At 44.0% G+C, this 288,358-nt stretch overlaps 5 protein-coding genes and 2 long non-coding RNA genes across 11 annotated transcripts; 4 read left to right on the top strand and 3 right to left on the bottom strand.

Moving 5' to 3' along the window:
- Positions 1 to 14,032: 14,032 nt before the first annotated feature.
- LOC125749496 (uncharacterized) lies at positions 14,033 to 24,931 on the bottom strand. Its single transcript, XR_007399929.1, has 7 exons — positions 24,528 to 24,931; positions 20,834 to 21,025; positions 18,591 to 18,653; positions 15,976 to 16,181; positions 14,542 to 14,636; positions 14,376 to 14,408; positions 14,033 to 14,191 (listed from the first exon to the last, which is right to left on the bottom strand). It is a non-coding gene; the product is annotated as an uncharacterized LOC125749496 (long non-coding RNA).
- A 42,134-nt stretch (positions 24,932 to 67,065) lies between these two features.
- LOC125748506 (protein Jumonji-like) lies at positions 67,066 to 163,689 on the top strand. Its single transcript, XM_049024723.1, is given in 23 exon segments — positions 67,066 to 67,620; positions 113,991 to 114,126; positions 120,096 to 120,240; positions 138,370 to 138,539; positions 143,870 to 144,049; positions 145,392 to 145,600; positions 149,485 to 150,592; positions 152,382 to 152,887; positions 154,617 to 154,709; positions 154,869 to 154,987; positions 155,199 to 155,269; positions 156,233 to 156,347; positions 156,757 to 156,778; positions 156,780 to 156,863; positions 157,633 to 157,725; positions 157,728 to 157,799; positions 157,801 to 157,818; positions 159,848 to 159,952; positions 159,954 to 159,979; positions 160,997 to 161,180; positions 161,311 to 161,418; positions 161,755 to 161,889; positions 161,891 to 163,689. Coding segments are annotated over 23 exon segments (3,792 nt in total). The 5' UTR covers positions 67,066 to 67,575; the 3' UTR covers positions 161,939 to 163,689.
- Positions 163,690 to 163,823: 134 nt separating this feature from the next.
- On the bottom strand, positions 163,824 to 198,313 carry LOC125748507 (dysbindin-A-like). Its single transcript, XM_049024724.1, has 10 exons — positions 198,065 to 198,313; positions 196,876 to 196,929; positions 196,711 to 196,761; positions 196,277 to 196,337; positions 190,697 to 190,829; positions 187,745 to 187,877; positions 184,160 to 184,182; positions 169,123 to 169,278; positions 166,151 to 166,294; positions 163,824 to 164,794 (listed from the first exon to the last, which is right to left on the bottom strand). Exons 1-10 carry the CDS (start codon positions 198,118 to 198,120, stop codon positions 164,526 to 164,528), a joined length of 1,080 nt encoding a protein of 359 aa, XP_048880681.1. The 5' UTR covers positions 198,121 to 198,313; the 3' UTR covers positions 163,824 to 164,525.
- A 428-nt stretch (positions 198,314 to 198,741) lies between these two features.
- LOC125749497 (E3 ubiquitin-protein ligase MYLIP-A-like) lies at positions 198,742 to 210,063 on the top strand. 2 transcript variants are annotated; one of them, XM_049026803.1, is made up of 7 exons: positions 198,742 to 199,249; positions 200,083 to 200,273; positions 204,778 to 204,963; positions 205,843 to 206,040; positions 206,359 to 206,523; positions 207,286 to 207,667; positions 207,920 to 210,063. In XM_049026803.1, the coding sequence occupies exons 1-7, from the start codon at positions 199,163 to 199,165 to the stop codon at positions 208,085 to 208,087; spliced, it is 1,377 nt and encodes a 458-aa protein (XP_048882760.1). In that variant the 5' UTR covers positions 198,742 to 199,162; the 3' UTR covers positions 208,088 to 210,063. The 2 variants fall into 2 exon arrangements, with proteins under 2 accessions (XP_048882760.1, XP_048882759.1); XM_049026802.1 differs by having other exon boundaries at positions 205,840 to 206,040.
- An 80-nt stretch (positions 210,064 to 210,143) lies between these two features.
- Positions 210,144 to 224,162, top strand: LOC125748731 (GMP reductase 1-like). Of its 4 annotated transcripts, none has more exons than XM_049025236.1 (10): positions 210,144 to 210,871; positions 212,038 to 212,134; positions 217,627 to 217,746; positions 217,851 to 217,934; positions 218,277 to 218,450; positions 218,727 to 218,808; positions 218,969 to 219,075; positions 219,478 to 219,520; positions 222,318 to 222,477; positions 222,868 to 224,162. In XM_049025236.1, exons 2-10 carry the CDS (start codon positions 212,048 to 212,050, stop codon positions 223,046 to 223,048), a joined length of 1,038 nt encoding a protein of 345 aa, XP_048881193.1. In that variant the 5' UTR covers positions 210,144 to 210,871; positions 212,038 to 212,047; the 3' UTR covers positions 223,049 to 224,162. The 4 variants fall into 4 exon arrangements, 2 of the variants coding, with proteins under 2 accessions (XP_048881193.1, XP_048881194.1); XR_007399662.1 differs by lacking the exon at positions 210,144 to 210,871 and adding an exon at positions 222,620 to 222,738 and having other exon boundaries at positions 211,812 to 212,134; positions 222,868 to 223,002; XR_007399661.1 differs by lacking the exon at positions 210,144 to 210,871 and having other exon boundaries at positions 211,724 to 212,134; positions 222,318 to 222,738; positions 222,868 to 222,892.
- An 8,658-nt stretch (positions 224,163 to 232,820) lies between these two features.
- LOC125748729 (ataxin-1-like) lies at positions 232,821 to 237,537 on the bottom strand. The gene is made up of 2 exons (XM_049025235.1): positions 235,682 to 237,537; positions 232,821 to 234,830 (listed from the first exon to the last, which is right to left on the bottom strand). The coding sequence occupies exons 1-2, from the start codon at positions 237,506 to 237,508 to the stop codon at positions 234,252 to 234,254; spliced, it is 2,406 nt and encodes an 801-aa protein (XP_048881192.1). The 5' UTR covers positions 237,509 to 237,537; the 3' UTR covers positions 232,821 to 234,251.
- Positions 237,538 to 252,181: 14,644 nt separating this feature from the next.
- On the top strand, positions 252,182 to 261,214 carry LOC125748730 (uncharacterized). Its single transcript, XR_007399660.1, has 3 exons — positions 252,182 to 252,322; positions 259,357 to 259,503; positions 259,794 to 261,214. It is a non-coding gene; the product is annotated as an uncharacterized LOC125748730 (long non-coding RNA).
- The last annotated feature ends 27,144 nt before the right edge of the window (positions 261,215 to 288,358 follow it).

The raw sequence follows: 288,358 nt of genomic DNA, 5'->3' as shown, positions 1-288,358 counted from the left end.
CCCAAGCCCCGACACTTAGAGAAACCCCCAAGCCCCAACACTTAGAGAAACCCCAAACCCCAAGCCTAACACTTACCCCAACCATAAACCTCAACACCCTAACCCCCCTAAAGCACCCTAACCCCCCTAAAGCACCCTAACCCCCCTAAAGCACCCTAACCCCCCTAAAGCACCCTAACCCCCTTACTTACCGTTTTTTACTTACCTTTTTGGGATCCCCCTTGGTAAATGTACCTAAAACCCCCCCTCCCAAAGGCAATAATTAACAACAACCACCAGGGGGCATGATATTTTATTCAGTTGAACCATTATCACCAAGGTGACCTGCAAGAAAAAATTCTGAAACAAAAAACAGGAGATATGAACTTACCTTTAAAACCCATTGCCTGCCATATGCTTACTTCCCAGGGCTTACCACTACGGGGAACAGTCATTTATACTAGATGTATAGTTTCCTATTGTAATACTATAAAGTAATCTAATATTTTCAAACAGCACTACAGTAAAAAAAGCACTGCAGGTTTCTACCGATTAAATTAAATATTGTTATCAATCATTGTATGAGTTTAATCACTCACACACCATTACACACAAAAACCCAATATTACAATGCAGCAGAGGGCCATAAAAACATTACATAAGAATAAAGATATAATCATTAAACCGGCAGATAACAATCCCTGAGGCTTTATCTTGGATACACAGCAGTACAAATTAGAAACACTAAGGCAATTGGAAGAAACTAATTATTACATCCCACTGACAAAATCAAAGCCAAAACATTAAGGGACATCTATATACCAACCCAGTCTATAACAGAGCAATGTACAATAATTATATTTATCACTACCTACTCCTTGAAAGCTGTAACATTAAATAAGCTTAAAAATTACTTTCAGAGAACACAACAGTTGCAAAAATTCAGGTTCATCTCCGCCTATCGGTAAAACAAAAATCTTAAGGATATTTTAGTGCATTCCAAATTCAATACTTTTAAAGACAATACCTTAGCACAAGTATACCCTTATTTTAAACCAATTAACAGCATAAGGCATTGGGATCTCACATTTGTTATTCAGGAAAACATCTCCCTCACTACCTGTAATGTGATCTTTCTGATCCAATGTAACCATTGTCAGGAAAAGTATGTGGGAGAGACGGGCAACAAATTAGTAAACCATTAGTCTTAAACAACACTTGTACACATTTTCCCAGAATACCAAGCTCATTATGGTAGCACAACACTTCCAATAACATGGCCTAAACAATGTAGCAATTTCAGGCTTACTAGCAAATAGTACATGGTCACACGCACAAAGGGTCAGAATGGAATACAGGTGGATCCAGCGACTACAGACCTGGACACCTCAAGGGTTTAATATGAGGTACGTGGGGCACACTTGGCGGGGGGTGGCCTCAGGAACCCGCTGGCAACATCAGAAATGGATTCAGTTTGTAGGGGGATAACTTGTGTAGCATTTATGTATGCAAAGCACGGGGACACTTACTATTATATCGAGGAACACACACTAATATGTGTGCTGATATTAACATTTCTATCATACCACTAACATCATTTGAGCACTCACCTCTTTGGACCAAGGAAGGCATCCCTGCACCAGGATACAAATTATTATTATTTTTTTTAAATGCAGATACATGAATTGGCACTGCAAGGTTTTTTAGTTTAATGGGGGGATAATACAGCAGATAATCCTGTTAACATATTAGCATCAAAACCGGAAGTGGGAGTAACTCACCCTAGGAATGTCGTCGACACTAGAAACAAAGTACCTCAGATCAGAGTTGAGTAGAGTAAAGACCACTTCCGGTTCTCACTGCTGATTTCCTGGAGCTGCTAGATTCCCTCAACCTACAACAACATGTTGATGTCCCCACACATTCCAGGGGTCACACACTTGACTTGGTGTCAAGTGAGGCCAAGCACAGAGCCCTGTGGGACACCACAGGTGACGTTGTGGATGTGAGATTTTGCGCTGCCAAGGGTGACATGTTCGGTTCTGCCAGTTAGGTATGACGTGAACCAGTTATGAACAGTTCCTGAGAGTCCAAGGGTGCATTGCAGGCGGGGAAAGAGGATGTTATGGTCTATTGTGTCAAAAGCAGCTGTCAGGTCAAGGAGGATGAGTATAGAAGGGGAACCAGTATCTGCCGTCATCAAAAGATCATTGGTGACCCTGACCAGGGCTGTTTCTGTGCTATGGCCAGGGCGGAAACCGGACTGAAATTTTTCAAACAGGTTACTCAGTTTGAGGTGATCATGAAGTTGTGCTGCAACTGTTTTTTTCCAGAACTTTAGAGAGGCATGGAAGATTGGAGATGGGCCCATAGTTAGAGAGAACTTCAGAGTCCATGGTTGGGTTTTTTCAACAGAGGTCCGATGACAGCAGTTTTTAAAGTAGAAGGAATATGGCCAGTCAGGAGGGATTGGTTTATGATCCGGGTGATGAGTGGAGAGATGGCAGAGATGTTGACCTTTAGCAGGGCTGAAGGGAAAGGGTCCAGGGAACTGGTAGATGGTTTCATTTTCCTGATGACGTTCTCCACCTCTTCCCGTGTGGTAGCAGAGAAGGAGCAAAGTGGCTGGACCTTCTCAGGTAGTAGGTCGACAGTTGGAGGAGGCAAGATATTCGTGATGGAGAGGTATGAACGGATATTATCAACTTTTTGTCTGAAGAAATTGATGTGCATGTTGCACCTCTGCTGTTGCACTGCTGACAGGTTCAGAGGACAGAAATTTAAGGTCCAGGGCCAGGGCATCTGCATTGATGGTCTTCAGATTTCTGAAATGGATCTGACGTTTTGGTTTGATATGGGGGGGAGAGAAAGGCCAGCTCCATTGACACTACTTTATGGTCCGAGATACCAAGATCATATACCTGTAGATTACTGATGGGGGCGAAGTTTGAAATGACCAAGTCAAGTGTGTGACCCCTGGAATGTGTGGGGACATCAACATGTTGTTGTAGGTTGAGGGAATCTAGCCGCTCCAGGAAATCAGCAGTGAGATAACCGGAAGTGGGCGTAACTCACCCTAGGAATGTCGTCGACACTAGAAACAAAGTACCTCAGATCAGAGTTGAGTAGAGTAAAGACCACTTCCGGTTATCTCACTGCTGATTTCCTGGAGCTGCTAGATTCCCTCAACCTACAACAACATGTTGATGTCCCCACACATTCCAGGGGTCACACACTTGACTTGGTGTCAAGTGAGGCCAAGCACAGAGCCCTGTGGGACACCACAGGTGACGTTGTGGATGTGAGATTTTGCGCTGCCAAGGGTGACATGTTCGGTTCTGCCAGTTAGGTATGACGTGAACCAGTTATGAACAGTTCCTGAGAGTCCAAGGGTGCATTGCAGGCGGGGAAAGAGGATGTTATGGTCTATTGTGTCAAAAGCAGCTGTCAGGTCAAGGAGGATGAGTATAGAAGGGGAACCAGTATCTGCCGTCATCAAAAGATCATTGGTGACCCTGACCAGGGCTGTTTCGGTGCTATGGCCAGGGCGGAAACCGGACTGAAATTTTTCAAACAGGTTACTCAGTTTGAGGTGATCATGAAGTTGTGCTGCAACTGTTTTTTTCCAGAACTTTAGAGAGGCATGGAAGATTGGAGATGGGCCCATAGTTAGAGAGAACTTCAGAGTCCATGGTTGGGTTTTTTCAACAGAGGTCCGATGACAGCAGTTTTTAAAGTAGAAGGAATATGGCCAGTCAGGAGGGATTGGTTTATGATCCGGGTGATGAGTGGAGAGATGGCAGAGATGTTGACCTTTAGCAGGGCTGAAGGGAAAGGGTCCAGGGAACTGGTAGATGGTTTCATTTTCCTGATGACGTTCTCCACCTCTTCCCGTGTGGTAGCAGAGAAGGAGCAAAGTGGCTGGACCTTCTCAGGTAGTAGGTCGACAGTTGGAGGAGGCAAGATATTCGTGATGGAGAGGTATGAACGGATATTATCAACTTTTTGTCTGAAGAAATTGATGTGCATGTTGCACCTCTGCTGTTGCACTGCTGACAGGTTCAGAGGACAGAAATTTAAGGTCCAGGGCCAGGGCATCTGCATTGATGGTCTTCAGATTTCTGAAATGGATCTGACGTTTTGGTTTGATATGGGGGGGAGAGAAAGGCCAGCTCCATTGACACTACTTTATGGTCCGAGATACCAAGATCATATACCTGTAGATTACTGATGGGGGCGAAGTTTGAAATGACCAAGTCAAGTGTGTGACCCCTGGAATGTGTGGGGACATCAACATGTTGTTGTAGGTTGAGGGAATCTAGCCGCTCCAGGAAATCAGCAGTGAGATAACCGGAAGTGGGCGTAACTCACCCTAGGAATGTCGTCGACACTAGAAACAAAGTACCTCAGATCAGAGTTGAGTAGAGTAAAGACCACTTCCGGTTATCTCACTGCTGATTTCCTGGAGCTGCTAGATTCCCTCAACCTACAACAACATGTTGATGTCCCCACACATTCCAGGGGTCACACACTTGACTTGGTGTCAAGTGAGGCCAAGCACAGAGCCCTGTGGGACACCACAGGTGACGTTGTGGATGTGAGATTTTGCGCTGCCAAGGGTGACATGTTCGGTTCTGCCAGTTAGGTATGACGTGAACCAGTTATGAACAGTTCCTGAGAGTCCAAGGGTGCATTGCAGGCGGGGAAAGAGGATGTTATGGTCTATTGTGTCAAAAGCAGCTGTCAGGTCAAGGAGGATGAGTATAGAAGGGGAACCAGTATCTGCCGTCATCAAAAGATCATTGGTGACCCTGACCAGGGCTGTTTCGGTGCTATGGCCAGGGCGGAAACCGGACTGAAATTTTTCAAACAGGTTACTCAGTTTGAGGTGATCATGAAGTTGTGCTGCAACTGTTTTTTTCCAGAACTTTAGAGAGGCATGGAAGATTGGAGATGGGCCCATAGTTAGAGAGAACTTCAGAGTCCATGGTTGGGTTTTTTCAACAGAGGTCCGATGACAGCAGTTTTTAAAGTAGAAGGAATATGGCCAGTCAGGAGGGATTGGTTTATGATCCGGGTGATGAGTGGAGAGATGGCAGAGATGTTGACCTTTAGCAGGGCTGAAGGGAAAGGGTCCAGGGAACTGGTAGATGGTTTCATTTTCCTGATGACGTTCTCCACCTCTTCCCGTGTGGTAGCAGAGAAGGAGCAAAGTGGCTGGACCTTCTCAGGTAGTAGGTCGACAGTTGGAGGAGGCAAGATATTCGTGATGGAGAGGTATGAACGGATATTATCAACTTTTTGTCTGAAGAAATTGATGTGCATGTTGCACCTCTGCTGTTGCACTGCTGACAGGTTCAGAGGACAGAAATTTAAGGTCCAGGGCCAGGGCATCTGCATTGATGGTCTTCAGATTTCTGAAATGGATCTGACGTTTTGGTTTGATATGGGGGGGAGAGAAAGGCCAGCTCCATTGACACTACTTTATGGTCCGAGATACCAAGATCATATACCTGTAGATTACTGATGGGGGCGAAGTTTGAAATGACCAAGTCAAGTGTGTGACCCCTGGAATGTGTGGGGACATCAACATGTTGTTGTAGGTTGAGGGAATCTAGCCGCTCCAGGAAATCAGCAGTGAGATAACCGGAAGTGGGCGTAACTCACCCTAGGAATGTCGTCGACACTAGAAACAAAGTTCCTCAGATCAGAGTTGATGAGTAAAGACATAAAACTAGCATCAAAACAGGCAATGTACAAAAAACTACAATCATGCTAGCATATTAGCATCAAAACCAGAAGTCGGCATCTCACAGCCTAGGAATACCCTAGAGATTAGAAACAAAGATCCTCAGATCCATCTTAATAAGTAGAGTAAAGAAATAAAACTAGCGTCAAAACAGGCAAAGTACAGAAAAAACTACAATCATGTTAGCATATTAGCAACAAAACCGGAAGTGGGCGTAACTCACCCTAGGAATGTCGTCGACACTAGAAACAAAGTTCCTCAGATCAGAGTTGATGAGTAGAATCAAGTGAAGAAATTAGCATCAAAATAGGCAATGTACAAAAAAAGCTACAAGCATTTTAGCTATTTCAAAAATTAGCATGCTAGCCTGTTAGTATGTGAAATGCCTTGGCATGCTCAGATCAGGCCGAAACGTTGGATCTAGGGGTATTGCGTATCCTAGATTCAGAATCGGCACGCATCTCAAAACTTAGCATGTTGGCGTCAAAATCGGAAGTGGGCGTATCTCCGCCTAGGAATGTAGTAGAGCCTTGAACCAAATTCCTCAGATCTGTCTTGATGATTGGAGGCAACCGATGAAACCAGCAAATCGCACTATATAGAAAGAGCTAAAACATTTTTTTTCTAATATCTTGGAAACAGAGCGAAATAGAGACTTCCTTCAGACGCGTGTACGCATACTGAGAGACCATGCCTGCAATTGAAGAGGTCCCTGGTTTAAGAGGTAGGCAGAGTAGTATCTTTTTTTTGCATGACGTCACCGGCAGATCATTATCTTGAACCCTTAAGGGTGGCTGGTCGGAGGATGGATGGTGGCGCGACACACTGAGCGACCGTGCCTGCGATCAAGGTGGTCCCTGGTTTAAGCCTCAGGCAGAGTAGTATCTGTTATTCAGCCTTGGCAGAATAGTCACAGCACAGACCCTAGAACAACAGCCTTAATGCTAACACACAGAGATAAGTGCTACATGTGTGTGAATCCTTTATTTGGCAAAATAGGGAAAAAAACATATATACGATATACAGAACATACAAGCAGGGGTTGCAAGTGGTGCTGCAGGTTAAGCCTCTGTATCTGTGATCAGAAGGTTGCTGGTTCAAGCACAGCCTTGACAGAATAATCACAGTGCAGATCCTAGAGCAAGGGCCTTAACTCTAACACACAGAGACAGGTGCTACATGTGTGTGAATCGTTTAATTGCCATTTTTGGATAAAAAAGGGGTGGTGGGTGCCTAATCCTCTGTGCTTCTAATCAGGTCAGTGTGCTTGAGCCTGCCCTCAGCAGAATAGTTACAGGGCAGGCCCTCGAGCACACTGCCTGATCTTGCAGTGTGATTGCACACACACACACACACACACACACACACCAGGGTCAGTCAGTGCATTCAAGGGCCTGCCCTATAACTATTCTGCTGAGGGCAGGCTTGAAGCACCACCCCCAACCTTCCAATCACAAGCACAGGGACTTCTGAGTGTCCACAGAGCCACTCACCAGTCCCATTAGGCCCTGATCCGAATTTAACTTTTGACTCTCAAACACGTACGGGTCAGATCAGTTTGTGGATCTGTGGCGATTTCTGAACAACTTTTTGCCCAAATCTGGTTCAGACTGGTCAAACTTGCTATGTAGCCCCTCAGAATCTTGGTGCATCAGCTCTGTAATGTCCATAGTGGATTACTTCTCTGCCTGTCCCAATGTCTTAATTAAGCATTCGATCCACAAGTGCAAAACTGCATAAATTATATTAACGGATTATGTACAGGCACATAAACCGTGATTCTTAAATCGTTAAATAACTTCGTTATATGATTTTTCTAATTGCTGTAATTAGCACATTACTACACCACAATTAAATAATTACACTATATTAATCTCTAATGTTCTCTCTTTTCATTTTCAGTATTTTGGATGACGGTCACCAAACTGCTCTTTTGTTTTGCGACTGTGCATTGAGACTCCAGGAACTTTAAGAGTATATCTCTCTGGATTTCAGGACAATTGAGGAGACAAAATATTACCTTCTATGAAAGAGTGTTTTTTCCACGACATTAGGCTACACTGTGTTTGGATTTTTCAAAACAAGAACCACAGCATAAATGCAATTACTCGCTCTGGTCTTATGTATAATATTTAACCTGGTAGATAGCCTACATATTTATTAACTATCAAAATATAATAAGTCCACCAACGCTGTGGAATACTTTGATAATGATAAAATTTTTTTCACAAAATAATCCAAATCACTTAACATGAATATATAAATATTTTTACAATACACACATTAAAATACTAACAATCATGTGTTGCTAACCCTCTATACTAGTAAATCACTTGAGGTCTTAACCATTTTATTCCATGCTCACCTGAAACACACAAACTTTTTCACATTTCCCTAATGTTTCGTATGTGTTTCATTTATATCTACATATCAATTTCAGCACAAGAATATTATCATTTATACGTTTATGCTTAATTTGGTGCAGAAATGGAGGCGAGCATCTTCTCGCATTAAACACATTTAACTCACCTGAAGAAACACAGGTGCACAGATGACTATACAAATTTGCCCCATTTTTCTGCTCGCAGTTTTACTGACAAGTTTCTCAAGGTTTTAGTAACAAGTCAGCTTGGCTAATCTCTCGAGCACAATGCCGTTTACCGTGGACCAAGTGTGCGCTCGCAGGTATCATGAAAAGTCATTAGCAGGTGGTGAGTTTAAACACACATTTAAAGGAAAATGACTTTTATGGTAGATGATTAACTTCGGTCTTTACTGCAGTACAGAAGGAGCGATAACTGGTCGATTCACCAAAAAAAGTGCTCATATTCAATGTCTTCGCTGGAAGCATTTTCCCTACAACAAACAATTTGAAACGTCCTCATCAATGCGGGTCAAAGACGCCAAATGTTCAATGCTTGTATGGACCTTGACTCAGCAATTTCCATGCTCAGCTTGCACACTCAAAGCAGTTTACATTAGAAACCATACTTCAATATCAGGACATTTCCAATGCTTCAGTTCACATCAATGGGGAGGAAAATATATATAATAAACAGAGAGCCTGCCACCTGGTGTCTATTAAGCAGTACTGCACTAGCAGGATGACCTCCGATTAGGTACAGCACTGAATGTTCAAGGACACATATTTTTCAGAGTTGGTGTTGTGGCACATGTAAATTCAGCATCCTTCTTCCGTAAAGCTGATCTAACCATCCTCTTGGTCACTGTCCCTCATGGAGATCCATGACTCTAACCCTAACCCCCTCTTCCCCTCATACTTAGGATACCCCTCTCCCCCTAACCCTAAGGGCTTCCCCTTAACTCCCTCTCTCCCTAACCCTAAGGATCCCCCCTCCCTTCCTAACCTTAAGAACCCCCTTAACCCCCTTTCCCACTAACCATAAGGGTCCCTCCCTTCCCCCAAGGGACTCCCCCTACCCCCTCCCCCTCTAACCCTAAAGACCCCCCTTTATCCCCTCTCCCCCCCTAGTTCTTCCCCTTCTCCCCTAACCCATAGGGACTGAATTTTACCCCCGTCCCCCCTAATCCTAAAGACCCCCCACTTCAAAAGTTCAACTGTAGCCCTATATATATAAACCCCCCCCTCAACTTCAACCCCAGACCTACACCTACCTACAGACACCATTCGAGACACCTAGAGTTCCTCACTCTCTCATTTGATCTCATTTTAGGGTTTTATTTCATTTTAATTTGATTCCATTTTAATCCTACTCTTACTTATGTTTCTTTAATTTATTTTACTGGATCTATTTATTTATATATGTATTTATCCAGAAGATCTATTTATTGACCCACCTATTTATTTTATAAATTAAGTATATCATTTTAATCTTTTTCACAATGGATTTTTATCTCTTTAGGGGTTATCCAGTCATTTGCCTGGATACCTTTAGGGTTCTTCATACTTATCACAAGGGTCTCATTGATGAACATTACTCCTACTTACCGCCAATGTCAGCCTCCATCAGACATGGTCTTCAGCTCTGCCGAGAACATCCATATTATATATGGAGGAGATCCTTTAGGGACGCCTCCACCGCTGTCTGGGGATTCCGCCGCTGTCGCAGGGGGTTTCTGGGAGGTACAAATAAATAAACATTTTTTTAAAAGAACACGAGGAGGGGAAACAAGATTGAAACACCATTTGGGTGCCCCACCTCTGCCGGTTTTTATTTTCTTATTTTCACTTTTTATTTTCATCCATATTTTCTATTCTAGTTTATTTTAGCAGTTTCGGAACAGCACCCAATACATACGTCATTCTCCCCATGGGGCAATGCACCTGAAAAATTATAGATGCAATTTTAAAACCAAGCTTTCGCCGGGGGCAACTTCTTTGCCTGGGGGTATGGGCATCTCCGCCAAGGGAACCGAAAACAATAGAAAAGGGAAAAAGTTAAAGGTTTAATGCAGCCAGTGCACTCTGAACAACAAAGCAATGATGGCTCTGAGGTTGGCTGGAGACGTGTAGCACTTTATGTTGAAGATGGCAAATACACCAACAACCATTGCTATGCAAAAGGAATAATTTATCTGGGAAAAGTGGAGGGGAAAAACAGGGATTACTGAAGTCTCCGTCCAGTCCTGCGGTAGTGTGGAAGTCAAGATGTTCTCATTCATTTGCCATGTCCCAGACGAAGCTGGCCATCCAGTAGACCAGGGGGCTGACCCCACTGACAAACTGGAGACGCTTAGCCTTTGTGACTTGCTCCTGCATCAGGTGAAGCAGAAAGCTTGCCGGAATCAAAGACATAGCAAAAACCACGTACATAGCTACCACTGCATCCAACAATGTCTTCAGCCTGTGGAAAAGGAATAAAAACATCTAAAGCATCACAGCATAAAACCTCTTCCTATTTAGTGATGTATGAAAATGTTTCGATCTGGCTAGATAAGTAATTCTTCAGTGCAGTCACTCACACAGTGACCTTGGAGTGCTGCTCCATAATAATAATAATAATACATTTTATTTATAATGCCCTTTACATCCCAGGATCTCAAAGGGCTACAAGTTAAAATAGACAAAATAAATAGTTTAAAAAGTAAACAAATTTAAAACTTCTAAGTGGAGGAACCAAAGGTTTTGTTAAAAAGAAAAGTCTTTAGATGCTTTTTAAAACAGTCAGTGGGTTGTGGTGCCCTCAGGAAGTCAGGGAGGGCATTCCATAGGCGTGGAGCAGCAGCACAGAAAGCCCTATCTCCCATAGTCTTCAGATTGGTTCTTGGTTTGTGGAGGAGGTTGGCCTGCGTAGAACGGAGGGAACGTGTTGCGCGTTGTGGGTTGATAAGTTCTTTGAGGTGGGGGGGGAGGCATGTCCATCGACGCATTGGTGTGTAAGAAGCAAAACCTTATACTCAATCCTGGCGGAGACGGGAAGCCAATGAAGTGAGTGAAGAATGGGAGTGATGTGCTCATGTTTTCGCACTCTCATCAGGATCCTTGCTGCAGAGTTTTGAATGTATTGGAGCCTCTGCAGGCTCTTGCTAGGTATCCCAAAGAGAAGTGCATTACAGTAGTCCAGTCTAGAGGAGATAAAGGCATGGACCAGCTTTTCGGCATCAGATAGGGAGAGAATGGGGCGGAGTTTGGAAATGTTCCGGAGATGGTAGAAGGAGGTCTTACAGAGATGGTTGATATGGGATTCAAAGGTGAGTTGGGGATCCATTTTTACGCCAAGATTTGTGACTGTTGATGAGAGAGAGATATTAGAGCCAGAGAAGATGATACTGGTTATGGGTGATGATTTTATCTGGTGAGGGGTGCCAACCAGAATGGCCTCGGTTTTGGAGCTGTTGAGTTGAAGGAAATTGTGATCCATCCAAACCTTTATCTCCTCCAGACAGACGGTGAGTTGAGATGGGGATGATGGGGATGATGAGTGGCGTTGCAGCTGTGGCATTTACATAAAGCTGTGTATCGTCGGCGTAACAGTGAAAGGAAAATCCATGGCGGCTGATGACCTGACCGAGCGGAGAAAGGTAAAGAATGAAGAGCATGGGGCCAAGAACTGACCCCTGGGGAACGCCACAGGAGACTGTGTGTGGCTTTGAGGTGGAGTCACCCATAGCAAGGTACTCTATCCGGTTTGCGAGGTATGATTGAATCCAGCTGAGGGCAATGTCAGTGAGTCCAAAGGTGGAATGTAGTCGATTTAATAAGATGTCATGGTCAACTGTATCAAATGCAGCAGATATGTCCAGGAGAATAAGCAAGGAGGAAGAGCCAGCATCGGATGACATCAGGAGATCATTTGTGACTCTTACAAGTGCAGTTTCTGTACTGTGGTTTGACCGGAAACCAGATTGGAATTTTTCATAGAGGTTGTTGAGTTTCAGGTGGTTATGCAGCTGGATGGCAACTACTTTCTCAATCACTGTGGATATGAATGGGAGATTGGAGATGGGCCTATAATTGGAAAGGACTTCTGGGTCCAGGTTGTGTTTTTTGAGAAGTGGTCTTATAATGGCTTTTTTTAAGACAGAGGGGATATGACCAGTTTGAAGAGTTATTTATAACAGAGGTGATAAGGGGACTTAAGATAGTGATATGGGTCTGCACCAGGGAAGTTGGGAAAGGGTCTAAGGCACAGGTGGAGGGTTTCATCTTCCTGATGATGTTTTGCATCTCTTCTGATGAAGCCAGAGAAAAGCAGTTTAGGCGCTGAGAAATAGCACATGTTGAGGAAATGGTTTGGATCTGAGGACCGGAAAGGGCAGAGCGAATATGTGCAATTTTGGATGTGAAATAATCCATGAAATGGTTGCACTGCTCTGCTGTGGTGCCAGTAAGTGGGAGGAGGGGTTGCGGTTCGAGGAGATGGTTAACAGTGGAGAAAAGCTGTTTGGAATTTCCCGCACTATTTCTGATGGCATCAGAAAAAAATTTCAACCTTGCCTCTATGAGAGATTTCGAATATTTTTGTTGGTGCTCCCGGTAGGCTTGCTTGTGAACGGTAAGGCCAGATGCTTTATAGCGCCGCTCAAGGACCCGACCTGCTGTCTTCATTTTCCGAAGCCCATCTGTGAACCAGGGCGCTGAGCGTGAGAAGGTCACAGCTCTGGTTTTAACAGGGGCATGGTGGTCCAGAAGGCTACTCAGATGGCTGTTATAGTAGTCCACTGCTTCATCAGCTGATGAAAAATTTGTGGAAAGATGCTGAAGGTCTGCTGCCAGGTGTTCTGGGTTGATGTTTTTGAGGTTCCTAAAGCAGATATTGCGTTCAGGCTTGGTGAGGCTAGAAGGAGATGGCAACTCCATAGAAATTACCTTGTGGTCGGAGACACCTAGGTCATACACCTGCAAGTTGGTGAGAGAAGCAGAGTTTGTGATGACCAGGTCCAAGGTGTGCCCCCTGTTGTGTGTAGGGACATCAACAAGTTGTTTTAAATTAAAGCAGTCGAGCAATTGAAGAAATTCAGCAGCAAGGCGACAAGTGGGGGAGTCAACATGGATGTTCAAATCACCTAAAATGATGACATTGACAGAGGATGTGCAAAAAGTTGTAAGGAGATTAAACATCTCAGAGATGAACGATGAGTTTGGTTTTGGTGGTCGGTAAGTCAGAAGAAATAGCAATAGTGAGGTTAAGAGGTTGGTTGATGGTGGTGATGCCATACTTGTCCAGGCCAGCATTTGAATGCAGATTACTTCTGAGGATGGCATCGTTTACGACATTCATGATGGACACCATGGAATGCCACCCTTTGTTATTGTACCATCCCTATAGTATCAGTGTTTGGGCAACAGTCGAACATCTTGCAATTTCCATTGGACAATATAATTTCTAACAATAATAGGTGATTCTGCAAAGTATGTTAAGGCAGCAGCAATGCTAGCTACTTGACGTAACGTCATATTCTCGTTCAAAGTATTTTAAGAATGGTCCTCTCTCTTGCATAGCAAACTGAGTATTTACACTTCAAAGAAAAGGTAAGTAATTAAAACAAAAAGGGTTAGGGCTGTTGTACTGACTTTACCATAACTTTCATATAATTAAATATTTTAGACTTATGAAATTAGATGCGAGAAAATCCAATTTTTGCCTAATATGAGGCATAATCAGACTCATGATTTTCAAAAAAAAAATTGTACATTTTTTACCAGCTGTGCCCTTAGTTAACCCTCAATTTTAAACCATGACTTTGTATTAGAAATTGCAAAATTACCTGATATTTCTAAATTGTTTGAGATATACCATTTGGAGATTTAGTGCATGATACTATAATTATATAGACACAATTATTTTGTAAAAAAATTCAGTTAAAAAGGTGAATAAGGTTGACAAAAACACTATTTTGCATCTTCACACTGTACAGCTCATACAAGAACCAACCCTTGTGATATTCAGCATGTGCCCCATCTGGATCAAAACATCCTTCATGGTTTTAGGGTTCACATTAAGCACAGGAAGTTGCCCATCAACAGAGATTCCTCCATACCTAAGGAAAAAGACATTAACGGCTTAATAGCAGTTCACTCCTACACTGTGTTCACTGTGTCATTCAGTAGAGGGAGCGTCCGTTCTGCATATGCTCCAGTGTGAGAGTATATAGACTAGCTTACATTTCTAATGGATAGTACTTGAAAAATTACGTTGAGATTCTACAGAAAATAATAATTTACCTTTGTTCATTCACCCAGAATTTTATTTTAAAACTGGAAAAAACATAACAGTGTTAACAAAAAACTGATTACACTGATGGAAAAATACTGTGAATATAGGAATACTATACAATTCGGGGAAAAATGTGAAAAAAATCTATTAAAAAGCATTGGATAATAAAAATACCTGGTCCTGATGAGAGTAGGGTAGGTCTTAACTAGGTAATCTGAAATATTTTTGCTTGTGAAATCAAGCAGTACGTCACCAGTGGGTTGAATTCTCTAAAACATTCAGGAAAAAAATACCATAATAAATAAAGTTGCAGAGAGCACAGGACACGAGATGGGACACCCTGCATTGGATGGTAATTAGTCACGGGCAAATGAAGCTTCATAAGCCATTGTCTGTATTTTTGACCTCACTAGAAGGCAGTCTTAGTTAATTTTGAAGCTTGAATTCAGCACTTTTTAAAAATAGAGAGCAAAAACTAGTGGTGTCAGATAATACAGCAAGTGGTTCATGAAGCTTCATTTGGCCATCACTAATGGTGATGCATTACAAGTCATACATACCCATACTATGAGCAATTTAATCATGGCTACATATTTTTGGACATGCTATATGAAACTATGGTACCTAGAGGAACCCTACAGAAACATGCAAACTCTGCACACAGAGACACAATTCAAATCACAAACCCTGGGTATGTACAGCTGCAATGCTACCTACTGTGCTATTGTGCTACCAATAAAGTGAGAAGTAGTATATAATTATGGAGATGCACCAATACTAATGAACTAACTGGGAGTACAACAGCAGAGAGATAGTCGTAAGGAAGGGAATTGTGGATGGGAGTGTTCCTTTTGACTGTATGGTTGCTTGCATTTTTTGACCCCACTAGATGGCGCTCTTGGTTTGCTTTGTGTCATGCTTTGAGCCCTTTTCTGAACAGTGAGCATCATCTTGTGGGGCCAGAAAATACAGCAAATGGTTCATGAAGGTTCATTTGGCCATCACTAGAATACAGTGTATAAATATAGCCTTGTAGCTTATTTTTGTAGTCTTTAATTCGATTCAATTCAATTCAACTCTATGGTGATTACAGTATACAGAGGTACACCTAATGAGAAGTGTCTTGTTACTTCTAGAGCTGATGCAAGAAGTTTAAAAATAGAATAGTAGAACACAACACTGCTTACTGTGAAGTAGTAATTATTGATTGTTCTTATTCTGCCAATAAATTTGTAATGAATTAATGTGTTCCTTGACCAGTTTTCAGCCAAAAATGTATCTCATTAGCTTAAGCAGTGCTGAGGATGACACATAGATGCATCCATCAAAGGCTGCGTGATGATTCCACAGGTCTCCTATTTCAAAGATGTTATGATGGATAATGATTGTGGAGATGGAGGAGAATGTGGGGCTTTGAGGATAAATCCATCTGATATGGGAATCTAAAGCATTGAAACACTAAAAAAAATTTGACACAGTTGTACTCCAGGAAGCAGGGTAACGAGAAAAGCACTGACTATAAATCCTTCAGCAATAAGAAACACAGGGAAAGCTACCTTGTCATTCTCTTTATGCGTTTGTATTTACTGCTTTTCTTAAAGGACACACCTGTTATTAATTTCATTGGTCCTCTCCACAGAGTCGATGTCCATGTGGATCCTAAACTTGATGCGAGCTGGCAACTCAGAAGTCCAAGGGGTCATGTCCAGGAAGACAAGTCCAGCCCAGAGCTTGTTCTCTCCCTGCAGGTCCAGGGTTTTGACCGTCATCTGACCCTCAACAGAGAGGCCGACAAACTTGTCCAGGTCCAAGCACTTGAAAAAAAGCATGTGGGGGGGGGGTGTCACATTTTCTAACCTGGGATGTGTGAGGAATGGGACCCAACACCACACATCAAGAAAGGTTCTTCTGCCAAAGAGTGGCGGTCCTCAAACCTCAGATTCATGCTCCCTGACACCTCAGCAGTGGCCCCCTATTACAGGCAAAGCGTATCTAACAACCCCATTCAAAATACTGTACAATACAGCCCAAAAAGGCCCAAGACCAGGCCTGAAAGCTGACGTGTCATTCCAACATCCGATAAAACACGCGACACGAAAAGCAAAGCATATAATAGATAAACAAGAATGGGCATCACTTGGGTGAATGCGACGATAGACATGTATTTGCATATGTGATCTACATTTTGAGGCAACTCCCGGAAAAACGATCTCTATGGACACAGACTGACAGGCCATACTGTCTGAAGCCTAAACTGTGGAGCTGGTGCAGACTGACAGCTGTGCCTAATTTGGCTCAATCAAATGGGCTTATCTGTCACACTGAAGTACTGTTTAGCCCGACCGGGGACAAAGGCTAAATGAGGAGCAGATCCTACTCGTGCTTTACAATGTTTCTCCATTTACATGCCCTGTGCATTTTCAGACCTTGGCCTCAGAACCAGGAGACTAAAAAGATGAATTGAGCAGGTGACAGAGAGCTGTCTACTCAAAATACCCTAATGTGATGCAATTCAACTCAAAGAAAATGTACCGAGTTCTTTTACACATACACAGACACGCACGCTTACCCGGCCTTCTCAGCGTCACAGAAAATGTTATTCCTCTCCCAACAAAATTGGGATCCTTTAAAATGTTACATTCCCACAACTTATTACTCAAGGGGAAAGTAGAAGGATAACATAAATCCACTAACCTTATGTGATTTAATTAGTTACAGCATGGCTATAATGTTCTCCTCCGTTAACTTACAGTAATCTATTGATAGTACAGCTATTGTGTTATTACACAATAGCTGTACTAACGCAATATTACTACAGGCTCCACCTCCAGAACTTTCTCTTGCATCTTCTACTTGATCAACTACTTGATCGCTTTTTTTTTTAGAAGAAACCACAATGGGACTAGGGTGACATTTCACCACTCTAATTCAGAAAGGTCAAGCTAAAATCCTTTTGGCAATAGTGCAAGATAAAGACATTTCCTGCTCTTTCCACTTCTATCCTGTGCAAAAAGTCATAGTTCATCCATACATTTTCTGATGATTTCTCCTAATCAAAATATAGTAACTAGAAGTCAATCCTGCAAAGCACAAAGCAGAAGGCAAAGCAATGTTCAAGAGGGAATGTCACTGTAAATACAATTAAACAAACAGTTACAGATGTGCTTTACTTTTAACTATTATTAAACTGCAATTATGATGACTTGTTCAATTAGTAACATTTTCCATGAATGCAATGTCTAAAAGATTCTATAAACATTAGTACACTTTATATACCTCCCTTCTTGGCATAGTTGGCCCAAATAACTTAAAAATTCAGTAAAGATGTAAGACACTGTAGATTAGATTCATAGACAGACTTAATAGCAGTTGGTAATAAATAATTTGAACATCTAGGTAAGGAAAGCCAGGATTATTCATTCATTCATTTTCTATACCATTTGTCCTGGTATAGAAAAAGTATTGGGTCATGGAGGTCCAGAACCTATCCTGAGACAATGGGCACAAGGCAAGGAATAACCGAGCATGGTCCACCAACCTATTGCAAGGCACATGATTATACATCATAAGTATTATAAGTAAATAATGGATGGGTTCAAGGACAACTGTTGGTCAGTTCCTCCTCGTCCCATATATATGTGAGAAATAAGTATGTAGGTTTTATTAGACCTGTCGTTAAGAAGGATATGCAGTGCTTCCATGCAGCACTCACGGTAGACTGTGCAGCAGTAGATGAGCCCATAACAAGACAGAAATGGACCACACAGTCTCAAAAAATACCTACGACAGGACAGCACAATAGACATTTTAGCGTCTCTCTTGATACCTTTTAAATTGTGTGAAAGCGGACTGCATTTCAAGCATTTTTACAGGGATTAACATAATAGAATTTCAGTCAAAGATCAATTTTGGTAGAAAATTTGTGAAAAGATACCTGATAATCGCTTCTTTCAATCCGGAATGCACTCACAGTATTACAATTGGGTCAACGACAATGGGGTCACCTACTTCCCCTTTTCATCTGTAAGCTCACGACAGCTTACCCTGGATGATGTCACATTCAATACCTTCTACCTGAACTGAACAGCCACAAGCAAAAGTTCAACAATTAAACAGGGCTGATGTTGAGTGCTACTCATATGTGTAACTCAACACCCTGACGTTATCCACTATCTAGCACTCTAATATCAAGGTGTTGAAGCTTTTTTGAAGAGTAACATTACCTGGTGCAACTTCTCTGATCGCAGATCGGGGCCAGCAGTGTGGTGGTCAAGCACCCTGGGAAGCTGAGTAGGGAAAGAGTTTATGGGTAAGTAAACACATTAACTGCAGGATAAGCCTGAATAAGCCAAATGTCTATTGTTTTAATGCAATCATACAATATGTAACACTTACAGGTAGGTGTACACTACTGGGAGAAATACTATATTGGGGCAATTCCTGTTTGCTTTAAATATTGGAGGCAGGTGTGGAGAGGTGGGGGGGGGGGCTCCTTAGCCTTTGATACCCATGCATAGGCAGCTCATGGCATCTTTAGACCATGGCATGCTGCATTTATACTGCATAGTCTCACCACCTCACTGGGATTTACATGCTATATTTAATACATAGTATAATAATAACTGTCTTATTTAAAAGAGAAATGAATTAATATGTGGCCTTGGGGCGCTTGCTTAAATATGTAACAATTTTGCAAACATATTAGTTTCATGACAAAAGTCTATTGACAAGCAAATTTTACATTTACAGCATTTGGCAGACGCCCTTAGCCAGAGCGACTTACATGCTTTAAGATTCTACAATGAATTTGTTCGGATACTAGCTCAATAAAGACCCAGACTATGAATACTATCTGAATACTCTGTTGGGAAATTTTTTAACCCTAACCCTAATTTTTTTAATAAGGAAAAGAGCCCAGAGTAAGATGCCAGAAGTAATACATCTCCACACATACATTTCCTTTTTAGTATGCGTTATATTTTTTCTGACGGACTCATTTAGTTCTGTTCTTGCCATTTTCCTTTTAATTGTAATTGTAGTCACTGGCTCCCAAAGGGATACTAAACAAAAATGTCTGGTGTTTCTTGTTACTGTATTGTAAAGGTGTTACTAATTAAAAGTCACCCAATGAGACTGCTTGTAAATTAACTTTTTAACTCAGAAAACTGATACCATCTCCTAAGGCTTTCTGTGCACTGTATACTTCATTAGACTTAAGATGCATTTTAGATTTTAAATAGCTGGAAATCACAGCATCTTCCTTAATAAAAAAAACCTGCATTTATTCCAAATAATAGCTAGTCTTCCACCAGAGAAAAACAAACAAAAATATATACTATTTAAAAAAAAATAAATAAATCAGGAAACATTCTGCGATAAAGAGAACTCCAAAAATCCACATCCTTCCACTTACATTCGCCCTCCCTTATCACTTCAGATCAAGAGGTAGCAGTACTGAAAACGCAAATTCCCATGCAGGGGCTGTGATTGAAACTGTCCCCCACAGCTGTTTACAACAGGAAAGACCCATGCAGAAAAACATGGGCCTTGACTATGGGGGTGGAGTAAAACTGCTTATCTGTATGGGGCGGAAAAGGCAGAGCTGGCAATCTCTCCAGCCTGATTGGACGTTGACTTATTTTGCTGTTCAGCAGGTCAGCTAATCACACCACTACCCTCCCCACCGCCTCAACAGAAATGACCGTAACGACCACTCTTGTTAGCAGCGAATTTCAATTAAACCAAAATTAAACATGTGCTCTCCACACACAAGCACAACGTGGTACTGTCCATTTAGTATCAGGGAATGCAAACATATTCTCTTTCCTGTTAGCTTTGCATAGGATAAACCACCATTTGCCTATGAACTTATTCCTTGATTTTATTTTTAATATTACAATTTTTCATGACACTGACAGAACTTCAAACCTCATGACTTCACCCACAAAACAGGGAGAACAAATCCATTTTTAGATGACAATATGTCCTTACATGAAAAAAATATCCCAGTAAACCACATTTTATTATCGACCGTGCCTGCTCTACAGATCGGTAGCTTTGGTTACTGAAACCTTGCATCACTTCCCCGCCCGTCCTCAATATAAAAAACATGGGTGAAAGACCCCAAATCACCCAATGTCCCACTAAAGCATCCATGTTTATTCTGTTAAAATGTAAGCCCTGTAGCTAAGAACTGCTCTTACCGTCATGGTTGTGAGGGCTGGGATTCAAAAGCATCCCCACTGCTCACATTTAGTCAAACATCCTCTTCTATAAGCCAGAGTTAGGAAACTGGCTTCTCAGTCAGCATGAAAGTAATAGCTGCTAAGTGTTAAAGACCGAGTTCTCACTCCATCCTGCAGAACTGATGACTGTTTTAGCCCCCTTCTGATGCTAAATCAGACATGGGGCCTGATGAGAGCAAGAAGAATCATCACCCTTAAGAATTAAGCTTGAGAGGACTGACCAAGTGGAAGAGCTTGAAGAAGTCAATGTTGTCGTACATGCTGTCCTCAATGGCATGCAGCTTCTGCTGGCTCAGGGTGCACACGGCTTCACGCACTCCGCACAGACCCTCAGGACTGGGGATGTAACGTTCCAGGAGGACTTGACAGCAGGCTAAATCCTTCAACCTTAGGTCTGGCACTCCACTCGCAAACTAGGTAGCAAGGAGCACACAGGAAATGACAATCAGACCTACCAACTCTGCACAACAATCACATCATTTTGCCCCAATACATATGAGGTAAACAGGCATGCTTAGTTAAAAACACAGCCCTACAGACAAATTTCACCGGCAGTGACAATGGATTTCCAACCTTCAGATACCATATGTCCTGCACCCCGGCCTCCTCAAACAGAACAGGCATTTCAGGGTTTGGAATGGAAAATATTTCATAAAGGATCCAGCTTTCAGAAAATGTCAGAAAATGATTTATCAGACAGATTTGAAACAACATTCCCAAGCGGAAGCAACAAAATGGAAAGAGCACAGCGTCACATGCAGCCTCAGATGGTTTTGTCAAGATTTTGTTGGGCATGTGTCTGTGTGTACTGTGAAAAAAAAACCTAATCAGTAAATACAAAAATAAAATCCTTGTGTTAAATCTTGCTTTATTGCGTAATGTTTCACTGAAACACAAAGCACAAATGTGGGGAAAAAAATCTCGTTCCCTAGTGTTCTGCCTTTTCAGAAATAAACAGCGCATAATTTCCCTTAAGCGTTGAACTTCATGTAAAATAACAAAATATTAAGTTACACCATAAGGCTTATTATAAAAAAAAATCTGAGTTTTTTCTCTGTCATTGTTCTCTCTTGCATGTGTAGCGCCCCCGTCAGCCCTCTATGGGGTTGTACACTGTATTAACACTAACCGGGGAGCCCAGGTTTCGTTTGTCCTCTCCCTTTCTAATGCGCTGCGATCCAATCAGGGCCTGTGCTAAACTAGCATATGCATCTATGGGCTCTATGTTCGGTGCAGTCTTCTCCGCAATACACAATGACACAGTTAACTTTAAAACATTTACTAAATGACACTAATCGACACCAAACATAATACATTCAAAAATATTCAAAAAGAACAACAAATATACAAGAACCCTCAGTCCCTCAGGTACCGGTGGCCCTCAAAACACGCGTCAACTCTGCACCCTGTGCTCCCTGACACAAAGAAGTGAGCCTCTGAAACAAACTGGCGTTAGTCCCTAAGATTACTGGAGTCTGATCTGGGGTAATTGGGCCCGGGCAAATCAGTGCCAGAACAGACAATGTCTCAGGAGCACCTGTAAACTCTTTTGGGAACTGAACCTCCACCACCACATAGCCTTTGTATGGATGTTCTTATGTTCTTATAACTGGCTTCACTAAGGCCCCATATGGCTAAACCAGATACAGGTGGATGGGGACATTAGACAAGTACTGTGCATACCACTTCTCAAAGATAATAGTTACCTGTGACCCACTATCCAACAGTGCTGTACATGGGTGACCATTGATCTTAAGCTGCACTGTAGATATGGGCCCTACTAAACCTTTCCGCACAGAATTTACTGACTTGAACTGTATGGCTTGTTTTTTTACAGAACAATGCAATGCCTCGTTCCCAGATTCTCAGTCACTATTACTATGTTTCTCCCTGGCTCTACGCAGTGAAGCTATCAGTTTAATGACTTCCTTATTTTCTGGATACGTGCACTTCCTAGCTATATGCCCGTTTCCTCCACAACGGTAACAGAAACGGTCAGCCTCTCTCATGCCATATGTCTTGTAAGAAGATGGTGAACTGCCTTCGTTTGAAATCGGTTTGACAGCACTAGCCAAAACCGATCGTACCCTGACCTCTTCTAATGTCCTTACCTTCTGTTTAAGCCTACTAACTCTCTTCTGCAGTGCAACAACATCTGACCTGTCCTTATCCACAGATAATGGTTCCAAAGGTAAAATTTGTGTCTCCATAGCATCCCTAGTAGCATTAGGATTGCTGCTCATTGCTATTACTTTAGACTTCAAGGCCTTTAGATCAGCCTTTAACTCCTGCATCTCAAATCCTGACACAACAGAATCCTCTTGAGCTCCAACATTATGAACCCTAACACTTACTTGCTGCCGTGACTTTTCATACTCTTTCTCTTCCAGAATCTCGGTAAGTCAATAAAAGCAGGGGGGTTATTCCTCCTCTCTTTGAGGCACAATTGTAATAACAGCAAATCAGCGCCCACTGCTCCTCTGAGTAACTGCTCTACCCTTACCCTATCCATATCCCTTACCAATATTCCTCCTTTCTTTACCACTTTTGCCAGGAAAGGTTCCAGTCTCCTAAAATAATCTGATAATTTCTCACCAGATTTTTGTTGCATAAAACGGAACGCAAAATACAAATCCTCGCCAGATTCTGGTGACCCAAAAGCACTGTTTATAGCTTTCAGGTATTCTTCGGGCTTGGCTTCAGGTTTACTGAATCTCAGAACCCTGATAATCTCTAAAGCAGGGCCCCTCAAACTTTCCAGTATTCTACGCCTCTTCTCTATCAGGACAATCACTCTCCTCTACCATCAAAGTTGCCTGCTCCAGCTAATACTCCAAGGGTTCCTCCCCTGCAGGAGTGGGAGTGATGCCTGAAAAAACCCTGGGGCGGCGGTAACCCTGACCCTCAGACTGACCCTTATAAACCTGTTTTAACAACTCTCCCATTACTTCAAAAAGTGACTCCTCACTGTCCCTTTTAGAACTACTGGCAGCACAATAGCTCCATAAATCAGCCACGGTTTTCCCTTCAGTCATTAAAAGGTCCTTCAATTTTTCTGTGAACCCACTTGGAACCATAGGAGCCAGGTTAGCCACTACAATTTTCCACACTTGGGCTCCATCAACATATTTAACTTCCCTGGGGGCAGTCGAGAGTTCCATCTCCTCCGAGCATTCGTACAGGACTATCAGGCAAACGGCCTCTTTACTGTACGTCTTACCTCTCACTCTCATGCGTCCGCAACCCTGAACGCCTTGAAGTACTTCCTCAGTTTGCCGACCGGTAACTTCCTCGTCTACTCCAACCACTAAGAAGGCATGGTTAGCCTCAAGACCTTCCACCTGACACCAACGAACAAGCTCGCCCTGAAACGTTAAATATAACTGGGACTCCATTTGACAAACGCCTGGCAATTTTCTAAAACTGAAGATCGCACCTAACTACGAGTTAATTTTAATAAACGCAACGCATATCCCAGCGGTGCCTCCAATTTATGTAGCGCCCCCGTCGGCCCTCTATGGGGTCGTACACTGTATTAACACTAACCGGGGAGCCCTGGTTTCGTTCGTCCTCTCCCTTTCTAATGCGCTGCAATCAGGGCCTGTGCCAAACTAACATAGGCTATGTTCGGTGCAATCTTCTCCGCAATACACAATGACGCAGTTAACTTTAAAACATTTACTAAATGACACTAATCGACACCAAACATAATACATTCAAACATATTCAAAAAGAACAAATATACAATAACCCTCAGTCCGGTAGTCCATCAAACACTTAAATATGAAGAAAATTAAAGCAAAGGACCGTGGCAGGCCTGGTTGATGCTTGCGTCCGTAGTGACTACAAACGAAAAAAAATGGACGCTTCACTCTGAAGAGCAAAAACAAAACAAATAAAAAATAATACGCCTACCAGTCCACCCAATTCCAGGCGTGCTCCAAATATCTTTCCTTCATCCTACGGTCTTTCCCTCCCGTAGGGCGAATTTACTCTCCCTCTCCGAAGCGCTGTGCTGGTGATTCTCCGCTGTCCGCAGCTTGTGGCGAGCCCCTCGCAAGACGAGCAGTCCTGCGACTCCCGCACCAGCCGGCTTCTCTCTCTTGACCGGGTACGCTGGCATTTCTCACCGCTCCACGGCTTGAAACAGTCGCTCACAAGACGAGCAGTCTTGTCCGCTTCTCCTTCCCCGCCAGTCTTCCTTTTTTCCCGCCAGAGTCTCTCGTTCCCGCCAGTCTCTTGCTCCCGCCCCTTTTCCCGATTGGCGGACATAACAGAACCCAATTAAAGTAAACGGATACAGGAATGTAAAACAACCATGTTCTATTCATACTCCGCAGAATAAAATTTTAAAAAAGAATCGAACACCGGATTACACATGCGTATGCCTGTTGGGTAAGAGCCTTCCATTAAAAAATTGTCTTAACTTTAAGATAAAAATTAAAAAAAAAAAAAAAAAAACAATACCAAAATTAAATGAGTCTAAGGCTAAATGAAGCAGGACTGTTAAAGGATAATAGTAAAATCAATAAAGTTCTATGTAATGACAACACGGTAATGTAAAAGTAAGCTATTGAACCAATAGAAACCAAGGACATCAGCAAAATTATCAAAAAGTATACAGATAAATAACTTGAATTTGCACAGGGGAAAATTTATGCTCCTTCAAGCTAGAATCAAACGAGTGACCTAAGGATGTCCATCTGCATTTCCCTACAGTCCTCTGCTCTACCCGCTGAGCTATCAAAGGGAGCCAGAAGAGCACTTGGAAGATAGGTAAGTGAGCAAAAATCCTGAGAACAGCAGAAATATGTAGAGAATGCATAATATTACCAGATCACTATTTATTCAGGAGATTATCAAATCTGTACATTATTAAAGATCCAGATTTTCCCATAACCCCACCAACCATTTGGGAGATGGATGAACAGAAGTTTGGACACACCTGCTTTTAATGCATTTGACTCCATTTTAGCTGTTACTCACCATACAGTACAAGGCTGTGAGGCAATGAAGCAATATAGCAAATATTGCAATGGTCAAGAGAAATGTTCAACATCACAAAATATTAGACTCTTAAAATAGCCCCTTTTTGCTTTCAAATTCTTTTCAATTCTTTCAACCAGCTTCCAGATGTAGCCACCTGGAATGCTTCTACAACAGTCCTGAAGGAGTTTCCACGAGTTCTGGGCACATCTAAAGATCATCCAAAACCATCTCTAAAGGGTTTAGGTTGGGGATTGTAGGAGCCTGGTCATCTGTCATATCACTCCATCACTTTCCTTGTTCATAAGATAATACTACATAACCTCAAGGTGTGCTTAGGATCATTATATTGTTGAAGAACAAATGATTTGTAGTAGGAATGTCCAGACTTGAAGAGTTGGAAACTCACGCTTTCAGAATCTCACAGTCACACATGAAATCTTACAGCAAATGTATATTATTCCACTGTAATATTATTAATGTATATTAAATGTATATTATTCCACAGTTTGCCTATCGCACAAATAGGTCAACCGAGGACGCCATATCCACCGCACTCCACCTTTCCCTCTCTCATCTGGACAATAAAGACTCTTACGTGCGACTACTGTTCATAGACTTTAGTTCAGCCTTCAACACCATCATTCCACAAAGATTGTGTGTGAAACTGAGCGGATTGGGACTGAGCACCTCACTCTGCAACTGGATTCTGGATTTTCTCTCAGAGAGGCCTCAGTCTGTTCGAATCGGCAACAGCGTTTCCAGCACCATCAGACTGAGCACAGGTGCTCCTCAGGGCTGCGTTCTCAGTCCACTTCTGTTCACACTCCTGACCCATGACTGCACTGCCCTGCACAGCTCAAACCACATCATCAAATTCGCAGACGACACGACGGTGGTGGGGCTCATCAGCAACAACGATGAGTCGGCGTATAGAGACGAGGTTCAGCAGCTGTCCATGTGGTGCAGTGAGAACAACCTGTCGCTGAATGTGGACAAAACCAAGGAAATGGTTGTAGACTTCAGGAGAACTCGCCCCAGCCACACACCACTCAGCATCCACGGTTCCACGGTTGAGATGGTAAAAAACACCAAGTTCCTGGGAGTTCACATCTCAGATGACCTCACCTGGACGACCAACACCACCTCCATCACCAAAAAGGCCCAGCAACGTCTCCACTTCCTGAGACGGCTTAAGCGAGCCAACCTCCCACCTCCCACCCTCACCGTGTTCTACAGGGGCACCATAGAAAGTGTCCTGACCAGCTGCATCTCCGTCTGGTTTGGAAACAGCACGGTTTCAGATAACCGACGGCTTCAAAGGATCATCAAAGCAGCTGGGAACATCATCGGTGCGTCTCAACCATCGCTGCAAGACATCTTCAACAAGCGCTGCATCAGGAGGGCCTCCTGCATCGTGCTTGACTCCTCTCATCCTTCACACGGACTCTTCACACTCCTCCCATCTGGCAGACGCTATCGCAGCATCAGGACTCGTTCTTCCAGGCTGCGGGATAGCTTTTTCCCACTAGCCATTAGACTCCTGAACACACTTACCCCCCCACACACACCCGGACTGCGAACAAATTGACTCCTGCACATCTGCACTTTACACACAAACTCTGCTACAAGCATTTTTGCACTTCTGCCACCTATTTGCACATTTCCATACATAACTATTATAACCTCCTCTACCTCTATCTCCAAGTATAGTATATTTTTTTGTATACCTTATATTTATTTACTTTGTTTACCACATGCCTATTTGTTACATGTCTATTTCTCTCGTCTGCACTGAAAAAAACTGGAGCCACGTCATCTCGTCTCTCTATGTACCTGTACAGTATATAGCAGAGACGACAATAAAGTTTACTTTGACTTTGACTTTGTAAACCTAAAATTACCTACATCAAAAGCTTGGGGTAGTTTGCAATCCCTACAGACTATTCACAAAGTAATAAAGTATAAATATATCTTAAACTAAGGCATAAATTAAAATGGCTTTTACGCTCTGTGTTCTTGTACATTTATAGGAGTCATAAAAAAAAGTTGACAGGATTGTATCTCCTGAATGAGGTAAGAATGCTGTGCTCATGTTCGTGTGTGTAAGTGAAGGTGAGTGAGAGTCTGTGTTTAAGTGTGTTAGAGAATGAGTGTGTGTGTGTGTGTGTGTGTGTGTGTGTGTGTCTAAGCCTTTAAAGGAGCATGTGGCGGTTGGATAATTCAGTGTCTCAGAGTTTCACTGGCCCAAGGCTTTTGGGGCTGTTATAACATTATTATAATTATGTAATATTATTCATATTAATCTAAATCTGCAGAATATTATTATTAAAGCCTTGCAATAGATCTAGTTGAGTACACCCCATGCTCCCCTTTAGACTCAGCCCTGCATGCTGCAGGCATCACTGCGACAAAGTGTGACGGCTGCTGTAAACCTGCTGCAAGTTGCCAAATTTAAATATTGTGTCAAACTAAGCTAACAGTTTATCTGCATACAAACAGCTTCTATTTGAACTTGTATAGCTTTACTGTAGCTTTGCTGCTGTGGAAGACAAACAGCGGTAGATGGGAGCAACTGAGAACATCACTTTTCTTCACCTTTCAGCTTGTTGAACAGCTGGTTTGATTACGGACTCTCGCCAGCTCTTTACCAGTAAAGGTTCAGTACCGTTTACAAGCACTGCTGCCTAACCCTAACTAACCCCTAACCGACCACCTATACCTACCTGAACAACCCCCTAGATATACTCTTTGTTCTAAATTTTTACTTACCGTTTTATACTTACCTTTTTGGGATCCCCCTTGGTAAATGTACCTGAAACCCCCCTCCCAAAGGGAATAATGAACATCAACCACCAGGGGGCATGATATTTTAATCAGTTGAACCATTATCACCAAGCTCCAGGTTGGGCCGCTCGAGCTGACCTGCAAGAAAAAATTCTGAAACAAAAAAACTTTTTTTTGTTTTTAAAGAAACAGGAGATATGAACTTACCTTTATAACCCATTGCCTGCCATATGCTTACTTCCCAGGGCTTACCACTAGGGGGAACAGTCATTTAGGTCAGTGCCATAGTTATTTTTAATATTCTTACCACCACCTTTTAGCACAGCCCCCAGTAGAGGGTCATCCTCCTATGAAAACGGGCAGATTTATGAAGACCAGGAATAGTGTTGCCAGTGCACTTTAAAACACACTACGTGTCTTAAAACTTTTACAATAACCCTGACCCTAACCCTAACTGATTGGCTTTAGTCTACAATGGTGACTGTTCAAAATAGGTATACTGTTCTGGCAGATCTTGATCAGGCCCACATTAGGGAAACCAATGCAAACCAACACAGCACTACACCTCTGAAACACATCTTTTATAAAAATACCACCAAGGCTTACTTTAAACTTGTACAAATCAGCCACCAGCTCACAAGAGACCAGATGCTTCAAACTAATGTATTTCTATCAGGGATAATTAAACAGGCGACAAAATTATCTGTTCATTAAACCGGATATGCCCACAGAAATCAATAGCAACAGGTTTATGGAAAACACTTTTGGACTGATACCAATATGAATATTTTATTAGAACATTTAACAGTAAGGCTAACCTTCCCTGGGTATAAATTAGATAAATGGAGAGAGACGGAATGGGAGGTGGCCACTAAATGGGCAAAAAATAGGTATAAAAATAAACTGAGGCCCAATACCTTCAAGCTAAAGTGATGAATGGGCAGCAAAAAGGGTGTGATCCCATGGCCTTGGCCCACTCTGAATTCCCCCCTCTACAATCTAATACAGGGATGGCACATAAGGCACCACAACCTTCCAAACCGGAATCCGCTACATCGGAAGAGGACTTTAAGGATATAAGGGAGGAAATGACTCGTAGGCCATCAGACATCCAAATACGAATAGGAAAAAGGCAGACTGGTCATTAAAGGTCCATAAGCCCATTTTATTTGTGGGGGACTCAAACCTTAGCCAAATACCCCAAATCACTGATCCATATGTACAAGTTGACAGTTTCCCCACATCTCCGCAGTCTTACAAAAACTACCCCCCAACCACTAGTACTAAAAGTAATTCTGCAGTAGGCCTTAATAACCGGCAGCAGGATCCCCACAAAACTGCAATAAAACAATTACAAGACATGTGGAGGGCAGCTAAGAAAACCTTCCCCAATGCTTTAATTTGTACCCCAATTATTCCATTTTCTGACCTTTTGCCCATTCAACAGCAGAATAACCTGAGGGAGATCAATAAATACATTGAATCCCATGGGCTGCCATTACTAGAACTAAACCAACTACGGTTTAAAGTAGATCCCAGGGATCCAATTCACTGGACTAGGGGTACAGCGATCCAAATTTTTGAGTTTTGGAATGAAGTTAAATTACTAAGGTCGGAGACGTGCAAGCCCAAAACACTCCACCGCAGTAATATTTTTAATCTTTCAAAAACCTTCATACTTACCACAGACAAGAGGCACCTCCAGGAAAAAGAACTTACCTTTATTCCCACCCCAATCAGGTAGACAATGATGAGTTGGCCAAGGATGTATACTATTACAATAGGAAACTGAAAATATTACATTACTTTATAAACAGCAATACAGTAAAACCCCATTTACGGCACCTTCTAAATGGGAGCCCAAGATACGGCAGGTTTCTACCGATATACAATGATTGATTAAATTAAATATTGTTGAGTTTAATCACTCACACACCATTACACACAAAAACCCAATATCACAATGCAGCAGAGGGCCATAAAAACATTACATAAGAATAAAGATATAATCATTAAACCGGCAGATAAAGGCTCAGGGATCGTTATCTTGGATACACAGCAGTACAAATTAGAAGCACTAAGGCAATTGGAAGAAACTAATTATTACATCCCACTGACAAAATCAAAGCCAAAACATTAAGGGACATCTATATACCAACCCAGTCTATAACAGAGCAATGTACAATAATTACATTTATCACTACCTACTCCTCAAAAGCTGTAACATTAAAAAAGCTTAAAAATAACTTTCAGAGAACACAACAGTTGCAAAAATTCAGGTTCATCTCCGCCTATCGGAAAAACAAAAATCTTAAGGATATTTTAGTGCATTCCAAATTCAATACTTTTAAAGACAATACCTTAGCACAGGTATGCCCTTGTTTTAAACCAATTAAAAGCATAAGGCAGTGGGATCTCACATTTGTTATTCAGGAAAACATCTCCCTCACTACCTGTAATGTGATTTATCTGATCCAATGTAACCATTGTCAGGAAAAGTATGTGGGAGAGACGGGGAACAAATTAGTAAACCATTAGTCTTAAACAACACTTGTACACATTTTCCCAGAATACCAAGCTCATTATGGTAGCATAACACTTCCAATAACATGGCCTAAACAATGTAGTAATTTCAGGCTTACTAGCAAATAGTACATGGTCACACGCACAAAGGGTCAGAATGGAATACAGGTGGATCCAGCGACTACAGACCTGGACACCTCAAGGGTTTAACATGAGGTACGTGGGGCACACTTGGCGGGGGGTGGCCTCAGGAACCCGCTGGCAACATTAGAAATGGATTCAGTTTGTAGGGGGGATAACTGTTGTGTAGCATTTATGTATGCAAAGCACAGGGACACTTCCTCAATATAATAGTAACACACACTAATATGTGTGCTGATAGAAATATTAATATCATACCACTAACATCATTTGAGCACTCACCTCTTTGGACCAAGGAAGGCATCCCTGCACCAGGATACAATTTTTTATTTTTTTTTTAAATGCAGATACATGAATTGGCACTGCAAGGTTTTTTAGTTTAATGGGGGGATAATACAGCAGATAATCCTGTTAACATATTAGCATCAAAACCGGAAGTGGGCGCATCTCCGCCTAGGAATGTCGTAGAGACTAGAAACAAATTAGCATCATAAAAATAAATTGTATTTGTATTGCACTTTATATTCTAGCAATCTCAGTGCTACAAAGTAGAAGAGTAGTGTAATAAAAATACTATAAAATATAATAATAATAATATAAATAATATAAAATACAAAGACTAGACTATAAAGAGTAAAAAGTAAAAATACTCAACTAAATGTCTTTCTAAAAAGATAGGTTTTTAGATTTTTTTTAAAAAACATCAGTCGACTGTGGGGCTCTCAGGTAGTCAGGGAGGGCATTCCACAGCCTTGGTGCCACAGATGAAAAGGCCCTATCACCCATGCTACGGAGCTTGGTTCTGGGGACTTGGAGGATGTTAGTGTGTACAGAGCGGTGTGTGCGTGAGGAGGTATGGGGGGTGAGGAGTTCTTGTAAGTAAAGGGGGGCATGTCCATAGATGCACTGATGGGTGAGAAGGGAGACCTTGTACTCTATCCTGAGTGGGACAGGGAGCCAATGAAGGGATTTCAGGATGGGGGTGATGTGATCATGCTTTCGCACCCTCATCAGGATCCTGGCAGCACTGTTCTGAATATACTGAAGTCTCTGAATATTCTTGCCAGGAATCCCAATGAGGAGTGCATTACAGTAATCCAACCTGGAGGAGACAAAAGCATGGACGAGCTTCTCTGCATCTGCCAGGGAAAGTATTGGCTGGAGTTTAGTGATGTTCTTGAGGTGGTAAAATTATGACTTTCAGAGGTGTTTGATGTGGGTGTCAAAGGTGAGTTGAGAATCCATTTTAACACGCAAATTGGTGACAGCTGTAGAAAGATGGATGTTTTGGCCAGAGAAAGTGATACTGGTGATGGTAGAAGAGTGGAGATGGTGTGGTGTGCCTACTAAGATGGCTTCTGTTTTGGATTTGTTCAGCTGAAGGAAGTTGAGCCTCATCCACGCCTCTATCTCCTCCAGGCAGGTAGTTAGTGTGGATGTCGGCAGAGGAGCAGTAGAGGAGGTGGGGGTAGTCCTGAGATAAAGATGAGTGTCATCGGCATAGCAGTGGAAAGATAAACCATGCCTGCTAATGACATTTCCAAGGGGGAGCATGTAAATGGTAAAAAGGATGAGGCCAAGCACAGAGCCCTGTGGGACACCACAGGTGACGTTGTGGATGTGAGATTTTGCGCTGCCAAGGGTGACATGTTCGGTTCTGCCAGTTAGGTTTGACGTGAACCAGTTATGAACAGTTCCTGAGAGTCCAATGGTGCATGGCAGGCGGTGAAAGAGGATGTTATGGTCTATTGTGTCAAAAGCAGCTGTCAGGTAAAGGAGGATGAGTATAGAAGGGGAACCAGTATCTGCCGTCATCAGAAGATCATTGGTGACCCTGACCAGGGCTGTTTCGGTGCTATGGCCAGGACGGAAACCGGACTGAAATTTTTCAAACAGGTTATTCAGTTTGAGGTGATCATGAAGTTGTGCTGCAACTGTTTTTTTCCAGAACTTTAGAGAGGCATGGAAGATTGGAGATGGGCCTATAGTTAGAAAGAACTTCAGAGTCCATGGTGGGTTTTTTCAATAGAGGTCTGATGACAGCAGTTTTTAAAGTAGAAGGAATATGGCCAGTCAGGAGGGATTGGTTTATGATCCTGGTGATGAGTGGAGAGACGGCAGACATGTTGACCTTTAGCAGGGCTGAAGGGAAAGGGTCCAGGGAACTGGTAGATGGTTTCATTTTCCTGATAACGTTCTCCACCTCTTCCCGTGTGGTAGCAGAGAAGGAGCAAAGTGGCTGGACCGTCTCAGGTAGTAGGTCGACAGTTGGAGGAGGCAAGGTATTCGTGATGGAGAGGTATGAACGGATATTATCAACTTTTTGTCTGAAGAAATTGATGTGCATGTTGCACCTCTCCGCGGTAGCCTCAGAGTGGGCAGGTGAAGGAGGTTTGAGAAGGTGATTTATAGTTGAAAACAGTATCTTGGAGTTTCTGGAACTGTTGCTGATGATGGTGGAATAGAACCTTGACCGTGCAGCCTTCAGAGCTTATGCATACGCCCTCTTGTGTTCCCTGCAAGCCTGTTTGTGGACAGTCAACCCAGAGGGTTAGAGTAAAGACATAAAACTAGCATCAAAACAGGCAATGTACAAAAAAATACAATCATGCTAGCATATTAGCATCAAAACCAGAAGTGGGCGTAACTCAGCCTAGGAATGTCGTCGACACTAGAAACAAAGTTCCTCAGATCAGACTTGATGAGTAGAGTAAAGAAATAAAACTAGTGGCAAAACAGGCTATGTACAGAAAAAGCTACAATCATGCTAGCATATTAGCATCAAAACAGGAAGTGGGCATATCTCAGCCTAGGAATGTCCTAGAGATTAGAAACAAAGTTCCTCAGATCCTGCTTGATGAGTAGAATCAAGTGATGAAACTAGCGTCAAAATCGCCAATGTACAGAAAAGGCTACAAGCATGTTAGCATATTAGCATCAAAACAGGAAGTGGGCATATCTCAGCCTAGGAATGTCCTAGAGATTAGAAACAAAGTTCCTCAGATCCGTCTTAAAGACTAAAATCATGTGATGCAACTAGCGTCAAAATACAAAATGTACAAAAAAGCCACAAGCATTTTAGCTATTTCAAGTTAGCATGCTAGCCTGTTAGCATATAAAATGCCTTGGCATGCTCAGATCAGGCTGAAACGTTGGATCTAGGCATATTGTGCATCCTAGTTTCAGAATCTGCAGTTATCTCAATACTTAGCATGTTAGCATATTAGCATATTAACATATTAACATATTAACATGTTATCATGTTAGCATATTAGCAGGTTATCATAGCGTGCTAGCATTTCAGCATATTAGCATATTACCAGGTTAGCATGTAAAATGCCTTGGATCTAGGCATATTGCGCCTCCCAGATTCAGAATCTGCAGTTATCTCAAAACTTAGCATGTTAGCATGTTAGCATCAAAACAGGAAGTGGGTGTATCTCAGCCTAGGAATGTCCTAGAGATTAGAAACAAAATTCCTCAGATCCGTCTTAATGAGTAGAGTCAAGTGATGAAACTAACGTCAAAATAGGTAATGCACAAAAAAGCTACAAGCATGTTAGCATATTAGCATCAAAACAGGAAGTGGGCGTTCTCACCCTAGGAATGTCGTAGACACTAGAAACAAAGTTCCTCAGATCCGTCTTGATGAGTAGAGTCAAGCGGTGAAACTAACGTCAAAACAGGCAATGTACAAAAAACGCTTCTTATGTGAGCATCAAAGCATAGATCTGAATCGACAAGAACGCCAAGATTTCTAACAGATATGTACAACTGTGTATCATCTGCATAACAATGAAACCCAATACCATGATTTCTAATAATGTTACCAAGAGGTAGCATGTATAGGGTAAACAGTAGCGGGCCCAGGACTGATCCCTGTGGGACACCATATTCAACTTTTGTGGCCTTGGATGATTCATTGTTCACATGGGCATACTGATAGCGATCAGATAAATATGAGCGGAACCAAGAAAGTGCTGTCCCTGTAATGCCAACTACACCTTCTAACCGGTCCAAGAGGATATTATGGTCCACAGTATCGAACGCTGCAGTTAAATCTAGCAATACCAACAGAGATACACAGCCACGGTCAGAAGCCACAAGTAAATCATTCATTACTTTGACTAGAGCAGTTTCTGTGCTATGGTTTGGTCTAAAGCCAGACTGATATAATTCAATGGCATTATTTTTTTGTAGGAAAGAGGACAACTGACGAACTACAACCTTTTCCATGATCTTTTAAATGAAAGGAAGATTTGAGATAGGTCTATAGTTTCCTAAAACACTGGGTTCAAGATTTGGTTTCTTTAGGACAGGTCTGATAACAGCCATTTTAAAAGGTTTTGGAACATATCCAAGCCTATGAGAAAAGTTTAACACATTTAACACGGTAGTGCAATTTCCTTGAAGAATTTTGTAGGAATTGGGTCTACAAGGCTAGTAGAGGATTTACAGGAGAAAATTAAGCTGAGTGAGTAATAGGAATGAATGATTCAGAGGTCTCATTATTGGTAGGCATAAGACTAGCAGGAGGCAGGCAGCCGTAAGTAGGTAAAGGTGTGCACTGTATAGTCTGTCTAATTGTAGTTATCTTACCATTAAAAAAATATAAGAAAGTCATCACTCTTAAGAGCTTGCGGGATTTGCAAGTTTAATGAGGAATTCTGTGTTATCCTAGCCACGGATTCAAATAGGAATTTAGGATTGGTTTTGTTCATGTCTATTAATCTGGAGAGATACACAGACCGAGCAGTCACTAGTGCTTGTCTGTATTTAGAGAGGCTCTCTTTCCAGGCAGATTTGAAAACTTCCAGTTTAGTTGAGCACCATTTTCGCTCTAGCTTGCGTGATGCCTGTTTGAGTTCACGTGTATTATCAGAGTACCAGGGGGCAGGTTTGTTATTGCTATGCTTTATCCTCTTAAGTGGAGCTACAAGATCTAGAGTGCTGCGAAGGGATTTTCCCATGTTTGAAGTTGCCTGTTCAAGTTCATTTACACACGATGCTTCAGATGTAAGGCTGAAGGACTGTGGAAGTTGTTTCATAAATGTTGTTGTAGTTAGTGCCTTAATAGAATGTCTGATTCTATACTTTGGAGTGGTGGTCAACAGGAGGCTATACTGGATTTCAAATGTTAACAAGTAATGATCTGAGAGCAGAGGACTCTGTGGCATAATAGACACATGTTCTACCAGGATGCCATGACTAATGATCAAATCAAGGGTATGGTTACAGACATGAGTAGGCCCGACTACATTCTGACATACACCTACAGAGTCAAGAATAGCTGCAAACACTATTTTTAAAGGATCATTATCCTTCTCCATATGAATGTTAAAATCACCCACAATAACGGCTTTGTCAGTAATGACCACCAGGTTTGTTAAAAAATCAGCAAATACCTTAAGAAAATCACTGTATGGCCCAAGCGGTCTATACACAATAACAATCTCAACCTAGGAATGTTGTACAAACTAGAAACAAAGTTCCTCAGATCCGTCTTGATGAGTAGAGTCAAGCAATGAAACTAGCATCAAAACACACTATGTACAAAAAAAGCTACAACGACTTTTTCGAATATCTCAATAACGGAGGAAAATAGAGACTTCCTTTGCACGCGTATACGCGTAAATGCCAGGCCACACCCCGGGCCACTCACCCAAATCGGATCACCTGGGGGGTGGTAGGGGGTTTCAGCCCTATAACCTACCCCTAACCCCAACCCTAGTTTCTACAAGGATCACAGATTTGGAGTCCCCCTCTCTAAATTTCATGCTAAACTCTACCCGTACCCTTACTCTAACCATAATCCTACTCTTTCACTAACCCCAAACTTAAAGTAACCCTATCTCTAATTGTAACCCTAAAAGCAACTCTAGCTTAATCTTAATGGAAACCCTAGCTCTAACCCTAAGCCTTGTTTTGTTAGTATTACAGAATCATACTACGATGATTATTATTTATATTTTTACGCATGTATTTGATCATACCTCACTAGTAAAAAGCTGTATTCTTCTGTAACTGTACTAACAGGATTCCTCCACAAGATGGCAAAATTACCCCAAGTGGAAACAATAGAAGATTCTTCTCCAAGATCACCTAGTTCAAAAAATGTTCGAAAAATGTTGCTTGTTCATTCTAAAATATTCACAGCCATCACACAATTTTAGCCGCGAATGTGAGTGAAACGCTCCCACTTACCTTGTACTGGTTCCGCTCTGAGGACTGGATGCATAGACTGGGTGCTTTCTGTTGGGATGTTGAATCATTAACGTTGTGCTTTGGTGGTAATTTGGATTTACAATGGACACACTGTACAGTATTTTCGCTTTTCTTTTATTTGAAATGGTCCCAAACTTTAGACATTTTTCTCTGACTTTCCTCACCATTTTCCCTGCTTTCCTCCATTGCGCCATCAAATCAAACCTGCTACACGTAATGCAGCGTAAGCACAGTGTGCGACAGTAATAATCCTCCGGGTGAAACACGGTGATCACTAAGCAGTACATAGTCGTGCGGATTACACGAAGCATCGAAGCAAAGAATTTGCATCGAGGATTTTTTGTAATAGAGTTATTCGAGTTACTCGATGAATCGTTGAAGCCCTATACATTTTACAAATAAATCTAACAAATTTTTGAGATGGGTGTCATAAAGCAAACAGTTGCAATGAAGTATAAATCATAGCAATTAGCTCCCACCAGCTTTAGTTAGATACATAATAAAATGTTCAACTTTAGCAATTTGTCCAGTTTAATGCTGACATATACATGTTTCCTACTAATAATGTTATCAAATCTAATTTTTGAATTTTTGTCAAATTATGTCATTCATTCATTATTTTGAAAAGTATGCACAACACGTTTTAAGGTTCTGGAAAGTCATATATCACTCACTATGTATTGACCTCTGGCTGTATGGTTAATAAATTACAATTTATGGACTAGAACAGGCACAGGAAACCATCTTAAAACTCTATTAATACATGTTTGTGAATAGGTGACCAATGTATATGCTTTGTGTTGAAGAATCCAGACAAAAAAAAAGAAAATCTTGATTGTAAGTGGCAATGAACCAAGGACTTTAGGAGAGAAAAATAATTAATAAATGAACACTTGCATTAGGATATATTTCATATGTAATGATTGTGCATGTGTGTGAGGCACAAAATCAGTCATTACCAGTAAAAAGAGAGCTTTATCCTATCCTCCATAATTTACATCCCTCCATTTTCTTCCCAGCCTGCTTAATCCCCCCTGCCTCTGACCCCACTGTTGTCACGATGTTCAATGGACAGCAAGTTCAATAGCTGTCAGCTGGGCTCCACCTTACTACTGGTAGTGCTGCCTCTGTCCCCTGGGGGATTTCGGCATTGTGCACTATGGCCTCCCCCATCACAGCGCCGCTAAGTAATGCAGTAGCCTGGAGACTCCCCATGGCCTGCTATTGGACAGACCCTTAGCCTGCTTAGCAGTCTGCAATTGTTAGTCTGCTAGTTTCTGAATCAGTGCTGGGATCTTGTTTTTGCTTCCAAGGGCTCACCCATGTAGAGTGCCACTGACTGGCACACATGCTTTAAGGAAAGTGATTGTGCTAAGTGGGCAGCAGACATGTACCCTGAAGAAACAAAGTCATGGCCTCATTTAAGAATGATGCCTCTCAGGTGTTCGATTAGCCCCTAGACTTAAAGCACGTTGAAGTAACTGCAAAAGTGGATCTCTTCAAAGGGTACAATGTGGATTCCATTAAATGGTTTTGATTAAATTTTAAACATTGCTTTACATATCCTATCCAAGATATTATTCTGCCTTATGTTTTCTGGCACAGGCTTCAGACTCACTATAACCCTGTACTAAATAAGCAGCTCGGAGAGATGGATGGATGGTTTAATAATCACATGACACATCTCACATCTTGTGCAAGTGTATATAGCAATCTGACATGGCTTCCGTTGTTTTTATCTGTTTCTTTAATTCCTTGTAGTGTCATTTTCAAGCTCGTAAAACTGTCTGATATGTGAAATTTCTGCAAGTTACATTGCAATATTAATTTAAGCAAAAGGAGATGAAATTACACCAAATAGATTATAATCAAATAGAACTTGTTATTATCTACCAATAAGTTAAATATATTGGTAGTGTTGCCATGAATCGTGAATACAGACACAAAGCTGTGCTGACGAATGTGATGTGATTATTGCACAGGCGTATGGTACCTCATGCAGTTTTAATTTTGATGAACATCTCTAGAGCATTTTCAAAGAAAAACACCACTTAATACCACTGAGGGGAATTCACCCCCCCCCCCCCCCACATTGCTGTGATGTCTCTTTTTCTACTTTACTCTTTACAATCAAAATAAATAACAAGAAATTAAGGAATTATTCTATATGCACACTTAATTTTTATGTAATTTAAATGAAATATACATTTCTTCAGGCCTCCTGAATATAGTGCAGTACTGAGCACTCATAAATTTATACTTAGCTAAAATTTATTACGTAATGCTTAGAAGATACAGGAGCCAGTCAGGCTAGTACCAATCTGTGGAAACATTGTTCTGGTTGGGCCCAAGTAGTTGCTTTACCAGTTGTCAAGCCTTTCTAGGTTTTGCAAGGCCTGCCCTGTTGTTTTCACTTCCAGGCAGCAAACCAAGAGATTTATATAACATAAGCCCAGCTTACTTTGTTGTGTTTGGCTTACATGCACACTGGACCATAGGCAAGATATCTAACCATTTCCATAAAAAAAGAATTATAATTGCCATAATTTCTTGTCTAAAATATTCTCCTAATCTTGTTTTGCTAAAAACAACATGCCTGGATATTTATAATGCAAAAGGGTGAGAACATGCAAATTCCAGAAAGCATGAGAGGTGTGATACAAGAGTCACTGTGCCACCAACAATAATGTCACAGTGTGTGAGACGAAGGACACAGAGGCCAGTATTTGGTGGACAAAAGGGGTTTATAGAACTAAATAGGAGCAGAACAAACAACAGGTGTGGCTCATCAAGGCCACATTAGGGAGGAGACAAGAGGACCTGACTGATGATAAAATATGGATTTAGGTTATAATTTTAATATATGACAATGAAGCATATTTGTGGGTTAGGGTTAAATAGAAGAACTAGGTGATGGCTAGGGTTAGGGTTAAGTTAGGGTTAGGGTTAAGTTAGGGTTAGGTGAGAGATTATGCTGTCTGCCACTTCAAAAAGCAGTTCTACAGCAAATGTAGCTCCGTGACACTCTGCATTCATTAAAGGGATAGAGATTTTAATGTAATGACGTGGCTTCCCTCTATAATAGACTGTGCATTGATTGGTTGTCTTTCTTTGCCTCCAGCTATGCAGATTATTTCGTTCCCCTGTTTTCTTTTAAAAGGTGCATCATAGACAGATATACAGATTGTCCTCAGGTTACGATGGGGTTACGTTCCGATAGGTTTATCTTAACGCAAAAACATCATAGTGCGAAAGGGCATTTTAGTACAGGGCACCTAACCTGACATCATAGCTTAGCCTAGCCTAGCCTACCTTAAACATGCTTAGAACACTTACATTAGCCTACAGTTGGGCAAAATCATTAACACAAAACCTATTTTATAATAAAGTGCTTAATATCACATGTCATTTATTGAATAATTTACTGAAAGTGAAAAACAGAATTGAATTGGAATACCGATCATAAAGCCGAAATATCATAATATCATAATTTCATGGACCACTGTAACCTGAGGAGCATCTGTAATATTTAAATCCAGCTCTTGATTTCTCAATATGATAAATGCAAGCATAGTATTAGCAGATTAAGCTTGAGGAATTTGTGCAGCTACATGCACTCAATATAAAACCATTTTGCTGATGCTATGTATTCCGCTAGCAAGAAGTAGGTGGCTGTGTTTGGGAATGGTGGTTTGGCTCATCTGCTTTCTTCACAGCTTATCTCTGCTCACACTCCCATTAGCACAGCCTGACTGTGCTTGACTGTATAGCCTTGGCTTCTTCCAGCAACTGAGGTTTCGCACAACTCCCATCACTCAGTGCCCCCATTTGCCTGCCTCTCCTGAGAATTACCCACATCGTTGGCTTGTTCTTCATCACATTCCTCTGGTAACCCTGTACTGCGCCGAACATGTACAGCACATGCAGGAAATCCACCACACTCTACCATGGCTTCAATCCTTCACATCTCCACCAACCCCCAGGCTGATGTAAAGCTTTTTATGTCAAAGTGGTGATATTTTGCCTAGAGAGTAGCTCCAGTTTAAGCTTTGGGAATACTGAACTGAAAGTAGTTTTGGAAAAATGAGTGAAAGCCGCATGGATCTTCTCCTGTGAGAAATCAATACTAAAAGAATGTCCTTGAATTAAAAAAATGTAATTATGTATTAATAATTTGTATGGATTGGATTTCATGCTATGCTCCCTTTAAAAAATAAAGGAGCAAAATAGTCTTGGTTTGCATGTGCCAACTATTTGCTGTTTTGCTGTTGGCAGCCCCATTCCCACTCAATTTAAGACTCAAAAGAAGGCAGTGCTGTCGGATTTGAATACACTTGATGTCTTCTCTTTCCCGACAGCAGTATCTTTCCAGCATGATAATTCCACCAAATGGTCTTCAAGCCAGCTATGCAGTTCAGCTTAATAATGTTACTTTTTTTGTTTTTCAAGAGCATCTTTGTAGAAGGTACAGAAAACATTTCCATCACCCTGCCTGTCATCAGTCTAGTTTAGAAAAAGATGCCCCTTCATCACGTTCACCCCTCCTTCAGCAATGAGGCACCGTCCTCGAGAACAGAGGTAGAACTTGGCCAATTGTTAGCTTGCTTGTTATCAAGTACAGGTGGTTCCTCAGCTCTGGGACTACAGTGTCGGCTCTTCCTGACAATTGCAAACGCTGAACACAGGTATAGGTGGTTCCTCAGCCCTGGGCCTGCAGTGTCGGCTCTTCCTGACAATTACAAACGCTGAACACAGGTATAGGTGATTCCTCAGCCCTGGGCCTGCAGTGTCGGCTCTTCATGACAATTAAAAACGCTGAACACAGGTATAGGTGATTCCTCAGCCCTGGGCCTGCAGTGTCGACTATTCCTGACAATTACAAACGCTTAACACAGGTGTAGGTGGTTCCTCAACCCTGGGCCTGCAGTGTCGGCTCTTCCTGACAATTACAAATGCTGAACACAGGTATAGGTGGTCCCTCAGCCCTTGGCCTGTAGTGTCGGCTCTTCATGACAATTACAAACGCTGAACACTTCCATCCATTTAAATTGATCCATTCACTGTTAAAACCTTGATGGCACAATGACTGCCCAAACTCTAATCTGTAGCTGAGGGTTGCTTAAAGATGAATACTGCCAATTCAACACAAGTATCTCCGTTTTTTACACAGTGCCTCCTCAAACAAACCGAACATTTCCGTCTGTAAGCAAAGAAAATCTACCAACTGGTTTACTAAATGGTATCTGCAAGGAAGCTACAGTTTCCCCCCCCGAAAAATGTGCGGGTTTTAATCACGGATGTAGTACCACTGAGCATATCTATTGTTTATGTAAATAGCTAAAAATAAATCTACTAATTAATTACCTCTTGGATTATAAAACCTTTAGTGAATTATCTGAAATACTTTGAAATGAATAAAGATCTTCCATGAGATCTATTGCTGTTTGAGCCACATTTGTGATAAGCTGTGACATCATAGATTTGCAATAGGTAGTTTCAACCTTACATTACAAGTCTGTTCTGCTTCCATGAACTGGACTGGCATTATCGAATCTTCCTCTGTGGAGACAACTGCCAGTGGCGTCCCCTCTCTCCTGCTGCTCCCATCTGTTCCCCAGTTCCTGCACAGGCTTTGTGAGTCAGTGTTAGAAATCACAGGTAGGGCTGCCAATATGATGACAGCACTGAGTGCCCTGAATGCCAGCATTGACAAAGCACACGATCTGACTTTCATACTCAGATTTCAAACCCTATATGCACATCTTACATGGGCTTCAACACCAGATGTTCAAGTTCTTATCCATGCTTGTGGCATTTTTCCGTGATGCCACTGTTTAGTAATTGGGGATTGATGGGTGCCCTCATTTGCTGTTTCAGCTGTCCTGAAAGGTGCCTGAGCAAACAATTTAACCAAGTTGTGAATGATCTGAACTGCTGCAGGAGTGGGAAGAGCACAGAGAAATAATTGGCTCTGTCAGACAATAACAAAATCAGATGAATGGAGCAATTAAGAAGAAATAAAGTCTCGTTTAGACAAATAGACTGCAGTCATTGACAGAAGAAAGATCAATCATTGCAAAGTCTTGTTAAATTTGGTCTGTTTGGCACTTTGTCAAAAAGGCTGTCCAGTTCTGACTAATAAATAACTAAAGGGTAATGAACATGGGAAGAAAAACAAATGATCAGTGGATATCATATGTGCAAAGGACAATATAAACCAAAGCAGGAATTATGCATATCTTTCTCAAAGATTGTGAGATGTTAAAAGCATGAGAAAAACTGCAGCCACTTTGATGGTGTGATTGTTAGAATCTAAAGTATGGCACTTGGCCTGAATGGCACAAAAGGAACAGTTCCTAACATCCACCTATCCTTGTACTGTATTTTTACTACTGGGGAAGGTTGCTCCTAATGTACTACCTGGTATATCAATAAATAAATAAACAAATAAACAAAAAATCCCTGATCAGGTTAGAGGATGGGTGGGTGGATGGATGGATGGATAGATGGATGGATAAAAAATCATAATCATCATTAACCACAAAGTTATTAGACATTACAGGTACAAATCAACAGCTATGACATAAATGCATATGAGGCACATCAAGAAGGCTACAGGAATTTCAAAAGCTTAGGTCTGACAAGTCCTTCGGGAACATTTGCCGTGAAAGGATTTGTACATTTGAAGGTAAGCCATGATGCCTGATTGAGAGGTTTACCCGTTACACCTATTTTGCTTGTGTACAGAAGAGCCACATATTCTTCTTGGAGATGCAGCACATTCAAGTTAAACTGAAAATTTGCTTTTTCAACACTGGGTCTCTTTCCTGCTGAAACAGCTGTCTTCTGGGTGGCAGGTAGCGATGGAGTTTGCAGAGCGCAGCCTGTACTCAGTTGACATGAAGAACAGATTATTCACAGATGATCATCCAGTCCAATTCCCTTACCAGTCCAGATCTCAGTTGCTTTATTAATAGGGAAGTTTTTGTAAAATGTCATACCATATAGATCTCGTTGTCATGTCCTTGCTATCTGTCCGATACTATGAATTAGTATTATTGTGCCCAAAATAGAAATATCTCCATATATGGTAATAATTATAAACTGTGATCTCTGATGCTGCTTCTCATATTCCCTCATGAAAATGGGTTTATCAAAGAGGTGTAAGATTTTTGACCAACTGATGCCTATGTAACACCAAATGGCAGGGTTTCACAGCAATGGAACAAAGCTAAAAAATATATATATAACTTGTTAATAAGGTACAAAGCAATATATACATTCAGATAGGCAAAAAAGTGTGACCCTCACGCATATGACCACAGGGATTTTGCCTGTTAGTCCAATTCCCATAGGCAGGTATTTGGCACTGCTAGGACTGATGGTGGTGACTGGGAGGTACGTCACTGTGAGGTAGGTGACTGTGAGGTAGGTGACCAGGAGGTACGTCACTGCGAGGAAGGTGACTGAGAGGTAGGTCACTGTGAGGTAGGTGACTGGGAGGTACGTCACTGCGAGGAAGGTGACTGTGAGGTAGGTCACTGTGAGGTAGGTGACTGTGAGGTAGGTCACTGCGAGGACGGTGACTGTGAGGTAGGTGACTGAGAGGTAGGTGACCAGGAGGTACATCACTGCGAGGAAGGTGACTGTGAGGTAGGTCACTGTGAGGTAGGTGACCGGGAGGTACGTCGCTGCGAGGAAGGTGACTGTGAGGTAGGTGACCGGGAGGTACGTCACTGCGAGGAAGGTGACTGTGAGGTAGGTCACTGTGAGGTAGGTGACCGGGAGGTACGTCACTGCGAGGAAGGTGACTGGGAGGTAGGTCACTGTGAGGTAGGTGACTGTGAGGTAGGTCACTGCGAGGACGGTGACTGTGAGGTAGGTCACTGTGAGGTAGGTGACCGGGAGGTACGTCACTGCGAGGTAGGTGACTGTGAGGTAGGTCACTGTGCGGTAGGTGACTGGGAGGTACATCACTGCGAGGAAGGTGACTGTGAGGTAGGTGACTGTGAGGTAGGTCACTGCGAGGAAGGTGACTGTGAGGTAGGTCACTGCGAGGAAGGTGACTGTGAGGTAGGTGACTGTGAGGTAGGTCACTGCGAGGAAGGTGACTGGGAGGTAGGTCACTGTGAGGTACACTTAGACTGTGAACTCTCCCCTGTAAGAGGGTTTTTTTTGTAAGCTCAATAACTCAAAACCAATACAGTTCTGTCGCTGTGGGCAAGTTACTGTTTGATCAAAATTAACCTGATTCTCATTTTAATTATCCCTAGAATCATGGCCTGAATATTTCAGAATCAGAGAGAGTAGCTGTATATTCTGGCAATGAAGTCATGCTTTTCAAGCTAATTCAAGCATCGTGTCCAGCAAGGTAATCTAAACCATATAAAGTAACTCCTGTTCATTTAACACATGTATAAAATTCTGTAACAGGTTTGTAAATACAAACCTTGACTTTTTCACTTGACTCAAGAACAGTAATTACTGCCTTAGTATGAGAATGTCAACACAGCAATGTTGTATGTATATTTGTAGAGAGACGTATAAATATATTAATAGGAAACAGGAAAATCATGAAATGATATCAAACATTAATAGAAGTAGATAAGATACCTTCTGATTCAAGCTCAATGACAGACGTATGCAATACATTCCACAGTAGGACCCCCTCCCCCCATTTCATTGGTTCTGAGTGGTGTTGATTATAGAACATGAAACACAATTTATAACAAATGAATGTATATGATGCTACTATAATTCCAATTCAGTGGTCTTCAGAATTACATGAATAAACATGAATTATAGCCATAATTTTGTGTAACTGAAGTAGAAAGTCAGTGACAGCCTTTATCGTTCTCATACAAAAGGACCCCCAGCTATTTTGCTGTTGCCCCCCCATGCCCCTCCCACTTATTTGAGGCCCCTGTTGAAAGTATTCAAGTCTTTTTCAGTGTCTTGAAAATGCTCCGTGCCCTCAAATGCGACAGGAGATCCTGTCTATGTCACAAATTTGGGAAATGAAAAACATAAAGAGGTAAATGAGGAACAAGCGCCTTTGAGGTGCCCATTATCAACACAAACAACAGTGCTGTCATAATCTGCTCTTTTTCCATCTCAGATTAAAAAAAAGCTGCAATTCCATCCCCTTCCAGCTCCTAATCTCCTGCTGTGCACGGTGCCAGGGTTGCACAGGCATCTGACAGGCTTTGATGGATGCATGCAATTTCCCTTTTTAAAAAAACAACAACAAAGCCACCTGATTAGAATAATAAACATGTAAAGACACTGTTTCACAGCTAGGAGCAACAATTCCAAAATTTTTAATTCTTTATTCTTCATCTGTCAGATATTTTAGCTTTTGGTGGAGGTGGGCAGGGGCTGGGCATTGCAAACATCTATATTTTTGTTAATAAAATACAGACAATGCATTTAGTTGATAATTGGTTCAGTGATGCAGTTAAAGGTCTGTAAGGAACTTCTGGCCCACTTCACATTTCCACAGCTATCTCAAAGCACATCATCCCTCTTTTGTGTTTGATGTTAACTTCCACCAGATCTGCCACCGACATAGTTGACTTCATTTCATGTTCCATATAAAAAACAGTGAAGATGCTTTGTTTTGTTTTTTAGATTATTTGCCTTAAGACATGTTGGAATTCCATCTCCTCTGGGATACTTCTAACCACCCATAAGCTGCTGTAAAGGGAACCAAAGCTGTTTGCGGTTAGTGCTGCGTGTTTACTGGAATGACAACTTGGCAACACAAAACTGCATATTAGCGGCAGAAAATGAGGTCATACAATATGAGATGGAATGATCATACAGATAACTACACATTTTGCCATGCATAAAAATGTTCCACTGCACCAAAAAAATACTTCTTATTCTCCCATATTACTTGTGCGTTTTTATATATAAAACTATCTGTGAAACATAAACAAGTAAACTGAAGTAATCAACAATGTCATAATTATTTTGATTGTCATTTCATAGTCTTGGTACAAGTTTGATTCTGCAGAATCAAGAATGCTGGTTTCTGTTTGGCGAACGCTATCGACAGGGAAGAAATGAAGGGCTGACATCAATGTGACTCCTGCAGGCACTGAAGATAGCTGGCAGAGCGGCTGCTGTTCCCCTTACAAACATAGACTTTGGCCTGTCACTGACTGCCATATTCCTGCCTTTGTAAATGTAAAAAATGTGCTTACAGAGATAAAAAAAAAAGCATTATTTCTGAGATAAAAGCTTTCAGAATGTTCATTTCTTCCCTCTTTCTCTTGTTTTTGGCACAATACAAATTGGGGGCAAGTATTTAGGATCCTTCCTTAGGTGTCAGTTCCAAGATATTCCTCTCTTCACATCCTTCCAGCTTTCCATCACCTGGATCCATCTCCCTTATTAGACACGCTGCTATTTCAGAATTTATTGTAACAGGCATCAATTCTGTGAGCAGATAAAACACAGCAAATTTGCTTTACTAGAAGCTGCGAAAATCTGTTTGAGTATATTATTCTGACATTTAGGTGCTGAAATGAAATCCCAGGATTCTTCTCAGCAAATTATCAATATTACTGCTCGCTTAATGAAATAACAGCTAGTATGTGCCTTTGAAAGACCAAATTCAGAGGAAAAATACATAATCTCGCTGAATGATGTAATTGTCTCTACAGAAACTCAAGTGTCATCATATAATTCTTTATTAGCATTTCTATCTCAATGTGACAGTATGGATCTATAGGTTCCATTTCTGAAAGCTTATTCCTTATGAATAACATACATTTAAAATCATTTATGACATCGCACTTTTATTTAGTTTAGCGTAAAAATGATACTGCTCACCCTACAGCAGTAACTAGATAGGTTTGGGTCTTTCTTACATTTACATTTATTTATCAGACACTTTTATCCAAAGTGACGCACTACTGAGACTAGTGACGCATTACAGGTGTACAAACTGTCAAGCAGTGAACTAAGTCCAGCTCAGTTGCTCTTCCAGTGAAAGCCCAAGTATAAACAGTGCAGGATGAAGAGCTACACAGTCTTCCAAGAAAGCAAGAACCTAATATAAAAGACAAAGTTCTTAACAATGTTGTATAGAAAAACACACAAAATGTAAAACTTATTCATTGATCTGCTTTTCATTTTCCATATATTTTAAATGAATCTTCATATAATAATTCTTAGATACACTAGTCATGATAATAAATAGTGGCTGGGCAGAGAAGAAAGGACTTGACTTCCTTTTTTCAGCACATGCCCTGCAGTGGACCGGTATCCTGCCCAGGATGTACCCCAGCCATAAGCCCTGTGTAACCTGTGATAGCACCCCTGACCAGGAAAGGCGGCTAGAAGATGGATGTCATTTGTGGACAGCCTGTTAATTGGGTGCTTTCTGAGTAATAATAATAATAATCTGAAATGAGGCATTTGTTCAATAATGACTGAATTATGGGTCTTTAAATATGTGCATAGTTTCCCATCTAGAAATTGTACTGTGTATTTAATGTATACAAATGGAGCATTAAATTTTTATGGGGGAAAGGAGCTTTATAAATCAATGGCTGAGATAGAAAAGAGATGGTTACAAATGACCCATTTAAAGTGGGCAAACACAGTATTATGACTCCTGCACTGAGCAACATCGTTTACATACTGCAAAAATGGCACGGGTGCTCCCCACCATACACAGGCTGGGGCGGACATGGAGGGACCTCAAAGGCTACCCCATACATATCTGCTCTGTGTCTCAAAACAGAGTTCAATTTTGAGCCTTCATAGGTCTTTGACACGGCAAAATGATCCTGTAATGGCAGCAGGCAGATGCTTTGCTTGATTAAATCTAACCCTTGATTAAACATAACAGATGGCAATCTGAGCTGACTTTCCTCTTCAGTTCCTTTCCAGCAGTTTTTTTTTATTACTGACTTGAGCACCGCTGCTGGAGAACAAACTGCCTTTTATTGTACCTTGGATGTGCATTAGGGAGCTCTGAGAAGCTGAGGCCTGCCCTCTGTGGAGAATTTTGCAGCCCCCAGATGAATGTCCAAATTGTTGTGACTGTGCAGGCTAGAGATTAAATAACTGCTTTAATTTAGCACAGATTTTGCTGAAATTATTAATGCATCACTTAGATTCTGTATTATCTTTGGATGTAAAATGAGCCATATAAACTACACGTTGGTGTTTTTATACACGCACACTCATAGTCAAAGGTTATATAGGTTTATGCTTTGTATTTATATAGATTGGAACCATTTCTATTTTGAAAACAGTGCGACACTCATAATCCTGAAATGCCCTTCAGCTCCTTTCTTAATTTTACACAGATGGAAAGCATCACCAAATTTTCAAATAGCTTTTAAATTTGGGAACATGGATATACGACTTTTGGGTGAAAGCTCATCCCTGTGCATTTCGAGGCAGTGCTCTTTCTGTTCATTTTTCCTAGGTCCTGGAGGAAAACGGGCACATAGGGAAAACTTTGCAAGGGACCATCCAATATTTTTTTTATTCCGGATGAAAAACTCTGTCTGACAGCATTTATTTCATAGCTCAGCTGAGTTTCTGGACTGAGCATCGCTTGGCTTGGAGCTCTTGTTGTAATCCCACTGGGGGACTATTTTCCTTCTACTGAGATTTTTCACACTTGTTTGTTTATAATGACTAAAGAGTTTTCATAGAAGGTTCCCTCCTCTGTTCTAGACCTATAAACATATCTCAAGAAGTTTTATTAGCTTATTTAAATCAGTTATGTTTAATAAACCGTTGACAATTAAGTCAATCTAAAGAATGTATAATTCTTTCAATCAAAAATAACTAGACTAATGTAATGTGTCACGGGAGATCGTCGGCAGAGCTGCGATCGTGCGGGCAGGCGGGTAGGAAGCAGGCAAAGTCGGGGTAAACCAGGGATTTAATCATGGACGGGAAACCGGGGATCAGGAGACGTAGCACACCGACTGACATCAATGACGGACGAAGGACTCAGGTAAGACACGGACTGAAATACACAGGACTGATTGAAACTAATCAGACACAGCTGGGTACAATCGGGAAAGAACACGTGGGTAATCCGGGGGCGTGGCACACACGAGGAGCCGACGAGCAGGGCATGACACAATGAATGTTATATAAATGATTATGATTATAATTATAATACAGGGTATGCAACAAAATGACCTTAAGAATTAGATCTGAGAAAAAAATGCAACAGCTTTACATAGAGAGTACGAACACTGTTTATATGTGCAGTATATTGCTATAAAGTATTTAATGTTACCTCAGACCAGGAAATAAAAATCAAATTTCAAATATATTTTTGTTATTAAAAAACTGCATATTTTACGTGCATGGTATAATTATTAGAGGCACATAAATTAAAGCATTAAATTAAAGCATAATTATAACTACATAATTATAAATGTATGATTAAAATGCGAGCACAACATTTTGAAACTCTGCATAAGAGGAATCTTGCTGTGACTCGGTATACTAAGCACAGAGCTATTTAGCACAGTTAGTCCCAAAGTAGTTAATTGTTACTCTGATTGTCATGCAGTTTTGTGCTGCAATGGGAAAAATATGTCCCTAAAACGGCACCCATAAATCTTGAAAGTTGCTGATGGATCTTATGTGGACCAGGACACCGAAGCTTCCCAATGGTCCCATACAGAGAATGAGGAACTCTTCCGTGTTGCCAACATGTCGTTTTAAACTGTTAAACATTTAATCTCTAAACAATCAACAGCATAGTGAGGCTGCCAGACTTGTCATATGAAAAATAAATGCACATTGTAAAATATATAGAGTAGAATTTGTACGTAATGACTATTGCAGTAGCAATTACTGCTATGTTATCAAGCAGTTAAATAGCCATATAACATTTAAGGAGACCAAGGAATAAAAAAACATTTTCATTCTAATGATTTCAAATGTGTTATTTTAAATTAGTATGAAATATTTCGCCAGTTCCACTTTAAGAGTGGATAGATGCCAGTTCTGAGGTAAGCTAGAAGTGAACTGTAGAATCATAAACATGTAGTTGTCTCATAATATGAAAATATGTGATTCCGTTTTATAGCTGTGGTTGAACTCCTAAATTTAACAGCTGCCCCTAACGGCCAGTAGTTTTTTACTGCACAACAGAAATTAATGATGTACTAATATTTTATGAGGCATATGAAAATGAGCTGTCTGCAAGGCAAATTCTGTTGGCTTCTTGATTTCAGACATTCATTCTCATTTCAAAGTGGGAATACCATCTTACAAATATCTTCACAATAATCAAATAGATTATTGGACTGGAATTATTTTTGTAGTTTATTATTTTGGCATTTAAAAATATATTGTAAATGAACCATAAAAGCAATATATAGGTGTAGTCAATGCTTCAGTGTTCATTTTTAAACATTTTATTCTTGGGAAGAAAATATATTGGGAATAATATGGTAACGCTAAAAAACTGAGTTGCTAGTCCTGGCTCTTCCAAGGACGGAAATGATCCAAACACTCAACGGCTTCCATACTCGTTAAGCCCCACAGCCAGGCAGATAATTAGGGGAGAACAGAAAGCTATTGGCTGGTAATAAAGGGCTCAGAGACTCTTACCCAGACCAGTTAAAAGCCTGAGAGGATGTTGATACAAACTGACTCTTAGGGTAAAGAATCGTGGCACGACATTGCCTGGAGATGTCATTCATTGATAGGCAGATTTCACATAATTCCATATTTCACTACAATTAGTGCCAATTAGCCAAATTTGTAATATTTCAGGGTAAAGGAGTTTCATGTAGTTACATGGATTCTGCTTTAGTTTTTAATATATTTATTTATGTTTGGTATTGTACACTTTATAAAAGTTTAATATCTTTTGCTAGTAAAATGCAGTAAAAACATGTAATATGCCAGAGATAAGAAAGCAATTTCTAGTAAGATCTTCAAAGTAAGGACTACATGCTTAATATTATAGTGTCTTATTAGCACACTTGAAAGGAAAACATCTTTATACATATGTGGGGAAATATGGTTCTGTAACAGAAAATGTCAAGCGTGGGAGTCTGTAGTTTTTGTCTGTCAGATAATACCCAAGACTGCTGTAGAAGATTATGAAGATGCTTTTGATGGAGCCACCCTTCAACGCCTTTCTGTTGTCTCGTCAAAATTAGATCTCGAACCTTTGAGGCCTTACCAGGCCTAGCATAGGCTTCCAGGATGTTTGTGGAAAATGATTATGTTTCATTAGTGATGTTCCTTTTGTAATCATCCGGCCCCTTCATCCCTTAGCAGGCCATCTTTAAACTCAAACAATCTGCATTAAACTCATTAACAAAACTAGTATGCAAGAGAGAGATGTGTTTAATGTGTTTCTTCTCCCAGAGATAATTTCAGTTCTGCTTCATCTGCTCATTGCTGTTCAGGTTTGATGTCTCTCAAACTCTGTGTTCAGGTCCAGAGGGTACAACTCTAGACCAAGGTTATGATTCAACCAACCAGTTCACTACATTGTGACTGTGACTCTTCTTTTTCAACCTTGGTCTGGATTTGTACTTTCTGGACCTGAACTGCCCACCTCTGTCTGTAATGCATTACTTTTGTGAGTAACTTCCCCACCACTAATCGTACTACCTCAATGCCACCACCATATTTCACCATATTTCACTGTATGTTCTGTAATTTTCAGGTTACTTAGAGGCTAGAGTTTTTCCAAAACCGGTGACTGTTACCGAAGTACCATCATCCTAGGATTTTTTTTGTCAGGTACGAGTGGAAAAAGTTCAGGCGGAAGTGTCACATGTATCTGTGTTTTAGCATTTGTGTCCATCTTTAAAAAACCACAAGCCCCCCCCCCCCATTTTCAACCTCCAGCTGAGAACCACTAATAAAACCCAAGTGATAATAGCTCTGACTTTGAGTTCTTCTTGCTGTCATGTATAAATGAAATCCAGCCTTGACTAGCTTTTTATGCCCTTGGCAATTATAACTCTGGCATGGGAGACTATGGAGTGCGGAATGGGAACACTTGCTGTGTTTTGCCCCTGATACCAATTCAGCTTATTTATAACCCTGTTCCAATTAAACCCAGCCCATCTGCCCCCAGCTCCAAACTAAATGGTAAGAGATAACATTGCTCCTGTGTGTTGCCCCAGGCGCTACAAAAACAGAAAAATGAGCTACACAAAAGGGGGCCACATCACTGAAGAGGGCCTCCTGAAACTCAGTGCCGTGCACAGCCGGCACACCTGCTTATTTGCTGCCTGGCGCGTATGTTTGTCTTTGACACAGGGAACTGAGCCGTCGACAGAAAATTGTTAACAAGGCACGAACAGCAGACTTGTGAGGAGACTCCTCTGAAAGAAAGACAAGGCTTTTTTTAAATAAGGAGAAATGCAGCCACCTTGTTTTCTTGCTTGGTTTACAATGTGGAGGAGTGTAACAAATCGCATTTGTTGTCATTTATCCTGCTGCCTGCAGAGATTGTGGTTGTGGGTGAGGGATGACTCAGGTCTCGGTGCACAGTCTATGCTTTCAAAAGAAGAACGAAGGGGATGTGCACAGACATTAGGAGCCCTGGAAGACACATGGAATTAAGCACCCCCCCCACTAGTGTCATGGCAAAGGAATGTTGCCTGTTTAATCCCCACACTTAATTGAACATGAAAGATGTCTACACAACAAAGCAGCCATGCATTCACTCCCCAAATTTCATCTGACATTTGGTTATTTACGGTTAAGCGCACAAGCAAATTATAATGTTTACATAGCACTTAATGCAGAGTTTTGCGAGTCGCATCTGCCTCGAGTTTCTGAAAGAAGATCTGAGCAACGCAACATAACCTCTCATTATCCTTATGGCACCACTACAGTGTGGTTATGCTGCTTGGTTTATACATGTTATCACAGTAGGAGTCTGGCAGGGAATTGTGACATAAAAAGGGGTACAGTATGAGACCCCTCATGGAGAGGTAATATAGCAGCTTTGAACATCTTATACTCATTCTTAACCTAATCTGAAAATAATATTATAGTGTTTGTACGTTATAGCTGATATTCAAAAGTTAAAGGAAAAATAGTGTACAGTTTCATATCTATCAAATCTATCAAAGTTGCCTAAAACAAAACAGTGAACAAAAGTCAGAGATACAGATCTTTTCTCCCAGCAAGACTGACTTGATGAGTGGAGAAAAAGGTTTTTTGAGTATAATTTATTTATAAATAAATATACATAAGTGTGTGTTCATGTGTGTATTACATGGAACTGTTGTCCCTTTTCAGAGGCCAAGCCCTGCCCCCTCTTTGTAAAACATATTTTTAGAAGTAATCCTTAGATAATCACACAGGGCAGCTCAACATAATCCTAAAAGAATCCCAGATTTTGCCTCATTCATCCCACACAATATATCAGAGATATTCCCTAAACGAGTCACACTTTGCGTGTTCCATCAACGGTGCAGACGGTCTGTTATCGTTTTACTGCTCAGTGTAAACACAGTAATGCTCTAGAGTTTATCAGCCATCGGCAGAGTCGCATTAATGACTGCATTAGTGCTCTTTCAGTAATCTGCAAGCATTGCACATCTTAGTGTCCTCATTGTACGTCATTAAACATGTAACAGCGAAATGCCCATAAAGCAGCACCAGTGAAATGCTAGCAGTCCTTTTGAAGTCATTGTTAGACAAGTTCACCTCTGGCAGTGCAGAGGTTCAGCGAGTGGTGCCTCATTCTCATACCTTCAGGGACAGACGGTCCCATTCCAGGATCTGTGTGTGGAGTTTGCATGTTCTGCCCATCTCAGAATGTTTCCACGGTTAAAACACATGTGGTTCAGGTGTATTGGTGTCTCTAACTTGCCCATGAATCGTGTGTGCCCTGTGATAGACTGTCATCCCAACCATAATGTGCCCTGTAGAAGATATGTCACGAGAAATGGATGTGAGAGAACACCTGCACAATTAATTTACCATCATTAGAGGTTTAGATGTGCCACGCAATTCATGATCTTTTTCTGTTATAAAGCTGCCCTCCACATGCCCATGCAGGCAGAACTGCAATTAAACATAGAGAAATGAGTCAGATTATGTCCACGCAACGACAATATCATGCTGAAGTGGTGATTTCCACACAGGGAAGCAAAACTGCCACGAGACCGTAGGACCAGCAAACAAAAAGTCCCCTGCAGGTGCCTGTGGTGGCAGTTTGACACGACAGGCACAAGCGTAATAGAAAATGTGCACAAAGACCTTTTTTAAGGGGCTATAACTGTAGTATAAAAGACACAGCTAACTGATCGGGACAATTTGATTTAAGGTGCTGGCCTTTTAAAACAGATTTTGGGACTGGAGCCAAACAAATGTACCACAGGAGGTACCCCTCCTGGAAACAGAGACATTACAATGTGTATTTTATATGGAGGTCCAAGAGAAAGATTCTTATGCTTATCTTCTGTGACTGATGGAACAGCACTGTTGTTCACTGGCAGAAACGGTAATCAGACTGAGATTCACGTTCTTGCTCAGATTAATCATGGCAAAGGAAAAAATAAATTGCAATGCTTAACAACCAGAATTCCCGCTCAGGGATTTTCTAAATAAAGATGTCAGTTTGAATAAGTAAGTGGCCCGAGTTAAGTTTTATAATTTGTAAAATGTGATTCAGTGTCGGTGGGTCATGCCTGTTGTTACTGTTACAGATATCCTGGCAGTTAAAATACACCACATGGCTTTTGGCATCGAGTATCCTGAAATTTCCCCAACAACTTTTTTTTGTATCCAGCCAGACTGGGTGATCTATATGAGGTGAGTCACTTTTACTAATAATGACAGGTTTTTTTCATTATTATTACTACTTGGTGCTACGTCTGGAAGGTCAGAAACAGACAGGCTAACTTTTTGATAGGTAAACGACTACATTAATTTCATTACACATTACATTCATATATTAAGGAGTTTTTTTTTCTTTTAAGGACACAGTGGCATTTATTTAAAGTGAAATCTTTTGAGTTGTGGGATATATTCTTGACTGCAGTCCAATGGATGTTTAAAATACCAGTGGTTGACATGTTAGAGGCCTGTGAACTTCATCTCCATGTACCCATAGTAAATAATATCAAATGAATCAAATTACTGTATAAAAACGGCATTACGTGTCCATCCCCAGTAATTCTACTTGAAACCACACATCATCCATAAGAGCAAATCAATTAGCCAGCACCATAAGTCAGGAGGTATTTGAGGATCCTGGGACTATATCAAGGCAAGGTGATCTTTGGCGTGGATACTAAATCACTGGGACCACAGCTTCTTTCAGCCTCTGATTACCTGCGGTTTGTACATCATCACAGTGTCCAATCCAAATGTCAGTTACACATGGTTTCAATGAAAGTTTGCTCTGTGTGGTGATGTAACATTATGAGGACTCCCCCTTACATTCTTTGATCTGGATCCTCTTATGTACATGATATACATGCATATACACATTGTCTAAAAACACTTTGATTTCCAGACAACACCTTTTGGACTATCTAATCACCCAACTCCATTTCACAGCTGGTACTGCTATCACCCTTATGTGGTTTGGGGACTTTCTGAAGTATATAACTATTCCATTTTTTATATTAAGCAGATCACATGCTCAGCTCCTGCGCATCTATCTCGGTCAATTAATAAGAGAAGCACAAAAACATTAAATTCTGCAGCCATACACATTAATAAGCAGAACTGAACTATTATAGCAATCATAAAATGACATTGCTAAAAATGTAACATAAATGACTTACACACTACAGTTGCTCATTATCAGATGCCTAATTGGAACAAGAGAAAATTATACCATACAAACTAAGATTGTATTAATACCTAATGAGTTTAATAGTTAAATGACTTTTCAGTCATAAGTAAGATTTAATTTCCAAGTTTCTAATATCTTAAAATTCCAGCATATTATAGTAATTAAACATTCAAGTACATTATCTTTTAGACATGATATATGCTGCTAACAATTGCAGTTGGGAGTAAGCCCATGGCGCGGGGTGACATGCTTTGTATCAGGGGCTATGATGGTTTAGTGACTTCAGCACCGGCGCCAATCAGCCCATTTAACAGGCCTGACTCAGACCCAAGCAAGCATTCCCCCCCCCCCCCCCCCCCCCCGAAGCAGATGAACAGACCAGACGTGCGGCTAATTTGCTGCCAAAGCCTCTGTTCTAGCCATCCTGCAAAAGCGGCTGGGATTTAAATCGTGTCTGAAACAACCACATAAACGCTAAGGCTTTGGTTTTTCTTTTATTTGTTAACTTTGAAGACTGTCCAGTTCAAATTAAAGGAGGTGGAAAGAATCCCGTCACTGTCAGCCGGGATCAGATAAAAAGAAGGAAAAAGTGGAGGAATAACTTAAATCAGCAGCCATGCCACGAGCTGCGTGGTAAATGGTGCCACTCCAAGCTGGCGCTGCCCTTCAGGGACTGTGAAGTCGGACCCGCCTCGGCAGCACGCCCTGTGCCCTGAGTCGCCACCGCAGCAGACCTGAACCCAATGACAGACCACGCTCTCTGTGTGTGGTACCCGGTTTCCTAGCAGCCAATCACATGCCTGCTTTCATATGCTGCTCAGGGGAGGAGGCCGGCAGACAGTTCCACGCAAGCATGGCACTGGGTTCCTTCGTGTGGCGCAAGTAAAGGTCCATATGGCTACGACTTCTGCAAAATCTAAAAAAAACAAAAACCTTTGAGATGGATAAAGGCCTGATGAATGATCTATATCATACATATGTTGCAAGTACAAGCGCTGTGTCTTTACGGTGTTTGCTGTCTGCGGTTACCTGGCGTGAGCATTTTTGGCAAATTAATGATGAATCATTAATCATATATATAATGCATAGTAGGGCGGCATGGTGGTGCTGTGTTTAGCACTGCTGCCTCACACCTCTGGGACCCGGGTTCGAGTCTTCGCCTGGGTCACATGTGTGTGGAGTTTGCATGTTCTCCCCATGTTGTCGTGGGGTTTCCTCCGGGTACTCCGGTTTCCCCCCACAGTCCAAAAAAAAAAAAACATGCTGAGGCTAATTGGCGTTGCTGAATTGCCCATAGGTGTGCATGTGTGAGTGTGCCCTGCAATGGGCTGGCCCCCCATCCTGGGTTGTTCCCTGCCTCGTGCCCATTGCTTCCGGGATAGGCTCCGGACCCCCCGCGACCCAATAGGATAAGCGGTTTGGAAAATGGATGGATGGATGGATAATGCATAGTAGTAATTATTATTGTCTGTGCAGATAATCACTTTGACCTATACAGCTTCTTCAAGGTATCATGGACCCTCAACATGTGCAATCCTTATGCTGTATTTTATTACTGTCTTATTGTATCTATCATTGTGTTTTTGAGCTTGTGGATATATAAATTTTCTTAGGGATTATTAAAAGTATCTATCTATCTATCTATCTATCTATCTATCTATCTATCTATCTATCTATCTATCTATCTAATCTGTCTATCTGTCTATCTATCTATAGAAAGGTAATTTAGCAGTCTTATTCTCCTTGCTATTACTATTAATGCCAGTTTTTATCATTCTTTCCACAAACATTGCTGCATGTACCTTTTACATAAATGCTGACTGGGACACTTATATTCATAGATGCACACAGAGACCAAGGTCATGCTTTCACAGTGTCTTTCAGCGACTCGCAGTTTCCTATGCTGGTCCCTTTACTAGTTTTGGCTCAGTTTATATTTTGATTACTAGAAAAGTAAAGCATGTGGGGGGCTCTGTAGGTTAGGACTCTATGGCAGTCATTGAAAGTTGTCAGTTCAAATCCCACAGTCAGCAGTGATGTCACCATCGGACCCTTGAGCGAGGCCCTTAACCCCAGCTTCCTCAGGGTCTGGCTGACCCCACTCTCTCAGTTGTACTTCAGATAAAACCATCCACTGAATATATAAAATGTCAAAAAGAGCAACATGATATGAGAATACTTTAGCGAGGCTCCATGTGTTCAGCAGCCAGAACATCAGCTGTGATATTTATCCCTCTCATGGTCATTGTTCTTCAGTATTAAACACTCGCTTTTTTTCCAGTAAGCAATAACAGCCCAATGTGCACAGATATTCTGCTACATGGTGGTATTTAGCTTTTTGATTCACAAGAATTCTTAAAGAACTGAACATGTATCTGCTGTGTAAAAGGCAGGGCAGAAAGGACCGGAAATGCAGATCAACATGCTGCCAGTAATGCTAGTCAATAAGAATCAAATAGTCAATTTAGCCCTGTGTACTGATTTTGATATCAGGCTACTTATTTGTATATTATATGACTTATAAGCAAATTCTGATGTCTGAATAACAGGACTTATTCTTGAATAAAATGCTCTGTGAAGATCTGATATTACCTTTTGGGTTTTTGGAATTTTAATAGATTTAGCCATTGAAACACAAGTTTCATTGTTTCATAGGACTACCTTTATTATATATATTTTTTAAGATACTAAGAGTCTGACTCTTTTGGAGTATTTTGGAGTATTAATTAGTCTACCAAACCATTTACTACCAAATTACATTTTATGATGACTTTTTAGACATTGATTAATCTGTTTTTCTCAGGGTTAGTTAGATATGAAAGACATATTCCTTAGGACTCCTGGGTGGGAAAACAATGTTATTTACTCATTCTAGATAGAGCTGGGGTGCTGTAGGATCAGAATGTACCTAAATTAGGATTTCTGTAAAAATGAGCTGTGACAACGCAATTCTACAGCATAATATACTAATTATTATAAGGTACAGAAAGTGTGACTCAGTTTTATTGAGGAAACTGTACTATCACACTCATGTTGATGGTTTGGACTGTGTACCCTCATGATATATTATGAAATCTAGAAAAATTATTTTTATACGCCTTTCTAGAGATGATTTCCAGAAAACATATATGAGAACTATCTAGTCATGAACAAAAAAGAATTTCAATAACCTGCATGGATAAAAAAACAATATAGTCCCCGCTCCACCATAACCATGGCAATTTAGGCCACGATTTATTCCCATGGCGGGAATTGTCCATCTTGGCCAGTGATCTTGGCAGGTTTTTTGCTGCCTTCACAGCGTAAGGTTTTTGTAACAGCTGACACTTGATCCATATCTCGGCTCTGGAGCCGACGTGGAACGTGGCTTTTCCAGTGAAATAGAATGGTTTGCTGGTGAACCTCAACATGTGATTCCAGATCCTGTTTCATTTGTAACAAGGCCCACTTTCACATACATATATATATATATGCACACATACCAAACTTTATAAGTATATTTACAAAGGTTTGCTGTAAAAAACTACAAATGAATAGTACAAAGTGAAAATGATCAAAATGACAGGCTTTTGCAAGTAAATTACAATACAATGTAAAACACTTGAACCAATTTACTACTAAAAATATCCAATTATATGATGTTCAAGTCAAAAATAATCCTTAGAGAAGCTGTGTGCATAATTACTTCTGCTGTCCAGAGTGTCAACAATAATTATCATGCCTAAAAGAAAGAAAAATAAGAAAAAAATCCAACTGAGTGGATTTTTCCTTGTTTCCCTCCTGCAACAATATCACAATAATCCAGCTATACGCCGCGTGGTTTTAGTGGCCTGTCAGACGCTCGCGATATTTCAACCATTAAGTGATTTAGGTTTGAACCTTTTTTGTTTTATCTTTGGAGATAAGTTATACTTCCTTTTGTTTCTAAAAATGAGAATTATGAGATAAGTGAGCCCAGATAAGTGATATTTGGGCAGTTTAAATCCAAGCTCAGTTGGCTGGAACCCTTGTATTAGAGCCATAAAGCAAAATGGAACAATGCTGGTCTTCCAATATAAAAATGATGCACATGAAAATAGTGTCTCATTCCAAACATTGTCTCTTTCCCAAAGCTGAAGAGATAAAAGTTAAATGAAATGAAATGTATATGACCTATCCCTGCTGAAAAAAATCTGATGAAAATCAGCTTATGCTGGTATCTGGTTTTAGCTGGTCTAAGATGGTCTTAGATTGAGAGTGGGGAACCAGTTCCATGGAGGGGCAGGTGTGGGTGATTGAGAGGAAATCGGAAAACCCACACCCACCCCGGCCCTCCATGGAAGACGGTCCCCACCCCTGTCTTAGATGGTCATGTCCCAACTCCTGCTGCTCTTTGATGGTTTAGCTGGTTGAGTCAGCAGTTAGTCATGCTGGTCTGGCCAGACTAACAAGCCGGACATGCTGGTATGACCAGCTAAACCAGCTAGAATAATTATCATAACCTGGAATCATGAGCTAAACCATCAAACCAGCATGTAAAAATAAACCTTAAACTGGTCACTTATCATAAATTGGTCAATCAGTTTAACCAGCTTAGATGGATAACTAGAATAAAATGACCATGAAAGGGTGTCAGGAGGTATGTGTTTGTACGTAGGAGAACAAATTTATGGGTAGCAGCTGAATTTAGTGAAACTCAGAAGCAAACCATACATTTGCCTTCCTTAGGTCAAATAAAAATGGAACTTCTTTGCATCCTGTGCTTTAATTTTGCTGTATTTCAAGATGTGTTCCTCAGGGATAGATGTATTACAACATTTTATATTGTATATGTAAGATTGTGATTAGGATTAAAATTCAGCAATCAATTACATGAACATCAGGGACGAGTCATACCCCCCCCCCCCAGCCACCAGATCTAAGCATGCTTTATGTGATGTTCTGGAGAACAAATTATATCCCTAACTCCTTCATCCATCAAAGAACTGGAGGCTTATCGTCCATTATCACACTACACAGCAGAGGACGTGTATTAGGAGATTTCAAATAGGGTCAAAGCTGACCTGAAGTTGACATAAATACATCATTCCTGTTACTTTGTCTACTGCCTGTATGTAAGCATAGTATGATTATACAAGTGGTTTTTGTAAAATTCACATTTCAGTACAACAGGCAGACACACATAGATAACTGTGTTTTTGCATTCTAGAATGCAACAGGCACCAAAGCAAACACAGGAGGGATAAAAATGGTGGAATTGTTTTTCGCAAATTCAGGTATTATCATCTGCTGATACAGCATTTGTGTGTTACAGACTGTTAAACTAGGCAATGAGCATGTGCTAATCCTTGCTGCGATCATCCTTCATAGAAGACGTTGATTTATACCCAAGTTAGCCTCCTCCGCTCTTTATGGGACACGTTTACGAGATTCCACTTCCTGCATGTTACGTTAAACCATGCGGGTCCACAGATATGCATTTATGAACATAAGAACATTTCAGAGTATTATCACCATAATGAGTCATATGTTTCCTAACACAAGAATTTCCTTGCACATGATGAAGCTAAACCAGTTTACAGCTGTTATTTGAAGGTTTTTATAGAGACAGATTAGGATAATATTAAGTGGTCACAACATGGGCTATGTTGGTGGAGAAGAATAGTTTGAATAAAAATACCGGCCAGTCTTTTAATGTTAGTCTATTATACACCATACTTACAATGAGACGGTATTGCTCCTACTCTACAACCATCCCTTGAATATATTTTACCTGCTAGGTTTAGTTCTAATTCTGGGTATTGCTTTGTTACGCTTTTTATTACCGGAATGTATGGATGGTATAAGGCCTCTTTAAGAAGGGCCATCAGAAATTACACACATTTGTGGTGCATACATTCAGCTACACACTCTATGATGCTGGCGGCTCAGTGGTTAGTGGTTCAAATTTGCCCTCAGCTCTCTATCTGTGGAGTTTGTGTGGTCTTGTTCCCATCCTGACATTTTTCTTATGGTCCAGTTCATGTCCATCCCGCAGTGCCCCTGAGTGAATGTGTCTGCGGCACCCTGTCACATTCAGGCTGTGCTCTGCCTTACGCTTCATGCTCTACAGCATGGGTTCTGCATCATTGGATAAACAGTTAGCAGCTGAAAACATGTGGATTCACAGTAATGTGAAGAATTGCACTCAGACAGACAAATGCTACACAATGCCATTTGGTCCAGCATTGCTTGGAACATCTGGCCAGATGGAACTGGACAGTGCATTCGAGCCAAGGAATCCATGATTAAAAGTATTTACAATCAGACTACAGTTTCCTCCTGGTGTTATATATTGGTTCTGGGTAGTTGCTCTTTTGGTAGAGAGATTCGCTTTATTTCATCTTGTACTGACCTTCAGAAAATGACACAAGACGTACTAAACAGCCTACAGGTCTCCATTTTGGAAAACTTCATCTCTTCCTTGGCAAACAGTCTGTGCTCCGTACAAAGCATGTGGCATACCAGACACAATGCCATTTCCTGTACCCCCAAACCCCCCCATAAGTGGCAGATGAGCTGCAAATTAGGAATCTGGTTTACGGATGGCTACTCAGGACACCATTGTGTTATTGGAGAGCATCAATGCATTTTATTTATTGTCATGTGCAGTAATAGACTCACAATACTGATTGGGTGTAAATGGGTGAGGAAAGAAATCACAGCGCAATCAAAACATCCTAATAACACTACTAAGAAATCTCCATCACCACAGGGAGCCGATTTTATAATGAAAGGACTGGGGTGAATATTTTAATTGAGACCAATGATAATGAACATTATCATAATCAGTATATGTTGTTATGGATGTCGAAGGGGACAGGAAAAAGGCTGAATGTTGACACTGGGTGTACTTCCATGCATTAGTAATAAATCTGTCCATGGATTCCACAAAAGTCTACTCTGATATATTTTTTTCATTGAACATCTCTAAGACCATCAAGTCTAAATTATCCACTGAAACACATTTCCAGCTGCAAATACCACTAAAGCAATCAATTTTGTTTTGTAAGCTGAGATATTATGTTGCATGATATTTTACCTTTTCACCACCTTGAAACCGCAGGTATCACTTTTTGCTTTATGTTTCAAATTAAGATGCAAACTTTATCATGATTTTAATGATAAAAACTGTGTATTGAGCTTTTTTTTTTAAAAAAAAAATCACAAAGCCATTAAACTGCAAATCCCACAGCATATTAGGGCAATTTTTCAAGAAGATATTTGTGCCTTGCATGAGCTACATTATTTCTTACATTAATTGAAAGGACCCACATGCTATTACAAGGCTAATTTGAGCTTGTAAATACATTGCATCCTTTTCTCTTATTTATTCTCGGCTAACCTACTTGCTGATTATTCAGTTAGTTCGCATACAAATTATTGTGCTTATATTTGCAAATGAGGATGGAGAATATGAAAATTGTGCTATAACGAGCAAGAGAAAAGGAAGAATGGCATTTGAAAGCCATCTCAGAGTGAATTACCAAGGCCTGGGGAACATGTACCATAAATACATTTAAAGAGTCTGACCACCTTCAAATCCAATCATATTTCCAACATAAAAACCTTATGCAATATGTACATATATACAGCAAATGCAAAATGCACTCTCTGCGGTAAGCTGCGGGCCGCCATTCTGCATTTGCTACACATGTGCAACTTTTACACATTTTCAGACTCATCCAGATGTTTATACAGTATAAAGTGGATTTTGAACCAATATAAAAATATGATATATTATCTTTTGCAAAAGCAAAGAACACACTTCCCCAACGAGATAAGTACTTCCGGTCAAATTTACACACATACCGTTGTACTTCTGTCCTTCACACACAGTCAAAGGCCACACCTACCCACCATCATACATTCCTCAATTCCTGCACAGAAACAGCAACACGCTTATTCTCTTGACCCAAAAATACATTTAAACTTCAGTTATTTATTCCCTACCAAAGACTAAAAATAAAATACTTGCATGCCAACCACAAAATAAAATGTATCACTGTGTATTCTATGAAAAAAAAAAGTTGTTTTACATCACTTGTATGATTTTAATTACTGCTGACTGTGGCGTAGCTTGTGATTGGTGAATTCTGCAGCTGTAGTTAATTCATCGTTACTTTGAAAGCTTGGGGGCGGGGGTGATTTTTCTATGGTTGCATATTCACCAAGGAGATTGTTCTGGCAAAGGGCCTTTTTAAATGTCGGTTGCTTTTGACGTTGACATAGAGGTTGTCAGCCAGCTTCCGTATCATTTAGATTATGCAGGTTCTCCACGGAGGACACACAGAAGGTACGCCGCTCTTGAAGCAGGCTGATTTTATTTTACATTTTTTAGCAGTTACTTTTGTCCAAAGTAAAAAAGAACTGGGGCAGATAACACATCACAAGCATGCATCTGTCAAGGAGCCAACTTAGCTACAAGTGCTGCTAGGCTGAGTTTACAAAGATTGACCATAAACATGTCTAAAGTGGTTGTGAGGGAAAGGGTTAAATGATCACTGCATTTGTAAAGCTTGAAAACCTCGCATTTGTAATCAGAAATACTGTAAACTGTCATTAACTGGGCAGATTCAGCTCAGATTAAACATGTCATCAAATATGTCAACACCAAACATGACACTGGTGGAATATTTCATGACTTTTCAAAGATTCTACAAAATTGTACCAGCAAATGTTGGGTGATAATCAGTTTTCATATAACACAGGAATGGGTGACAGTGGCTCAGGGAAAATCACTGTTGCCTTACACCTCCAGGGTGTAAATTTTCATGTTGTCCCTGCATTGCAAAGGTTTCCTCTAGCGATTCTGGGTATTGTGGGTTTCTTCTCATGGTTCAAAAACATACTCCGGCTAGGTGAATTGATGTCTGTGAATCTCCTGCTGTATGTGCACCATATAATGGACTGACATCCCTCCCTGCCTTTTTTATCCTGAGCTTCCTGGAATTGGCTCCAGTTTTTCTGTGACCATGTGCTGGATTAGCGGCCAGAAGACGGATGGATAACACAGGAAACATAAAGGTTTTTCATGACGGCACACATAGTATTTCTCTGCTTGAGTGTTTTGCGGATGGTAGTTGGTATTTTACAGGACTCGTCTTCCCTGACAACTGTATCCTTATCAGTGATTTCTAAGAACAAGTTCAGGGGGTGTTTGTGGAGATCAGTTATTTACACTGTATAGAGGGTATACAACTCCAGGTTATTGTTGATATGTGAAAATGTGAGAGAGTATACCTATGTCTATTATCAAGCATAGAGGACAACGGTAGTGCTTAGTATTTCACAGATACTGTGAAATTGAATTTGATTACAAAAAACCTTCAAAGTCACTGTGGTATTGAATAGTGTTGCTAGAAGGATGTTCTAGGGCAGAAACATTATCTGCTCCCATTCAATGCTGTGTGCATTAACAGTCTACTACAATAGAATTTCTTTCATAATTTAATGGGAACAACTAACATGTAATAATACTAGCAATAAGAATAATAGCAAGAGATCAGCAATATTAATAACAAATAATATTGTTATTAGCTAGTATTATTATTGTTGTTGGTATTATTATTGTTATTATTCTGTTCATTGCCACCACTAATACATTCTATCCAGGGTGCACCCCAGCCTTGGGCCCTATGCTGTCTGGGATATACTCCAAGCCCCCTGGCGAGGACAAGGGTCTCGATGGATGATGGATCACAATTACTATAATATTATTTTTATATGATGATGATTATTATTATTGCGGATGTAATAATAGTAGTAAAATTTTGTCGTCGTTACATTCAGAAAACAGCAATTTATCGGATAAAATAACACGTTTTATTCGGTGTGATTTAATTGCGCACACTTTCAAGTCCATATTCTAGGTTTTCCTGTAGTGACCCGTGAGGTATATCGTCATCGCTGACTACCGCGCTACACTGTGTATTTGCGCACCTCGTTTCGAGGGGCAATATTTCGGCTCGCTGTTAAAGAGCGGATTGCTTGACGGTAGCCAGACACTAGAAGAAAGAATCTGGTTCAGAGCAGATCAGCAGTGGTGCTCATCATCTGCTGGCTCCAGCCAAAACGTGACTCAGAGCCTTTTATTTATTTTGTTACGTTTAAGTCCCTTTCCTGAACAAGATGTAAATTACAACTGCGTGCTGATAATATATATAACACTCAATCTTTTTCAATGGAGCCCGGAGAGTAAATTTCGAGTTTTTTGTGGTAATAATGGGGGGGGGGGGGGATCTTATACGTTATTATGAAAATGTTATGCCAGTTTGATATGATGTTTTAATTTTTTCCTTCTTCGTACCTGGATACTACACAATTACAGGCGAGATCGCTTGCAGGAATACAGAAGAGGGAATTAAAGCTCTTTTACTTCACTTGCTAGCTACGGGAGGTTTAAATATTCTGACGCCAATCCAGACAAGAGGAAAGAAAAATACAGCAAAAAATTCATGTGGCGATTCTCCTTTTAGCAAATACACGTTGGATTGCATAATGAGCAAAGAAAGACCGAAGAGGAATATTATTCAAAAGAAATACGTAAGTGGATATTTACAGTGTTGGTAAATTGACTTCAGTTGGCTGTCGTTTAACAAGTTCGCATGCCGGATTTTACTGGTTAATGTCAAAGCATTTAACTTTCATGCCGGCCGCTCGTATATCACTTATTCTGCAGATTTGATTTCCACAATTGGTCAATCGATAATCGTTGTCATAGTGTAGTATATAAATGTGTAACCAGGGAGCATGCTATTGTTACCTATTGTATTGCTACTCGTATTTAAATGAACACTGATTTTTGGTGGCTCGTTTTAGTCTTGCACATAATTTGCAGTCAGCCCTTTACTTTATTTGATAACCGATCGTGGGTCACTGCAAACGGCTCAACTCATTTTACGAGGACATTACAAAATAGCAGCGAGTTTGGTTAAACGCCGAGTTTATAAAAAATGAGACTGATTCCCAAAATATATTTTACAAAAAAGGCTTTGTTTGCTTTTCGTGCTCCTCTTATAGTCCTACAGACAGCCATGTATCGCCTCTGGCTTTTTCCGGGTTCCGTCCCTAGATAACATTATTTCATTAATACACCACGGCTAACATTGTTATCAGTGTGCAAACAGGAGTTGTAGATCGCGTGAACATTGCAGATGGAGAGTTTCCATATTTTTTGGTTGAAAGAGTTTGAACGTTTTCATGAATCTGCCCCGTAAATGGGGCGCACGGGATATTTGATCTTTCCGCGAATGGAGAAAATGGGCACTGGATTTTATATTTAGATTTTTTTTTACCATTCCCTCACATGCATTACAGTATTAAGTTTGGATAAATGGATGAAGCGACTTATGTGCTGTAGTGTGCGGGTGCATGATTGCGTTTTTCTGTTTGTTTTGAAAGTCTCCTTGTGACCTCCTACGGTATTGCGGTGCCAGGGGGGCTGCTTTGCACGGCTTTGGATATCCCCCAGCTCACGGTCATTTTCAAATGCTGATGCATCTGCTTTTCTAAGGGACTCGTCGCTGTAGTACGCATGGCCCATAATCGTTTAATAATGCATCTGACCGAACACAAATGTAATAAATGTTTTAGGGTAGGCACCTATATTTGCAGTCGCATTGCAGAGGTCCGTGTTGTTGGGAGCGATCACCATCCATTTTTCAAGATAAAAATGGAGAAATTAAGGAGCTGCTATACTAAACCCACAAGTACTTGAAGCCAAATCGGCAGATTCGCCCTTTTTGGGAGGAGGGGGGCAGTTAAACGTAAGGGGATTTAAAGAATGTGGAAGCTAAACAAAGAGTCCCTCCGCACATTTCTTTATAACCTTATTTAGCGTTTAACCCTTAGTCATCATGTCCCCAGTTTGTGTTTTAATGGCTTCTTTGTATTTACTTAAGGGGAGCCAGATGCTTAGTTTACGAGGAACATAGGCTTCTTGTTATGAACCCATGATCGAGGGCGCTTTTTTAATTAAAAAAGTGGTTTCATTTCACACGTATAATCACTGTATAAGTTTGCATTAACTAGAACACGGTGCCCAAAGCTGTACCCCGAATAGCTGTAACGGTGCTGGGATAGTGAAAGAACCCATTGCTCAGTATTCAGTTATCACCAAAAATAACGAGTTCATTATAAAAACTATAATCAATAACTGGATCATATTATAAATGATTGTATTCTTACAATCGCAATGACTTACATAGCAACAGGTTAAAGTGTAATAATTTAAGCTACAAAAAGTTTAAAGATACTATATAGTGGAAGTGAGAAATTCTGTAATATTGAAGTACGTTTCCACTTGTTTTTCTAGCTACTTTTCCCCGTCAAAGAACAGTACATGACATCAGGATATCATACATTGAAAAACTTTTTTTCTTCTATCAGAGTTATTGATTATGACATTGGTTAATGTAATAAATGTGAATGATTATATTAAATTTAACGTGACTCATTTGTTATATGTAAAAGAATAATGACTATTGTATTTTTCTATTCTTAGAAAATCAATTGTAATTATGTGTAATGTTTGATTCTCCATAACTGACACTTATCCCATGCAATTTTTTGTTTGTCAGAAATGCAGTACATACTGCCATCCATGTTGATGACGAATTATATAGAATTAGTATGGATACACAATTATGACTATTGCTATTCATCAGAAACCAGAACAAGATACTAAATTTGTACAAGTACAGAGATACAGCTCATATTAACATTTCCTTTTCAATGTCCCCAATAGTCACATTACGTTCCTTTTTGCAAAAACAAACAGTTGGTGTTGAGCAAAGCAGTACCATAGCCTTTATTTCAGCTGGTGTGCATGACCAATCCCTTTGCTCTACATCATTGGAGTCAGGCAACTCACAAAAGATTTTTGGCTAGCTTCACATAATCCATTGTTGTTGTGAATGATCAAATATCTACAAGGCGAAGTTGGTGTTGTAAGCTTCTGCAAGGCTGCTCATGATTGTATGGTCTTTGGCAAGCTGGTTTGTGTATTAATTTATCAGATACATAATGTGCTGCTCAAAATGTTTGGTTTTGCTTGCACTGAAGATCTTGGCTGAATCAAAGCGAAATCAAGCAGGCAAATAGGCAACCATTCACTTGTTAAGCAATGAAAATTTCATTAACTGCAAGCAGGGTGCGAATGTTTTCAGTTTCTCTAAATTCATGTTACAGTGTCTAATTTACTTATGGAGACTGCATGTAGAGATGTTATTTTAATTATGATAGTGTTTAAATAGCCTATTAAAGTCACATTCTTTAAAAATCAGTTCAGTGTTGTTTACAAGTGAAATTTGTAATTATTGAAATGCAAGAAACTAAAAAGTTATAATATAGGATTTACAATTAATGGGACATCTAGCTTGATAAATGTTGTTTTCCTGAAGATAGATTGTTAGATTTCTGAAATGTTGAACCAAATGCACAAAATTAGTTAAAGTAGTATCATGGGTTCCAGTACATGTTCATCCATGATTTAGCTATTCAAGGGAAATTTGAGAATTATTACACTTAAGCACAATTTCCATTCAGAACAGTATTAAGCCAGAAATCTAAAGATAAATAATTAGCGTGGCTGGATACTTTATGTGTGCAGGACGGAGATACAAATCACGTTCGGCAAAGAGGACTGTAAAGGGAAACCCTCTTTTTTTTGCAATTTCAAACAGCTCCGTTGTGTTGGCCAACAAATGCTCCTTCACTTATCACTCTGTTTCCTCAAAATGCTGTCAAGTAGAGCTGCAGTAATCAGTGCCCTTATTACCTTTGTTTGTTTATGTTTGTTCTATAACAATGTCATGACTATTGGCCCATTATGTAATTTGCCCTTTAGTTATCAGCTATTGCCATTGCCTAATCTCAAGAGGAATCCTAACACAGCGACGTGCCTAATGCCGTTACAATGCATACAGTAATATGATAATTAATAATGTGATTTTTTTTGTTGCTATGACAATGCAGATCTTTTTTTCCTTCTTTCTTTAGCATGTCTTGTTTCAACAGCTCCCTTGTTAGTTTGAGGAACAGATTACGTTTAAGGAAGGCTTCTGCTATAGAGCCTCTGGCTGTTATGGTCTGCTTATGGACAGGACTCCAAAGGGGAAGGGAGAGGCAGCGATACAGGATGGCAGTGGTACATCTGTCTAGGATCCCAAGGGAGCCAAATAAACACATTTCATTTGTCTCTTCTTGTAACGCCTTGAAGATCAAGGCCTTATAGTAAACGTTTTAGCCCTGCAGAGGATAAGGCCCCTCAGAAAGCTCCGCAGAATCCCCTGCAGAGGATAAGGCCCCTCAAAAAGCTCCGCAGAATCCCACTGAGTAGGTGAAAAGGTATTGGGCCTCAGTCCAGCCCTTGTGCAGTTAGCATCCCTCTGTTCTCACAAGACAGCTGCAAATAATTAATAACTTACGGCCATTCTGATGGACAACCTGCTTTCAGTACTAGGTATGTTATCTGTTATATCCATGAACGCATAAAAGTATTGGTGTGTTTTTATATTCTTTTTAGAACTGTAGATTGTGGTTTTCTTGATCATAGAATAGTGGGAACTCACCTGGGAATGCAATGCCCAGGTCCCCAACGGCTTCAAAAACACACCCTATGCTTGGAAAATTAAAGAGGACTTGTACTTCTTTAATGTAGTCTGTTTTTACTGTAATGTGCTTGTTATTTACTTCTTGGCTGGGCATTGTAAAAATTGTAAAATTACTGCATCTTCATACAAGCTGTATGATGGTTAAAATGGAAATTACCATGAGTAAAACCGGAAGGGAAGGGAGTGTCATTCTGTTCATACCATAAGAAGCAGGAAAAAATAATACTGTCGACAACAGACCAATGAACCCAAACTTATATGCTGCAAATCACCGATTTCCTCTACCAGCATGAAAGCTAGGATCTTGCAGGAAAAGCTTTCTGAAATGGATCACCATCTGTCTGGAGCTTTTTGTGGTGAAACTAGAGCAGCCTTGTCCATTGATATTGCTTCCTGTTACAATGGTATTTTAAGTAATCTCTAACTCATGAATAATTTTCACTTACACAGTTGTGCTAGTATCCCAGGCTAAGACATTTAATTTATGAGCCCTCCATTGATAGCAACGCACCAGTGGGTTTGGCTTTGCCACTAGTGCTTTCCATTGCAATAAATCAAGTCAGTCTGTCTTATTATTTACAGGTTAATGTTTTAGTTTTGGTATATTTTATTCATACATATATATGCATGATTAATTTTGATTTTAGTGTTTTACTGGAAATTCAGGTCATGTCGATAAATACTCGATTCCCATATCTTGTCTTGGAGACGGGGATTTGTATATTTTGATATTTAATAAAATTTTAATTTTAATTTATTTTTAATGTTAAATGTGTTATTCTCAGAAGTCTATATTTATACGGTGCTGATCTGACAGAGTTCTGTTTTAGAGCAAAATGCTTTTTAGCTCATGTTTAGACAAACTCAGATGACATTTTAAATATTGTGCTCTTCTCATTAATATGAGGTTCATAACCCATCTCTGGAAAATAAAAAAAATTATTATTATTATTATTGGGCATCGCAGTTTTGCTGATGCAGTAGCTGCCTGTGTTAGCGTGTGCAGGCAAGCACTTGGATTGGCACCTCCTTGGCAGAGGCGAACTCTTTCTTTTTGAGTAAAGACCAGGGCTGCTGCACAGTACAAGATCCGCTGCAAGAAAGTATCGATCCACTGCCTCATCTCTCAGCTTGTTTTTTTGTGCTAAAGGAGTTGAAGTACATTTTCATACATTATCAAGGAGGCATTATTCATCGTCCGACACGGCCAGCTCAGAGGGCTGCGAATCGTCCGTGGGCGATGCATATGAACATAGGAGCTGTACATCTTTTCACCAAGTGTCTCAGAGGGGCTTTAATTACAAATGGAGGACTGATTCAGCAGCCCCTCGCCGAAGTAGCTTCTGAATCATTCTTTACTCTTTGTCTTGTGTATAGTTATATATAAACGCTCTAATGACAGAAGTACAGCTTTTTTTCAGCATTACGGCTCAAAAATGAACTTCAGGAGTGATTTTGCTTTTTCAGCCATGGTTGTTTAAGGGTTTGTTTTCTTTGGCCCTGCCAAGGCAAACGCTGGACCCGTTCCAGTTATCTGCAAACTGTGAACTTTACAAGGTTGCTTGTCAAGTGCCACATTCCAGGGCTGCCTAGAGCTTCTACGTGAAGTCAGCTTAAGCTCTGGCTGCATTAGTTTGCTGCTTCTCTACTGTGAAATATTGTCATTGCTGTTTTTAACAGTGGCAGGAAGAAAAGGATGCCATCACTGACAGTGGCTGGAAATTCTTACAGTGGACACACCTGCTATCCCAAAACACCTCATTCATGTACCGTTGTCTTTAATCATATCAAACACCCTGCTGCCAATGGATGTGCACATAAAAGTTTCACATTCAGAAAGGAAGTTGGTGGAGTGTGAAACACGCATTGGATGCCAACATTTGTGAGGTTAAAATGGGAAGTAACCTATATTTTCTTTCAAGATTGCTTTCTGTAGAATGAGCTCAGACACATTTCTGTACAGCTCTTTTTTCACTCTTCAGAGTAGCAGCATGTTCACATTAATTAATACCTAATTTCTAAAGTATACCTGCAAATTAGAATTTAAAAGTAATTTAAAGGGAGTTGCCATAGTGAGTAAGAAGTACTTAAAAAGAGTACCTTGCATCCATTGGGGGCCTGGCTGCCCTGTTTCTATAGCAACTACCGTTGCATGAGAATGGAGTGTCTTTCAGCCTATTCAGAGGGGGCTTTTCAGTGTCCCAAAATAGTGGCATGCTGAAATGGTAATAATATGAGACTTGTTGTTAGGCTAGGGCAGGGGAGAAGTGCATGTGTGGGTGAGGGAGGCAGGGTTGGTAGGGCCTTTTGTGTGTCTGTGTGTGTGTGTGTGTGTGGGGGGGGGGGGGGGGGGGGGGGCTGGTGGTAATTGCTCACTTATTCAAGGTGCGTAAGTTGAAAGGCCTTGTGCAAATTGTGCAAAGATGCCAAGATACAAATGCAAGGGCACAGTCAAGAGTGCCATGTTTCAAAACGGGACATTCCTGCAGTCCAACGCACTTCTGCCACAGCCGTGCTGTAACTATAACATTAAAAACGTTTTTTGAAATGGCATACGCTTTAGGGACAGTTTTTTTATATAGTGCTCCAGGGGTGTTAATTACTGTTGCAGAATAAAGTTGTTAACTTTTACGATCCTTTACGGCCTTATGAACACGACTTTTCGAGTTTCTTAAAATGAGCATTTGTGTTTTTAAACGCGCTGATCCCGTCCATTTGACACGAAGTCCCTGAAGCATTACTCACACATACTGCAGCGCACGCTTATTTATGTTCGAGAATACCAAGAATACATTTTTACGATTACAATTAAAAGCTGGAATAACAAGACACACAAACCCTGCTTAAGATGAAATTCTGCATAATAAAGTGTTTCTGGCACGTAAGGTCACTACACAGGAATCCTTAGTTTCATTTTTAAAACCTTTATGTCTTGGTCACTGTTAAACGGTTAAGCAGCAAGGTCGCGTCTCGGCTCTTTTCAATGGCACTGTTCTGTTTTCATAATATATTAGGACACCGGTCTCTTGAGGGTACCGTTCACTTTTGAGTGCAGTGTATTCATTTTTGGACGATTGTTGTCCCCTCGCCTTTTTGCTTTAATTCAAGGTAGGCCGATGCAGTAGGGCTCCCTGAACTTAGGAGGGGTGGACTTGTTTTAGGTTTTATTGTTTCAGGAGATTAGCAAAGATAGGAATAAACATTGTCATATAAACAAAATCAGCCACTAAGGTGTTGAACGTGCATGCATTAAAACAGTGAGTCTGCGAAAAAAAAATAATACAATATCTGAAATTAATATTGAGAATGATCGTTTTAAAAAGACACTTGATTAGATGAGTTAAATTATGTAAAATCGATATATAATTACCTTTATTATTCGCATGTTTTGTTATGACGTTTCTTTTCGTTTGCTGAATGACTCAGCTCTTTCTTTTATACGGAGATGTGTTAATGTGACGCAGCGCGAAACGCAAACTCAGCACCGCTTTGGCGCAGACTAATGCACAATCATATCGTCAAATGCTGTACATATCTTAGGTTAAGACGTGGACGCCATAAATAGTGTCACAGAAATACACCCCTTGAAGCCAGCGGCCCCAGATCTTTCATTAAACGCTTTAAAAATATATCATTATAGGCATTATTTGTCCTACTGTGAAATATATTGCCATAGTACTTCCATAAACCGTCCATCCATCCATCTTCTGTAACCGCATAGGCAGAACAGACTGAAGGAAAAAATATTTCATTGCCGATTCGATCCAGTTCTTTTAACATGTTTTAAAATTTGGAGCGGAACCATTGTTGAACACTGAAGTTCTATCTGAAATATTTCCTACTCATCGTTGTTTTGCCGTAGCCCCTGTATATATTTTGAAAGATTTGTTGATCGGGAAAATTACTGTAACATTAATTTGAGATAAAAACCTGACAGTATTCTGTTTAATTTGAGGAACTTTCATAAGGTGTTATTTCAGTCATCACCGTAAGCGAATAAAGAAGATATCCTACTGAGTGTTATGGTCTTCTGGACATTTGGGCATGTTGTAGATGTGCTGAAGGACACTTTTCCTCAGCGCCTAAAATGGACTTTCGTTTTTAAATCTGGCAAAGTACTGACTAATAGCGGATTCATAACAGGCGCGGCCGTCGGGGCTTGTTATGTCACGAATGGGCTGCGCAGCCCTGCATCTCTGCTACCGTGTAGGGTGTCTCTGTCTCGGCAGTATAAATTATTCAACGCGGGAAATCACTGTGCTCCGCGCTGTCCGTCTGGCTAATAATGTAAATCCAGCTCGACGCGAAACATTTTACGAGGTTTCCTTCTGGTTCTGTGCAGAGCAGGAGAAAGGACTGGGCAATTAGCTCTTTTATTAGCTCCTTTTGTAGTGCCCCACGTGCTGGGCCGAAGCCTTTCCGTCAACCCGCATTATCTCCTATTTCACAATCGCTTTTCTTGTCCTAAAATGGGTCAGGCTTTTCACCATTACGTTTCCCAATCCAAACACACACAATCCCAATGTGACAGACAATGACAGCAGAGCCCAACCTATGAAAAGAGAATTGTATTATAATTGATTTCATTAAAGACTTTTCATTTAAGACAATGCACTACTTCCTTACTGTGCTGGCTAAAATAAAAGAACTTTAAATGTCAGACAAGTGGCGGCGCTGTAATTTTAGAAGATACACTTAGCTATCTTTGCTTACACCCAGAGCTCTTGAAATGTAGAAGTTTCCATGTTGTTCTGTTTAATTAATATGCAGTCGCTCGCTGCTTTGACTTCTAAGATGGTCTCCTAACAGCTTAAGGTTCTCTGTAGTAAAGCTGCTGGCATCTTTTCTGCATTATTGCATTTGTTTCCAGTCGAAGAATTAGCAAAAGGAGACCGTATTTTTGCTTTTGGCTGCAGACTCGTATAAGGCAAGCTATCTGGTTTAAAGCTGATGCTTACACAGGGCTGGGGATTAGGGGGATGGGCGTATTGTGTGTGAGAACTCCGCGGTCAGCCTCGCCCTTTAGCGTATCAGCTGTCAGCTTCCTGCTGCAATTTCATCTGTTGCCTCGAAGGTAACTTGTAATCTTATCTCCTAGCCTCTCCGGCTCGCACTCGACTACCCCCTCCCCGCATCACGTCAGTAACGGCAGGTAAATTTTACTGTATATCCACAATCAGCCCACGTGTGCGTAACATATGGCGCGGGGATTAACGTCACTCCGTAAATGCTCGACGTGCAAGACCCATCTCAGATCTGATGCAGGGTTGCCAGCTTTCGGCAGCTGGCAGGAATGAGATCTTTAATTCGAGACAAGTTTGCACACGCGTTTACATGTATAACAATTTTATTACCTTGTAAATAGTCTGTAGGGTTTGCGTACTACCCCAGCGCTTTTAATGTAGCTAATTTTAGGTGTATAATGGAATAATACAGATTTGTCGTAAGATTTCTTGCGTGAGCATTAGAATCTGAAAGCGAGTGTCACGTCAGGTGCATGAATTGGCAACCCCGCTGATCTGTTTTTGCTGTATTTTTCAAGCATGGTTGGCGGGATCAAATTGGACCGGAATGGCGAAGCGGTGTTTTCAGAATGGGTTTAAGAGCTGTGCTCGTTACGATTCCATAGCTTTGCCATATAAAATTTCCGGCGCATTGACTCCCGGCTCCAGTTTCTCACACCACGCAAACGGCCCACAGTGCATGCGACGCACCTCCCTCTAAAATCGCTGTCCTGCGCCAGTGCTCCCGTAGCGCACATCCATACTCAGCCGAAGGACTGCACGGTGTTGAGTCATAGAAACATAAAACCATCTTTGGGCCGGAGCTTTAAGCTGTGAACTGTGGGTTTTCTGCAGAATGCCCCCTGTGTTTGGCCTGGCGCTAAAGTAATAGCAGCCAGTCTGTCTTGAGCTGCAGCCAGACAGTAAATTGGGCCAAACTGACAATAATCCTGCCTCAGAGTTGAGCGGCAGATATGCCCCAGTTAGATAGCCGGTGTCTGCGTAATATCTGACGTGAATTCCAGTTGTAATGAAACTTCACCCCTTTGTTGCAGGATATGAAGCTTCGTGAAACCGCTCTCTGATATGCCCGTAATATTGCTTTGCCGTGTTTAGGGAGGAAAATTCTTTATTTTTATTTTTTTTGTTAACAGACTAATCGATTACAATTGCGGAGAGACGTTCTCTAAGTGAACCTGTTATTAATATTTCAAAGCTCTGTCATACAAAGATTGATTCTCAATGATGGCAGCATGTCTTTTCAAAGCCCGTGAAGATGAAATTTCTGAGTCCTGTCTTATTAATGGAGATGTGGAAGTAAGAAACTGTAACGTTTGTTGTGTTGTGCATGATACACTGTTTTCCCTATGTGATTTTTCTCTGTTAGATGACTAATTGAGATTTCATTAGCACCGCTAAAGAACTTCACCGTAGCCCTTAAACATTTTCTCTCACCGCCTGATTGTGCTCTCGCACTAGAATGCTCACAACCTGCCATTTGAAGAAGTCTGTTCCAGGGTCTGATTGGCCTGCCAGACCCCCCTATTCTCCTGCGGTGATTAAACCTTCTGCTGCTGAAGCAGTGTAGCTGCAGTTTCAGGCCGCTCATGCGTGCCCTAACAGTATAGTTGTCTTAAACCGCATACCAGCCCTCCCTCTTGGAATAGATCAGCATGATTTAACTTTTTTTTTCCATCCCCCATGAATCTCCTTTCAGTAGGCTTTGGCAACTTATCGCACGGTGGTCCCTGTTGGTGCGAGTCAGTCTAGCATTCCCCTTGCATGAATGTCAGTGCACAAATAAAACACGGAAACCGTGGCTCCGGTCCAGGCTCACACGCTTGGATCCGTGTCCTACTGTAAACTAAAAATGACTGTGTCACTGAGGTTTTCCTTTGTAAAGAGACATTGAGTGGGTTTGTGGGTGGGTGGCCGTCCTGGTGGGAGCCTTAGCTTTTCTCTCTTTTTGTTTTTATTTCTTATGAGCTAAGGTGGTGAAAAACGTGCACCGGACTTTATCCGACTCTTCTGAATAAGCTTGTAACTAACTCACAATGGCATTAAAATGTTTCCAGTCCGAGTCTTCATAGGCTTGCATGAATAGATTCTTGCATAAATTTTTCAGACACAGTGAGACTCTGGAATCATCTGCATTAGCCTCAAATGCTTCTGTCGTGGTCAATTCCATCACCGAATGAGAAGTTTATTGTCATATTCATGGTAAAACAGTTACACCATACAATGAAAATCTTACTCCACAAGTTTCAACTGGGCAAAGTTGACACAGATCAGACATAAGACATGATAACAAAAAACATGTATTGTAATGTAAACATATAAAGAAGGTACAGGAGACAAACATACATAAAATATATCAATATCATACAAATATGAAAAAATAAATTCCTCAGGTAGAGGTAGGTAAATTGTGAGAGCTTTGTAAAATCTCAGGCTAAAACAGGCTAATTTCTTTGGCTACATGAAATTTTGATTGGTTAAATTGTAATCATAAAGCTTTGGACTCTTCAAAGGAAATTAATGGATAATTACGCTGTCCAAAACGTTTGTTCTAATTCCTTGCCTTAGGCTCATCATGGGTCTGGATGTCAGAGTCTTTGATCTGTCGAGGTCTCTGCTTTTCTAATGTTCTTTCCGTGCCTCAGGTGTCAACTGGTGGGTTTGATTTGGTGCAGAACCTCACTGGATTTCAGGCACTTGCTCTTAAAATTTGACTTCTGACATCTCGAATCTGAGTGGCGTTTGTAATGAGAGATTCACACCTTGTATTGTTTACACCTTTCTGGTCCCATTCCTAATTCTGTGCTCCCAATTGAGTTCCCAATTGTCATCATTACAGGAGTGGGATCCGCCTGTTACGTGTGATGTTTTGTGTATTTTATTTTCTGGCTGTAATGGTTGGCACTGAAAAGAAAAATATTTAAATTATAGCAAATTGAGTAAAGGTTTGCTGGAAGGGTATTCCTTGGAAATGCCTGATGGAGAAAACAGGTCATTTGTGACCCCCTCTTTTACAGCTCTTCTGATGTAATTTTTCCATTAGATGTCAATAGTAATTACATGGAAATGACAATGTAAAGAACTGAGTTTGTAAATAAAGAGGACTTACACTTCGGACTGAACCCTTCAGTCAATGCTGGCTATTGAATATTGGGAGCCTTGGAATGATACACAGGCTTGTGATGGGAAATTCTCATGGCTGCTGTCTTGTGGCGCTGGCATTTTGATGACATTGAGACCATGCCGGATCATACCGAGAACCACTGTGGTTCTGTTTTCTGTGAGGTGACCACGAGGCTTCCTTTTCGGTTACCAAATGAACATACTAATTAATGTTGAGTTGTTGTTTCGGTTCGCTCCACAGATTATTTTAACATCTTTTGATGGCTTCTGTGGGTTTTATCCACAGCGATTCATTTCACTTTGGCACCATGCCCAAAGCTACATACTTAGCCCACCTTAGCTGGCCCAGATTTTATATAGCGATTTTTGAGTTATTGTTTTTTTAAATATGTTGGTATTTAATTAAAGTAAGAATTGCCAGTGTCACTAAATCATACATTAGTGTGACCAAAAATGAGAGAGCAATTTAATGTGTTTTTTTTTTTTTTTTTAGATGGACTTTTTTATTACGCCAGTCAAAGTGTCTAAAAGCTGTGGTACCCAGCTTTTCCTCATGCTGTTTAAAGCGTCGGAAACAAGAAGCCCCCAGTCTTCACCTTACATTTCCTCCGTGCCTCCTTCGGTTCTTTCTTAGTAGCGTGTCACTCGGTCACAGCTTTTAGAGCTAACTGTAAGGCTGCCTGCGACCTTTCAGTGTTTGTCTCTCCCCGAAGGGGTTCTCCTTGTTGCTATGCAGATCGACAGGAAGAAACGCTTGTAACTGTGAAAGAGAAAAGGGCTGGGCGGGGGGGGGGGGGGGGGGCAAAGCTCAATGACCTCTTTCCCCATCTTCACTCTCAGAAAGGTTTCAAAAAGTAGGTCAGAGCGAGGACCCCAGACCTGGAGGTACAGTGCTATGCTTTCCCTTCCGCATGTCAAATGCAAGCTATCACCTTCAGCCTCTGCCAGAAAGTAGGGGTGGTGCGAGTTAAATCGGGTTGGGGTGTATTCAGAGGATTGTTGAACTCTTGTTAGTTTGGGGGGGGGGACACAGGAAATTGCTTAGTTGTGGTCACGGACCATCTGACTGTAATGAAAAGCAAACGGCAGCGCGGAGAGGGCCCAGTCGGACAGAGTGCACCACTGGTGCAGGGGACCAGCTATGCCTGAAACCGAAGGACACTGAGAGGGGAGACTGAGCGATGAGCAGTTTATGAACAAGGAGGGAGAGAGAGAGAGAGAGAGAGGGAGAGAGGGAGAGAGAGAGGCATGCTGTTGTTAGGGAAAGGAGGAAAGGAGGTGGAGTTTCACTTCTCAGCCCAGTCCAGGAAAAGCTTGCCGTTGGTCCTGAGCAGCTGATTGGCTCATGCTACAAAGGGGGACAAAGTAGTTTTGATGAGTGAGTTGCTAGTCTCTTAGTATTGTAATGTTAACCCCCACCCCCCCGCTGGGAGTCCCTAGAGTATTGTCTTTTGTGCTTCCGTGTTTAATAACTGCGATACAAAACCTGACAAAAGAAAGGGAATTATGGCCATTATTTTGCCAAAGATGTATTAAATTTGGTTATTTTATTGTAAAACATTCTAATAAAGATTTGGAATTGTCATCCTCATCCCTGCACGCTCTGCACAGGAGGTCAGGATAGTGGTTCTCTGCCGGTGACAGAAACGGCGAGGAGGGCTGTCATGCACTGGCGGGCAGAGGGGATCCATTTGGGCCATGACACCAGTACTGCTCACTCGTCGGACAAAGGGGAGTCTGTGCAGAGGGATGAAAGCATGGGTCTTACTTGTAGGGTTTCCATCGCTCTCCATAGAGGCCTGGGTGTCGGGAGGGTGGAAGGTGACAAACGGACACTGCTGTGGATTCGCCGTCTGGCTCTAGGTCTTTGTCGGCAGCCCTGTGCCCTGTTTGGCCCTTTCTGCCCATACCAGTCTGTGTGGTGGTGGGTCGCAGCTCTGGTTCTCTTATTAGTCATGTGATATGTTTTCTTATTTTCTTTCAAGCTGGCATTCAGAAATGATCACACTTTTACTAGCCTCTGCAGCCGTAAACAGGGACCTGGGAGGAATCCCTGGTCATAAAACAAACGTTTCTCGTTAAAGCGAGATACAGGAAAAAAACACACACATATATGAACCATAGAACTGAAAGAGCGTTTTGAAATTTTCATGAACCTTCAGACACTACAAGTGTGTTTTGTGCTTAAATGCAATTATTTGCTTAGCTGACACGTCCATTTAAAGCAGCTTTGACCGTTTTATTGGTTGAATTTATGGGATATTTTCTGAATGTAGGTTTGCAGTTTTTCTCAAGGGCAAAGCAGATGTATATTCTCATATTTGTACCTGCAGCCTTCTAGTCAGAAGTCATGTGATATAACCACTTCAACACATGTCCTATATAATTTCAAATAGCTTTAAAAATCAATAGAAGCTGAACAGTTTGAATGCTCTTGTTTGAATGCTCTTGTAGGTTTCAAGCTTGCATAATACTTCTTGCTCAGAACTAGATTTTTATATTTAAAGAAATCTCTTTACAGCTGTTACTAGTATATTCAGGACTTGAATTCATTTTCCATTATGCTTATTTTGAGGGCTGTGGTGCATTCAGAGCACTTTATTTTGTATTCAAATTCTGCAGTGTCTGTATGGCCTCAGAGGCGTTGTTCTTATTTTGTACAGTCAAAAAAAGACTCTACAGTATGGTAAACGGTATAATTAACGGTGACATGCTTGACTTTAAATCTACTGGTAAACATTCTGTCTTGTCTGGAGCGTAAACTAATAATCCAAAGCCAAACACTGTATGGGAATGGAGCCAGACTCTTCGTCAGATTGTTCCTGTTACCAACACAACGGTGCCGTATTTAAAGTGCTGCATGTAAAGTTAAAACAGGCGAACAATCACAACTAGGCTTGGTGGAATTTAATATACATGTGTTATCACAAGCCAGCTTCAAGGAACGGCAGCGGAAGGCCGTGCTGGGCAAGTGTAAGGGAGCCTCAGGACGAGCTAAAATACTGAAAGGTTTTGACAAATGAGTCTGTTTAGGATGAACCTGTTTCTACTTCAGCTTTGGGGTCTCAGAGCATTTATAGCAAGAGATGCTGGAATCCGGTGGTTTGTAGAAGATACTTCCTTACACAGCGTGTAGTTGGAGTATGGAATAGTCTTCCTGCTAGTGTAGCGCACGCTAAAACCCTGGGTCCCTTTAAATCTGAGCTAGAGAAGATTTTAACAACTCTGAGCTATTAGTTAAGTTCTCCCCAAACGAGCTTGATGGGCGAATGGCCTCCTCTCGTTTGTAAATTTCTTATGTTCTTATTTTTATGTTTTTTGAAGCTTGTCAAGATAGGGGCATAATTCAGAAAGTAGTATTTCCATATCTCAGTTTAGTAATCTAGCAGCAAGCCTAAAGGTGTTTGACTTTATTAAATAGAACGGGAATGCTGTACTTAATATAGTGTTAGCTGCTTTTGGTTCATATTTTATCAATTGTAGGGTGATTAAATTGTTCTACTTCGTGGTGTTTTTAGTTTGAGAGATTACAACTGTCACGTTGCCATGGTCTGTTGTTTCGAAGATGAGAATCTTTTTTTTTTCCCCAAGTATGCTGCCTAAATTTGAAATGGCAAACTGTCATGCTGCTGGACCATAAGAGCTTGAGGAGATCCAGCACCCAGAATGGGCTCCTGATGTAAGGGGCCATGATTTTAGTGAACGGAGGCTATGACTGAATGCTCAGAAGACCTTGAGACATTTTACAAGTGTTTTGCCCTGTGAGGCGAAGGCCCAGTTTCTGTGAGGTCTGGTTCTGATTAAGACAGTATGGGAGAAATGTGGGAGGGACAGTCTGAAGGTTGAAAGAAAACCTCCAGCCACAACATATCCTCAGTTATGTTTCCAAGAAATGCTCATCACTGTTTCACGCCGTTCGATCGCGGTGGCTGAGATTTGTGTGTCGTCATCGCAACGTTATGAGCCGTTCCTCAGCAGTAGACCTCAGATCTTGAGGCTCCGGTGTTCTTTGTACATGTGGGTGTGTGTTTGTATGTGTGTTTTTGTAAGAGAGAGAGAGGACCTTTCCGAAGTTTGCAAGTAGAGCCACTCCACGGCTCCGTCAGGCCAAATGTGGACGTGTGAATCGGTCGCAAAAAAGCACAATGTCCTCACTCTCAAAATTTAATCTTGCACATTAGCTTGCATTGGAGAAACACCTCAATGTAGCAGTTGTATGTAGCACTTAGTACCTTTACATTTCCTTAAATAAATAATACATAAATGGAAACTTTCCTATGTAACCCCCCCCCCCCCCCCCCACGACATGTCTGTGGTCCCTATCTCTGCTGGCTGTCCAGCTCTCTTCAGTGTGCTGCCTCTTCTGGGGGTGGCTGCACATGCCAAAAGCTCCAGCAGCTGACTTCCTGTGTCACACATGGGTGCCCCCCCCAACCCCCTTCCCCGGTGAGGGGGTGTAAAGCCTTTTCCAGATGAGTTCATAAAAATGCTTTGAATCTCGAGGGAACTTTGTCAATTGAAAACCGTAGCTATTTCTGGCCCAAAGCCTGACTCTCATCCCTTCCACTTTCAGCTTGGCCTGCTGAGGGGAAGTGAACCGAAAAAAACCCCCCAAAAAATCTGTCACTGTACTGCCAGGCCAGGAGCTCGGCGTTGACCCGACACGCTTCAGTTTCCTGTGCAGCTAACGGCAGAGTGTGTGCTGGGCATTTCGGTCACAGAGGGAAGATCCATGGCGCCATGTGCTTCTGGGTGACCTATGGTGTCCTTAGAGGGTGCTCTGTCTCAGCATGCATGGGTGCTGCAATGGGGCACCCCCCCGATGGCAGGGATGCTGCAACCAGGTGGCAGCATAAGCAACCAGACATGATGTTTCCTAAGGTGGTAGTAGAGAAAGTCTCTACCTGGATGCTTTAGGCCCAGGCGTCTTCCAGCCCAATTAACCCTGCCCTCCAAGTCACAGTGGTCGTACTTGCCTCCATCTCTGAGCTGTCCCAAGGCTGCTGGGATTCACATATGCGCAGTCTATAGGCAATTTCACACCAAAGTTCCAGAACTTGGAACACTTCCGTGTGTCCCTGTTTTCGTGTTTCCGTCAGCTCAGTTTTCGATATGCTAATCTCTTTTTCTGCACTTCCGTGCCAGTACTTGTGGTCAACCAATCAGCAAGCTGTCACTGGAAGTGCATTCGCAGTAGTTCATGTTCGAACGAAAAGTACCTAGTCTGGAGTACAATCGGCACCAGTTTTTGCAGTGTGAATACCACACCAAGTTTTTCCTGCTTCCGGGAAGATGAAGTTCCGGGGTGTGAAAGGATCAAAAAGCTTGCCACTGGTCCCCCATGTTGCTCAGCCTCAAGTATCCTGTGTAGCATCACGCCTCATGTCACCATGGTGCCACGAATCCGGCACTGGCACAGGAACAACCAATGAGATTACACGGTCTTTGAGATACTCTTTGGGTAGGTCTTTCCGAACGGCTGCAGCCAGCTGTCGCTTCTGGGGGATGCTGGCATGAGTTTAGGGCCTTTAATGCAGACGTACCTAACTATACAACTTCCATCATCAACCACTTTATATATCTGTGGTACTTACGAGGACTAATTACACTAGCACTACAGAAAAGTCTGAATTATTTTATCATTGATAGTTATCTATTATATTTATCTCCCGGCAAGCTTTTCAGCGACTAAAACTTTTCAGAGCCTCCAGCTGAACTCTGAGAATGGCATTTGTATCCCAGTCAGCAGGTCGCTTAGCTCTGAGACGTAGCCAACAGGCTTGAGGGCGCCTTCTCAGTCCGACTCGGTCCTCAGCATCACCAGTCCACCCAGAGATACGGCCGTGTGAATCAGAGCTTAGTCCCAGGGAAAAATGCGTAGGCGTGTAAGTTGGTCGGTGGAAAGCAAGCTGAATATTTTTTTTCTGAAATTATTTCATTTGAGGATTATGATTTATTTTGACACAAAATTGTTGAATTATTTTTGTGATTATCAGGACAAAATACATGTAGGAAGTATTTAAATAAACCTTGCAAGCAAGTCAGCCTTTTAAACTGTATAGAATGTAATTATCCAATCACACTTCTAAAAACAATTTTTCTCCTGGGGTTGAATTTTTTTGAATGGTTGTTAGCTAGTTTGAGCTCATCCTTCCTCCTAATACAGGCTCCTTAAGAGTTGCCTGTCGGGCTTGGTATGAGTGTGACCTTTTTCCTGCTGTCAGCTTGGGGAGAGGGTTTATTTTAATAAGTTAATATGCTCACTGTCGCTCTTCGGGGAATGTGACATTCAGCACGTGCTTCACGTTGGCTCGGTTGTGGAGGACTTGGCTGCACTAAATAAATCCAAATAGGAAAAGGAGAAGGAACAAGCCATGTTTGGCGGATCAGAACTTTCGCAGCTTGCATAAATGAAAATATGCTGTTGTGTTAACTCGTTAATTTGTGCATTATCCATCATTCAGACAAGGATAGCTGACCAGATTTTTTTTTTGTGAAAGGAATAAAAACTAAAACATGTAAACAAATCCATTTCCTTTTAAATCCCTTATTTTGTAGTTTTGGTTTGCTGAAAATGGGATGTAGAATTTAAAAAATCCAAAATTATATATGAGAATTACAAAGAACATACCTGGGATGGGTGGGGGCCCTATCTAGGTTATTCCCAACCTTGTGCCTGTAGCTTCTGGGATGGGCTCTGGACCCCCATGACCCTGCATGTGACAAGCAGGTACAGAGGATGGATGGATGGATGGATGGATAAAGAAACCGCATTGACATGGGAATGGGGAGAGTGAAAGAATGGAGGCTGTGTTCAACTAAAACACGAGATAATTAAAAGTTGAAATAAATACTATTGCATTAGTTATTAGTCATTACAGAATGACTAAAATTTACAAAAATGAGACCTTACAAAATGACAGAATCAACATAATTAATACAATGGTAATAATGTTATCATAGAATTATACAATTGACTGAAATAAATACAATTAAAATGGCAACTGACAGCAGTGGCACTGATGGCTGAAAGAAGGTTATTGCAAATCTATTTAGAGAATGTTAGTCAAAGAACACTGACAGTCCACTGAAACAATGTTGTGTCAGTGATTTTAGAGACAGTAACTTTATATAGAGAAGAGGAAGGTCTCATTCCCTAGATGACACTTAACTGTGTCAAGTTTGACGGGGCATTTTGAGGAATAAGTACTTTAGAACTGACTGTTTGTCGGTTATATTTTTGGGGTCTATTTTATTCACAGACAAACCAGCACTGAGAAGAAACCAAGCAATATTTGCATCCATTGATATGGTTGTAAATATAAAGACTGAATATTTTGAGATGCCTTAATGGGCATGAAAATATTTCAGGCTTCAGATGGGGCTGCATAAAGAGTTTGAACGGTCTAACAGGTTTATGCCTCCTGTGGGAGTCAATTTGAGGGCTGGCTTGTGGTTTGAAGAAGGTTCCTGCCTCCATTTCCAGGTACTCTGTGTGTGTGTGTGGGTTTGTTTGTGTGTTTGTGTGGATTAGGTTTATATTACATTGTGAGGACCAAATGTCCCCCACAATGTAATAAAAACCTGTTATTTTGATGTTATGGGGACCATTTTTCAGGTCCCCACAAAGATCTGTGAATGCAAAAAAAACTAAAAATACCAAAAGTCTCATATTTTGCTTGGTTATATATGGCTAAGGTTAGGGCTGGGTGGGGGTTAAGGTCGCCATGTTGGGATTAGTGTTTTGCCCATGGAAATGAATGAGGAGTCCCCACAAAGATAAAATTACAAACCCGTGTGTGTCTCTGTGATAATGTGACAAACCTTTAACAAAAAACCATTCTATGACATGGAGAAAAAAGGCTCACGGAATCACTACGACAAAAAGTAAATAAATATATTGAAACCAAAGGACAATGCGGGTTTTGGGTTAAAAAGATTCAAATGATATGCCTGACTAGAAAGGAGAGGGAAATGAGCTTATGTGTGCCTGACTGTAGACAGGTTGCCTAGGGGAAGAGGCAACAACAGTTAGCGATGTGTCAGTTTTTTGCTGAAGCGTTATTAAAAGCTCATATGATAATGCAAAGTTGAGCTGGCCTTAGTTTAGGGCATAATCAGAAAACAGCATATTTTCATGCTAATGTGGCTGTAGCTTTTAGACAGAAATACTGGTGTAGAATAGGGCTATAAATATGTCAGTGATGCCAGATAGTTCTGTATTTTATATTTGTTGTACTCTTGCTGCTGTGTCCTTAAAACTCTTATGAAAAGATCTTATGAAAAGGTCTGGACAAAATAACAGAAAGACCTACCAGTATATGAATGTCAAGCATTTAAGCAGTAGGGCCACTTTCTGCTTTGGGAACGCTCTCATTTCTCCTTGGAATGCTGTGAAAGCATGTGAGCTGCGTGCAGCAGGTCCGTCTTTCAAGGAGAAAAGCCTCCAGCACTGTAAGGGATCTAAGAAATGGAAATCTTCTGCAGAACATTCTGTAATGATATCTAGATCTGTTGATTTGGGGGGTCTATGCAGGAAGGCATTTGTCTTCATTCTGGTGTTCATGTATGGAGGGTATTTTGTGACAATATTCAATAAATATATGTGTCGCGTTAATGATTATTTAATGTATTATTCAAACTGTCATTTAATTTAAATGACATAAATCATTTATTATTTAAATTAAATTAATTGATATTTGAATAAATTGTTATTCAAATGATTGTGAAAACGACAATTTAAATGATATCAGCAAGCATTTAAATTATCTGTCAAAGTTACCCATCAAACTCAGTGGACGGACTCTAAACAAAACACATCTGATTTCATTGCAAACTAAATCACAACATTCTCTGTTCCATCCTGGGGCTGTATACGTCCTAATTTTCCAAAATCCTAAATAAGTTCTCCTAATTTTAGGATAGCAGTTAACCTGTCATCACTTTCACTGTCTACCACATAGTGTTAGCTATAGCTAAACTTATTTAATCCAATACACTGCTCTGTTATTTCTTATACACAACCAACAAAATGTACAGTGCATTTTAAAGGTATCTGTAGTGCATTAAAGATGAGAGCTTCATAAAGCATTCCCAATGCTATAAATATTTATATAGCCATATTTATAATGATTGATGAATGCATTGGGGAGCGGCATGGTGGTGCAGTGGTTAGCACTGTTGCCTCACACCTCTGGGACCCGGGTTCGAGTCTCCGCCTGGGTCACATGTGTGTGGAGTTTGCATGTTCTCCCCATGTCGTCGTGGGGTTTTCTCCGGGTGCTCCGGTTTCCCCCCACGGTGCAAAAACATGCTGAGGCTAATTGGAGTTGCTAAATTGTCCGTAAGAGTGCATGTGTGAGTGAATGGGTTGTGAGTGTGCCCTGCGATGGGCTGGCCCCCATCCTGGGTTGTTCCCTGCCTCGTGCCCATTGCTTCCGGGATAGGCTCCGGACCCCCCACAACCCAGTAGGATAAGCGGTTCCTGGATGCAGGAAAAATGGTGAAATAGACAATGATACTTTTATCAGTTGCAAAGGGTTTCTGGCTTTGTGCTGTAGGGTGTGTATCTTTGTGTAATGGACTTGAAGTATTTGCTCTATGGCAGCACTACCATTAATTCTAGCTTTGCAGACCTCATGATGTAAAGTTTTTGTTGAGACTGGGTCACTTGCGATGATTCAATTCTGTGATAATTGTACTTGTGGTGTTTAACAGCTGTCTTAACAAGTGTCTGTTAGGGAGCTCATTGTTTCCGCAGTTTCTCCGTCTTTGGCATGTATTGTCATTATTTTAGGGTTAATTCCTCTGACAAATAATAATGAAGCACTTTTTGTGACTGATGCACTTCAGTGAGACACTGAATATTTGGCCTCTTTGTTACTCTGCTTATTGCCTCCTGCTATTTAGAAAGTTCACATATGAAAATCTCTTTTACAGCTGACACATAATGTAACTTAGCATTCTGTAGAATATTACTCATCTTTTTAGCTGCATTTGTAATCATGATGTAGTAAAGCATCCGGTGGCATTTATGTTATTTTAACCACCTTCTGCGCTTCATGATGAGCTGGCTTGTAAAGTATTATGAAGGGCTTTGTGTAAACAAACAAACAAATGCAGAACAACCTTGGAACTCAAATGCCACTTAACTCAGACATCAAACAGGTCTGTTGAATTTTTTTTGACCAAAATCTTGGAACTTGACCGTTCCTGCTTCAACTCGACATGGGTCGAGACGTGTTCAGCTGTAGCAATTCTGACCTCGAATGGGTCGGTTGAGAAAAACCTAGCTGCAGCTTGACCGAAAACTCAGAACAAAACAAAACCGACCTACTAAAACTTGTATGGATTCAGACGTGTCTCTGATGGGCTGAACTGGGTGCAAATGGACCTACTCGGCTGCTGATGCTTATGAATCCCTGTCAGTCTCACGGTGCCTCTCCACCGAGTCTGACATGCAAAACCTCTGTTTTTGTGTTTGGTGTGAATTTTTTTGTACTTTATCTACAGCACATTTAGTGATACAGTAATCATGCCCCCTAAGAAAATGAGCAGTGATACCAGCAAACTGAAGATGAAAGTAGTGAGAGTGACTGTAGAACTTAAAAATGAAATTATAGCAAGACTTGAAGGTGGTGCACGTGTGTCTGCTCTCGCTTCAGATATGGGATTGTCACTTATTTCATGTTTTGCTTTTGTATGTGTACTTTTTCATGTGTGTATTAGTTTTATATTGATTGTTAATGATTTTATCATTAGTTAGCTAGATAGATGAGTTTAAATATGCAACCATTTGGGGACCTGGAACAGATAAAATTTATTTACATTATTTCTTATGGGGAAATTTGACTTGGACCTCGAACAAATCGCAACTCAGCCACCCTTACGTTCGTGCTCCAGGGTACCACTGTAAATAAATTGTACAAATATTTTAAATAAATGTTAATGTTTAATGCATGATAGAGAATGTAAAAGCTGTGAACTCAATCTAAGGGCTTCTGGGTAATGAAAGAGAATGTGCAGTATAGACTTTAATTGCCGAGGATAGACTAAGCTTACTGACACAGGGGTGTAGCTAGAAATTCTGGACGCACTGACGAAGTGTCACTGCTCAATTTTCCGTTTAATTTTGCGTATAAGTTTATGAATTCAAAGGCCCCTGTAAAGTATTGGTCCCCCCAATGTGCCCGGGCAGCCATACCTCAACTGCGCTCTTTCTTTTACCTTCTGTTCGGGTCTGCTTGTGGGAATGTAGAGTTTATCAGTGCACTATGAGTACAGGCCAGGATAAGGGCACACAAATGGGCATCATTTTCGAAAGAAGGCCACGCGGAAGGCATGTAATAATTCCGAAAGTCAGAATGAGGCCCAGAAACAAAACACGGCACACGAGGCCTACCTCAGTCCGTTCGGCCCAGCCCATGAGTGCAGCCTGCCTACAGGAAGCAGGTGTACTGAGCCGGTCATTAGACGAGAGGGAACGCCGTTACACTCAAAATGGTGTCGCTCGATTTTCTGAAGTTGCCAGATGAGATGAGGGAGAATAATCGCAAAGTGTTTTTTTCGTCATATGTGATGGCGGTCTGTGAGAGGAGAGTGGAAAAACGCAGCCTGTCCCTGCCATTAAATGGCATGTAATAATTTCTGTAATTCGGCACTGTGTTAAGCAAATGCAATCATAGCGGCAGCCCGGCGATTCACTCTGGCTGATTGAGTAATCCATCCAGGATGAAAGGACAGGGTGCTCCATCATTAAGGCATCAAACAGTCCGGCCCGGTAATGCATTCAGCTCAGACGCCCCTTCCCCTGCCGACACCAAAGAATTGTGATGCAGGCTTTTTTTATTGTTGCCCTGACTGAGTGGGGAACGAGCTAATAAAAGAGTGTTCGTTTACCAGAAGGCAGATCCCGCAGCGTCTACAGAGTGGATGCCGTCGCCATTCGAAGTGTGTGAAATTGTGAGTTTTCGCACGGAAGGATAAGGGTGTTGGTATGTAAGGGTGGGAGAAAATCATTCCGGCGCCGCATTTCTGACATCCCAGGAGGCTTTAGAAGCGGGTCGGTATTTCAAAATTATGCAAAAAAAGTGGCTCATTTGCTGATTCACCTCCTGTGTCATGCTAGGCAAAGCGGAGAGACTGGTGTAGGTGATGGAGAGTGGGTGTTTTCAATCTGTTGGCGGGGCCAGTTCAGTGCTGCTGCTTATTACAAATGTTGCAGTCATGCGTCCTTGTGTACCCGCTGGAGACAGTAGTAGGTGGGGATTATTTTATGGATCCTTTTGTGTTGAATCCTGTGGGGAAATTAGAGAGAATAACAGGGATGTACACAGGGGAAAAAAGCAATGAATGTAAATTATTGAGTGTCTCCCGTCAGTTCCTTCCTGACATAGTCACACCCCCCATTCATCTCTGGGGGGCGGATGAGTGTGCATCCCTTACAGTGAGGTATGCACGGCAAGGAATGACAATACCGTCAAAGGGCCGTGGACAAATGCTGTATCTGTGTGCCACTTACTTACATGACAGTTGGAGGATGGGCACTGAGCTCACAGCTTCCCTCTAATTAGACCAGGCTTCGGTGGTGTCGGGTCAAAGGCGCCTTTCTTAGAACTTTGAAGTAAGCACCCCGAGCAAATGACGTGTGCAGTGCCAGCAGACGTGGCCTCATGGAGGGGTGCTTGGCGGCTGCCGTCTGAGTGTGTTTTCTTTGCTGTGTTGAGAGAGCAGATCAGCGCTGCTTAGTGTAGCACTGCTTCACTGTGCATCCTGATTGAAGAAAGGGTTAGCACCCCCTCCTCAAGGCCTAGCAATGACTAATTCTTTCAGCTATGTGTCACTGTGAAATGAAAGTTCCTGCCAAAGTCCCAAATTTACAGTATGCACATACAGGGCAGGGAAAATGCAAGGCAGGACAGAACAGGATATTTATAGGTTCAAATGAAAATGCTAACAGTTTTTTTATTGGCTGCCATGTTTTGCACATTTTAGATGCAGTTTTTGGAGGCCAAAGTTAAGACTTTAAGATTCATTCTGCACTCCTACAGAAGCCCCTGTTTGTTCTTGTTGCCTGTCTGTTCATTCAGGTAGCTTGGGCTGTTTAAAGTTTCCGTGTCTGAGGGACCGTAATTATGCAATAATGGATATCATTGAATCCACTTAGCGTGCTTTGATTACAGTGACCCATGGACCCATAACCCTAACCCTTATCTTGTCGCTGTTTGTTCCGTTTCGCTCTCTGTCTGTAGAAACACTTCACCAAAATGCTGTGACATCACTGGTTATTTCGCAAGCACATGGGAGCTAGCATTAGGTAACGGGAAATCCATTCGTTTGTCGACTCTTTGGGGGGGGGGGGGTCCAGCACAATCGTGAGCGGTATGCAGACAAAACAAATGGGGGGCATCTTCCTACGGAAGACATCCCTCCAGCTGCCTGCTTCGAAGCAGCCTGCCGTGGATTTCGGATAGCCTTTGGGGGGGGTTATTACTGTGAAAACAGAATCCCTTTCATAAGCGTGTATGTTTAAATAAGTTCTTGCTTAAGTTACATGTGGGGGATCTTTAAAACAACTTTTACAGAATTTACCTTGGCAGCGCACACCATTGTGTGAATTGCACAGATGTTTCTGATGCCAGCTACTTTCCGCTTGGAGGGAATGAATTTAAATGTTGCATTAAGTTCATGGAATCCAGCCTTATGGGACTGAATGCTATCTACCTATCCACAGACTGATGGCAAACTATCCTGGTCCTATAAAGATCTGACCAAAAACAAGCCTGGTTTAGATGTGATTATAACAAAATGTATGAGTTTTCCTGTCTTTACAGTCTTGTTAAATGTCATGCATGACATCGTACTTTTAGGCTATTGTGTATCTTGTGTGTCTTGGAATCCAGATTTGCCAGAGACTTCATGCGACTTTTTGAGCTACACCTTCTTGGCAAGATTGTAATGGTTCCCGATTTGAGGGGGTGTCCAAATCTTCAGTTCACTTGTGAGCTGTTTGGCAATGTTAGCTCTCTCTTACAGATGTATATTGTAATGCAATAATCTTTTAAAAATGGCAAAGGGAAGTACTATAGGAAGAATCGCAACATGGTCAGCGCTGAGTAGCAGGAATTGAAATGGTTTATTGTCCGTCTTGCAAGGATACCCGGGATGCTGTAATAGTTAGCGAACAAGATATTCCCTGGAGAGCAGTGTTCCCGATTCTCTTTCACATCCATTCTTCCTGTCTTGAAGCGCCAATTACAGGTTTGACAAAAGCTACTGAGAAATGATGAAAAGAAGTGCTGTCTTGGGCCCTGGCGCGCCTGACAGATGGGCCCAAGCTTCCCGCCATCCAGCCTCTGCGATTTCCTCGGCACATTTTTAATGTCGGCTGGACACATGTTTGGAAATGAAAAAAAGAGAAAAATAAACATGTTTAAAGAGTGATGTTTTCCTTTAATGGTTTTTAAATTGTGTTTGACAGGTTAGACTTGCTTGTCTGGACATGGTTTCTTGGTTTTAATCTATATTATCATTGCTGGGTGGAGGAAAAACAAGAATAGAATGATCTCTGACCTCATCTCTGCTGCCGTTTTTATATCCATTAACATTAGCATATAAAGGTTCTGGAAACTGTGTTGTCATCCAAAAGCTCTCGCCAGTTTGGCCTCGCAAAGGAAACATCTAAACCCTTGCTGAAGGACACTGGTCTGTGCTACGTGTTCCTCTCACAGTAGTAGTACATAACGAATTTGTTAATCACAAGAGGAATCTTTAAAATGTTTACGTATAAGTTTATGGATCCAAAGGCCATTCCAGCCTTACTTTTATTATCTTAAATAGTTTAATTTGTTTTACATTGCATGTTACTCCTGTACATTTCATATACTATAATGAAATTCGAAGAAATTCCTGTACATTTCAAGAAAATTCGAAGACTGACGAAAAGAACGGCCCATTTTATTTAAAACAGTAATCAATATTATTTAAATGTTAGTGATTAACATCAGCCCTCTGTCAGCTTGAGTAGGAAAAATATTTGATATATTATATTAGAACTTGGGGGTGGCATGGTGGTGCAGTGGTTAGCACTGTTGCCTCACACCTTGGAGACCCGGGTTCGAGTCTCCACCTGGGTTACGTGTGTGGAGTTTGCATGTTCTCCCCATGTCGTCGTGGGGTTTCCTCTGGGTACTCCAGTTTCCCCCCACAGTCCAAAAACATGCTGAGGCTAACTGTTACTAAATTGCCCATAGGTGTGCATGTGTGAGTGAATGGTGTGTGAGTGTGCCCCCCTCCTTGGTTGTTCCCTGCCTCATGCCCATTGCTTCCGGGATAGGCTCTGGACCCCCCGCGGTTTAGACAATGGATGGATGGATGGTTATTAGAACTTTTATTTTTATAATACACCAATAGAAATAATTCATACGTTACTGTGAGGTGTGTTTGTTTAGTGAGCTGCCCAAATGAATTATCAGTAGCTTCAGTGTGTTTGTGTGATGGGAGCTGAAGATCATGCAGAACGACGAAGTGATGTTCAGTATCTGGCTTACCGTGGTGTTAAAGACATCCTGATATTCACAAAGCCTGGAATTTTCTTCACTATTCATGCATTAACTGTCCTTCTGTTTCCTAGGGTGATGATACACAGGCCAACTTTTTGAGCAATGATGCTGACCAGCTTATCCAGATCTGAATGATCGCAAAAGGTTTCCCACTGCTGATTAAAGATTTTCAAATAGAAATGTGCCCAAACAACATTGGTCAGCAACATTGCTCAAAAAGTCGCCCTGCGTATCGCCACCCTTAGACCCTACTGTCTGTCTTGGACTCTGCCTTCCTCTGTCCTTGTGTATAAATGACTGCTATTCTACCTTTTCCAATGAGGCAGGTCAGCAAATCCAATGCTTAAAAAGATACATTTTCTCTACTGGCAGATGGCAAATGCATTATTATCCTGGATAACTGCTGAGTCCATGCGACTCTGCAAAAATCCACAAGCCAGAGAAGGTCATGACAGACAAACCTTCACTCAGCAGAGGGGTTAGAAGGTCAGGACGGAGATCTGAGAGTAATAGATGCAACTTAAGCTTTAAGAAAATCCCTTTAAATTAATAAAGTCTGAACTATTCCCAGCTAACAGGCAGGATCAGCCTCTGTAGATATAAGTTCCTGGATAGAAAACCTGTCTGCCTTTGAAATTCTGCTTGGGCAATTAAATCATCCTTAAATTGGATTTCTGAAATGATATGACACACAAATTGGGTCTCTGAGCACATTTTTCAAAAAATTTAAAGAAAATGCTTCATATAAATTACTTGCATACTGTCTACATTGAGGAATTTTTGTCACCACTGGAAAATATTTTAAGAAAGACTTACTGTCTAAACCTTGTCCATTGTAATCTAAAAGTACAGCTAGTGCTGTTATCAAAAACACCCATGATAAATATTCATATGCACTTGGTATATTTGTGGTAAATCAATTATTTATCATTTCCTATTTTGGTTAAGTAGTCCTATGATTATATTCAGAGAGGGGAAAAGGGTGGGTAATCATACATGAAAAATTAATGGGTATTTTCAGCACTGATACCATCATTTGCAGCCTTGAACTGGTTGATTAGATTGATAAATAATTTAAAAATCATAGAGCACCGGCAGTCACAAGTCTGTTTTAAAAATGGGCAAATATACAACGGTAATAAGATTATTTCAAGGTTTTTTGTTTTCATTACTGTTATTGCTGCCCTATTAGATTTAGGTTATCACTCACAAGGTAATAATGCTGCGTGATTGTTATATGATTACCATAATCAGTTGTCAGCCCTGCTACGTTGTGAGGTGCTGTGAAGTGATGCTTTATGTTTTCAGAGATATTAAAAACGGAGTGTCTAAGGCCAGGTCTAATTAGATACTGCGTGTGCAGCGCACTGATTTCCGACCTGTATCCAAAGGAGTTTCAGTGGGTGGAGTGTAAAACCAATTCAGCATGTAATCCAGTTAAAGTTTCCTGGACAAACAGGAGATTAGCTACAACCTTGCATGAGTTTTTTTAAGCACCGATTGAAGGAGAGGTAGTAACGGATGCCAGAATAATTGATTGAGAGCTGAATATAGCTATCACCTCAGATCATTTTCCCGTGTTGATTTACTAACGCTTTGCTGTATTCACGATCTGTGGAATGGCGTGATTTATGTGCTGAAATGTGTCGTTGAAAGAGCAGATCACTACATAAACCACCCCTCCCCCCCCATCCCATACGAAAATTTTTCGCTGATGAAAACTGTGGACACCCAATATCTATATCATAATGGGTTTTTGTGGTGGTTTCTGCAAATTGACGAGTTATAATATTGTGAAATTCAGCAGATGCATCTCCGTCGGAGCCGTAAACCTCGTCACTGTCAAAACATGACAGCCTTTCTTGAGTGTTGGGCTGTTTATCTGCCTTTACGCAGCTTACATGAAAGGCCTGAGTGCTACCACACATGCAGGCTCATGTGCCACTTTAGTTGGAGTTTTGCTGCAGGTGCTTTCAAGCTTTTTAAACACTTAATCATCATTAAACATCATTTGTTAGTGATGCAGTGTGATTGATGTAGATTACAAAAAACTATTAATTTAACAATGAAGGAATGACGAAAATAAAGAATGAAATAATTTTAACTGCAACAGAGGAATTAATATTATTGTGGAAATTTAATTAAAACCTTACAGTGTGGATTCCCTTACATCGATTTTAGTCTGCTTACACATTACATTGAACAAAAAGAGAGATAAAATGCATGCAAATAAAAATGAATTTCAACATTAAACATCTGCATTTGAACATTGGAACACTGCTTAAAGCATAATTTTGAAATGTTGTCCACATCCATTCTACAATTTAGAGGAAGATTTATGTTGTGGACGCCGAGAAATAACAGGTAATGTAAAGTGATTATTGTGTAGCCAGTGTCTAAAAGGTGGATGCGGGAGGATGCTCATTATTCATAGCCTGAAGGACATGTCGTCAACTGGAAAACAATGCAAACCAGCGTTGGCAGCTGTCTTTGATACTATCATAACCAGTTTGGTGTGGAACAGCTTGTATGATCAGACTCATCCTGCTGGCTGATGTAAATTCTATCTGCCAATGTCTACAGGAGGAGAATTAATAAGATGCAAATAGATGATATTTCCACAGTCAGAGTTATTTGCCAGCAAGACAGAGATGTTTGCCTCGTCATTTTTATCGAAAATTGCTTTCGGCAAAGTCGGTTTTAGCCCCTTTACGTAGTTCCTTGATTTGTTTTGTTTAAAAATCAGCACGTAGGTACCATGAAAAAGATTGACCTACATTAATGTATTTACTGTGCTTCCCTCGAAGGAAAAAAATAATAAATTTGGTGTGAAAGGAAAAGTTATTTATTATACTGTCATTATGTAATTTGCATACATTTAAGGGTTGGTTTCCTTTTATTTCAAATGCATTTAGGTTTATAAAGGTAAGATGGTCTTTTGCAGGGTTCTTGCGTGTCCTAATGCCTGGTTCACATAATGTTTCTGGTTCATGTAAAGGCCAGTTAAAATCATTCTTGCTTGACGATGGTGCTCCAAGGCTTTGTGAAGTAAGTCGGCAGTAGATATATTTGCAACACATGTCGGCGTAGCTGGATGCCTGTTTTGGACTCTATAATCGAGGGCTTTGGGGTGTTGAAGGGAAAGCAGGAAGGATTAGCCTGCACCTGAGACAGGGCCACATCCAGCAGAGCCGTCCCTAGAGCAGGAGCTGTCCTCAAAAAAGGGAAATTTGTTGTTTTTTTTTTTTAACTATACAAAGGCACCCAAGGTAATTTTTTACCATGAATGGATGTTAGAAGGAAGTTGGCTAATGCTGCATGATTTAGACAGAAGGTGTTTGTTTTCGTGGATTGTTAACCTCCCCCACCACCTGTCTTTCAGTCCGCGGAGAATGACCTGACATGATACAGCTTAAAGTGCATACAGTCGTCGTATTTCCCAGTCCGCTATGGAGTTGTTCGATGACAGTGTGTCTCCAGTAATGTTTTATTTGCCGGTACGTAATGCGGAAGAGTGGAATGAATAGAACCGCTACGGATGGGGGGGGCGTCCCGCTGAAAAATGAGCTGCCGTTGCTCTTTTTTTTCTTTTTAATCCGTTCACTGACTGCCAGATTTCCTGAAAGGAATAGGGGCCGGTTGAAAATCGAATTTTGCGGTGACAGGCTCCCCTAAGATCACAACCTGAAGTCTTACAGACAGAAACACAGTCTGGCTGCAGATACAGACGCCGTGTAGGTTGGTCTTTACATAACACCCCCCACACCACCACCACCCTTTTAGAGACCCTCCATCAGGATGAAGTATGGAAAGGAAAACGGAAGCGGAGAGCACTTTTGGTTCTTCATAACCAGGACATGCGGTTGTCTGGACTGCTCTGTATCAGAAGATGTAAATGGACACCCTCTTGTCAGTCTTACACTAGGCAAGTAAACATGTGACTTATGGAGATGTAGCTGAAGGTGAGCGGACGGGGGTGGGGCTTCATGACAGTAATTTGCTTCCTTCAACCATCCATCTATCTTTGATTTGCTTCTCATGGGAATGGTGGTGATACAAACTGATGCATATTGTACATTTTTACACTAAAGCTTTTACAGGAGTCATACTTTTCATCCTGCCGGCAGAGGCTAAATGTGCTGCTGGAGCGATCGATTTCTCTCTCTCTCACACTGTCTATTTTTTTCTCTCTCTCCTTCCCCACAGACAGCAGTGTCCTATGCCTCTTCTAAACAAACTCTCCAGCAAAAAGCTTTGACTGACCTGATTTTTTGAAGCTGATAGCCTATAAAAACACAGAAAAGCATGTGGCACCGTTCAGTTATGGCCGCCTGCTCTGCGCTGTGGTTACAATCATCCTTACAGTCTAACCAAATCATGGTCACTTTTCAGACACTTAAGAAGGATGAGGCATTTCAGGCCTCCACGCTGGGTCTGTGAGTAATTCTGTAGGCTCACACGTTCAGGCCCGTGGGTTCATTTCCTGCTGAGACTCTCCAGAGACGCGTGGGTAGGAGGATGACTGTCTCTGAATCATGTATAGTGTTTGTGAGCCTGTGCCCTATGACAGACTGGCATCCTGTGCAGCGTGTCCTCTGCCTTGTGCCCTGTGATGGATGGATGGATGGATGTATGGATACTGTCTATACATCTATACATATATCTATTAGGTAGATTGATTGATTGATTGATTGATTGTTAGTTTCCAGAGGGCGCCTTTGTTTATGTGACGCGCTGTGAACTTCCTGCTGCCTTCAACAGCCAGTTCAGGTTGTGGGCTGTTCCGGATCGGACTCATAAAGGCATGTGGCCCAAGCAGGCCGAGTGTGACTGTCTTCGTCATCGAAAGCAGAGTGGTCTTGGCGCTCTGCTGTTCTTACAGGTTATTATCTCAGTCTGGCTCCAGGTAAAGCCGATGCCATGGAGTGGATGCATGGTCTCTCTCTCTCTCTCTCTCTCTCTATCTCTCTCTGCTCTTCTCCTTGTTTTCCCTTAAGAGCTTGGTCTGCATTCCTTTTAAAGAGCATCCATCCTCTTTTTACACAGACTGAGCATTAACCCCCAAAACTGTACAGTGCTATAGTCAGTTAGGCAGTGTTTAATTTATACCATGTGATGAAGTTGGAGATGGGTGTGGGGGGTGGTTTATAGATTGCATCAAAATTGGTGCAAGAACAAAGAGCACATTAGCCTGTGTATCATTTACAACGGTGCTAATATGCTCCATATGTTGATAAAAGGAAATGGTAACTGTGTGGGGAGATGATGATGGATTCTGTTTCCTTTGGAAAACTGCTGAGTGTGAAATATGCTGAGCAGGAGTGGGTCATGCCAGGGCTACGAGGAGAGTCCAGACCTTATAAATGCCCCTCTCCACTCGTCCCGCTTTGTCACCCAAAGTCCCGCGATTTCACTGAAGAAAGGCGCATCGTAGGAGTTAGAGGAATGTCCGACGTGGATCATAAATCACGCCTGGCAGTTTCTCGGGCGAGTCCTTGTCCTTGCAGGAGCCTCTGGGACAAAGTTATCACCTCTGACCTTTGCTATTCATCGGTATGAATGCTTCTTGGACACGTGTCACCCAGGTCTTGGCACTGGAAACCAAGCCACGTTTGTTCACTGTACTGATACAGATTTTTTTAAAGCATTTTAATAAGAATTACAAATTCTTATTAACAACAGCATTACAAATAACTTTTCCGTAAAATGCTGAGTCCTTATATTATTGTTCAGTGTGATGCTTGAGGATTTGAAGTGTGAATTCACTTTTTCTGGTATTTCCTTAAACAGCTATTCAGTATATTTGCCACCTAAAATGGGACTATTTTATATAATAATTCAATATGAAACAAATCATTTTGCACTCTAATGTTGACTCTGTCCTTTTATTATATTCAGTATATGCTGTAATTTCTGTGTATACAATGAAAAGCAGAAACGAACCGTAGCACTACGTTCTTAAACACGTTTTTCTCTTCTTTGTCGTATATTTAGAGTATTGTCAGTTCTTTTCTTTTTATTTATTTTTTTTCCTGTTGGATGTTTTTTTTCTTTTCATTTCACAGCAAGCCCCAATGAAAGACCTGCTAGACTCATTGTGTATAATCACTAATGACATTTATTGTAAAGAATGAAAATGGGTTCGTTAGTGTTTCCTTGGGGATATTTTGTGTCTTTTATGAACTGGTGATAGGAAGAAAAAATACTGATTAAGAAACAATAGTGTCTGTAGATTTCAGCCAGAGCTTTAATCACTTATTTGTTAAAAAAAAAGGGAAAATGAAAATGAACAGGATGTAATATGTAAGCTGGGCTTACAGAAGCACACCTGCTGTTTACTGTAATTCTCAGTCAGTATAGGAAGCCAGACTGTCCACTTAGACATCTTTATTTATATGCATTTCAAGATATCCAGATTGAATAAAAATGTCTAGAAATGCATATTGGAAATCTTTAATAATCTTGGAATGGATAAAAATCAGTTTAAAACGGAAGATAAAATGTTAAAAACTTTTTAAGATAACACTTAAGGCCACATTTTTTGTAATAACAAATAATAATGCATTCATAAAGCATTATAAACATGAGTATAAATATTTATAAAAAGGCATAACATTATAGCCATGTGTATTATGCATTATGAATGCTTTATGAAGCTTTCATCTATAATGCACTATAGATGCCTTTATAATGCATTATAATGGCCTGTATAAGCATTAAGGATGTTTTATACTGCATTATAAAGGTATATATAGTGCATTATAAATGAGAGCTTCATAGGGCAGTAATAATGCATAATACACATGGCTATAATGTGCTATGCCTTTATAAATATTTATAGCCATGTTTATAATGCTTTATGAATGCGTCATAATGCATTTTGAATATGTTTTTAAAATACTAAAAACATGGCCTTAAGCAGAGTGTTGCCCTTTTGCGGCGCAGATCAATTTTATATTCATATATGATGACATATATATTAATATGTATTAAAATTACATTGAGCTTGCCATGTTGACCCAGCTGCCAGCTAAGTTAAGATCATATCGTCAAGTAAACTGAAACAGAGCATAAGTGGTAGTGTTTAAATTATTTTAATTTGGCTTAAACGGTATGTTATGCATCCTCTTGTGGTCTTTCAAAGGTCGGTGAATATGTACTATGCTGGAAGAAGTTTCCGGCTAGTCCTCAGGGACCCAGTTTATCAGTGTCGTTTTATTTTTCTTTAAAATGTGTATTAAGAAGGCTCAATATATTTAACATGCGTTCATAAGTAAACAAAAAAAGCTAAATGTAGCAACTAGCAGACAGAATGTGGAGCATTGTTTCATGGCGAATTAGCAGTAGCAAACATCCATAAAAATCAAGAAAAAAATAACCTTGCAATTCAAGTAGAATGAATCTGTACCTGATGTGTTTTCTGATGTGTAATATAGCCGCGTTTGATCAGCATCCAGACAGACTGGCTACATCACGTGCTCCGAGGGTGACTCAAGCGACTTGGATTTTAGCTGAAAATTGATTTCAACATTGGTTGACAGTATTCGGTATATATTTACAGCCATAAATTCCCATCTAAATGTCTCGAGGAAAGCTTGTTGATCTCGTTCCCAGTCCATAAAGGGTGATTTATGTCGAGGGCTGGCTTGTTTTTAAGGTGTTCTCTTTGCTGCAGATACACTGCATACTTAAGCTTGCTTGGCTGAAAGAAGACCATTGAAAATGTAGTAATATTTTATGAAAATGCTCTTTATAATTCGTTCTGATTCTATGGAATGATACCTGATTATTAAATAATAATAATAATAATAAAAAAATACAAAGGATCTGCCTTCCTGTGGTTGTTGGGTGTCTGAGGCTATCCCCATACTGCTGGCCTTCATCATTTTCTGGCAGTGCTGTGTGGAATTGGCCTACCCTTGTTTCCAGCCTGCAGTTTGGTACTTGCCAGTAGCTGGAACACTATTTACGCCACTGGTAAGAAGTTAATTCTTTTGGCACTACATTTAGCAGAGTGACAGTGACAGACGTGACCTCGCTTCTCAAAGACTCTGCTTTGGGAGTAAGAGGTAAAAAGGATCATGAGCACGATGGCTCAGAGTATAGATGTAAATCTCACTCCAACTTGAGCCCTTTCTTTGCCAATAAATTCCCTTGCTGCTGATGTCTCGGGTCATTTCCTGTTTTTGACTATGTGAATTATGAATACTGAACTTTACTTTTTAACAGCGATATAATAAATAAATATGCATTACAGGGGAAAAATTGTCTGTTTCCGGTTAAAATGGACCCATAAGAAATGCAAGTGCTTCATAATGTTTTGTAACTAAAGTTTTCTAAAGTTACTAATTGGAATCGATGGCTTCTTTCCTGACAGATGGAGAGCGAAAGATTTGCGGTAAAGTGAAATCTAGATAGTTGCTATCCCTGCCGTCCAGCATCATTTCACATGTGAAATGACTCTTAAACAAGAACATATGACTTCTAAGAGACGATGTGGTGCTACCTTGAATTAGTGAGATATATTTCAGGATTGGTTAAGCAGCTATTTGGTGTCACGATCGAGGGTTGAGCAGACAGGCGTCCGTGCGGGCAGGCGTGCAAGGACTAGGCAAACAGGCTGGAATCTGGGCAAACTAAGGTTTTAATACGGGAACCACACCATAACCACAATGACGGACAAGGGGAACAGGTAAGACCAGGGCTTAAATAGGACGGGACTAATCAAAGTAAGCGGACAAAGCTGGAGACGATCAGGGAAGCACACGTGGGTAATCAGGGGGCGTGGCACACACGAGGAGCGGACGAGCCGGGCATGACATTCGGGGGGCGGGGGCTGTATTTCAATAATAATTCTGTCATGACATGGCGCATCAATGGGTGATATGCTGATGAATGTTCCGGAACTTCTTGTCATCACGCAGCTCCCTGCTTCCTTGTTCTCTAATTATCTGAAGTGATTTTGGATTTTTTAAGTTGACATTCATATTTCCAGTATCATCAACTTGAGTTCAAGCAAGAGCTGAAGCCTGTTTCCCTGTAGTGTCTAGGATGGCTGATATGTCCTTTGGCAGTGTTATGTCTTGCCTTGATACTCTCCTTCTCCTCCATACATTCTTAGCAAGGAGATTTGCCGAATCGCAGCATCTCAGACAGTCTGCTAAGATACGTCTGTCCTTCCTGGGACACTCGGTTGCCTGTGGCTTACTGCTCTGAAGCGAGACATTTCTCAAGCGAGGTATCAAGGTCCCTCGCTTTTTTATTTAATTAAAGTTGAGCAGGGTCTGACGGAGCACATTTTCCTCAACTGCCTATTCATAGCAAGAATTTTAGACCGAAGGAGACAGAGATTTTAGATTTTCTTGGCAATCAGTTCTGCTTGGATTCCTTAGGTGTCATTAATTCCTGGAAATAAGGAGGACTGAGCTTCCTACTGTTCAGAATGGGCTTATGCCAAGTGTCATATTAGATATATACATGAATATATTTTGAAGATACTAAATAAAGATATTTTTTGGTATTATAAAAAAATTTGTTTGTGTATATGTTCATCCATTAATCCTTATATGTCTCAGACAGTACATCTTAAAACCCAATGTTTGTGGGCCTGAAGCCAATTCCAGGAAACACAGGGCACAAGGCTGGGGTGCACCGTGGACTGGATGCCAGTCAGTCACAGGGCACAAGGCTGGGGTGCACCGTGGACTGGATGCCAGTCAGTCACAGGGCACAAGGCTGGGGTGCACCGTGGACTGGATGCCAGTCAGTCACAGGGCACAAGGCTGGGGTGCACCGTGGACTGGATGCCAGTCAGTCACAGGGCACAAGGCTGGGGTGCACCGTGGACTGGATGCCAGTCCGTCACAGGGCACAAGGCTGGGGTGCACCGTGGACTGGATGCCAGTCCGTCACAGGGCACAAGGCTGGGGTGCACCGTGGACTGGATGCCAGTCCGTCACAGGGCACAAGGCTGGGGTGCACCGTGGACTGGATGCCAGTCCGTCACAGGGCACAAGGCTGGGGTGCACCGTGGACTGGATGCCAGTCCGTCACAGGGCACACTATGGCACACCAATTCATTAAAACCTTGGGAAAAGCCACAGGAACATGCAGCTCCCATCAAACACACACACACACACACACACACACACACACACACAACTGTCTTTATGTCTCCCCTCTGCCTCTTTCTCCACTCCTCCAAGGATAGTTGGATTTAGGCATCAGGAGACTTTGTTAGGTCGCTGGATGAGTCGCAGAAAAGGACCTTCGACTGCGTCACAGACAATGATTCAGTCGGCTATTTAAGGAACTAGTCTCGCAGCGCCCTGAGCGAGCAGCGTGCAGTTGCTGCAGCATGGTGGCAAAGGGCAGTCATTTCCTGTGTGTGGAGATCTCAGTTAAGTTGCGATCCCTGTCCCTGCAAACAGATCCTTCTTTTTTATGCTGGCTGCAGCTGCACTCTTCCTGGGACGATTCAGGGCCGGAACAAAAGACTGTTCTGCCTTAAGTGACATAGGGTGCACCGCACGGGTCACATTACCATGGTAGCAAGCCAGAGCAACTGCTCCCTTCATACTGCTTCTGCAGTGGGACCCTCTACTGCCAGTGTGGGGCTTTAAGGGGGCAGAGGCCCTTTACTAAGTCCCCCCCCCCCTTCCTTTCCGGCAGGTCAGCATCTACATCTGGCAGTTGGTTTTCATTGCCTTCCCTGGCTGCATAAGGTCAGATAAGCCTCCAGAAAAGCTAGAATTCAGGGGTTGGGGGTCAGTGGTGCATTCTGTGCATGGCGGTGCTCAAAACAGGCCTTCGGGGGGCAACACAAAAGGTTGCTTTATGGGTGGAGGTCAGAAGCACTGAGGGCTGCTTTGGTGAATGTTCTGGAAACAATCCAAGAGGGGCAAAGAGAATACTTCAAGAATATCCAGTTAGTGGTATTTATTTCCACAGCTACTCAATTTACCTTTTTTTCTTTGACTTTAGAGAAAAATGTTTATATTATGCGTTACATGCATATTTATGCCTTTTCAAATCAGAGACAGCTGCAGGAATCATGGTTCCACTGATACTACTTAGACCAGGTCACATTCTTTGACTCTCCATGATGTATTTTGCTCTGCTCATCTTTTCTGCAGGTTTTTAACAGCTTGTACACACTCAGTGAGCCACGCATTGGCCTCACACTGAATCGCCTGTTATTCAGCTTTTTAAAGGGATGAATCTTGCGAGCAGATGGTGTGGAGCCTTGTCTTTAAGCACACGGCGTACTCAGTCAAATTGTTTATGTTACATCACAGCTAGACATCCGAGACCATTATTTAACTTTGTTTTTACAACTGTAAGATGCTCTGAGATCGAACCAGCAGCTAGAGCTGGTTTCCAAACAAAAGGTTCCCCAGTTCTTGTCCTAGGGGAGGTCACAGTAGATACAACTCCCCCCCCCCCCATAAGCTTTTTTATTCCTCATTTAAACGTCTGTTTTCAGTAGGTAGAGAGAGAAAATAAGATGCTTAAATACTCTAATATAATATAGACATGCATGCACAGTTAATGAAAGATTGGCATTGTCTATTTTGAATATAAATATAATGGGAATATCCATGCTGCTTACATTTTGTACTTTAATTCTCAACAGAACTGAAAATCATTGCTCAGAACAGAAAGTTGTAAAAAAAAGAAAACATTTAATTATGGTGTGTAAATTAAGTGAATACTGTGAATTGCATCTCCCCGAGTTCCATAGTTGCAGGTCGGGATTTTGTGCTTGTAGTTTTGTGGAGTCACAGGTTGTCACACTCAGCGGTGACATTCGTTTCCGCTTCCCCACCACATTCCAGCCGTTTCCTGAGGAGGGGGCCATTAGGGGGGGCTGTAAGAGATCAAGCAATTTCTGTCAATCATCCGACGCCGTAATTGCCCGCGAATTGCTCTTCGCTTCCTGGCTGCCGCTGGCCAGTTCCTGCCGCTCCTCCTCCTCCACACTCAGCGCTTTTGTTTGCCTGTCCTCGCTTGCCGCATTGTGATGATGACCAGGTGGACATCAGGGCCATCTTCTGCTCCCCAAGCTCCGCTCCCGACCCAGGCAGCTGCTGGAGCTCTCGCCACCCTAAGATCCCTCACGTTGTTGGTTTGAGGAACGCGTATTTCAGACACATTTTTAATTACTGGGATGTTCTTAATACTCAAAAGATGTTTAAATATACTTTTGGGATGGGCAGTATGACTACTTAAACACGTCATATGCAAATAAATAAATAAATGGAAGCAGTGAAATTAATCATCTAATATTAAAAGTGGTAACACTTTACTTAAACCAGTCATCATAATGCATTATAGACACCTTCATAATTCGTTATAATGCATTCATAAACTATTATAGACAAAGCTATAACTATTCATAAAAAGGCATAACAGTATTATGCATTATGAATGTTCTATATATTGTATATGGTCAGTATAAGCCATTATAATACATTATGATAGTATCTATAGTATATTATAGATGAGAGCTTCATAGAGCTTCTTGCATGGCTATAATGTTGTGCTTTTTTATAAATAGTTATAGCTGTGTTTATAATGCTATATGAATGCATTATAATGTATTATGAAGGAATCTATAATGCATTATACATGAGTGCTTTAAGTGTGACCTTAAAGGCTAATAAAAACTCAAACAGAAATCTGTGGCAAACAGGAAGTTTTCTTAGCAATAGCTTTATATTTTTCCCCATTTAACGATGGACTGCTGTCAGATTGTCGGGTGACCTATGTATGTAAACTAACCTACACACAAACTTGGCTGCACGTGTGTTTTTATACCGCACTCTCATTCTCACACAGGCATCTGGGCAATCAGAAACAGAATGTTGAAGTATTAAGTGTATTTTGCCTCTGATTACTTTTATTTGAAATGTAATAGTGGTTGAAGCCCAAATTGATTCCTTGCATTGTATCATAGGGCTGCCTTAACTACCCCTAAGCCGTGCCGGATGTTATCTCGGTGCCCTCTTGTCTAGTGTGTTTATACTCACTGACATAAATGTAGTACATGCTGATGTTCCACCAGAGTGTGGCAAAATAAATCCAGAACAGCCTTAGTCTCAGCCTTAGTTAGTGTGTGGTTTCCACGTTGCGTTAATCTCAGCCATAGCAAGCAACGGTCAGGAAATGCTGGGTGGTTTTTTTAATATCCATTTTTTTTTTAAATCAATGATAGCAATTATAGATGAATTCTGCTTTCCGGTTAGAAGCCAACCTCTGTCAGGGCAGTGAGATGCTGTACAGCATCCAGGGCTTTTAATTAAACATGTTATGATTAAAGGGCTGAAGTGGGTTTAGTGCGTGGCCATCCTCTGATTTAACGTTTTGCGGTTGCTTTAACTGAGAAGGACAAAGAGGCCCCTCTGATTTTTTTAAAGAAATAAGCTACATCAGTACCCCTCATATGTGTCCCATATTTTTTGCTCAAGGGCACCTGGGGGGTTGATGGTCATTTATATCCTGGTATTTTATAGGATTGAAAGGTACAAGGTCTGGATGAATTAAAGCAACTTCACATGCTGCAGGCCCCGAGGGAGTAGTACAGGGATACCGGCACATGCCTTGGTAATATGACTAATACTTCCGTGTGTGTTACATCTCCCGGGCTAGAGATGTGTGGGTGGCTTCAGAACCAGCAGGTGCAGCATTCAGCCTGTGTGGGGCGCTAAAGTGCATTTTGCACTAGAAATGGGAAGGAAATGTTACGTTGTACATCTTGTCCAGGGTGTACCCCCGCCTTGTGCCCTGTACTCCCTGGGATAGGCCTGGATAGGAACCCTGACCTGGATGAGTGGTTAGATGGATGGATGGATATTTTATCCATGGAGCAAAATGAGAGCAAAACAACTGATATAATGAGTTACATAAGAGGAATTCATAAAATGTAAAGCCTTCGCTTTGAAAAGTCAATGTTATAAAGTGATTTTGAATAAAAAAGGTGAAACTTTTAAAAAGCCTGTAAAATATCTGTCAGCAGTATGCTGAGCATTTGCCTGCTTTTATCCTCACGTTTGAAGCAGAAGTTTGCCGAAACACGTTGATTTTAGTGTGTTGCCTGAAATAATATAAAACAAAATTAGTTCCGCTATTGATTCTTGCTGGTTGTGGGAGCTACGCACGGTAAAAGTCAGGGGGCTTTCAGTATTTTCAGCTTGTGGTAACAGTGTACATTTGAAAGGATTAACTAGACTTTGTGAGTGTGGTCGTTCCAAGATCCAGGGATGAGCACTTGATGGAGAACGCCAGGGTGTCTTTGGCCTCTTGTCCATTTAAGGCTTTTTTTACATATAAGGAGAAACCAGCCCAGTGTTAGTGCAAAGTTGGGACCATCAGAGCAGTGGGGTGCCTCACTGTCACCCCTGCTTCATTTCGTCCTCTTTACTCAAGTTCAGGCTCATTTGCACAACAAACATCCCTTTAAGCTACCTGAAAATTCTGTAATGTTTTCCACGCACTCCAGATATTTCTCCAGAAAAAAAGGAAGTTGTATCACTTACTATTTTAATTTGCTGGTATTTGTTTGACAGAGCAAAACTGCAGGAGCCACAGCAACATATAAATGTTTTGCACGAAAAGTCTTTGAATAATTAAAGGAGTCTCACATTTCGAGTCAGCAAAATTATTTGCAGCCGGATTGATCGGTTTCGACAACATCTTTGCCTAGAAGATGATCTTTGCTCTTCCCTCGAGGCATATTGGAGCTTTGGACGAGTGGCCAAAATAAATCACCACAGAGGTGACTCTACTGTAAGGGGTACTGATTTAGTTTGAGGGCAGAAGGCAAAGCCATGGGGAATTGTGAGGTCAGAGGTTAAGCAGGGGTGAAGATGTGTACGTGGTTTGTGTTCCTGTTGTGTATAACCCACTGGTTCTTGATCCTGAATGCTTGACATAGTGTTTTAGTCTCTTAACTCACTCTTAGATTTTGGGGCGAATTGCATGAATACTGGTGAACGCAGGCAAAATGTCATTCATGTTATTGCTCTTAATTACACTGCGCATACGTACCATGCCTGGCATTTGTTCCAGGGCCAGACGCAGGTAATTCTTCACACAGTGCTGCTGGCTTGGTGCAGCAGTGGTTTGCTAAACCCTGCGGGGGAAACATTGTTCATGGAGCCCCTAGAATGAAAGAGCCGTGATCCTTATGCTGTGCAGAATTTCCTTTGTGGCTGCGGGGCGAGCTGTATTGCTGGGGGATCATGTGGGGTCCGGAGAGGCGGGGTGACATGGGGGAGGCAAACGCTGGGCTTCGTTACTTAGTCACCGGTGCAGAAATCAGAGCAGCAATCACACTTTAAATCTGCGATTTTGACCCTCCTTGAGCCTTTGACATGCAGGTTTGTACCTGTAGAGCATTAAAGGTTCATTCTGTTCTGAATAATTAAATACATTATGTTACATTTGATTTGGCTCATCATTGGTGATACTTTCTGTCGGGAAACAAATAGGAAATCACGCCGTTGTGTTCCTGTACCATGCAGGAAATTTTATTTGTTTTTGTTTACCTTCTGCTTTAAAATGGCATTTGTCGAATGTGATGATGCAGACGTAGATGTGCACCTTTGCTCTCGGTGCAGCTAGCAGGAGGTTCTTGTGGCTCTGTTTCTTGTAGACTGTCTTGTGGGGCTCCACTGCAGACCGTGCCTCCCGGGTGGATTATCTGGCAGTTTCCATAGTACGGATCCTCTCCTGAGCCTGGCCTCCTGCATAGATAGATGGCTGCTGTTGAGTTGCCGAGTTTCTTCCAGTGGAGTGAAATCAAGGTTCGACAGAGGAAGTGATCAGTAAAATGGTAAATGGACTGCATTTATAAAGCACTTTTCTACTCCTACGAGCACTGAAAGCACTTTTACATTTCATGCCTCACATTCACCCACTCATACAGCAGTGGCAAAGGCTACCATGCAAGGTGCTAACCTGCTCACTGGGAGTCATTTGGGGTTCAGTGTCTTGCTCAAGGACACTTTGATGGGATCAAGAGGAACCAGGGCTCGAACCTGCAACGCTCCGTTTGCCCAACAACAGCATTATCTCCTGCGCCACCATCTACCTCAGTGGAGAGTTATTTGTTTTGGGGGGTGGAAGGATCTCAGAGGTTTGGAATAAATGTTGCTCGTCTGACATCAAGAATCATTTTAATTTCTTTAGATAGAATGACATTCAACCCAACTTTCTACAGATGAAAATCACATTTTTGGAAAATCCATCCATTCATCCTTCTATCAAGCCCAATTTTCCAATAGATTTACACTGTATTTCTGGAAAAGATAAAAATAAATGGCCAGTTGAATGGTCTTTCTTGTAATGGTTGCCTGCTGGCTTGCAATAAAAAGATGGATCTATGGCAGGTATACCTGCATTGGGCTTACTGAAGTTAAGCTGATCAATAGTACTAAGTCGTTTCAATCTAGTGATGATGAAGAACTTTTGCAGGCAACCAGGTCCTTTGGAGAGAAAAAGCACCATATTTAACATCCAAATATCTATGGAATTCTGGGTAAAAATCTTCTGCGTTAACGTGTGGGTGGACAGGTGCTAAGTCGCCACGAGAAACATCTGACCGAGATTTCTACTGCTGATCTGTAGTCTGGTACATTCAGTTCCATTTCAATTTATATTACATTCAGCAATATTCACAACCTAGATGCCCCAAAGCGGGTATCATAGATTTAGCAGAAACATTTCATACTTATATTACACACATTTGAGCTGGCATCACAGGCAAATGTAACAGAAATCATATAAAATGTTTTTTTTATCAAAAATCATTGCTAGGATAAAAAAACAACTACACAGAGGAGGGAGAGTGGATTCCTCTCATGGTCTGGTGACCTCAGGTTTTGGAGTGGGCCAGCTGAGAAGGACGAGTGCAGAGGTGCCTCTGTTGTCTCTGTCAGGGCTGCCTTTTCAGCCGCTGGCCTCGTCGGGAAAAAGCAGCAGTGCTGATTGCTCTTCAGGACCCTGAACTTGGCCAGCTTTCCAAGGCCAAAGCCGTCTGTCATGGAAAATGAACCACACCGCTGATCTTAAAAAGCTAAATATTTATTGTGTGAAAGCAACAGGAAGCTGACAAAGTTCTCTGCCTTTGCCATGGAGGTGGTATTTTGAGGAACTGGTTTTGGGTTATTTTGCTTTTCAGATGGTGTCCCTCACCTTCACATCTGGGCTGACATATTATAGGAGTTTAGTTAGTTTGGCTCTTGGTAATATCTAATACAAAGCTTTGTCTCACATGCATTCATACTAAAATAACAGTTATTCTTGTGAGGGATTTCTATGATTAATCTCTGTATGCAATGATATGGAATCACGCATGAGGAAACAAAGGATCTGCTCTGATCTTCTTGTTCCATGGTGCAGATACAGTATATGTGCGGCTTGGTGCCAAAAGGAACACGTTTGCCGGGATGGATTTTGAAAGGAATCCGAAGCACCTCCTGTTGTCAACAGTGACCCAATTTTGAGACAAGTTGTGAATGTTTAAAAAAAATTGTCAATCCCTGGGAGCCAGTATTGCAAAGGTGTGCGAGAAGTTAAATGTGTTGCCAACATCACAACTTGTCTGTTGTTAACTGGATTGCCATCTTAGCCACTGTAATGAAAGATTGATCTGAGGCTCTTCTTTACTTCAATGGAAATCATGGTAGTTTTTTTAGGCTGGTTCATTCTGTGGCAGATGCAGGAAGCAGGGAGATTTTTAAGCAGTAATTGTATTTTATAATAGGTAAAATGCTATATTGCAACAAAAAAAAGGCTGACAGTCAAGTAATCAAGATCCCGGGAGCATGCAGGGCCTTATGGTGAAAGTAGAGGTATGGTGGAGAAGGATTTGTGTTTTTTAATCAATGCTGATGGCAACAGGTAGCTGCTGAGAGGAAAAAAGACTAAGCTGAAGGCAGAGAACTCCTCAGTATACAGTGAAATACCAGGTAGGAATGAATGAGACACACAAGAGCTCCACTGGCTTGCAGGAGTGACACGCCAGTAACGTTCCTTAGTGAAGCCAGGCTGCTTCTAATGGTACTTTGACAATGTAGGAGTGGATGAAAAGCCCAGAAGCTCCACAAAATTGACATGCTGGTATTGTTCTGTAGATATCTGAGGTGTTGCATGCATCGAATGTTAAAACCCAGAACGGCTGGCAATAGGGAGACATACTTGTTTACACAATAAGGAGAGTTATTTTAGAAAAAGGCATATGGAGAAGTACGTGGCTGTGCTAGTTTTTGAAGACATACAGTTTGTCCTGACGCTGCTGCAGGGTGAAGAGGTGATTTCACACTAGGGTGACCAGATAATCCATGTCAGAGTGGACACTTTGAGCTACTTCGGGTTTTACAAATTTACTCTAAAACTGAAAGACCCCTGTGTTTGGCTAATTGGTTCAGTTCTTCTTGTGCTTTGACTGGTTTGTCTCCTTGATTGAAAGACTCATCCAGCAGTTTCACATTAACATAGTAAGAACTTATTGCTTAAGTAAAATCCGGGTCCTTTTGATTGAAACTTTACAAATCCCAAAACCCATTCACATCTTTATCTTCTTTCCCGTACAGGATGACAATGATGGGATCCCATGGTCAGAAGAGAGAGTGGTGCGCAAAGTACTATACCTCTCCCTGAAAGAGTTCAAGAGCTCCCAGAAGAAGCAGCTAGGGGAAAACCTAGACGAGGGACTCAAGACCATCAGCGGTGAGTATCGGGAAATGGGCGCGTTACGTCTCAACAGTCAGGCTTAAAATGCCTCCTCTTAGCATTGCTAATGCATAATGAATAGCTGGGCCTCACATTACCATTCCAGTGAGTTTGCTCTCCATAAATTACAGAGAAATGTGTCCAGTTACAAAAGCTTCGATTTGAATCCGTTATGACACGCCTGCGATCTGCGGATAGATGCCGAAGGTTTTGTGTGTCGTAAAAACAAGTAGCCTCGTGGGTAACCTCATGTAAAGCGCTTTATTGTTCTATGTTACCAGTCAATACGCTGCCCTTTGGGGGGAAAAAGAAGCTTTTAGGATTAGGTCAGGTATGCCGATTGTTGGGTGGAGTATGTCTGAGGGTAAATGTCAGCGATGGTGTGGGATGCGGTGCGAGAAGCTGAGATGCTGGCGGTGATGGGGGAGGAAACAGGACCAAATGGTTGTTCTAATTAGGCTCCGTTTGACGCTCGAGCTGAATAACCAGTCAACAGTAACGCTAAACATTCTCTGGGGCAATTGGAATAAATTATCTATTGGCAGAAGAATAATTTGGCGACCAAAGGCAAATGGTGGCACTTGTGGCTGCAGGCTATGTTAGTGTCTATCTGGCTAACGGAGAGATGGCAGCAGAAAGGTTTCCTGAATGGCGTTACTGTGCAGCGTTCCTCTGTGGCCGGCTGCCTTTTCTACGCATTATAAGTCACAGTAGGATGCTGACCTTATCAGCGGAATAAAAATACATCTGAAAACGTTTCCATCCGCTGTGACACGCAGTGCTTGGGGTTGCACTTACTCATGTGCTTTGAATTTAAATCAGCTACATATTATGCTTATTTTTTATATAGTTAAAAAAAATCTCTTTTTGGTAGCAATCATGGATATTATTTTTAATTGGTGGTGTAGTGCTAGACTAGTGTTGAATATATCAAAAGGAATTGACATTCATCATGTAGCCCTAAGACCCAGATAATGGATAGATGGATTGATTGTGTACATGTCCAGTTCAATTTTTTCTGCTGTGTTTCTTTTTGCGAGGGGGGAAAATTCTAAATTCCCCTTTAGAATATGTTGTACTGTTATATTTTCACTCATACAGTGTTGGTGCGACTCGAAAGGGGAACTGATGCTACTTGAAAAGGAAAATCCACATACTGTAAGTGAATTGTAAGCCTGAGTGCATTTCAGAATAAATGTCAGGGAGAAGAGTGTAGGTGGATTTCAAAGGGGAGTGATTTCTTCATGCTAGGTTAAGAGAGTCTTGCAGCAGAAGAATAATGGAATATAATAGTCTTTTAAAACCAGGGGTCTCATTTATCAAAGTGTGTGTAGAACGATTCCTAAATGTGTGCATACAAATCACTGGTATGCACAGGCAAAGAGGGTTTATCACTCGTGCTTATGAACAGCTGTACGAAGTGAATGTTGGTAAATCTCAGGCAGTCAATGTGACTGTGTGCATGGCAAGACTGATTTCAATAAATGACCTCAATGAGCCACATATGAGCTTATAATTTCCACATAACACGCCGATTTGCACGTGTTGCAGAAAGGATACCTTGAAGAGATCCAATGTCCTTATTTCTGTTTGTAATATATTTTGCACTGTATACTTCAACTGTATTTTGCTATTAAGAAATAAAGTTTACAAATGAAATGTGCATGAGGGGTTAAACGGGACATCGCAGAGAATGAGGTGGAAGTTTTGCTAGATTTTGTGCAGCAAATTTTCCAGTGGCCAGTCAATGAAAGAGAAGGACCAAGCATGGGGAGAGGTGATGCATGCAGTTAGTGCTGTGTCACCTATAATGAATAGCGGCAGAGGTGAGGATAAAGCACTTGGATCTGAAAATGACCGCCTAGAACAGGATTACTGCCCACAGATCCCACGCCTGTGTCACGGGGCGACACAAGCACCAGGTCAGTGTCACCTCTGGGTGGTAAAATAGCTGACATCGTAGCCGAAACGTCCCTAAGAGGAATCACTTCACATAGTGACACTGACAGGGGTGAGGCCGGGCTGTCAGAAATAGGTAAGATACTTTTGTGATTGTATTTAATTGGCTGTAGCAAGCAAAAGTGTTGCACACCGCAGTAGCCAAACAAGTGAATGCTGCCGAAAATGTTGCGCCAGACATGTCAGTTGTCTTGTAAAGCATGTATTTAGTGACAGTGATGTATGTATATTTCTTTGGGCATGGACCACATACGACTTGCGATTCCTTGTCATTAGCACGACCTGCCTGCACATACTTTGAGCGAACATAACTAGATCATTCTATGTGTCTATCAAGTTTTATAATTAAGTGGGAGTCTGCATATCCTATGTGCTGATCGACTTACTTCAGTTACGCTTCTCTGCCACTAGGGGTTCATATGTCACGTGGTCGGGAGTATTCCTACATATACGCATATATCTGTGCATAAGCACGAATGGATAAATATCATTCTGTGCGTTAAACTGTGCGTATCGTTTAGACTGTTCGTCGGCAGAATTGATAAATGAGACCCCAAGCTCTGCGCAATGCTGAAACTTGTTAACCAGCTCATGAGGAAAGCAAACATGGACGCAGAGCCAAAAATCCTGTCCTTAGGTGAATCTCACGCAGCCTCTGCCCCCAGCCCCCACCTCATCGTGTGACTGATGACCGCATAATTTTCCAGTCTCCTTTTTACAATGATATCCCCTCACATTATTGCAATCTGCAAGTCATACGCACATCATTAAATGAAAGACAATAGGCTATTTCAAGTCTGCTGCGGCACTAAAGTTCTTATTTATATACTGATCGATTTCCAGTAGGTCAATCCTTTCAAAACTAAACTGCAGTGCCAACTTCTGCATTTTCATCACCTCAGTCCAATTTCAATATAAAAGGCAAATGAGTGGCTCCTGTTATCGTATTGTGTCACGTTTTTCACTGGGCAGGTTCTCATTACAGCTTCTATTTATAGATGCAGTTATTTAGACCATTTTGCCATTCGATACAGCTGCGTATTTTACTGGAGAGATTTTCAGTTGTTCAGTCTCTCTCCTGAGACGCTGGTATCCCTGTGTATCCTGGGCCAGCATGTTTCTGCCTGTGCCTCCTCTGCCTGTGCCTCCTCTGCCTCTGCCTCCTCTGCCTCTGCCTCCTCTGCCTCTGCCTCCTTGCCTCCTCTGCCTGTGCCTCCTCTGCCTCTGCCTCCTCTGTCTGTGCCTCCTCTGCCTGCGCCTCCTCTGCCTGAGCCTCCCGTGCCTCCTCTGACCGGTGCCTCCTTGCCTCCTCTGCCTGTGCCTCCTCTGCCTCCTCTGCCTGCGCCTCCTCTGTCTGTGCCTCCTCTGCCTCCTCTGCCTGTGCCTCCTCTGCCTCCTCTGCCTACGCCTCCTCTGCCTATGCCTCCTCTGCCTGTGCCTCCTCTGCCTCCTCTGCCTGTGCCTCCTCTGCCTCTGCCTCCTCTGCCTGCGCCTCCTCTGCCTGTGCCTCCTCTGCCTCTGCCTCCTCTGCCTGTGCCTCCTCTGCCTGTGCCTCCTCGCTACCAGCTGTCTGTCTAATGCATTCATGACCTGCTAATGCATGCTGTCACGGCCGGAAAGCTGCACTTTAAACCGACGCCTGGCTTCCTCAGCGAATCCTGAAGCGAATCTTAATCCATCTTTCTTTGTTTTTCTCGTCCTCCCTCTCTCCTTCTCCTCATTGCGCAGCGACATTTTCAAATTATGTAACTACCCCTGCGGGGGTAAATCGCTGCTGTCCTACCACATGAGGGGCAAATTAACAATGTGTTTGCCAATTGATTATCAAAGAAAGAGGGGCAAAGCCATGGGTTACACCTGTGGGGCAGCGGGGGGGTCATCATCTTCCAGGTAGATACAGAGGCAGGGGGGTGCTGTCAGCCCGCCAAGTCCAAGGAAGTGTGAGTTTGCCTCAGGACAGACGAGCAGCAGGACGCAGCAGCCTCTGGTCTGGCTGAACACGCTGAGTCCTCCATAATGGAAAGCAGGGGGACTTTGTCTGAAGCACACAGAAGTAAACAAATCAGAACTGAATAAACATCAATAACATGTTTATACACGGTGTAGTGCTTTTTATTTTTTTACATTTTCTGTCAGTCTAAAATATATACCATCTTAAAAAGAGGCCACGGGGGGTTTCTAAAGGAGTCTGGCACTGGCATTAAGTTTGGCTCTATCCTTTCGCACAAATGACTGTGAAAATTGTGCAGAATGGTTTAAAAAGCTGCTGTTTAGCCTGTACAGGCTGCTGCGTGGTGGTACTGTAGTTACCCACATGCCCTGACTGACCTGACAATTTGGCATATTGCTCTTGCAGGTAGGACCTTGCCAGAGGTTTTGGATGCCAGCATTTCCCAATGCCAAATATACCCTTTGTGCAAGTTAGCCATGCAATTCTCAAAAATGTAAAATGCACAGCGTTTTATTGTTTTTGTAGTCCAGTTTATAAAATGTATACGTGTTTTCAGGAAGTGCATGACCTTATCTGCTTATTTCAGTCTTTATGATTGGTGATGAGGTTGGATAACCTCCTTTACCAAGACAGAGAAGTGTGTCTGACTGCTAATCAGGGATAAGGGAAATGAAGGGTCCCGTCGGAGTAGGGCGGACATCGTGGATTATAATGTGTTCGTTTTCATAAATATCGCTGCCTCTGCTGTCGGCTGACTGTCAAACTCTTGCTCTCATCTACATCCATAAATTTAACACTTCGGCTTATCTTTTAAATAGGCTGTAATATAGGTGTCGTTTCTCTATTGTGAAGAGTCTATGCTTTGCTCCAAGAGACTTTTGCTAAACAGTGATGTTTTTTTTGTCCTGTCCAGCAGCTTTAGCAAGTAGAATCATGGTCTGAATGCACTGCTGTGCCAAACATGTTTGTTTTTACCAAACAGTGATGTTTACAGACGCAGGATTTATACTGTGGAACCACAACTCCTTTGTCCTTACAGCAATGTTTGTCAAAAAATTTAAGTGTTGATGCAGGCGATTCTAGACTTATGAGTCTCCATTTTTGTTAATATGGAGCCCTTGATGTTCCATTAGGAATGTAGTTATTCAGTCATGATTACGAGGAATATCATTTAGTAAAGTTAATTAAGCTCTGAATAATGCCCCTTTTTTGGCTCATTTCCCTGTTCCGCATTACACCGGGCTGACAGGCTTGGTTATCACTCGGCTTCTGCTAATAGGCTACAGCCAACATCTCGCACGTCACCAGCCGCGTCCCCGGAGAGCGGCGAGAGAACAAGATCATGGCGATCGGCTTAGTTAAACACGCATAAATCTGAGTTTTTTTCTCTCTCCATCGGACCCAAAGGACATGCTGCGGATAAATCAGCATAATATTTTTTTGCGCTGACATGCATTGTGCCTCTCTCACAGAACTGCTGGTGTGAGACTGACTGAAATGGAGAGAAGGCTGGGTAGACAAACCAAATCAATCGGGCTGAATAGAGCTGGACCTGGCTGTTGTCATTTATTTATTTATGACTTACTGTCCTTGGGAAGCCCAGAGTTTCATGCTGTCAGCGTCCGTGCTCTGCTGTCACTTGAAGCCTTTTGGTGTTGCTGAATTATTTTACTTGTGTAATTGTCTTTTAATCTTGTTTGTGTGTGATTTTCATTGCTTAAATGCCCATTTAATACTTCGTTATCTTGGCTATTTTCCTGCATTGCTGTTGCTTTATATGCAGGTGTGTGCAATATAATAAATTTGGACAGTGGACTGCCTCCAAAAGTGGGATTGATTTTGGAATTGCTCTTAACAAGGTATTTGTGGATGTTGAGCCCCATTTTTTGGCACTCACACTTATATACTCACACGTTTGGAATTTCATCTGTCTAGCTATCTGTTTGGGTAAGAAATGAACCCGAAGTTTGTTTCATTGGGTCCAACAGGAAACATCAGCTGCTTGTGTTGTGTTGTAGCTTTCAGCCTTTCCTACAGTGTTCATTTAAACTTGCAGGGTCTTTGGCTAATGGCCAGCTGAGCAGATCGGGGCCAAAGGGAGGTTTGCTAGCTGTGTCAAATGAAAAGGGAGCGTCCCGAACATCGTCCCGTGGTACTGATGGGAGCAACGGCTATTATGAAGATGGCCCTGCAAGGAAGAGGTGAGTGAATCTCTCCAGTTGTCTTTAGTGTGATGGGGAAGGTGTGGAGTGGAGTTAAATGTTTTATTTGTCATCTGTACAAGTATAAAGTTCAGAGGAATTCCTCAGTTTTTGCATATTCCATCTTGACTTGTACTGTATACACACACACATACATACACACACACAGGTTTGTAATTATATCTTTATGGCGACTCTCCATTAATTTCTATGGGAAAAACTCGAACACCAACATGACAACCTTAACCCCTACCCACCCCCTACCTTAACCATAAGTAACCAAACAAAATACTAGTCTTTTGGCATTCACAGATCTCTGTGGGGATCTGAAAAATGGGACTTTTTTATTGCTGTTTAAGGCATTTGTGAGAAGAACAATCAAAAAGTAACCAAATGTAATTGCATTACTTTGATGAAGTAATCAGAATAGTTACATTACTTATTACATGTTTAACAGGGTGTGTAGTAGCCTATTACGTGTGCCTGACCCTTCCCAACACTGGGCACAGAGGGTTGACTCAAGCCTGCCGTTTATTTTATTTTGTTAAATGTTTATTAATTAATGTTGCAGTGACGTCAATGTAAAAAAAAACTGTAAAATATCAATTTCTCTGCAAATACGTTATTTTTCATGGTGTTCAGCGTGAAAAGGGATAATATTTTAAAACTTGCACATATTATGTCACGTCGTGTTATTGTAAAAGGAGCTTGTAGGTACAAGCCTTTCTTGTAATGGTGGTTTATATGGACCAGTGGCCTGTAGGATCTGTTTGCATGGTTTTGTTTGTAGCTTGATGACGTTTTGTGGTGTAAGATGCCTGTGTGATCATCTGTTGGTAGTTAGGTTATCACTGTGTCAAACAGCAATGATCAGTCTGTTTCAAATACTGCTTATTCAGTATCAGTCACTAACCTGGTAAATGGGGTGTTAGACAGGAACGTATGGAACATGTGAGCTTGATGGCCCACCATACACACCCTAAAGGCCTAATGGGCCTGAACTCACTTTGGGGCCCATGGGAGGAAACTCAAGGTGCTGCATTTTTATCAGATTTAGTAGTAGTAGTTAAAAAAAAAAAAAAAAAAAATCAAAATGCATTATTGTTGTTACTTCCGGGTCTCAAATCTATAAACTAAAAAGTAAAAAGCTGACAGTCTCAGATGGATCTTGGCATATTAAAATGTTTTGCAAGCAATATTAAAACTGATGAAAGTAAAAATGTGTGATTCCTGTACGATGGCTCATGCTGTGGAGCCTGCTGTTGGATTGCAGTGTGGCTGCATTGGCGCTGTTCTTAGGTAAACACTGGACGAAACACTGAGCCCATATGAAGTAGCATTGAGGGGGAGGCACCTGAAACACCCTTTTCGAAGTAATTCTCTTTGCTTTGAGGATTGTCTTTAATAGGCGGGTGAGAAATTTCATTGGAGGCTTTTCTCCCGACTTCTCAGTGACCCTGGGTGTCATTTTTCATCTTTGACTTGGTAAACGTGGTCTGTGTTTAGTGTCAGACACTTGTCACTAAAAGCCTAATTAGGGTCCTTGAAACCTGGGCTGTCATGACTGACCCACACTATCTAGGCGCCACGGCAACCGGGCCATCCGGTAATGTCCGGTAAGTACTTGAGTGCTTTCAAAATTAATAACAAGTGGAAATGATTGAATAATTTGTCCATTGTTTTCCTGATAGAATTTCACTTGATCAAAATGATTTACAATATTCTTGATTACAATATACATGGCTTCTCTAAAATGACTGAAATCCAGATGTTTTCTTTATTCTATTTGGTGTGTACTTATTGCATTTACCTTCTGATGAAGAGTAGTAGAAGAACAAAATGTACACTGACCTGCGAATGATGCTCATCGATTCCTGTTGGCGCCTTGAACTGCCATCTTGTACCTGTAAATTAATACAGACTCTGCAGTTCCGGGTTGTCGTGCCGACAAACTCAGTAGCCCACAGGAGCGAAAAGGCAAATGAAAATATATTCCTGGACCTTGGGACTCCCTGCAGGTTCCCAAAATGAACCGTCCCCTCCTCCCCCCCAGCCCTGTCTGTCCATCTGCAGCTCCTTGATTTCTCATTAAGTCGGAGATGTGTTGTTAATTGCAGAGCTGGTTCAGCCGTTAGCTGATTTCTGAAATATCATTTACCCCCCCCTCCATCCTTCCCCCTTACAATGATTAATGCCCCTTGAAAAATGACAAATTAGCGCTACAGAACTCAGCAGGACTGTCTCTCTTCTGATCAAGGCAACCCAAACACGCTTGCCGTTTTCCCATATTTTATGAGTCAGCTGTTCTGCGGCGGTGAGGAAGCCGTCTGTGGCTAAATTCTTCCTTATCTGAACTGCAGCTCCTGCTCATAATTCGCTGTCATTTGTCCCAAAGTGTTAAGCAACTGATCTGCACTTGTGAATACCCTAGAACGGGGGAGGGGGGCAGTCGTCGCAAGATGATTTCCAGAATGATTATATAAAAATTCAGTAACATGCTCGTACAATATTACTGTTATCTTTTTTAGCACTCTTTAGATTAATTGATTTATTTTTTTGTCTTCTGATTTTTTCCCTTTAAATCCTGTTGACTTACTAAATGAAAGAGGGTTATTTAACCTGTCATCTTGCTGTCATCTATATATATATATATATATATATATATATATATATATATATATATATATATATATATATATATATATATATATATATATATATATAGAGAGAGAGAGAGAGAGAGAGAGAGAGAGGCTCCTGGAACATTAATTATTGTTTCAGAGGTACTTCTCTGCTCTGTACTTCATATAGTATGCGATGGTATGAAAAGCTAACCATGCTTCCCAGTTAATGTTTATTTGACATGGAGGAGCCAGAGAGGTAATTTAGCCGATCTGCGGAGCCCCGGAGACACTGTAGACGTGTCGGTAGAACCGAAATCGCTTGATGCCGATAATCAGTACCTTACACAGGCATAAAAGAAGTTTGCTCTGCCCTTTCAGAAACAACGGTAGGTGCTGTATTCACTGAGGGGCTGTGTCCGTACTTTATTGCCTCTTGGTTTGTGGAGGCGATTTCTGTTGCATTAGTTTTAGTTGCTGTGCTGTTGTGTTGCACTGCTGAGCCATGCACATAGCAGTACAAAGAAAAGGTGCGTTCTTGGGTTTGCCTGGGCCGCAGACTGTCACATTCCCCAGAGTGACAGCCATCTTCTGTAAGAATCACAACAGTGCAGCCTGTGTCAGCGGCCGATGCTCCCGCCGGCGCAGAGGGAAGCTCAGACCTCTTGGCCTTGTGTAGTTTTCTTCCTCATTTTCTCTTGGCAGCGCAGTTGTTTTAGACACTGCTGCTCTGTTGGGACTGGGCATCTCAGCCAACCAAGAAGCACTGAGCTTTGGCTCCAACTTTGGATGCCGAGACCATGGAAATTTTGTTTTAGATTTTTTCAGGGTGGGGAGGCCAGGTAGAGTCAAACACCAAAACCAGAACCAGCTGCCAAAACAGGAGGAGAGCGAGGTCTCCCTGTGTTCTCGTTTAGTGGGGGAGATCAAAGGAAATTGGGCCGAGTGGCCAGGGAGAGTTACCTTTAAAACACGTTATCTTTTGTAGGGAGAGAGCTGGAAGGATTCTGAATTCACATGGCTGCTGTTCTGCTATGTGTCTGTCTGATTTGAAATTTCTCAAGTAGTTTTATCTGTGTTTCGGCAAGTTTGAATCAATGACCAGCTCGAGCTAATCAAAACTGGAGTTTCACATTTAGCCTGTTCAGCATGCTGTAATACTTCAATTCATTTCCTGATAGGTCCCATCCATCCATCCATTTTCCAAACCGCTTATCCTTACTGGGTCGCGGGGGGTCCGGAGCCTATCCCGGAAGCAATGGGCACGAGGCAGGGAACAACCCTGGATGGGGGGCCAGCCCATCGCAGGGCTATACAAAATATGTCAGTGTGAAATAAAGACGTTATCGGGCTGCATTTGTCCCAGTTCAGTCTGCGTATTGCATAACAGCGGTAGGAGCAAGAGTACGTCTGCATTCAACATGCCCGTTTGTTGAATTCTGCCGTACATTGTTGCGTTTAGGTTTTTAGCAGTTATGCGAAATGACGCTACAAAACAAGAAAGCTAAGATCTCTGTGGTACGATCGAATGCCATAGGTCTTCATTTTAGCCTGCATACTTTAGTGCATTTATGAGGGAAAACACTGGTTTGTTCAGCTCCAGTGGCGGTATCCGTCGAAGGAGATTGCCTTTATTGCACGTTTAATTTTTTATTATTCTTGTCCGGGACTGCAAACAAGTAGTGGAACATTTTCATCCATATGCATCTCTGGTTTGCTATCTTTATGAGGCTAAACTATCGTTTTTTTTCCTACAAAGATGGATATTTGTGAAAAAGGAATGTCTTTTTTAGCAACCTCATACCCTTCATTAAATTTCAGTTTGTAGTGAGTTGTAATATTTTCTGTAGTGTTCTTGGCAAGCCTCCCAACATTTAGATTTCAAAATATGGGGGTGGGGTGGTGGACAAGCAAGCAAGCAAACAAACAAACAAACAAATAATAAATAAGGATAAATTAGTAAATAAGTAAATAAATAACCAAATATCTTTATGCAGTGGTGCCTGCGGTTCACGAACACAGTCCGTTCCAGGAAAGTGGTTGCGAACCAATTTGTACGTGAACCAAGGCAAATTTCCCCATAAGAAAGCATTGAAATTCGATTAATTCGTTCACAAGCATACCAAATAATAATTTTTGTTAATTAATTTTCTGTTTTTTTTTTTATAAAGAAAAACACAATATAGTGGCGATGGGAGGACTGATGTATCGCTGGAGCAGAGAGAGACATGGAGACTTGCTTGCCGGGGAAATCACGATCTTTAACAGTCCTTTACCCTTGTATTGTTGTTGATGTTAATGGTTGCTTTTCCATACTGTCCCGCGTGTATTTGCCCGTGTCTTGTACGTACCCGGTCCGATCCTCGCGTGTATTTAGTGTGTGTAAATCTTCCATCGTATGTGCATTTTGCAGTTCGGCGTCTTACAACCTTGTGTTTCCCGTTTGTTTATTTGGGATCATTGCTCTTTGGGTGCCTGTTCTGATCCTTCTATTTACAATTGCATGCGGGGCATGCTGGGATATGCGCCCCGCCGCTACTACACTAGTATAAAAAAAGGAATCTGTTAATCGGCCAAATTTTGTACGCGAACCGATGCATTTTCGCGCTAAATTTTTGGTCGTGAACCAAATTGTTCGTAGATCACAGCGATCGTGAACCGCAGGCACCACTGTACAGTCTTGTGTCGACTTGGGACCAGGACCCACCAGATGCAATTTAGTTTGGGTGTATCTCGATATTATATCAGTCTGTCTCCTATCCATACTTGTAAGCATTCTGTATTAGAAGTTAGATATGTAGAGTGGCTCATTATATGGCTGGGAGTGCTGCTCAGTCTCCGTCACCTGTTACACTACGCGATACCGTCGATAACGTCCTACTATGTCTGCTTTCAGGTGTCTCTTGATGGGGTACATTATTTACGAATAAACTCAGACATAAATGCGATTGGACGCAACTCAATTAGGTGTAACTCGTCACACGACTGTATTTTCATTTCTATTTTTGTTGCGGCAAAGTTAGATAGTTAATTCATTCAGCTAGCTAGCTAAGTTAGGGAGTAGCTGCACACAACCCCTTGAATAGGGCTGTGGGTTGCCAAGTTGTGGTGACAGATGGGTGAATGTAGTATGTGGATTGTGTATATAGGTTGTGTGTCATGGATGATCTGGCAACTTGTACAAGCGTACAAAACTTATGGAACCATATATGATGATTATTCTTAATTAATTTTGAGGGCCACGTGAATTATGGGAGTTTCCCGGGAGAAAGAACAAAACAGGTGCTGGGAGATTGTCCTGAAATGGGAGGAACTTGGGAGAATAACAGGAGTGTTGGCAGGTGTGATTTTTGGGGTAGAGAGAAGCCCTCTCACAGAAGGAAGTGCAGATGTGTGCGTCAGTGTGTGTGTGTTTGCATGCGTGACACTGTGTGGAATGTTGCCTCAACCCAGACCAACTGGACATAACAGGTAGACCAGCCAAATGTATGCTGGGGTCAGTGACCTGGCATAAAGATCTGTGATAGAGGAGGTGGGAAGAAGCCCCTGCAAGTCATGTGATGAAGCATCTGACCAATGGCCTCTGAGACACCTTCATGCTGTCTCTTTAATTGGCTGCTGATAGCTGATTGGTTGACAGAAACCAGTATGTATTATGACTAAATGAGGGATGTACATCAGTGATAGCAACCAAACTTCTTCTTTGTCTGTCTCTTTACATCTGTGGAGCCTTGCTTACTGACTCCTTATTTCTTCTGTCATTTGATGTGTTGCATGAGATGTTTTTAGATGTTAGTGGTTAGACTGTAAGTCACAACAAATCACACAAGACCCAGGAACACAACCCCCAGCCCTTAAGCAGCAAGCTCTGCAGATAGGCAGTGATTAGTGCCACATGCTCAAGTCCTTCCATATAGGGGAGTAGTATTTACATTTTGGTCTGATAGATTTAAACCTAAATAGAGCTAAACTGAGCCTTAAGAATACCACCAAAAGAAACATATCATTCATAGTCTTTTTGTAGAGAGAGACCATAAGCAGCATGGCTTGCATTTGTGATGGAATTTAAACATTTGGTTTGACACCTGGGTATGAGGAGAAGAGGGTTTACAGCAGTAAGCATTAAGTCCTGCTCCCTACCGTCCCCATTTGTCCTGGTTCAGCCCTGCTCCCTCCCTCCCTCCCTCCCCCATTTGTCCTGGTTCAGCCCTGCTCCCTCCCTCCCTCCCTCTCCCATTTGTCCTGGTTCAGCCCTGCTCCCTCCCTCCCTCCCTCCCCCATTTGTCCTGGTTCAGCCCTGCTCCCTCCCTCCCTCCCTCTCCCATTTGTCCTGGTTCAGCCCTGCTCCCTCCCTCCCCCTCTCCCCCATTTGTCCTGGTTCAGCCCTGCTCCCTCCCTCCCTCCCTCCCCCATTTGTCCTGGTTCAGCCCTGTTCCCTCCCTCCCTCCCCCATTTGTCCTGGTTCAGCCCTGCTCCCTCATTCCCCCATTTGTCCTGGTTCAGCCCTGCTCCCTCCCTCCCTCCCTCCCCCATTTGTCCTGGTTCAGCCCTGCTCCCTCCCTCCCTCCCTCCCCCATTTGTCCTGGTTCAGCCCTGCTCCCTCATTCCCCCATTTGTCCTGGTTCAGCCCTGCTCCCTCCCTCCCTCCCTCCCTCCCCCATTTGTCCTGGTTCAGCCCTGCTCCCTCCCTCCCTCCCTCCCCCATTTGTCCTGGTTCAGCCCTGCTCCCTCATTCCCCCATTTGTCCTGGTTCAGCCCTGCTCCCTCCCTCCCTCATTCCCCCATTTGTCCTGGTTCAGCCCTGCTCCCTCATTCCCCCATTTGTCCTGGTTCAGCCCTGCTCCCTCCCTCCCTCATTCCCCCATTTGTCCTGGTTCAGCCCTGCTCCCTCATTCCCCCATTTGTCCTGGTTCAGCCCTGCTCCCTCCCTCCCTCCCTCCCCCATTTGTCCTGGTTCAGCCCTGCTCCCTCCCTCCCTCCCTCCCCCATTTGTCCTGGTTCAGCCCTGCTCCCTCCCTCCCTCCCTCCCTCCCCCATTTGTCCTGGTTCAGCCCTGCTCCCTCCCTCCCTCCCTCCCCCATTTGTCCTGGTTCAGCCCTGCTCCCTCATTCCCCCATTTGTCCTGGTTCAGCCCTGCTCCCTCCCTCCCTCATTCCCCCATTTGTCCTGGTTCAGCCCTGCTCCCTCCCTCCCTCATTCCCCCATTTGTCCTGGTTCAGCCCTGCTCCCTCCCTCCCTCCCTCCCCCATTTGTCCTGGTTCAGCCCTGCTCCCTCATTCCCCCATTTGTCCTGGTTCAGCCCTGTTCCCTCCCTCCCCCATTTGTCCTGGTTCAGCCCTGCTCCCTCCCTCCCTCCCTCCCCCATTTGTCCTGGTTCAGCCCTGCTCCCTCATTCCCCCATTTGTCCTGGTTCAGCCCTGCTCCCTCCCTCCCTCATTCCCCCATTTGTCCTGGTTCAGCCCTGCTCCCTCCCTCCCTCATTCCCCCATTTGTCCTGGTTCAGCCCTGCTCCCTCCCTCCCTCCCTCCCCCATTTGTCCTGGTTCAGCCCTGCTCCCTCATTCCCCCATTTGTCCTGGTTCAGCCCTGCTCCCTCCCTCCCTCCCTCCCCCATTTGTCCTGGTTCAGCCCTGCTCCCTCCCTCCCTCCCTCCCCCATTTGTCCTGGTTCAGCCCTGCTCCCTCATTCCCCCATTTGTCCTGGTTCAGCCCTGCTCCCTCCCTCCCTCATTCCCCCATTTGTCCTGGTTCAGCCCTGCTCCCTCCCTCCCTCCCTCCCCCATTTGTCCTGGTTCAGCCCTGCTCCCTCCCTCCCTCCCTCCCTCCCCCATTTGTCCTGGTTCAGCCCTGCTCCCTCATTCCCCCATTTGTCCTGGTTCAGCCCTGCTCCCTCCCTCCCTCCCTCCCCCATTTGTCCTGGTTCAGCCCTGCTCCCTCCCTCCCTCCCTCCCTCCCCCATTTGTCCTGGTTCAGCCCTGCTCCCTCATTCCCCCATTTGTCCTGGTTCAGCCCTGCTCCCTCCCTCCCTCCCTCCCTCCCCCATTTGTCCTGGTTCAGCCCTGCTCCCTCATTCCCCCATTTGTCCTGGTTCAGCCCTGCTCCCTCCCTCCCTCCCTCCCCCATTTGTCCTGGTTCAGCCCTGCTCCCTCCCTCCCTCCCTCCCCCATTTGTCCTGGTTCAGCCCTGCTCCCTCATTCCCCCATTTGTCCTGGTTCAGCCCTGCTCCCTCCCTCCCTCCCTCCCCCATTTGTCCTGGTTCAGCCCTGCTCCCTCCCTCCCTCCCTCCCCCATTTGTCCTGGTTCAGCCCTGCTCCCTCCCTCCCTCCCTCCCCCATTTGTCCTGGTTCAGCCCTGCTCCCTCATTCCCCCATTTGTCCTGGTTCAGCCCTGCTCCCTCCCTCCCTCCCTCCCTCCCCCATTTGTCCTGGTTCAGCCCTGCTCCCTCATTCCCCCATTTGTCCTGGTTCAGCCCTGCTCCCTCCCTCCCTCCCTCCCCCATTTGTCCTGGTTCAGCCCTGCTCCCTCCCTCCCTCCCTCCCTCCCCCATTTGTCCTGGTTCAGCCCTGCTCCCTCATTCCCCCATTTGTCCTGGTTCAGCCCTGCTCCCTCCCTCCCTCCCTCCCTCCCCCATTTGTCCTGGTTCAGCCCTGCTCCCTCATTCCCCCATTTGTCCTGGTTCAGCCCTGCTCCCTCCCTCCCTCCCTCCCTCCCCCATTTGTCCTGGTTCAGCCCTGCTCCCTCCCTCCCTCCCTCCCCCATTTGTCCTGGTTCAGCCCTGCTCCCTCATTCCCCCATTTGTCCTGGTTCAGCCCTGCTCCCTCCCTCCCTCCCTCCCCCATTTGTCCTGGTTCAGCCCTGCTCCCTCCCTCCCTCCCTCCCCCATTTGTCCTGGTTCAGCCCTGCTCCCTCCCTCCCTCCCTCCCTCCCCCATTTGTCCTGGTTCAGCCCTGTTCCCTCCCTCCCTCCCCCTCTCCCCCATTTGTCCTGGTTCAGCCCTGTTCCCTCATTCCCCCATTTGTCCTGGTTCAGCCCTGTTCCCTCCCTCCCTCCCCCTCTCCCCCATTTGTCCTGGTTCAGCCCTGTTCCCTCCCTCCCTCCCCCTCTCCCCCATTTGTCCTGGTTCAGCCCTGTTCCCTCCCTCCCCCATTTGTCCTGGTTCAGCCCTGCTCCCTCCCTCCCTCCCTCCCCCATTTGTCCTGGTTCAGCCCTGTTCCCTCCCTCCCTCCCCCATTTGTCCTGGTTCAGCCCTGTTCCCTCCCTCCCTCCCCCATTTGTCCTGGTTCAGCCCTGCTCCCTCCCTCCCTCCCTCCCCCATTTGTCCTGGTTCAGCCCTGTTCCCTCCCTCCCCCATTTGTCCTGGTTCAGCCCTGCTCCCTCCCTCCCTCCCTCCCCCATTTGTCCTGGTTCAGCCCTGTTTCCCTTCTTCCACAAGGTCCTGGCTCATCTTGGCTCTGGCCTGTGTGCTGCTGCCATCTGAGCTGTGACAGCTCTCCTCCCGTCATGCCCAGATGGCAGTACTTAGCCCACACTGGGCACCCCATGCCAGGCATGTCCCCAGGATGGTGGCAGCAGGACAGTGACCAAAATGGCCTCTGTGGCTTCCAGCTTTGCTTGAGTTTCTCCCAGATGGGTTTTTGGTGACCTTGCAGCAGTCTGTCTTTCCATTGCAGTGCAACAAAGTTCATTCATTACCGTATAAAAGGAAACAGTGAGTCATGCAGGGTAGTGAGGTGTGTTATAAAGTGTCTTCCAAGCTGTCAAGGAACTGAAGAGTGGAGTCTGAGGTCAGGGGTTAAGCATCAGCAGGCAGGTAGTGCTTCTAGAGAAGTCTTACATTGGAGGAGTCCCGAGTAAGGGAGAAAAGGGGTCTCACTTCTGGAATGCTGGAGAAAGTATTTTAAGTGTTTGAAGAATAGTAGAGGGTCTGTGAAACTGGTACTGTCCCTTACACAAATGTCCGTCAGCATTATGTTCAGTCCCAGGATATGTAAAATCCTGTGCATTACAACACAGTTTGTGTAAGAGGACTGCTCTCTCGTAAATGCCTCAGTGAGATTCTTGGTAAACCGGAAGGGGATCCTCTCTGGGGAAGCCTCATCTTTGAAAAAGTACAGATTTTCCCCAAAGTCGTCTTAGCTCGTCTCTCTGCTGCTCTGTTGTATATCCTGTTCCGCAAGTGCTTTCGGGTTCTCCTGTGTGTGCCCGTTTCCAAGTTTGACGCTGCCTGTATCATTTAGGAGATCGATTCGCCGGCTTGTCGTTTTGCTCATCGAGCTCTCATTTGACCGGAATGGTGACCCCTCCCCACCTACCCACCCACCCCACTGGCAACCTGTCACGCTGTTTTGTAGAGCTGTCTGTGCCTGTAAAGCACACGCATGCCGAGCTCTAAGGCAGTAAGTGTCCTCTGGTAGCCTTGTGTGCTATGGGAGGGAGGTAATCGGCAACATACGCAACATCTGGAAGTGTTTCGCTCGGAAGGGAATTTTAAACAGCTGATTGCGAGTTCTTGGCACTCAGCTCTCCCAAATCCCTTTCCTGTGCTGCTCTGCACTGAGCAGGCCAGCCCCACTCAAAAGCAAGCCCCCCCCCCCAAAGCACAGCAGAAACTGTCAACAGACCCACAAAGGCGAACAAAAAACTCTCCATTTCGCGAATTCTTCATCCCCAGCTGGCGTGTAGGACGTGACCTGAAACACCATGCGTTTGGTTATCCTAGTGGAGAAGGCCTTGGAATATTTCCGGGAGCTGAGGAGTGACACCGATGTCTGCACCGGTCCTGTCCATTTGTTTTACTTACTCATACATCACTCTCTTCATCTTGGCCATTGTCATTGAAAGTTACACTAAATTAATAGTGTTGGATGTGGCAGTAACGTGTCACAAAGAAAAGATGAAAGAGGAAGGCTGTGTTAGGTGGAATTTTACGAGATGCGGATTCACTAGGGGTGACCGCTAACTGGAAAAAATTATCAATGGGGAATCATAGGTACACCTTTAACCAAATGTTCCAGAACATCAGGACATTTCTAATTGATATTTAGTAAGTGGTGTTTTTTACACTGGGATTAGAAAAAAAATGTGAGTTATACTGGTCATTTTGATGGTCTTCTGACCTCCACAATAACAATTCAGCATATGCTTTGTGCTGTGTCTCCCCTATACCAGCACCAGGACCCTGGGAGCAAGAAAAACAGTGTTAATTAAATCTCAGACCTAAAAGCTCCCCCTCTCAATGACATTATTGTTACAAGGTAGCAGAGGACTGCTGAATCTCTGCAACACAGTCCTTATAAAGCCGAAGACGTCGTAACTCACACATTTGACATCACTAAATGACATTTAAAAGGATTTGTGCATCACGCTGTTTTATGTGTGGCCCAGAGCTGATAACAGACGTAAGGCTACAATTACAAGACTGGTAAGAGTTTCAGCCATTTAACAGTGATTTTAAAGTGCATTCACCAAGTTATGTAACAGATTAGTGTGATCATTACATAACCTAATATACCTACAATTCAGGTCACAAAATTCCAGTTTTGCTGTAAAGGCTGAGATAGCATCTGGTCCTCCATGCTTTGAAACAGCGGCATGCAGCTGTGGGAGTGCATTCTAGATGCCTGAATAAAACGAGATTTTCTGGAAGAGTCGGCATATCTGTCTTTCCTTCATTAGTTTGGAAACCTCGGCAAAGTGAGTGAACTGTTTCCTGGGTGTGACCCAAGGATAATCTGTTTCATCAGTGGGTCTGCAACCAGCCAGGCCGCATTTTGTATGCGACCTTTTTCACTTTATTGCTCTTTTTCCAGTTTATTGCAGTTGATTATCTTTGAGTTTCTTTTATGAGACTAGGGGCATTTTGGTCAAACCTTATGGAAAATTCAAGCCTGGTGACCGGCCGCTTAAACGGGAAGTCATCAGAAGGAATATTTAAGTCCTGTTTCAGGCTCCAGACAGAAAACAGATAGCACCCAAGAAAAATTTACTTAATTTTATTCCCTCCCAACACACATTAAAAGGATGAGTTCTGAGTAAAATTACATTATTACTGTGGCTAAGGCTGACCTTTTTCCACTAGTTTGCACTTTGTACGCCACCAGATATATGCCCCCAACATGGATGAAAGTTAACCTTCGGCTGGGGTGTTTTTACTTTTATCTTTTATTTAATATGCTTCGGCTCACAAGAGGAAGCTCTACATTTTTCTCTTTGATTAAAGAACGTTAACTCAGCGATACTTCATTTACTTTGACAATGTAAGAATTGTAACAGTTAAATATGCATGGCTGAAAGTCATCTGACGAGCTGCTCACCCTGACAGTAACATTGCTGGAAATCCTCCATTTGTCATCGCTGTTGCTGGGCAAACAGAGTTGGGTGCTGAGCTGCAGCCCTGTGCTTCTCCAGCCTGGACTGTGAACATGCCTGAGGTGACTGGAGCTGCCTGCTTTCTGCTGGGCTCAAGACTTCCTCTGTAGACTTAGGCTTCTCTCTGGGGATAATCTTGCTTTCTGTGGTACAGCTCGTTTTCAGATAATGATACTTAGTTGTTACTTTATAAAAACCACAACGTGGAAATAAGTAGATTCTCGTTCTAACTGAAAACGAGCGTGAAGTCATATTGGTATATTTGGGTCGCTTTTGATACTCAGAATGGACAGTGATGCTTCAAAATTAGCAGTGTTTAGTTTTCAGTAAAACACAAATTTTGGTGGTCCATTTAACACGTTACTGTCGGGCTAGCCTGGTACTGGGAACCTCTTCATTTGGCCCGATTGAGCACCATACTGATCTTCCATACTTGAGCATAAATGAAGCTTCAGCTGTGTTAGAAAAGACAATCAGGTTTTCTCTTCGGTTTCTGTCGTTATTTCCTTCCTTGCCAGTGCTGCAGAGGCTGCTTACATACAGCATTAGTCAGCTGCGTCTCGGCACAGAGGTGCCGAGTATCTCTAACACGCCCGTGACACTCAGAGAAAAAGGTGCTATGCGGAATAATTACATCAAACGTAGCAAGAGACAAGGTGTTGTTTTCTTCCTTGCTATGCGTGTTTTTTATTGCTATTTTTTATTGGGATACACTGGCATTGGCTTGGCGAACTGCCGTCCCCCTTGTTACTGGTACATGCGAAATACAGTTAACTTACCTTGAGACTGATCATCAGCATTTAACACGATCCAGCTGTCAGCTTTCTTGTCTCACGTTTTGGGTACCGAGGAATCTTTTAAACTGCCTCCCAACAGATTGTGTCACGGGTATATAGTCTGTAGGGCCAATATATGGTTTTGATGTTATTTTTGACTATGAAAACTGATTACAAATGTAGTGAATTGGACCATGTCCTGCGGTGCATGCAGCGCGTGCTGTTTGCACGCCTTCTGCATGCATGCTTAAATGACGCCCGCACGGTGCCCCCTTTTGCGGACAATAGAGGGAAGGCTGTTCCGCGGGGGATCGCTGTGTGCCCATGGTAACCAGCTGTCAGCCACTTGACATGTCGCGAGTCCATTGTTTGCTAACGCCGTTGGAACGGAATGGCTGTAAATTATGCACGGTGGCTATCGCATGGAGATGAAACGCTCGTGTTACGCCGGGCCCCGCGTCTCTGGCGACGAGAGAAAGCTGAGCGAGGCCATTGTTCGCTTCGCGGCCGCGTGGGATGAACTGGCATGGCCCGGGGGCAGCTTAGCACGAAAACGTCTAGCCACCACGTAGAGGAGCGGGCGGAACGAGCGAGGCACAGGGAGTCACGCGCCTTTCTTGCCATGATTTATGATTCATGGCGAAGTGGGGTTGTGACATGTTTTGCATTACGAGGCCTTTCGGAACACAGCAGCAGAGAGTGTCGGGTTGACAGTGAGGAGCTGGACATCTGCGAACTTGGATAAACTAACCCCTGTATTCCATTGAGTGATACAGCAAAACACAACATGTGACCTTTAGCGGTGTGTGTGTGTGTGTATTTTATATGTGCCGCTTTATAAAAAATTCATACTTTTTGGGAAATAGTAGGTGGCAATGAGACTAAAAGGCGTTTCACTGGGCAAGAGCTCCAGTTACTCAGATAAGCATATTTATTCTCTTGGCACAGGTCAGTGGCTAACGAAGCCGGCATTTACCCCGACTTTAAGGTACTTTTCCATTGCGGTTGCCGTTAACACACCCACATGTATTGAAGATACTGTGTTCAGTGCCATCAGCTTTCCTGAAATGTCCCAGCCCTGCATGCTTTATGTACATTAGGCATCTTGTAATACTTTTGTTCTCTTATTTTAAAATTATCTTTGAGGCAAGGTTTTCGCTGTCTGCTTCCTGCCAAAGATGGCTGATACGTTTGTAGCAACGGAAATTGACATTATGAAAATACTGTGAAGACTGAAAATGTATGTGTACTATATGACCAGTAAATATAAAAAATGCTGAATTCATTATTATACACATTACATAGGCTAATGACCATATGAAAATGACCCTCTCGAAAATGTATGGAAACGTTTATAAGAAAATCATTCCTTTATATGTTCAGTAGTCATTAAGTAAGGTTTAGTTTTATGGAATTGTCTATTATTTAGCAGACGTTTATTTAATGTAAGCAGAATGTCCTGGCAGACCATTGAGATTATTTTTGGAATAAATGTTCTATTGTATAGCAGCGTCACTGTGTATTTGCTTTAGGATGCTTGCTTTGTCGGTGAAATTAAGCTTGTGGAAGCAGCAGTGTTTTATATGCAGTCCGATCGTGGCTGTTGTCTTAAATCCCAGCCTAAGAGGCTTTCAGCTTTACTGAACACTGACAGGGTGGTAATTACTTGGGGATTACTCGTACATAACATGGCTCCTTATTACCTAAGAGCGTCCTGCTAATGACAGCCGTTTGGGAAGTTTTATCGGTTATTTTGTTATTATTTTTTATTATTTTTGCTTTGAAGGCACACACAAAACATGATGGCAGCTACGAAATAAGGCAACGGTAATTAGGACCATCTTTACTTGCTCATAACTATCATATTATCCCACGCTAACGGGTCCGCTTTTCGGCGGTTTAGCTGTGTTTTCTCTCCGGCTGGTGATCTCATTTAAGTCCTCCACCTCTCCCGCTACGGCTCGCTACATTAGTCCCGGGCATGGTTTAACGCAGTCTTTGTTGTCCGTGATAACGGGTCTCCTTCGGGACCACGCCGCAGTGAATGTGCGCGTTTGATGTTCCGCGTGCTCTGCGCCTTGTAGAACGCGATCTCTTTGTCGCGTGCGAGACCCCGCTGACGACGAGCGGGAAGCGGCCCGTTATTGTAGCCGCGCAGCAAGACGGATATCTCAATTTGTGCAGCGACGCGTGGCTAAAGCCCCAATTGAGAAATATCCGGCTCGCCCACAGGGCACGGACCGTCGGCACGGCGATATCCAGGCGTGAATGGCTCGTGATCCGGATATCGGGCATTAGAGCTGACGAGCCCAGGTGGACAGCACGGAGGTGTAGGGAAATTACAGCTAAGTCAAAAGGCTTATTGGAGGAATAATGAAATTATACCTCTAACTTATATCCTGTATATGTAAAAGCTTAAGCATGATAGGAAATGAGATCTGTACAAAAAAAAAATCGAATGACTTTCATACTCCCACGTCTCCGCTAATAGGCTATTATTACTGTCTGCTATCCAGCAAAAAAGATGTGTGGTAATACTTTTTCGGGTTAGTCGACAGACTGCAAAATGAATATGTGGCTGAATCTCACAGTCACCAAAACTTTGCCTTTCTGTGCAGCAATCCTACGGAACCAAGTCCAGTTGGCCATGGGCTCTTAGTTGGATACTGTCCAGCAATACAGGATCCCTCTCTCTTAGGTGTCAGTTAGGTCAATGAGGTGCAAATCTCTGTCCTAGAATTGTTTTTTATTGGGTCTTGAACTGGGGTTTTTTATAGACAAACAGCCAATGAACTTGTGTTACCACGCACTCTCCGAATGTGAGGCAGCGATGAAGGTGACGTCGAGAACACACAGCATCTGTTTGATGTCCGGACAGTGGGACTCGAGCCAGAAGCCTGAGATTACAAAGACATTCTGCTGTGACAGCCGCGCCCGGGGTCCGAGCCGATCGATAATGCTGCGCGCTTTCGGAGAATAACGGAGAAATCCACGTAACAAGTTTCTGATTGAATCAGAGATTGTATTCTGTAACAGATAGCTCGTCTTATTTGTTCTGAAGAAAATCTATTGAGTTGAACGGATAAGGATCTCCAGGGTGAAATCAAGGGTCCAGTACAAATCCTGACACAAGGATGTCATCAAGGAAATGACCAAAGATGAAGGTAGTAACTTTATGGCTTCTCTGACTCCTCATTCGGACGTTACTACAAAGGTTGGGGGTAGTATGAAGTTGTGATGGTTGAAACACATCACCTTTTCACTCCCAGATCTAATAAAAGCAAATCTTTTTGAGAGAGGAAGGAAAGATCTTAAAGAAAAGCAGCTGTCTTAAGCAATTGGGCCCTGGAAAGACTGCAGAACCTCTACTTTCTTAATACTCTTATCAGCTGTCAGCTGCTTCAAAGGCTCTGGCAGAGTTTAACAGAGAACTTAATCACATTTCGCCAACCAGACATGAATCGAAAGCTGGCAGTTACAGCACGTGCCTGAGAACAGCTGCCGCTCACCATACCGATTAAATAACGTTGTCCGTCAGTGTTATTGTCTGTGCCATTTGAGGAGGACAGTCCTGCAGCACATTAATATTCAGTTTAAATCAGTCACTTCTAGTGGATGCTGGGGAGTTGGTTGAAAATGTTTAAAAATAACCAAGTGATACTTAAAATGAATGGCTGTGTGGTCGACATTTCCTTATGCTAAACGTATGTGCTTGAGGAATGAACCCGTTAGACATTTCAAATATACACCGGATGTCTAAAACATTTCAGGTGGTGGAATTTCTGGAAGTTAGAATGATTCAAACATGGTTTTTGTAGAATACTATGGGGATTGTATAGCATCCGGCTGAAAAATCAAACTGATTGTATTACCAAATCTCTTTTAAAACGATGAATGCATGCATTGACAAGAAGCTCTTTATGCGCTAACCCTAACCCTAACCCTAACCCTAACACTAACCCTAAGTGCACCACAGGGACCAGGTCCAGCTTGTCTTACACAAAGCGTACCTCTTATTAATGGCCAGGCGCAAACAATTCAGGAGATGCATTTAGAATTTTTATTCAGCAGTTACTTCGATAAAAATGAAATCTCAGTGAGTCACACTAATGTCAAGCTAATTATCTGCCAAATGGTGCTAATGTCGCAAAGCTCATTGGTGTGAGTGTAATGCCAGGTTCAGGTTGTACACAACAGCTTTTACTCTTAAGCAGTTGTGTTTCTGCTCGTCAAGCTCAGCCTTTAATGTTCGGCTACGTTTATCCAGTTTGGTCCAGATCGTTGTTTGGTCTGCTGGCTTGCTGTGCACCCCATGTTTCGGTTAATTAACATGATTAATTTGATTTATCGTAATGACTCTCCACAGGCCACGGCTGCAAGCACAAAGGAAGTTTGCCCAGTCTCAGCCCAACTCGCCTAGCATGACCCCAGTGAAGGTGGTGGAGGTGTCTCTGCCGACCCCCGCAAGCCAGATAAGTGACCTCTCCACACGGAAGCCCAAGACTGAGGACTTCTTAACCTTCCTGTGTCTGAGAGGTGAGTCCCCCGCAGCCACTAGTCTGACTCACCACCTCTGCGACTTCCTGCTTCCTTTCCTTATGGAGTCCACATGTTTGGCTTATGGCTGAATGACGCCGTTCTGATTCGGGCACTTTGGGGACTTTAGCAGGGCTCAAATGACGAATGTTGTCCTTGAAGGAGCCTCTGATAGCAATGTTGCTCACCAGGCTGCATGAGGTGCCCTCAGGGTATAGATCCACCTTTTCGGAGTCTTTCACTCTTCGATTGCCCAGCTTCCGTGTGCATATATCCGCTTGTGCCGGATCTGTTCTTGAACATGGTTGGTTTGCTCCACTCAATTGACCTCAATTCCATTAACTACAGTAACTATACTGAGAGAAGATATGTGAACAGATGGGTCATTTTTCTCCGATCGCAGGAAGGCTTAATGATATTTCCATGGGCAGGTTTTCTTTTTCCATTTTTAAGGCATGATTTTCAGTGAAGCATGTGCCAGATGGGAATGTTTTGGAAGTATGGCGGCCGGCGGTTCGGCCTGGTAGACGGCCTGCAGTTTGGATGGACCTTTTTATCTACCATCTATTGATAATAAAACAAAATATTTACATCTCGCAACCATGTTCTGCATATTGAAACACATCCGTATATTTGGTATGTGAATGTTTACAGTGGATAAAGAAGAAAACTCCTAGTTTACAAACCACAGACAGCTGTAGGATTTATTAATAAATCATTGTCATTTCTCTTAAACTCTGAGCACACACCCCTCATGTAGTAGATGTCCAGTACATTCTTTATCTTGACACTTACAATGAACTTGTCAAGATAAAATTGTAGGCACATATTATATATTACAGACAGCTTCATAGTCAGATAAAGTCAACGTGTTTCATTCTGAAATAGTTTTTCCCCCCGTTCATCGTAAATGTTTCTCGTGTGTAGTTTCTCTTACCTTCTTTTCTCCCATCACCAAACGCTGATGGATTTGCCAAAATCCTGTTGGTGTTGCGCTTAAGGCATCGTCTGAGCTCAGTCTCCCATGGGCCAGAAGGGACATTTACTGAATTTTATGATGCAATATGTAGTAACATTTACTGTCCACAAATAGCACTATAATACTGATGTTTCTCTATTGGATACCAGCTGACATCACCTCCTTATCTCGCAACTAACTTGATTAGAGGGCAGACAAGGCAGAGCTGCACTTATGAGTCATGACCTTAATTAACAGGAGTCTTGCCTGATCACAGCTGAGGGTTTTCATCGCTGTTGGCGGCCGACTCTTTCACTGGGTTTTACATTCAGGTTTGAGTTTGGGGATGTTCTTTCTGCCGTGCCACTCACTTAGTCCTAGGGGTTAACGGGAGGTGATGGAAAATGGGAAAGAGATAGTTGGCGGGGGGGTGGGGGGGTGTTAGATGTCTTCCATTTCACTGTGGGAAGTGGTTGTGGCTCAAGCTGCCACATTGACGGCTATTCTCTGAGGTCAGCCTGGCACCCGACCTGCACCTATCCCGTCAGAAGAGATGGGCTCTGAGCTGGAGGGAGGATGGCCAATCCAAATTAAATGAGCTCCTCTCAGGGTTCGCTCGATGGCGGAGAGCTGCCTGATTACATTTCGCTGCGACTCCTTGGTTGAGGGCTAACCGGGTTAATGGGTTTGCAGATGTAAAGGATGCAGATTGGAGGATATTTTTCACATTCTCTACCCCTCCTTGGACGTAATGTGGAGTTGACATGAGTAACGTCAAATCAAGAGTTTTATGTCACATCTACATGAAGTGTACAGTGACACAGTAAGCAGACTGTACTGTAATTAAAAATTGCTAAATAAAATATATGCGTACGAACTTGTACTTTATACAAATATATACAAATATATGGAGATATATGCAATATAAATATATTTACATAAATATATTTGGGGCAGAATGTATGATATATATATGTGTGTGTGTGTGTATATATATATTTATATATATATATATATATATGCCATAAAAAGCATACATGTATCATGGAATATACTGTATACTAAGCAGGTAGAGTTTCCATGCACTATGTATATGTGTAATAAGGCTATTGTTACAAGGGAGATTCTTAGGGTGAATTCTTAGGGTGAATTCTGAATGCGTGGTGTGCAATACGCCACTGTCTGATGGGTGTCACACGCCAGTCGCTTATTCCGACGCCAGGTGAAATGAACAGAGAGACATTGTTATAGACGTTAAGTACCATTGCACCTAATTAGTGAGACACGTGGCCCCGCTTAAAACTCACACACTTAACGTCCATCATCACAGTATATTGTCAAAAGAAACCGGTGTGCTTGTTTTCCGATAATTAAAGCTAAATTACATTACTTTGTGTGTTTTCTTACATAACTGAGCGGTTGGGAAAAGCCTGCTAGGTTTTGCTTGGCTGGGTCCCCGGTCTCTTGGCTCCAGGTGTTTTTGGTTGCTGTGTCCCAGCCAAGTTCTCCGATTCCTTCTCCAGGTTCGCGGTGACAGGAGGTTGCCAAGGACCTGAATTATTCCTCAGCTGGGCTTCACCCCGTGGTCTACAATAAACATGTCAGAAACAACCAGGCCCTTATTTTAGGGCCGGGAAGGGTTATAGGGCCTGACAGAGCCCAGTTACAGCTTTCCTGCCATGACGTGACTTATCACACAGCAGAACGGGGGGGTGGAGGGACAGACTCTCTGCAGAGCAGCTGACCATGGCGAGCCGATGGGAGACAGACGAGACCCACGGCTAGGAGTACGATCCAGCGCGCGCTGGCGGATCGCTCTTGGAGCCGGCCTGTGATATCTATTTTTAAAAGCATTTCACGAGCCCCCGGCATGGTATAAAAATTGTGGCAGTTCATTGGAGGGACCTCTTGTGGGCTTCTGGCATTTTAGTTTGAAGGCTTGTGTTGTTGGACGCGTTCGGTGCTCCGTCACTCACGGTAAGAAGTGGGCAGTAATGCTGTGCCAATAAAATGCTCTTGAATATAAACATAAACATACACAACTAGCACAGAGTTGGCTTCTTGTCCACTAAAGAACGAGAGACGTAGCCGATCTGATCTTAACGATACTTCTCTGTGTTTTATTTGCCTTCCCATTTGTTATTTTGATTTTCACTGCCAAACTGAAGGTTTATTGTCGGTGAACATAATGTAGCATGTCCATAGCGAGATTTCTCTGGCTCACTACGCCTCTTCTTCTTTAACCCCTTCCCTTGGCAGTGCCTGGTTAGGCTATCCCCCCCCCCCCCCCCCCCCCCCCCACTCACGCCCCACGGTCGATGAGTGGAGCTTCTCGTTAAGCCTCAGAGCTCAAGTGGTTTCTCCAAGTGGAGACGTGCCGGGAGAGGCACTGGGTGTCCATGCTCGACTTGATTACTGCGTTTACCCCAAACTGTTGGCTGTGACCCCCCTCTGTGACCCCAGAACACCACACAGAGACACAGTCATCGAGGCTGTAGCCTCATCATGTGCCACCAGGGGTATTTTATTATGGGGATTAATTTAAACAAGTCAGTCTTCGCTTTAACCATTTAATATTTAAATGCTTGTTAGTTGCGATGAAACTAATTCTACCTTTAGAACACTGTACATTGCGCATTCAATTTCCGATTACTATACCTGGCTCATTGAAAGTTAAACTATTTTGTGCTTTTTTTAAGATTCCTGAGTGTGTATTATATAAGCGGCAATTAACCTTGAATTTTAGAATGTATTAAAAGAGACCAATTAAAAAGGGAATAATAATTGCTTCAAATTTGTTAAGTGTTTTTTTTAATATCATTTTTAGTGTTTGCTGTTTCTACAGGTGACGCCAAAAAGATTCTCTAGGGGTCTATTTTTGTCTTGTTTGTTTGAGCCGTTTCTGTAACCTTCTCCAGTGAAAGGAGCCCTTCCTGGCAGCACCTGACAGGCTTGAAGCCCTCGCACTCCTGGCAGCTGCCGCCTTGCTGCACTCGAGGCCCCTCCGGGTGCCTGGAAGTTGCCCTCAGCTGGAAGCGGCTGGCCCTTGCAGCACTTTCCTAAGGCGTCCTGTCTAGTACCGGTGCCCATGGCACTGAGGGCTTGGCAGCCTTCAGGGAAGTGTGGCCAATAGCGCCGAGATCTTCAAATGAGCCGTTCATCGTGGGGCTTTTACTCGGCATGTCCTTGGGGGCCCGTAAAGGGGATAATCTCTATCATGAACGGCTTACCTTCTATCAGCAGACTTTGTGACCCCCCAAGGGTCAGCAGGCCAGCTGCTGTATTTCTGCTGTCATGCTCCTGCAATGATTAAACACAGGAATTGCAGCCCTGTGGATTCTGGGCTCACTGGGTCTCACTGATCGGCATGAAGTTCTCCAAAGATGGGGCGTTCGTTCCCAAAATAATTTGTCTTTTGGATGTAACCTGCATGATATTAGTCAATATCAACCCTTATAACTCTTCTTTTTATTTTTTCCTTTCTTGATTATGTGTAATGATATTGATCACACACCATTTTATTAGGTAGAAGTGCTTCTTAATCTGAAATATTCAAATAATTTATTTTTGGTTATCGCTTGATTCTGCCACCAGATGCCTATTTTCAAGTTTTATGCGCAAAAGCCAAGCGGAATACAAACACGCTTCATCAGTCAGTCCGCATCAAGCCAAGAGCCGCAGTCCATATACGGCCAGGCTCATGCCGGGGTACATTTACTGCAGCAATGAGCCGTTTGTTTGTCACTTAATTGTCTCTGACTCTGCGTTGACGGTAACCGTGTTGCTGTAGGGATACGGCGGATTGTTTTCATCTGAGTTTTGTCACTGCAAACCCCCCCCCCACGGTTGGTTACCCCACCATGCATCACTGTTCTCCACAGCCCCATTGTCACTTGTGCTGTTGGGAAATTTAATATCGTGTGATGTGTGGCTTTTTCAGGCCCATTGGGGCAGGAAACCGAAGAGCGACGAGCTCGTGCTCAGAGGAGCGTCTTTCCTAATTCTGCTTTTGCTTTTCACATATGCAAAGGTCCACTGTCCACTGTACGTGTGTGCGGTGAAATGTTAAAAAGAATTATGTGATACAAAGAAAAATTATATATAATATTAAAATAACAATAAAATCAAACAAAGCCAATAAGAAGTAATATTAGTGCATTTTCTGAATTTAGAACAGGGAGATACAATCCATTCTAGTTTTTGAGCCTCCATTTTTTTTGGGGGGGGGGGGGTGGTCAGGGTCATAGATGAAGCACTATGGAGTTTACAGAGCGACTGTCACGTCGCAGTGACTTCATCGGGGGCCGAAGGCCCTCATCTTCACCTGAGTTTGTTTCTCACCACGTGTCTCACTGCCCCCCCACTCACCCAGGCTCCGAGGCCTTGCCCAATAACATGATGTACTTCGGGAGCCCCCGAGAGGACGACGGCCTGGAGGATGAGGAGGAAGCTGAAGATGTGCCCCCGGAGGCCGCCGCCACTCCCTCCACGTCCTGCCAGGCAACAGTCCGCAAGGGCAAACCAGCCACAAGGCACGCCGTCAGCGAGCACGGTACGGCGGGTCGTCAGATCGGATCCCTTAAAATGCTGCTGTGGGACCCGTCCTCACTGGGCCTGACATGTGTGTCGGTCCTGCTGCCCCGATTCTATAAAAATAACATGGGGAGTCGAGCTCTCAGCTGTTTTCAACCTTGATTTTTATTTTTTTTAAATTCACTAAAACCTCATGCTCTTTCATGTTAAATATAAACCTACTATTGCTAGTTATCATTAAACGTAACTAGTGCTTGGCGAGACGTTTTATTTATCAATAAGAGCTCAAGGCCTCCACCGAGTGCCACTGTTTCATGGCATCCTAAGAGAGCCCCGTGGTACAATATACTGCCGGCGCTGCCCGCCGACTGCACTTACAGGAGGATTAGCGCTTCCCAGTGCCCTCGAACCTGCTACAACCGGCAGCATTAAGCGCTCCGCAGCAGCCTTAATGTCATGATAACACGGTAATAACGAACACGGCCTGGCTGTCCGCCCGTATCCGAAGCAGACTTAGGGCCATCGATCGTCACTGTAATACACACTACCTGCTGCATCCCCCATTCATATTCTTGACCACAGCTGTTTGCCAAGGTAGAGACAGTTGAACAGAAATAGTGACATTACTTAAGTAATAGCTCTCTATTTATTAAATTGAAAGGAATTTGTGGATGACTTTAATGCATTTACATAGCTAAGACTTAAGCCTACAAAGTGTGCTGGATATTGACTAATTTGTCATTTTTTATATTCTAGCATGTTTTTAAAATCTCTATTTGCAAAACGTATTTTTTCTAAAAAAAAAAAAAAAAAAACATAAAATAAAGCCGTGGCAAAATACTGCTGCCATATTATTGTAGCTGTGTTTGTGCTGAAATAAAAAATATAGGTCATACTGAATCATTGTTTTGTGATACTGATAGATACAGAAACGTCAGAGCATATCAAGGCATCTCCAAATTGCATTAGACCCCAGTGGGTTAAAAGCACTGGCCTCTGTACTTGAAGTTAATTTATGAGCTTTTGTTTATAATGGTTTGTATTGTGTTAGATGTTGTTGGTTTACAGCAGGGCTCTTCAAATCTGGACCTTGATTCCAAATCCAGGCCTTGTTTTCAGTTCTCCCAGGTAGTTAGTTTAATATTGACTGACTCTGATTGGTCAGCGGCTTCACACCTGGCTCACAGGTAAAGGATGGCTGGAAAACCAGCAGTGCTCGGACCTCGAGGACTGTGATTTGAATAATAGGGGTCTACAGTGTAAGTAGTGAACCCCCTGTCACTGTAAGAATCATGCAGTCATGAGTGTACTGATTTTCTCGCACGCCGTCTTGCTGACTGCTTCCACTTCCTTCCACACAGTTGCCAATGGCCACTGCAGAGCGATGGAGGAGAGGGCTTCCACTCCCAGGCAGAGGGGCAAGGAGGCCACGCTGGGGAAGGAGAAGGGCATCAAGTTGGAAGGATGTCAGGAGCAGAGCCTGGCCTCCTCCACTGCTAACCCAGCCGGGGGCTCGCTTAGGGCCACCAGCCTCCGCCATACCACGCCCAGCAAGGAGCTCCGCAAGCAGGTAAGCAGCGAAATGGTAAGGTTCAGGCCAGTTATGCCTCGTTTCCACCAATACGGAGCCGGTATTGGTGCCAGTGCTGGGCTGGTTCTTGCTTGGTGCCTTTTTGTTTCCACTGGTTTTGAAAAGGAACAAGTAAAAAGTAAAGTAAAGGTATTCTTTTGTAAGCTGCCGAACTGAAAAAATGTCGCTGAGCTAAGTGAGTTTATGCTCCCTCGCTGTTTTCCCATTGTCCTTTTAACAATCGCACAATAAGACTCTGCTAATATCTGAACTTTAGAGTCTACCTCATGATCTCTTCACCACTCAAGCGCCACAATATTTGAATTTTTCCTGCGACATGTCTATAAATTATTTTTAAATCTGGCCAGCAAATCGATCTTTCATTTTCCACAGAATAAAAAAAAATTGATGTAGTGTTATGTTACTAATAAACTGGCAAGTTGTTTCACTACAGGCACTGGTGATATTCGGCTAAACTATGGTAAATGGACTGCATTTGTATAGTGCTTTTCTACTCCTACAAGTACTCAAAGCGCTTTTATATTTCATGCCTCACATTCACCCATCTACACACCAGTGGCGGAGGCTGCCAACCTGCTCACTGGGAGCAATTTGGGCTTCAGTGTCTTGCTCAAGGACACTTTGATGGGGTGAGGAGGAACCAGGGCTCAAACCTGCAACCCTCCGGTTGCCGGACGACAGCACTACCTCCTGCGCCACCATCTTCTATGTTAGCTATAGACAGAATTTTCTGAGTATGTGGAAGGTTTGGACTCAGCAGCCTGTCCCACTTTCGCTCGTGTTATGGTTCCAAATTCCGAGACCAGCTTTTCTGCGCCGTGTGTTTTTTTCCCCTCAGGCCAGTTTTTTGCTGTGGTACTGTGCAGAACAAGTTCTGGACTGGGAAAAAGTCCTGGTACCACGTTGGTAGAAACGAGGCATTAGACACTTAGGAGCAGTCTGCAGCCACCTGTTATGGGAAGAGCTTCCCTAGTGCTGGGGGGTGGGTTCATTAGCTGTCAATCATTGCCTGGTAACCAATGGAGTAACCCATGTGAAGAGATCATCTCTTATTCCCATTGGCAGATTTTTTTTCCTCCTCTTAACTTCTGCCCTAACTGACCATTACTAACTACAGCACTACTGGAACCAAGCCTCCCACAGGAATTAATTTTAGTCATAGTGTTAGAGCTGCTGAAATTGTTTGTGTCATCGGCTAAGCAAGAAGCCCCCTGAGGGTCTGACCCATTGTGATGTGGGGAGGCATCGTGCCAGAGTGCAGTGCTGTCGTGTGATGGGATCACCAGTGGTGCCTCTGCTTCTCCCTCACGGCCAGATCCGATAACCGATAAGAGCGAGCAGCGTGTTCACAGCATAAACACTCAGGGCCTTTTCTCATTCGCCCTATCAGCTTCTTCCTTAGGCAGTCCAGCCCTCGGGTCAGTGACGTGCTGGATCTTTCCAAAGTGTGTGGTTTATTTTCAACTAATAACGTTAACCGGCGGAAGATGAATCGAGCAAGTTGGAAAAGAAGCTGCAGATCACTGTGGGAAATCGTTAGTAAGATCTCCAGCTTGGGGCGGGTGTTGGGAGTTGGGAGGGGGCAGAGACAGCGAGAGGTGCTCTTGTTAATGGCACAGGGTGACTTTGCCTTTGGGTAAACTCGCGGTATTAACACATTCCTGTTTACTTTTGAACGTCTCGGGAGATAGCTGATGGCGTTGACCTTTCGTTTCTGTTTTTGTCTCCTTTTAGCAGAGGGGTAAAAACCGACGAGAAAGCTGGAGGCCCAACAGGGGGATGTAATGAGGCCACGGACTAAACGAGGCTGGGGGGGCATACGCACGGCAATGATTGAAATGAAGCAAGAGCCGGTGCGCTGGGAATGATGAGAGAAGAGCCCACGTGCGCGCGCACACACACACACACACACACACACTCTTCCCCCGCCAGCTTGCAGTCTCACGTAGCCTCCTCTCCTGCGCCTAAAGGGTTAATTTCCCTATTCCTGCACCGGATCCTCCTATAAGCTGCGCGGCTGCTGATGCTTCATTGTAATCTTCCTACCATCGTGCGGCTGGGCTATGGCAACACATGATGTCATCCCAGCCCAGCCCTCCCCGGCTACACTGCTGTGTACACCCACATGTACTTCAGTGCCCATACTGTCGTTTTTTTCCCTCTTTCATTTATTCTTTTTTTTCTGCTTTCATATCTTTGTTATGGCACCAGCTGTAGTGCCACTCTGGGCCCCTAGCCAACCACGTCTCTCCCTTACTCAGTCACACATCGGGGGGGGTGGGGGTGGGGGTGGGGCTGCTTTAACAGGCAGAGGCTGAAGGGGGGCAAAGGCTGGGGGGGGTAAAGGCCAACTGATTTTTTTTTCAGTGGGCACAAACCTGTGACAGTCAGCATAACCTGGAGCCCCCCCCCCCACAGGAAGGGGACCGGAAGGTACCAGAGAGCCCCCTAGTGACCACAGTGTTTCTAGACACTCCATTAAATGTCACTAGGTTCCTGATTTCAAGAAATGCGGACACACAGGGGGCAGGGGTGGGGGAGTGCATTAACTTAAATAAGTATGGATTAATTGGACGATGCAGGAGGGAGGGTGAGTTATACAGGAGACCCTGAGGGGAGTATCGTACCGGGGGGGTGATGGCCGGGCCGGGCAGAGGCCATGTGCCTCTCCCCCGTCGGTGTGCAGCTGTCAGTGGTGCCGCACACACGACTTCACTGCGCTACAGCCGCCGCCGCACTCGCCGCCTGACAGGCGGAGCACGGAACACAGGTGCTCTCCGAGCGCGAGTATTAATCAGGTGCCACTGATAAGGGGAGCGCTGGCTTACTCAGCGTCCAGGGAGGCCGGAGGAGTGGGGGGTGGTGAGGCGGTTTTTAGAGGGTACTGGATAAGCTTGGGGTTTTATCAGCCATTCTCCTTCCCTCCGAGGAGACAGACAGAATAATACCTCGCTGTGTGAGTTTGGGTGTCCGCTGAAAGGCCCTTAGTTACTGTTCACAGGCCTCGGGACATACTGAAGGCTTCTGACTTCTGTTTACACAGAGAAATAAACACAAAGTGTCCTTGTAACAGCGTTTAATTAGTGGCACTTCCCCACTCGTTATTGCTCTCGTATTAACATAATATTGTCTGTTAAATAAATGATAAGGTTTTATACTTGGTCCGTTGTGTTTTAAAGCCTTTCCCCGTGGCCTTTACAGTTGCATTGTATGGAATGACTTGAACCTGCCTCATCTACATCAAATAAAGAACATGGGTGGTGTCCCTCTGCTGTTAGATAGGGATGCTCTGCTGTCAGTCACTGATTGGTTTAGCCACTTTGTATTGGTTCTTTAGTTGGTTCCCATTAGGTTAAAGCCGGCAGTGATTGACAGATCTTGGTAATCCCACCCACCATAGATCTCAAATCCCAGTTTCTCCCATTAGTACTGTGAGCTACTGAACTGGATGGGATAAAACGTCCTGGTCCAAACGTCCAAGGAAATCTCCTTTATTAGTTTTTTTCTGGGTGATGAATCTGAATGTCTCATTGCTGTCTGTTTGGGGCGTCGTTCTGAAGTTGTTCAGTTGCTCCAGACCCAAGGCTGGAATTGTTTAGTAATACGAGTTTGTTTCTGGACATTGATTAAGCTGTGAAATGTCCACTCTATTGCCTTAAAGTTGCTTAGTATGTCGCTGTATAACTGTTTTTTTGTGCGTCCTTGGGATTGTGAAAGGTGCTATATAAATGGAACTTATTATTTTTAGTGTACCATGTGTTGACTGTATGAGTGCCTCTCACAAGCAGAGCAAATTCCCTGTGTGTATGAACATATTCAATGAACCTGATTATCTTTTACATTGTCGTTCTTGCCTGTTTCAGCAGGTTCCGAAGGCCAATGGGCTCCCAAGGGTCTCTCCCGTTAGCGCGCACACACCCTGTGCCAAAAAGACCAGAGGCTTCCGACCTCCGCCGTCTAAAACTGTGAAGTACACAGCCATCGTGACCAAGGGCCACGTCACCTACACCAAAGCAAAGCGAGAACTGGTCAAGGACGCCAAAGCCGGCCAGGGGAAGGCAGCGGCGGCCCGCTCACCCCATCCCAACAGCCAGGCTCACCCCCACAGCAGCAATGCCCACAATCGCCCCCAGCAGTCCAACTCAGGAAAAGCCCAGAGTAGCAATGCAAAAACGCGCAAGCAGGTGATGTCGCCCAAGAGGCCCCCGAGGGGGGGCAGCGGGGGCGGCACACGGTTCAGCGGGAAGTCCAACGGGAAGCCCAGTGCAAGGCAGGGTGATCCGCCGGGTCGGGAGGGCCTGCGGCACTCTAGGAGGCAGCAGGATGCAGGAGGGGGGGCTGGTCCAGCAGAGAAGCCGCTCCCGGGGAGTGGCGGAAAGACCCGACCCCCAACCAGCTCCCCGGGGACGCGCAGCAGAAGGGCCATTCAGGAAGAAGGGGCGGAGCCTGGCAGCAGCGTCGCCAAGGTGACGGCACCACCTGGCTCAGAGCACCAAAGGCCCAAGCGGGCTTCTGCTGGCAAGCTAATGTTCAGCATGCAAGCACAGCGCAAGGCGCGGGCCGCCCCCTCTGAAATCCGCTCCACTACCTCAGCCAGTGAGCCGGTCCCTGCCGTGGCCCCCCCGCTGCCGAAACCAGCAGAGCCTAAAGAGGACAAAGAGCAAGGCAGGATGGGCCCGGTCGCCATGACAGAGGTGCCGGTCTTCAGGCCCAGCCCACGCGAGTTCCAGGATCCGCTGGTGTATGTGGACATGGTGCGGGAGCAGGCAGAGCCCTACGGCATCTGCAGAGTGGTCCCACCCCCAGACTGGCGGCCTGAGTGCAAGCTGAACGAGGACATGCGCTTTGTCACACAGGTGCAGCACGTGCACAAGCTGGGCCGGCGTTGGGGGCCCAACGTGCAGCAGCTGGCCTGCATCAAGAAGCACCTCAAATCTCAGGGCATCACCATGGAGGAGCCGCCCCTCATCGGTAAGCCAGAGGCCCTGCATGATGGCCTTGGAACTCAGATACACATCTCATCAGGAGCGTGTGTTCATTCTGTGCAGAGCTAAGAGCTCCAGAGGTACGATCTATGGCCAAAAGTATGTGGACAACAGCTTGTGCATGGTCTCATTCCGAAACCAAGGGTATTAATGTGAAGTTGCTTTACCCTTGATTGTTGTAGTAGCCTCTACTCTTTTGGGAAGGCTTTCCGTTACTGGTGGCATTTACTGCTGTTCAGGTTGAGCATTGACTATGGGTGATAAGCTCTCTTCCTGTGAGCTTGTGTGGCTCCAAGGCCGTTGTCCTTCACGATCACTTCACTGGTGGGGGATCAGAGCAGCTCCAGCAGGACAGAAATGTGGTGAATTGACCTGTTGGAAAGGTGACGTTCTGTGATGGTACCAAGTTTGAAAGTCACTAACCTCTTCTGTTTAAACACCTCTTCTGCTGCTAATGCTTGTTGCAGGACACTGCATGACTGTGATACTCCCATGTCAGCAGTGGGTGTGGCTTAATATGACAATTCCTTTGATCAATGGGTTCATGATGACTATTGTCGGGTCTTTTCCCATTGGATTTTACCACAGTTGAACAGGAATGATGGTTTCATAATTACACAAGAGAGCCACATAAACAGAGTATGTGAAATCTGCATAACTGTTGGGTAGGGAGGCAGAAGGTAGTTGTTTAATTCGCATCTTAACAGCACGGAGTAGATGTTTGTCTGGTATCATGGGGTATCTCCAGAGCGTGATCCTGTTTGGAGCTCCAGCCGCTGCTGGGACCATCTCCAACCTGAGCTCTCATCAGCTGGTTCCACACGACCGCCTCACCAGGTGACTCGTGGCCGCTGGCAGGTTACCCCATCCAAGGGTTAATAGGTCAGCGGAATTGCTGCTTAATTGGGGAACAAACCTGATCTGGGTAATATTGTGGAATAAAGGTCTTTGGGAGAGGAAAACAAAGCAAACTGTGTTGGTGACAGTGAGACAGCAGTAGGAGTGTAATGATCATGCACTGATTCTGAGGCAGAATCAGATCCCATAGTAGCGCAAGTACGCATGACATTGAGAGCATGACACCTCGGGCTTGTGCTCAGCTGCGCGACCTTCCAATGTATTTTTAACCAAGAACTCGACTTCCCGGACCTCCACTGACAGAGGACGACGTTTGCCGAGAGGAGAACTCTGATGGGATGGCGTGTTTCATCCAATCCAGCCCCCCCCAACTGGGAACGGGGCTAAATTTGCAGACATCGCTGCCGTGACAGAATGGTACAAACAGATGGGTCGCATTTATCTGTCTGGGGGTGTGTCCCCAGCATTGCTGCAATCACACGTAACACCCCATGAGAGCCTGTGACCAATCGGGAATGTCTGAGAGCAAATTTCACAGGGGGGCAGCCACCCTTCCCGTGACAACCGAGGGACGCGGGTGAGATTAAAGGGATGACTGCTTGTTTGGGCCAGAGACGCTCCCGAGTGCTCAGGTCTAGAACAGAGTCTGGCTTTTATGCCGTTCATGAATATCCTACAAAACACGCCTGGGGATGATTTGTTCCTTAATTAGAACAGAAAGTAAGACAACAGACACAATTCGAGAGACATTTTGGGGCGTCGAGAAACGATTAAATCCTGCTTAATAGATTTACGGTGTCAGGAACAGAATTGGCTTTAAAAATGGCTCTGTTTGTAGGGGAACTAAAGTCTGCGTGCAGTGTTTCTGCCAGGGTTGTGCGGCTCATCAGCGGTAACACATCTGCGTCCTCCCCCAGGAGGCTGCGAGCTCGATCTGGCCCGGTTCTTCCAGCTCATCAACGATATGGGCGGCATGCAGCAGGTGACGGACCTCAAGAAGTGGAGCAAGCTGGCGGACCTGCTGCGGGTGCCGCGCTCCGCCCAGGACCGGCTGGCCAAACTGCAGGAGGCCTACTGCCAGTATCTGCTCTCCTACGACTCCTTGTCCACTGAGGAGCGCCGGCGGCTAGAGCGGGAGGTGCTGACCGAGAAGGAGGGCCTGGAGCGACGACGGGGGCCGCTGGAGGGCCACTCGGAGGGTGGCCAGCATGCTCTGCTGCTGCCACGATACGAGCCCAAGAATGGCCTGGTAAATGGCGTGCTGCACAAGAATGGCCTCCGCGGCAGGCCTGAGGAGCCGGGCAGCCCGGCGAAGAGGAGCCGCCGGAGGCTGTTTGCTCAGGAAAAGCACGACGGCATTGGGGGCGACGGCAGTGACGACGAGAGGGGCGTCCTCAGTGACCAGCACAAGTGCATATACAAGGTCTGTCCTCCCACTCTGCTGTTTAATGTCTTGCTCACCTCCAGGTGAACCCTCTCCACCGGCTCACTGCCGAGGGAGCAAAGCTATTAAGGCCTGAGTATAGCAGTGTACCTCAGCTCTGTTATTCTAGGCAGCTGTGCCTTTCAGCACTTACTGTGCTCTAGCTCCTCTGTACTTACACTGGCCACAGTGAGATCACTGTATATAACATGAGCATGAGTGTGTGTGTGTTGGTATAAGTATGTATGTATCTTCTATGTGAATAGAAGGAATCCGACACGGCTCGTGTGTCTGTTCCTGGAATTTGATGCTTGGGTGTGTAGTCGGGGTTTTTCATTTCTTTTCCTCCTTAAAAGGAGACGATCGAACCGTAGCGTTTTGTCAGAGGGGACGGAACACCCTCGAGGTCTGGGAGGTTTTCATGTGAGGAGCTGGAGAATTTGCCTGGAGATCTGGCCAGCAGAAGCACCAGAATGACTGCTGATGTAGCTCTGCTCCCTTCTGGCCAGGCAGACTCGGATTGGCCATGACGATTGCTTGCAGGCGGAGTGGGGGCCCGCCCCCCCCTGGACGGCAGCGATGCTCCATTTAAATGGGCCGGGCTGTTTGCGGCTGTGTGGGCAGCTGATTTCTGTGGGCACTGTGCAGCTTTGCTCACAGTCCTCTTTACCCGTCTGCGTTTCTGCTTTTTATTTTATTCTTTTACATTTTTTTCGACTATTCTGCTCAATGTCAGTCCTGTGTGAGTCTGTGTGCGTGTTTGTGTTTTCTGTTTTAACCCTGTGCCCCCCCAGCGCACATGCAGCACATTCAGAGAGAACATGTGACATTAACCACGTGACATCATTCTCTATGGCAGTGCTGCTTAGGGATGTGTCGTCAGGCAGGTTTCTAACCTCATCCCAAAAACCTCCCCCGTTTGATTGGACTGTTACGAAATGAAGAATGATCAGGACCCCAATTACTCACCATTTACGGACAGACCACCGATCAGAATGTCCAAAAAACCTGTAGCCTTACCTGTGCCTTTTGTCGACGTCAGATAATACAACCGATTAATATTTATCTTAATTAAGGATTTAGCAATCACTTAAGTGGCCATCAGCCTTTAGGTAAAGTTAGCAGATAATTGGTCATAATCACATTTGGCACTGTTATTATTTTTAAAATGTCAAAAATTAAATAAACATCCTTTACTAGGCTAAATATAGTTTTAGAAAAACACAGAAAATCAAGATCTCTTTGCATTGTGGGTTGAAGCTCAAGATGCATCCATTAAAATTCTTATTTTCATTTGTAACTGTGGTAAGCGTGGTTCAGCTTAAGTGATTGAATGTCCAAGTATCATTTCTCATAATAAATCATTGATTTGGGCTGGGGAATACAGTGGACACAGTCTTGCTATCACTTAATGGAGGAAAGCACTCAGGCACTGCGAGAGGAGAAAAAAACCTGGGAAGATTCATGTTAAGTGGACAGTTTTTGGCTTGATGTAAATCTGGGGGGGGGGGGGGGGAGACGAGCTTCGCATGCCATGAGCTGCCAACCGTGTTCACAGACATGACGACAAATACACTGCCTTTACATGGCCGTGAAAAGCGTATCACTACATCCTAACTGCAGCTGTTCTGCTAAACATTCGGAAACATTCTGAGTTCTGGAACATTCTGCACATTCTGAGTTCTGGATTCCTTCTCATAGTCCTCGTGGTGTGTCCACTCTCTTGCAGGGGAGGTCAGTATCTTTAACCACTTTCTACAGGACAGCCAGGAACACCATGAACATGTGCTTTAATAAGGAGCCTGGAGCAGTTGAAGTTGAGGTGAATGTCCTCTGTAGCTGGGGTAGCGATACATTCTTTCCTGTTATCAACATAGCATGTGCTATTGCTAGGGCTGTTTTCTTTTTTGCGAGCATCATTCACTCTGCACTCTCCTTTCCTTTCTCTCCCTTGTCTATCCTTGTGTCTCTCTGGCAACAGCAAGAATACTGGCGGATAGTGGAACAGAAGGAGTGCCACGTCGCAGTGCATTATGGGAAAGTGGACACAAAAACACATGGAAGTGGCTTCCCCATGGGAAAATCAGAGCCATTTTCAAAGTAAGTGCTCCTGGCGCTACATCTGTCTTTGGATATGTTGCCTTGGCATTATCTGGAGTAGAAAACCACTAATGAAGCTTTTTAGAAAGGGGCTAAGATCTAAAACTCAAAATGTAATATGCTTTCACTGATCCAACTACATCCCATTCAGATATCCCACGTAAACAATTAGGTCCTGTTAATATTAATGTTTTTTTGTATCACTCCATAGGCATGGATGGAACCTCACCGTACTTCCCAATAATTCCGGATCCATCCTGCGCCACCTTGGTGCTGTGCCTGGTAAGTCCATCTGTACTGCTTCTAGACCTTGACCTTCTCCTGTACCAGCAGGCTTCTTAAGGGTTTACTCAGGCATAGTGGGTAATGATTTATTTAATGTAGCCAGTGAACCCATGTGCCGACTGTTCCTACACACATCAGGTACAAGTTTTTCTCCATGTGTGGTTTGGCTGGGAAGCAGGTGGATACCGGGGACTGTATTCATGTAATTCCGAGCCTCACTCATGAATGGGCTGCATTATCATCAAAGCACAGGGTGGCTTTTAAATCACTGGCTGATCACACAGTGCCATCAATAGGCTGGTGTGGAGTATTGTGGCCATCAAGGCCCGGAATCGCATTCGACCTGTACGAAAATGTGATGAGAAGAACAGCCCTGGCCGGAAGTGGGAGTGTCATGTGTATATCAGCCTGAATCTGAATGTAGCTAGTTTAGACTAAGTAGGTCCAAGTCTCACTTCCTTGTGCGCTGGGCTGCAGTTTTCACCAGGCACACAGTCCCTGTCTCTTCAAACACTGACAAAGTCATCCATTGTAACTATAAGGACAATGGGTCCTTTTTACATGTTGAAAATGTGTAAAGCAGTGACCAGGTTCTGCTATTCCATTCACAGGATGGCTGTAAACCTTGGCGTGCATTGAGGCAGGGGCAGCGGGTGCTTGGGGGGGTTGATGAGGGGAGCTCGTGCCCCGAATATCCCTGCTTTAGGTCTAAGGACTGTAACTGAACCTGAACTTTCATAATATATGAAAGAGTAAAATTTTGCAAGGAAGCATTGGCTGAGCAACAAAGACCACACTGACTACATATCTTTTGCATTTGCATTAAATCACCACCAGCTGGCTTCCCTGCACATTCAGTTTATTTACATTTATTTTTTTGTTCAACACCGTAGCTACAATTGGGTCATGATGTATCACGCAGGATGACGCAGAACAAATGTGGTCTGTCTTCTTCCGCAGGAGTTACCATTCCCTGGCTAAACATCGGCATGGTTTTTTCTACCTCATGCTGGTCTCGAGACCATAACCACCTCCCGTACATCGATTACCTTCACACTGGTGCCGACTGCATTTGGTGAGTGCTGCATTCCTGCGGACGTGATTTCCTGTCCCACTGTCGCACCGTCAGACACGTCATTTGTCGGAAAATCCAGAGGGATTCCTTGAGTCGGATGGTGCAATTGTGATTAATTCCCCCGAGATCCTCTCCCGTTGTCTAGCTCTGCGTGGGTAACAAGGCTTTTCTGGTGAGCATCAACCAACTGGTGAATTATCTGCCCGTGAGATAAGCATTAGTTTCATAGGCTGTTCTGTCTATAAAAAAGAAGTGTTGCCTTGGCAACTAGGCTGACTGAAGGGGATCTGAAAGGGCCTTTCGTTAGAGAGAGCGAATCAGCTGGCAGGTTGGAGATGGCGACATCATCCTGGCAGCCAGCGATGGTTCCCGCGTGAGACTCATGCAGTCTCTGTGTCCCGCCCGTTAGGTATTCCATTCCTGCTGAGGAGGAAAACCAAACTTGACAAAGTGGTACACACGCTGCTGCAGGCCAACGGCACCCCGGGGCTGGAGATGCTGGAGAAGAACATCATGGTGAGCAGGACACATGCACACGTTTACGCGCTGTACACAAATGTGTCGATACATTCTATTACACGCGTGTACATATATCCTGCCGTATCAAGTTTGTACTAATGTCCCATGTTCAGTTAAATTCAGCTAAATAAGTGAATGACTCGAAGTGCTGGGACAATTTGTCCAGTTGCACCTTTATCCAACTGTCTTGTTTCGCTCACTTGTACGTCCTCTGTGCTGCTGATTGGTTATCGCTCTATGATAATATTCTGTCATGTTGTTTCTGTCATTTATTTTACTTTAATTTGAGGAATTACACCAAAACACATTCCTTGTACTCGGACTGTACATGGCGAATTGAATACTGTAACCTGGTTCTGAATGCTTAAAAAAGGACGACATGGTGAATTTGCCATCCTCCTTGGCTTTTAACAGCCCTGAACTTAATTACAAGCAGGTGCTTGCTGCTTGTTTTGCAGCCGCTCCGAGGACAACGACTCAAATTGCTTCTCTGGCCTGCATAATTAGGAAGAAGGCCAAGCCTCTTTTATGGGGAAACCGTAGTTTTAAATATTGTTTACAGTATCAATAATTTCAAGTTATTCTTTAAAGAAAGTACTTATACTTACATCATTAGGTGTTTAATTGCAGCAGAGTCATGGAAGAGAGTCACTCTAACAATGACATGAGTGTTTGGGTCGCCTCTCAGCTCAGCCATTGAGTGCAAGACGTGGGTGGAGATCAGACTTCACTATCCAACATCTCACTCTCTCCTGCCTCATTCCAGATCTCTCCGGAAGTCCTCAGCCGCGAGGGGATCAAAGTGCACCGCACTGTCCAGCAGAGTGGACACTTCGTCATCTGCTTCCCAGGAACGTTCGGTGGTCCAAGATCTGCTGTGGGTACAGCGTCTCAGAGACGGTACACTTCGCTACCACCCATTGGATGAACCTGGGGATACGAGGTTGCTAAGGTGAGAGTTTCACTGCGTGGGCTGTGTGACTCTCTATGTGTATAACAGAAACAGTAATAACAATAACAACAATAATAACAGAAACAGTAATAACAATAACAGAAACAGTAATAACAATAACAGAAACAGTAATAACAATAACAGAAACAGTAATAACAATAATAACAGAAACAGTAATAACAATAACAGAAAACAGTAATAACAATAATAACAGAAACAGTAATAACAGTAATAACAATAATAACAGAAACAGTAATAACAATAATAGAAACAGTAATAACAATAACAGAAACAGTAATAACAATAACAGAAACAGTAATAACAATAATAACAGAAACAGTAATAACAATAATAACATAAACAGTAATTCTACCCAGTAATCACACATTTTCACAATATTTGAATGCGAATTTGAAGTGGCTAAAAACTTTCACACCAAACTTGATGGAAATTTTTCACAACTGATTCAGAAAAGTTTGCATCCTGAAACTGTCAAAATGGTGACAGATTTTACTCATCAGCAGCAGTGAAGATCTCTTTGTTTCTTTTGAGCTAACAGGTGAAAAGAAGAAGGTGAAGATAATAGATACATCCAGCTCTAAAAAAAGCATCAAACGCTGTGAATTTCAGCTCGTACAAGAGCTTAAATTTCTCAATGGCCATTTCAAGCAGCACTTCAGTATAAGAAAAATTAATATTGAAAACATGGTAGCAACATCATCTATCAGTCAATTAATTACAGGAATAGAGATCACCAAGCTTATTGTGCATTTGTTAGCTGGACTTTGATATTGATTGTATACAGATAGATCTATAAATCAAGTAATCATTTTTTAAATATGAATAAATAGCAAGAGTTCAATAGAATCCAAGAGGCATATTATAAAACTTTAAAAAATTAAGCGTAAACCTACATAAACACAAGCAACCAGAACACATGCAAATAGCCTCTTGACGTAAAATAAGAGGCTAGTGTTGACTGGATGAAACATTTTTTTCCTATTCAAAAAAATCTCATGTGTCTCGTGTAAAAAATGATGTTCTATTGGGTGTTCATTTAACGCATCCAAAAACTGCAGAAATTGAACTTCCTCAAAAAGAAAAATGACGGATCGTGATAATGCAACTTTGATGAACCTTGGAATGCGCATCTTCAGAGAAAGAAATTTTGTTCATTTCAGAATCACGTCGTTTGGTTTTTTGGTGTGAAACGCCTGTCATCCTCACTTTTTTCCATGCACCATCCCTTCACAACACAGTTTCCCCCAAAGCACTTTAATTTTACAAGGACAGAATCTACACTCTGCTTTTACGTTAAATGACAGGCTTCACCTCCACCATTCCAGTCTAACTGGAAATTATATTAAACTGACAAGTACAGCCACTAGGCTGCCAAACATAAAAATGCTAACATTATTTCATAATGCTAATGTCATGTAGTATGTGTATTTTTTCCAGCAAATTCCTAATATAGTAAGTGTGATCCTCTGGGACAGATTTACTCAATGTTCCAAGAATCAAAAGCAAGCGAGGTTAAGCAGCATTTAGTTTCTGTGCTCCCCGTATATGGAAGTAGCTTCCTGGGCTCTGATAAAACTCTCTGCTCATTTAAATTGGAGCTTAAAATGTTACTTTGCTACAGCTTTTCAATAAATTACAACAGCAATAAATTACAGCTGCCAGTACAGTGTAACTTGTTTGTAGTTAACTATTTGTTTGTTTTGGCTTTTATGTTTTTGTTTGACTGTCTTAAATGTGATTGTAACGTCTTCTGTTTGAATGTATTCCTGTACCTCTGTAAAGCACTTTGAATTGCCTTGCATCTGAATTTTGCCGTATAAACATATATGCCTTGCCTTTGTAATCTCAACATGCCCTGTGAAAGGAACCGCGGTGTGGAGCCCACCTCATGGTGAAGCAGGGACACATCTGTCAGTCTGCTGTTCAAGGGGAGGGCTTTCGTATTGTGCTTTTCAAAATAATCCTTAACGTAAATAATAGGTTTTTCACGTTTGCGGCCTCCTCCCAGCACCTGAAATGTCGGCGTATAGAGAAGCCTTTCTCAATGGAGAAGCTGCTGTACCATCTCGCCGCGTCCGAGTGCAAGCGGGAGAACAGGCACGTCCTGGGCACGGCTTGCCTCACTTCTCAAAGATCTCAGGTGAGCAACACAGCTCGTTAAGGAGTCATAATTAAAACGTCGTGCATCACTCTGGCTCTGAGTTCATGCTCATGTGATTTGTTGGGTAGTCCTGATTGGCTTTTCGTTTCATTGTGGAAGTGTCGCTTGTTGGGTCCCCTTACAGCCATCGCTCAAACTAAACAGTGCTCGGTATAATCCGCGTAATTATCCAGTATCAAAAATCCTTGTCATCTTAATCTCCACCTCAAGCGAAACCTGTGTGTCTCTGCATGCTAATATGTGTATTTAATGCTTTGTTTAACTAGCAAGACTGCTTTAGGTATGAATACATGCTGTGTAGTCAAATCTGTTGAGTTTTCTTTTTTCCCTCCATTTGTGCAGCTGTTATGTAGGTGGATATCAAGTTTGGCTACCAATACTTTTGTGTAAACCGTATGTTTGGAACAGTACCTGACTTTCGCCTCTCTGTAGTGTTTGTGGGTTTGCAGTATTTTATAAGTTTAGGCTTTTGCAAAACCTACGGTCTCAAAAACTGTTTTTCGGGTTTTGTGTTTCTTGCATCTGTTTGTGAAAGAATGCGTTCTACTCACAGTGGAAGAAGTCTGTAAATATTTTAAAATCCAGTGCTTTTAAAAATATCCCAATGGATTCAACTATAATTCAAGATAATCAATCGGGAACAAAAATAGTTTCTACACTGGTAGGTAATTTTTCATCAAAAGGTGGATTTAGTTTTTTTTTGTTTTGTTTTTTGTATATACAATGATATAGCATAATGCAGCAGCTAACATTTGTTAGCCCCTGTGGGAGGATACACATAAGGACAAAGTCAGCAAATGTGAATCCTGCTGGGCGATACTGGCAGACCTGTAACAACAGGCTAACTTGAAGTGACAGCCGACTGGCATCGCTTTTCGTTGGGCAATTTGTGCAGTGGCAGCAAGATGGCGCCAAAATGAACAGAACGTGCAGTGTACTTCAGTGAGTGTCTCCCTGTGATGAAGCCGCTACACTGGCTGCCGTGTGTTTTCACAGGGATATAGAGATGAGACAACGGCAGGAATTGTACAGTGCTGGGCTCTCCTCCTCGGCCCGCTACGGCACACATGACAATAACCATTTGTCTGCTGATGGGAAGAAAAGGCCTCGCAAGTGGTTGGCACTGGAGACGTCAGAAAGGCGCTGCCAGGCCTGCCAGCATCTCTGCTACCTCTCCATGGTGAGCTGAAAGGTCATAGCATCTGCAGAACCTGTCTGAGGGTTTACCCAGGATGCCACAGCAGTTACATTTAGCACTATGTCCGCGAAGTAGCACCATGTTATGTGAAAGGTAATATCACTAACTGCAGGTGGTGCAGGAGAACGACAATGTGGTATTCTGCCTGGAATGTGCACTGCGCTACGTGGAGAAGCAGAAGTCCTGTCGCGGCCTCAAGCTCATGTACCGGTACGATGAGGTAAGCGTCCGCACATCAGTAGAGATGCCAGTACTCGGGTTACCTGAGCAGAGCACAGGTCCAGCGACATTCTGCTGAGGTGAAGCAAACACTCCAAAATGGGAAAGTGTGTGGCTGATCTATAACAGAGTAGCACTGCACCCAGGGCTTGCCCAGCTTTATACACTGCACTTCGATAGTTGAGCCTAACCTAAGCAGTAACTGAAACTAGACAGAATAACTAAACAAATAGCCGCTACTGTACATATGTTTCATTAAGAAGTGTTGTTGTATCCTCCTTGATTGTTTTCATGTCTCTCTTTTCCTTCTGCGTGCCCTTCATCCTCGGTGTGCCAGGGCCAGATGAACAACTTGGTGAAGCAGGTGTGCGGGAAGGCGACGGTGAAGGGGAGCTGCAACGGCCTGAGTCCCAGTAGATTGCCGGCGAGGCGTGGCCTCCAAAAACGGACCTCGGTGCAGGTGTCGTTCTCCCCGTTTCCCTGCCCCGCACCTGTCCAAAGGGACCCTGAGCTCCTCGTGAAGGAGGAGGAGGAGCAGCAGCAAACTCTGTGGATCTCACAACACCCCCCCCCCCCCCCCCTTTTCCGGTAGTACAGAGAACTTGCCTGAGTACGCAAGATGTCTTTTGCACTAGCTTGAAAGAAAAATAGATTTGATTTTTTTTAGAGAATTTTTTTCCTTTATAGAATTAAATTAAATGTACACATGTATAGCCAGCACGTGTTGTGGTGGCTTCCTGTTTCTTTGGTGCTGTGGTCCCCTCTGTTTAAATTGCAGCTCAGAGTCGACCCGACGTCTTTACCTTCCGAGCCCATTCATCAGCCCATTCCACTGCATGCACATCCGTCCCCGGAACACGAGCAAGCAAAGTGGCGAAGGCTTGTAAATCTTTAACGCTACGCGTCAGTAGCCACAGGACACATGACATTTAATTATCTTTTACCTGCAAGCATCTGTTTGGCGGAGAACAGGTTTGAAAGTAAAACTTGAAAGCTCATTGACTCCTCTGTTTATAAACGTTCAGTTTATTCACGATATTTCGTCTAAGGTGCTTCGTTCGATAAGCTGACGGAGAGCAGCTGGCTCGGCCTGTTCAGACCCGAGGATAAGGTGTGGAGACGGCATCTGTCGTTTTTGAAAACCGTGCCTGATTTACATAGGAAACACATGTTGTTTTATGGTGCTGTTGGTTCTACGACATAAAGAAGTTCTCCTTTTCGGTATTTTGTTTAGTTTGTTTTGTTTTTCACAGGATAGAGCGCCCAAGGGCTGCCTTCGGATTTACATGTGCAATCATTGACATTCCGATCGTCTAGTGATATTGTCGTCATCTTTATCGCACACCTGTACACAGGACTATTGTTATTGTTGTCTATTTTTATTACTTTTTTATTTTGACTAAATGGGATTTTCCGGTTTAATGGGATTATTACAAATAGAGCCAATCATCTAAGGGTGTGAAATGTGAAAAGGCAGAATTCCAGTGTAGTCCCCCACCCCCTTTATTTTTTCAGTTTTCCAGATGTATTACAAAAAAAATATTGAATACAAAGTTCTCTAAGAAGAAAGTGACATTTGTACATATGCTTGTAAATTTCTTTATATACTTGAGCCTTTCATGGGAGGGATTCTGAGGAAGGATGAAGAAAAAGCCTTATACTTTAATTTCTTCATCAGTCGAGTTCAGTGCTTACAGGGTTGCTCTTGTAACGTTTATAAGTGCGGCTTACACCCCCCCCCCCCACCCCCGAAAAAAAGAGTTATGGTGGCCCCAATAGGTTTTTTCATTTTACCTTTACTTTTTTTTAAGGGAAGATACGGTAACAAAAAAGGGTTTTACATTTTCATTACTGAAAATTCAATGTAGTAGCTGCTCATGTTGCACTGAGGTTGTCAGTGGTGACTGTCAAAAACCTATAATACAGTCTGTTGATTGTTGTCCACAGAAAACAGCTGTTTTACTGTAGGAGTATTTAATGAAAACGGGCGAAGTGTTTAAACAACAAAAAAAAGTGGTTGTCAAGTTTTTATGGCCTTACAATGTATTTTAAAATGGCTTCTTTTCCTTTTTCTACAGTGTATCTATTGCTTATGGTCAGATGTTTTAATTTAATTATTTTCAGCGTCTCCTTCAATGTGGAAACATGTTGGTAATTGCTGGTTTCTTACTTTTCAAGTTTGTACAAAGGTTAAGGTTTAATTAAAAACTTGTGGACAAACCACTGTCATTTGTTTTACACGCCTGTGTGCCACCTGTGTTCACTGTGGTGGGCATGGTGGTGTCAGGAAACTGCGTCGTTAGCATCCAGGACTGGTGTCTGTTCACTGACATGCAGCCGGAATACTCCGCACTAACGTATACGTTCATCTCAAAGATTCGCTAACGTGAACAGGAACTCCAAGCATTTAAAATATCCAGTTTTATTTCAGATTTTGGACTCAGAGGCCCCCCCTCTGCTGCCACATTTCTCAACTGGCAATAAAAAATGTGTTAGCTGATTACCTTTACAGAAAGTCGGAAATCAGACCGATGGTTCATTTAAAAACTGCCTTAAAAGCAAACAGCCCGTATTCACTTTTAACCATTGTAGTGCTATGCATCTTTTTAGTACGACATCCCAAGGGCTGAGGCAGAAAAATTGAAACTGGCACATAGTTGTGTAATTGTTTTCCAAAAAGACGTGCATCTTTCTGTCCATTAATGGACCAGACATATAAGTCAGCGTGTAACAGCAACCCAGCCATGCCTAATTAGAGCCTAAAGCTTGAAAAAGAACCACAGCTGGAAATCACGGTGCAGGGGTGGGGGGGGGGGTAGGCTGGCGTGGTGTGTGGCCTCACATTGGATAAGAGGTTACAGGACAATTGTCCTACAGAAGTAGATGATTGATGTTTAAAAAGGTAATATAAAGTGACTGTTTATTAATCAAGAGATTTTTTTAGGGAAGGCAGCATTTTTCACACAAGAGTAGGATTTCCTTGGATGGGGGGGGGGGGGGTAAAAAGCACACCATTTTTAAAGGCCGTTTCCTCTTTGTACTAAGTGAATTTCTTACAGCAGTTTTAAGCGGTCGTCAGGTCCATTTTGGTAGCACAGCGCCCTCTACCTACGAGGCTGGGGAGTCACTGTCGTCAGAGTTTGGTAGCGCCTGGTTCTCAGGCAGAGTCACCAGTGCCGTATCTGCTTGTACCTCCTCCTCATCCGACTGCACGACAGGAGAGGAGGTGTCCTCCTCGCTGACCTCCTCAGGGCCCACTGTCTCCTGGATGACCGAGTCCTCCGTGCTGGAAGACATGGAGGACAGCTTGCTGCGGTGGTCAGCCGCTGCGGGCACTGGAAGCATGAGGTCCGTGGGGAGCAGCGCTGGTTCCGGATCTAGGGAAGCACAATGGTGGATACACCGAGTGATGGGCCAGTCAGGACTTCCCTGGGTCAAAGTCATACCTGGGTTCCCCAGAGAAAGTATTTCATGACTACATAGGTTTATCCCTCCCCACCCAGAATGTGCGCTTCCCAACCCTTGGCTGAGACTCAGACAAAAGATCTGCTTTAAACACTATATGATACACTTAATTCTTTCAGCATGTAATAATAATAATAATAATAATAATAATAATAAAATAGTAATAATAATCATTGTTATTAACATACTGTTTATACTACTTTATAAATAGCTCTGTAATGTGGGTTAGCTGATGCGTATTAAATACAACTAGACTACGCTCCTTTTTATGGGGAGTATGATTAGAGCACAGGAGTTATTAATGAAAAGTCAAATATCACAGCACAAATGTCAATGGAAATTAAGCAGCTGAAATTGAGTCCAACTCTCACACGTGGTTTGGGGCAGATTCACAGCAGTCAGATGCTGATAGCAATGAGAGAGCTTTACCGCTGCTGTAAAAGAAGAGGCAGAGAACTAGCTGTGGTGTGAAAGGTCCCAGCGATTCACCTACTGCAGTGGTTCTCAATTGGGGAGTGGGGGGGGGGGTCACTCGGCTAGGCCCTGGGGGGGGCATGCAATTTTGCTAAAGCTAGAGCTGGGTGGTATACCTTATACCTATATCGAATTTTTTGGTATATTCCAGTCATTTTTCAAAATGAGGTATAGCATGACAATACCATTTAATATACTTTATGCATTAAAATTAGGGCTTTATTAAAGATTTCTAATAGAAACCAATAGTATTCCTTTATAGTTGTAAACAGCTCGAGAGCTTTGGTCATTACAGAATCTCAGAACTCTCAGCTAACATCAATCTGTTCATTTAGCATCTCATAGGAGAGATACTGCCATAGTTTTAAAATGTTACAAATGCTGTAACTGCCAATATTTATTTTGTTGAAGGCTAATACTTTTCAGTTAAGTCTTTTCAGTTAAGTGCATGTTTAATGGTTGTCAGGCATTTGGCCATTTGCCAAATAGGTTTTAGATTTAAACAGTTTTTTTTCTTCATAAACATTCACTTTCTGTTTTGAAAGCAATATCAAATTAAGGGGAAAAGGAGTGTATGCGGACATAGTGGAGGGAAACCCACTATTTTCAAAAGAAATTACATTGTTTGCCAGGGTAACCAAATTATGTTTATATCAATAAACATCTGCAGAACAAATACACGAGCAACAATATCTTAACATGTGCAGGGGGCCCAAGCAAGTTTTCCTGTGCAGAGATAATAAAGGGCTGAGAATCACTGACACCCACGGACCCCTGCTGTGACAGCGGCGCACCTAGCACTGGTGACGTCATGCTGTTGTCCTCCGCTCCCGAGTTGAGGAAAACATCCAGAGCCTCCTGATCTGACACGTCCATCAGCTCCAACTGCTCCAAAATATCCACGTTCACCTCCATCGAAGACATGCTTCCTATTGGCTCTATGCATGGGAAAAGAAATTACCTCTGAGGCATTCTGGGTAATGAAGTGATTTAATCATCTGAATGCAGACACAGAAAAGCAGAACCTTTCCTAAACTTTACTAAAGTTTCTAGAATAGTTGTTCTTTAAGAGAAAAAATGTTTGATCCGGCTATGCACAGTTCTGGTCTGTGTTTCAGAAGGAGAACTATACTCTGAGGCATTATTATTATTTTCACTCAAGATCTGCTACATCTGCCGCTCTCTCCCTCATAAGTTTTAATGAATTTTGCTCAACAGAGCAGATGACTGAAGCAAATCCAGACAAAGCTTCGTATGATTTGAGAGGTATTTGTGCTAATAAACTGAAGTGAAAAAACGCCACCATTCTCATTAAAAAGCACAGATCTTCCTCACTTTCTGATGGTTTGACTTACAATATTTATACTTGATGGTGCAAGAGTGATGCACATTCAGTAGTCAACTTTGAATTTTGATGTCTCCAGGGAACCACACTGTACCACACTGTACATTTCTGCTGATGTCAGGCGAAGGCAGCATCCACGAAGCCATGCTAGCAGTCTGTAGCGATCGTGAGCATAAACATCTTGTACAATGTTTAACTTATTAACTTAATTGTACGGTGTTCTTTTTCCACGTTTAACCAAATAAACTTGCATTCATTCATTTACTTTTCAATTACCGGTAGTTATTCACATTAATTATTTACTTTTCCTTTTTCAGTGACTAGCTATTTACTTATGGATCGATACCCATAATTTGACTCAAGATGTTTTCCAATACAATAGATTATATCGAATCATAACCCCATTCGAGGAGAATAGTCGAGGAGCATCTGCATTATTGAATTGAAATATTGGATCATTGCCTAACTGTCTGACGTGAACAGTTTTGAGGTATGGGATGGTGCAATAATGAAATACTAAATTTAAGCCAGTGACCTTCAGGAGCAAAAAGTAGCAAACTCAGATGAATGGCACAGACGCACCGTGGTTAATGTAAAACGTTGAGCAAAAAAAAAGCATTTTTAGGCTTAGTCTTAAATGTAAGCCTGTGAGCTCAACGCTACATGTAAGTAACAAGTAACTAAAGAAACGTGAACCCCCCCATACCTCAAGTTTTATGAAGGCAGGACAGCAGAGGGTAGCACAAGAAAGAGAAAAGAGGCAGCTGTCAATCAAAGAAGTTTAAGGGGCGTCGCAAGACACACATACAGAGCGAGGTCCTAGTTAGTGTCACAGCAAGATGGCCGAAGAGTAAACAAACACGCTAACAAGAAAACTACCATTTATGTCTTTGTCATTATCATGAGTTTAAATGACAGCTAAAATTAAACCATCCTGTCACCTTCACCATCTGAGAGAGGTTACGGCTGACTAACAGATCAGGTACATCGATAGTCTTTTATTATTAGCATTTAAGCAGTACAGCTATTAAAAACAGTGTTTAAGGTGCTTAATCTACTTTAGTTTGATTATTATCTCATGTGGATTTCTGTTTATTGAAGATACAGCACAACACTCCACTGGGCAACTGTGGGCTTCCAAGGATTCTTAATTCTATTAAGCAGGCAATTATGGAGACAAGATTATTTTAATGTCAGCTACTCATTAACAAGCTAGGTACATACCGCATAATTGATTTCATTTATAATTGTCCGGTGTATTACCAATTACAAAATATGTAGAACTGTTATTTTTAGTGCACAATAATGATTAGCTAAAACAAAGACTTGCATGATCAGTGTGGGATTGTGCAGAGGAGAGTTACATAAAGGCGCTGAGCGCCTACAATGGGGGGAGATGACCAAAAGAGAACGGGGAAGAAAAAAAAAAAACTTTGCATGCAATGTTCAGCTCTGTCAGACAGCCGCGCTTTGATGGGAGACGGGCAGATGGTGTGAATTTAAGCAGAAACCTGCCATGTGGTACAGTTCCTTTCGCGTTTGTATGAGATCCTTCTGTGATGCAAAGTTACTCTTTATTCCTTCAGTTCTGAGAGGTTGTACAGGGTTAAAATTTATGTAATAAACGTTCATGCTCCATACATTCAGTCAAAAGCAACACTTCCAGAGATCTACTCAGTCGAGGTGCCAAATGACTGAACTGACTGTTCTCATAAAATACCAAAGAAAAAAATGAAAATCTCAAAGCACTCGGCCCTGTCTATTTGGGACATCAGCATGACAGGAGATCCTGAGTGGCGAGTGGCCCAGCGGGTTAGTGACTGGAAGGTCATAGGTTCAAATCTCGTGCTCAGCTGAATAATCGTATTGCCACTGGGCCCTTAACCCCACAGGAGAGTATAGGGTGCCACTTCTCTCTCTCTCTCTCTCTCTCTCTCACTCTCTCTCTCTCTCTCTCTCTCTCTCACTCCTACGTGTGTATGTTTCATGGAGAGCAGGATGGGATGTAAGAAGCCTGCTGATGCACTCAGCAAATAAAGCATCATTTCTCATTTTTTTCCCCATTAACTGTAACTCGTTTCCTGGGATTTTTAATCACTTATTCAATTACCTGAGACGACCGTGAGGCAAATCCCGTGTGACATTCAGAGGTCAAACTACGTGCATCAAATTTCACTTTAGAAGATTTCATTTATTAAAATGTTTATGGAATTTTTCTTTAATAATAAAGTTTAAGACAAGAACGTGACGGTTATAATCTCAATAAAAAGCAAACAAAATCAAATTCTCATTCATTATCACTGTACTTCTACCCAGCTCACAGGGTCTTCCAGACAGCCCACATTTCTGCTTCCCCCCAGCGTCCAGCCTACCCAAATGCCTGATACAGGTGCATTAGGAGCTAAATGAGCCCCCCCTCACCTCTCCTCTCGGCAATCTGTAGGTAACCGGCAGACAGGTACTGCTCCATGTCCTGCTGGAAAGCTTCCTCGAAGAACTTCTGCCGCTCCTTCAGCTTGACCTGCTGAGCATGCTCCATCTCTAACACCTTCTGGTTGTGCTCCGAGTCCAGCTCCACTGTAGGGAAACGTGTCACACCGGATGCAGGGGATTAACAGCTACCCGTTTATAGCAAACCAGCTCGCCAATTAAATCTTAAATATAGTCTGAAATGCGGAACTCCAGGCATGAGCAAACTGAGAAATCACAGGCTCCTGGGTACAAACCTTTCGAGTCGGCCCCCACCCCCAGAGCCCCAGGACCCACAGTAAGCCTTAACCACTGTACTATCTAAGACTGCTCTGGCCCTTCTTACAACAACCAGCACTGCCTCATTTACTGGAAGATTTAATCTAAAAATAGTCACAGACTGTCTTCACTATGGTCATGAGCTTTGGGTAGTGACCGAAAGAACGAGATCGCGGGTACAAGCGGCCGAAATGAGTTTCCTCCGCAGGGTGGCTGGGCTCTCCCTTAGAGATAGGGTGAGGAGCTCAGTCATTCGGGAGGGACTCAGAGTAGAGCCGCTGCTCCTCCGCATCGAGAGGAGCCAGATGAGGTGGCTCGGGCATCTGATCAGGATGCCTCCGGGACGCCTCCCTGGGGAGGTATTCCGGGCATGTCCCACTGGGAGGAGGCCCCGGGGAAGACCCAGGACACGCTGGAGAGACTATGTCTCTCGGCTGGCCTGGGAACGCCTCGGGGTCCCCCCAGAGGAGCTAGCGAAGTGGCCGGGGGAGAGGGAAGTCTGGGTCTCCCTGCTGAGGCTGCTGCCCCCGCGACCCGACTCCGGATTAAGCGGGAGATAATGGATGGATGGATGGATGTCTTCACTAATGGGGAAGGGGGACAGGACTCCCTCTCCCCGCCCCCCCCAGTAACTGAAGGGGTCTTGTGACCACAAAACCCATAGTTTGTGCTAAATAGTGTACAACTCACACTGCAAGTTTACTGGAGGATTTCACCCAGCACTGTATATTTACTGGAGGATTGTATCCAGCACTGCATATTTACTGCATATTTTGATTTCATCCAGAAATGTATGCTGATATCCTTCATGACCTCAAGCTACCCGAAATAACTGAAGTAGACAAAGGGCCCCAGAAATCAGTTCGGCGACTAAGGCAGCACTGGAACTGACTAAATAGCTACAGGATGACATAAATGGCCACAAACTGTGGGGTTGGGGGGGGGGCACTCAGGCCTCCAGGCCCAAGCTATAAACCACCCATGACTCCGGGGACAGCGCAATCAGAGTATGTTTCAAAAAAATAAAATTTAAAAATTCAGTGCAATATGTTTCTGTTCCAACCACAATCTGAGGCCGTATATTAGGCACGCCTGTGCAGAATGGGGTAGGACCCATTTTCATCTCAAAAACCACTTAAATAGTTAATGAGTTACACATTTGGTGGAGATGCCCTTCTGCACACCGCTGAGCTGTTATTTTTTGCACTGGTAACCTTCCTGTTAAGTTTAATGAGTCTGGCCAGTCGCCTCTGACCCCTCTCCTTAAGGGGTTTTCAGCCACAGAAATGCCTCTGACTGAATGTTTTTTTGTTCCTCACACCCTTCTCTAAGCTCTGAAGTGTGAGAGATTTGCTGGAGAGTGGTGGTGTCTGCGATGCCGAACCCTAACCCTTCTCTAAACTCTGAAGTGTGTGAGATTTGCTGGAGAGTGGTGGTGTCTGCGATGCCAAACCCTAACCCTAACCCTTCTCTAAACTCTGAAGTGTGTGAGATTTGCTGGAGAGTGGTGGTGTCTGCGATGCCGAACCCTAACCCTTCTCTAAACTCTGAAGTGTGTGAGATTTGCTGGAGAGTGGTGGTGTCTGCGATGCCAAACCCTAACCCTAACCCTTCTCTAAACTCTGAAGTGTGAGAGATTTGCTGGAGAGTGGTGGTGTCTGCGATGCCGAACCCTAACCCTTCTCTAAACTCTGAAGTGTGAGAGATTTGCTGGAGAGTGGTGGTGTCTACGATGCCAAACCCTAACCCTTCTCTAAACTCTGAAGTGTGTGAGATTTGCTGGAGAGTGGTGGTGTCTGCGATGCCGAACCCTAACCCTTCTCTAAACTCTGAAGTGTGTGAGATTTGCTGGAGAGTGGTGGTGTCTGCGATGCCGAACCCTAACCCTTCTCTAAACTCTGAAGTGTGAGATATTTGCTGGAGAGTGGTGTTGTTTGCGATGCCGAACCCTAACCCTTCTCTAAACTCTGAAGTGTGAGATATTTGCTGGAGAGTGGTGGTGTCTGCGATGCCGAACCCTAACCCTTCTCTAAGCTCTGAAGTGTGAGATATTTGCTGGAGAGTGGTGGTGTCTGCGATGCCGAACCCTAACCCTAACCCTTCTCTAAGCTCTGAAGTGTGAGATATTTGCTGTAGAGTGGTGGTGTCTGCGATGCCAAACCCTAACCCTTCTCTAAACTCTGAAGTGTGTGAGATTTGCTGGAGAGTGGTGGTGTCTGCGATGCCGAACCCTAACCCTTCTCTAAACTCTGAAGTGTGTGAGATTTGCTGGAGAGTGGTGGTGTCTGCGATGCCGAACCCTAACCCTAACCCTTCTCTAAACTTTGAAGTGTGTGAGATTTGCTGGAGAGTGGTGGTGTCTGCGATGCCGAACCCTAACCCTAACCCTTCTCTAAACTCTGAAGTGTGAGAGATTTGCTGGAGAGTGGTGGTGTTTGCGATGCCGAACCGTAACCCTTCTCTAAACTCTGAAGTGTGAGATATTTGCTGGAGAGTGGTGGTGTCTGCGATGCCGAACCCTAACCCTTCTCTAAGCTCTGATGTGTGAGATATTTGCTGGAGAGTGGTGGTGTTTGCGATGCCGAAACCACCACGTTTCGTAGCTACAATGATGCCACATTTAAAAACCACTTAAAATCACTCATCTCAGCTATAGTAGTGCTCAGCCGAACAGTAACTGAACCCCGTCTTCGTGCCCAGTATCTTCAGCTGCAGCAACATGATTAGCTTCTTAACAAGTGGGTATAGCCAATAAAGTGACCACTGACTGCGAACATGTTATATTTCTGAAGACCAAAGATCATGTTTATGTAGTTTTGTTCTGATTTAATGATCAAGTTTCTCCCAGAATCTCCCAGACACATTGAGAAACCAGACTCTGGCTCATACTTTTCTGCCCTGACAGACTGAGACAATAGCTTACATCTCAGAAGCAAAAAATAACTGGAGTGCAGGCAGCTGTCATTGTTCTGCGTTTTCCTGCCTGGTTGTGAGGGAATCGACATCCGTCCGGCTGCAACCATCGCTCTTGCTTTCCATCCTTTGGTCTTTCATCAAGCACAGTGCTAATCACCAGGGCAACCTGCAGGTACCATCACTGGGAGCGATATAATAGAGCGTCACATTCCAGAACCGTCATGTGAACACCTCCCACCACACCCTAACCCCCCACCTCACCCTCACCCTAACCTCCCACCTCACCCTAACCAAAACCCCCCACCTCACCCTAACCCTAACCTCCCACCTCACCCTCACCCTAACCCCCCACCTCACCCTAACCAAAACCCCCCACCTCACCCTAACCCTAACCTCCCACCTCACCCTCACCCTAACCCCCCACCTCACCCTAACCAAAACCCCCCACCTCACCCTCACCCTACCTCCCACCTCACCCTCACCCTAACCTCCCACCTCACCCTAACCCTAACCTCCCACCTCACCCTAACCAAAACCCCCCACCTCACCCTCACCCTAACCTCCCACCTCACCCTCACCCTAACCTCCCACCTCACCCTAACCAAAACCCCCCACCTCACCCTAACCCTAACCTCCCACCTCACCCTAACCAAAACCCCCCACCTCACCCTCACCCTAACCCCCCACCTCACCCTAACCAAAACCCCCCACCTCACCCTCACCCTAACCTCCCACCTCACCCTCACCCTAACCTCCCACCTCACCCTAACCAAAACCCCCCACCTCACCCTAACCCTAACCTCCCACCTCACCCTAACCAAAACCCCCCACCTCACCCTAACCAAAACCCCCCACCTCACCCTAACCCTAACCTCCCACCTCACCCTAACCAAAACCCCCCACCTCACCCTCACCCTAACCCCCCACCTCACCCTAACCAAAACCCCCCACCTCACCCTCACCCTAACCTCCCACCTCACCCTCACCCTAACCTCCCACCTCACCCTAACCAAAACCCCCCACCTCACCCTAACCCTAACCTCCCACCTCACCCTAACCAAAACCCCCCACCTCACCCTAACCAAAACCCCCCACCTCACCCTCACCCTAACCCCCCACCTCACCCTAACCAAAACCCCCCACCTCACCCTAACCAAAACCCCCCACCTCACCCTAACCAGAACCCCCCACCTCACCCTAACCAAAACCCCCCACCTCACCCTAACCCTAACCTCCCACCTCACCCTCACCCTAACCCCCCACCTCACCCTAACCAAAACCCCCCACCTCACCCTAACCCTAACCTCCCACCTCACCCTCACCCTAACCCCCCACCTCACCCTAACCCTAACCTCCCACCTCACCCTCACCCTAACCTCCCACCTCACCCTAACCAAAACCCCCCACCTCACCCTAACCCTAACCTCCCACCTCACCCTAACCAAAACCCCCCACCTCACCCTAACCCTAACCTCCCACCTCACCCTCACCCTAACCCCCCACCTCACCCTAACCCTAACCTCCCACCTCACCCTCACCCTAACCCCCCACCTCACCCTAACCAAAACCCCCCACCTCACCCTAACCCTAACCTCCCACCTCACCCTCACCCTAACCCCCCACCTCACCCTAACCAAAACCCCCCACCTCACCCTAACCCTAACCTCCCACCTCACCCTCACCCTAACCCCCCACCTCACCCTAACCAAAACCCCCCACCTCACCCTAACCCTAACCTCCCACCTCACCCTCACCCTAACCCCCCACCTCACCCTAACCAAAACCCCCCACCTCACCCTAACCAAAACCCCCCACCTCACCCTAACCAAAACCCGCCACCTCACCCTAACCCGCCCTCACCCTAACCCCCCACCTCACCCTAACCCGCCCTCACCCTAACCCCCCACCTCACCCTAACCCGCCCTCACCCTAACCCCCCCCTCACCCTAACCCGCCCTCACCCTAACCCCCCACCTCACCCTAACCCGCCCTCACCCTAACCCCCCACCTCACCCTAACCCCCCCCCCTCACCCTAACCCGCCCTCACCCTAACCCCCCCCTCACCCTAACCCTAACCCCCCACCTCACCCATCTTTAAATTGTGTTTAAATTGCCGCATTCTTATGCCACAAGATAATTTGCTCAGCAGTGTTTATATAACACATGCTAATAGAATCCTTGCAAAAAAAAACAAAAATAAGGACCTTTTCACTTTCTGTAATGTGTCCCCTTAGGTTTGGCTGTTCATTCAGATACTGGCAATGTTAACACTATGACCTTATCCAGTTGCACACTGAAGCAGCCAGATCAGTATAAAATCAGTATTCTTTGTAATTGCTCTATACTACAAATATTGACATTGGGAAGAACAGATGGTAGATCTGGGTATTTGTATTTATCACAGATGGCTTAGTTATGCCATCCCTACAATAATATAAGCATCTAATTGTGCTGTATTCATCTTTAATATTTTTTGAGGGGGGGGTGGACTGGAAGGGGAGTTATCAGGCTTGCTTCAATTTAGCAGCAAAAGTTCTTTGGCAAAAATAAAATAATTAGACAATTTCAAAAATAGTCAAATTCACTATATACTGGCACTAAAGAGCTACAAGCAGAGTCAATAAAGTGAAGACTAATTGAACCTTAACTAACCAACACTAATTAAAGGGGTTTCAGCACTTGGGTGAGATTTGATGGATTTTAAGGTCATTCCCAGTAGCACCCGGAACCATCAGGTTCCTTCCCTGTGCTGGTTTTCCTCAACGGCTCTATGAACAAGCCGCCACATTTGTGAGGACGAGATGAATATGGTGCCTGTTCACCCGCAGGGTTTCTGTAGTTTTGCCCCCAGGACGGCCATCGACATACATAACCGTATTAGCATTTCAATCACATCCCCCCCACCACAAAAAAATTATTGTACAAATTTTGTTCTATAAATCTTTTATGTTTTCTAATCATCCTTTTCTGTGCCTGTAAAGGTCAGTAAGCGGATGTCACTGCCAGAACAGATCTGATTAAATTAGAGCATGACTACTTTTTTTTTTAGATCACTGGCGGTTCCGGCTCGCTATCAGTCACATGAAAGCTGTTCTTGTGGTCACTGGAGTGTCAGAGGGTACTGCTTCAGAAGAGCAGGGTCACCCGGCAGACAGACAAGAGGAGCATCCATTTCAGGCGATTTCCATGCTGACTGCCAGGCCAGAAGTGCCAGGCGAAATGGTTACACATGCAAGTGGTTTGCATGGCGGGGTGAGGCACCAGCCATCTGTGATCCTGCTAAGCCCCCCCCCCGCCGGACAGCAGGAACAATGAGCGAACCCACTGCAGCTTCAATTATTTCCAATAAACCCCCCTTATAACTCAAAGAGAAACCCAACCTCTAAAGCACAGAATCAACCACTTCGCTGCAGCAGATGAATTCAAGTTTCAAGTTAAGCTCCTGGCGTCTCCCAGCAGCCCCTGAGAGAAACCACAGGCAAAACAGGATTGATCAGCCAGAAAGAGCTGAGGTGCCGAAGAAATCTGCCCTGTGACACCATTCAGAATGTATATCATTCAGCACTTGAGAGAGAAAGATATCAAAATGCAAAACAATCAAGAAGTCATGATTTTACCTGCGTGAAGACGCCCCTGCCTTAGCGTGGGCCGTCACAGTCACTGTGCCTGACACAGGAAGTACCCACTCAGAGCAGCAGGAAGCATGAGCGTGAATGTGTGAGTGTGTGTGTGTTTGTGTGCACGCACGTGTGTGTGTGTGTTCTGTGCGCGTAAATACGAGTGAGTGTGCATGTGTGACACAAAGAGTTTTTCAAAATGGCTTCCTTTATTTTGTGCTTAAACATGAACAAGACCACACATGTCACTAATGCTGAGTATTTACATCCCTAATCAAACCTACAGCAGATAACCTTTGTCCTCAGCATCTACATATTCACATAAAATCTGGGTCTTTATATGGGAGCAGTGTGTGGCTCTGTGGGCTAAGCCTGTGTGCCTGTAATCAGAAGGTCGCAGGTTCAAACCCAGCCTCAGGCTGTGGGTCCTTCAGCAAGGCCCTTAACCCCCAGCTCCCTGGGCGCCGCTATGGGTGGCAGCCCTTCACAGACAACTGCCTCTATGAAAAAAGAGGAAGTTGTGGGAGGCGTAAAGACAATTTCCCTACGGGGATCAATAAAGTATAGTTTATGATTATTATTATTATATGCTTTAAACAAAGTAGGCTCATTAAAAACTAAACATTACTTTTGAACAAGAAACAACAAAACAAGGACACATAAGTATTTTCAGCTTTCTGACTTTTTAAAACGGCGGAGATGAGAAGGATAGCAAGACCATGTTCAGCTTTAGAGTGTTTTGTTACCGAGTGATGTGCTCCTACGATCGAACAACAGGAAACTGCCATCGAGTTACTGCTTTCCTGAACACAGGTCATAGAATTCTACAGAATTCCAGCACTACGGACATACCGGCTACTGACTCCTGATCCCTTAGATATAAGTGGTTTTCTGTTAAGCAAGATGTATAGAAATATCAAAGCAGACATAGAGAGAATCGGAGAAACATCGCAATAGTGAGCACACTGACCAGGCCCCCCTTAAATCTAAGAGAGGTTTAAAAGAGCTGAGAGAGAACAGAAGAATCATTCAGGGATGTAATTAGTTCGGCTGAGGGCCTTGGCGCTCAGGAAGACTGAAAGCCTTTTGAACACTGAGGCTTTTCCAAGACATATATGAAGAGCTCGGCATCACTGCCTTCCAGCGATGGCACTAGTTATGTGTGCAGATCTTCACTCCAGTTTACCTCTGGTTTGTGAAACGCTTTTCCTATGCTCAGAATATCCATCCATCCATCCATCCTCTATCTATCCATTCATCCATACTTGTAACCACTTGTCCTTTTTAGGGTCGCAGGAGGCTACAGGGACAAGGCAGGGAATAACCCAGGGTTCCTTGGCAACAAATACTATGTGAAATAGGAAAATTTGACTATATAAAAACATCAAATAAAATATTCATTGTAAATAATAAGAATTCAGAGAGAAAGTAAAAAGACAAAGATATCATCTTTCAAATCAAGCACCAGTTTCTATTCCGTGGAAAAACACTGTACAAGACCAAACAGAAATAGAAATAAAAGTCAAACCTTCCAGAGAAGAGAGTTTATTGCAGTGGGTTGAACACACTAACTGCCCACACATAAACCAAAAACCCCTGCAACTCCACAATAGTCACCTAGATCATCCTTCTATGACATCACACATTCCATCCTCATTGGAGAATATCAGTTTGGATGGAAGGATGGATAAATGGACGGATGATGGATGTACTAATAAAGTTTGTTTATGTGCAAAACCGGCCAATTCCATCAGTGGTATGAGCACTTTGAAAGGGGGGGGGTATCATTCAAATTAAGTAATTAATAAGGTTTATTTTTTGTCAAAACAAAGGAGGCATCTCAGCTTAGTGTTAGCTCAGGGTCCATTTCTGCACCCTTCCATTTCTGCACCCTTCCATTTTTGCACCCTTCCAGCTCCCTGTCAGACCATCAATATTTTTACTTCCTCCCAGCTCCTGAAAGCAAAAACGTGGAGTACCTGGGTGTCTGCCAGCACCAGACTGAGAAACACTGCTTTAGGTCAGTCGGCCACAAGTACATGAGATGAGATGTACTGTAAGTCACGGTAAAGTCACCTCACTGCTCTGCAACCACTTCAGAGGCAATCAATCCAGCTGGCCGGGGTAAACAGCCTCCTATGACCAAAACAGTTACGCCTCTTCCTAGAGCACTTCCTGTAGGCCAAGCTCAGCCTCTAACTCTCCTGTGTAGCATGCCTTTAAGCAACAACGTGCCACTGCTAAGCAGCAGCCTCAATAACCACCACCTTCCTCCAGGGAGTTATAACTTTGCATCTGGTCAGTCTTACATGAAGACTTTCTTCCAAGAGCCGTTCATCAACCAGGAGGGGCAACCAAACCACACCCTCAATGACATCTGAAAGCCACTTTTAATGAGGTCATTAGTTTAAAGTTTGGACAGTCCACTTGCAGCCAATAATATCCCAGGGCAGAGACGCAGCTCAACATTTTGGGCTCCATGAAAGCATACCATACTGTGCCCCCAGACCAATCCGATTATGCTGTCAGTCAGGGGCCCTTGGAAGCTCTCAAAACATACTTCTGGGTTTTCTCCCCTAATCTAATTAATCAACCAGAAGTTGATAAAATCGCTCACCAGGACCATTTGCAGTCATTAAAAACTACGTAGAAGCATTTTTGCTTGTTTGTCAGAGAGTAAACAGTAAAGGTAGAAAAAAATGACTCCTTTCCATGTCCATCAAAAATAGTCTGACATAAACCCAAGCAGCAAGCATTCTTCCTGCCATTATTCTCTTCTGTGGCAGCTCATGTATGTCACATGACCACACTGCATCTGTTCATTCTGCGGCAAAATCCCCCCCACAAACACACAAAGGAAAGAGAATTAGAAAAGGAATCAAACGTGCACATTAGACAAACAGACAGACAGACAGACAGGGGTGTACAAACGGCACGGTTCGATATGAACCACGGTTTTGGGTTAACTGTTTGGTGTAATTTCGGTAGAGCGGGTAAAACTGAGTGTTTTGAAATTTATTATTAAATATGCGAACACACACAAAAACAGTTATAAACCAATGGCAATGCATCTCTTTATATTTATGACTAACAAAACCTAACAAATCTTTAATTGCATGCTGTAAACATAAATATCAAAAATAAATAATCCAAAAACATAATACCACAATGAACTAAATGCCATGAGTATGACTGCACATCTGCAGTGATAAACACCCCTATAGCGCTCAGAATTATAGCCTGGACTGAAATTCCCAGCAGAAGCGCCTTAGATGCCATGTGGAGACTAACATGCAGAGGCAGAGTCTGTCCTGCTTGGGTCGGACACACACTTGGCTGATCATCTCAAACAAGTTAGCACGTGGGAAGGGTGTTCGGCAACGTTTGGTGTACGAGAGCCACAATTAGCATAATGTTTTCCGTGTTGAACATCTACTTGTGAATTTAGGTTCCACCCATGTCAATAAATGTATTTATTAATTTCACTGCGTGTACCGAACTGAAAATGAGGTACCAAACAGTATACAACGAATACATGTACTGTTACAGCTCAGACGGATAGATAGAAAAATAGACAGACAGACAGACAGACGTTTACACCGAAGTCTCCCTACAGCAGTGGTGCCAAACATGTTTTACAGTAACAGCTACTTTCACTAAAATAAATCACAATTGTATATCTCACCAACTGGGTGGTAAGAAAGGACACAGTATATTTTGTAAATTCAGGAGTTCCTCCTCGGCATATTTGGGAGGGGAATGAATGTCCAACTACAAATGTCTCAATCGAAAATAAATGTCATAATGACAGGTTTGGCATCACTGGTCTACAGATTAAGGAGGGTTCATCGCCACTGAAAGCTGCTCTTCCCCAGGAAGCAGCTGTGCTTCTCATTTCAGCACAGTCTCGCTTTGTGTATCACACGTACACAAATCAGAGCTAATCGTTCACAATTCTCTGCGAGCAAAGCAGACGGGCGGGAGTCATGCTGACACGCAGGAAGGAGCCGCTCACGGCAGGAATCCAGGAGCCGGGATGTAAAAGGGTGCTTAGGAAGCAGGGGGTGCCGGAAACAGGAGGAGCTCTTCACGCAACAGGTAGCCTCACTTAAAGAGGCGGGCTGATGGGTGACTGACAGCAATAAGCAAACGAGCACCTGTCATGATGTGACGGCAGGGATGCGTGGAGGAACTGCTCGCTACGGCACCGTCTGAAGGACAGACCAAACATCTCAGAGATATAAAACTGCATCATCTCCCATTCCCTCCAAAAACAGCTTGTTCTTACTCCAAGGATGGAGTGAGAGTGACATGCTGGAAGAGGAAAAATACAGACAAACCACAGCGGCTGAAGCTTGAACCAGTTTGCAGGACTAAAGCGTATTTCTGAATAAAGAAAACAGGAAGCAGGCTGGGACGAAGTTTACCTACTGGATGATGGGAAATGCTGGCCTAATTTCATCTATCCATCGCTTAACAGCATCTATCCATCCCATAACCTCTTAATAGAGAACAGGGCTAAGGTGAGCCTGGATTCTACCCCGGGCAGCACATGGCAGAAGGCAGGAGGACACTCTGGAAGGCATGCCAGGCCATCAAAGGACACACACACTAATTTAGAGTGTCTAGGAGTCGCTCATCCAGTAGGAGGGAGATAAGTGGAGGATGGCATCCGAGCAGACGCATCTAATTCTCCAGATGGCTTTAAGCTAGCAGCTAACCACTCCATCGCCATCGCAAAGCCTAGGTCAACGACAGCAACAGCTCAGCCTGAAGGCACCTGCCGAATGACAGGCTGGCGTCCTGGGGTTCGGTGTCCTGGGGGCCTCACTGGCAGATCAGATGACAAGGAGGTGAGTGGAGATGGTTGAGATGACAGCAACTAGTTCAATCAGTGTTTTTAATGACTCTCAGCATCAAAATGCTCTCTGAATTACCGCGACAAGTCGGAACCAATCATGACAACCTATTAGTCACCGGCGCTCAAATCTGCCTGAGATCTGCTTCGCCGCCTCAAGCCTGATTAACTTCAACTGAGATCCACGAGAAACATAAACTGTGTCTGGATATCATTCAGTCGTATAAGAAAATACACATTTTACTCAGGGCTAACTACAGCAGTTCCAAATTTAACACGTTAAATACCAACATAGCCACTGGCCTATCTAAAGAATACTGGCATGTGGCCGGACACAGTGCGGAACACTGCATGGCAGTGAGAGCAGCAAGCAGCATGTGTACCCGGGCTCCGCTCGGCGTACAAGGATTCATGAAAACCCCTGCAGGCATACCACGCTGGGAGCGCTTCTACAAGGAAAAAGTTATAAAAGGTACACAAAACATAATTAAACCCAAGGGGAAGGAAAAGAAAAGGAGGCAGAGAAAAGAAAGTCAAAAACCACGGGAGGGAAACCGAACTACAAAATTAAATACGTTAAATCTTATTCCACGGTTAAGTTCAGGGCTGATCGGGAAAGACAGACAAGAAAACACACAGAAGCTCAAAGCATCAACCAAATGAACAGCATGCAAGGCTCATGCAGAGTCCTCAGATCACCACACCGGGGAGCAAAAATGGGAACCTACAGCGATGGGGGGGTGCCGCTGTCCACAGATGCTGGCAGGGAGTTTCTGCGCGAAGCGAGAGCAGACGGGAGCGATGGACGGCGTGGTAAAGGAAGTGTCCAGCTGTACGCCGCTCATGCTTCCAGCGGGGGGGGGGGGGGGGGGGGGGGGGGTTTGCAGTGACGCCGATGGGGGGAGGGGCAGGCAGGCAAGCAGGTCGGCGCCTGATCCGTACGAGCGCGTGCTCACAGCGACAAACGGAAAACACACCACTACCAAAACACGAGCCCGCAGCTGGCATCCGATATGGCCTGAGATCCACGACGCTGCGGTATTTCTGCGTGATAGATACTGTGATGATATCCTGTGAATGAATGACTTCTGTCTGACCTGTGAATGGATCGGCAACAGGCAACCCCCTGGATGAAGCGCATTTATAAAACACAGAGCAGAATATCCCCTAAAAGGGGAAGAGGAGCACGATCCTACTGTGACCACTTATTTTATGCATTTAGCAAATACTTCTTTCCAAAGCAGCTTACAGTCAGTGCAAATAATCAGCGGATTAAGCTCCAGGGAGCACGGACAGCGGCACAAATCCTGTCTGCAAAGATGGCAAACTACTGCAAAATATTACTGTACGAAGTGGAGTAACACCACAGTGTTTGCACATGTCTGCCTGCCTCCATTGCTCTCCTGACCCAGAAAAATAAAATAGTTCTGATGTACGTAGCTTTCCACACTTTAACAGCCTCACATCATAAAACCGACGTGAAAAATCCATAAAATCATCACCACTTCAGGAACGTCTGCCGGATGAGGTGCGAAAATTAAATGAACTGCAAGAGCAGCTCAGGAGCAAAAGCCACTGAAGACGGCTCCCTGTTTGAGTGACACGACGTGACAGATTCTCTCTGCTTCCACCGCGCTCCCGGGTCCCCACTAAACAGCCTGTTATTTTCTGGCTTTCAAACTGCCCCTCCGTGCCATTTGTGAAAGCAAAATTGGCATGGAGTTAAACAGCATTCTCTGAAAGGCGGCGGGGGGGGGGGGGCGGGGGCGGGGGGCGGGACTGAAGCGCACATATCAGCAGGACACCATTTCAGAAGGAGATCGCCTCCCCCGGGTGGGGAGCAGCCTGGAAAATTTCATAGCTTCCTGCTCCAAGAAGTTAAAAAAAAAACATAAAAAATTAGCTTGCACCTTCAGCCCACTCCCCCCTCCTAAAAAATATACTGATGTATTTATCAGACACTTTGATCCAAAGCAACGTTCAGTATTTTTTTTTTTGAGACTGCAGGGTCAGATAACACTTGGAGCAAGTGAGGGGGTTAATAAACTCTCAGTTATTTTTATTAAGTAAACTATTATATTTTTTGCTGCGCTATTTACAATTATTAAGGACATCCGAGCAAAGGCTTCAGCCCCGTTTCACAGCTCAGCACCGACTGAACCGCAGGACCTGGCCTCGCCTTCAGGTGGCGCTAGGTGGCATCTCAGCGATGGCCGCGGAGAGAAGCCGCTGTGGCGTGGCCCGTTATTAATCACCGTTACCCAGCAGGGGTCAGCACGCCCCAGGACAGGATGGCTGCAGATGCCTCAGTGTCTTATCTCGTGGTTCACCCTCCCACGTCCTCGGATGAGCAGGAACCGGCGGGCAGGGAAAGCGATGGAGGGCTGCTGAGGTCCAGGTTTCCCTTTATTAAGATGGTTAGAGACAGCTTCCTGTGACAAATAGGAACTCTATTCACACAATGTGGACACTGTGCTCTACATGTTCCTGGGGTGAGTTCTGATACTGTACAAGGTGGTTGTTATCGCCACATTACCATCTGCATGCTAATAAGGTTGGGGGGGGGGGGTGTCAGTCAATGGGCTGCTCCACCGGAGCGGTGCCGGGTTAATAAAGGTCTGCTCGGCGCAATGAGACCTAAACGGCCAATTTATTAAAACGACCTCGCTGAACAGCCCCATAAGTGGTTAACGAGGTCGATGGCAAAACGCGAGAAGAAGGGCAATTCATCAAAAGCAGGACAGGAAGTGAAGGGCTCCCCCTTCCCCCCACGCACACACCCCCACCCCGGTGTGTCGAACAATAATCACACCAGGTTAATACCAGCGTGAACTACATTCAGAGGACAGCTTCTGAAGTCCTCACAGGGCTAACAGTCAAGCGACAAAGTGTGTACCAGCTCTGCATATTCTGAACACAATCAAAAGCCATCCAGCATAGTTACAGGTCACCAGCACAACTCTGTGAATCAGAATCAGAAAAATCATCCAATCACTTTGCTGACAGAATCCCTGGGAACTCATTCCTAAAGTCACCTGAATTCTTAAGGCGTGTCCTACATTACCTGCTGCTACCGTGACAACCGGCTGCCCGGCTACACAAGCTGGAAAAAATGCTCTCTCTACCATGGCGTTCACACCTAGGAACCCTCCGCAATGTGTGTCACAAGAGGACCCCACTGAATAAGAATTAACTGCTTGACTTATTAAATCTCAAGACAATTCCAATGCAGATTCTACGTATTTCAGGAAGAAGATGCACAAGTCAAGCGATACTAGCGATACAAACGTGGAGGAAATATTGAAAGAGATGTCCTACCTTTAAAGGCTTCCAGCTCTTTCCTGAGGAAGAGAAGAAAACAGACTGTTAGGGAAATCTGAGGAAAATCTACAGCTCTGCGTCCAATCAGGAGCTGGGAACCAGCCAATAAGAAGAGGATGTGATGCTGACTGGACCCGAGGTACACGGCGATTGAAGTGGTCGTCCTGCACGTCAATTCACAACCTGCACTCACTGTGAAGACGGACGCCGACATGCTTCCCCAAGTGAATATAAAGCCTTAATGGTTAATGATTAACGGTTCATGATTAATGGTTCATTTTGGCCAGAGACCCAGTGAGTGCAGGGTCACGTGACACAGACGAAGGAGGCGGCGGTCAGGGAGCAAGCCTGGGGTGGCATAGGCGGGATGCAATGCATCAAAATGGCATATAATACATTAACAAACTACGGCTTCAAAGAGCGCTTACTCAGGCCTGAGAAGGACGCCACCCCTTGGGTCTTCAAACAGCATTTACCACCAAATCCAACCAAAACTCGGCTTATAGTCTCATATTTCAGCCACAGTCAGGCACGCCACACTATGGGGTGCCTAATTAAAACGAAAATGTCCTTTTTTTTTAACAGCAGCTGTGAATCGGGTGGGGGGGGGGGGGGGGGGGGGGGGGTGACGACTTTACACCACTAGCTTAAAAATCCAGAGGTTTTCACCTTTCAAGAGATAAAGTGTAGAATTTATTCTTAGCTCCTTATTGCTGAGTTTTTAAATATTCACACTTTTATTTATTTCCTGTTTCCCAGGAATGAGAGCAGACGTGTCAGATTTGCTTCCCCGGGAATATCCAGGACCTGTCAGAAATGCTGCTGAAGCGTGTTCCACCTCTAAGTCCCTTCGCAGCTCTTGTTATAGCTGCCGCTTGTGGACAGGCAGCCCTGCAGCACCATTAAAGCAACACCTGCACAGAGGACTTGCAAGTCAAGATGGGGGTGCAGCTTATCGGGCCTTGATATTAGCTTCACCTCAGATACACATTTCATATATTACAGGGGGCTAAAAAAGGAGAGTAACTCTCCCCCAAAACGTGACAGGCGGCCAATTGGAAAATGGATCACATCTCTGACCGACAACAGAATCCACAGCCCTTCGGTCATGGTGACTCAGAGCCCGTCTGCCTTCAGTTATGATGTATTAATTGGTTTGGCCGCCACCACAGACAGGCACAGCTGCAAACATATGGGAAAGAAAGGCCCCTTTCAGCAGGAATGCACACTAGTCGTGCGAGACCCGAGGGCCAAACACAGGAAGAAGGTGAATAGAGCAGCAATGAGAATGAAATCAGGCCTTCCATGTAATAAGACGACTAGAGCTCTTCTTAAGTCTGATTTTTTGTATTATGCTTCCAGGTGGCATGGCAGTCTGAGGAAGCAGCGGGCACTGCTCTCATCTTGGTATACCACGGTAACCATTCCTAAACGTACACGGCTCATCAAAGCATCTACACACTGTTGTACTCTTTTCTGGCTTAATGTGGTTTTATTCTACCAATGAGTATCGCTCTGGTAATAGAATGGGGGTGCAAATATCACAATATTAAAAATATAGTGCAGAGAATGACCTACATCTAAAGGAAACAAAAGACTCTCACATGGCAGAACTGATTATGCTGATGTTTACAATAGCAAGTTGAAGAAGAATGGGGGAATAGGATACGGCCACTCGATAAGCCATGAAACGGATCCAGCTGCTCAATTCGGGTCTGCAGCTTGCTTTCATAGAGACATTGTTTAGTGCTTAAATACTACATGACTAAGGTGAACAATCCATGATGGCACGGCATCTACTCTGGCTGCAGGTTCGATTATCCCCAGTAAGACCGTAGAACTATGGAATGCTCCCTACCAGGATAAACCTGCCTTCAGAATAACGACAAACACTCATCCTCGTTTACAAGTGATTAACCTGGAAAAAGCAAATAAACCATCACATGCCCAGTTCCAGGTCTTCGGTTTTCAGCAATCTTGAAACCACCAAGAGGACTGGAGTACCAGCGGAAAGGCTTGACCTTCTTGGGGTTTTAATTGGTTTAGCCAAACAATTAAGCACCGAGGTATATCGCAAACCAGCTGGTCATCAAAAAACAAAACAGGGGTGAACACACTCCAGTTGCTGATGATACAAGATGTATGTAACAGGCACCAAGGGGTGTGTGAATCCGGCAGCCTGCTAAAGACGAAACGCTGCGTTGGCATCCACAGCTGCTCACACTGCTGCTCACCCTTGTTTCACAGGTACGGAAGGACGACCTTCCCGGGGTTAGTCTTTGTGGCATGAGGAAGCTGGGAAGTGTAAGTATACTGTATGTTGGCAAAGATCCTTCGCAAACTGCAGATGATCACACGACGGTCAACCATAATGGAATGTGATGGATGTGCTCAAGTGCTAATTTGCACTTCTAGTGGGTCACTCATCAGAAGCTCAGCCTAACAGTTCTCGTGCCAAACTTGGATCCTTGACGGCTGTATGATTTATTAATAATAATAATAATAATAATAATAATAATAATAATATTGATACTTTATTGATTTGTAGAGTAAGTTGTCCGCAAAGGGCAGCCACCCTTAGCGGCGCCCAGGGAGCTGAGGGTTAAGGGCCTGGCTCAGGGACCCACAAACATGCTGAGGACATGAACCGACGACCTTCTGATTACAAGCACACAGGCTTAGCCCACTGAGCTAAGCTAAGATCACTTATACATCACTGTGGACAGAAGCATCTTACAAATGTAAATGTAATGAGAGAGCCAATGCCTCGCCCTGTTGATGGCAGCCCTCTACCTGCCTCCATCAGAGAAGGTCAGCCAGTTATGCAGCAAGAAGAGCATCTCGCTGCATTGCTCCCACTGCTGGACAGTAAAATACGGCACATCTGACAGTCACATAATCATCTCCAGTCACAAGGATCTGTGCAAACATACAGGCTAGACTGTACAGTGACAAGTGGTAGGGAGGTGGCGATGATCACATCTGATCTCCAGTGGTGTGGCTTTGACAGTGGCTTCTGTGCTGTGCATTTGCATGGGTCTCTTTACACCAGGGGTCTCCAGCTCCGGTCCTGGAGAGCTTCTGTCCAGTAGGTGTTCTATCCTACCTGGCTTCTGTGCTGTGCATTTGCATGGGTCTCCTTACACCAGGGCTCTCCAACTCCGGTCCTGGAGAGCTTCTGTCCAGTAGGTGTTCTATCCTACCTGGCTTCTGTGCTGTGCATTTGCATGGGTCTCTTTACACCAGGGGTCTCCAACTCCGGTCCTGGAGAGCTTCTGTCCAGTAGGTGTTCTATCCTACCTGGCTTCTGTGGAGCCACACCTGTTCTCTTGTAGAATAGAAAACCTACTGGACAGAAGCTCTCCAGGACCAGAGATAGAGAGCCCCGTTTTACAGTCCAAAACCATGCAGTGCAGGTAAAGAGGACCTGTAACGGACCAGGTCCGTTTGTGTGTCCCGTGCTTCCAGGGACAAGAGATGGCTAGACCAGCTCAACCCTACTGGACAGGCAGTTCCTGCAAACTGACCCTTCGAGGCACAGCTGAAGTACAACATGACTGTGACTGAAGTCAGGCGAGGTACCTCTTCTTTTTCTTGTAGTTCTCCAGCTGCAGCACATGGTGCTGTGTGTGGCGCTGCCGTTCGCACTGAACACACAGGTCTTCCAGGTGCACGAGGCGGCTCTCCATCTCCTCGAAGTCAGCCTCCAGCTGTGCTGTGGGAGAGAACAGGAACATGCTACACGCGTGGACAGGGTCTTTCAGGAACATGCTACACGCGTGGACAGGGTCTTTCAGGAACATGCTACACGCGTGGACAGGGTCTTTCAGGAACATGCTACACGCGTGGACAGGGTCTTTCAATAAAACGTCACGAACAGAGACGCGGGGGCAGGTACATAGCTCCAGGAGACCAATCACAGGCACCACTGCCCTCAGTGAAATCGTTTTTGAAAGCTTTGATTACCAAGTTCTAATGTAGAAAGCATGTTTGAAGTGTTTTTAAACCTTTTATGTCAGTCAGATAAATGAGACCCAGCTGGATTAGGCCCTTCCTATGAATAATGTTTTCCTTTCCAGTGCCGAAAGATCGATTCTGGATGTGACATCACGTTCCAGATCACTTTGTAAAGATAAACACGTTCGCTTTTGAAAACAGGGAGGGGGGAAATTGCAGCTCTGTCACCACAGGAGGTCTGAGGGCACCGACATCCACAAGACTCCCTCCTTGTTTCCGGGGCTCCAATCTCACACAACCGCTGGAGCATGAAGAACCTTTTCGTAACGCTGTTAGGGCACCTTGTTTTTCCCATTTTCCCGACAGCTCAGGCTCGCGTCCACGACGGGGACAGAAAAACCGCAAGACAGACAAAAGGTACTTTAAGCTTTGAGTGGATCCACACAAAACAGGTATGAAGAACTGAGGAAGGACTCGCAGCAAAGAGAAGGCGATGCGTAAAGCCGGGGATCACTGGTCAGTGACAGTTAGGTGACCTTCAGTTCACCACAAGGAGGTGACACTATGACCGAGGACAGGGGAAGCAGAGAGACACGTTATATCAGTAACATATCGGTATTGGCCAATAATCGTTTAAATAATAATAATAATCATCAGGATACTGGCACTGGTCCATTGTGTCAATCTTGCCTGATATTTAATCTTTATCAATATTCAAAGTTAGCAGCACCGGAGCTAAAGTCATAATAACTAAAATAATATAGATGATTGCATTGGACGATCAGACATTGTTTGAGGTGGAGGATGATTGATTTGGCAACATGTTTTTAATTATTAAATCTGACCCACAGACTGATTGTTCCTTTTCACAGAATAAAACAGCTCCGTCAGTTTCATCAGCACCTTCCCCCCGCTCTCTGCTCAGAGGTTAACCCCTTATCAGGCCATATTAAACAAAAAAATACATTAAAAATTCAGTTACCGCTATCAGTCAAAATTTCCACATCAGTGCATTTGGAAAATAGATTCTCAATAAGAACACATCCCTCCAAAGTCACATCACATGTGTGACGAATTTACAGGAACCAAAATGAGTATGAACACAGTTCGCTTTTTTCTACAGATGAAGGTTAACATTTTAGTAATGATGATCCTTCTACAGCATTTTACCCAGAATGCATAGGGCCAGCCTAGATCCATCCAGTCATTTTGAGATGTTGATTATTTTTTTTAAATGAGGGGGATGCTGCCACCTAGTGGTAATTTCACAAAGTTAACCCTGGTTTGGCACCGGTAAATCAGAAACTTGTTAAACTACTAAACAAATTGTCAATTAAAATATGAAAAACTACAGGAAGTGTGGGGGACAAGAAAAAATATATATACATATACTTCTGGAAAATTACCTATATTTTCTACTTGCCATATCTACTGGGTATTTTTATAGAAAGTGGTGGCACTTTTTGTTTGGTACCACAGATGTGAAAACTGAACTGAAAGATGGAGGAAATCATAAATGGTGTGTCCTGCCATGGGCTCCCAGCTGCCCAGGGTGACGCAGCTCCCTGCCCTGTACAAACAGATATGGGGGTAGGCTTTGGACCCTGTGGGTAGGTACAGAAGATGGATGGATGGATGGATGGATGGATGGATGGGAGTCATAAACCTGCATTGCTGCACTGAGTGCTGTTATTTAACTGCATGCTAAAAGTCACCTTTTCTTTGATATTCCCACATTTAATGACTGTGAGCACATTTACGCAGTGCACACATACCTGCACTCCCGCCGCACTGAACAGGCAGTGGGAATTTCAGGTGGGAAACATGCTCTGCGCGTTCAAGAACAGTGCAGTAAATATTACTTTCAGCACCTGCCGGACAACAAAACAGCCAACAGGAACCTACATTTGCCCGAGTCCACAGGCCTCAGACTTGTGATTTATAAACTGTGTGTGATACTCAAGGACTGTTCGAACAGCTCATATTTCACCTCTGCGTAAAAAAAATAAATAAATAAAACCTTCTACACCAGTAACTTGGGTCTAAACATTCATCAAACCAAGAAAATCATTATAGAAAAAATTAATAAAAACCCCTGGAAACATTAAATGAGCAATTTTCCACTGTGCAGTCAGACCGCCTCTGTTTCAAGCATAACCCTTCTTGGCAGCTTTGGAGACAAACAGGTGGAACTAGACATTTATACAAAGTAATAAAATATACATGCATTCAGCCGAGCTGAGAACTACTCAGTCTTTAAGCGAAAACAAAAATCCTGCAGCATATTATTCAATTTTCTCAAACCTATTTCTTGGCATTATAACTGAATATTGGGGGGGGGTTAGGGTTAGGGGGGGAAATCGCCAAAAATTACACAAATCAATGCTGTTACTGACATGCTTCTGGCATTCTCTGCTGCAATGTCGGGAATTCTCAGGGACATGTGGGAGGCGAGGCTACTCCAAGGTCGCTCAATCACTCTGCTTATGAATCAATGTAGAAACAGGAAACACTCTCTCGAGGAAGGCGTCCATTTCAGGGAGGAAAAAGGCAAAGCGCAACGTGAAGGGGCCTCACCGATGCGGGTGGTGACAGACTCCATCTCGGCCAGGAAAGCCGGGATCTGCCGCAGCTGCTCCTGAAGCTGCCCCAAAGTGGACCTTCTCTTCTCCCAGTGGGCTGTCAGCATCGCCACCTCCCCGTCCACCACCTGCCAAGCACCGGGAGACACACCTTGTGTAATTAGATGATTCCCTTAACTCCCCAACTCTCCAACATGCTAATGAATTCTCCCCATGGTTTCTGAGATTTGAGGCTTGCAGCACAAGCCCCCTGTGACCAGCTTCTCCAACTGCATCCCTGACTGCTGAAAGTTCAAAATTGGCCCTAGATAGCAACTGCGAGCTAAAGCAGCCAATGAGCAGGAGACACACACAGACAGAGGGAGTCCTTTTAAATACAGGCACCACAGCTGATGAAGTGTGTAAATAATTTTTCATTTTATTTTCTATTTAATTTCTCTTTTATAAGATGTAGCAGTGGTGGGAAGCCCAGGTGAAGCTCTGCAGACACGACGCACCTCTGGATGTTGCATCGCCTGCTAATCGCGTGACGGGAATGGCGGCCGCTCAGATGCCAAACGTGCACTTGGTGCAGGAACCACCATGTGAGGTGCCTTTGTGCTCATGGATGGCTTGATGCAATTAAAGCATTTGGCACTCAGCACTAATACAAATAATCCTATGCAAAGTATTATCAGAAGCACGGCAGGCGATACTCCTTAGGCGGGTTCAGCAGCTGACAGTGCCATACATGTGTACTTGCAAACGCAGAGATAATTACCGTAACACATTTCCTGTGTGCCCCCCCCAAAAAAAAAAAAAAAAAAAACCTAGCAGTCCTAATTTAATTTTTACATGCATATGATCATAGTGGTTCACATTGTTAAACAGGCAGCACCCCCCCCTCCCCGCATGGAGTAATGCCAGGGCTGGGAAAACTGAGATACGAGTCAGACCATTTCCATATCGTTTCATTTCCTTTCAAACACGTTCCGTTACAGCATTCTCAGTTGCTTAGCTAATGCTTTAGCTCTTTAGTCACCAGGAATTGCTATTCATTCATATCGCTGGACATTTTATAGGAGTAAATCATGCTACCTTCTTCAAGGGTACGAGAGAGACTGGCCCCTGCTCGGACATGAGCCAGCAACCATCATTAGAAGCCCACTAGCTACACAGACAGGCCAAACTGGAAGCATAAACAAAACCAGTGAAGCAGCATTATACGCTACTCAAACTCAACTCTGCATCTTTCTTTACGTATCTCTGCAAAAGGTGCTGCCCAAACCCCCCATGTATCTCATTCATTTAATCTCGTGAAATAATACTGAGGAACTGAATGAATAGATTCTGTGGAATTAAAATAGATGATCACTTGCATAGCCTTCTACATGGGGGAAAACGAGAACATATCTTAGCCGAAACCACAAGACATCTCACATTTCCAATCGATAGACCTTCAACGTGTCTTTAAAAAGCGAGCACTGATATTCATATTTAAAAGCGAAATATTGAAACAATACATCCAGCAATAATCCATTTAGTCGAAAAACTTATTAGACAAATGAGTTGCAGTAACTACTTTTATTCTCATTTAAAACCAAAGCATAAAAGCACCAAAAATAAGAAAACACTATTTTCTTACCCAACAACATTTAAGTCTGTCCTTTCTGACAAAAACACTATTTTCTTACCCAACAACATTTAAGTCTGTCCTTTCTGACAAAAACACTATTTTCTTATCAATAACAGAAATATAATTGGAAAAACAAAGTTCATTTGTTCAATGAACCACGGGGGCCAACAGGCCTGTGCTGCTCCTTTAGAGGCGGCTGTGTACAGTCTGCTTTTTCCATCCATCCATTCTAGTTGTTTTTTTATTGCCTTGGGCAGAAGATGTATTTATTTGTTTGTTTGTTTGCTTGGCAGAACAAATTTGCCGGGGATTGGTTTGCAGGATATAATTTGGTCCAGGACCCATTATCTGCCAAGTTCAACATGTACGTATTCATCTCAACATTGCAACCCGAACCCTAACAAACAGTGCCAGTTAAGCTGGTCTCGGGCCTTGGTGTAGAAGACGCAACATGTCCTGTACACTGAAGGAGCCTGGCTGTAAACAGAGATAAAAGCATCTATCGATTTGAAGCTTATCGACAGCCCTGACCTGTCAACACAGACAGGAGGAAAATCGAGAACTTTACCTGAGATGGACAAAAAAAGGGATTTGAAAAAGAGTAAGTGGAAGAATGATTTTTTTACACAAACAGGAACCTGACTACAAACAGGTGCCCAACCACATACGCATTCGTTTGCAACATGGCAAAGAAGAAGAAGAAACTTCACCATAAAATATGAGAGCTGCTCCCTCTCCTGTCCGGGAGTGTAAACAGCACCCAGGCAGAGAGGAAGAAATCAAAGCAGAACTACTCACAGAGCACAACCTTAGCGGAAGAGCATCCATTTTCTGTCCTGTTTAGGGTCATGTGGTGCCCAGAGCCTATTCCAGAGGATACAGGTGCATGGCAGGGAACAACCCAGGATGGGTCGCCAACCCATCGAAAGGTAAACTCACACACCATGCACTCAAACACACCTACAGGCAATTTGGTAACTCCAATTAGCCTCAGTATCTTTTTGTACTGTGGGGGGAAACCGGAGTACCCGGAGGAAACCCCACGACGACTCGGGGAGAACATGCAACGTGACCCAGGCGGAGACTCGAACCCGGGTCCCAGAGGTGTGAGGCAACAGTGCTAACCACTGCACTACCATGCCGCCCCCCTCACCCTAACCACTGCACTACCGTGCCTCCCCCCTCACCCTAACCACTGCACCACCATGCCGCCCCCCTCACCCTAACCACTGCACTACCGTGCCTCCCCCCTTCGCAGAGGTAAACAAGTATATTCTACATAAGTTCCGGATGGCAAGCTCTGGATGCATATTTAGCTTTCACATACTATAGGGACACTGCTTGCGTGCTCATGTATTTCGCACATGGCTGCCACAGGTCATTTGAGGCAGCAGTGTGAGAGACTGCTGCCAAAAGCAGGCTCCTTCCGCACTGTGTTCCCTGGGTCACAGACTGGCCCCGACGATTACAACTCTTCAGCACCCTGTAATGCACAAAAGGGGCATCAAGGCCCACGTACCAGGACTCTGACGGCAGCCTTGGGTTCATGTCAGGAGTAACCGGCATCCCTGTCAGCTCTCAACGGTGAGGGAATATCAAGCAGTAACAAGTAACGTTGTTAGGAATGTATGGGGGCTAAACCTGCAGGCTAAGGGAACTGTTTTGAGGGCAGAACGAAAAATGATTGGTCCAGAGAGATAACCAATCAGACTGCAGAGGTGGCTCCAAGCAACTAAAGGAGGTAAAACCAAGACTTCTGATTGGTTGGTTCCCCCCTCCTCTAGTCACTCAGAACCACCTCTCTCTCAACAAATCATTTTTCTTTCTACCCTCAGAACATTATTCTGTAAGTAAAACTCCAATAACAGATTAGGCTCCGCCCACTCATGGTTATGCAAGCTCTTGAGAAATTAAGAGAAGTGAAGGCAGTTGTTATATTTCACCAATACAGCATCCTTCTGGAGGTGAGAAGCACTATATAGTATATAAAAATTATTCACATTTGAAATACAGGAATCTTACTGCATTCTAAGTCCAGCTTCAAAGAATAACCAAAAAGTCACATAAGACTAACAAAAAGATGGTGAGATATCACCACTGAGCTGTGTGTACAAGCACAGCCGGATGGTTGGAGACGACATGTCTCATTGCAAGTGAACGGGACAGTAATCACAGGGTACTCAAAGAGGCTTGAAGTATCAAAATTCACAGGACATACGCAGGCGATGTGCCAATTCACACTTTATGAATTTGTGAGGCCAGTGATGAGAAGCAGGCTCCAGGGAAATGAAGGCCTCATTTTAACAGTCAAGTTCCCATAGCACCACTGCATTCTGGGTCATGGCTTGTGTTCAAACGTCTACAGTAAATTGAAACTGACCCAACTTATTACACTGGCAGCCTAAACATTACTCTGCATCACATTATATCTAAAATAATAGAGTCTACAAGGTTGTAATACATTAGTCTAATAAAGCATGTAAAGACCTTTCTGGAGAGACACCAAAAACAAATCATTTCGACATCGGCTGGAAGGCGAGACACAGATCAGTGGTTCTTAACCTGCTTGGACCCCGACACGCATCATGATATCGTACCTGTTTGCTTTTCTGCAGTGATCACAAAAATCGCCAGTGTTAATGAATATCAACATTTTGATTTGATTACACTGTCAAAAATTTTCTTTTGAACATCTCAAACAAGGATTCACTCCACTTTTTTGTCAGTTTATGATACTGCTCTCAAAACAGAAGGTGAATGTTTATGAACAAACAAAAAACTAAATCTAAACCCTACTTGGCAAATGGCTCTAATCAGAAGCCTGACAACCATCGAACATGCATTTAATAACTGAAACGACACTCATTTTATCCTTAAACAAAATAAAACAGATGTTGCAAATTACATTTTTTTAGCAATGATTTAATGAAATTAACAAAGTAATATTGATTCTTTGCCTCAGCTCTCCAGTGATACACTGACTGAATTGGTTTGATTTTAGCTGTGAATACTGTGAGTCTATAACATCACATCCAAAGCTCTTGCGCCGTTTACAACCAGGAAGGAATACTACTGGTTTCTATTAAAATAATAAAAAAAAAATAATGCACAATTAAAACAGACTGATACAAATGGTACTGTGTCATCCTATCTAGTTTTGAAAAAAATATTGATATACCGCAAAAAACAGATAGATATAGGTTACCACTCTACAACTCTAGCTTTAGCAATTTCATATTTTTTTCTATGGTTTTCAAATACCCTATAGCTGAGAACCACAGACAAAAAAGATTTCTTTGTGAGGAAGCAGTGTGATATTCCCAGTGAGTGATGGAACGGTCACCTCCAGTCCCTGCTCACTACATCAATGCCCCCTACAATGACATTCGACATTTCTTTGTCCACTTCCTGCACTTGCATTTGTAAAACAAGTGCTTCCTACACTGTGTCTAAACATCATCCAATGAAAAGATCGGCCTCCATGATTCTGACCACCACTGTGTACTTAATCACCCGATGCTTGCATTAGCAAACTAGCTACTGCACATTATCAATACATCAATGCAACTAATGCAAGATTCACTGCGCATCGCGGCATGCACCTGATGCAACACATTAGCCAAAACTGCTTTGCACCACAAATGAACCTTAATGCATGCCCCAACAGAACCTAACGCAGAGCATGTACTCAAAGCACGTCAACGCAATTAGCACCCAAAGACAAATGTGTCGTCAATACCACGTGGTTCACTTCAGGAAGTTCTTACAAACACCGTAGATTTGACAAAGACCCAAAAACATGGACATAAAACTAGGCGAAGATGAATTTGTCTTAAAATGAACTTCCCATCCCTGGTCATAAACACATCGTACACAGTTTAGGTTTTTTAATTTGACCGATTTAAGGATAAGTATTCTGATCATGTGTGATTGATGATTTTTAGTTTTTATAACACTCACCTCTCCGGATTTTGCACATTCTCTCCCTCGCTTATGGAGGTTCACCCAGGTGTCTTCATACCTACACAGTAGCAACAGAAACAAGGTCACTGCAGTTGTTCCCATGTTGGGCCGTTAAATAAGAGTCGCTGTATTAATGTACGTGTTCATATAGATACGGCCGTCACATGGAGCCAGAGACATGCATATACAGTATGGACTCCCCTGGAAAGCAGCCCAGTCAGGCACCAAGGCATCCAGTTATACATTTATTATAGAAAAACGCCAACTGTCCATCCAACCAGTCATCCAATAAGCGTCACTGGGAGGCATATTCCATGCTCAACTTTAGTGGACAAATAGTGGACAAATACATGGGTACATGCATTTTTAGTGATATCAGCTTGTTTTACTTTTCACATCTAAGAGCAGAAAAATTCTAAATTTCCGCATACCGGCGAAGTATTTCCAATCCAGCTGTAAACTGTGTGAAATTCTCCCCCCTCCTGCAAAAAGAGCAAAAATATTAGACTACTTGAATATCACAACATGAGACTGATGGAACCATTTAATGGGGTAACATCCCTTAGCATGCAGACCCCAATTAGCCGGAACATTACCTTTCATTTTTCTTTCTCTTCACCTCCTTCGATTTGTCACTCAGTGTCTTTATCCTGAAAGTTATTTCCGACTGGGTGACTGACACATTCTGATACATTTATAATTTCCTCCTAAAAAATACTGCCAGCATGCATTAATTCCACTAGGGAAAAACAAGACTTATGTCCTTCACAAGACCAAACTTGCACGTGATTCAACCCTTAACACATCATACATAACACTAAGCTCTATAAACTTATTGACTATGCCCCATGTCTTAGTTTATGCTACCTGCATATTGCATCCTTAACATTGCCCTAAATATATCTAATATATACACTCATTGGTCATAGCAGGTTAACCTATGTAGTACCAGGTAAGATCTTGCTCTTATCTGCAGAAATGCCTCAAAGATGGATGATTTGTCTATGCAGAGGCATAGACGGCAGCGTACCGTTTGATTTAACAATGAGATATAGTTAATCAAGTGGCCACGGAGTGTGGCCTGTAGATGAATTTATTTTGAAAGCACCGCAGTCACGGTAACGGTTGCCAACTTTGGTCATCTGACTGGAGAGAGATTTTCAGTTCGAGAGAAGTCCGCACACATATGCACACGCATTTACATGTGTGTAACAGTTTGATTTCCTTGCAAATAGTCTGTAGGGTTTGCAAATTAACACAACGCTTTTGGTGTAGCTAATTTTAGGTTTACAGAGGAATAATATATTTTTGCCCTAAGCTTTCTTACGTGAGCGTGAGTATGAACGAGAGTGTCACACCAGATACGTGAGAGTAGGCAACCCTGCAGAACAGTGAAAGCATGAGTTTGGCTGCCGCTTTCCCCCTCCTACGCGTCACATGACAGTCACTGGAAAGTGATTACAAGTACTTCGAAGTATGCGGTTTACACACAACAGCTATTTCTAGTCCTTGTTTTTTAAACATTAACTTTAACGGACTGACATAATAACATCGTTACGGCTCAACTTTTTTTTTTAAAGCAAAGTCCACATGTAAACAACATATGAACTCATGCAAACCCGCAGCATTTTGCCAAGCTCGCATAGCAAACAATCAGTCACACATATAAACTCCAAAATGTTCATCGGCAAATAACCGTGGATCCGTTACGTTACTGCATGATTGCAGATGCGGAAAAGGGAGGCAATATTTAGGGGACAAAACGAAACCGATCCGTGTACGAACCCGGTGGTGAAGTCCTGCTGCACCGTCTGGAGCCTCTCCCTGAAATTTTCAAACATGTTTCGTCTTATTTCTCGGATTTCTACCGTGCAGCTGACCCTCAAGTCCCCAACGCAAGCATCCCAGGGAGAAAGGGCGGTGTGGCGGTTTCAGACAGCCCCGCTCAGGGATACGGCGCTCCGCTCCATGCCCGTCCGTGCGCAGCGCTCTGACCCCCCGTTTACTTCCTGCTTCCTTCGCATGTGACTCGCGCTGTCAGCAGCCCAGGGCTGGTAAACTTCTCTATACTGCTGACCGGAATAGAAATAACACATCACAATATAGTTTCTAATTAATATTTGAATGTTGCATGAAAACGATAAACCCCTCAGATCAGAGCAAATATATTGCATTAATGCATAAACTGATTGATCTTATAAAATCAATTTAGCTTCCATATATTTCTTTCATATTTATCAGCGGGTGATTTAAATTGAATAAATTGGGTTAACATTGCTTAATAATAATCAGTTACACCAGAGTCTTTCGGGCAGGATTTTTCATGACGGAGGCAATGCCAAAATGTGAATGCAAAATATATTAGACATAAAACAATTTGTAAAATGCGTTGTCTTAGGTGACCTCTTTACGGTTGGCTTTTGTCACTATTCCAAGTTATCGTGGTGATACTGTTTTTAATGCGCCGGTTTATGCGTTCGAAGTCACTGTGGCATGATCGTCTCGTTTTTGAAAAGGTATGAATGCATGTTTTTATTTACGTTTTTTGGGAAAGAAGCCTGATTCAGTTTCCACAGCAACCAGAAGAGGGCTCCATTTACTATTTTCTTTTTTGTATCATACATAGGCTACTGTATTTTTTTGTAAAGCAGAAAAAATCAGTGGCAGGACTAGCTGACGTTTTGCGAAGGAGGGGGAGACTCTGGTCTTCAAATTGCCGCTTCTGGAACGCAACCGGGAGAGATAAACGCTGGACAGAAAGCAGCTGTGGGAAGTTTAAGGTGGTCGGATGCGGGGATTTAATAAGAAGGGGGCGAGGGTAAAGTTTGCCATTATCCGTGAAGGATCGACAGGCCAGAGATAAATAATTTAAAAGGCCAGAAAATGCTTTGCCATGTCAGCCGACCGGATTCGGTTGTGATGGAGGTGGAGGTGAAGGCGAAGGCAAATGGTGAAGATTGTTTGACTAAGGTACCGTATGACCGAAACTGTGTTAATGCCACCGCTGGATGAGCTGATCGGGCACATAGCGGCAGGCTGAAATGCAGCAGCTGGAGATTCATACGTACGTTTCCATAAATCATGGCGAAGGTGCCAAGTTGGTTATTTTATCCATAATTAAAGTAGACGTTATACTTTAAGTTAGTATCGATTTAGTTGGACGTGAAATGCATAAAATAGCCAGATTTTGGATTAATCGGAAAGTGGACGGGGTTAATTTATTTTGAGATAAACGAGTTCTGGCTCCGATTTAACTGTTTAAACTTGTAAAATGTTCCATTCAGCTACTGATGTAGTCGTCACTATTAATTATTGTACATCAGTATCATTATTGGTTGTTTTATTTTCTATGTTTACATTTGCTACCAACAGAATGGGTAAAAATTGTTCTGATTGAAACATAGTAGACATCCAAAGCTGGTCGCACGCATCACATATTTAATAATTAAATATGAGGCATATTTACCAATTGAAGCATGTGCATAATGAAGCGGACAGTTTGTGTGATAGTAACTCCGCGATCCAGTGGGATATCATTCACAGCTCGGGGACCCGTCTGACAGCACGCAACCGCTTACATAATATTCCATTGCAAGGGCCGATAAGACACGAAAAAAAAGTTAATAGGTTTTACTGTTGAAATAGCACTTGGCATAAATGCATAGGAATGGGTCAGGGGTACTAATTTTGATATTAAAGACCAGGCACTGGTCATAAACTAAACCACATCTGTTTCATTTAACCCCGTCTGTGAATCCTTGATTGCTTCCAGGTACATATTCAGTGTGTCGTTTGTTTGTCAGGTTTGTGGGAAATTGGGAATCATAGAAGTGGATTACTTTGGACTACAGTACACGGGTTGCAAAGGAGAAAGCTTGTGGCTGAATCTCCGAAACAGGATCTCCCAGCAGATGGATTGCTTGACCCCATGCAGACTGAGGCTACGAGTCAAGTTCTTTGTGGAGCCTCATCTTATACTGCAGGAACAGACAAGGTACAGTTTGATGGCTCCTCAAACCTCCTTTTAAGTAGCATCCGTCATTCCATGTATTTATGTTCAGCACACCTGTTCCAGTTGGTGGTTAGTTTAACTAGAATTTCTGGTGAAACACTTGAAAAAATGGTGAGTGGCTGGAGGTTCTCATGCAAATCTAGCATAAGTTTGCTTCCACTGGGGGTCTTTAAGAGTTTTAGGCATCAGGAAGTTCCCCTAACATTGTACCCCCAAGATCCTTAAACCCTCAAAGTGACCTCATACAATTTTATGATGTTTGGGTAATAGTCAGCATCTGGCCCTTGGAATACAGTTTCTAGCAAAGTCTGTGGTCTTGGACCATCTTACCTTTTCATAGCACCAAACATTCTGGGTGAACTGGGGAGGAAAATTTTGAATTATGTATCGGGGGGGTGTGTGTTTCAGTTAAAATACCGAAATTATGGAGTATTGGTTTTGAAAGAGGTTATACTGTAAATGCAGTAAACAAGGCAAAGAAGGGGCTGACAATGAGAAAAATGTAAAATACGCACAATGCTGACAATGTGGACAGCAAGTGAGTCATTTTTTACTAATGAAAATATTAACAGGAGCAGATGTATCTCCGTGTGATATTGTGAAGGTTTTTAGAGAAATCTGCAAATTCTTTTTTTATGGTGTATGCATAACTATGAATGCATGTAACATTGTCTGAAAAATGCCCTTCATGCATGTGTGTGTTTTCTTGGATAGAAATACCCTTTAATTTGTTCTTTATATTTGGGGAACACACTTGAAATTGTTAAAGCTTTAGTAGTTAATATTAGTCTGTTGATTAGGAACAAGTTCTGACAGATCAGATTGTGAGTCACACATTATATCTGACTCATGGTCTCCTCTTTGTCTCACAATCAATTCTTCTGTTTGTAAAAAAAAAAAAAAAAAAAGTTATTCTTTGCATACAGCTTTGCCGTTGAGTTCAGCCATAGTGTGGTAACTGACAAGGGGTATTAAAATGGTCCCAGTGTGACCAAAATCTGAGACCTAACTAGCTGCAATGAAGGACATCTTCCCCTTTAAGATATAGACAGATGGTAATTTTACCACACTTCTTAAACACAGAAGAGTTTCACTGTAGCGTGATCAAGAACCGCACTTCAGAAATGTATCCCGTGTCTATTAGGGTTTCGTTTGTTTGTTTTTGTTTGAACAGCAGTTCGGTAAGGGTGTATAATTTTGAGAGATTTTGAAATGTGTTGTTTTCTGAAAAAATGGTTTCATTTTTCTGTTTATAATAGCTTTACAGACAAGTAGCAGTCACTTAAACTATTTGAAGATCTTAATCTTCAAAAACAGAACATGAGAAGTTACACTAGCTTCACTCCACATTTTGGCCTTTTTTGCTCTGAAATCTCGTTTGCTCCTCCTGCAGTGTGTTGAATTGCTGTCTAGTACATGTGATTAACCAGATTTTTTGACTGACTTTTGGCCTCCACTTTATTTAGCTTGATTATTGATAAAGGAAAGGAGCTTTAATATGGAAAAGGATTTATCTTAAAATCCATCCAGACACCCAAAGGTAAAAGCAGGTTCTGACAGTTAACCTTCTTCCAGATATGAGTTCATCTCAGTCCACAGGTCGTCTGCTTTGCTTAAATCGGTTGAGCTTGGTGGGCTCTCTAATGCTGTAACACTGAGGGACTAGACAGGTATGGGCTAGAAAGAGCCAAATATCAGCTAGGGAACAGGGTCGCATGGAGATCCATTCATCGTGCACATAGGCGTGAGATGCAGGCGAAACAGTTTGTGCTGTTTGTCAGGATGAACAGTGGCTCTCTGTGTTGTGATTGCAAACATCTGGTTACATAACCACGCAGATCCGTGCCATTGTAAAGGGTTATATAAACCTGCTGTGATGAAAGTAAACAAAAGTGTTCCCACAAGTTCTTCAGGATTTAATCGGCGTAAAATGCATTACCTGAGCAATGGCACTATGGCCCGCTGGGTAGCACTGTCACCTGACATCTCTGAAGCTGTGCGTTCAAATCCCCTGACTGACAAAGTAATCTTACCGCTGTTGGGCTCTGAGGCCTGGTCTCAGTTCTATGTCACCTTGGACCAAAGCATCAGCTAGAAGTAAGAAAACAGCTTCTCAAAAGGGCTTTGTCTTGTGTCAGCACAAACTGAAGACCCAAACCTTGCTGTACCGCCCTTGGTCATTGGTCAGGATTTATTTGCACAGCTCTTTTGTATGTCGGGATTCTGTTCAAAAGCGGAAGGAGTCAGCAAACACCTTTTTCCACTGTGAAAAACAGTTGAAAGACATCTGGTATCCATGCTTTTCAATGACAGGTTGTCAGTTCATGCTAAAAGGTACTAAGAACATTATCAGTGTAATTTGGACTTGTGAGAAAACCACTGACACCTCGGTCTCCTGGATGTATCTTAGTCATACTCTAGTTTAGCACCAAGTCAGAACTGGTTCAGTAAAATATGTCCAGTATAAATAAGTGTAAAGTTGGATTCTTTGGATGCTTCCCTGGACAAATATGTGCGCTATATTGTCTGGTGATACACTTGAACAAATGCAGAGAGGCTAAAATAACTTTTAAAGAGTAAACATCGTTCTGGAAGTATTCAAGGTTTGTGCTGCAAGCGCTCTAAAGCCACCTACCAATCAGATTATGTATCACAAAGGTCAAAGGTCAGATTCAGTAGCTCTTTCAGTAGAAGCCTTTAAAAGCTGTAAGATTCCAAAGCAAATTGCTAAATGGGACGGGGGGGGGGGGGGGGAGGGTAACACTTTTACTGGAGTATTGTACGTCAACTTTATTTTCAAATGGGTCCAGGTAGAAAATGGGGGACACACTTTTGATCAAACCGACGCCACCATAACAAAGTCCCTCGAGTGAAGTTAAACATTTGGGGAACGTGGGAAGTTTTGTAGGATGTTTTTATGTCGACCAATGTCTTCGAACACGGATTCATTGTGCGTCAGAATTTTTTAGGTCCTGTGAATCTGCTCTGTGTTTCCGAAAAATATCGGCCCCATTGTGCATCTTACAGACAGAGCATGGTTGTTCATTAAACTTAAAACTCATTTTCTTTCAGCCATGTGCTTCTGTGAGGGTGGGGGTGGTGCTTCTTCATTTTGTTCTGATTAAGAAAAGTAATGTAGGTCAAAGTATTGGTTTTGAATTAACTATCTGCCTGACTACATTGGAGGTACTTGAGAGGAGATTATGCATTTTTCCAGGGGTCTAAATGATTTGTTAGGTCAGTGTTTCCCAATCCGGTCCTTAGGGACCCACAGTCAGTCCATGTTTTTGCTCCCTCCCAGCTCCCATCAGAAACAGGAGCAAAAATGTGGACTGTCGGGCAGAGAGCTTGGAGGGAATAAAAACATAGACCGACTGACACTAATTAGCCATGAATCACAGGAGGAGCCCCCAGAGCAGTGCTCTCCAATCTGGTCCTCGGGGTCCCCTAGACAGTCCACATTTTTACTCCCTCCCAGCTTCCTGCCAGACAGTCCACATTTTTGCTCCCTCCCAATTCAGCAAAAGCAAGGACTGTAAACACTGGGAGATGCTGCCCTAGAGGAAACCCGCACAGCAGTAGGAGAACTTGGAAAATTCACGCATACAGAGCAGGGATTCGAACTGCAGTCCTGGTGGTGGAAATCAACAGTGCTACACACTGAGCAATCATGCAGCCTTTTTTATTGGTTTGACCTACAAATTTATAAAGTACAGCCACATATTAGTCTTTCATGTCAGCCTTTTGTATGGTTATACCTACTTAGCCCTGCACTGAAGGAAACCCAAGGCTTTGAATCGATGTTATGGGCCTGAGTCCAGTTGCAGTGCAGATGAGACGTCTGACCTTGGGCTCGGAGTCATTGAGGAATTAATAGACGGTGTGCAGTTCTGTCCTGTCTTTGTGGCTTTTCCTCCCTCTGCATCACATTTAACACTAGACTGTACCACAATATCATGGCGTGCTTTGTGGCGTCGGTCTGCCAGCTTCCATAAAGATCCTTTTCAAAAGGACACCGGAAAGCATTATGCTTTCCAGGCCATGTTTGTGGCCTGTAAGTCCAGACCTCTGGGGTCATTACAGTTATTAATTAGTAATCATTACAGTTTGTCTGTAGTGCAACATTGTAACCGAGTAAAAAAAGAAAGCAAGAAAAGCTTATGAAACCAGACGGACTCTCAGACCTGCAGAGAATAATTATTGGTACTGTACATTGTGTTAAATGCTAGTTGTCTACAAATCTAGATGAATAGCAATGAAAAGCTGATGGCGTCTCTCTCTCTCCAAAAAGAGGAGCCTGTTTCATGGCAGCTTTATGTACGTTTCAGCTTAACTTCTGGGCCAAAAGACAGTGTCAACATGTGGGGGGACCTAGCGGCTGATTTCATGTCGAAGAAAGGTGCTGCTTATCTGATCTGCTCCGAGTGCAGCTGAAAGACGCCATAGTCTGTCTGTTTTTCAATCCCTCTCCCCCCCCCCCCCCCAGGCACTTTTTTTTCATGCACGTGAAGGACGAGCTCCTCAGAGGACACCTGCAGACGAGCGTGGAGCAGGCAGAGGACCTCAGTGCACTGCTGGCCCAGGCTGAGTTTGGGGACTACAACCAGACCACGGCGAAGTACCGTTATTCTGAGCTCTGTGGGAAGGAACCCGGCCTGGATGTCATGCAGAGGTAACGCCTAGTGTCAGCCTCGTGCTTCTGGGCTGCCGTGACCTCCACATGCACCCAAAGTCCTGCACACACCAGCACAGCGATCTGAATTGGTTAATTGGTCTAAAATCTAATCCCAGGTGCCCCAGTGTTCTGCCAAAGAACTATCATCGTCGTCCAGATGTCGGTGTTTATTTATATGTATTTTTTTTTTTTGCAATTACATGACATGTTTAGCCTCAGCAATAATGGATCCATGGCCAGGGAATGAAGACTTTCCTGAAAGATCAGTGCACGGCTCTAGCCCATTTATCACTGTATTTGCTTATGTTGCTCAAAATTTCCAGCTTGTTAATGTAAGGTGAGCTAAATATTCTTGAAGGAATCTGGCTCGTATCGAAGTTTAATAATTAAGTTATTCAGTTTAAATATAGACAAATGTTCTGCCAGCTGTCAGGCACGTTCAACTTGATGACCCTTACCGGTGTTAAGCGTGATTAAAACAGCTTAAAGCAGGTCAGATCTCGCTGTTTTCGTCACAGTTTATTAGTTTTGTTTAAAGTATGATCTCTGCTCTTTTGTCTTTGAAAAATATTCTCCAAAATGTATAATTATCTTAACGCTTGCAGCGCATGCTACTCTCCTGATTCATTCTGTTTCATACTGATGAAGGCAAACAGCATTTCTTCTGCAAACTGCTCATTACACCAGAGGCAGCTACTTGTCCAGTGCAGTATTTCAGCCACTTTTTTCTGGGTTTTTTGGGTGTTTTGTGGAGACTAAGTGGAAAGACAATTGGCCCTATTTGTGCTGTTAGCTGTGTGGGCCAACAGCAGTGATTAAATTTGAGGGTTCACCTGGCTCGTCCACACCATCCCACCCCCCCCCCCCCATCAGCAGCATCGTTTCCAGGCACAAATCCCTGGCCGGGATAAGCCCCAGCTCAGCGGAGTACCGGGCCCTACAGCTGGTGTCCTCGCTGGAGCATTACGGTGTGGAATGGCACCGGGCTCGGGACAGAGAGGGTCAGAGAGTGGCCATTGGGATCGGACCTGAAGGAGTCTTCATCTGCAAGGAGGACTTGAGTCTCATAAACAGGTGCGACATAAAAAAAAAAAAAAAAAACTGTGGTTGTTGCATATTACTGGTTTGACTTGGATTAATGTCCATCCATCCATCCATCCATCCATATATCTTCCAATAGCTTATCCTTCTCTGGTTTATGGGGTTAGACTATTGTCATACTTATTCAATAAGTGCTTTTATAATTCGTATGTTTTTAGGAGGGATTAAACTGACATATTTAGGGCCTTAGCATTTACTATGCAAAACATCGCATCTCTTTCACATGAATTTATTTTGTTTCTCTAGATTTTTTTCTCTCTGGTTCTTCTCCTCCTCCTTTCTTCTTTAAAGGCTTGCTTATCCAGTCATTCAGGTAGCAACCCAGTCTGGGAAGAATGTGTATTTGACCATCACCAGGGAAACCGGCAAGAGCACCATGCTGCTCTTTAAGCTGATAAGCAGCAGGGCGGCCAGCGGACTCTATCGCGCCGTCACTGAGACACACGCCTTCTTCAGGTCAGCACATGCTCCAGGAACCACCGGCTCACTCGGGCTCCAGAGTTTTACTCTAAATTCTCTGCATCTGATCTTTTTTATCTTTGTTCTTTTGATGTGAATGAAAAAAACCTTTGATTCAGGCTGGTACTGCAAAGGTAGTATATCAATGATATGTGCATTTTGGTTAAGAAATGGCTTTTGTGTCAGTTTATTAAGCAAATAAGGATAATTTATAATAATAGATGGGGAAGTGGTATCTTTTGAGGGTCTCCTTGCACTGGAGTCATATCTGTTAAAGAGAAACTGTCGTGCTTGCTTTTTCATTGCCTTGGTAATCTCCCCACAGCAGGCTTCATGCTGGGATAGTTGGGCGGGTGGGATTGAGGGGGGTGGGGGGGCGCTGTCAGAGATTTTGGTTGGGCATCAAATTATTTTTTTTCAGACACTTTGTCATTCATTCATTCATGTGAAAAGTATCATTAGAATTTTAAACATTTTAGATATATTATAAAAAGCTGGCTAAAAAGAATTGAAATAGAAAAGGAAAAGGTTTTTGTGATTGGCTAAGCACTTATGGTGGGATACAAGGAAAATATGGGGGGTAAAATGCTCCCCCAGACTGTATGGGTTGGGGGCCCCAATATAATATGCTTCCAAGGGGCCCAGAATCTCTATCGCGGCCCCTGGCTGGCTTTGCACCACACTGTCCAGTCTAAAGTTCTGGTTCTAGCTTGACTGGTCTCTCCTAGGAGTCTAAGGGGATTTTTGTGTGACCCAAAGGTGTGACACAGTGACCAATGCGGTCATGATGCAGTACAGTCGTGACTTCAAGGGCCACCTGGCCTCACTGTTCCTCAACGAGAACGTCAGCCTGGGCAAGAAGTATGTCTTCGACATCCGCCGCACGTCCAAGGAGGCATACGAGCAGGCGCGGCGGGCGCTGTACCGCGCAGGTGTGGCAGACCTCATGCCCTCCGACCGCTCACCTGGTCACGGCCCGGATGGCTGCTCTGGCTGCCCCCAAAGCCGCGCCCTGCTAGAGAAGCTGGAGAGACTCCGGGAGGCGCTGCTGTGCATGCTGTGCTGCGAAGGGGACATTGACGCCACCTTCTGCCCCTGTGGTCACATGGTTTGCTGCCAGAACTGTGCCATACAGCTCCAGGTAGTTGTTGGGTCGTATCATGGTTTAGTAGCCTGGGGCATTAATTGGCAAAATTTTGTGCTACTTTAGTTAAATGCATCAGCTGAATGATGAAACGTGAGGTAAGAAGATCAAAACGATTATCTGATAGATGGATTTTACATGATCAAGCATTACTTGGTACTCATTTCCTGTATGATGCTCTGTAGCAGTACACTCACATGACCTGCAGGGGGAAGTCAAGAGTAATGTGACCTTTTGGTGTCTCCCCAGTCGTGCCCAGTGTGTCGTTCGGAGGTGGACCGGGTGCAGCATGTGTACCTCCCTGCTTGCGTCAGTCTGATGGGCCTGCCCAGGACAGCCAGCGCCCATGTCACCATCCACAGGGGGCTGCTCTCAGCACGCTGTTTAGCCCCCTCAGAAAAAATCTGTTCGACATGAAGCAGCATGTTGTTTTGTCTGTCTGTCTGTTTGTTTGTTAGCTCTCACTGCTCAGCACAACAGCCGCCTGTTACTTTGGCTACCACATCTACATTGTGTCAGAAATCATTTGAAGCGAATTGTTTCTTTTTAAAAGATGTATATTTTTCAGAGATCAGTTGAATTTCTAAATGATAGAACCACCATTCTTTTCTAACTTTTCTGTATTTTATAGCAAAGTCTTTCATTTTATATTTTTCAACACTGCCTTTTATATGAGAAGAGGAAATTATTTGTATATTTTACTAGGTTCAAACATGCAGTTTGTCTAAATTTCACATACACATTTAAGTTGATATTTAAGAATCACATTTTGCACTTGTAAATTTTACGCGTTATAAACAGTCTATATGTAGGGAACTGGGAAAATATATGTGAGTATGAGCAACATTTTATGGTAATATGGGGCAGTACCTTCATTAAGACACATGCTAGATTTTTACAAACAATCTGGCTAGTTCTGTAATTTCACAAAGACTGTAACTGAGTGTGAAGCACATTTGCACGTTTGACTAGTCATATAAATATCTATGTGTCTGAAAAATTCTACCTAATGTGTTTTAAATATTCAATTGATCAAATGTCCTCAGCGCATCAATGCACTTTCAGGCTGGCCAGTGTCCTCAGTTACTTTACACGTCCTGACATAAGCTGTGCCAGTTCAAAGAGGCTCCAGGCTACTTGACTCATGCACACTTTGCCATTCAGGGGCTGTCGTACTTCGCATTGCATATTTTTCTCTCATTTCATGCTGGCCAGTTTAGCTCCAGTTTTCAGTCTCAAGTGATGAACTTCTAGGTAAATGTGTCTGCTAGTGCAATATATTCTGCTTTTAAAGGCTAGGAGCCCATTTAAGGAGTGTGTGTATACTGCAGTAGTACACACACAGTCCATATATTCATATCTTTATGGGGACTCTACATTCATTTCTGTGGGAACACCCTAATCCGAGCTCTGATAACCCTAACCCTTACCCAGCCTAACCTTAACCATAAGTAACCAGACAAAATAGGACTTTTTAGTCTTTTGATTGCATTCTCAGATTTTTATAAAATTGAGGTTGCCCTTGTGGGGACCGAAAGTTAAAAGTTAAAGTTAAAACTGACAGGTATTTATCACATAGTGGGGAAATCTGCTCGCCACAATGTAATAATTACAAACACACACACACTCTGTTAATACCTAAGAAGGTATATACATTGGGTTTACATTAATGTAGCAGGATTATGTTTTATATGTATTTGATTTTTTGCAGATTTTGTTAGACACTAAGACAGAAGTGGAGCATATTCTCAGTCCTTCGTGCATTTTACTGTGAGATCACACTGTCAGTGACTGTCCCCCCCCCCAAGGTCAAAATCTGGGTTGATTAATTATACTTTTATATTCATGTAAAAATATATATAAATAAAGCATTTTAATATCATGCCGTTTTGCAACAGGCTTTGTTTAGTTGTGACCATTAACTTTATGTGGGTCATGAGAGGGAGGGCAGGGCTGCCATCTCAACTGGAGCTAAAGATCTGGAGGGTGGGGTAGGTGCCTCTACAAGAATGATTCACTATCCACTCGCCTGATCGGTTCTTACTGGTTAGATATTTATGGGTCAGTGTCTCTTTATTTCCCAGTAAGCCCACACTCAAGGCAACCTTATGACCTGCGTCCCAGTGCCCCCATGCTCCCAGTTTTCTTCCAGATCCACTTCAGCCTTTAATCTGTAGATTATTTTCTACCCCCCACCCCCACCCCTTTGCCCAGAAACAGTAGAAGTGTGGCCCCATTGAGCATGACCTGGAGAAATATTTGACAGCTTCGTTTTTGCGTGTAAGGTGGCCTGCTTACAGTTTAGAGCAGTGTTTCTCAACCAGGTCTGTCTGAGCAAAAACGTGGACTTTCTCGGGGGGTCCCCAAGGACTGGGTTGAAAAGCACTGGTTTAGAGAATATACTGCAATACCAAAGTGGATAGATTGGGAGGAGGGGGGTATTCAACGGTTCGATCCAACCGTCCAGCGATGAGTTCATTCACTTCCTAGAAGGGATTCCTCTGTACATTGTACACAGCATCTTATGTAACTGCTTGATTTCCTACATAATTCGATAGTCTTATGCTTCCGCAAGTTGCTAGAAACGACGGATATCGTGGATCAAAGATGCGCATAATGGTGTTCAGACACCACTTAATTTATAATGAACAAATTACAAAATTGGACACGAATATGATGCAGAAATCCTGATTCATCACCGATTAGATCATTCATAGGCTTATAGAAGCAGTGGCACAATCAATACATTGTCGATGTGTTTTAACATGACGGTAACTACCCCCACACACAGAATTATTTCTGCCAATGCACCTGGCGTCAAATATCGCTTAATGCTGTTCCTACTTTCCATATTACATACAATAACAGCGTTTGAAACCTGCAGAAATCACAGGAATATACAGAACTAATCACTCTTCGATTTAATAGAAAGTGAGTGGACTGGGGGAAGGTTAGAAAATATCTCCAACAAGACTTAGGGGATGTATTGCTTTTCATGATCCATCAAGCACCCTTAAAGCCATACGCACTCCGTCTAGATGTTTCTCCCGATCATGCGTTAGAAAGGTGCGTCTGCTGGCTGCTGCAGCGCATGGTGATGGCTACGCGCGTGTCCTGCATTGCACCTGCACCTGCAAAGTTCCGGGCTGCAATGCCAGGCTCCTTTCCTGTGTCCTGATCAGACACCAGCAGGAATAAGAGGTAATAAGTAAGCTTGTTAAACAGGGCTTTTAGGTAATGTTAGTCACTGTCCATACTTCATTGTTTCTTTTTATACTCGTCTGTCATTATCCTTGCTATATATGTCTCCGGCTCATTGAGATGGAAAGTACGGTAGTACGTAAACGCTGGGTTATGGATGCTGTTGTGGTCCATATTTTCAGTATTTCATTGTCTCATTTTTCTTTGAAAAAAAATATTTGTTTTGTCGAGCTATTTATTATGAACACCGGCACTGGTTAAAAATATTTAGTTTTTTGTAACTTCAGTAATCGGCTTAATTAGTGTCTCGATATGCCTTTTTCTGCTGGTTGTGTCCTATTTTTGTGTGTATCTTACAACACATTTTACAGTGATACACGTTTACTTATTCCCTTTCTTTACCTGAAAACCAGCGACCTTTTTTTTAAACTCCACCTTGTGGCCAAACGTGGTTTTTCACTTAATTTCAGCTACTGTAGATAGGACAGCTCATTATCAAATTGTCAGCGTCCCCTAGTGGCTGGTGAAAATTATGGTGGCATCTTTTACTGGGAAATCACGTCATGATGAACGTTATGACAATCTGTCCTTAAAATATTGACAGTGTCAATGTGATTTTTTTTTTTTTAATAAACGTATTTCTTAATGCATGCGCTAAGCAACTGTGTGTTACACGCAGTCACCTCCTGTTTCTCTCTCTCTCTCTTGCTCCTCTTCACTTCTCTCCTCTCCCTCCACACATGCGTGTAGCGTGTGCATGCACTCGCCCAGGGTATTGATTTCACTGTGTCCTACCCACACCAGCCGTTTTTTTTCTTTCCTTTTTTCTTTTTTGTCCCCTCCCATACTGCACCAGTGCTTCCCTGTGCAGTACCGCAGTGCCGGCTATCCTCCGCAGTCACTGTGTCAGCTGGCCAGGGAGCAGCTCCTATAGCTGCAGCAGCTCTGCGATCGGAGAGGAAAAGGAAGGGGTGGGGGGCAGCGAGTGAGAGGAAAGAGAGAGAGGAGAGAGGCCTTGAAAGACAAGGCAATGCGGGCTAGGTTTGCGGCAGCTCCCTGCAAATTGTAAACGTCCGAGGCGCTTGGAGTTTGAGGCTGGGCCTCGGGGGCCCGTGGCCCGACACCATTGCAGCCAGGCTCAGGAAGGCCGCATTGACCACCTTCAGGTCCATCGCCATGCCGCGGGTAGACGTCGACCTCAAGCTGGACTTCAAAGACGTCCTACTGCGACCCAAACGGAGCAGCCTGAAGAGCCGCCTGGAGGTAAGTCGCCTCTCTCAGTCCTCCCCCAGTCACCCGGTCGTCACCCGGTCGTCACCCGGTCGTCACCCGGTCGTCACCCGGTCGTCACCCGGTCGTCACATGTCTGCTGTGTGGTTCCTGTGAGGTATTATAGATCGTCGATCGCCACCGAATACCGCACCAGCTGCCCCCCGTCCAGCTCACAGCCTGGGTGTATGTGACTGTGGATGACCTTTAAGGGGGGCACATCCATGTTACCGCCTCCGTGACTCCTGTCTCGCTGCTTCCGGGTTACCTGCCTTAGGCCTTGCCGGCACAGGGCCCAATTTTAAACTAAAAGATACAATGCTACTATCACTTTGAAACCTCCTAGCAGACTGGTCATCCATTGAATGCGGATTTCTCATCAGTTACTGCTGAATTACGAAAAAACACAACTGTCCCTGCAAGATCAATGCATTCGTACCAAGAAACTGGTGCTGAATTTGACTGGCTTTCAGCATTCATTCAAAACACTTTGCACCAAATGAACACATTCCCAGTGATCCACGCAAAATGTATGCTCCAAACAAATAGTACCTCTGTGACGTTACAGAGTGACTGTGTTTAGCAAAAGCCAGTTTCGCTATAAATCACTAATTCCCTGAAATACACAGGAGATACACAGCAGTGTGGATATTGATCCATGTACCCAGTGGAGGTAAACAAACCACTCCCTTCTTCCCCTTGCTGCATGACATTATCGCAGAGAGGTAGGGGTACCTCCTCTCAGCATCCGTCTCTGTCTTGCCCAAACCATCGCCAGGCCCGATGGCACCTGTAGCCTTGTCTTTCGGTTAGGAGCGAGACCTTCAAGGCTCCGTTTATTGAAAGAGTGTCTTATCTTCACTTTGTTTCACTCCACAAATCAAATGTCTTAATGAATAACCAGACAAGCTGTTTGTTTTCTATTCCTTCTATGGATCGTGATTGTTTGCATTTGCCTTCAGTCTGCATTTTTTGGCAGCGTAGAAAAATGTAGTTATTTATCCTGAAAGCAAATGTATTTTAACAGGAGTTGCATGTTCTGTGTATGTTTGTTAACCTTGCATCTGTCCTACATTTGCTTGGTTTTCTGTTCCTTCACCACTTTCCCCGAAATCCTTTTCTCTAGTAAATGATTTAAGGAAATTTGTGCACTGCTTACCATTGCAACAATCGTGGCTGAAACTCCTGAATGCTTGAAATTCTTTATACTGACCTGTGCTGCCCTATAATAGAAAGGAACATAGCTCTGTACCTCCATGTATTAGTTTAGCTATTGATTAACATATCAGGGCTCTGGTTGGAGGCCAGGCTATCAGAGGAGAGAGAATCGACTCTGATTGTCTAAACCCAGGGACCTGCACATTACGTTCCAGGATCCATTTCACTCAGCTCCATAAATTATTTAGTGCCTCTTTGTCAGGAGGATCCGGGTCCTGAATCTTTTATGGGCCGTGGACAGCCGTGTGCTCAGCTGTAACGCGGTTATGCCATTTCCTAGGAGGATGCATGGAGACGTTAACTGCTGATGATGGCACTGATCAAAACACCAGGTGCATATTAAGCAGTCAGACTGGGATATTATTCAGTTTCTTAATTTACATGCAGAGTATGGTGTAGGGAACAGATTCACACTTTAAAGAGGGATCAAAATTGCATAAATAAATATTGAATAAATACAACATATAGTTAAAAAAAAGATGAAAACTTGAATACAAAGATAGCATCAGGATGTCTACATTAACATAACATAAAAGGAGAGGCGAATCCTTTTTTTGTGCCTCGTCATGCTGGCTGGTTCCTTTGTGAGTTGGCTGTGGTCTGGCCATTGGGTTGGTCTGCATTCCTGCCTAAGGCAGAATGTTCTGGAAGGTGCCTTTGTTTGGGCTGTATAGCTATGACCAGACCCTGCCAGTTGTATGACAGCAGCAAAATACAGTTAGGTCCATATTTATTTTAATAGTTTTACTATTTTACCTGTTTACTGAAATATATTCCAATTGAAGTTATACAATGGGCACGGACATAAAGTGTAGACTCTCAGATCCACATTCAAACCGGATGAAGGGTTTAGGAGTTTCAGCTCATTAACATGTAACACCATCTTTTTAAAGGGGCCAAAAGTAATTGGACAACTCACTCAAAAGCTATTTCATGGACAGGTGAGGGCAATTCCTCCATTCTTTCATTATCAATGAAGCAGATTAAAGGTCTGGAGTTGATCTGAGGTGTCTTGTTTGCATTTGGAAGATTAAGGTGTGAACATACAACATGCGGTTAAAGGAACTCAGTATGCAGGTAAAACAGGCCATCCTTAGGCTGCGAAAACAGACAAAAACAAATCGAGAGATTGCCACAACATTAGGAGTGGCAAAATCCATCCCTGTTTCGTACATTCTGAGAAAGAAAGAAAGAAAGAAAGAAAGAAAGAATTGGTGACCTCAGAAACCCAAAAAGGTCTGGACGTCCATGGACAACAATAGTGGTGGATGATCGCAGAATCATTTCCAAGTGAACAACACTCTCCAGGAGGTAGGCGTATCAATATCCAAAGTCTATCATAAAGAGAAGACTGCATGAAAGCAAATGCAGAGGGTTCACTGCAAGATGTAAGCCACTCATAAGCTTTAAGTATAGAAAGGCTAGATTGGACTTTGCAAAAAAACATCTAAAAAAGCCAGCACAGTTTTAGACCAGCATTCTTTCAACAGATGAAACAAAGAACACCGCATCATCTGTAAAACATGGTGGAAGCAGTGTGATGGCTTGGGTGCGCATGGCTGCCAGTGGCACTGGGTCCTTAGTGTTTCTTAATGATGTGACACAGGATGGAAGCAGCCGAATAAATGTTGAGGTGTTCAGAGACATCATGTCTGCTCAAATCCAGCCAAGTGCAGCCAAATTGATTGGGCGGCGTTTCATAATACAGATGGACAATGACCCAAAACACACAGCGAAAGCAACCCAGGACTTTATTAAAGCAAAGAAGTGGAATATTCTCGAATGGCCAAGTCAGTCACCTGATCTCAACCCCACTGAACATGCATTTCACTTGCTAAAGACTAAACTACAGACAGAAAGACCTTCAAACAAACAGCAAATGAAAGCTGCTGCAGTAAAGGCCTGGCAGAGCATTAAAAAGGAGGAAACCCAGCGTCTGGTCATGTACTTGAGTTCAAGACTTCAGGCAGTCATTGCGTGCAAAGGGTTTTCAACTAAGTATTAGAACTGAACATTTTATTTGCAGTTATATTAATTTGTCCAATTACTTTTGAAAGGAGGGGATTGTGTAGAAAAAATACTTTAGGGCTGCAGCTATCGATTATTTTAGTGATCAAGTATTCTATCGACTATTCCATCGATTAAATCGAGTAATCGGATAAGAAATACTTTTGTTTTATTAAAGAGCAAAAGTAACTATTCAAAAGAGAAAAAATTAGCAGGTTAAAATGAACATCTCATGGGTTTCCTCTTTAGAAACATTTTCGATGATTGAACTCCATACAACAATTCACAAAATTACCGAAAAAGGTATACATATATCTTAAACTAAGGCATAAATTAAAATTACTCTCTGTATTCTTGTACATTTATATCAGGCATATAAAAGTTCTGACAAGATTGTATCTACTGGATGAGGTAGGACTGGTGTGTGCATGTTCATGTGTGTGTAAGTGTGTTAGAGAATGAGTGTGTGTGTGTGTGTGTGTGTGTGTGTGTGTGTGTCAGCCGTTAAAGGGGCATGTGGCGGTTGCAATGAAGAAAAGTGAGCATATCAACATGCTCAGAACTGAGGCTTCCTGCTGCAGAAAACAGACGTTTTGATGATATAGATGTTGCCGGAACACACTGAAAGCACTCTGCTATTTATACTATATTATTACTATTATTATAATTATGTAATATTATTCAGATTAATCTAAATCTGCAGAATAATATTACTAAAGCCTTGAACTAGATCTAGCTGAGTACACCCCATGCTCCCATTTAGACTCACCCCTGCATGCTGGCTGCAGGTATCACTGTGACAAAGTGTGACGTACGGCTGCTCTCAGCCTGCTGCAAGTTGCCAGATTTAAATATTGTGTCAAACTAAGCTAACAGTTTATCTGCATATAAACAGCTTCTATTTTAACTTGTATAGCTTTACTGTAGCCTTGCTGCTATGTAAGACAAACGGCGCTGGATGGGAGCAGCAGAAATCATCGCTTTTCTTCACCTTTCAGCTTGTTGAACAGCTGGTTTGATTACGGACTCTCGCCAGCTCTTTACCAGTAAAGGTTTAGTAGCGAATATAAACACTGCTGCTGTTTTCCGTCACTCCACCTGAGTTCACCATCTCTGAAACGGAACCGTCTCTTTGCGCTTAGTGTATAGACGGGCTCCAGCTCCATGTTAAACTACGATAGCATCATTGTCACTGCTGTTGTGTTATCAGTGTTTTTTGAGGAAAAATAGGGGCTGCTTGGGCTGAATCTTGTTATACTTTTCTTATTCACACATATGCCCATAAATTTGTTTCTATCGCAGGTCTATTTTAGCCGCGAATGTGAGTGAAACGCTCGCGCTTACCTTGTACCGGTTCCGCTCTGTGGACTGGATGCATAGACTGGGTGCTTTCTGTTGAGATGTTGAATCATTGACGTTGTGCTATTATGGTAAGCTAATTCGGTTTTACAATGAACACACTGTACAGTATTTTCGTTTTTCTTTTGTTTATAATGGTCCAAAACTCTAGACATTTTTCTCTGACTTTCCTCACTATTTTCCCTGTCTTCCTCCATTGCGCCATCAAATCAAACCTGCTACACGTAATGCAGCGTAAGCACAGTGTGCGACAGTAATAATCCTCCCGGTGAAACACACTGATCACTAAGCAGTAAGTAGTCGTGCGGATTACACGAAGCATCGGAGCAAAGAATTTGCATCGAGGATTTTTTGTAATCGAGTTATTCGAGTTACTCGATGAATCGTTGCAGCCTTACTTTAGTTCCCCACATTTTTATGCAATGTTTTTGTTCTACCCGCTGAATTAAAGCTGAAAGTCTGCACTTCAACTGCATCTGACTTGTTTATTTTAAAGTTCATTGTGATGATGTATGGAACTTGGAAATTAAAACTTTGTCTCTGTACAAATATTTATGGTCCTGACATTAATCACTTCACGGAGATGGACTTCACCCATATTGAATAGTATCTTGCTCCTTTTTTTAACTAAGCTGGTATAATGTGTACTGCATCTGCATGCATGTAGTATTTACCTAGTAAAAAATTATTTGAGAATATAAGGGCATCCTGTCTGATGCTGCCCCTATTGGAATGTGCTGATTTACTGTCTTAAAGCCTCATTGTTAGACCCCCAAAAACTCTCAACCTGTTAAGAAGAGTAGTTGAAGAACCAGTTGATTAGGCCACTGTGTCTGCCCTGGGCTACTGCCCTGGAGACTTATGGGTAATGGTGGCCCTTACAGTAGTCTCTCGCTGTCCAGGTGGACCTGCAGAGAACATTCACATTCCGAAATTCCCAGCAGCAGTACCATGGCATCCCCATCATTGCGGCCAACATGGACACCACCGGCACCTTTGAGATCGCACAGGCATTGTGCAAAGTGAGTCCCCCCTCTGGAGGCCGCATCGACATGGGGTGGGTGGGCGAGGTCGGTCATGCTTGAGCTTGACATTGAGCTTTTTCCCTTTTCCTCCCCCACTGTAGCACACCCTCTTTACAGCTGTACATAAACACTACTCCGTAGAGGACTGGAAGGCCTTTGCAGACAGGTGTCCAGAATGTTTGGAGGTGAGTCAAGAGTGGAAGAACAGGGAGAGCCATAAAACTGGCATTCCTGTGGTCCATACGGTTACCGTGCTGTGATGGAGATATGGCACCAGCGTACCTCACTGTTCAGTCATAAATAGTTAACAGTTAAACTGAGATTGATTGCTCTGAAGTCAAATGCTAATTTCTTAATGTATCTATTACGATCCACGAGTAAAATCAATGCCATGTAACGTACAATCGACTTTTCCGAAATATATCTTACACTTTTCGTAATGTTTTATAGCATTTAGCTGTTAATTGGCAAGAGATACTAGCTGAAAAGCACATAAATAAAGAAGGTGACCCATCCTCTCTCCTCAGCATGTAGCAGTCAGCTCTGGCAGCAGCCAAGTAGACTTTGAGAAGCTGTGTACCATCCTGAAGGCTGTGCCCGCCATCAAGTACATCTGCTTGGACGTGGCCAATGGCTACTCGGAGCACTTTATTGAATTTGTTAAGACCGTCCGGGGCAAGTTCCCCAACCATACCATTATGGTAAGGGCCTTTACCTTCATCCAGGCTTTCTTAGATAAACAAATGAATAGAATAGAATAGAATAGAATAGAATAGAATAAAATAGAATATATCTTTATTGTTATTGTCCATGCACAACAAAACATTATATATAAATATATATATATATATATATATATATATATATATATATATATATATATATATATATATATATATATACACACACACACACACACACACACACACACACACACACACACACACGGTCCCATGATGCTCTCTACCGCTTGATAGGCTGGAAATGTGGTAACCGGGGAGATGGTGGAGGAGCTGATTCTCTCGGGGGCTGACATCATTAAAGTAGGCATCGGGCCAGGTCAGTGCCCCCCCCCCCCCCCCATCTTCTCACATCCTGTCCAAATAGGATCAGGTCTCAAAAATCAGTCATCCTCAACATTGGTGCTAAGGAGTACCGTGCATACTGTGGAATTTAGGCACAAGTTTATACAAGAAGCTTGTGTGTCATATTGCAACAGGTTCTGTTTGCACAACCCGCATGAAGACCGGGGTTGGATACCCTCAACTGAGCGCCATCATTGAATGTGCAGACTCAGCTCATGGCTTAAAGGGACACATCATTTCGGTGAGTTCCCTAAGACGCCACCTCCCTTCTCTCTTACTCATCACGCCTTGTGCAAGCTTGCTTGGCATACCTGAGGTGATACTGCTCATTTTTCAGAACTGAGATACTGTTACGTTTACAGCTGAGTTAATCTCATTTATCAACAACTGAAATGAACTTTGGGTCAGAAATTCAAATTTCACCTAAGATCTCACATACCATCAAGGGAAAATGTGCAGCTACCATACAGTTTTTTGTATGTTTCATATAAAATTATGCATTTTAAACATTTTATTTTAGCCAAGCTAATAAACACTCCTTTATCCATCATATAGACTTTATATATTATGGAGAATGTTATCCCAGAATGAGAAGAAGTGTTTTCAGTGTTGAGATCCACCCATGGTTTATCTTGTTCACAAGGATGGAGGCTGTAGCTGTCCTGGTGATGTGGCCAAAGCATTTGGTGAGTATCAGCTAAGATTTGGTGCAAAGCCTAATGGAGGCGGACGTCAATAAACCAGCCTTTTCAAAGAAGCTTAGAGAAGCTTTCAGCACTAGAATGATTTCAGCACTGAGTTTAGGGCACACAGTCAGAGGGCAGAAATACAGCATGGTTCTTGAAAATATTTCTGAGAGTTTAGCTGAGATGGATTCATTTTTTGACACATCCTCTCTGGTTGATTTCAGAAAAAATTATAAATTGGAAAAATCTGTGAATAGCTCTTGGTTTCAAGTGCCCTCTCCTTGTCCTTGAGCTAGTTTTGAATTTTATAATTAGTGTCGCGACCAGCTACTGTAGGGAGCAAATGGATTCCGAAAGTCCTTGCATGGAACAGCAGTCTCTCAGATGTGACTGGGAGCAGGACTCTGGTTATGACTTGCATACGCCCATGCATGTCACTCGTGCACCTTATGGTGAGTTTGCTGCCACAGCACCACCAGAGGGCGCTCCAGGGATGGGGAGGCAATGTGGTAAAGAGGTCATCGTCCCAGGGAGGCATACAGGGAGCATACTACTTAGGTGCCTGAACTACCTCAACTGACTCCTTTCGATGTAGAGGAGGAGCAGCACCGCGACTGAACAGCACAGCGCCCGCATTTCTACCGACGCTTCACCAATACACTGCTCAATCTCACACTTTCTCCTTCCCTCACTTGTCAACAAGGCCCCAAGAGACTTAAACTCCTCCACTTGAGGCAGTAACTCATACCCCACCAGAGGAGGGCAATCCAGCCTTTTTGGGTCGAATACCATGGCCTCAGATTTGCTGATCCTCATCCCATATGTGTCACACTCAGCTGCAGACCACCCCAGGGCATGCTGTAGGTCACAGCCCGATGAAGTCAACAGGACCACACCATCTGCAAAAGGCGAAGACGCGATCCTGAGGCCACCAAACCTGATCCTCTCTGCCCCTTGGCTACACTTAGAAATTATATCCGTAAATGTTATGAACAGAATGGGTGACAAAGAGCAGCCCTGGTGGAGTCCAACACCCACCAGGAACAATTCTGACTACTGGAAATGTGAACCAAACTCTCACTGTGTTCATAAAGGGACCTGATGACGCACAACAGTGGACCCCATATCCTATACTCCTGAAGCACCTCATGTAGGACCCCCCAAGGGACCTGACCATATGCCTTTTCCAAGTCCACAAAACACACATAGACTGGTTAGGCAAACTTCCAAGAACCCTCCAGTGTCCCTGTGAGGGTAAAGAGCAGGTTCAGCTTTCCTCAACCAGGCAAAAATCCACAATGTTCCTCCCAGATCCGAAGTTCAACCAAATGGATGGACTCTCCTCTCCAGTACCCTGGCTTTGCTTTAATAAAGTCCTGAGTCCCCTTCCCAGGGAGGCTGAAGAGTGTGATCCCCCTGAAGTTGGAACACATCTTCCGGTCCCATTTCTTAAAGATTGGGGCCATGACCCCAGCCTGCCAATCCAAAGGCACTGTTCCCAACCTCCACGCAGTGGTGAAGAGGTATGTCAGCCAAGACAGCCCAACAACATGAAGAGCTTTCAAGAACGCAGGGTGAATCTCATCCTCCCCTGGGGTCTTACCACCAGAGTTTTTTGACTATTTCAGTGACTTCAGCTCCCGTGGTGGGTAAATCCTTCTCAGAGTCTTCCAGCTCTATGTCCTCCAAAGGCAGTGTGTCAGTGGCATTTAGGAGATCCTCAAAATTTTCCTTCCACTGTTTGACTATATGCCCAGTTGAGGTCAACAGTACACTACCAACTCCCCACCAGATGGTAATTAATTGAATCCAATAACAGAGCACCTCTTCTAGCACCACATGCAAGGTCTCCACGAAAGCTGGATACTCTGTACTGGTGTTTGGTGCACAGACAGAGCCCATCCCCTAACGTGAAGTAAAAGGAAAGCGACCCTCTCGTAAACCAGGGTAAACTCCAGCGTACTGGCACTGAACCGGGGGGCTATAAGTAGACCTACACCTGCCTGCCCCCTCTCATCATAGGCAACTCCAGAGTGGAATAGAGTCCAGCCCCTCTCCAAGAGTTTGATTCCAGAGCCCGAGCCCGAGTGTCTCTCTACCTCCTACACCAGCTCAGACTCCTTTCCCACCAGAAAGGTTATGGTCCATGTACCTATAGCCAGATTTGATCGCCAAAAATCAGTCTGCTGAAGCCCCTACCTTCAATTGCCACCCCATCTATGCTGCACCCGACCCCCACACCCCTTCCAGCAGGTGGCGGACCCACAGGAGGGTGGACCCATGTAATCATTTCCTGGCTATGCCTGGCCGAGCCCTACAGGTAGCAGCCCGGCCGCCAGGCCCTTGCCCATGTACTCCCTCCCCAGGCTTGGCCCCAGGGCAGGGCCCCAGTCTCCCCAGTCTGGGTGGAGTTACATCTCTCTCTATTTTACTTCTTATGGGGGTCTTTGCACATTGCACTTAATCTGGCCGCTCACCTGGGACTAACTTCCCTCGGGAGACTGTAAGCAAGGGCAATTCCTCACGACAACATAGCTCCTATGATCACAGAGGTACACAAACCCTAATCAGTTGGTAAGTCATGGGGGATAATATTTCTTCATGTTTTTAAATTTTATACATAAGTCGTGGAAATCATGTCGTGACCCCCTCCAGGTGGGTGAGAGCCTCTTCAGTATTCTATGCTCCTGTGATAATTTCAGTGACCAGGTTTGACTTCATTAATGTAGTACAGTTCGTGAGTACTGATTATTATATTTTCCTCACTGTGTCTGCTCATGCTTGGGCTTGCTGACAGGGGCGGGGGCAGATTTTGTAATGCTGGGAGGAATGCTGGCAGGACACGACCAATGTGCAGGCGACGTCATTGAGAAGAACGGCAAGAAGGTGAAGCTTTTCTACGGGATGAGCTCCGACACAGCCATGAAGAAGTACATGGGGGGAGTGGCAGAGTACAGGTACCCGGACACACATCCTAGCGAGGAGCACCTGCTGACACAGTCAAGTGAAAGACGATGCTAATTCATGCTAATGAATTGTAAGGAATGCTAATATATGCCAAGTCATGCAAGCATGTGTAAAATATGTTTCCCTTTCCAGCCCACACCTTCACTCAAAAGAATTCATAATCACTAGCTAAATGTGACACCAAATTCCCTCAGTGCATTTACTTCACTGATGGTTTCTACCGCAGTATATTTTTATTGCACATTAATCAGGTGAGTGGATTTCAAAATATATTGGAAATTTTGTCAGTTAGAGCATCATATTAGCATATCTTGAGTATGCTGGGTTTTTATGCTACATTGACATAGCAGTGTTTAGTTTTTACCCGCCTTTCTCTTCAGGGCATCTGAGGGCAGGACAGTAGAGGTGCCCTATAGGGGCGACGTAGAGAACACCATCCTGGACATCCTGGGGGGACTGCGCTCCACCTGCACCTACGTGGGGGCCACGAAGCTGAAGGAGCTGAGCCAACGGACGACCTTCATCAGGGTCACTCAGCAGTCGAGTAACATGTTCTGCTAGTCAGTGCACTCACGCCCAGCAGCTCCCACACTCCACTCCCAGCATGACCCACACCGCAGATTTTGGGGCAGGTGAACAGCCATTTTTGTACGGCCCTCAGATCATTCATGGTCTCTTTACACTAGGCGCCAAGTACACAACGTGACCTGCGCTGGGAAACAGATTTAGTTTGGTACAGGCGTCTGTCCCATCTGACAAAGCCATAGTTTGGTATCACAGCAAATCGTCTGTATTTCACTCAGGACTCCTGTGTTGAATGTAAGGAGACTCCTTGTCTGACTATAGAGAGATTTGCATGTCCCTTAGATGTTCGGCTGACAGTGCAAAATGGAAAAGCTCACTCTGTGACAACACCAGAATATAGAATTTGTCTCAGACACAAGCAGAATTCTGAATGTGGCTAATGTATGTAGAAGCAGGTGTTACACTCCCATGCGCATGTCTTCACTGATACAAAACTTGAATTGAAAAGATTCTGAACAATGTTTTGGGTGGTTTGGTTTTCAGCTGACATATTCCTTGGCCAGTAACCATGTGACATTTCCATAAGGTGGGAGAAAGGGGAATGCTTGCAGGGGTCCTGACCCTAGGAGCCACATGAATGTGTAAGCATGGATAATGGTGGCCTGGGGTCAGGTATCAGGCCCATTTGATGACTTTGTGTGGTCCTATATCTGGTATAACTTTAAAGGATTTCAGTTAAAAGATCATATATGAAGAGATTACGAACCAATAAGTGTCATTTTAATTATTATGTAATGACTCAGTAGAACTACAACATGCGCCGTCAATCCAGTGACTTTTATGAACGGCTGAACAGAGTTATGTCTCCGCCTAGTGGTGACTAGTGGTTGTACCGCCGCGTACTCTACACACCTTTTTTTCCACCTTCAGTACCAAACTTTCATTAGTTACACATGTTAGCAGTGCAGCTCTGCAAGAGGAATGAATCTTTCAGCTGCCTTTGCATGACGTTGCGTTTCAGCGTGCTGTGATAAATTGCTTTTTGCCAAAGAACAAGCTGCAGAGATTAAATGGGTTTGGCTTTTGTTTCTGACAGAGGGTCTATGTATGGAATCTGTTTGGAAATTAAAGGCAAAGCTAAAGACTGTGACTAGTGACATCCTGATTTGAATGTGAATTGCTAATTCTGCTGATTATTTACATCAGGTCATTATTGGGCCATATTTACCTTCACTGATATTTCACAGAAGTAGGGACTCGTGTCACTGACCTCTGACTTGACTCAGACTCAAGTTACAAACTGGATGACTTCCAGCTCAATTCTGAAAAACTGATGGAAAGACTTGGACTCAAGGGCAAATACTCGAGCCTTGGGTCCAACTTGGACCCTATGACTCGAGAAAACTTGAGGTTGTACTTCCCCTCTGGATACCATAATGTCCTTTATATAATTTCTGCGTATATTTCAGTGTATATCAATTTTTCTGCTATCTGCATTTTCAACTGATTGAATGCAAGGTCTCCCGAGATAGTTTGTTAGAAAGATGCATCACAGACGCAGACATAAAAACTGACAGAGTGGAGCTTCTCTTTCCAACCTTTCTCTGTGTGTAAAGAATGTGTCCTATGACTTAGTGTGGTGGCTTTTGCTGTATGTAGCAAGTTTTAATCACTAAATGTAAAAAACTGACATAGGTAGGGACTCAAATTACAACTTGACATAGACTCGAGTCACAAATTTGATGACTTGTGACTTGACAGCAAAAATGATGGAAAGAGTTTGACTCGACTCTTGACTCAAACTGCTTCAATTTGAGATTTCACTCAGACTCGCCAAGGAATAACTTCCTGATATTTCACATATCAAGGTGCCATTCTGCGGTTATCAGTAATAAAACTGATACACGTATATATATATATATGACCTCAGCAATATATGACCTCAGCAATATATGACCTCAGCAATATATGACCTCAGCAATATTTGACCTCAGCAATGCCATGATTTAAATGCTGGAGACACTTAAGAAAAAGGCAATAGGAATTGGCACTGTTATTTTATTAGTACGAGTATACTGGAACAATAAACTTGTACTGGTATACAGACATTTTTTTTCCTTTTTTAAAACAAATCCGTTCAAATTCTGAATCAAATATTGTTTTATTTGTAATAATGATATAATTTCTACCTAGAAAACTTGCAAGCACCGTCAAAGAAAAGGACCATAAAATCCATTAAACAGACTTCAGTGTATCCGACAAACAGACACACCACAATTAGAAAATAGAATTTCGATTCTCTTTTTTGTTGTTTTTTTGTTTCTTAAAAAAGCTAGTGCAAGTACAATATTTTACACTAAAATTACAGAGCAAATTCACACAGATGGAAACAAAGCCAGTGAAGTAAGATCGTGTTTCACAATGAAAGCTGTTAATTATGCCTGTATGCTCAATTTCTCCTCTAAGGTGCGGAACATTCCCTCTTAAAACCCACTTTGCTATTGGCCTGAGATGCTTGTGCTGCCTCCGTCCAATGCCAAGTAGCCAGAAACCAGGCTGGTCTCTGCACCCTTTCAGAATGGAAGACTTAATCTTAATTCACATAACCATTTGCGCACCTGTACTGGAAAAAAATGGTAACAATAAACCAGGTACCGCTGTAGTCGTACTGCGGTCCCATTGCTAGCTCTGACATCACCATGGCGTCCCGTTTCAAGACAGCCCCCTTTTTTGACTGTCCAAAATCCTTAACAGAAAGAGAAGAATAAATGATGACAGAATGAATAAGAATATACTGGAGGATGAATGTACATCGATTGTGGGGAAAAAACAGTACTATCAAACAACTGACCAATCAAAGGGGATGGTCTTTCAAGGAGGCCTATCACAAGAGGGAAGTCTTACACTGCTTTGGGTATTCAGTTCAAATTTAAACAGGACACAAGATATTCATGATAGTAGCTTCTTATAATAGAGAACTCACACCCTTATACAGCATTTTACAATTTTTGGACACAAAAGGGAAATTTATACCAAGGAAAGGAAGCGAAGTGTTTATAAAAACAAACCGGCAACTAGGGATGAGGGGACTTTTATTTTTCTTTACTGATGTGTAAAGAGGACAAACGGTAAGATGACGCTGCAAAGCTGACCAGAGATCAGTGGGCTAACATTAATCAGGGCACTGCTGCCGATTTCGCCTCGAAGTCTGACGTCGGCATCATCCACTTCACACACCGACTGGTCTGTTCCAGTATTCCGTTGATGCAGTCCAGTCTGGAAAATGCCCAAAGCACGTCAAAGCAAAACGATACAAAAACGTGGCTGGCCCAGTTCACCCACAGCGTGACGTCCCCCTCAGGGCAACGAATCATAGATGAAGGGCTAATAAAGTGACAAATGATGTTTGCGGAGTGCCTGGCTGATTTGCTCCTGGGGAATTGTAGAGTATTTCCTACACAGGCCCACACAACCATGCAGCTACTCCTCACGGCCGAACAGGCAGCGAGAACCTGGCCCTCTGAATTTCTACTTTACTGGTGCATCTTTTGCCATTTCCAGTGGATACATATCGCTAATTAAAAAATTAACAATAATAATTTTGATGACAAAAATAAGGGTCTATTTTGTACTGATTTGAATGAGACCCAAACAGTCCACAAAAGCAGAAATCCAGTGGAATTAAAGCACTATGTGGGTCAGTCAGGTTCTCAGCCTGAGTGCGAAATGCGGCAGTTCGCCAACGCAAGTCTGACTAGACGCCAACAACAGTCAAGTTAAACAGAGAGATCCTGTGATTTGTATTCGGTTTAAGAAGGTGCCATAGTCATTGCGAAAAAGAAATTCAAAATAAGAAAACGTGCCTCCTGCAAATACTGAATTTCTTGTCAAACATTCATATTTCATTTGTGCAATCGAAATAAAACCCAAGACATACGTCACTGCTCGCACACAAACGAGAGCACTAGAAATACCTCTTCGGCCAGTCAAGTTCAGTAAAGGAAATATAAAACAGGCCTGCATGTCATCATGAAAAAAAGTTATAGTGCTACAAAAAAAATTTTTAAACCTAAAGGTAACAAGGACAAGTTGACATGAAACAAAAAGTTGAGCCCGAGAGAAAAGGTGCCATCTTTGCTTTGAGCGAAGAGTAACTGCAGCCCCTGCTCCTTTGGGCAGTCACCCCCCTACACCTCTACTCTGGAGGCCTGGTGACCGGCCAGGCTCTGCCAGCCTGCTGAATGGAGAGCACACCTCACAGGAAGCCCCCTCCACACCTCACAGGAAGCCCCCTCCACACCTCACAGGAAGCCCCCTCCACACCTCACAGGAAGCCCCCTCCACACCTCACAGGAAGCCCCCTCCACACCTCACAGGAAGCCCCCTCCACACCTCACAGGAAGCCCCCTCCACACCTCACAGGAAGCCCCCTCCACACCTCACTCACCCTTCATTGCTTTCCAGTGAGCATTAGACCCCTTTGTTTTACAAATAGGCGAGACCATCTCATGGATTCAAAAAGTGCATGAACAGATAGTATTAAATATACAATGAAAACAATTCCATACACGTGTCTAAAGTGGTCCCTATTTGAGTAGGTCTGAGAAAGGAGAAAACCCCAATGGAACTAGACAACAGAAGGACAGTTCCAGAAGTCAGAGGAGCTTAGGATCTAAAGAGTCTCCAAGTTAGTGGCCTCTAGTTTGGGAGCTGATTCTTTAATCCGAGACACTGGGCATTAGATCTGCTGCATGTCTTTGTCTTATGAACGTCAGAATCTGCCAGCCGAGGAAGAAACACCTCTGCTCACGGGCTATGAAAGTGCTGCTTCTGGTCACGTCAGCGCATCGCACTCACACAAACACACACGCGGGGAAGCAGCGGCATGCACGCTAACAGACCAACCCCATCCCTGAGTAATAACTAGGAAATATTTTTGGCCTTCAATGGAGAGGGACAGATGATGTCACGAAACGACGTCCTCGGCAACAAGGAAAAAACAAAAATATTAACATATTACAATATCCGAAAAACAGAAAAGGGGTGTGACGCCCTCCTTATTTCTTTAGCAAGGAGCCCAGGATAACTTCATCTTCATTCTAAATTCTTTGAGGGAAATCCCTATATATTAAATGCATCACATAACAGTCCTCAACATAATTCAGATAATGACATCATAATGACATCATTTGTCCTCTCCAAACAACATGGCCCAGAAATAAAACAATTTCTATGCATGACTCTTGTCATTTCTTTCTCATTCTTACAATCTCTTGCAAAAAGAGCTGCCTTTCACTGAGGAATGGATCCCTGTGTTATGTGTTGGAGATACACTGAACTTGCGAGGAAATAATATGTTCAGTTCCTTTGAAGGTAAGATATTCTATTCTGCTGATATATTGCATGCTGCACAGCCTTACAGAGGCACATGGATGAAATGTTTAAGGTTTACCCACACTGCATATTCTCCTTGTTCTGAGGCAAGAGATAAAAAAGAGTAATACAAGACTACAGGGTAATATACAGTCCGGACAAGGAGGAGAGGCAAGGAGTCGCTGCAGTGCCTGGCAATCTGGCCAGGCAAAGGGGACACATACACCTAAGAACAAGGGCAAACTGACACTTAAGTAAAAACGTATTAGTTAACATCAGCATAAAGACAGAATTAAACACAAATCCTAATTTCTGTATTATAGCAGTGTCAGCTGCCTCCTTCTGCAAAGTCAGCTCCCACCTACATCCACCTGCTATGTAACACCACCCAGCCTTCTGATCACCCACCAGAGATCTCCACATTAGAGACCAATCCTGCCCACACCCAAAACCACATGAAAGACACAGGTACCCTGAGTATGCAAATGAAGAGAGTACTAAGGATCTAAAAGTCTCAGTGCGCCACATTTTCATGTGAGTGCATTTCTGAACTGTGTTAGAAATCAAACAATGCAATTCCGCATGGATGATCGCTTCAGGTCCAAATGCTTTGGCTGAACATGTGCACAGTACAATATGTGTGTTAAGTTAAATGCTAAGAGGCATTCTGGTTGGCTCTGAGCTGGGGGCGGGATGGTGCCTTCAATCCAGTCAATGCAAAGTCTGAAAGAGCAGGTCACTGAGGTACTGAACAGGGTGACATGACTCACACTGGCTACGTGTACGTTAGCGAAAATGAGTGCTGAGATATCGTGAGATATCATGAAGTTTGTGTGATAATGTTAGCGCTGGGGCCCGCTTGACCCCCTGCAAATTCTATCCCGATAGAATGTCACTGCATATTTGTGTGTGAATGTCTTCTACTTCCCAGAAGTTAATGAAGGCACACCATAACCACACGTGAAAAGCAAAAAAACAAACAAAAAAAAATTTACAAAAGTAATGGGGCCATTAGCATTGTGATGCTTTCAGTAATCAAAGTAATTTTTTCTGAATTACTTTGCTGTTATGTTGTGGAACGCAGTCTGGTCTGTCTGATCAAGAAGTGCAGCATTTGTTAGGTACCACTGCTGAGGACTGGCATAACCTGAACGCGCATAACCTGAAGTCACTCTTTCTGAGACCGAAAACCCAACTATGCTATTCAAATGTCAACAAATAAAGCACATTAATAAGTACTACTATACCTGCCACAGTCAACTGCCCAAAAAATAGTAAAAATGGATTGTCCGGCCCCCGAACTCAGGAAGGGATGCTACTCTCACTGTCCATCACCCAAAGCTACACACCCCAACAGCAACCTGTGAAGGATAACATCAAAAAAAAGGGAAAAAAAACACACCAGCGTGGCATGGAAATGCGAAAACATATTTCATAAAAAATAAACATAATAATAATTTAAAATTGGTGTTAAATCCCCAAGAAGCCCCACACACCAGGGTGACACGAGAGCACTGGAGGTACACCTACTGCTGAGAGAAGACCCGAAACGGTGTTCTGTTCCCGCCTCGCGCAACCCCCAAATACGGCACAAGTCCGACAGAATGAAAAGTGCCTGCAAGGACACCAAGAGGAGTTGGACCATGCAGAAGGTTAAGGAGGATTATTGAGTGTCGGTAAGGTGCTACATTTCTGTGAATGTATTTTGGCTTCCCATATATACTCCCGAAATGAGAAAGTAATGCCAATTTTACAGACTCCCTATGTGCAAATCGCAAAATTGTACTGAAACGTGAAACAGAAAACACCACATATTTTCATTATATACATTGTATGTTAGGGTCTTTGTGTATTTATACACGCACACACACACACACACACACACACACACATAAACACGCCACATGCTACAGAACACTGATATCACACTCTGGCCTTCAATCACAACACACAAGCAGGATGTTCCAGTGTGTGGAAATTAGTTGTGTCTGTGTTTGTGTGTGTCTCTATATATATACACATACAAATATACGTATGCATAAGTCATATATTATGTTAATGCTTAAACATATATACAAAAATCCGTATGAAGATGTCAGGTTTTTTACTAAACTTTATCAAACTCTCCGATGCCCAAAGAGAAAAATTCGCAAACACGTCTTTTTGGATACTCAACTAACTCAGAACCATATATTTCACATCCATGATCTCCAGACCTGAGGTACAATGTCCACTGGTTCACTTTTATGGTGAACAAAAACTGATGACAGTGCTCATACAGCTCTGAGACCTTTTCTTATGTCCTCGAAATCTCCAATCTCTTCGGAGGTGTGATTCTCCACCATGCAGTCAGTTAGCTTCTACACAAAACAACTTTTTTTTCCCTTGAACAACCAAACACATTTTGTGACGCTTCCATGTTTTACACATTCTGGCAACAGCTCGTGTCAAAAAAAGAGGCTTTTCTATCTCATCATCTTAGCTGCAATGACAAACCTTGTCCAGTACGTTCTGTGTTACTGCAAAAAGAAGAAAATCCATACATCTATTGCAATTTCTGAAACCGCTCATCTTATTCAGGGTTGTGGGCATCTAGAGCCTAACTCTGAGGCTACAGGCACAAGGCAGGGAACAACTCAGGATGGGGCGCCAAACCATCGCAGGGCACAAGAAAATCATAAAAAGGATTAGAATGGTCTTTTATGCAGTCATGCCATTAAATCTGACCATCTCCCCAATAAATGTCCCAATCGCTCATGTGGCATCACAGTGGCGTCAGGCCGTTCCAGAGTCTTTCTACACTAGAGTGTCATCTTTCATTATGGCTGCTTATCAAAAAGACAACTATTAGTTTCTAATAGAAAGCAGTGTGCTTTCCAGGGTTCTAATTGCAGAAAAGCAAATCTGAAATAAATAAGTGTTAAACGATGTTAAACAAGGCAAAAACCCAGATAAGGCTCAGTGAAATCAGCCAACTGCTTTCCAGACAGCAGTGTCAGTCAAAGAGCTTCCATCGTGTTCACATATGGAGATACTCCATTTGAGTAGTGAGTATTGTGTAGTTGTGTAATACACACATTCATCCATTTTCCAAACCGCTTATCCTACTGGGTTGCGGGGGGTCCGGAGCCTATCCCGGAAGCAATGGGCACGAGGCAGGGAACAACCCAGGATGGGGGGCCAGCCCATCGCAGGGCACACTCACACACCATTCACTCACGCATACACAATTAGCAACTCCAATTAGCCTCAGCATGTTTTTGGACTGTGGGAGGAAACCGGAGCATCCGGAGGAAACCCCACGATGACATGGGGAGAACATGCAAACTCCACACACATGTGACCCAGGCGGAGACTCGAACCCAGGTCCCAGAGGTGTGAGGCAACAGTGCTAACCACTACACCACCATGCTGCCCTAGTTGTGTAATCATTTATGCAATTGATTACATGAAAAAAATCTACCTGAGCTTGCAGCTGTCACATGAGATTAATTTCACAACTTCTCTTACTGAAAGGTGTTATCCATTAATCAGCTTCTGGCAATTAACAAACAAGGACTAAAATAAGGATCTGTTCCCATAAACCCAAGTTATGCAATTTTCACTCCATCTAGATCAGCCAAATAATCCCATCACAGGTCACCTCTACATGCACACACCTCCTCCTGTGCCTGTTTAGTCAGCCACCTGCCTCTTCTCACAGAACGATCAGCATGCCTCCTGTAGCATCATGCCATGCTTCGGAGGACAGCACGCTTCACTCGTTTCCACCCAGCTGACAGTACACATCACTCTAGAGTAGGGAAGGGCAGTTTTACCCAGAAAGGGCCGCTGTGTGTGCGGGTTATCGCTGCAACTCCCTAATTAGGTTACTAATTAGAGGACTGATTGGCTGAAGAGTCCTCGCACCTGGGTTTGAACAGCTGACCTAAAGGTTACCCCAAAAACCCGCACAGACACCGGCCCTTTGCGGATTTGATTGGCCACCCCTGCTCTACAGCACTGTTGCCCAATCCAGTCTTTGGGGACCCACAGACAGTCCACGTTTTTCACCCTCCCAGCTCCCTGTCAGACAGTCCACATTTTTGCTCCGGGAGCTGGGAGGGAGCAAAAACATGGACTGGCTGTGGGTCCCCAAGGACCAGATTGGGAAACACAGAGTGATGAGAGGTTGAGAAGCCCAGCAGACCCAACGGAACTTGATCCAGTCTGGGCTTCCTCACCACTGGCACCTAATGCATTCTAGCTGAGATCAAACTCAGGTTGGGTGCACCTCCCTTTGACAAGGGCTCTCCTGGGAAAGCTCAAAGATTAATAACAAAAAAAAACTTCTACAAAGGGCAACATGAGAAATATCTATTTAGCATTTTATCCTGCGTTCAATTAACTAGGGAAGCTATAGAACTGCCTTGTGTGTTAATAACAGGTAGTGTAGGTGGTGCTGTTGGCTACTGACAAACATGTGAGGAAGGTGAGACTGTGAAGATGAAGTTGCACAGGGTGAGCTGGATGCTGCATCCCAAATGCTGTGGCAGTGCTTACGAGCCACAGCACCGCCTTCGTAGCAGAGCCCCGCGTTTCCATTGAGACCCGGAACAAAGACCTGCAGAGACGCACTACTGCCTCATTTTTCGGCAGAACCCTCTCACTCCCCTTGGCAACCATTGAAGTTCTAGGCGAAAAGAGCAAGTATTATACTGTCATCCCATCAAGACCAAGCTCTTCTACGGACTAAAGCACGCATTTACCAGCAAGCCAAGGGAGAACACTGACTCTCCAGTTTACATACTAAACATTGTTTACTGACAGTACTGCTCATCCTATTGGCTTTCAGATTAAATAAAAAATTAGCAGAAAACCCAAAGCACATTCCCATATAAAAGAGCTACGACGGCTCCACGCTACACTAAACCAAAGTAATCCACAGAGGCTTCCATGCCCAACCCAGTACGAGAACATCCCTTTAAAAGCTATTCAGTATCTGCACTGGCTTTTCTTTAAAGTGACCTTAAATATCCATCGTTCTGGGTAACCCATGTGCGGCAAAGCATGACAGGCTCTAGGACTGATGTGTACGCTCAGCTTTGATCAAAAGCTCCCTCGGCTCCGATGGCCAGGGAGCATCCTGAAGCAGGAGCAGCGTGCAAGTTGTCAGTTATCTCTTCTTACACGTGAAGTGAGAGCAGGCCCCATAAATAGCCACCAAACATAAGAATCGACATATAAAAGTGCACAAGTTCACACGACGCAAACTGAGTTAGGACAAGGAACGGGGCAGCTGACATCATGTAAACTCCCACTTATGGCCTTGTTGCCATGGAAACAAACAGTGGGCGGGGGGGGGGTCTGCCCTTGCCAACCCGTACAATCGGTACATTGTTGATGCTCTAAACTAAGAGGCATAACCTAAGACCTGCCGGTAGTGTTGCACGACATTGCTGCACCTGGTTCCAGGGTTCTCAAAGGGTCCATCTTTTCTAGCGTGTTTTGTTGAAACGCCGAATGTGGCCACTGTCACGATTAAGTCTTATCTCTTCCTCTGCCTAGGATAACACGAAATGCAGCGCGTTCTTCTGCTTTGAGGAGAAATGAGCAGTAAGGTGGCTCTTAAGAGGAAATTAAAGTCACAAACAGGTATGGTTGACCCTCTTATCTACCTAACAAATACAACAGCATTGATTCGCCATGTAATACCAAGTGCAAAGAACCCCAAAGTCCTAAAGTAAAGAAAAGTAATTTGATAACAAAAATACTAACGGACAAATAGCCTACAGTACAGTTATCTGGTTTGAAAACAAAACGAAATACCAAATAAAAGCTGAGTGTGTTTTTCAACTCTCTCTATTAGTTAAAGTTCTCTCAGCATTCATTTCCCTATAATTGACCGGCCTTCGATGCAAATTTTGACCTCCTGAGGAATAAAAGAGGGCTTGGGCAGTGTCAACGGGGGCTCCTCGTCTGACTTCTCCACCTGGCGGCCCTCTGGGGCAGACCACCTCCGCTTCCTGCCTGTAGGTCTGTCAGCTCCACCTGGATCCGCCAAGGGTGTCTGCGCCGACGAGCTTTTCTTATCTTCACATGCCAGTTCCCCGTTTTCCAAGACAGCCTGGGCGCAGGTGGGTTCCACCATCCCAACAGTACTCCTGGGCCACTGCTTTGGCCCGTTGTCCCGCTCCCCGGAGTGACTCCCCCTGCTCCGGCACCCTGAGTCCACCTTATGGGGCTTAGCCAGGGAGTCACCATTGCTGTCTGCCGAGTCCAGAGTCTGACTTCTCCGCAGGGAGCCGTTCTTCAAGTTCTTGAGGGTGAGGGAGATGCAGACATCGCCCACAGACAGCTTAGCGCACGACAGCTCAAACAGCTGGGTGGTTCTGTCCGGGCAGCAGGACGACCAGCCCTGGCCGAACACGAAGAAGGGATATTCCAGCAGAACCTCCACACTCACCTGGCAGGGAGAGACAGAAGAAGGTTATGAGAGACACGTATACAGACCAAAATTTGAGTGGGATTTTCTGGTGTTCCTTAAGCGATGTGATCAGTCAGAAAGCACAGAAGAAACAAGTATGGTAAAACTGGCCAAGATGAGAGACCAGACAGCAGATCCAGGCAAGTACATCGCTCTTTCAAAAGTGATTCTGGGAGAACAAGCTGAAACCAGCCAAACAGTCTGTGTTGTACGTGTCCATTTGTCAAGTGTTTTGTATGTAGTGTCCTAATATCCAGCTATTATAATGTCAGACTAAATGGAGTAAAACGTTCCGACATGGGGTGTATAACGTGAAAGAATTCTGCCTGTGGTGAGCAAGGGAAGCCTGGAACAACGGCTCCTCTGTGTCCTTTAATAACGGCCCCACGTGAGAGTATGAGAGTGTGGCCGCCTGGACATGTCTGCTAAACCACGGGACTAGGATGGGTGTGTCTTTAGAAAATGACGTCACTGCACAGCAAGAGACTTATGGGGAAATGTTCCTTCAGTGTGTATTCAGCGATTGGGACTTTGACGTGATCAATGAATGGTTAATGTCTTACCTCCGGGAGAAATCCCACAATAAACAGATCTGGTCTGAAATGATCAGTGCTGTGCACTAATATAGCTAATGGTACAGTTAATATTTGAAACCACAACCAGCCGATCAGTTCAAAACCAGGCATGCAACCAGCAGAAAGAATTATAACAGAATATAATGGAAATAATAATAAAATTACAACACTATGTTTGTTCCTGAAAGATGGAAATGTTAATATAAAAAAGATATAACTTTATTTTTCTGCATTTATATTGCTGTGTTATCTCACCTGTGCCCTGTGCTCCCCGACTGCAAACTGAATAATGGCGGAATTGGGCGTCTGGCTGCCATCGATTCGCTCCACCGTGCTGGAGTCGATCTTCAGCTCGCCGCTGATCTCTGCGCTCTGGATGAAATCCTCGGTCTTCAGGTCCTCCACACGCTTCAGCTCGCCGTCTGCCAGCTGAATGATGGAGCCCTTCATGAAGTAGGGGGGCAACGAGGGGCAGGAAGAGGGCGGTGGTGGCGAGGCGGGCGGGGGCGAGGCCAGGACGCCTGCAGCAGGTGTGGCTGAAACCATGGGCAGGTGGAGCTCGGTCTGCACCACGGCAGCCGCGTGGTAGGGGGCCAGGGACTGGTGCTCTCCAGGGCGGAACACCTCGCACTTGGGGAGGGTTGCAGCCACGTAGGCTTGAGGCAGCGCCGTGGAGAATGGCTGGGTGACGGTGGAGGCCACTGGCGGGGGTGGCTCCAGCTCGGGAGCTGTGCCGCTGCTGACCGGGATGAGCAGTGGCTGACTGGCGGGAATGAGCAGGTGCTGGGGAAGTCCAGCATGGTAGCTGACTGGCTGCTGCTGTGCCTGGCTGGCCCCTGCGATGTAGCCGATGATGGGTGGCTGGCCTGCGGGGTAGAAGCCGGCCGTCGGGAGGCCCATGGGCAGTGTCTCTGTGGTCTGCACCGCCTGGATGACGGTGGGAGGGGGCTGGGAGGCTGCCGGAGCCTTCGGGCCCTCCAGCGAGGAGAAGCTGAAAGGGGAGGTGCGGGAGATGGGCTTCCCCGGGCCACACCTCTCCGTGTGGCTGGTCGATTTCTCCAGGCTCCCCTCTATGTTGCCGCCGCGCCCATGGTTGTTGGGCACCAGTGTCAGTGAGGTCCGCAGTGCCGGCGTGTCTTTCGCATAATCGGCGTGGAGCACGACCTGCCTGGCATCGTAGTGGTGCTGTTGGTGCTGGCTGGAGCCTCCCTTGACCCCGCCTACCTGCTTGGGTCGGCCAGCGTCCGGCATAGAGACGTAGTGCCGGCTCTTCTCCACCTCACCATTCAGCAGCTCTCGTCCGTTTCCATCCGCTTTCTCGGCACCAGACCCATCAGTGTACCGGACCACTACTTGCGAAGGGGCAAGGGTGAGGGTCTGGGGAACAACGGCAGGGTTGGGGTGGAGGTGCAGGGGCACATGGGCAGCGGACGTGGGGAGAGCCCTGGCTGCGACGCTCAGGGGGGTGCTGGCAATCTGCACGTACTGGCTGGCCGGGTGCACGGGGTGGGGGAGCGATGGGAGGACTCCGGCCGCGAGCAGACCCGGCGAGCCGCTCAGCTGCGGGTGCTGCTCTGCTCTAGAAGCCGACGAGATGCCGTAACCCTCCAGCTGGGGGCGCTGCGTGGTGACGGCTGGAGCTGATGTAATTGTAGAGGAGGAGATCACCTGCGAGGAGATGTACCCGGCATAGGGCCCCGTGAAGGCCGGGCTGATGAACTGCACACTGGGGGGCAGCTGGGCGTACTGGATTGCCCCCCCATGTTGCGAGAGGGGTGAGGAGTACACAGCAGAGAGGGACGTGAGCGCCGCCCCTGAGGTCAGAGAGGTGGAGGAGGATTGGGGAGAGTGCTCAGCGATGGCAGGGAGGGGGTTTTGCGGGGGGGCGGTGTCGTCGTCAGCGGGGGTGGGGCCGTGCCTGATGGCGCTCTGCCTGCTGGCCATGCTGGCGAGCCATGCCAAGTTATCCCCTCGCAGAGCCTCACTGCCAGCCGTGGCCCCCACCGGCTTCTCCTCCAGTGCCAGTATCTCCCGCTTCTTCGGAGGTAGACATTCATTGCTCCGTTCTTGGTTCGACTTCATGTTTAGTCTCTGGTCACCCCTCCCCCCCCTCCCCCCCGTCTTGTGCTCCTGACCTGCTTCCTTTCTTTCCTCCCCTTGGCCCCCCCTTCCTCCGATATCCCTCTATGTCTTTGAGCTTCTAAGCGCCGCCCACCCAATAGCTTGCTGGCTGAGCCGTCAGTCCTCAGTGTCCGGCTGGAGCGGACCTCAGGCCGAAGCTTGGGACATGGCACCTGCAATCATGGAGCGATCTTGGGACTTCATGAGGAATCATCTCCTTCCGAGTTGGGGGCACCCACGGCAGCGGCAGTGATCTGTGGGGCGAAGGACGCACACTCAGGTTCCACCGATGCAGGACATGACCTTCTCATAGGAAATTCACTGTACAAGCTAGGAACCTGCCTACACCTACACCACTAACTCTCATGCTAAGCTAGCAGGAGCACAGAAACACACATTACCACACATTACCGCTTCCTGCAAATGCAGAGTGACGGCACCTTCTGCTGGGCCTGAGACAGGACACCTTGGTTCGTTAGTTAACAGTCCATCTGTAGCCCTGCACCCTGCTGCCCATGAGCATACAATCAAAACACTGTAACTTTAAAAAGTCATTCGCATGGTTTAAAAATTCCCCTTTTGAATATGCATTTCTTTCATGTACATTTTTCATGTGTTTTCCTCCTTGTATATTAGAAATGAAGGTAAATAACAGAAAGAAACTTACGCCCTCTGCTGGCCAGACTTGAGAGTGACTCTGAGCTTGCTAAACCCCAAAGTGTGCTGTGAATCTCTGTGTTCTGTCATGGTTATAATAGCTGGTGCAGCTGTCAACGTTGATGGATTAGAGCACCGTAAAATATGCTGCATGCTCTCAGAAATAGGAAACTGCAGACATGCGGTACCTTCAACAGCCACAACCAGAGGGATCGAGCTGCAGCTTGGGCCCCAGACACTTCTCCAAAACATACTGACAGTGATTTGCTTAAAAACAAGCTTTGCAAGCCAACCCTCCACACAAAGACACAACACCGTGCATTTCTTAGCTGCCAGGAAGCCATATCTGTTTTTTTTTCACTGAACTAAAACTTGAACTTAGAAACTGTTCACAAAATAATCCAGTATCATGTCTTCAATATAAAAATAGCATAACTTTTTACTATGACAGATTGTTTATGTATCACTGGCATAGAAATGACTCAGCATTTTATATCTGCCTGGAAATCTCTTCCATAGGGAAAGACCTGAAATGCTGACACTTTTAGACATACTATATCGAGCCTTGATGCATCATTAGATTTTTTGTGTGTGTGTGTGGGGGGATTCGTATGGCTCTTGGTTTTTTTTTGTCACAACAAAAATAAAAAACAAGTGCATGCAGGAGTGTAAAGCACCAAGAGAATCCGTTACTACCCCTCCCTCTTCAAGTGCCGTGTGGGGGTTACCCTCCTCGGAAAAGTTGGTGTTTCCATAGTAACCTCCCAAGAAGTAACAGGAAACCGTGCAGCATGAACGGGCAGGTGCCCTGGTTTTACATGGGGCGTTCTCGCTCAAAGCACTCTGCTGACGGTGCCATCCAGACACACGGCCCTCTAGAACGATGCCGCTTGTGAGACACTTACGAGACCCGGCCCAAAGCTCAGCAGAACCTGTCAGTAAAAATCAGCAACCCGTGGAGGGCGACATAAGGACGGAGGCGAGGAAACGAGCCGGGACCGCTGAGAAGCATTCCGGTACTCCAATATGGAAAACTATTGCTAGAACCCCGCACTACAGAACGCAGAACAACACATCCTTTCCCACTGGTTCTGACAGCATGTTTGCACCTAATTGCCCCAGAGATGGTGGGCGGTCCCACCCAATGGATGGCGGGTCCTCTGCTTGCTGAAGGAATTAAGTGAAAAACATGCAAGCCCATTCAATCGATAGCTGCTGCTCAGACACCAGAGATGATGATGACATCACAAAGACCACCTGAACACCACCACTGCAAAACAATAATAACATCAGATACTTTACTGATCCCCATGGGGGAATTCTCTTTGTGCCCCCCCCCAACTTGCCCTCTGTAGGTGAGTGCAAGCCATGAAAGACAGTCACCCATCGCAGCTCCCAGGGAGCTGGGGGTTAAGGGCCTTGCTGAAGGACCCTCAGATGTGCTAAGGCCAGGCTTGAACCAGAGCACACCCAGGTCAGGTACAGACAGGCCCTTCATTCTCAGTGAGCACTAGAGGTCATTTTAATTGTTAATGAAAATCAAGGATGTAGAAGCAGGGCCACGAAAGGTTGAAGACATCAACGGGGAGGCCCTAGCCCTTGGGAGCTCACTTGGTATCCTCCATGCACACCACATAGCAGGAGGCTACGTCCTCACAGTTACTGTCACTGCTTGGTGCCACAGAGCCAGCTGGGTACACCACGTAGCAGGAGGCTACGTCCTCACAGTTACTGTCACTGCTTGGTGACGTAGAGCCAGCTGGGCACACCACTTAGCAGGAGGCTACGTCCTCACAGTTACTGTCACTGCTTGGTGACGTAGCGCCAGCTGGGCACACCATGTAGCAGGAGGCTACGTCCTCACAGTTAGTGTCACTGCTTGGTGACGTAGAGCCAGCTGGGCACACCACGTAGCAGGAGGCTACGTCCTCACAGTTACTGTCACTGCTTGGTGACGTAGCGCCAGCTGGGAACACCACGTAGCAGGAGGCTACGTCCTCACAGTTACTGTCACTGCTTGGTGACGTAGAGCCAGCTAGGCACACCACGTAGCAGGAGGCTACGTCCTCACAGTTACTGTCACTGCTTGGTGACGTAGAGCCAGCTGGGCACACCACTTAGCAGGAGGCTACGTCCTCACAGTTACTGTCACTGCTTGGTGACGTAGCGCCAGCTGGGCACACCACGTAGCAGGAGGTTACGTCCTCACAGTTACTGTCATTGCTTGATGACGTAGCGCCAGCTGGGCACACCACTTAGCAGGAGGCTACGTCCTCACAGTTACTGTCACTGCTTGGTGACGTAGAGCCAGCTGGGCACACCACTTAGCAGGAGGCTACGTCCTCACAGTTACTGTCACTGCTTGGTGACGTAGAGCCAGCTGGGCACACCACGTAGCAGGAGGCTACGTCCTCACAGTTACTGTCACTGCTTGGTGCCGTTAAAAAACATGCGCTTGCCCTTTACTGGTGGTTAGCAAATGCAGCGTTTGGTCAGTCGAGCCGTTTCATCTTTTTCGCGGTGCAACATAAACTGAGTGTCTCCATAAACATCAGAAGCACCACGGCCTCACACCTCCAGGGCTGAGGGTTTGACTGCCGCCCCCCCTGCATGTAAGGGTTTCTTCCCAGTCTATAAACATATGGTCAGCAGTCTCTAAAGAGTGTGACTGGCATCCCGTCCAGGGTGTGCCCAGTGCCTCCCGGGACTGACTCCAGCCTCACCACAATCCCCCAGCCGGCAAGTGGCTATGGAAAGTGCGCAGCTGAAAAATGTTACCAGTTATTAGTCCCCAAAACAAAAAGTATCATCATTCGCTTCAATAATGTGTGCGAAGTTCACTGGAAAATACAGCTTCTTAACAGAACTTGGCACAGTACCTGTGATGTCATACCAGTGATGGGATGTTGCCATGGACACAATTTAAAACACTAAGTAATAGTACCTGTGCTGCTCTAGGTCACATGGAAAGATGTGGCTCATAAAGGGCCAGTGGCTTAAACTAACAAAAATGCAGTGTGGGACAAGGTACGGCACTGAGACTACATATTTTGTGAATTTGCTTTGAGAGTAGAGGGGGATAAAAATAAACTGTAGTAGCAAAATAATGGTTCGCAACTGGGAAAAATTTTGGCTTGTGGGCGAGAAGCTGCCCTCCTGCCCTAGTGTTGAATTTCAGGCCTGTAGCTGGAGGAAACACGTGTGAAGAACGCAGAGGATCACCCCTGTGCTGAAGCAGCAACATCGTTCCTGCCAAACGCTCTGGGAGATGAACATGCAAGAGCTGCGGTTGAGGGAGCTGATGGCTTAAGTAGAGGCGACCAGGGGAGAAAGCAGGGCGATGGAGGTAGGAAGGGGAGGAAGGCCAGCCTCACCCCACCTACAGAGAGCAGCCCCTCATGGCAGGGAGACCCCATTCCAGAGGATTCGCTGCTTCACCTTCAACTCCACCTCAACAGCTCTCTTAAGGAGCAATTGGGAAGCAGGAAGTCATCACAGAGGGCCTACCCTCAGGTACACCCCCCTCCTTTTTTACCTGGCCTGCAGAATCGCAAACGAGCAGCCGCCTGCCCTGAGATCACGACAGATTATGCCAGCCTTTCACCGTGGTGGGGAGATAGGCTCTCCAGATGAGCAGCACGTCACACTTCATCCCTAATCTGTAGATTCTCGCAGCCTGAACACCATTCTGCTTACACACACACACACACACACACTTGAATTCATATCTTTGTAGGGATCGCCCATTCATTTCTATGGGAAAACCCCTAATCCCGGCAATGACAACCTTAAGCCCTACACAGCCCTATCCTTAACCATAAATAACCAAACAAAACAAAACAGGACTATTGGCACTTTTAGTTTTTTCATTGCAGCCAAAAAATTTTATCATGTCGAGCTTCTCCTTGTGGGGACCAAAAAAATGTCCCCTCAATGTCAAAATAACACATTGTGGGGACATTTACAATGTAATATATACATGACCACACACACACACACACACGCACAATCACACACACACACACACACACACACACCAACTTCACTAGCCCCAGACAATCCAGGGCAAAAGTGTTTGTGATGTTTAATATGTTTCATGTGCTTTAATTTGTTGCTGCCTGTTGTCGCTGCTGGGGTAAAGGTCAGGCCAAGAGGTGGGCAAATTCCGCCTGTCTGAGGGTCCTGCAGAGCTCGTCAGGATTGTGCACTTCAAAGACCAGCACTATGCTGAAAAACTCAAACCTACAAAAACAAATACGACTTTCTGGCGTTTTAACCACATTGTTCTCATTGTTCTCCCCCTGGCCATGTGACACACTGCAGCATCCACTGTACTCCACATTAGTCAGTCACTGTGTCAGGCCAGCTGGTCTGGAGACACCTCACTCCCATATCACAGTGCTGTCAGATGAGTTGGGACTTGTGGGTAAACCCCACACCCCACCAGGGTATCTGCAGAGGTCTCCTCCCGTGGCCCCCCCCAGCCCCCAGTCACCTGCATCTGCTGTCCCCTGTCATCATCACCAGAACGAAACTATGAACGTAAAACATTTGAAGAAATAACATAATGCCAATGCATGATGAAAAACAGAGGTGAGCAAAATACTCCATACATAACTGTGCAACTGAAAGAGCGAGCGCATGCACGCTCATGCGCCTGAAAAGCGACAATGAGAAGATCACAGGAGGGACAGCATCCAGGGAGCTCCAACAGCCACGTTTCAGAAAAGCACTGGATCCCTGGTACCAAGCCTCACCCCCCATCGAAGACCTAATTCCCCTAGGTGACACACTATCTGGCTGCTAATTTTAGCCCCCAGGGGGGAGGGGTGTTAGTGTGTGACCAGTCCTCGTCATGCCAAAGCAGAAGACCACTACACTGTAACCCCCCCCCCCCCCCCCCCAGCACGCAGCTCCACTCACAGATGGCTGGCCCTTTAAGAGGCGGGCAGCGGGTCCAGACTAGACAGCGATCACAAACAGCACCGTCGCTGCCTTCACAATGATTCGTGCATCGTCGTTCCCTAAAATCACTCGCGACATAGAGCCAAAGAAAGTGAGTGAGAGAGAGCAAGACAGAGAGGGAGAGAGAGAGGGAGGGAGGGAGAGAGCAGGACAGAGCACAGAGTTCCCTTTCAACAAGCAATATCTGCAAAGCTGCATGACTTGCATTTTCATTTTCTTCAAAAGTCCAGGTCGCTGCTGAGATCACACTCGATGGATGCCATGTCCCCCAAGGCACATAGCACAGAGGTGCGTTTCTGCATGTGCGTGTGCGCATTACGGAAGGTGCGCGGCTCAGCACTGTACACCCTCGGAGAGAAAGGCGACACCACCGGCGCTGTAAAGCCACTCACCCGCATCCCCAAATCCTCGCATTTTACGAGTCACGTCGTCCTCAGCCCCAATCCGGGAAAACACCCTCGTCTTTCTGGGCTCTCTTCGTCTGGATATTTTTTCCTGCTATTGTTTTTGTTCGGTCCCAAGAAAAATGGGAAAAGGGAAAAAGCCAGGCTGTGAGTTGGGCGGCCGAGGGGCCATCAGGAATGGGCCCGGCGGACGAGACGCGGCGCGGCGCGCTGTAAAAGAGCCCTGTCCTGGCCCGGCACGGCGCTATGCGAGGCCGCCGGCTACCCAAGCTCCCCACAGTACTCCACCACCACAGCTCCGCCCACTGCTCTCTCCGTCAGCTTCATCAGGTATTCATTCAAAAAACACACACACTCTGCTTGGCAGCGTGCCCGGACTACGCTCACATGGAGAGGACGAGCGAGAGGGAGAGTGAGAGCGAGGGGGGTAGAGAGCGAGAGAGTGGAGAGAAACGAGGAGGAGGGGTGAAATAGGCGAGGGTGGGAGACGAGTTTTCTCTCACACACACACAGAATTAATCCCCCTAGGGAGTCAATACACTAGGCTTTTTTCCTCTTATCTTCCCCACCGAACATGCAGAAGGGTTTGTTTTTCTCCATGGGGAGAGGTGAAAACTTACCCCCCCTTGTTTTCCACTGGCTTGTGCAAGAGTTAGCACAACACATGTCCAGCCCAGAAGTCAGCCTCCAGAGCTCATCCCAAAATACCCCAACACCCCCCCCACCCTCGAATCTGACTGACTGACTACCACCCCCTGCAGGTGGGGGCAGGTAAAAGATAACCAGCTCAGTCTTTCCTCACTTCAAGCAGGTTTTTTCACCAGCCGCTGCCATTCTTGCCAGCCCTCCCGCATTACATGGGAGATCCCCACCCCCCGCCCCCCGCATCTGCGGCTTTGTGCGGCGACACCCTCCCCGTCAAAGCCGGTGAGATCTGCTCTCGCCCAGGGAGGGGCATATGCGCAGGAACAAAGAACACATGCCGTGAAGCAGTGCACAATAGCACGTGTGCGACGCACGCACACTTTCAATCGCGTGCACACCCAGACGCACGCACACTTTCAAACGCGTGCACACCCAGACGCACGCACACTTTCAAACGCGTGCACACCCAGACGCACGCACACTTTCAATCGCGTGCACACCCAGACGCACGCACACTTTCAATCGCGTGCACACCCAGACGCACGCACACTTTCAAACGCGTGCACACCCAGACGCACGCACACTTTCAATCGCGTGCACACCCAGACGCACGCACACTTTCAATCGCGTGCACACCCAGACGCACGCACACTTTCAAACGCGTGCACACCCAGACGCACGCACACTTTCAATCGCGTGCACACCCAGACACACGCACACTTTCAAACACGTGCACACCCAGACGCAAGCACACTTTCAAACGCGTGCACACCCAGACGCACGCACACTTTCAATCGCGTGCACACCCAGACACACGCACACTTTCAAACGCGTGCACACCCAGACGCACGCACACTTTCAAACGCGTGCACACCCAGACGCACGCACACTTTCAAACGCGTGCACACCCAGACGCACGCACACTTTCAATCGTGTGCACACCCAGACACACACACACTTTCAAACGCGTGCACACCCAGACGCACACACACCTTCAATCGCGTGCACACCCAGACGCACGCACACTTTCAAACGCGTGCACACCCAGACGCACACACACTTTCAATCGCATGCACACCCAGACGCACGCACACTTTCAAACGCGTGCACACCCAGACGCACGCACACTTTCAAACGCGTGCATGCCCAGATGCACGCAGACCCAGGGGCCACAGATAAGAAGAGCAATCTGGGAAACAATAAGGATGTTTGTTTGCAGTGTCCCCTACCTCTCATTTCCAAATTCTGAGTCAGAGGAAACCAAACCCCGTCCTCAGTCTTTTCTTTCCGCCCGCTGATTCACACAGCCAGAGCAGACAGCAGCTGAGCACATCGCCCACACTGTTTACCGTTCGGCCATGGCTGTAAGGCAAGGACAAAGGCCGACCACTCCACAGTGGTCTGGGGGCCCCATCGTCCGAATTGAACACAGTTATTGGGCTCCAACAGTCTGCCACAGGAGCGCAAATCGAGACTCTGTATTCAGCCAAGGCCTCGGGCTGCAGATTTAGCAGGGAATGAGACTGGAAACTACCAAAGAACGCAAGATGAATCCAGAGTGTTCCAGTCAGCAGCTGAATCAAACCTCTGTCGAGGCTGGCATGCCCTTTGTATGCGCTACCTCAAATCAAACAGGAAGGACCTAGCATTCACATTCCGGCCTTCCTCCTTCTCCAAAGGATTGGATTGGACACGCCTGGTCTCATACCATCATGAAAGCACCAGCAGTACCTAGGCCTTAAATACACACCAGTCTCAATGATCAATTGCCTTCCAAAGGGACAAGATGGCACAGACAGCAAGGCGGGCCAACAGCAGAGAAACATTGCATCGCCCAGGCATCTTCATTAAGACCAGAGCCATTCACTTCACCACGAAAACAAGGCGTCATTAATCCCAGATCAGCTCTGAACCTTGTCCACAGCCAGGCTGCTGACAAGTAAGAGCATGCTCTGCACCCCATCACTCTGCTAATAAAATAAAAAAAGAGTCAGGTCAACCTGCCAAATGAACCTGTCTGTGCTCGAACAGCGATGTCACACTACATTCCCGGTTAACCAATTTGGGTATCAGTCATGGGGAGAATCTGGTAGCAAAGCACCTGGCTACAGACTTAAGAGGAAGTCCACCTGAGAAATGACACAGATCCATTCAAACCAGAGCGCCAAGAAAACCCAGATGAAGGAATGCCTTAAGGGATCTTTTGGAATGCCTTAAGGGCTCTTTTGGAATGCGTTAAGGGATCTTTTGGAATGCCTTAAGGGATTTTTTGGAATGCCCTAAGGGATCTTTTGGAATGCCTTAAGGGATATTTTGGAATGCCTTAAGGGCTCTTTTGGAATGCCTTAAGGGATCTTTTGGAATGCCTTAAGGGAACTTTTGGAATGCCTTAAGAGATCTTTTGGAATGCCTTAAGGGCTCTTTTGGAATGCCTTAAGGGATCTTTTGGAATGCCTTAAGGGAACTTTTGGAATGCCTTAAGGGATCTTTTGGAATGCCTTAAGGGAACTTTTGGAATGCCTTAAGGGATCTTTTGGAATGCCTTAAGGGCTCTTTTGGAATGCCTTAAGGGATCTTTTGGAATGCCTTAAGGGCTCTTTTGGAATGCCTTAAGGGATCTTTTGGAATGCCCTAAGGGATCTTTTGGAATGCGTTAAGGGATCTTTTGGAATGCCTTAAGGGCTCTTTTGGAATGCCCTAAGGGCTCTTTTGGAATGCCTTAAGGGCTCTTTTGGAATGCCTTAAGGGATCTTTTGGAATGCCTTAAGGGATCTTTTGGAATGCCCTAAGGGATCTTTTGGAATGCCTTAAGGGCTCTTTTGGAATGCCTTAAGGGATCTTTTGGAATGCCTTAAGGGATCTTTTGGAATGCCCTAAGGGCTCTTTTGGAATGCCCTAAGGGCTCTTTTGGAATGCCTTAAGGGATCTTTTGGAATGCCCTAAGGGCTCTTTTGGAATGCCCTAAGGGATCTTTTGGAATGCCTTAAGGGATATTTTGGAATGCCTTAAGGGATATTTTGGAATGCCTTAAGGGATCTTTTGGAATGCCTTAAGGGCTCTTTTGGAATGCCTTAAGGGATCTTTTGGAATGCCCTAAGGGATCTTTTGGAATGCCCTAAGGGCTCTTTTGGAATGCCCTAAGGGCTCTATTGGAATGCCCTAAGGGCTATTTTGGAATGCCTTAAGGGATCTTTTGGAATGCCCTAAGGGCTCTTTTGGAATGCCCTAAGGGATCTTTTGGAATGCCTTAAGGGATATTTTGGAATGCCTTAAGGGATCTTTTGGAATGCCTTAAGGGCTCTTTTGGAATGCCTTAAGGGATCTTTTGGAATGCCTTAAGGGATCTTTTGGAATGCCCTAAGGGCTCTTTTGGAATGCCCTAAGGGCTCTATTGGAATGCCCTAAGGGCTATTTTGGAATGCCTTAAGGGATCTTTTGGAATGCCCTAAGGGCTCTTTTGGAATGCCCTAAGGGCTCTATTGGAATGCCCTAAGGGCTATTTTGGAATGCCTTAAGGGATCTTTTGGAATGCCTTAAGGGCTCTTTTGGAATGCGTTAAGGGATCTTTTGGAATGCCTTAAGGGATCTTTTGGAATGCCTTAAGGGATCTTTTGGAATGCCTTAAGGGCTCTTTTGGAATGCCTTAAGGGATCTTTTGGAATGCCTTAAGGGATCTTTTGGAATGCCTTAAGGGATATTTTGGAATGCCTTAAGGGCTCTTTTGGAATGCCTTAAGGGATCTTTTGGAATGCCTTAAGGGATCTTTTGGAATGCCTTAAGGGCTCTTTTGGAATGCCCTAAGGGATCTTTTGGAATGCCCTAAGGGATCTTTTGGAATGCCCTAAGGGCTCTTTTGGAATGCCTTAAGGGATCTTTTGGAATGCCTTAAGGGATATTTTGGAATGCCTTAAGGGATCTTTTGGAATGCCTTAAGGGCTCTTTTGGAATGCCTTAAGGGATCTTTTGGAATGCCTTAAGGGATCTTTTGGAATGCCCTAAGGGCTCTTTTGGAATGCCTTAAGGGATCTTTTGGAATGCCTTAAGGGATATTTTGGAATGCCTTAAGGGATCTTTTGGAATGCCTTAAGGGCTCTTTTGGAATGCCTTAAGGGATCTTTTGGAATGCCTTAAGGGATCTTTTGGAATGCCCTAAGGGCTCTTTTGGAATGCCTTAAGGGATCTTTTGGAATGCCTTAAGGGCTCTTTTGGAATGCCTTAAGGGATCTTTTGGAATGCCCTAAGGGCTCTTTTGGAATGCCTTAAGGGATCTTTTGGAATGCCTTAAGGGCTCTTTTGGAATGCCTTAAGGGCTGTGTTTCCAAAACAGGGAACATCTCTCCAGCAGGTGACACCTCGCTGTACCCCTTCAGCAGTGTTCATCAGGGGTCAGTAACCTTCTCCCGAGGTATCACCCATAGGGGCATCCTCTTCTGAATAAGGTCAACTACACACTGCATGTTTCCTTTTGCAACAACAAGCCAAACACACAACAGCTGTCTCTGCCAAACTTTCCTGAGCCGAAGGGGATGGCATATTCCATATAAATGATTACCGGATAGGTCTGAGTAATAATTATTACAACCAAAAACATACACAGTTATCTGAGCAAAACAATGGATATTACACTAGTGGCAAAAATTGTGGAAACATCTAACATTTTTGGCATTACGCTTTAAAAATTACTACTCAGATATTGGCAATAATGTTTATAAACAATCAAAGATTTTTTTTGTTTAGAAACATCATACACTGGACGATGAAATAAGTAACTGGAGTAACTGGAATAATGTTCTGCGATGTCTAAAAACTGGAAGTGTTTCCACAGGCTTGATCACTAGTGTATATGGTGAACCACTTTGTCAGAACTCAACCTGAATCCTGCAGAAAAGCTGCCTCATTTGCTGCCGTGTCCCTCACATCCCCTCTCCCAGCCACCGTTTTGAGGTCATTCAGAGAAAGTTCATGTTTCCCAATGAATGCAGAAGTTAAAGTGAAACAGGAAGCTTGATGTAGCAGATTGAGGTGGCAGTTAATCACTCCCTGGCTCTGCAGCACATAGTTTGGAGTCCTGAGCCCACACCAGTACTGAGCAAACCTCAGCAGACTGTATCAGATCCTGAGCCCACACCAGTACTGAGCAAACCTCAGCAGACTGTATCAGATCCTGAGCCCACACCAGTACTGAGCAAACCTCAGCAGACTGTATCAGATCCTGAGCCCACACCAGTACTGAGCAAACCTCAGCAGACTGTATCCGATCCTGAGCCCACACCAGTACTGAGCAAACCTCAGCAGACTGTATCCGATCCTGAGCCCACACCAGTACTGAGCAAACCTCAGCAGACTGTATCAGATCCTGAGCCCACAGCAGTACTGACCAAACCTCAGCAGACTGTATCAGATCCTGAGCCCACACCAGTACTGAGCAAACCTCAGCAGACTGTATCCGATCCTGAGCCCACACCAGTACTGAGCAAACCTCAGCAGACTGTATCAGATCCTGAGCCCACACCAGTACTGAGCAAACCTCAGCAGACTGTATCCGATCCTGAGCCCACACCAGTACTGAGCAAACCTCAGCAGACTGTATCCGATCCTGAGCCCACAACCAAAATAGCCTCACATTCAGATGCAGTAGAGAGAAGCTCATTCCCTCAAAGAAGCAGAACGGCTTTGATCAGCCCTCACGCTCCAGTTTCATTTAAGAGAGTCACCCGGCACGTCCTACGACATGTCTGCGCTCGGTATTCCAACCACAAGACGCAGAGCGAGACAGAACCTTTCTCTCCGAAAATTAAGTGGAGGAGAACTTCGGATATTTCAGCTTCCGAATAACTCTACTTCGCAAAGAGATGAGTCCGTCCACAGAGAGCTGGAATCAGAATGGAAACGATCAGAGGAGTTCAATCTTCTTTCGCGTCTCTGGGGCATGGATGCAGGCATGTCCATTCTAGCCCACCGCAGGCACTAAGGAATTCCACTGCTCTATGTCCATTTTTTCCCTCAAAATTCTTTTGAATAATGGTGATCAGTCATAGTTAAGTGTAGTGAAGTACATGCATAATCTTAAAACCCAGCAATGAATTTCAAAATGATACTTTATTTGCACAAGTACATTGGAATTCATTCATTCATTCACGTATCCTGTCTTTCCCTTGAGATAAATGGTGCCCCAGAAGGATATAAGGGCAGTTCAGAGCCTTGTGACTATTCTGTCGAGGACTGACCCAGTGATCTTCCGAGCACAGGCACAGAGGCTTAGCCACGCACCCCCCCCGACATTCAGCTAGAATTTTAGACAGAAATTGGAACTTTAGACCTTCAATCATCAACCACCAAGCAACTGAAATAATATAAATATAAATGATATAATAACAAATTTATTCGTATTCAGTCATTTTCCTGCATTATATCTAAAAGACGATCGCTCAGCTAGCAATGGGGAGGGCAGGGTTCAGACATTCTATCACATTCTATCAAGCATATGGTTTACTCGTCCATGCGAGCATGCAACAGCCTTTTAGCAATTAATATATAACCAGTCAAATGCACTTGTTAATGGGTAATTGATAAGTTATAACGATAATGATTAAAAACAACTTTGCTAACATTTACATTGAAGGTCACATCCAATTAAGTGCATGTCTTGTTGCTGCTGCGTTTGCCGTTACCTCTCGAAGATTATGAGGCTCTGAGTTCCCCTTAATGTAATGTGGTAGGATTAGCCCACAGCACTGAAAGACATAAAAGCATTTAGCGCTGAACGGGGGAGGGAGGGGATACAGGCTTTCTGAGGTGGGATCCTGCCAAGGCCACTTCTGGAAGTGCAGATGACGTAATAAGCAGCACTCAGATGCTCAGCACCGACACACATCCAGCATCTCCTGCCCACGTTTACTGCCAGTCACAGATATCAGATGAGAGGTTAAGTAGCTTTTTTCCAGAAGGTTCCATGAAGCAGGTAAATCTTGTAAATCTTATTACTAATATTGCTTTGATTGTTTAATACATAAGGCGTAGGATTCAGAGGTTTCTGCAACACCACGACATTGAGGGGTGATGAGAGCCAGAGGGTGGCATGCTGTCTCTCTCTCTCTCACACACACACACACACACACACACACACACACACACACAGTTCACATATTCATATCTTACTGGGGACTCTCCACTCATTTCTCTGGGCAAAACTCTAATCCCAACTATGACATCCTTAACCCCTACCCAGCAATAACCATAAACAAAACATGGTTGCATTCACAAATTTGTATAAAATTGTGGTTATCCTTGTTGGGACTGGAAAAATGTCCCCACAAGGTTAAAAGTTACAGGATGCCACAATGTAATACAGTACATACAAAAATGCATATACCTACATAAAATCCACTCCAAACACAAATACACTCCTGCATAAGGATCACTCCACACACACACACACACACACACACACACACACACACACCCCTACATAGGCATCACCTTGGTACAGATTAAGATTACCTGGTTCTAAGAGCCTCAGCAATATGGAGGTATGCAGGCAAGCTCTTGTCAGGAAGCACATATGAAAAGCAGAGAGGACAAGCCATCAAACCGCACAACGCAGATTAGCAGCAGCTTCAGTTAAATAAACAATAGAAGCAGCAATAACAATCATACCCACAAGCACGTCGTGTCTGTCTGGCTGCGCCGGTTGTGTTTACCCAGTAAGGGTGACGAGGGGGGCCACGGACTCCCGTTTTCAGTGTGAACTCTCTGCCGACCAGGATCAACTAACCCCGTTGCACTCCACAGACAGGACCAGTACTTGCCCAGACATGTGCTGACACGTAAGAACAGCCAGCCTCAGACACGCTTACAATAATGTTAGGTGGCTCAGCAAACACTTATGTAGGGCAGCTTGCTATTATTCATTTTAGTTGGAGCCATTCAGGTTAAGAAAATGTTCTGTCGGTTTACAGCCTGGATGCATGCAGGTCAGGAGTCTGTGCCCTTCACCACTGTGCTGTCCTGTCACTACTGCACCCAGGGGAGAGTTCTGGCCATGGGTGGATGCCCTTCTCAGGTGCCCTTCCTGGGACTGGCGAGCTGGGCACGTATCAGACTGGTAAGTCATCCAATCAGTTGTGACTTCTACTTGAGGGCTACATGGGACTGGTATCACATAGCATCAATGAATCTAACACGGGAGATAAACAAACGTTTGGTTGGCAAAATATGTTCTTATAGAATATCAACTTACCGTTGCAAACTCTAGGCAGTGCAGAGGTCACGCACAGTGGGATCAAGAGAGAGGGAGGCTGACGCACTGAGTGCCCCCTCGTCTTGGTGCCTCACGCTCTCCTTGCCAGACCAGCCCATGTTTGCGCAAGAGATAAGCACAAGTTTAAGAGGCCACAGGGAACAGCTCAGGCTTGGGGTGGGGGTGCTGGTTTGCATAAAGAGAGAGGAAAGAACCACTGGGTTGAGGTGTGGGGGGCTTTGACCTCAGTGTGCAGGGAGTGATAAAGGAGCACGAGCTGCTCCTCCCTGCTTTTCTGGAAGCCAGAGGGACAGGCACTGATGAACTTTCAGGTCCTGCCTGATTTAAAGGAACAGGAGCAGATGTACTTCAAACACACACCTCTAGGTTAGCATCATCCACACTTGTGGCATGGACTGGGAAATTGTGTCATCTCCACACTAGAGCCACAAGGCCCTCAGCCTGCATTTGGATCTCCACACACAGCCATCTGTTTACCCATAGATCTCCAAATGACCGTCAGCTTACTCATGGATCTCCACACTAGGACTGCACAGTCCTCTGCATAAACCATGTGTAGCAGATGACAGATGTACAGTAAACACATGCCTCTCAGGTATCCTCATTGCTGGATTTGCAACATGGATTGGGAAACAGTGGAATCAACCAAGTAATTTTTTCCAGACTAGTGTCCCACATTATGGTTGGGCTTTCTATACACAGACTACAGCAAACTCAACAGACTTTCAATCAGTCCTGTACACTTAAAGGCAATGTTCAGTCATTTAACAGCCACAAAGCTATGGTCTCCTTTACTGCTGGATTTCTGGGAGGTCCTGAAGTAATCCATCATGTTTTGAAGACTTGAGCAGCAGTCAAAACAGACAAACAGAGAATGTGTAATGTGGCAGACCTAGCACCAGGCAACACAACCCTCCAATTTAACTACCCATTGGTTGAAAAGAAAGTTGGTTTCCTACCATTTCAAAGTACTTTCTTCAATACTTTCTTTTTCACAACACATTGTGACTTCGGCTGCAGCCAAGAAGTTTGGCTCACATTTTTCATTCTGAAATAATTGTCAAACTGATCTGCTTATACTGGGTCACACTTTAGATTTTTGAGACTAATGTCTTACTGCAGGGAGGGGGAAACACCTATTATCGAGACAGAGAGTCATGTGGGCTGCAAGCGGGACACGTTACTGCCAAAAAGTAGGGAAATACTGCTGAAAAAGTGGATAAGGAGAAGCTCCTTTAGCGGAAGTGCAGCCTGAACAGCCGCCTTTGCTCTCTTTGCCGCGCGCTCTGGCCGACTCTGAGGGGGAGACCAGCTCTAATAGCCGCCTTCGCTCTCCTCGCTGCGCGCTCTGGCCGACTCTGAGGGGGAGACCAGCTCTAATAGCCGCCTTCGCTCTCCTCGCTGCGCGCTCTGGCCGACTCTGAGGGGGAGACCAGCTCTAATAGCTGCCTTCGCTCTCCTCGCTGCGCGCTCTGGCCGACTCTGAGGGGGAGACCAGCTCTAATAGCCGCCTTTGCTCTCTTTGCCGCGCGCTCTGGCCGACTCTGAGGGGGAGACCAGCTCTAATAGCCGCCTTCGCTCTCCTCGCCGCGTGCTCTGGCCGACTCTGAGGGGGAGACCAGCTCTAATAGCCGCCTTCGCTCTCCTCGCTGCGCGCTCTGGCCGACTCTGAGGGGGAGACCAGCTCTAATAGCCGCCTTTGCTCTCTTTGCCGCGCGCTCTGGCCGATTCTGAGGGGGAGACCAGCTCTAATAGCCGCCTTCGCTCTCCTCGCTGCGCGCTCTGGCCGATTCTGAGGGGGAGACCAGCTCTAATAGCCGCCTTCGCTCTCCTCGCTGCGCGCTCTGGCCGACTCTGAGGGGGAGACCAGCTCTAATAGCCGCCTTCTCTCTCCTCGCTGCGCGCTCTGGCCGATTCTGAGGGGGAGACCAGCTCTAATAGCCGCCTTCGCTCTCCTCGCTGCGCGCTCTGGCCGACTCTGAGGGGGAGACCAGCTCTAATAGCCGCCTTCGCTCTCCTCGCTGAGCGCTCTGGCCGACTCTGAAGGGGAGGCTAGCTCTCCAAGAGTGTGGGGGGGAATACCAAAGTGCCCGCAGCCATGGCAACAGGGCCACTCCATGCTCTCTCAGCCCCCTTTAAGGAAGATGCTTGCTGTTTTCGGCCTGCTACTTTGGCTGTGTGGTATGTCTCCCTGAAAAGCAGCCTGCTACCCCCCAGTACTGGGATTTTACCACCTTCTTCAGTTCTATGCTCAGATCAGCACGTTTTCCAGGTTCTGCAAACCACAAACACAGATCATAAGTAACACCAATCCAGGCAATCGATTAACATGAACTATTTACACCAGGGATTCCATTAGCACTCGGCAACTTCACTTAATTAACGTCACACACAGAACATCACTCTGCCCCCCCGGATGAGGGAAGGCCTCCCCCCTACATCATTGACCTATTCTTCTATGCCAGCCGAGCTAACAAGCAAGAAAACCCGTTATTTTTCCCCAGAATAGTCGCAGCATATTGTTCCCTTCCCAGTAATGAGAGAATATGTACTCAGAGGCAGAGATAGTTTACTGCCAAGCAGACTGAGTCGAGCCAAATCACTCTGCCGGTTCTCCCGCTCCCCTCAACGACTCAGCATGAGCCTATTGTTAGACCCGAGGCTTCAGATACTGAAAAACACCAACAGCGCATCACGGGCAGCAGACCTCAGCTTCCCAAGACGTGTGAGTGCGTGCCTGTATGTGCGCGTGAGTGCTTATGACAGGATTACATCTGACAGGCTGGGTTACCACTGCCAACAGAGAAGCACAATCCAATCTAACACACCACCCATAATGCAACAGCAAGGTGCCTGTCAAAACCACTTAGGGATATGATAGCTATTTAACACACTATTTCTTTTGACACAAACCAGCAAAAAAAAGATACTGGGTGCAGGAAATTTTGAGTGAAGCTTTTAAATCTAACCTTCCGTGACACCACATGTCCTCTGTCATATTTGTAAGGCATTACGAGATGCACCCAGAGTAAGGATTTGGAGCGACTACTTTAGGACGCGTGCAAATCAGGGGTGCCTCGGAGACTGCTAACCGTCTAGCTGACATCCTTGCCAAAACCCTGTAAGTTTACAGAGCTGGCAAAAGCAAAGCAAATAAGTTTTCTCTTATAATGAAAGTTGGATCAGACATAACATGACTGCTGGCAAATGATAAATAAACCTCAGGACATACTGCTTCTACTGATTCGTCATGTCTGCCTTCCAGCAATCACATTCTCTAGAGTATGAAATATTTCATAGATAATCATTTTATATGTTCAGTAGGGGGGGTGGCATGGTTAGCACTGTTGCCTCACACCTCTGGGACCCGGGTTCGAATCTCCGCCAGGGTCACATGTGTCGTGGGGTTTCCTCCAGGTACTCCAGTTTCCCCCCACAGTCCAAAAACATGCTGAGGCTAATTGGAGTTGCTAAATTGCCCGTAGGTGTGCATGTGTGAGTGAATGGTGTGTGAGTGTGCCCTGCGATGGGCTGGCCCCCCATCCTGGATTGTTCCCTGCCTCGTGCCCATTGTTTCCGGGATAGGCTCCGGACCCCCCGTGACCCAGTAGGATAAGCGGTTTGGAAAATGGATGGATGGATGGATGGATGTTCAGTAGGAAAATGGCTGGGTTGAAGTGTATGTTTAGAGTATGATAGACATTGTTCCGCCTTCCTCTACTTTGCTGATGCTCTGCTGTTGGCATCCAATTCAATCCTGCATTTAAAAACCAAGACAGAGGCATCTGAGGGTCAGGGGGTCAGTTGAGGGTCAGCATCCAGCACCCAGGCTGAGGCCATTTCCCCCCCCCAGGTGCTTGAGGATCCAGACCCGACCAAGATGGCTGTTCTTCACAGAAGTGGGAGGACGCAGAGAGCTCAGTAAAATTCCAGACTCATGCATTTGCTTAAAAATCACTCCCCTTCTTCACAAGAAAGGGAGCAATGAACGGTTCTTTAATATATTACACTTCAGACCATTTTTTTGCATATTCTGACTGATGCCAAGACAAGCGAAGTTCTTCTGACAAGGCAGTGCTGCTCAGTATGAACACATTATGGTCAGACGGCGGATAACTTCAGCAGAATGGCAGGATGATCTTATCCATTAAGAAGGCAGCTTTGGATTGTATGCCACTCAGAATGTCTCATTCCAACAGCAGAGGGCGTGAGAGGGCCACCCGTTTCCAGCCAAGCATTCACACCACACACACACAGATTTGTAATTATATCTTTGTGGGGACTCTTCATTCATTTCTATGGGGAAAACTCTAATCCCAACATGGCGACCTTAACCCCCACCCAGCCCTAACCTTAACCATAAGTAAGCAAATGAAATATGTGACTTTTGGCATTTATTTTTGATGGCATTCACAGATCTTTGTGGGGACCTTGAAATAACAGGTTATTACATTGTGGGGAACATACAGTCCTCACAAAGTAATATAAACATAATCCACACAGACAAACAGACAGACAAACAGAGCTCAACCAAAAACAGAAAAGCTGCAGGCCGAGGTGGCGTTTAACATGAACAGATATGTACATTCACGTCCCAATCTGGGTTTCTTGGCAACAGATGTCGGCATGGAATCAATGAGCTATTTATTGTCAATTGCAATTTTGTTTCCCTTTGCATTCAGCAAAAGGGCAGAAATGTAAAAAAATAATAAAAAATACAAGTCACTCAAGCAAACCGAGAGACACGTTTACATTGAAGACCAGCACTGGAAGCACTTTGAGCTACAAAGTGCTTCTCGAGAATCCTGACAGATCAGGCTAGATCCTCGACATGTCAAGGTGTAAACCCAGGAATCCTGCGGGGGTGTCACCCAGGCTTACAGGAAAGAGAGTGAGCAGCTTCCTCTACAGCGGGGACCCCCGAGCCAACCCATGCTCCCCAAAAGCCAGAAAGGCAGTCGCTCCGAACTTAAAGTCCGTTCGATATAAACACCATGTCACGGCAGGCGCACATTGGCAGGCAGGACAACAAACGCGCTTGAGATTAACGGCTTCTAGCGAATTCCTAACGACGCTGGTGGCTGAAATGACAGGCAAACACATTCTCACTTTGTGACAATGGTACTGGGGCAGGACACAGACAGTGGCGGGACACAGACAGTGGCGGGACACAGACAGTGGCGGGACACAGACAGTGGTTGACTTTGATGAAGAGCCACTACTTGCGAAAACATCGATGCCAGGGGCTTCCTGTCAGCTAAGCAGATGGGCGATTTGCATATCAATGTCCAGTGTGTATGTTAACAGTGATTAGGCTTGAGAGGCGTGATAAAATAATTAGGTCAACAGTGACTTTGTTTATGACTTCTGGTCTTTCTGAACTGCAGGGCAGCTCCATCGCAGGTAACTCCATGAAGCATCTTGTGGTGTAGATGCATCCCAGTCGCTCGCAGACAGTCCCACATGTCCAGTGTTAACGGAGACACGCGGCCAGCTTCTGCTTCTGCAGGCTGTTTATTAGGAACAAAACGTCCTTCGTCTGGTCACAGCTGAATACGTGGTCACCTTCTCACTGCTAGACCTTACACAAAAGCGTTCCAGAATGTTCTGGAAAAGGCACAATTTAACACATTCAACAATTCCACCTAGCGCCCACACTCACTCACACACACACACACACACACAGACACCTTGGTATTTTGTTCCAAAATTTCCAGTCCCCTGGATTAAGAAAAGCTTCCATTTTCAAGCTTAAGACCATTTCTTTATATACAGACAGCAGGCCATCTGTAAAGGATGACAAACCTCTCCTGTCTGTGCAGCTGTCTATTTACCACCAAATGGCTTGGGGGATGGGGGGGGGCGGGGTATGCTGTCTGCTTTACATTTCTCTCAATTACATCATATAGAGATGTTGCAGCTCCTCAGAGATCCACTAGGGGAAGCCTAACCACGTTAAATTAATATAGCTATGCATGCACGCGCACTACAAAATTTGTATGCTGCGAATCAGTTCACGTCTTGTAGAAGCCGAACGCTCGTCCAGCGTGATGCCCGCGGTGGGGACAGAGGAAGGCGTTTAAATCTCTCTGACCGAAGAGGGTGGGCCGCGGTGTGGAAATGCGGAAAAAAAGCCACGAGTCCCCGACAGCGCTTTGCCAAGCAACCTGTGCACGTGCGCGTGTTTGTGTGCGCGCAGACACACACACATACATACACACACACTCGCACGTGCTCACAGTAGTTCACTATTATATTAACTATAATTTTTTTTAAAAAAGAATAACAAGAAGCAATCCCTAACAGAAGTATTACCAATGTCCTAAAATTGACAAATATTTTTTTTATTGCTCCTCAGGGAGGATATTTGAGGAGGAATAAAATTTGGCCTATAAATACGAAAGATTATGAAACGTCCGCAACAAGCAGCAGAAATCTGCCCCCCTGTTTAAGAAGAAGCAGAAACAATCATCCATCCATCCATCCATTTTTCAAACCGCTTATCCTACTGGGTCGCAGGGCAGAAACAATCATCAGGACTAAAACTCCCTGTACTTAAAATTCCACAGAGATGAATGATATAATTCAAGCTTTGTGATTCATTGACAGCTATGTTTATTTTGCAGTTTAGAGAAGCAGATTACCGCTCCTTCCCACTTACACAATTCCACAGATAACTCTCCGTAAATGTTACAATTGCCACTTCACACTTGACTGAAGACCAAAAACACACATGGCTTATGCACTCGGGCCATGTTTATGTTCATGTATGATTTATAATATGAATGAAAATCCCTAAATTGCAAAGGCCTGTTCAGTGCTGTAATTCAAGAAAGCGTGATGGATATGGTCAAATCTTTTTGTGAATTTTGTTACAGGTAAAAGGTTTCATCCTCATTTAAAGGTGAGGCGCACAATGGTCTACCGGTGGTTTCGCTTTGGTGTGGTGCTTCGGAGCAGATCTCGCACTGACAGCGGACAGGCCTCTGAAGCAGAGCCCGGGAAGACCCACATGAAATCAGCAGGTAATCTCATCCCGCTGAAACCAGAAGGAATTCTTTTCGTTTCTGGCTTTCCAGCAAAACAAAGCCAGAATACGAATCCTCAAGAAGTACTCAGATGGGAATAATAAACTGAGCTTCCATCCAGACACGGATGAACGGAAGGCAAATCTCCCGTAAATCCAGTCTTTCCCTTGCAATTCCTTATGGAAGGGGGGCTAAAAAGTATTTTAAAATAATAAAATGAGAGGAAATATAATTCATACTGGCTCTTTAAATTCACCATTCTCATAATTTTTCCTGCCATTTACAAGGTCAGTGATCTGCCAGAAGACACAGACATCACGGCCCGTCTTTCCAAAGTAAACATGGAGATCCCACTGTAACTGTGGTGTTCAGCTAAGCAGTGAAACCAGCCTGATCCGCGTGAGATGCAAATAGCTGGAGCAGGCGAATCAGGAGCTGAGAAACGCGTCCTGGAAACCCCCAAGGCTCCATCAGCTATTAGACACAAGCGAGCCCCCCCATAAAAGAGAGGAGATCTGTCACACCCGATCCTGGATTATTTTTAAATAATGACTGCATGGATCTCTGAACCTAAGCAAGACGTATAGTTCCTTCCTACATGATTCACTGTCTAGATATGAAACAAATCAGGATGACGGCAAAAAATAAATCAATGTCAGGCAAGTGAGAGACATTGTGGCCTGGCCTGCATATGGGACGTAACAAGCCGCCCTGGAGACAGAGGGCTATGCGAGGCTGAATGGAACGATGAGCATCTCTACAGTGCAGTGATGTACAGGCAACCTGCAGAACCTGCAGGAAGATATAGGAGCAGCTTCAGTGATCACATGACCAGCCACATGAACCTCAAATTCCTGCTCCCAAGCATGAGGTTCTGATGGTGCAAAAGGTTACAGAGCTCATCTGCCTCGTCCAATGGGAGGCAGGGTAGCAGATACCATCTGGAGTTGTCATCTTGGCCATGAAGCACCTCCTCCCAGCCTGGGTCCACAGGGCATGTCTGCCATACACAGGTGGCGTGTGCAGCTCAGAACCGCATCCATACGGCTCCGCGACCCGGAAAATTCCCAGACCTTAACCACAGCGAGGACTCGGTAGGGAGGTGGGATCCACAGTGGCTTTACGACTCCAAAAGAGCTGGAACAGTGCCAAGGAAATCCATCAGGCAGACGGATGCCGCTGTTCTGTGGGACGGTCTCACTGCATACATCACTTCCTGAACGCAGGTGGGGGTCCAGCAGCATGCAGTGAGGGGCTTTGCGGTGCCGCTTAACCTGCTGCCTGCACCAATTGGGCACATTTGTAATGTTATCCGGTAGTACGTTACGGGGCAGCGAGATTACCTTGGACAGATGCCCCCCCTCCCAACCCATTACTGCCCTTAAAGTCATTTTTAATCTCTCCTCCACTCTTCCCTAGATTCTCCACCATGTAACACCTGTTGTAATATCAATACATAATGATCACGTTAAAAGTTGGCCTGTTTATGTTGAGTAGGACGCCACATAGAAGCTAAATTTAACCAAAACAAACGAGTGGGGACAACCTGTGGCTCAGCGGATAAGGACACCGTGCCTGTGATCAGAAAGTTGCTGATCCAAATTAGAGATGCATCGATTCTGATATTCGGATGGGTATCGGCGCATATCCAGACCTATTTGACGGATCTGGTATCGACCATGCGTGACCGATCCATGTCCTATACTTACTTATTTAGTTTCTGCCAATCGCTAAAAAGATAGATTTAACACGAAATAGGAGCTATTTGTACAATAAATCGCACAACAGCTCTTTCCCATTTTGTGTTTTTTTGCGGCATTCAAAACGAATGCTAACGCTGCCCCTCGGTGGGTGTGAGTACAGTGACTCCCGCCTGTTGTGACGTCATACACATACCCTTCACAGTACGAGGAGCATACTGAGGAGGAGCAGATAAGATGTGACGATCTGGGAGTATTTTACGCTTTTATCAGAAACCTGGTGGTGCAGTGGTTAGCATTATTGCCTCACACCTCTGGGACCCGGGTTCGAGTCTCGCATGTTCTCCCCATGTCGTCGTGGGGTTTCCTCCGGGTACTCCGGTTTTTCCCCACAGTCCAAAAACATGCTGAGGCTAATTGGAGTTGCTAAATTGCACGTAGGTGTGCATGCATGAGTGAATGGTGTGTGAGTGAGTGGTGTGTGAGTGAGTGGTGTGTGAGTGAGTGGTGTGTGAGTGAATGGTGTGTGAGTGAATGGTGTGTGAGTGAAAGGTGTGTGAGTGAATGGTGTGTGAGTGAATGGTGTGTGAGTGAGTGGTGTGTGAGTGAGTGGTGTGTGAGTGAGTGGTGTGTGAGTGAGTGGTGTGTGAGTGAGTGGTGTGTGAGTGAATGGTGTGTGAGTGAATGGTGTGTGAGTGAATGGTGTGTGAGTGCATGGTGTGTGAGTGAATGGTGTGTGAGTGAATGGTGTGTGAGTGAATGGTGTGTGAGTGAGTGGTGTGTGAGTGAATGGTGTGTGAGTGAATGGTGTGTGAGTGAATGGTGTGTGAGTGAATGGTGTGTGAGTGAGTGGTGTGTGAGTGACTGGTGTGTGAGTGACTGGTGTGTGAGTGACTGGTGTGTGAGTGAATGGTGTGTGAGTGAATGGTGTGTGAGTGAATGGTGTGTGAGTGAATGGTGTGTGAGTGAGTGGTGTGTGAGTGAGTGGTGTGTGAGTGAGTGGTGTGTGAGTGAAAGGTGTGTGAGTGAATGGTGTGTGAGTGAATGGTGTGTGAGTGAATGGTGTGTGAGTGAATGGTGTGTGAGTGCATGGTGTGTGAGTGAAAGGTGTGTGAGTGAATGGTGTGTGAGTGAATGGTGTGTGAGTGAATGGTGTGTGAGTGAAAGGTGTGTGAGTGAATGGTGTGTGAGTGAATGGTGTGTGAGTGAATGGTGAGTGAGTGAATGGTGAGTGAGTGCATGGTGTGTGAGTGAAAGGTGTGTGAGTGAATGGTGTGTGAGTGAATGGTGTGTGAGTGAATGGTGTGTGAGTGAATGGTGTGTGAGTGAAAGGTGTGTGAGTGAATGGTGTGTGAGTGAAAGGTGTGTGAGTGAATGGTGTGTGAGTGAATGGTGAGTGAGTGAATGGTGTGTGAGTGAAAGGTGTGTGAGTGAAAGGTGTGTGAGTGAATGGTGTGTGAGTGAATGGTGTGTGAGTGAATGGTGTGTGAGTGAATGGTGTGTGAGTGAAAGGTGTGTGAGTGAATGGTGTGTGAGTGAATGGTGAGTGAGTGAATGGTGTGTGAGTGAATGGTGAGTGAGTGTGAGTGTGCCCTGCGATGGACTGGCCCCCCATCCCTGGTTGTTCCCTGCCTCGTGCCCATTGCTCCGGACCCCCCTCGATCCAGTAGGATAACCGGTTTGGAAAATGGAGGGATGGATCAGAAACCAGTAGCACAGCGATTTGCAATCTTTGTAAAATAAAGTTTTAAGAGGTGGGAATAGCATTTAACAGACAATCCCACGCAACTGTGCGAGACAAAAAAAAAAAGCAATGGATGATTTGAGAGTCGCTAATTTGGACTGTTTTGCGAACTCGCTGCAGCTTGTGATACAAGAGGGGCTGCCATCACGACAAAGTGTAATTGAGCTGACGCCAATGGGACAAACATTGTGTTAAAATTGTAAGCATTCGCCACTTGTGTGTACTTGCTTTAAAGATATTCATATTAAACTGCAAAAACGCTTAAAATAAGATGCACAAACGAGGTGGTACAGTACATTATGCATGTTTGTAGTAGCCCAATTAAATATTTTTTGTCATAGTTTTTCCATCTGTATTTACTAGCTTAAAAAATTATATATAAAGTATAACAAAGTAAAAAGAGCTCTTGTATCGGAATCTGTATCGGTATCGGCAGTTGTGTATCGCAATTGGATCGGAACTGAAAAAATGTGGATCGGCCCATCCCTAATCCAAAATTCCAGCGAGTGATTTCACTGGTTGTTGGATAATAGCATCTGCAAAATTAAAAAAAAAGAAAATGAGTCCCGGCTAAATACAGCAACAATCTGCATATATGTAATTTACACACAGTCCATGTTTCACTGTACTGCCCCCTCTGTAATACTCACATAAAACCCGCACTCCAGGGTGGCATTAAGCACACAGAACCTTCAAGATGCTTATCAAGGGGTCACTGCTGCCAAGGGAGAACATTTCTGGCAGTGGGCATTTGTTCCATCTTAAACGCCATAACGCCCTTTGGGCTTCTTCGAGCCAAAGCCACTGGCTCGCTGCGCTCCCTCAGCCCAGCCAGACCGATGAGACGTGCGACTGTTTATGAGGAACGTGAAAAAGGTTTTGTAGCCACCAAGTGGGCTGTTACAGCAGCATCCAGTGACATGCGCTTGTTACAGACGGAGACGAACAATTGGCCGTTAGAGTTTCTGTCGACCCCAAAAGGCACATTAAAGGATATGCCAGCCTCCAGGAAGAATTTTATAAGCTATTGTCTGTAATTCAAATCGATATGCAGTCTGTTAATGTGTTAATAACGTGGGGGGGGGGGCATAAGGAAAGGACAGTAATGTGCATCAATTTAGATTTGGCCAATCATTAAAAAAAAACAAAGGAAATTGACCACAATGGCTAAGTGTGCCTCTGAGATCCTCGTCTTCCTTTGAGATATGATGCGCTTTGCCCTTGCTGCTCATGTCCTTGACCAGCCCTCCCACCTCTGAAGTTTCCCACAACAACGAATCAGACTAGCTAATCCATACCCTGCCTCTCCAACCCCCGACCAATCACAAGGGACCTGCGGGGCTGGGCCCAATCACTGTCACTGTGGGGAGAGGCTGCCGATGACATCATTACTAGTGCAGAACAGTTATAATCACATCCCATCAACATGGTCTGTGCTCATTCTGCCAGCGAGCTCATTCCAGCCAGGGTCTGGGCAGAACGGCTTTTTATACACGGTTAGTCCCTCGTTAGACACTGACACATGTCAGCTCAAACTGCTTATTAAGTGTACACTCCTCTTCTAAAGTGGTAATATGACCACATCAGCCATCCATTTCCCATAACTGCTTACCCAACGCGAGGTCGGCGTGAGCCTGGATCCTATCCCAGGAAGCACAGTTCAGGGGATGGCCAAGATAGGATGCCAGTGCATTCCAGAGAACACACACGCACACTCATGCACACTACAGTGCAAACCCACAATGTAGGATGTGTTAATAGTTATGCTGAGTTTTCATAAATGACCAATTATGAAAAGAGGGATGATCCACTTCGATAAAGAGCTGTTCTGTCTCTATTTTTAGCCTCACTGTCTCCACTAACTGCCTGGAATTTCCTTTAAGTCCGATTTGCTCATGAATACCGGCTCCCTCACTAGAAAATCTACAAGAAAGGGAAAAGAAAACTAAACAAAAAGTAGAACTACATTCAGAAATTTTCATAGCTTTAATTACAGCCAAGAAAACCATTTTTGTGTTCAGTCAAGTCAGTTTATTTCTATAGCACGTCTTAAAACAACCAATGATTGACCAAAGTGCTGTACACAGAATCAATTACACATACAACAGAAATGACTGCAAATAAATAAAATAGATGCATAAATAATAAAGAAAAAAAATGACACAAGAACACAAATACAGATGCTCACCCCTCGGGAACGGTGGCAGCCCTCAAACACACGTTAGCACTTTCCGAGAAGCATTTCCTAATAGCACAATCACTGTATCGACCCTCCAGATCCTCAATCACAACTACAAAGATTCCTTTTTGGAAGAATTTTAAAAGCACCTTACACTAGAACACAATAACATTCACACGAATCTTTACTCACGCGTGTGTACATAAGACGGGACAGGCAGTACAATCAAGTGACAAAATACTACGGTAAATGACATGCCCCCCTAAGCATTCAGCACAGTGCTGCCATGAGCACAAGCTTCAGCCCTCTGATCAGCACTCTACACTTATCCTTCCCATCAGGAAGGTCTGTCTAAAGGGAACATCTGTCATCTCCCTGAGTGGTTACGACGAGTCCTTCTGTCCGCAGAATCAATTTCCTCTACAGCCGCCCGGCCTTTTTGAGCCGCGAATCGAGGATGAGATACATTCACAGACAATCTTGGCTCATTCCTGCCTTCTTCAAGGTGCGAGGTGACAGCCCTTCCTGGAGTCGACCATCGGGTTGCTCAATAAAACACACACGCAGGCGGAGAGCAAGCCACGGGGTGGCGGACGGCGGTACGATTCGACAGGTACTCCTGTCACTGTGCTTGTCAAAAGTTTTGTATCATGTTGCCTCATTAGAGTAGGGAGACAATCAAACTCAGACGAATGCTACAGGAAACGAGGTAAAGTAGAGCCTAGCACAATCCTCAAAGTGAGTGATGTGTACGGAATCCCTGCCTCTCAACCTGCTGCTACATAAACCAGAAGTCAGCATCCAGCAAGGGCTCCGCTATGACACCATCCGCACAGCTCTCCCCATCAGCCACAGTTCTGTGCAGTATGAATCATGCACTTGACTGCCTATTTACATTTCACAGCTCCTATTTCATGCGCTATGCCACTTCAGGTGATCTCCCTCACCAAGCCGGCCTACATATGAAGACAGAGACCTGTGCATAGCTGTATTCTGACCCGGCATGTAATGAGCTTAATATAGCACTAAGCGCCGACAGAATGTAGCAAACCACGGAAACAGTCACACCTGGCATTGTCACGGCTAGTAGGCCCACTCCTCTCAGGGATTAAACGTCGCGGAAACCAGCAGAGTCACACTCATCAGAGTGATAAACGGCTTCACGCAGAACCGTGACATCTTTCGGGGGAACGACGCTGAAGTACTTCGCATAATTTCTGGGCTTCCCAAATGCAGATTGCCGCTTAAGGTGTGCTTTGCCTGCTTCTTGAGACGCTACTGAAAACCACACCACACTGATGCAGTCCAGGTCAGGTTTCAGTCATTTGTGCCATGTTTGCATAATGGCGTCAGTGAACAAAGTATGCTGGATTACTCTCAAAGAATAGCTTTGGAAAAATAAATTCATGATTTTGTGTCGACCACCAAGTTGGACTAATTATGTTTATATTTCCACTTAAACTAGTTCCTACAAGATTCTGTTGGTGTTATTAATTTGAGTATTTCTTCTGATATTATATTCTACCCTGCGATGGGCTGGCCCCCCATCCTGGGTTGTTCCCTGCCTCGTGCCCATTGCTTCCGGGATAGGCTCCGGACCCCCCGCAACCCAGTAGGATAAGCGGTTTGGAAAATGGATGGATGGATGGATGTTTTGTATGGCTCTGGTTCCCATAACTATCTTGCACTTGTTACTGTTCATTCACTGGAAGTTCAGCCTAGCAGTACTTGTACTGAAGCTGCTTCCTTGACAGCTGTATACTTGTAATATATTATCTGCCTGACTTGTACGTTGCTTTGGACAAAAACATCAGCTAAATAAATACATGTAAAAGGGCCAGAGGGCTGTCTCTCCTCCCAGGGGGCCGTAAATCCATGAGGATGCCTTGTCGCCCTCTAGTGCTCCAAGCAGGGAACTCCACTGTGGCGACAGGGCAATTCTCCGCACAAAGCCTCTGCTAAAAGGTGATTCTGGGGACACTTCAGGTCCTACGCCAAAAAAAAAAAAAACTCAATATCTCGCTCATCTTCTCCTGACAGTAAAATTGGTCAAGGGCCCAACATTGAAATCACCCTATTGTATCATTTATTAATCAATGTCTAAATTAATAATATCAACTAAGATAATTTCATAATCACAAATCTTTTATTTTCAGAATACACAAATAAATCAGATTTGTCGCTGCATCATGCTATGTAATCAGCTGCACTTGGGAGCCCCCTTCCCAGCTCGGGACCCCTGGTTATTACTCGCCTTGCCTGTCCTGTTACTGCGCCTCTGACTCTACTCTTACATCCGACTGATGCAGAGGTGCCCCCCCGGTAATGACTGTCCTGCTGTGTGTACCTTCCCCTATGCAGACGAAGATGCAGGGAACAGCAACAGCTGGTGACCCAGTGAACAGACACTCTACGTAACTCAAAGAGGTTTGGAAACACCAGTTGCACGCAACATGCTGACCACAAGGAGCCAAGCTGAACTGCTTCACTTTAACAGGGTTTCCTGTATTCGTTATTAAAAACACGCAACGGAGAATCATAACACTGCTGTGCTGCAAACAACCCACAAGTAAGAATAACAGGAGGGATTGAGGAAATGGATGGATGTCAGTGAGCTAGTGAGCTGGACGCGAGCTTGAACTGGCCAGAAATGAACACTGTTCCAATGGTGCCGTCCATTACAGGGGAGAAGCTAATGTGACAAAGAATCAATCAAAACATACTCCTTCGTGTTCCTTTTGTTTCACTTTGGAGGCTATAAACAGCCACCGACATTTAAAGATCTCTGGGCATTTATGACGCTGCTCTTGCTGTGTGTGTTTTTTTTAAATAATCACAGAGGGCAAGAAAAGCACATCATACTGACAAGCCGGAGAATATTTTATTTTTAAAAAAATGATAGCACGATGTCAAGCTTTATTACCATATACCCCAACGTGAACCCCATTAAAATTAATTTGCTGGACTGTACAGGAAATTAATTCACCAGTAAAAAGAACCATAACTTTAAAATGATCTGGAAATAGACATACTGCTACAGAAAGCCTCCCATTGAATATAATAAAAAATGAACACAAAAAAACTTTAATCATGTATGATTTGCACAAATAAAGTGTATGGAAAAAATGTATGAATTTTGGTTACCAGAAAGTACTACTAGCCCACAGTGAGACAACGGCTGACCCAACAAGACATGATATCATCCCTAATGCATCTGCTCACCACCTTCCTTTAACTACTGCAAGCATATGACTCAAACCCTGCTGACCCAGAATTCTTTCATGAATTATTTTCATCACCTAATGCATTTTTCAAGCTGTTTTATTATAGAAAGGGACAGTTAACTCAGTAGTAGACAATTCAAACAACTTTTCTCACACAGGAAACTGGTTTCCAGTAACATTCTCAAACAGGAAAAGACGGAATCTCGTCTTGGCAGACTAGATAGAAATACTGCTTCCCAGTTCATTTTCCCACAAGAATGTGTCCTAATCAATAATTCACTAATATCCTATTGAATAATCCAGTGTTTCCCAACCTAGTCCTCGGAGACCCCCAGACAGACCACATTTGTACTCCGTGCCATCTGAGTGCACTTGGAACAAATAATCAAGCAATCGCTGGTACAGGTGTATTGGGAGCTGAGAGGGAGCAAAAATGTGGACAATATATGTCACACCCACAAAAATTTAACCACAATCAGACCACACTCAAATACGTCAGTGGTCAGGAATAAAGACTTCGGCTCATATTGGAAAAGAGAACAGACATCCTTCATGGAAAGAAAAGATTCACCTGCAATCTCGCCTCAAAGCTTCATGAGAAACAGTAAGTGTGGCCATTAAATCAGAAAGTGAAGAGAAGGCAGCCTGGAAGAAGCACCCCACAGAGAGCACATTCTGTGCTAGAAAAAATCTATTTCAGCTGGATTACCTGTTTGATAAGAAAACTTACTGTAAAGTCACGTATCATCACGTGGAACGCACTGGCAAAATCAGGAAAACATTTCGCATATCTATTCAAACATATCAAAGAACAAAAAAGGATAATTGCTACAGCAAAGGACTCAGCGGGGGACACCACACAGGACCTAAAAGCTGCAAAGGATGAAAATGCGAAGGAACATAATTCATCAGAGACTTTATTTTTTTCCAAAAGTGTAGCTTCCCAAACTTACATCAATGGCAACAGAATTTGATAAACCAGTTAAACACACATCACATAAGAGAGGCCCTGGCCCTAATGGACAGACACCCTACTGTCTATGTCATAAATGCAAGGATACATTGCGATACCTTGAGATACCACCAACACTGACTTCTGGATACTTTCAGAATAACTATAAATGATGATCTATAACTAACCAAAGGTAAGTTCAATCACATCACGAAATTCTCAAAAAATAATACGGAGTAACTCAGACATACGCACTGACAAAGACTAATTTGTCAGAAGCCTTTATGCAAAGCAAAATCCAACTGAGAAAACAAGGACAGCCTGAAGTTTAGGGCCTTGCTGAAGGGTCCAACACTGAAATCACTCTGCTGACCATGAGATCTGACCCAGCAACCTTCCGATCGCAGGCCTAACCCACATAGCTACACACTGCCCTCTTGCCACCACTGACAACTACTCTCACATCCCCTAGACGGTGTACCTTCCGGTGAGAGTCTACCACCAAAGAATCCGTTCACCTGAAATGCAGAATGTCAGCCTCCCCACTTCTGTGCTTCACTAGAAAGTCAACCAGAAAGGGAAAAGAAAACTATACAAAAGGTACAACTACATTCTGACATTTTCATAGCTTTGATTACTGCCAAGAAAACCATTTTTGTATTTATTTCAGTTTATTTCTATAGCACGTCTTCAAACAACCAATGATTGACCAAAGTCCTTTTCACAGAATCAGAATCAATTACACATACAATAGAAATTACCACAAATAAAAACAGATGCATAAATTAAAAAAAAAAAAAAAAAAACTTTCAAATGACACAAGAACACAAATACAGATGACCTCTAAACCTCTAAACGCCTCATCAAATAGGTGGAAAACTGGAGAACATCTGCCAACATAATAGCTGAATCTGACAAAAATCATATCACAGAAAAAACAGCCTGACTAAAACACCACACATACCATTCCCCATTAATACATACAAACTGAACAGGTAAAAGAGATTTATTCATTTTTATTTACGTACTATACTGTGCCATCAGATGCAGTCACACTGTTTCCTCTGCACTCCTCTAAGCATTTTGTATCTTTAATTGAAAAAGTTAACAGAGTCTTACCAAGACGGCTCTCAAAGACGACATATGGACTCTCTGCAGGATGGGCTCAGCATGGCTACCAAGCCATAAATCATATACTGTACACAAATTACGCAGCAGAAGTGATCATTGAGACACTATCACAGGTGATAAAAAGCTTTCGTATAAACAAAACTGCCTCATTGTACTGCAGTGTCCCTTTAGAATTTCTGCAGAAGATTCCAGAACATCCAACTCCATAGCTATTAGCTTCCAAAGCTAACGAGAGGACTTTTTAAAATGCACATACACGACACTGTATTTTAATAAATAACGAAAAATCGTTCATAAGACTATCACAGCACCCACACACCCGAGCAAAGCAGCATGGCATGGTCCTACTACATGGAGGTGACACAGGTCAGCCATGTGGACCCCAGGATCCCAGTGAGGCACCAAAGAGTGGGGGGGGGGGGGTGTCCCTTACTAACATTCAGTAAAGGGACTAATTTTAGCTCCATCCTTTAGCGTATGGACTCCGCGTGCGTCCCAACCATCCCACTTGTACTGTACATGGTATAATGAGCTACAACTAGCCTCTGCCCTGCAGAAACTCATGGAGTACAGGGTGTCAAAATTAAAAGTGCCTTAAACATGCTGAGAAAAGATAAAACTTCTTTAGGAACATCAAAAAAAACTTGTTTTACTTTTTTTAATTTACTATAGAGGATCAATATAATTCCAGTCAATAATTCGTATTTTCCTCCAGAAATATTTTGGATACCAACTCCACCAAAAATAATAAAGACTCCTACACTGGTATTTTTAGTCTAGATAAGCTTGCACTGCAGTTTAAAGCAAACTGAGCCACGCTTCTTTAACTGCTGTGATTCTGTTGACCTTATATTACCGTACAACAGCCAGATTTAAGGGCAATACCAGTACAGCCAAAATCCTGAAGAGATACTGGATCAGAGCAGCACCGTGGTTCCGTGAGCAGCAATGGACTGGGGGGTTCAAACCTTGCCTCCGGTGCTGGTGAAACCATTACGCAACCTAAGGGCACCACCTTCTGAGGGGTCACTGACATAGCAACTGCTAGTGCAGCGCACACTCTCTGGCAGTAAAGCTTGCTAGGGTGCCACAGGGGTCAGCTGTGTGTGGCACTTAAACATTCTCCCAATACAGTGTAGTTTTCCTCCAGGTGCTCCACACCGCCAAAGCTGGGGGAATGGGCAAAATGACCTGTAGTGTGTGAATGCAGCTGTATCTGCCATGCGAGGGAACACATCCTGTCCAGGGTCCATCTCCGCCTTGTGCTGCATGAGGTAGGCCCTGGACACCCCTGTGAACGTTCACCAGAGAAGTCACGAAAACCGAATGGATTAACTGGACATAAAGTAAACCATCACACCTGTTTCTCAACCTTGTGGAATAAACATTTACCAATATCCTGATCATATATTTAAAAAAAAAAACTACAGAAACTAGTCAGAAACTAGGAACAACGTCAGATGCCGACTTCAATGTTGTTTGTGGCAGTGACATACCTTTGCTTGTCTGGACGAAACACTGGTGCACTGGGCATGTGTGTTTGTCAGGGTCTGTAATCACTGCCTCGCCGCCACCAAGGCTGGGTCCAACAATTCATTTGTTAATGGGGCTTATTACTGCTGTTAATAAACTGGGCACAAATCAGGCTGGACTGGCCATTTTCGCTGTTTATGTCTGCAGCCCTGCATTACATCATCGTGACGGGGCTCCTCTGCAGCCGACAGCTAGTACTGCAAGGTCCTGCAGGTTCACTCCCACAGCCACCACATCCCGCTAGAATTAAGTAACCTAAAATCAAGACACTTTTACATACAATGAAATGAACTATCACTGCATTACAACAAAAGGTAGATATTATAGAATGACCCTTGTTCAGCTTAAATTAGATAGATATCCTTATAGAACAATAAAGACTATCTGTCTTCACAGTCTGTTCCAGTACAAACACAAGTACATAACAGGTATCTAACATGTTAAACGTGTTAGGCAGAGATACATAAAACGGCACACATAAACATATACACACAATTTACACACACAACACGGCACACATAAACATACACACAATTTACACACACAACACGGCACACATAAACATATACACACAATTTACACACGTAACACGGCACACATAAACATATACACACAATTTACACACATAACACAGCACACATAAACATATACACACAATTTACACACACTACACGGCGCACATAAACATATACACACAATTTACACACGTAACACGGCACACATAAACATATACACACAATTTACATACAATTAGTAGCGGAGATTTGGTGGGTACAAACTTAACGTGACAAGTTAAGTCCAGCAGTGGCAGTAGGGACGAAACTCTTGCCAAAGCACCCGTTTCCATTTTAAATTAATATAAAAGGCCTTAAAATTAGAGCATTATACAGTCTATTCAACACTCTACATACTTTTGATATTTATTTTGGAGACATACAAGTGAGCAGAGCTTGGGGTCAGTGAGCAGGTCGGCCAGGATCCTGTACCCCTGGAGCATTTGGGCTTAAGGGCCCTGCTAAAGAACTCAGCGGTGGTAGAATTACTCTGCCTGGCATGGGATTTAAACCCATTGTTTTCCGGACATGACCCAAAACAAACTAAGCCCCACGCCACCCTTAAAACACTTTATACTGAGTGTACAATAAACTGCAATCTAATGAGGGGCCCTTTCAGGTGATATGTGGGCTGGGCGTTATTAAAACTTTATTTTCTCCTTTTTAAATAACTGAATATTGCATCTATCCACTGAATCAGAACATAAAATCCTACTTGCAGGGAACCTACTGACTGGACTCTCAGGCACAGCTAAAACGCTCCCATCACAGGGCCCTACTACAGAGCTGCTATTCACAGGCTTAACGTGCTATGAATGAGGTTATTAGGAAACCGGAGCAATGTCTTCAGACTGAGATGTTTAACATACACGACTCAATGCACCTCTGACACAGACAAACTTAAGACCATTTCAGCTACTGATCGCACCAAAAAAGTAATGATCGTAAAACAAAACAGAAAGCTTGGTTCACCCCTCCAGATCACAAGGCAAGCGGAGTGCAAGCGTGGTTTTCCCGATTTTTCTCCCTTTCTCACACACACACACACACACACACACAAGTCTGCATCGACATGATTCATCCAGGAGGCTGGTATCTGGAGCTACACCGTTGGGGTCCGACCACAAGCTCCGTCACACCCGGAGCCACCTGCAGCCGTGCGGTAGTGATGCTTTAAAAGGTGCCAATGGTACCACTGTCACCCGAACACCAGGACGGCTCTGTCACAAGAGCAAGCAAATGAACCTCCATGGGGGGTGGGGCCTGCACTCCAATGTAAAGTCTCGACGACGGAACGGTTATAAATAGCAACTCAGTGAGGCTGCCTGATGTGACAAGGCGTTCCTTTAAAGGACCACACTCACCGTCTGCTTGTATTACTATTGAACATCACGCCTAAATGTGCTATGAAACATTCATTGCATAACCAATCCCAACACCATACGACTACAAAACGGCAGCCTGAATGCTGTGTAGCTTTGCATTTAACAGAATTTACGCTTTTTAAAAATGTGAGATGTTGGGTATGAGAATATTTTCCAAAACAGACTAATAATGTCTGACAATTTTTCATTTTTGTAAAACTAATACCTGAGGTGAAAGAGATCAGAAGATCTAATTAATCGTAACTGTGCTGTATGCAATAATGAAGATGAATTGGGAGTCTGTGAGAGATTATGTACCTGCAGATACAGGGAATATTGCTCAGCAGAGCTTCCAGTTTCAGTGTTTGATGTAAAGTTCACAAAATGTTCCTCAGAAAAACTACAACAAAATTAAGCATTTTTCGCGTTCCTAGACGAGGAAATTTGTCTGCTTAGGATTAAAATGAGGTTATGTTCATGAATATGACAAATATTCTCACAGTAATGCAAGGCCTCCCACTGCGTGCGACTCTATGGATAAATATTTTTCACAATGTTTTCCGGGTATTCAAGGTTCACATTTATACCAATCAACAATAACATTAAAACCACTGATAATTAATGTTATTCACTTAGCCTATCTGACTGAAACGGCACCTGTCGAGAGAACCGTTGTGTACTGGGCAAGTGAGCAGTCATTGATCACTGGAAGCCACCGTAAGCAACATCCGAGCGACTTCTGTGAGATTGCGATGGCTGGGCTGGGCAGCATCACCAAAACGGCAGGTCCTGTGTGGTGTTCCGGGTATGCAGTGAGCGGTACCTACCAAAACTGGTCCAGGGACGGCCAGTTGGTGAACCAGTGATGGGCGCCAGGGTTCATTGATGCACATGGGGAACAAATGCTAGCCTGTCTGATTCGACCCCGCAGAAGAGCTACTGTAGCACAAATTGCTGACAAAGTTAATGCTGGCAATGACAGAAAGATACCAGAACACACAGTGCATCAGAGCTTGCTGCATACAGGGCTGCAGAAAGGTCAGAGCGCCGATGCTGACCCCCATCCACGATTGACAGCACCTACAATGGGCAAGTGAGCGTCAGGACTGGACCATGGAGCCATGCAAGAGGGTGGCCTGGCTTGAAGAGTCACATATTCTGTTACATCGTATGGACAGTCTTGGTGCGTATGCAACGTTTTCCTGGGGAAGAAATGGGACCAGGATGGGGTATAAAAAGAAGGCAAATCAGCAGAGGCAGTGTGATACTCTGGGCAAAGTGTTCCAGGGAAATCATAGGTACTGGGATTCATGTGGATGTTACCTGGACAGGTACCACCCACCTAAACATTGGTGCAAACCAAATACACCCCTTCTTGACAACCCTATTCCCCAATGGCAGGATAATGCACCCAACACGAGGTGTTGACTTGGCCTCCAGATTTCTCAGATCTCAATCTAATGGAGCATCTGTGGGATGTGCTGGACAAACAGGCTAGATCCATGGAGGCTCCACCTCACAACTTACAGGACTTAAAGGATCTGCAGCTAGCGTCTTGGTGCCAGATACAACAGGACTCCTTCAGAGGTCTTGTGGAGTCCAGGCCTTAGGGGCCAGAGCTGAAGTGGGGGCATGAGGGGAACCTACACATTCAATACAATCCGGCCCTCAGTGCTGAGGGGGAAGTTAGAGGGAGCGGGAGTGGACCATCAGTTGTCTGCGTGGATTACGGACTACCTCACCAGGAGACCCCAGTATGTGAGACTCCGGGACTGTGTGTCTGAGGTGGTAGTCTGTAGCACGGGGGCCCCACAAGGAACAGTACTCGCCCCTTTTCTCTTCACCCTATACACTGCGGACTTCAATTACAACACGGTCACTTGCCATCTACAGAAGTTTTCAGACGACACTGCCATTGTTGGTCGGGTGTCAGAGGGGAACGAGCTGGAATACAGGGGGGTCATCGATCGCTTTGTCAGCTGGTGTGAACTGAACCATCTTCATATTAATGCCAGCAAGACGAAGGAACTGGTGATTGACTTCAGCAAGAAGTCTTCTCCTACTACACCGGTGAACATCCAGGGTCTGGACATTGAAACGGTGAAGGAGTACAAATTCCTGGGTGTTCACCTAAACAACAAACTGGACTGGTCTACAAACACTGAGGCAGTTTACAAAAAGGGTCTAAGTCGTCTTCACCTGCTTAGGCGGCTAAGATCCTTTGGGGTGAACAGGACTCTCTTAAGGTCCTTCTATGACACTGTGGTAGCATCTGCTATCTTTTATGCTGTGGTCTGCTGGTGTGGTGGAATTGCAGAGAGGAACAGGGGGAAATTGGACAAACTGGTGAAGAGGGCCAGCTCTGTCCTGGGCTGCCCACTGAAATCCATCGAGCAGGTTGGGGATGAGAGGATGCGGTCTAAGCTAACATCCATTATGGACAACACCTCCCACCCCCTGCATGAGACTGTACGAGCTCTGAGCAGCTCATTCAGCAATAGACTTCTACACCCACAGTGTAGGAAGGAGCGCTACCGCAGGTCATTCTTACCAGCGGCTGTCAGACATTATAACAGTTTAGCGTGAGTATTTTTTACTCATATATGTTTAACTGACATATCACATGCTGTAACCAGGATCATTCACACCCCACCCCACCCCCGCACTTGTGTACATATCTCTGTACATTTTGTACATATCTCTGTACATCTTTATTTATTTCCAAAACTTTTGTACATTTGTATTTATATCTTTGTGTATCTACCTGCTCCTATTGTTCTATATTACGTTTTTGTGCAAGAGCTCTGTAACACCTAAATTTCTCATTCGTGGGATAATAAAGGTTTATTCTATTCTATTCTATTCTACACAATATTAGGCAGGTGGCTTTAAAGTTACGGCTGATTGGTACAGTACATGCATACATACATACATACAGTTCTTGGCAAAACATAATTTGCAGATGAAAAGCTAGTCTCATACCTAAGGCTAAACACGACAAACTGGTCTTGCATATGTAACAAATTATTTCTCTGCTTTTCAGATTTGCATATTATTTACCATGATTGTTCAGTGGCTCGATTCTCTCCATTTATTTGTTTCTACAGTAATTCCACCAAAAAAAAATAAAAAATCAAAAGGATCACAACATCAGTCTCGAGGAATGACTGCCAAACTTACCATCTGTTAACAGGTAACTTTTATTTAGCCAAAGAGAAGCCACGGAGTGTTACAGTTACAGTGGGATTGGGAGCTTGTAATCCTGTAAAATGCCAGTGTAAAAAGGAAGCGTCTTCACCATGCATGCGTCTGTGTTCAGTCACGCACACACCCTGCGGTCTAGCATTACACAGTCAAGATCTACCTGGTGCTAACCTGCTAAATCTAATACATTTCCATAATATGGATGGCAGATGCTTTCCGAGTCGGGGCTGTGACGCATCTCTGCCGTCACACGCCCCAAATGTGACCATAAAGCACCTGCAAGCTGCTCCACCTCCACAGTTTAAGCCCCTAATGCAATTAGCAACTGCAAGCGCCAAAGGGAAGGTGGGTTGTAGAGTAAGAGACGGACCGTGGCTCTAAGCTGCTGTGGATCAGGGTGATGAGCAGATCAAAGACATGGCACCTGAAACCTGCCAGTCACTACACTTTAAGCACAGCTGAGGAAATTACAGGGAAACCATAAACAAAACGTGGGGAGTGTGCATTTAAAACCGCAATGTTCCCACTTTAGTACCCCAGTTTGGACATGATCTGCCAGCCATCAAGCTGCCGGTTCTCTTCACACCTCAGCAACAAGGCCTGCTGCTGAAGTGCACGACTCGGTCAGCTGGGACGCCAGCTGATTGCAGTGCTGTCAAGAGTCTCGGAAGAGAGACCAGGAACCACTTTCTAATCAGTCCAGTTCTGACAGTTATCACCTGTTCCCTCTCCCAAACTGCGCAGCAAGCTAATGGAGGGAAAGAGTGCTCACTGGATCAGTGATGTAAGCGTCTTAAAAGGGGCAAGTTAATAGGGGAAAGATTTGTAAGCTTTTTGGGGGCCCCCTCCTCATCTCTGGACACAGGTCCATACATGCACCCTTGCTTCTTATAGTAAATACAACCATATATATGTAGTATGATTTTGTCTCTGCTATACCTTCAGTCCACTATCTACAATGACTTTTTTAGCCCTAGAAATTAATGTCAAAATTAATGTTTGTGGTTTGATTTAAAAAATAAAAACATAATTTTCTAAATCGGATTTCAGTTGTCAGTGTCTTTTTATGTCCACTGTGTTGACATAGGTTAGAAGTTAACTAATAATCAGATCATATTAGTGGGGTTGTGTCGAAAAAATGGCATTTGACGCTTGCATGGTAAACATTTTTAAAAGGTTTTGTATAAAACCAAAATCTAACATAGAAAAAAAAGACCAGCAAAGCCTCTGACCCTTATTGGTTAAATGTTACAGATGTACCGTGTATCTTCGTGAAATATCCGTAAGGTATTCCAAATGAACTTTTATAGCCTCATCATAAAAAAAGAAATATAAAAAACTGGACACAGACAGGTTTGGCTGCCAGGTGCAGGATATACAATCATTTGGTGTCTGGAGGTTCATAACATGATATGCGCTTCGGTGACTGAAACTAATAGATCAACAGCCGCTTGATTCTCCCTGCGAAGGGGCCCATCGACCCTCCAGAGGGCCCCTTGTTACTATAGTTCCGCCAGTGCACTAGATATACATAGCAAAAAAAAATCAAGCCAACCACCAATACCAAGATCAGGAATAAATTTGCTAAAAATGAACAGAACGAGATTATTAGCACACAATGCTACATTTAAAAAGTCATTACATGTTGGATCAGTCATTAGTTTTAACAGTGATTGCAATGTAACTGGCTTCTATCTTTTGATATGTACCAGTGAACCATTTGTAAAATTATCACAATAACAATAAAAGAATCCTCCATCTCTGACCTTCCTTATGCTTTATGTCCTGCAGCAGAACCACAGATAATGGCCAGGAGATGAAGGTGACACCAGGATCCCCTCCTCAGTACGTCGTACCTTCACAAAATCAGGCAAACCAACATATTCAAAACAATACGGAACATTTTCCACTACTGTGGTAGCTAGATGTTGAACACGTAAGGGTGACTGTACTGGGAAGGCTGCTACATAAAAATAAAATGAATATAAATAAATAACTGCATACTGGCCCAAATCCCAGGAGGGACCCAGCCAACTTGCCAAGCTGCAGTAACACATCCAGCTGTACAAACGGGCAAAATTGTAATTTGCTTTAGATAGAAGCAACAGCTTAGCACCTAACCGAGACGTAGACGAAAGGCTCCTGGCGATCCTCCCATCAGCCCAGCAACGGGGAGAAACTGGGAAAAGATTCAGAGCTGAGCAAAGGCAGCACTAACAGTAACAGGACTCCGCATTTTCTGACTATACCTGCACCAATGCTGTATCCTGCCAACCTCTGTTCAGTGCAGGAAGGGTTAAGAGTCTGGGATGAGGATCCATCAACATGAATATTAACATTAATAATAATAATAATAATAATAATGTTTTTGTTGTTAATTGTGGTGGTGGTGATGATGATGATGATGATGATGATGATGATGATGATGATGATGATGATGATGATGATAAAAACCCAAAGAAAGTGGCAGTGCACCCAGGGGAACTTTTGACAGTGACTGCATCAGCGATGGAGAAGTCAAGAGAGATGAATGAGTACAAGATAACACAAGAGTTTCTGCAAGAGTAAGGAAATTACTCTGGATATAACATTGTTGCACTTCGCACAATCATTAAGCTCAATAGACCATTCTAACTAAAGACGGTGAATGCTATCTTGGCTATCCAAGATCATGAGTGTGCTACTTTTATGGGAAAAGAGGGGAAAATACATTACTCCATTATATCCACTGTATCATTACTGCATCACTATATCATTGTCTACCAGTAGAGAAACATGTTTTTATTCCCCTTCTTATGGGATAGGGTTATATTCGTCTTTCACAACATCTTATCGGTAGCCTGAAAACTACGCCACACAGCGCAGGGCCCTGTGGATGGGATGCCAGTCTACAGCAAATCACACAGGGCAAGCACTTTGAGTTTGGTGAATTGGCATCACTAATGTCTTTGGAAACCTGCAATCGAACCCTGAATGTGTGAGACAGTGCTAACCACCAAGCCGCTGTAACCCTAACCATAATCAACCTTTGAAGCATTTTGCAGACAGATTAGAGAAAACATACAGAGGGCACACTCTGGTGCTTTTCCATTGGCATACAGGAGCTGAGCTGCACCGCAAAGTCATTAGTTACAGTGCGGTTCCAGTTCACTTCAGTTTTACACTACAGGTGGGTCGGCTCGGACCTGTTCTATAGTACTTAAGCAGGAAGAATATATGCTTTTTCCTTCAGATAATCCATGCATAGAACACTGGTATCTCCGCACATTTCAACCAATCGGATGGTGGTGAGGCAACCGGCTCAGTTTGGCTTTTATCCCGGCTCGTATACCTGACAATGGAAAACCGGCAGTTTGCGGTACGGCTTAGGTACAGCTCCATTGTTGATGGCAGTGGGAAAGTGCCAATCGATCTGATTTATAGACACATGAGAAGCATCTGTACCAGGGCTCTCCATAGTGACACCAGCACCAGTGAAGTGCCTCTGCTTGGATTCATGCAAAAGCGAAGTGGCTGCACTGGAGAACACCAGAGGCGTCTCGAATCGGCTCTTGAATCATGCTCTCCTATGCCGTAGGTCGGTTTTTAATCCACACCTCCTCATTGTCTACTGATCTCCCTGCGTCCAAATGCCAGGCTAGTCATCAGACCAGCTTCATCTGACGCCCGGGGGTGCAGATGGGGGTCCTCACGCCTAACACCCACATGGCGGGAAAGTGTAGACATACTCCTTGGGGCTAAATGCCAATGCTAGAATGGGATGGAGAACTACAGACCACTTCTGTGCAGAGCAGACAATGGGGCTTACAGGCTTAGCCTCTGAATGAAACAGTGAAGTGAGAAGGAAAGCGGAGTATGGGGTCCGGGCTGCCCGAGGCTTCAGTGGCATATAATCACTGCAAACCACATCTGGATCATACACAAAGAAAAACGTCTGCAAAGAAGCGATGTTTACAGGCCCCAAGACCTGCAGGATTTCCCAGAGGAACATTCTGGAAGTCCAAGCACATCTATGAATGAGTTCCCAGGCCACTAAGTGGTAATGGGCAAATAGAGGGAAATAAATACAGGACGAGAAAATGAATTGTAATTAAGAAAAAGAACGTGAAAAACAAATGTCTACATTTCAATCACACAAGTTGAATCAGGAAAGGAGGTCACCCAGACAACATACAGTACTCACTGATCTTGGAAAGAGGTGAGAGGAGGTAAGGAGCATGCACTGATACAGGGCGTTGCCGTACCCATGACAAACCACCTCAGGGGTGAGCGCCTGAGTGCAGCCATGTGGCAGGTGACACCTCAGCACCACACTAGTCCGAATGGAACAGTGTGAGTTTTTCCCAGTGGCTGGAGTGCCAATCCTGCCACCAACCCCCAAGTATTTCCCTGTCAGTTGGAGGGCCTCCTTATAGGGCTGGATGTAGATTGACGTCATACCCAGGATGAAGCAACTACAGGTTAAGGGCCTTGATGAAGGCCCCAATGGAGTAGAATCACTCTGGGAATTCACGGGATTTGAACCAGCAACCTTCCAGTTACTGACACAGATTTCTAGCCTCAGAGCCACCCAGATTCGCCCAGATCTTGGGATGCTTGCGTAATTCAATAAAAATACTACAAATTTATTGGTTTCAAAACAAAAATCTAAATGTACTCATTTGTTTACAAAAAATATATCATCACATTAGAAACTACCAGTTTTAAGAAGAAACATTCATTTTAAGCAGCAATAAACTGAAACCCATAGTATAGTTCTAAAGGAGCTGTTCTGCATTAAGAAGTAGAAGTTGACTGACTAGCAGACTCAGTTGCTTCTTTTTCATTAGTAACACCTTTGCAATAACATAAAACACCGATTATTTGGGTTTACTGTCCATTTGGGAGGTAGGGACTACAATAGCAATTAACAGCAGAATGGCAAGTGCAGAACTGAATGAGTCAGTCAATAAAATTATGAAGCTTAATCAAAAGAAAATGTCTGTACAGAAGAAAAGCGCCGAGATGTTAAACATATCGCACGTCAATTGACTTCTGTTATGAAACCAATAAATGTGCAACATTTTTACAGAATTAAGCAAGCGTCCCGAGACCTTCTGTGAGCACTGTGTGTGTGTGTGTATGAAGAGTACTTGTTTTCTATATAGCAATCTGTGGACAGCTTTAATACAATAAAATCCCTTGGTATTTAAATAAGTGATTGTATAGATATTCAGAAAAATATAGTGAATTAAAATAATGTGAATTAAAAAGGGAAATTTTCTTAATATGGATATTAATGACTCATGGTTATAAGCTGATGTTCAAAGTAGTAGTTGGTGTCAAACTAGCGACAGAGGCTGTCAGTGACTGCTTTTCCGAAACCATTCTACCCACAAATTGCTGAGTGGTACTGCCCTGGGCAGTCGCAGTAATGGTTCAGTCCACATTGGGGGGGCGGAGTACTAACCACTGACTGAGCCATTTACATATCACCGTTCATTTGCTCATTTGAACCCAAGATTGCCAAAGCATAGAGCCAATTTAATTAAATGTAATTTTTAAGTATGGAAAAAGTCTTCCAGGAATTTGATCAAAGACCAATAAGAATCCTCAGTTCTGCCATCAGTGGAATTACAGGATTTTATTAACCGTTAACTAAAAACCTGAGCCCAATATCTCATCTTTGGGTGCTTTTTCACTGGCATACCGGAACTAGGCCGCACCCAGCGTGTACCCCGAAGAGGCACTAGTTACAGTGCAGTTCCAACTCGCTTTAGTTTTCTACTGCAGAAGGGTGTTGCCAGGTTTGGAGAGAGATAGTGATATAAAACTGAAGAGACGCATATATACTGTTCACTCGGGCTACATCCTGATTTCCTATGTGCTAATTTCCACTAGCACATCTGTGAGGATCATTATATTATGTTAGCATCAAACGCTAGCAGAATTAGCATTTGCTTGCATAAATTTGCATTACAAATCCATTTCATTCAACCACTCTATGGTACTTTTTTAAGTACATGATTGGAAATTTTTAAGTTCTGTGTTAGCAGGAACGAATCAATACATTTTGGTGTGCAATACTACTAATAATGAAAAAAATATACTGATTATGTGCATTTTTTCCTTCAGTTAATCCATGCATAGACCACTGCTATCTCCATGCTTTTTGACCAATCAGCCGTTGTGACACAAACAGCTTGGTTTGGTCACGCTTTCAACCCTGCAAGTGAGCAGGGCCACATCAATCCGGATACGGCTCAGGTACGGCTCCCATAATCTACAATGGAAAACTCTCTCTTTGAGGTTCGGCTCGGGTACAGTTTGGTTCTTGGTGGCAGTGGAACAGCGCAAATGTTTTCGTGAAACTGGTCCTGTGGGAATGAGCAGCGCCTATTGCTACAGATGATTTCCCAGGTATCTGAAATACCTCTTATGAAGCAATCAGGGCGTTTTCTTATGAACTGCTGTCTAAGATGTATTTTCAAAGGGAGATGTCAACAGTATGGTTTAGTTTATCAAAAAAAATGCCTAAGTGAATTTAATATTGAGAGGAGATTAAATGCCCTTTCATTTCCTATTGCACGAGGAATGTGACACGGACTTTTCTCATCTCGGTTAATAAGCAAACGCAGATAAAGCCACAATACGATGTGATGTCTTCACAGAATTTGTCTTCGGTTATGTGATCAGAGGTGGAAAGTTCCGGTTCATGAAGTACAAATCCAGACCAAGATTTTGTTCCAACCAACCAGTTGAGTTCTCTGTGAATGTGAGTCTTTATACTCAACTGGTTGGTTGAAAGAAAATCTTGGTCTGGATTTGTACATCCAGAGCTTGAGCTTTCCACCGCTCTTTGCAATAACATGCAAATAGAGCTGCTGACTGTCCACGTACTGGGTCCCAGCCATCTCGGGCAGAGCAGAACGTCTTACTCGTGCTAAAATGGAACACGGGTCGTGCTCCTCACTTCATTAGGTGCTTCTTACCTGACAGTGAGAGAGAGTGAGGCAACAAAAAAACGGATCAAACTCGACTGTAAAACATGAAATATTTGTTGGGGAAAGATAAAGAATCTTGTATTTTTTTGGCAAAAGACCATGAAGATCTGAAGGACTCTGTTCTGTAGTTTGGGATTAGCTCCCTGCAGCTAATACAACACTAATGATTGCGTTTTTCAGACACAAAGACTTGGAAAATGCGTTTTTGGAGACTAAGAGTATCTACATGTAAAATGAAATATATTACCACCATTTCAGTACTCTGCTTTGCCTCTTATTTGAAACAAACACAGTTTGAAGCCAGCAATCCATGTAAATGACAGATATTTGGAGTGTGCAAAAACATTGAAAGACAGCTACACAAACAAACAAATGTAAGACATACTGACACACTGATCTGAGGACAGATCTGGAGGGTCAGCATGGTGCCCTCACCCAAACACACACTACACACAATGATGATACCTTTACAGCAAAAGAGAATATTTGAAAAAGAAATTACAAAATTACAATACACCACATACGTAGGGTTTCCACCATCTGCAATCTGATTCTTTCTAAGGTATTATATCAACCCAGCCTTCAACAGCTTCTGCACCTTCTACATTTCGCAGCGCTCACCAATCTAAACCCACTCCAAATATCATTATTTCAGAAATCATGCTTTATTTGCAGACATACCAAGACAAAGGAATGCATCTTTTCTCATATTTCACCTTATGCTCCTTTGATACACACCTGTATACCATTGAGGGTGAAGCCTGGGACCCAACCAAAGGGTATCCAGCATCTCATGAGGATTTCAGCTGGTTAGGGGCCTCGCGTAAGGGCCCAACGGACATGTGACTCTTCTGCTGAGTACGGGATTCAAACTATTGACCTTCTGATCACAGGCACAGAGGTCTAACCTGCTGAACCCAAACTCAATATGGCATGGTGAGCAAGACCTTTGCAAAACCAATGAGTAAAATGACCTCTTCTACAAACGAGAGCTTCTGCCTTTGCCTGCAGATCTAATGAGGGGCACCAGTGCAGTGATCTGATCGAAATGATTCGATTAATTATGAGCTACAACCACAGTCATCAGCCCGAAGGAGTTGGGAGTGTAGTCAGGGTTCTAAATGAGTGAGCATGACACTCTGCTGCATCGAGTTGTACAGTTATTCTCCTGAGATACCAAGCAATTTCCAGGCATCTATCTCAGGACAGCTTCCAGAAATAGGATCAAAACCTCAGAACAAGCCGGAAACTGTATGGCACACAGAGGCAAAATACCACAATTATGGCCTGAAAGGTACTTAATATGATACACCATCATATAACTGGGAACAGCTCTGTACATGAAAAAATGCCGAATATAATAATGAAATCATAGTGTTTTTGTTATAGCTGATTTACTTGGGTGAAAATTGGTCGTGGTGCACTGGGATGTTCATTATTTGAATGGGGGTGTTCATTATTACTATTATAATAATAGGGATAATATATAATAATAATAATATTTTGCTTTATAATAGGGTATCAGGAAAAATGCAAAGCCAAGTAAAACTTGTGTGGTTAGAGACGTCACATGGTAGTCAGTTATAAGTTCAACTTAACTGGGTAGGATGTATATTAGACGTATGTTAATTGTCCAGTCTACCTGCACATTTGTGCAATAGAATTTTCTAACGGAGAAATTCAGGCATTTATTAAGGGCCAGTGTAGAGCTGCCCTCTGCTTCTGTGCTACATGATACCCCAGGTGTGGGCTCCCTGAATGCTCTCCCCAATGAACTAGCCAGGCGAAAGGTGGCGCGACGCAGGGTTTCCCCCGTCTGCAATCTGATGCTTTCACCAGCATAGCTGACAGCCAGTGTCTAAGGTACTATATCAACTCAACCTTCAACAGCTTCTGCAGGTTCTATATTTGGCAAGGGTCACAAATCTAAACCCACTCCAAGTATCATAAAATAAGACAAAATTGTCATGACAATATGCAAAACCTGACCCCTGAAATCAGTTTAGAATCTTTCACATATTAAATATTTAAGAAGAGGCCAACAGTTATGAATGAATATAACCCATAAATATATTAAATATGCAGGTATCCCTCTGTTGTACCATTTCAGACGTGCTCAGTATCTGAGTAGAGTGGAAATTCCCTCTGAAGTCTAACAAAATGCAAAAAAACACAGCATCCTGGATATCTACATATATTCACTGAGTACTATATTTAGACGCCTGTTGGCATGGCAACAGCTCTGTTTGTTTGAGTCACTGAGCGCTAATGTGATATTTTAGTATGTCTCATAAAAGCGGCGTTTGAAACATTGTACCTCCATAAACTGCCTGGCGGAAAGCGGGGAGCATTGACGCATTGTTACACAATGACCAGTTATCTCTACGAACCACCACGTCCCAAGAGGCATCTGTACCATTGATGGTGTCTCACGTAATGAACATGGGGTTAACCTACAGGATGGCACATGGAAGCAGGTTGTGTACATTCGTTCTTTCCCTCTGCCGCTGAAAAGAAAGTTTAATTTCCTGAACGCGGATTAAAATGTACTACTTGGAACCTTCAAAGCTTTCAGGTCTTACTGGAAGGATGAGAGACCTTATCTGTGGTTATCTTTAGTCAGCCATTGTTTTAAGCATTAATTCTTTCCTCACTGGAAGTACACAAATGTCTTTGACTAAGTAACTTAGCCCAGATACACTAATAACAGACAGCCATCGTCGCCCTGACCAGGGATCAAATCAGCGTTTCCACAGTCTGGCAAACTAACCTGGCAAGAGGAATAGACCTCTGAGCTAAAGAGCCAAGCAGCTAGTTCAAGGAACCGATCAAATTCTTCTCTCAACTCCAGTGAGTGATGTCACCACCGAAGGGGGGTACACCCAGTCAATCAGCTCGGAAACATGCGCCTTGTAAACGTGACAGTGATCTTGTTAAACTCTGCAGCATACACACAAATCCAAGTCCTCAGTCCCAGGTGTTTTTATCCCTGGGAATTATGATTTAAAAAATATACTTGTGACTAGATTACTGCAAAAAGACTTAGTCCGCTATACCATACCAACAGAGAAGCGCTTGACTATGGTTGGCTGCCCCTTGTTGGTTTCTGTGCAGATAAAATCACAAATGATGAATAGCGTCTGGCTTTGGAGGCCGAACAGCGAGACCTAACCCTGGGCGGGTTCAGCGTCACGGAGAGGCTCACCCCCCCACCCCCCCCTTAGTAGAAGCCCCTGGAAAGAGTGATTCCAAATACCATCTGCGAGCCCAGAGCCCAGAGCAGCGGCACCGCAGACCTGAGAATGGCACAGGCCTCCGTTATCCAAACGGGATCAGAGCTTCTCACACAGCACCTGACCACAAGGGGAAACGTATTCCTGGACATTCAGTTTTACTACAACCAACTGATTTAGTGCTAGATTATTTCAAGAAGCTTTTTAAAACCTATCAAACGAAAATTTTAAGTTTTAAAGTTTGTGTACTGTAATATTCATATCGAGGCTGCTTCCAGGGAAAGTTTCAGTTAGCCAGCGGGGTGCCATGCAAGCAGATTTTTAACTTCCTTACACTACAAAACGGCTGTACCAAAAATGTCTTAAATTCAAATTCATACAATTCATGAGTATCTTCACATTCTTAGACAAGGGACGCCTGTCTGACATCACACATCGCAACTTTACTTGATTTGGATGGCCAGAGAAGACAAGGAATAGAAAAATAAATAAAATGCCTCGGAAACAGAGCAGTCATGTGACACACTTGGCCAACAAAAAGGGCAACCAAAAAAAAGCTGGGAAAGTCAGAGTGACTGCACCAATTTCAAATCTATTGTTTGAGGCAGCAAATTTAAATTGTATAATACTATTTAAGGAAATTATTCAGCCAGTAATTTAGTTTAGCTGTAGACATAATTTAAAATGTGCATAATCTTGCATGCGACCTTAAATCTAGAGGGCAAAGAAAACCTTCACCTCCGCTGTCAGAACAGTATATGAATATATATCTTTCATATGTGGATTACAGCATCGTGTGGATAAGTATGGTTACTTATTATGACATTTTAATGGCATTTCTACGTCCAGCCTTCTGCACTGCGCAAGTGGGTGATGCTAATACTATTGTATTCATTGCTTTTAAATGCTCTCATTAAATTCCCCTAATGGACAAAGTGTTTTAAAGATGCTTTTGCTCTAAATGGACCTGCACCAACCTGCAATGAGGCTTTTCACCAAAAAAGGCTTCCAGGGATGACTAACACTTCTTCACCATGTGCTCTAACTGTCC

Source organism: Brienomyrus brachyistius, chromosome 9 (assembly GCF_023856365.1).
Source record: "Brienomyrus brachyistius isolate T26 chromosome 9, BBRACH_0.4, whole genome shotgun sequence".
Classification (NCBI taxonomy): domain Eukaryota; kingdom Metazoa; phylum Chordata; class Actinopteri; order Osteoglossiformes; family Mormyridae; genus Brienomyrus; species Brienomyrus brachyistius.
Note: the sequence above shows the minus strand (reverse complement) of the source record. Positions and strands in the feature narration are given on the sequence as shown.

Bases quoted from the DNA above. Each gene is read 5' to 3' on its own strand.
- LOC125748731 (XM_049025236.1), top strand. From the start codon at position 212,048: ATGCCGCGGGTAGACGTCGACCTCAAGCTGGACTTCAAAGACGTCCTA. The intron at 218,809-218,968 runs GTCAGTGCCCCC...ATATTGCAACAG, and splicing joins TAAAGTAGGCATCGGGCCAG to GTTCTGTTTGCACAACCCGC. The intron at 222,478-222,867 runs GTACCCGGACAC...CTTTCTCTTCAG, and splicing joins GGGGGAGTGGCAGAGTACAG to GGCATCTGAGGGCAGGACAG.
- LOC125748507 (XM_049024724.1), bottom strand. From the start codon at position 198,120: ATGTTTGAAAATTTCAGGGAGAGGCTCCAGACGGTGCAGCAGGACTTC. The intron at 187,878-190,696 runs GTGAGGCCCCTT...TCTCTCCCACAG, and splicing joins GTCTGTCACCACCCGCATCG to CACAGCTGGAGGCTGACTTC. The intron at 184,183-187,744 runs GTACCTCGCCTG...TCTCTTCCTCAG, and splicing joins AACTACAAGAAAAAGAAGAG to GAAAGAGCTGGAAGCCTTTA.
- LOC125749497 (XM_049026802.1), top strand. From the start codon at position 199,163: ATGCTTTGCCATGTCAGCCGACCGGATTCGGTTGTGATGGAGGTGGAG. The intron at 200,274-204,777 runs GTACAGTTTGAT...CCCCCCCCCCAG, and splicing joins ATACTGCAGGAACAGACAAG to GCACTTTTTTTTCATGCACG. The intron at 204,964-205,839 runs GTAACGCCTAGT...CCCCCCCATCAG, and splicing joins GGCCTGGATGTCATGCAGAG to CAGCATCGTTTCCAGGCACA.
- LOC125748729 (XM_049025235.1), bottom strand. From the start codon at position 237,508: ATGAAGTCGAACCAAGAACGGAGCAATGAATGTCTACCTCCGAAGAAG. The intron at 234,831-235,681 runs GTGAGATAACAC...TCTCCCTGCCAG, and splicing joins TCGGGGAGCACAGGGCACAG to GTGAGTGTGGAGGTTCTGCT.